Raw genomic sequence first — 283,607 nt, forward strand, 5'->3', positions numbered from 1 at the left:
ACCCAGTGCATGAAATTCATGCACTCGGGGGTGGGGGAGGTGTCCCTCAGCCTGGCCTGCACTCTCTCGCAGTCTGGGAGCCCTTGGGGGATGTCCGACTGATGGCTTTAAGCTAGTAGTCAGACATCCTTAGTGCTGCCGTGGAGGCAGGAGAGGCTCCAGCTACTGCTGCTGCACTTGCCAGCCGTGAGCCTGGCTTCTGGCTGAGCAGCACTCCCCTGTAGGAGTGCACTGACCACCAGGGGGCAGCTCCTGCATTGAGCGTCTGCCTCCTGGTGGTCAGTGTGCATCATAGCGACTGATTGTTCCACCATTGGGCTGAAACCAGCTCTCCGACATCCCTTGAGGGGTTCAGGATTGTGAGAGAGTGCAGACCAGGCTGAGGGATCCCACCGGTGCATGATTGGGGCTGGGGAGGGATGTGGGAGGTTGGCAAGCAGAGGAGGGTCCACGGGAGGGCTCCAGAGCGTGTCCAGCCTGTCTCACTCAGTCCTGATTGGCCGGACCCCTACTGGTTGGAGCATCTGCCCCCTGGTGGTCAGTGCATGTCATAGCTAGCAGTTGAGCTCCTTGGCATATCATTAGCATATTATGCTTTGATTGGTTGAACGGCTGACCAGACAACTGGACACTTAGCATATTAGACTTTTATTATATAGGATGTTTAATCATTTGCTGAATAATTTTGTGAACTTTTAAAAATATTTATATCTGTGTGTGTGTGTGCGCGCGCATGTGTGTGTGTGTGTGTGTGTGTGTGTGTGTGTGTGTGAGAGAGAGAGAGAGAGCTATCAGTGGTTTATACACTTTATAAAAACGAGAATGTGACTGGGGTCATATGACCATCTCTGAACTGATCTCTGTCACCAGAGGAATGCTCAGGCCTAGGTCACCTGATCACTCCTAGATCTGAGGGTTGGGATCAGTCTCTTATCTCTCTCTCTCTCTCTCTCTCTACTTACCATATATCTATCATCTATCTATTAATCTATCATCTATGTATCTATCATCTATCTATTAATCTGTCAACTGTCTATCTATCTAACCATTGTATTGAGGTCTGATTGACATACAAAAAGCCATACATTTTAACGTCTACAACTTTGATAAGTTTGGAGATACATCCCTGAAGCCATCACCAAAATCTGTACATAAACATATCCATCACCTCCATAAGTTCTTTGCTCACCCTCTTTTTTTTTAATTTTTGTATGTGAAATGAAAACTTAGCATAAGATCTACTCTCTTAGTAAATTTTTAAAAATATATTTTATTGATTTTTTACAGAGAGGAAGGGAGAGGAATAGAGAGCCAGAAACATTGATGAGAGAGAAACATCGATCAGCTGCCTCCTGCACACCCCTCACTGGGGATGTGCCCACAACCAAGGTACATGCCCTTGACCAGAATCGAACCTGGGACCCTTGAGTCTGCAGGCCAATGCTCTATCCACTGAGCCAAACCGGTTAGGCCACCTCTTAGTAAATTTTAAGTATATAGCACAGCACCATTAACTGTAGACTCCAGGCTGCACAGTAGCCCTCCAGGACCTGCTCATCTGGCATAACTAAAACTTTGTCCCCTTGGAGAGTGAATTCAGGAGCAAAGAAGATGGGAACCTCCTTGCTTTCAAGCCCCTGATGAAGATTCCTGGTTGAAAGCACTCCTGTATTCCATTATGGTATATTCCTCAGGGTAACAAGAGGTTGGCACTGAGAACAAGTACTGAGTTTAAAACAATTCCCACATTCTCAGGAGTCTTGGTAAAAAGACCTGATTTTGATCTGTGGTAGTTCTGCACTTCATGAACTATGTATACTGGGAAGATGTGCAGTGCATCCTTGCTGTCTCTGTATTCACGACTTCTCATTTAAACCTGCCCTAGATCAAATACCAGAGTGATAATGTCTAAGAAATTAAAACTGTTTTAAACAACTGCTAGAACAGTGGTTTGATTCAAATCAGAGCAAGCCTAGGGGGAAAGTAAATGGGAACCTATCTTAAACACAGCAGTTAGGAATTGTGCACGATAGTTCAGAGTAACAGGGATATAGTGTTGGAACACTTAAATGACTAATTTTAAAAGGATGCTACTCATGAAAGGAATAAGATAATAGTTCTGGTGCTTGTGGCTAGAACGTATACAAATCATATTTATTCTTTATGAAGTCTCTTCAAAGACACTTAAAACTCCCATGTACTTAGTGGTGATATGTTTACACTGCCTTCTGATATTATTGCCTTTTATGTAGGAATATTGGGAGTAGAGAGAAGGCACAGTAAGGAGTGAAAAGAGCATAAAGTATGGAATTTGGAGGCCTGCGTCTTGCTCTGGCTCTGGATCACCCAGTCTGGAGGAGGGGTGAGCTTCCTCAATGCCTCATCTTCTTCCGCAGGGAAGATCGTCCAAGTCCCACCCCATGTTCACATCCTGTAATTCTGCAACTCAGGAGTAGTAGAGCACTTTACAAAGAAAGCAAGTGAGCAAAGAAATTAAAACCTTCCAGTGCCTCCTGACAATAAACCCAAATCCAGAAGGCACTGTGCTTCATGTCATAAACTCATTCACACATATATATGATACACACACTATCCTTACACACCATACATACATACCCACATAAGAAACACCACACACATGATACATATCACATATACAAAACACTCATATATACATATATCTGTATATTACATATATTTGTATATACCTATCTATCTCTACCTATCTACCTACTGTATCTACTAAGTATCAGACTCTGCATTATAGGAAATGCATAGAATAGATACAAAATTGAGGTTCAAAGCACAGGCTCTTTAGCCAGACTCCCCTCTATGGTTGAGTCCTGGCCACTCTACTTGGAAGCTGAGTGACTAGGTTTTTTTATTTAACCTCTCTGCACCTTAATTTTGTCTTTTTTTTAATTGGGCAGAAGTCATAATTGCTATCTCTGGCATTAGGATTAAATGATATAATATGTAAAATATACTCACATTAGTGCCAGGTACATTGTATGTAGGCTACGTATCACCACTATCATCCCACTTACTTCTCCCAAGAGCTCTATAAAGCAAGGTTCTGGTTCACAACGAGCATTCTGGAGCTTCCCTGGTGAAATCTGAAACTGGCCCCCATACATGGAGGGCAAGGAGAGACCAAAGAAAGAGGCAGACGCTCCAGGTGAGTGGGTAAGAGGTGTAATAAACACTGAAACCTACGTACAAGGCTTGTCTTGGATGACAAGATGAGTAGATTGCTGCATCATCCCGCCAGAATCTCAAAAGTTTGCATCGAGGCCTGAATGGGGTTCCTTCAATATTCAGTCTAGCTGGTCTCAATAATACCTCACTTTCTCCAGGCAATGTCCTTGGAACAGCTCTGGCTGTGGGAACAGTGTTCTGGATGAACACATTCCAATTAAAGGATTGGGGGTTAGGAGCTTCCGATTGCCTAGATCCAGCTCATGGGTCAACCCTCTCGATGATCTCCTCCAATACAGGGATTTCTCTCTCCATAATATGTGGCATCTCAAGGTTAAGGACGCTGAGTAATTTGTTTAACACCATTATGGGTTCTGATATGACTGTTCTGGCCAGAGTAGGCTGTTTGGTGCTGTTCTCTATGGCAGAAAATTGTCACCCAGCATTGTGGCCCTTCCCTCTGGATTGTGTGGCTAACTTTTTCTTTTAAGTTGACTCCAGTTGCAACCCAGCATCCAGGCCCACCTTCTTCAGGGGGCAGGAATGTTCCCTTATATCCTTAAAGGGTAACTGAATGTAGAAAGAGGCAGCAGTAATACTGGTCACTGTCTACAGACAACTCTGGGTGCAGAGAGAGGCATAGGGACCAATTTGTTAATGGCCACAGACAACTTATATGCTTTGGGGGATATGAGTGCTAAATTATTGCTAGATGCATGTATTATGGCTGTGGAACTCCAGGTAAGCTGAAGGTGACTTATGCCCCCATGTAAATGTTCCAGTTTGGGTTTATTTCAAAGCCCAGGAGATCATACCAGGTATCCTTTGCATTCTGTTCTAAATATGATATTCTAAGTCTATGGATCACCCATGATGCATCCAGGCCAGCACTTCTACAGGATGCTCTGAATGTCCCAGAGTGTGAGAACCTCACTGGTAAGAGGAGCATTGCTCATTGAGACCAGTGGTCCCGTATGCCTACTGTCTATGAACCTGTGCTGTACTGGGAAGATGTCTTCTGTTGTGACAAAACACAAAAACATAAAGACAACTATATTGCATTGGTTTGTAACATTTCTGTAACATCTCACAGTATAACTCAGTTGAGTTGTAACTGTGGAGTAGTTCCATGAAGAGAGATGAGCCAAACTGTTTCTTGAAAATTTTCTGTTCCATTCAATCCAAAGGCCTTGGAATCCTTAATTGGATCAGGCTGTCTGTTCTCCAGGACTAGCACACCTGAGCTAGCCGGTCACGCTGCATTGCTCATAGGGAACAATCCAATCTGCCCTGCCACGTGCTAGTGTGTGACCTGCAGTTATTTCATATCACTGGGACTCAGTGGCTTAAAACTACAACAGTTTATGTCTCACTCATGCCGTATGTCCATTGCAGGTTCCCATTGCGTCACCAGGTTGTCCTCCCTCAGAGCCAGGCTGAAGGAACCTCCACCTCTTGGAATCTTGCTGGTTACCATGGTCACATGAGTCATGCACTGTCTTTTAAAGGAGTCCACCTGGAAGTGAGGTGTGCTATTTTCCTCACATTTCATTGGCCAAGGCAACTCATATGACCTCACCTCACTTCAAAAGGGAGTTCTACAGAGAAGTTTCTGGAAGAAGGAGAGGTAGCAATATTGGTAAATAGCAGTAAGGCCAAAAGCACTATCATTCACTTCATATTCTGCTTTACTTTAGCTCAGCATGTTTACTAGTTGAGATAATGTTACGTTTTTATTCCGTTATGAATTGTATTAGCTGTCAAAATTTGAAACTCTGGCATTTTCCTAAAAACTTCATGTAACCTAGTAGTGGTCCCCTGACTAGCATGTTCAGACTACACTTGTTAAAGGGCTTCAAGTCCACTTTCCCCAGAAGGCGACTGTGAGAAACTCTATCACATTCTTTGCTGAAATCAAGACTCATTCTTTGGATATTTCCCCTTATTAATGTAGAGTCTCTATAAAAAAAAACAAATGATATGGTTTAGGGTGCAGATTTGATGTTCTGTAAATTTGGAACAGCATGAACCAAAGACCTGGACAATTGCATTTTTAGGTTTTATTTAAACATAGAGCCAACATTATTTTAATAACTTCTGTTAAAAAGTCAAGGTCACATATTAGTTGGAGTCTTTAGGTGGGTCTGTCAGCCAAGTACCGAATCAGCCTTCAGAACCACAGAAGGACCCACTTCTCTGAGAGTGATCCCAGCCACCGTCACAGTGGTCACCTGGTATTTAGTGTGGGGTGTTTGGGGTGAGGGCATACAATGCCATGTTCTGTTGTCTAGAACTGATTGCCTGGCTCTACCTAGAAGTAAGGGGCAAGAGATGTAGCCTTTCTTTCCAGCTTGGAGAACAATGAAATGGTCTTGCATTGTCTCTTCCATAATATGCCCTTTCAAGATTAAAGATAGGAAACTTTAAAAAAAGCTGAATGTTATCTTCAAAATTCAGAAATTGGCCTTCAGAAAAGAAAACCTCTGTTCTTCCATATTTTGAAATGATATGAAATCCATACATAAGGGGATTGCTAGGCAAAAATAAAAACTTAATTGTGATTTTAATGAGATCACAACTTTTCTTATACTTCACTCTGCTTCAGAGGTGTGTGTTGATGTGAGGGAGTGAGCACTAGTCCATTATTCCAGGATTTAAGCAAGAGAAATTAGTGCCAAGAAAGAATGCATACTCCAGGGACACAGAAAGTGGAAGAACACCTGAATGATGAGGCTAGTACCAGCAGAGGGTGCTGGCGTGGCACAAAATTAGGATTTTTGAAAAAACAGGAGGTCCGAGATAAAAGGCAGCAGGTGTGAGGGAAAACGCAAAAACCAAAAACCGTTTGGATCCACTTGGAGAGATGAGTTCCCCCTGATGCATGCGGACCCGTCCGGGTTTCAGCGACCTCTTGCAATGGCCACAGGAATTTCAGGTGTCTCCTAAACTAAAGCACAAACCCCTGACATTGGCCCCTGTGTCTGAGCAGGGCTGGGAGAGGGTGGACAGTGCGATTCCTGTTTCCACTGGAGATTTTGCATGCTTGGGGTCATGCGGCATCTCTGCTTGCTCATTTGCCCAGGTTTTACAAAACAATTTTTGGGTGCCCTAAAAAAATTTGTCAAGCCAAGAGACATTTGGCTTTCTCACGTGGCCATCTTCAAAAAGCAAGTACCTGAGAGCCTATGCCTGGAAGAGGCTGGGAAAGGTCGGGTGGCAGAGACAAATCGAGCTGCGTTTACTCAGCAGAGCTTGACCTCCGTAGTTGTCAAAGCAAGAATCAGGCTAACCCGGGCTTTTAGAAGAGTCCCCCCCACCCGCCGCCCCGCCCCAAGTGGGTCAAGGTGAATGTGTCTCTTCTACAGAGCCCTGTAGTAAATCCTGGCAGGGCCTTTGCAAACCTGCACTTTTGAGCAACTCTTTTTTGGAGACTCGCAGAGTCCTGGGCTGGGAGCCAAGTGACCCACTGGGTTCCAGTCCAGCCCGTCTGGGCCTCAGTTTCCTGCCCTGTGCAACGACAGGATTTGACACCGATTCCGAGGCCTTTTTCAGCGCCCACAAGCCACAGTCAAGACATTGCTGAGTGGCGAGCAAGGCCGGGCTCGCGAGAAGGGAGACTCCGCGGTCAGCACCAAGGACAAGGGCCCCGGGGCGGCGGAGCGGACACAAGGTCACTTCCGAGAGAGCCCCGCGGAGGAGCTGACGAGCGGGTGTGGGGGCTCTGGGGTTGGGCAGTGTGCGGCGAGGGTGCTGCGGGGGAGAATTGTGGGAGGGGGAGTAGCCCCGGGAATGAGGTGAGGCAGGTCCCTGCCGCGCTCTCCTGGTCTCTGCGCCCAGAGGCAGCGGGCGGCGGTTGCGATCCCGGGCCGCCCTTCCCTTCGCTGCGCGACATTCCTGCCCCTGCCCGGCCCACTGGGGGCGCTCAGCAGCTGGAGGCCGGCAAAGCCCTTCCCTCGGCCGGCATTGACCCCTTCAGCCCCTTTCCTTCCCGAGCACCGCCCGGCTCTGGCCAGGCCAGCGCCACCGCCGTGGCCGGCTCGGGGTTCTTTTGGACACACCCCCGACTCTGACCGCACCCTCACAGCTAGGGGCCCTGGGTGGCCTTAAGCTCCGCCCGCCCCAACTCCTAGCGTAGGAAGGGTCCCCACGCCCCTTTCCTCCCTCACCGCCCCGCACCCCGCCTCCGTTTGCCCCGCCCCCACTTGCCCCGCCCCACAAGCCCCGCCCGTCGTTGCCCGGGAACCACGGTTCCCGCAGCTGCAGGAGGCGCCAGGCCCCGCGGAGCAGCCCTCGGTGCCGCCACCGCTCCCGCAGCCGCCGCCGCCGCCGCCACCGCGCCCCAGCTCCGGCTCCGGCTCCGCTCCGCTCCGCTCCGCTCCGCTCCGCGCCCACTCGGTCAGCCATGCCGCCCCGCCGCGCCCCGGCGCCCCGTGCGCAGCTGCTGCCCGCGCCGGCCCTGCTGCTCCTGCTGCTCCTGCTGCTCCGCGGCGACTGCCTGGCCAGCCCGGTGCCCGCCGTGCCCCTGCCCGTTCCGGGGCCGTGCGCCGCGCAGCCCTGCCGGAACGGGGGCGTCTGCACTCCGCGCCCCGCGCCCGGCCCTCAGTCCCCGGCTCCCGCCGGCGAGACCAGCTATATCTGCACCTGTCCCGCCGGGGTCTCCGGAACCAATTGCCAGGTGAGTGAACGTGGCGGGAGCGGGGCGGGGCGCCGGCCCGGGACCCGCAGCCTCTCCTCGCCCGCCGCGAGCGGGGCCCCGCGCCGGGCTTCAGCATGCCGGACACTAGTTTTTCCCGCTTGGGGAAGGGGATGGATCGGCCTCTCGGTCTGCATAGACGCGGACCCCTGGTTGACCTTGCAAGTGCCACTTCCCTGCCCACCGGGTTCTCTGGCCGTGCCATCCTGGGGCGCTCGGGGCGCGCCGCTCCAGCGCCGGCCGCCACCCTCGCCCCAGCACTCCTGCTTCGGCCATTGGTCACCAAGTGGCGCGCCCCTCCGGGCCCGGGCTGAGCCACTCTCCACTGGAGTGTGTCTGGGTGCCGGCGGTGGCCGCTCAGAGGACCCAGCTCCGATGGTCCCCGGCGGAGAGTCCAAGGTCCCGGTGACCCCTGCTCTCTGTCCTGCTAGACCCCGCGTGTGTCTAGGGCGAGGGGTTTGGGAGGCAGGTGATGGCGGGCTCCGTGCCCGGTGGTCAGCACTTTCTCCTCCACCCTTGAAGGTCCTGACGTGCAGCCAGCGCTCAGAGAGGGCAGCCGCCTCCCCGCGGCCTGCGACCAGCCCTTCCTGAGCTTAGCACGGGGTGTTGGAACCGTCTGGGCTGGGGCATTCCAGGGGACTTGGCGCGTGGTGTGCCGCCCTCCAGGCTGGACGCTCCTGGAGGGGCTGGCAGCCAGGGCGTGAACAGAGCACTGGAAAGCTTCGAGGAAGCAGGGGGCTGGGAGAGGGATGGCCAGCTGCTGCCTGGGGATTTGGACTTTCAAGAGAATTTGGCAGAAAATAATAGATGAGACTGGATTACAAGCACGCTGAAGCTCGGTGGAACCAATTAACCTATTAACATCAACATTTTTCAATGTTGGTAGTACTGTGTGTAGAATATCCCCAAGTCTCTTCTAGGTCAGGGCTAATAACGAATCTATCTAAAACGATTAGAGTAAGCCAAGTGAATATGGACTGTGTTTGGAATCAAATGCTTCCTTTCTTACATTTGGAATGGAGGAGTTTGTTGCATATAAATTTGATCCAGTGCTCCAAGAGTTACTTTGAGAATGCTCCAATGCACTCTTATTTCTGCGGGGAAGAAAGTCCACATATGCTATGCTAAGACGTGACATGATAGGCTTTACTTTTTAAAATAGAGGGGTAAACGGGATTGAAACACTTGACCTTGACAGCCAGAATTTTTGCTATTTCTTTTTGTTAGTAGCAAATTATCCACCTAAATTTATCTTTTTTCCCCCAGCCAGTATTGTGCTCTTCTTTGTTAACTGTTTCCAATAAGCTATAATTCCCTCAGAAGGGATGATGATGATGATGATGATGATAATGAAAGGGTGTGCTATGACCATCTGCAGTAGATGGGTGTGGGGGGGCATGATGACTCTTCGGGGAAATGCCTGTTGGAGCCATTCTAATCATTAGGACAAAATCTTCCTTACCGATTTCCCATGTTGATCGATGACTTATATTACGTTTCCTGAAGAAATAAGTTGCCTTGAATGCTTCTCTCAAATGTTATATTTTCATGTCTGAATTCTATCCTTGAAAGAGAATTCAGAGTGTAGTAGGATAGACAGGAGGAAGGTTAGAGTACACAGCAGCTCTAGTAAGTGGGAAGAAAAGACTGGCCATTGGGAATTTCACTCAACTGAGATTTGTTCCTGTGGCTCTAAAAATAGATCTAAGAAATCTTCAAGAAAGGCAAAGACCTCTGTAGTGCTTCCTAAATATGGCCAACAGAGAAGCATAAATATTTTCTGTCCTAAGTAGTGGTTTGATATGTAATGCAATTCATTCAGAAAAGAGTCATGAACTAATACATAAATATTGCAGAACCAGCAGGTTCAAAACAGATCTGGTTGCCTGTATAGCTCCCATTTGAGGCCATCTTAGCTGGTGAATGCTGCCCACCTGAGGAGAAGCAGAACGGGGTGTTCTGAGTTGAAGAGAGAGCTGAAGTAACTGTAATTCTAACAGGAAAGCTTAGCAATTTTGGAACCTGATCTGGCTTGGTTACCCAGAAGAACTTCAACTGAGGTGATTCAGAGCCTTATAACCCATGAAAAATTGATTCCTGCTCATTTTAATTTAATCTTTCATGATTTTGCGGTAATGCTCGAGACTTAGATTTTTTATGGGGGGAATGAGGGGCAATCTCAATAAAGACATTAAGCAGAGAAAAAAATCCTACAGGAACTCAATTACAGATAAGAGAAATGGATGCTAGCCATTGCTAAGAGTGTGACTGCTGCAATAGAACCCAATGTTCACTGGATAAACTGGAAATGGAATTTTACCTGTATGTGAAGAGAATCCTTTAAACAGTGTCACCTTTCCCCGAGCTTCAAGGACAATAATGTTAGCAATGGAAACATTAGAACCAAACTCAGAAGTCTTCCTTCCTTCCTCCCTCCCTTCCCTTCCCTTCCTTCCTTCCTTCCTTCCTTCCTTCCTTCCTTCCTTCCTTCCTTCCTTCCTTCCTCCCTTCCTTCCTTCCTTCCTTCCTTCCTTCCTCCCTCCCTCCCTTCCTTCCTCCCTCCCTCCCTTCCTTCCTTCCTTCCTTCCTTCCTTCCTTCCTTCCTTCCTTCCTTCCTTCCTTCCTTCCTGCCCCCCCCCTTTCTCTCTTTGTTACTTCTGTGGAGAAAGTTAAGGTGATCATAAACCACTAATTGGGCTTAAAATGGATCACAGCTGTCTTCAGCTTTTCTGTGGTTGGCTGATTGATGCTGGGCAAGCAGGTGGGGCCAGGCAGTGCTTCTCCTGTCACCTGGTTGACAGGAACTCACAGGATCTTGGAACTGGGGTGGAAGAAGGATGCTTAGGTTTGAAGTTGAAGGGCTAAAGTTAAACCTGCGGTGACAGGTGATCCACACAGACTGAGTCCTGTTTCCTCATCTCCAAGATGGGATCTGTCTCCCAGAGTTTGTCATAACGAGTGAGTCTGATCCTGTTTTTTTGATGCTTGACTGTGACAGCATTTAAGCTTCGCCCTCCCTCTTTCCCTTCTAGGCAAGCTGATACCAAGCCTAGGAACTCTTTCTGGTGAAAGGTTCATGCTACATAAGCCCCAGGCCAGGCTGTACCGTCCCCTCCCTGCACTCCCGCCTCCCCACACAGTCTCATTCTCTGCTCTCTCCTTTCTGGGAGCTGCCTGCTCTCCCCAGAAAACCTCATATGTGAGCAAGGAACCTTTCCATACCCCGCTGGTGTTTGTGTGGCACTTTCATTCTTGACATCCAAACCAAAATTTAAGTGGGTGCCTATCCTGTCTTGGTGGGGTGTCCACAACAGGGTTTTTGGGGGGAGGATTGCATTCATTGTTCTAAATCACCGAACACCTGTGTGGTGTCTCCACTGATGTCACCTCTTTTCTTTCTTTTTAACTTTGCTCATCACTTAACTGTGTGAGGTAGGTGGAGCAAGTATCATCCTGCTCTGGTGTCACATGGAGAAATTGAAGCTCATTTTGACTGAGTGGCTAATTCAAGATCTCATGGCTTGATACTATCCCAAAAATCATACAACATTAAAAATATATCTATTCCAAGTACTCTAACACAGTGATTTTCATCCATTTTCATCTGATAGCACCTATAATCTAATTACTAAACTGCTGCAGCACACCAAAAAAAATTATTTTTGCCAATCGGACAAAAAATAGGTATAATTTTGATTCATTCACACTGGATGGATATTGTTGTGTTGGCTGTTGTCACTTTTTTATTTGACAATCTAAGGGAAAAGAGGTCAGTGTCCCTGGCTAAATAGTCAGGTATTGTATATTTTAAAAACTCTTGCGGCACGCTGGTTGAAAATTGCTGCTCTAACACATTTAAACATAGTAAATCACGACGGTTCAATGGATTCCATATGGAAAGCTAAGCTATAGAGACGATGATGATGATGGTGGTGGTTGCTAACTTTTCTCAAGCACTAGCCATGGGCTTTACAGATGTAACTCACCAATTCTCACAGTGCCCTGTGAGCTGGATACTGTAACCATCCTATTTTATAGATGAAGTGCAGAAAAGTTGAATGACTGGTCCAAGGTCACACTGCTAGTAAGTGGGAGAGCTGGAATTTGAACCAGGTAACTGGCTTGATGGAGAGCTGTGGAATAAAGTGGGCTGAGACGAAGGCCAGCCCCGGCCCTGTCATTTGTGACCTTAAGTGAGAGAGCCAGCACCTCTTTGTGTTTTATCAGGAAAAGGCATGGAGTGATTCCTGAGTCTGATTTTGCTAGAAAACACTGCACTTGTATGGCCACAGGAGTAAAATGCCACAGGAGTAATGAAGACACAGCAAATCCTCCTTATGCCACTTACCAAGAAGGACCTTCATCTCCGAGTTAGAATTCTGGGTCCTGGTTGCATGATAATATATAAATGGACAATAAACAAAAGAATTGCAAATATATATGGTGGGTTTGAGAAAACTTCAACTTTTTAAAAATTGAGGCTGCCCTTCTTGCCTTTCCGGCTCATTTGGGGAAACAGATACCAGAGGTGGCAGCTGCTAGGCCAATTTTTCTTTTCCGGCGAGTGGCACAGGAATGCTTCACTTCTATTGGGCCATCCATCCAAAGTAGGGATTCTTTAATTTGTATTATTTTTCTTGGAAAGCTTTTTTTATTTTCATGAAATAATTCTTTGCCAGCTACTCTGACACCTGTTTGTTTTTTTTCACTTCATGTTCCCTGTGAGTCTTATCCTTTGGGATTATAATGAAAACGTGTCAACTTCTGCACTTGGAAAAAAAAGGGGCATGTGTAGCTGCTTTTTATGCAAGTTCATTTTACTCACTAAGCTGATTCTATAATTCTTCTGATTTAACATGGGTAACTTAAAACAATGGTTCCACTTCAGTGCATCCATTTTATATTTTATTTTATTAATATGCTTTTTTAGTTTTCTCAGGTTTTTTATTGCTAACACTATTATAGACGTCCCAAATTTCTTCCCCCCTTTGCCCACGTCCACCCAACCCCCACCACTCCTCAGATGAATCCATTTTAGATTGAAGTTTGCTAACAAACAACAACAAAGAATTCTAATTGTTTGCACAGCGTCAGTCTTACTGGGCTTTTTGAAAACACACACACACACATACCTACACACCCACAAATTCGTATTGTAACATGTGCAAAATGTCCAATATGAGCTGAGATATCAAGAGACACTGCTTCTTTCTCTGGCCTATCATCTCTTTGTGACCTTGGGAAAGTAACTGAACATCCTGAACCTCACTGTTCATAGCTCTAAGATGAACTAATACTGATTGTCTTATTGTCTCTATAGAAAAGATGCAGTTCACAAATGGCACATAGTAAATATTTTCCATAAGTAGAATGAAGTAAGGCAGAATGAATTTTAAGGCATTTTTTGGGGAAAAAAGTAAGATGCTGCATAAATACAAGGTATACTAAGAAAAGGGTATGCTTCCTGTATGAAATACGATGATAGCAGCTATTCAGTGTCTGACGGTTTTTCTTTAATGAACAGACTCAGCTTTTCCTCCCTACTAGGATGAGTATGCTGCAACCTAAGTTTTAAAAATGAAAATATCATTGTATTAAAATTTTGATAAATGTGTAGTTCTCTCAATTGTGACATCAACAAGTAATTTCTCTGAAAATTCTCAGTGACTTCAAGTTTTCCTTTGAAATGAATGAAAAACGCCTGGTCAAAATCCTTGGAACAATTTTACTAAAAGAAGGAAATCATTGCTTTTCATGGTGTTATTAAAATGACGCGATTTTCCTGTTTTGTGGATGTGGTGCATTCTGAGCAGCCATCACATTTCTCAGCTTGGCCACCTGACAAAAATGCATTTCTGCCTTTAGCTTCTTTGCTTAAGCTTATCATGGGACACGGTGCCATCCAAAATGGTTTATGCCCTCACGTCACAAGCATCCAGCAGGAAGGAGAACCAGTCTGCAGTGAAGGGTATTGGACTCAGGAAGCAGAATGTCCGAGTTGTATTTTTAGAGCCTCTTTCCCATTGAGTGGCAGCTGTGGTCACAGTGCTTAACCCCGAGGCAGGGACTACAGGATCTTTGCCTGCCAAACAGAAAACCCAGCAGCACAGCCAAGTTTTGTGAGTAGAATTTCTTTATATTTCCACTCTGCCCCCTCCCCCTGCGCTGGTGCCCCACCTGGAGGCTGATTAGAATCATCTGGGAGCTTCAGCCAAAGGTGCATGTTGGGGTGTGAGTTTAGAGATTTAAAATTCCCGCTCCGGTGTTGCGAGCTTGTCAGCGATCTTCACCCCAATTTCTCACCCATAAATCAAGTCCTGGGGAGGATTAAAATGGGGGGCAAAAGGCCCTGGAGCAGAGTTGGCCCTCTGCACGCACCGACTGCGTTTTTATAAAGGTGGATGCGGGTCTCCACTTTATAGCTAAGGAACCTCAGCTGGGGTCCAGCAGCTTGGTGACAGGGTTGGGGTCTGGGCCCCGGGGGTGTGGCTTTGAGTGCTGAGTGTTTGCTGTGACCCTGGTTCCGACTCCAGGGTGAGCCCAGGGAACCCGCAGAGGAAGGAGGGGTGGCGGCCCCAGTTCAGGCGGTTTTAGTGGCTGTAGGGATGATTCAGGTGTGTGTGATTAAGGTTTTCTTTCTTAAACAGAGAGAAAAGGCACGGGGCTTTTGAAAAAGAGTGAGGATTGGAGCAGTGAAATCAGCATACTTAAAGGAAAGGAGCCTGAAAAGAGAACGTGTCTGCTATCTTCTGCCAACAGTGCAGCCTTGGGATTTCAAAGCTCACACTCACTGCTGCTCTTGGTTCCCTTAAAGGAGCGTTTGTAACCACTACTGGGTTTCGGAGGCAGGTGGGAACTCCTCTATGAAAGGCATTCCGTGGGGTAGTGATCCCAGCAGGAAAAGGATGTAGCCCTGGAATCCCGGGAAACTCAGCACCATGACTGCAGGACATCCACCCCAGAAGGAAGCTTGCCGCCTTCCCAAAGCATCCAGGGCAGAGTTCTGAAGTACATTATGTGGAGCAAAAGCCCATCCTTAACTTAAAAAGAAAAAAAAATAGAATGCATTAGAATAGGAAAACTGTTCAATATCTCTTCAGTATATTATGTTAGAGAGGAATGACATTATATAGGAACCGTGAAAAGAAAACCAAACTCTCTAACTTCAAAATGACCTCCCCTACAGCTCCTTAGACAAAGGACTTTTAGGCTCTTAAAAAAAAAGTTTAATTTATGTACAGTAAAATTTACTCTTAAAAGCATTCTGTTCTATGAATTTGTCACACAGTTGTGTAACTATCACAACTAAGATACGGAACAGCTCATCACTTTCACAAATTTCCTCGTGCCCCTTTTATAGTAAACCCTTGCCCCAGCCCCAGCCCCTGGCTGCTGCTGGTCTCATTTCTGATTTTGGCTTTTCCAGGAATGTCATGTAAATAAAATCACACAACATCAGAGCTTCATCTACTTAGTAAAACACCTTTAAGATTGATCCATGTGGTCAAAATTTCTTTTCATTGCTGAGTAGTATTCCATTGTATGGATATACCACAATTTGTTTATCCTTTCTCCAATTAATGCCATTTGGGTTTCTAGCTTTTAGTGATTATGAAAAAGGTGCCATAAACATCCCCGCATGGGTCTTTAAAAATTTTTTTTACATTTCTTTCTTTCTTTTCTAAATCCTCACCTGAGGATATTTTTCCCATTGATTTTTAGAGAGAGTGGAAGGGAGGGGGAGAGACAGAGAGTGAGAAACATCGATGTGAGGGAGACACATCGATTGGTTGCCTCCCACACACACCCCAACCAGGGGGAGCCTGCAATTGAGGTAGGTACATGCCCTTGACTGGAATCGAACCCGGGACCTTTCAGTCCATGGGCTAACACTCTATCCACTAAGCCAAATCGGCTAAGGCTTTATGGGCCTTTTTAAGGGCAACTGTCAAACTGTTATAAGGCATTAAAAATCTGTGAAAATATAGTGAAAGCAGTTCATTCGTAAACTTACGTTATCCTCCCTCTACCTCGTCTGCTCATCTCATGCCTGTGCACTATTTATTGTTCACATTTTGGTGTGTAGCTTTATAGTTTTCTCTCTGTACATATAAACATATATGAAGCATATCTAAATACTCATATATTCATGCAAGTATTTTATATAAAAATTAGATCATTCTATGCATACTGTTCTGCAGCTTTTCCACTTACATTTTCTTTTTTTAAAAAAATATGTGTGTGTGTATGTGTATGTGTATATATATATGTATATATATATATATACACACATATATATATACATATATATATATACATATATATATATATATATATATATATATATATATATATATATTGATTTCAGAGGAAGGGAGAGAGATAGAAACATCAATGATGAGAGAGAATCATTGATTGGCTGCCTCTTGCATGCCCCGCTACTGGGGGGATTGAGCCCAAAACTGGGGCATGTGCCTTTAGCTGGAATTGAACCTGGGACCCTTTAGTCCGCAGGCTGAGGCTCTATCCACTGATCCAAACCAACTAGGGCTGCAACTTGTTTTCTTAATCTACTTGAACATATTACCACATCTTAAAACAGAAAATAAACTCATTCTTTTTGATGGCTGAATACTATTTTATTATGTATTTATGTTGTCAGTCCTACTGAAGCACATTGGTTTTTCATGTTGCAATGATCACTGATATATATATATATATATATATATATATATATACATACATACACACACATATACATATGTGTATATATATGCATATTAAAAGTTACATACATTAAAAGTTACATACATTAATCATTCTAATAAATTTTGCTTAATTGCCATTTAAAAAGACTGAATATTTTGGCACATTTACTAACAGCATAAGATAATGCCTGTTCACCCACATTTTTGTCAATTCTGGTATTCCAGATTTTAATTTAATTTTGTGTGTTGATAGCAAAAACATGGTATATGATTGGTTCTCTTTGCATTTTTGAAATTATGAAAGGGGGAGAATATTTCTTTGGAATTGTGTGTTCTTACTGTTACCTAATCTTCTTTTGGCTGCTCATTTGTTAATGAAGAAAGTCATCCCTTTGTCCTTTGTATTGTAAATGGTTTTTCCTGATTTTTCTTTTGACTCTGCTTATACTCATTGTTTTGCCCTTTAGAAGCTTATAATTTTTTATTCTTTTTTTTTTTCAGCAGTCAACATAAATTTTTATTCTTACTTAGTCAAGCTCATCAATGAGATGGTTGATAAATTTTAATTCAAGCTCTAATGTTGGATGCCAATACTCTGCTTTACAGTGTTTTAAGAATTACCTGATTTGAGCCAGGAGTTTGCTTTTGAAGAATTCTGTTTTGGCCAAGATTTGTATTGATAGCACTGATTCTATTTGCTCTTTAGAATGTACAATTAAATATAGCCCCACTTTATGCCTATTTTAAGAAGGGTTGGCATAGATTTTCTAAATCATATTTAAATGCTTATAATTTATCTTGACTTTTTCTGAGTCTGGAACACTATAACCATTTAATAAGATTCTTCTTTATTTTTGTAAAAGACCTAATCAGCACGGTTTTTTCTTTAGTAATTGGCATGGGTTCTTCAGTATTTTTTTTTTTAGAATCACCAAGTTAATTTTAATGGCGTTATTGGATAATGGAGTATTTCTTGAAAGTTCTTGATGGTTAGTGGTCTGATTTTAAAAAGTGTTCTTCAGCCAGGCTTGGGCAGAAAAAGGCTCATCTTAATAGTCAGCAAAATGCAAATTTCCCTTATGCTTTAATCTCCATATTGTATTTTTAGGTGTTTTCCCCTTGGGAGCAACCTCATTTCTTCTGACCAGAGATTTTATGGTCCTCTATCTCCATTTCACCTTTAAAATTGGCCAATGTCGCTCGGCCAGCATGATTCAGTGATTGAGCATCAACCTATGAACCAAGAGGTCATGGTTCGATTCCCGTCATGGTACATGCCTGGGTCGATCCCCAGTGTGGGGCATGCAGGAAGCAGCTGATCAATGATTCTCATCATTGATGTTTCTATTTTTCTCTCCTCTTCCTTTCCTCTCTCTGAAATCAATAAAAATATATTAAAAAATAAAATAAAAGCCTCATAGTGAGAGAAATAATGAGAGAAATGAGAACTGATACTAACATTTCTATGAGGCTTAAAATAAACTCTCAGCTGGAGAGAAGTAAATTTAATATTATTAGGTTTTTCTTTTACAAAGGCAGGGTCGGATGGGGGTTAGGGTGGGTGCTATACTGATTGAAAGGGAAGTCACTTTTCTTTTTCCTTTTTTTGTATTTTTTTAATTTAATAAATCTTCATTGTTCAGATTATTACAATTGTTTCTTCTTTCTCCCCCCATAGCTCCCCTCCACCCGGTTCCCACCCCACCCACTGTCCTCATCCATAGGGGTATGATTTTTGTCCAATCTCTTCCCGTACCCCCCACACCCCTTTCCCCCTGAGAATTATCAATCCACTCCCATTCTATGCCCCTGATTCTATTATATTCACCAGTTTATTCTGTTCCTCAGAATTTTAATTCACTTGATTTTTAGATTCACTTGTTGATAGATATGTATTTGTTGTTCATAATTTTTATCTTTACTTTTTTCTTCTTCTTCCTCTTCTTAAAGAATACCTTTCAGCATTTCATATAATACTGGTTTGGTGGTGATGAACTCCTTTAGCTTTTTCTTGTCTGTGAAGCTCTTTATCTGACCTTCAATTCTGAATGATAACTTTGCTGGGTAGAGTAATCTTGGTTGTAGGTTCTTGCTATTCATCACTTTGAATATTTCTTGCCACTCCCATCTGGCCTTCGTAGTTTCTGTTGAGAAATCAGCTGACAATCGTATGGGTGCTCCCTTGTAGGTAATTAACTGTTTTTCACTTGCTGCTTGTAAGATTCTCTCTTTGTCTTTTGCCCTTGGCATTTTAATTATGATGTGTCTTGGTGTGATCCTCTTTGGATTCCTTTTGTTTGGGGTTCTGTGCGCTTCCTGGACTTGTAAGTCTATTTCTTTCACCAGGTGGGGGAAGTTTTCAGTCATTATTTCTTCAAATAGGTTTTCAGTATCTTGCTCTCTCTCTTCTTTTGGCACCCCCCATAATTCTGATGTTGGTACACTTGAAGTTGTCCCAGAGGCTTCTTACACTATCTTCAAATTTTTGGATTCTTTTTTCTTTTTTCTTTCCCGGTTGAGTGTTTTTTGCTTCTTTGTATTTCAAATCTTTGACTTGATTCTTGCGTTCCTTTAGTCTGCTGTTGGGTCTCTGTATAATATTTTTTATTTCAGACAGTGTATACTTAATTTCTAGTTGGTCCTTTTTCATATCCTTGAGGGTCTCACTAAATTTATCGGCCTTTTCTAGGAAATTCTTGAAAAACCTTATAACCGTGGTTTTGAACTCTATATCCAGTCATTTGCTTTCCTCATTTCTTTCATTTGTGATCTGTTTCTTTGTCTCCGCATTTTCGCTGCTTCCCTGAGTTGGTAGGATGGATTTGTGTGCTAGGTATCCTATATGGGCCAGTAGGTCGGCCTCCCAGTTACCTGAGGTGGACACTCTTGGTGCACCCCTTTGTGGACTGTGTGTACAGCCTTGTTGTAGTTAAGTCTTTTTATTTTTATTTATTTTTAATTTCTTTATTGATTAAGGTATCACATATTTGTCCTCATCCCCCCATTCCCATCCCAAACCCCTCCCCATGCATGCCCCCACCCCCCTGTTGTCCGTGACCACTGGTTAGGCTCATATGCATGCACACAAGTCCTTTGGTTGACCTCTCCCCCTTATCCCCACCCTCCTCTACCTTCCCTCTGAGGTCCGACAGTCTGATCTATGCTTCCTTGTCTCCGGGTCTGTTCTTGTTCATCATTCTATGTTGTTCATCATTTCCCCTAGATGAATGAGATCATGTGCTACTAGAAATACACTTATAAGAACTGAAAATGAGACAAGCAATAATGGTTATGCTGAGAGGCAAATGAATCAGTCTGTAGTGAGTTTCTTTCTGGGCCAACAGTTCTTTTGAGTCCCAATTTCAATGTCAAACAGTTTGTAGTTAAGTCTTGATTGTTGTTGGTGTCACTGGGAGGAATTGACCTCCAGGCCAATTGGCTGTGAGGACCTGCTGTGTCTATAATGGAAGAACTGCTGCACTGGAGACACACTTATGGGGCAACTTGCTTCAGTGGGGCTTTGGTGCTCACTGAGTCTGCCTCTTGAATGTGTCACTTATGGATGTGAGTAGTTGAAATCTGGTGTTGTCTCACACTGACCACTAGATATACTAGCTTCTGGATCTCCAATGGGGTGCAGGTCAGCTACTGTCTGAGGCCACCCAACAGGAGCTACAGTGAGAACTACAGTTTTCTCCTCTTTGCTTGGGGTTTAGAGGTTTTGGAGCTGTCTGACCCGAGCTGCAGTTTGTTTGGTTAAGCTGCGATAGGGCAGGACATTTATATGCAAAAGCTGATGCGTGGAGCTTGGGTGGGTTTGTAGATTGTGTGGGGCGGGGTCTCAGGGATTCAATAGACTAGGGCGTGGCAAACAGCGATGGCTGCCAGTCAGCCGTCCCTGCGTTTCTGCATTTCCAAGTCCCTGCGTCCCACGTCCCAGCACAGTAAACAATGATTGCTGGGCGCAGCTCTGCAAGCAAGCCACCCTCCCTTTCCAACCCAATGGCAGACAGTCCAGCTTCTCCCCGTAGGAGTTTGGGTCCCCCGCGTCTCCCCAGAAACTGGAGTTTAGAGTAATCGGGAGCTTGTCTCCCTTCAGGTTGAAAGAAGCAGAGCACCCAGACACCCGCCGGCAGCCCGATTCACGCACCTCCTTACCTCAGCTTTTCAGCGCTTGTGCATGTCTCAGTGCTCTTTTCTCTTTCCTTATAGTTGTAGAACTTCCACTCAGCCAGCTTTCCTGTGGTTCTGGGTTTTAGACATTTTGTCTTTTAGTTGTAGTTTTGAAATTGTTGTGTGAGGCAGCAGTTTAGGTGTTTACCTATGCTGCCATCTTGTTTTCTCCCTCTCTTTTTCCTTTTTAAGGAGAGAAATTGTGATGATTATGTTCAACTTTAATAGTGTTAAAAGATGATGTTCAAAATGATGCTGACACCTTGTTACAAATTCCAGTTGGATTTTATGTGAGGTTCTCCTTGCTCCCTCACCTTCAGTGAACACTGTACATGTTTTGAATGCCTAGAAGAGCTTTGCTTTCAAGCAGGCCTGGGAGACTCCACAGAATCGAAATTGAGGGGTGGGTGGTAAGCAGAGGTTCATGTTGATGAGCCCTTGATCTGAAGATTCCATTTTTTGAGCTTCTCTGGGCCATAAACTACCCAGTTTCCAGAACTGCCAGCTCCCTTAAGGTGGCTTGTTTTTGTTTGTTTGTTTATTTGGGGGGGGGGGGGGGTGGTGAGTCTGTACATTAGGGATCATACTAAGCCTACAAAACACCCAGTTTCCACTGCTTTCTAAACAACACTGCCCAAATCCCAATCCCTGAGGACATTAACAAGGCCCAGTTGTAGTTGCCAAGTACAGTAGCTGCATGATGGTTGCAAAACAACAAATATCTCCAGGCCTCAGCCCTGCTTTGGCTTATCCTTCCGTGCAGGGGTCCCACTGCCCAGCCAACTAGAATTTCTCATTTTTACTGAGCTCATTAAAAACTAGCAATATAAGCGCCCTACATAAACCCACATGAGCTGGTTCCTTAACAAATAAGTCAGATGGTATTGCAACCCACAGTGATTACTGGGGAGCCTTTATTTTTCCTTATGATAGATTGCATGTGCTTGTTGGATGCCAGAGCCTAAGAGAAGGGGACTGCATAGGGTATCTGAAGGCCACCTTACCAGATGCAAAAAAACTTTCTCCAGCTCTGTGCCACTAGTTATGAACTGGATGGCCTTGCATAATTTATAGAAAGTGAAAATGGAGAACAGAAAGGTTAAGTAATTTGACCAAAGTCACACAGTAAATGGGAGCTAAGCAGTAAACCAAAACAATTTGTGCTGCTCACCACCATGCTGTAGTCCTTCTCTGATTTGCCTTGGTGCTAGCCAGGAGACTTGCAGGATCACCACTACCCAGATCCTAGTCATCTTGTGAGATTTAGCAGAGGGGGAATCCTTTCAGACTGACCAGGCATGCTTGAATTCTTCGAAGACCTGCCCCTGGGATTCCCACTACAGCACTAATCTTTAATATGCCCCGTGTTTTGAGCCCATGGCAGATTGATATTAGGAATTGGTTCAAAAGGAAAGTGGTTCAACAAAATGGTGCTAGGAAAACTGAACATCCACAAGCAAAAAAAAAAAAAAAAAAAAAGAAGTTGGATCCTTACCTCACACCATACAGAAAAATTAACTCAAAATGAACCAAAGACATAAATGTAAGAGCTAAAGCTATAAAACTCCTAGAAGAAAACATAGGGGGAAAACTTGGAACAGGGCATGCCCATAGTTGATAATATCAGTGTTTGTTGAATGGATATGTAGTGCTCAATTCAGCCATAAGGTTTTACCCAACGCTGGTTCCATCCAAGCCCTGGCACTAAGCAAACCCAGATGAATTAGATGTGTTCTCCTCGCCCTGTTGTTATTAGGTAGATGGGAGAGCAGGCTCCGGGAGGATGAATGTCTTGTCCAAAGCTACTCAGATTGTAGAAGAGCAGCGGTCCTGCCATTCTCTAGGACTGTGAAGTAGACTTCTGCAAGACATGCTTTGCTCTGTAGGAAAAAGTCAGAAAACATCTCATCCCCCTCCATTAGTGGTTCTCACCCTGGCAACATATTAGGTGAGCTCCTTGTGAGCTTTAAAAATGCAGATGTCCGGGCCCTGCTCCAGACCCATTACAGCAGACTTTCTGGGGGTGATGTCTGAACAGCATGTTAACAAAGGCACCCCCTCCCACCCTGCCAGGTGATCCAATGGGCAGCTATGGCCCAGGCCACTGGCCCAGGTTACTTGTGTAGGTCACACAACCCATTTGTGTGTTATTTTTTCATTTCCATTAGAAATCAGACCCCCTTCCCACTTCTGGAATATTAACTTCCCTCTGCTTTCTTTCTATTTTTTTAAAAATATCTTTATTGATTTCAGAGAGGAAGGGAGAGGGAGAGAGAGAGAGAAACATTAGTGATGAGAAATAATCATTGATTGGCTGCCTCCTGCACACCCCCCTACTGGGGATCGAGCCTGCAACCCAGCATGTGCCCTTGATCAGAATCGACCCCGGGATCCTTCAGTCCACAGGTCAATGGTCTATCCACTGAGCCAAACCAGCAGGACCCCTCTGCTTTCTTGGTTGAAGAGCTTGCTTTGGTTTCTTCCACTAATGTTGGCCTGCTCAAGAAAAGATAAGCTTTACCTGTGCAGTGTGGGTGGTAATGGGCAGTAAATGATCAAATCTAAACTGCTGGTTTGATTACAGTCCTGTCCTCACATTTCTCTGGTCTGTGGGATTCTACGTCACTTATCCAGTCCCCTTACTCACTGGACCCAGGGATTTGGATCTTGGTTCTATGGCCTTAAGTAAGTTATTAACACCTATAAACCTCATTTCCCTCATCTCTGAATTAGACCTAATAGAGTGTGTCTCTTGTGGTTGCAAAAGCCATGCAGACACAATCTGACCAGTTGTCTGCCATCTCCTTTCTGTTCACCAGTACCTTTTTGTCTCTGTAGGAAGGAACTTTCCCCATTTACAAGAAAATGAATTTCCCTGTGCATTTTGCTTTAAAGTCTGTAGGAAATGGACTCAAATATTTGTACAATCACAATCAGCTGATGTATTTCCTACAAGGCATCTAAGGATGTACCTTTCCTGGTTCTTTTAGTCTGGGCCCTCTAAAAGCAACTGGACAAGCAGTTTATTTTTCCTCATTTTTCTCTGCAGAGGAATAAATTAGTGAAGATGACTTTTGTTTTGTCTCTGGCCCCCTTGTGTTGAATTTAAATGAGAATCATGATAGTGAAAGGTCAGTTGTCTTCAGACTAAATCCTGAATATATGATTTGTGGTTCACTATTTTCATTGATGAGTGCAGTTCTGGCCTCTAATTGGTGAATTAAGATGTGTCATAAGACCAATATTAGAGTATAAATGAAGCATTTTGCTAGTGCCTACATGATTTGTAATGATCTCCCTCAAGACTGGAGATTGGATCCATTGCTTTATTGTGTTCCAAATTTTAGTTTTTGTTGCTAGAGAGAAGGCAAGGTATTTCTTATGTTGCCTGAGTCAGATCAGTTGGGTTTTCACTGGTAATTCCCTCTTTGCATTATTTTCTATAGAACTTGACAAATGATTAATAAACATGACACATTCTTGTCTTGCATATGTTTCCTTGGGGAAATTACTGGAGTGAGTTGGCTGCATGGTTGACTACTTGGTTGATATCTGAGTGTGGAAAAGAAACTTTAACATAGAGGTTGATCATTTGGAAGATTTACTTGTAAACATTCTGAGACTACAATGACCCACAGAAGGGAAATATCCACAGGCTTCACATATAATTACCCCAATTACACTTGCCAAAGCCTGTTGCCTTCAGGAATCCTGCCTCTGAATGGAAGAACAAACTTTAAGTCTTGGTGCCAGGATGGTATGCTGGAAAAGGTTCTAGATGGGGAATTAGGAGGACAGACTGTATCATTAACTCACCATAGAACCTTGGGCATGTCATCTAACCTTTTTTTGGGACTTATTTAACATCATCTTAGTGATAGAAGATTTGCTTTCAGGTTCTCCGAGGTCCCTTTGAAACTGTGATCATTTCAATGGGAGGAGCTCTTAAATTTGTTCTGTGGAGCAAGAGGGCCTTTGCTGTGTCCCTCTCCACTCCCCCAGTTAAAAGGGAGTATGCATGGCCCAGCTGATGTGGCTCAGTTGTTGAGCATTGACCTATGAACCAAGAGGTCACAGTTAGATTCTCAGTCAGGGCACATGCCCAGGTTGCGGGCTTGATCCCCAGTGTGGGGCTTGCAGGAGGCAGCCAATCAGTGATTCTCATCATTGATATTTCTATCTCTCTCTCCCTCTCTCTTCCTCTCTGCTATCAATAAAAACATGTGTGTTTTTTAAAAAAAGTTAATGTGCATGTATGTGTATATGCGTTTAGGATGCAGGAGATGCTAAGGGATTTTCCTACTAGTAGGTGGTGGCATTTCCTCTTCATCCAATTTGAGTTCAGTGGATCCAACCTTTTTTTTTTTTTGGTTCTGTACTCTGCTAGGTTGCATCTCCAGTGCTTCTAGTATGTTGATATGAATACTGTCATCTGGCTTCTTTTCCATAGTACACTTTAAGGCTAAGATAAATCGTGGGAGGAAGCACACTTTAAAATATTTTAAACATTGCACATATTTAAAGGGCTTTTAACAGGAGAAATAGCTCTAAACTTTTTACTGTTGGAAAGTCATGGCTCTGCCAGAGTCACCTGTTCTGTGGCTTTGGTAGAAGCAAGGTAGGTGGTGGGAAAGGACATCTTTAATCCAGAGCTCAGGAGGGAAGGGGCAAGGCAGGGAGGATTCGTGGGACTAGAGGCACCACAGGCTACAAGTATATTTGCTGAACCCAGATTCTTGAATCTATTTTAAATATGTGCTCAGGTGACACACACTATCTAATATCTCCTAGGAGCCAGCATTTAGATTAAATTCTCTCATGTGTTATTAAAGGTCATAGTCCTAGAAATATGATATTTCATTAAGGATTCCCCTTGCTGCCTGGAAGGTCAAGATCTTAAGGAGAATCAAGTCTACCATCTAGTGGCACCTGCCACAAACTACAGACGTAGGATCCCAAGAGCCCCAGGCTGGTCCCTACAGGATGTGTCTGGCTGAAGCAACAACCCGCATTTTGCTGCAGCTCCATTTTCAAGTCAATGCTGGAGAAACTTGTCTTCCTCTCCACACATTTCCATAATTAAACAGGGGGACAGTGGCCTGTTCAATGCTGCCAAGGCTGCAAAAATTCAATTTTGCACGAGTGCCATGGGCCCATCTGATGGTTGCTTCAGAGACGTCCAGGGTGGGTGGGATTAAGTGCCAGTGTGGACATCCATAATCATTGGAGAGAAGTTTGGGTTTCAAGGCGACTTTCCATGGCTGTGCTTGTATGGACAGGACCGGGCTTCTCCAGGAAGGCCCATCTGTGTACCCCCCGACATTGGAGGTCCTCTGAATACCCAGATGGTACTATTCTGGTGAAATTGTTAAGGACAACTACTGTTTACGTGTGTTAAAGAGAGATGAAAGGTTTCCAGCCCATGTGTTTGCTCATGTGAATTCACCAGGGGAGAGGGTTGGCATGGATTTTACATCACAGCTAAAATTAACCAAACTCTTGCTGGTCAATTTTATATACCAGCCATATTAACAGGACTGGAAGAACTGTCATAGGAAATGATGACGGTTAAGATAAAGTTGACTGAGAATCCATCTGGAGATCATTATGGCCCAAAGCTGTGCCAGATTCATAAGTATTATATGAAATCATGCTATCAGCCTTATGACTGAATTTGGCAGCGACTGATATTAAAATATTGTGACAGTAAAATAAATTTAAATCCCATTAAAAAATACCCCATGAAGTGAAATATGGACACTTAAAGCGATGCTGGGTGTGAAAACTGGTTTATTTTTCTGGAAAGCAATTAGACAATCGGGAGGAAGAACATAAACATTTTTGACTCTTTAATACTCTTTTTAGGAGTTTGTCCATAGAAAGTAGTTGTAAGTTTGAACAAAATTTTATAAACAAAGATGTTTATAAGATCACCATAACATTATTTATAATAGTCCAGAATTGGGAAGCATCTAAATATTACATTAGTAGGAGACAGTCTAAATAATTGCATGGTTCAATGATAGATTTTTAAATTGACATATAATCAGAATACAATATTATATTAGTTTCAGATGCACAACACAATGATTTAATATTTGTACACACTGTGCAGTGATCCCCATAATAAGTCTAGTTCTTATAGAATTTTATATGACCATTGTAAAAGCCATTTTAAAAGACAACTTAGTGCTTAGGATGTTAAATGAAAAGAAAAAAAGGCTAACGTGAACCAGTGTTATAATCACAATTAGGGGAAGATGCACAGAATAAAGCTGGAAGGAAATACACTTTATCCCATGACAGAGTGGCATTGAAAACAATTGGACCCTTTGCCTTTAAATTATTAAAAAATTTTGGTTTAATTTGTAGTTTGTACACATTTCAGTGTGATTAAAAGGGAGTTGACGATAAAGTCCATGAAGGATGCTCCTCCCTAACATGGTGTGACTGGGTTTTCCGCAGTAAAGCTGCTTGTTGGGATTCAGGTAGTAAGATGTTCAGAAGGTCCATACCTGGACTGTCAGGTGAGAACATGGCATTAAGCCATCAACAATCATCACTCTCCATACAGGGATATGTTCTCTGGCTGAGTGGGTGCTGAGACGCAGGCTGAGTGGGGTCTGTAGCTCAGAGGAGGAGGGGGGCAGCAGGAGGCAGACCTGAGCAAGGTTTCTTGGTAGGTGGCTAGGAGGGTCTGCTGGTCCCTGAACAAACACAGGTTGGGCCAAGTGAGGGTCAGGATGAGGTGCCAGAGAGGAATGTCTCTGGGGTTTGCCTCTGTTGGTTTATTTGAATTTCTACCTGTACCTGGCCCAGGCCAGGCCAGGCTGGCCCAGATGGAAGTCTCCCATGGACCACTTCCGAGGCAGCTGTGCTGCAGCGTCCCAGGACCCCACCTCTCTGCACTCAGGTGAGGGTGTGGTGCCGCTGATGAAAGTTGGCTCAGCACCTGGGGGGTGGGTGATGGTGGGGTGGGAATGATGGGCAAGGCAGTAACTGAAGAGGTTACTCCACTAGAGGTCCTCCCACTAGAGGTCCTCCACTTTGTGGGGAGGGAAAATGTGGGTATATTTTCCTGATAAAATGTGACTTCTGGAGGCACCAGCACTTTTGGGATAATTAGTAATTTTGTAAGGATACAGGCCCATCTTATTCTCCAACCTCCCTCTTACCCCAGCTTACCATGTACCTCCCTCCCATCCTGGGAGAGACTCACAACCCAAATATATAAGCTCTTTTCTGCCTCAGGCCCTTTGCACATGAAGTTCCCCTGAAGCTTCTCTTTCCTTGGCTCAGCCATGGCCGGCTCTACTGCATCCTTCATACATCCATTAACTATCTGCTCCCAAGAGAGTCCTCTGACCACCTCATACTGATCTTAGACTTCTGCTTGCTTCCTCCTCAGTTCTTGTTATGACTTGTAATTGCACGTCTGTTTACTTGGTCGCCATGTCTACTAGGAGTGTTTGCTCTGAGCCTGGTATGGTGCCTGGCATCTGGAGTTGTTCAGTGACCATTTGTTGAATAAATGAATAAAGGAAGAGCACGTAACCTGACTTTTACATGTACAGTCACTGAAATGAATGGGAAGTGCTCTTTGTGGAAGGTATGTTATTTTTTAAATTCTCTGCGCAGCCAGTTTGTCCATTCCCCTTTGGTGATTGTGATGATGATGATGACAGTGACAGCAGACATTTATTGGACAGGCATGGCCAGAGGGACACTGTCCTTTGTAATATACATGCATTTTTTTTCATTTAATTTTTCTAACAACATTAAGAGTTTTGCTATGGAACAATGACACTCTGAAATAGCCAAGTTAAATACTGCTCTCATCATACTTTGTTCAAGTTAGTACATTTGTGTCATTCACTCAGTGATAGGCTCCAACTTAAAATTCAGGGTATGGTAGAAATAAAAATAATGAGTGATCCTGTGAAGTATTCATTTGCATACTTTATTTAGGCACAATAGTTTTAATAATTTAAAACTTTTAAATAACTGTTGAATTGCGGTTGGCATTATTTTGCCAATGGACCCTTTATCCTTCATTCTCTTCAGAACTGTGGGTTGCTAAGCAACTGAAGACCAGAGTGCTCTAAACTTGTTATGTTATTATTATACAACCGTGGTCCTGGTGGATAGGAACAAATCAACAAAGATAAAAACAAGCCCAAGAATGATTATAATAATTCAGTGATTATCCAGATTGCATTCTAGAAAATCACATTTATTCCAAACCATATGCTCAGTCTCTTTATCTTTACTAGGTCAGGAGAACAGCTTTCATCTAAATTATCCTTAACTGTGAATTCTCATTAGAATTCTTCAAAAAATAAATTATTTTAAATTAGTTTCTGTTGAAAAATAGCCCACATGGCTTTGATTTGTGGTGAACTGTGGGCTGTAAGTAGGTCATAATCGTGAAGATCAGATTTGATAGGAGGCTTGTTTTTTATTATGCTGCAGATTGTGGCCCAGAGAAATTGGGTCGGGGGCAGTACCCTTGGAGTTAGACAGGTCCCAGTGCAACTTTGTAACTCTCTGGGCAACTTAAACTCACTCAGCCTCAGTTTCCTCCGCTGTAAATTAGAGCAAGAACAGCATCTCTCTTTGTAGGGGAAGCTCCTGTAATAGATAAAATTAGAGAAGAGGTAGAGCGTGGCCAGTTAATGTAAGTTTTATATATTGTGGTCAAATTTTTATTTTATCCTAAGGACACCAGGGAGTTTTTCTCCCCTCCTCCCCATTTAACTGATGAATGGAGAATGATTTAGGTCCTGGGACTCATTGGCCATTGTTTTGGTTATCTATTGTTGAGACACAGACTACCTGCAAGTTTAAGCCAATAACCACTTTATTTGTTTGCTCATGAATCTGTAATTTCATTGTTGTCAGTCTGGCTTACTTATATATTTATTTTTGTATTTGTTTACCTATGGTAAGAGTAAAACTTCATGCTATACAGTTAAGATGTTAGATAATTACCTATCTCACCAAATAAATGTATTTCCCCAGTCTGCCTGGAAATTGTAGCCCATCTTTTCAGTTTTGTAGTTCATTGTTATGGAAGGCAATAACATTTACAACCACTCTTCCATCATGCTTGCTAACCATGGTCTTGACCTTTCATTGAGGTTGACCTTTGTTTTCATCACCCTCTAGTTCTTTCATTCTCTTCTCTGTCTTGCTTTGTGGCTTTGAGATAAAGTGACAGGTGTAACTTTTACAATATCACTTGCTTAGCTGATTATATCAGTAAGAAGAATTAAGAAATAAGATTAGTAGAAACTTTTTGGGTATTTTAATAACCTCAGTGAAATTTTTCACTACAGTTAGATAAGAAAGTTTATCAGACCAATGAAAGTTGTCTTTAGTTACAGTAATCCTATATAATAGAAGGATAATATGCAAATCGACCAAACTGCTGAACGACTGGTCACTATGACGTGCACTGACCACCAGGGGGCAGACGCTCAACACAGGAACTGTCCCCTGGTGGTCAGTGCGCTCCCACAGGGGGAGCACTGCTCAGCCACAAGCCGGGGCTGATGGCTGGTGAGTGCAGCAGCAGTGGCCCTCCGCTGTCAGTTGGACATCCCCTGAGGGCTCCCGGATTACTAAAGGGCTCAGGCCAGGCTGAGGGGATCCACCACCCCAGTGCACAAATATCGTGCACCTGGCCTCTAGTTAGAATATATTATGCCACAGTTCTTAGGAGCTGAATAAATTCTAACCAAGTTTTAATTTAAAAATTCTATGTATAAGGTTTCTTAGCAAATATCAGTCTATAGCAGTGATGGCGAACCTATGACACGCGTGTCAGCACTGACATGCGTAGCCATTTCTGATGACACGCGGTCGCATGCCGAGGATGAAACATTTGCTGCTCCTGAGGATGAAACATTTGCGACTAGAGTCTTAGAGTTAGTTTTTTTCCTCAAAGTGACACACTACCCGAGTTATGCTCAGTTTTTTGGCGAAGTTTGACACACCAAGCTCAAAAGGTTGCCCATCACTGGTTTATAGTCTGCTGAATTTTATACTGGGTTTGGGAGGAAGGGTGTGTAAATTTGTAAACTAGTCTTGAAATATGTTCTCACCTGTTCAGATGTCATTATGATCCTAAATGCAGTATAGCCTTCATCTGTGGCCATTCAGTTAGAAATTGTTGGAACTCTCTCTTCCCTTCTCATGTGCCATCTCCCCACCACTTGTCTCCCTCACATTTTGAATGATTTCTGTTCCCCTTTAATATAGTTTTCTCTAGAATATGTGGATAGCATCTGGCAATCTGTTGTGCCTGTTTCCAGTTTCTTGAGACAACATTGACTAAATTAAGAAATAGGTAATTACAAATGTACTAGAGGCCCATTGCATGAAGAGATTCGTGCAATAGGCCTTCCTTTCCTTGGCTTCCAGCACTGGTTTTCCTCCAGCACCCGGGACCCAGGCCTTCGCTCCGGCCAGAGTCTGCCTTCTTTGCCTTTGCTGCAGACTCAGGCCAGAGTCTGCCTTCTTTGTCTTTGCTGCAGACTCCGGAGTCTGCAGTCTTGTCTTCACTGCGGCACTCTGCTCCTATAGATCCCTTCGCCCCCTTCCCACCCCGTCCTCCCTCTCATAGCAGGCATCCTGCCCTGCCCGGCCACTCCACACCTAGAGCAGCTGGGTGGCTGCCATCTTTGGCATTCTAATTTGCATACTCACTCTGATTGGCTGTGGGTGTAGTGGAGGTATGGTCAATTTAAATGTTTGTCTATTATTAGGTAAGATTACATGATGCATGATTTTTAGTGGAAGTGTAATATTCCATAACCTACTTAATGAACTCCCCTGAATTTGAATGAGGATTTGAGGTAAGGATTCAAAAATTTGAAAGAATAGTGTTTCCTAGAAGACCCTTGCTAAGTCTTTCTCATTCTACTTGAGTGGAGTTGCATGGCTTCTGCAGGACTCAGGAGTGGGCTGGGTAACTTAATAAAGGATGTAGAATTTCCTTAAAAAATAACCAAAAATGTTGATGGTGGTTTTTGGTCTTATTAGGAAGGGATTTACTATGTCAGGGAAACTATAAATCACACATTCTGCAGAATACCTGATTTTGTGAGTGTGGGTGCTTTCTTCTAGGAGGGGCCAAACTCCTTCTTCTAGAACATAACTGACTTAGGGAGTAACACCAGTGTTGATAAAGAGTGACCTTGTTCTATCACTTTACCCCTGACAATGACAATCTGGGAGTCAACGGTTCTTCTCTAGTTATTATTAATTACCAGGTGCATCCAATCTACTATTATGCTTTTATTGTGCCAGAGATGGGATGTTTGGGATCCATGACTTGGGGTTAAAACTTGGGGGAGAGTCTATTGTCTCTCAATCAGCCTATATCCTTGTCTAGGTCATTTTCCTTTTAGAGTTTTATCAGTGGTTTTCTGCAGCTGGCTTGTACCAGTCCATGAGAGTTTATTGTTAATTTTCTGGAATTTTGCAAGTCACTTGATGTCATGTTGGTAATGTGAAATCAGTCATGGTGGGAGTGTTCGCACCATAGGAATTAGCAGAAGCTATAAATCAAAGTTCTCTCTTCTCCATAGAGCTGGTTGTTAAGCTTTTATCAGCACACCACTACATATACCTCTCCTTTTGAGACCTTATCATATTGTGGATTAGTATTTTATCCAATTCTTTGATAACTGTTTGATCTCCTCACTTCTATCCTCCACTAAAGCTACTCATAAAAGAGGGATTGTGATGGTAATCTTTATCAATGTATCTTTAGCTACTAACACAGTGCCCTAGCGTATGGTAGGAGTTAAGTGGATATTCATTGGTTGAATATACTAGGTGTACCAGTTAAAATGGCGGATTTTGTAATCAAAGAAAACACAATAAGTTCAAGAGAAACATCAAAAGTGCTTTATTCAAAGTAATGTCCATCGCTAGTTACACATTTCCCCCATCTTTCAGGTAATTTGTGGATACTGTCTGAATAGAACTTTTCTTGTTTTGAGGCAAACCATTCAGAGACCCAGTTTTCCACTTCTTCGTACGTTTTGAAGTGCTGCTCAGAAAGTGCGTGTGCCATCGATCAGAACAAGTGGTAATCTGAAGGAGCAAGGTCTGGTGAATACGGCGGGTGGGTTAATACTTCCCAGGCAAGATCTTTTAATGTGTCTTTAACTGGTTTTGAAGTGTGTGGTGGTGCATCATCATCATCATGAAGCAAAATTACTTTGCCGTGTCTTCAGGCACATTCTGGTCGTTCTATGATCAAAGTGTAGTTCAAATTGATTATTTGTTGTTAACAGTTTCACTTGGTTTTAGAAGCTCATAGTACACCACACCTTCCTGATCCCACCAAATGCAGAGCATTGTCTTCTTTCCAAAGCGACTTGGCCTTGCAGTCAATGTTGGTGGTTGACTTGGATCAACCCATGATTTTGTGCATTTGGGATTCTCAAAATAAATCCACTTTTCATTGCCAGTCACAATTGGATGCAAAAAAAGACTTTCATGCCATCGAAGCAACATTTTACTGATGACTTTTCGGTTTTCCATTTGTCTTTCATTCAGTTGATGTGGCACCCGTTTTCCTTCCTTTAAAATCTTTCCCATTGCTTGTAAATGATCGGAAGTTGTTTGCTGAGCAACATTTCATCTTTCTGAAGTTGTTTTTGAGTTTGACACGCATCTTCATCCAATAATGCTTGTAATTGTTGGTCTTCAAACTTTTTTGGTTGACCTGGATGTTCTTTGTCTTTCACATAGAAATCATAACTTTTAAAGCCTTTAAACCAGCGTTCACAAGTATCTTGAGATGGAGCATGTTCACCATAAACTTCCCAAAGTATATGATAACCTTTTCTTCAAAATAAAGTAATGGCCGAAACCGGTTTGGCTCAGTGGATAGAGCGTCGGCCTGCGGACTCAAGGGTCCCAGGTTCGATTCCGGTCAAGGGCATGTACCTTGGTTGCGGGCACATTCCCAGCTGGGGGTGTGCAAGAGGCAGCTGATCGATGTTTCTCTCTCATCGATGTTTCTAACTCTCTATCCCTCTCTCTTCCTCTCTGTAAAAAATCAATAAAATATATTTAAAAAAAATAAAGTAATGAATTAAAACTTCCCACAAATGGTCTTTTTTTTTGGCACAAAATTCGACATTTTTAAGCGAAAAAATATCTATGATATTAACACCTTCACAAAATTTGACATATGAAGTTTTGAAAATTGCTGTCAATACAAAAAAATAGCATACATATCAAATCGCATACCTATCAACATACATGTAACTCTTGTCTATTGAAAAAAATCTGCATTATTTACCGGTACACCTAGTATACAGGCCTTTTGACCTGTCACCTGTTCTCTGCACATTCTCCAAATGGGATACTTGTTGAAAGTGGAATTTATGTGACCATTGCTTTCAAGAGTAATTATATTGTTGAGAAAGATAAGCGATATGAAAAGTCAAATGTTAGTTTTGTCAAACAGCTTAAAAAATAAGTGGGTCCTCTGATTCTTTAATTTTGCTGCCACTAATACGTGGTATTGCTCAAAAGGGCATGTTGAGCTTGCTTGTTTGCCTTTGGTGGGGCAATTTAGGCTCTAGCTTGACATGGGGCATTTTAATGTTGGGACCAAGTTGCCAGACGATCAAATTCTTCACTGAGTGATACCTGCATTTCTGAGGAAGGACAGAATTAGTAACTACATGGACATTTGGGGGTCACTGGTTCTTCTTTAATACTAATTACCAGGTGCATGCAGTCTGCTTTGCAGGAACACAGGAATCACCAACAAGAGTGAGACCCAGGGTACATTTAACATAGGAGTGGGCCAGTGGGGGCGGGGGCCCCAAAAGATGTACTGTGGGAAGGAAGGTTTCTTCCCTGATGCAGATTTACAGGCAAGGTCTTTTTGAGAAGCCATCCATGACTCAGTGGCATAGTAATGTGTCCAGACTCTTTCTGTATCCTTTCCCCTTCAGACCTGGAGCCATATCTTGAGACAAATGAGAGACAAATGAGTTTTATACCATTATTACTCTTGTGAACATTTGACTTCCTTTAATTTGTTGTATATTTTGAGTTGTTGAGGATGACTCCTTATTCTAGCATTTTAGGGTTTCGTGAATGAATCCAGAATCATTACTTTATGTCTGTCAGTTTGAATCAGATGCCTTCTGATTCTTTGCAGTTGGGGGAGACCTAACTTTTATAGCCTTTTTTTCAAATGAGTCAGATAGCTTTCGCTGCATATAATTATATGCAGTAGTACACCCTGACCCTCTGGAGTGGAGTGAATCACCCCATTTTTTATGTGAGAGGGCTTGGGACTGTGCTCCCAAAGAATGAAAGAGTTGGCCTCAAGTTTGATGTGAAAGATGTTGGGATGGACACATGGTCAACATATTTACTTGCCATGTAATGAAACTCAGCTTAGAGTGAATGACAGAAAGCAAATACAGAAAAGTCAAAAGTAAATGTGAAGACAGAGTTGCAAAATGTTATTAAATACCAAGTGGACTGTTAGACATGTGCAACAAGGCATTAGTAGGTTTCACAGAGCTTGACATTTCTGCTTAGATGAACAAGTGGACAATAAGGTGCTGTTGATGAAGTGCTGTTATGTCTCTTAAGATGACTGTTTTGAGCTGTCAGACAATGCTTTAAAGCTATGGCAAATGATTGTAATTCTGTTTTCTATCTAAAAAAAGGAGTAGGATAGGATAGTAGAGAGAGAGATGTTCCAAAGAGAAAGTTTGCACAAGTGAAGCTGCAAATCTATGTAGTTCTTTTATAATAATACTAGGGGCCCAGTGCATAAATTTATGCATCTTGAAAGGAACTGTGGGCTGCGAGGCTGTGGTGAGCACAGGGGCGGGTCTTGGCCCATCATCTGTGCCCCTGCCTAGCCCCTCCTGCCGTGGCCGCGCCCCTCCCCTGCCCCCTCCCTGTCTGCTGGCAGCCCCCGCTACTGCCACTGCTGCTCCCACGTGCTGAAGGTGCCAGCGTTGCTCACACCTGCTGATGGCGTGAAGCGATGGCAGTGGGTGCGAGCAGGGCCAGCGCCTGCAGGAGGTGTGAGCACCAGGTGGGACCATGGCATGCAGGAGCAAAGAATTTTCAGTAACCACCAGAAGCTCGCCCCATGACAGTGACCAACGCCCCCTCTTTGTCTGGCGTCCCCGCTCACCTGCCCCACCATCCACCTGCGGCCAACGCCCGCCATGCTCCGCGCTCTGCCACCTGCTGCCCATGCCCACTATTTTCTGCACACGCCCCCTGGTGGTCAGCGCATGTCATAGCGACTGGTTGTTTGGTTGTTTTGCTGTTCGGTCTATTTGCAATTAGCCTTTTATTATATAGGATTTTAATATTTACATATGTGTTTACAATATTTTTTAGTACATGTTATGACTACTTATTTCTCCTCCTTCTCTCCTTATGTACCTTAGTGTTTGGGCAAAAAGTGAAGATCAATTCTTGGACTATATTAGAGATAAATTATGGTTAAAGGTGATTTGGATCCTTATGTATCACAGTAATTTTTTCTCTTCTTTCTCCTCTAAGATTTTTGTTCAGGAATGAACTTCAGGCAGGTTCTTTGCAATTGGTGTGCAGACAATGACATAACCAGTCTAATGGACTTCTGCGAGGAGTGTGGGCAGGCGAGTATAAAAAGAGGGGAGGTCTCACATCTGGTGAATCTTTCTCATGCCAGGCATGAGAAAGGATTTGGTGTCAGGCCCAAATCCTCAGAGGCTCTTGCAGGGGGCCTTCTGGAACCTGGAAGGCCCTCACTTCCACTCAAGAACATGCAGTCTGGTTTCCTGTTCTGTGGGTCCATCTTGGAAGACATGTAGATGCATTTCCAAATCATTTGTCATCAAACACATTTTATGTCCTTCTGTATCAGTTGGTATGTTTTTGTCAATCTCTTCCCCCTTTTGTTGTGACTTCCCCACCCAATGCCAAAGACAGAGCATGCATGGATGCTGTGCTGCCTGTAGATGCTGAAGTACACCACTGTACTTTTCTTTCAAGGCTCTAAATTCCAGAGAGAAGGGGGTTAGAGGTAGTGCTATGGAGGGGTCAACTCTATGTGAGATCCTGCAGGGAGGTGTTGAGAGAATTTGACGTCTCCTGGTTGAAGAACACTGGTCTAGCTTTTGCAACAAAAACAGAGGCTGACATTTCAAAGACAAGATTAGATGAATAGGATGGTGATTCTGGAGAGAAGATGATAATGATAGGCTTCAAGAGGAAGATAAGGAAACCCCAGTGCATGGAGGAACTGGACTAGGGAAGAACGAGTTCTCTAGGTTCCACTACATACTAAGTGGGCAACATTGAGGTTTCACAGGAAATCATACTCAAGAACCAGAAGTGAGACTCATCCCTGTATACCCACCTGAATCAGAGAGCAGGTGTACCTGCAGGCTGTAAGTTATTGTAAACAGGGCATCCCACACTACATTCGGGGGAGGGGAATGTGCAACGTGTCCTTTCCATTTTGCAAAGCTCTATGATCATTCATGAAATGGAGCAGCAACATTTCTGCAGGAGAATTTCAAGTCTATCCTGGCAGTGACATCTGCAAAAGAAATAGACCCAGTGCCATCCTATCCCAGCCCTGGGGGCACCATCAGAAGACTCCCTCCAGTTCTTCATAATCATGCACACAAGTGACTTGGAAATTAGAAGCATCTCAGGAGTGCCCTTTGGGGATAAATGGCTGTAGGTCCTGTGCAAAACTATCTCATGCAATTTCACTGCTTAGGGAGGAGGACTTTGTTGAAGTCTCTGCAAACAGGGAAGGGACGGTGACTTAAAAGAACTGTCCTTTATTGGAGCAAACATGAGCCACTCAAAAATGCCACTCAAAAACCACAGCAGCATGTTCGTGTAGGATCTAAAGAATTGGTGTCAAGCCATTCAGCATATATTGCTATGTGCCTTTTTTCATGCTCATATAATGTTATCAAACGATCATTAATCTGAAAAATATCAGACATCTTTTCAGAAGCATTTAATCTTCATAACAAACTTTTGAAGCAGGAAAATCTACCCATCGGAAGGATTGCGGCTCAGAAAGGTAGTAACTGGCCTGGGGTCTCGCAGTAGGTGATGGGGCTGCAGCCTGGACCTTCTGAGTGCAGGTCCAGAGATCTCCCATATTACCAGCCCAGCCTACTCTTCCAAAGAGCCAAGGGCCCTGGTTCTGAGGCCATCTCTGTGATGGTCCCAGTGAGCATGGGTCATGGGGATTTCACAGCAGCAGCAGCACTATCAGCAGAGAACTAAGGCTTCCTTCATTTGGTGTCTCCCGAGACATCCCTGCAATCCCCGCTGTGCTTCCTGGAAAGTCTGGCTGGCCCCTCCTGGGAGATGGAGTTCACAGCTCACCAACACACCTAGACCTCCCTGGCCATGTACAGGCTGGTCAAAGGCCCTGAGAACCGTGTCTGGCCATGTTACTCGCATCCCAACTGAGGCTATAAGAGTAAAGAGGAGATATAGCCATGTGGTGGCCAGAATAGTAGCCTGTTGGTCATTTCCTTTTTGAAGTGGGAGCTGAGACATTGGAGGTAAGACTTGAGTGCCATCCCTTAGGTAAGATAACAAGGCTGTTTCCCAACGATTAGCCTAGAAGGACAGCCGAGTGATGAGAAATTAGGAAAGCCGATGCCCCCCAGTGATCCACTTTCGGCCATCCTTTGTGCGTTGTGCCGCCTTTAGGTACAGCCATCTTCTGGACAGTAATGAGCTGTCAACTTAGAGAAGCTCCCTGTTCACAGACTCTCTGAATTGAACCAAAGGATGCGGGCCCAGGGTCAGAGCTGACAGTGCCTGGCAGTGGTGGGCATGGAGGGTGGCAGAGAGTGGGAATTCCTGAAAAGGAGTCAAGGAATGGAGTTGGGTCCATGTCAGCTTATGCTGACCTCAGCTACAGCACTTCAGACTGGTCCTGTGAAACCAATATGGCTCCTTTACAGGCTTTTTGACTTGTCCTCATGGGAGGACTTGGTTTTGGTGGCTTATGTTGTGGAATGTGGCATATGCCTTACTCTTCAGTGGACTACTTTCAAAGTTAGACTTATTAGCAGGTATCCCTGGCTTCTTCTCCCTCAACATGAGCATGCACACACGTGTCAGCCTCTGTATCAACAACTCCCAGATGCACTTGCTTCCTGTGTTTTGAACAACGTAACAGGATTTACACTCTCTGGAACAAGGTGACTTTTATATAAAAGATGACCTTTGTGAGTAGATGACTAATGCTGAAATGAATGCCCTTCATTTCCTAGCTGGCTTCCCTTCGGGAGGGCACCTTCCAACACCCTGTTTTCATCAGGTGATGAGTGAAGACAGAAGTCACCTTTGCATTCCGCATTAGGTCGCAGCGGTTTGGAAACAGACACTCCTTCTGGTTTCTTGACAAATGTTGGCCAAATAAAATCCAATGTTGCAGGTGAATTGTAAGGTCCATGAAAGTAGGACCCCGGCGGTTACCCTCACCACCAAATAGAGCTAGTGCTGTCGCTATTAGAGTTCATGGTTATTTGGAGATAAGTGAATGAATAAAGATCAGATGAAGGCACAGCCCTAGTGAACAGTTCCCTGGAGAGCAAAGCTCAAAGGTGGTAGAGGAATCTGTGCTGTCCCATTTTTTAGTTCCTAAGAGCAAGGGTTCTGGACCAGTCAGGCTTGCATTCAGAAAACAGATGACATGGTCAACTTTGTTGTGTAATTTGAGAAGAAGAGTTTAACAAAGGAACTATTTACTCAGGACTGGGCAGGGCATAGAAAAACCCAGAAGAGATGCTGCAGTCCCTAGGGCTCACAACAGTGCCTTTATTGCTCTAGGCCTGAAACAGGGGCAAGAGGACAGAGAGATGTTCTTGGAACCCAGAGACTAAGAACAAATTGTATTTCAAATAGGCACCAATCCCACAATGCTGGAGGACAGGAGCAGAGACCTTTAGTGGCTCCTTCTGGTCATGAGAGCTTTGTGTTCAAAGGCTGGTGGACTCAGTCATGAGAATGTGACCTCAAAGTTCTCTCAATTCTGTAAAAAGTTTGCTAAGTCTGGATGAAGTAAGGGGCACCATTTGGCAATCTTGGGCTTCAAAAACTCTCAGTGTTACTGCATATGTATTTCGTCAGTTACCATATGACATACAATCTGAGTACATCAACCCCAGAAAGCATGGTTGCTGACATATACTGTCCAGCGGGCCCCTCCTTGGTCAAATTAACAAATGGGTCTGTTCACACTCCCAAGTGGAGGGTAGAGCTTGTTGTTACTATAACTATTTGAGGAAAAAATCATCACACTACTGTTGTCCAAATCTTCTTTCCTTTGTTCCTCCCTTCCTTCCTTTCTTTATTTCTCCTTCTCTTCCTCCTCCTTCATTATTACATTAAAATTTTATATTATCTGTTTTATTACAAATTTAATATAGTCTTGTTGTCAATTTAAGTTATATGGACATATCTCTGTTTTAACTTTAAAATGCAACATCCCTGACAGAAAATGTACTGGGGTTAGTAATAAGTGTAAGGGACACACAGCTCTTAAATGATGTCATTTATCGGGGCACATGCTATGGTATAACTGTGCCCCAAATTCTGCAAGCATAAAACCAAAGAAACATAAAGAGTAGAAGTACACTGGTGAACATCAGCATCACTAGGCACACGTGACCATCGGCAATTTATATAATAGTCATTAAAGCTGTCTGTTTGCTCCATTAACTTTTTGATGAAAATATTCTGTTCCCAAAGGCATTGGTTTGTCAGAAACTCTCTGCAGCCTCATATATTGCTGCTGCTGCTCCTCCTCCTCCTCCTCCTCCTCCTCCTCCTCTTCTTCTTCTTCACCCTCCTTCCCCTCTCCCTCCCTCCCTTCCTCTCTTCCCCCCTCCCTTCCTCCCTTCTCCCTCCCTCCCTCCCTCCCTCCCTCCCTCCCTTCCTCCCTTCCTTTTCTGTGTGTTACTTCACAGAGTGGTCAAACCAAAATGCTATTTTGGGCAGATGCATTTCTGCATCTTGATGTGTAGTTCTGTACAGTGCTTTCAACTCATTAGTCACCCAGATGGGCATTTTGTTGCCGGTGAACCCTGGTGGTCCCCTCTGGATGCTTAGTCCTGAGGAAAAGAAATATTGGACAGGAGTCATTATCCAGGCTGTTTATGACAGAGTAGATGTGTGGATCATTCTGCCCAGTGAATCTCTTCCTTCTCTTTGATGCAGAAGAAAAGTCATGGGCAGCTAACTACTTGTTACAGCATTTGACACAATACAGAGCTATTTTAGAGACATACTCAGTTTAACCATTAGACATCTCTTATGATGTGTCTGTCCCAAGATATCCATTGGCCCTCTGTCAGGACAACTCATATTTTCCTGCCCAAACAAAACCTTTTCTGGCTTCAGCCTTGGAGGAATAGCATTCAGTCAGTTCCTTTCATGTGCTTTCAGGTGGCTTCCATTTGGAATCATCTGATATCCAACTTCATTCAGAACCACCAATATCAGAGGGAGTTTTTTCTGCACCAGCTGGCAGGCCACAAAGCTCTACACCTGGACTATATTCTTCTAGCTCCCAACAGGATTGTAGTGATAGGCTAATAATACACTCAGTTTTTATTGAGGGTCATGATAAGAAATGGCTAGATGGGTTTGTGCTTTCTGTAAAACATCTGTTAAGGGTATTATCTATTATGTTAAATGCCTTTAAAATAATGACACACATAGAAATTTCCTTTTTTGTTAAGAGCTAGGGAAATTGTATCTCTACTGATTAATTCATATCATTAAAGTCAGATGAAGACAACTTAGATATCATGTTTCATCTTTTGCCTTGGTTGTTATGAAGCTTAGAGATAATTTTGTGCTCTGTTGTAGAAACTTTTCTAAGTTCAGTTTTTAAAAATATGATTCCCACTTCTTCACATATGTTCTTTGTTTCCTGTCTTTGGGTTACTGATACAATAATCTGGCGGGGAAGGGGGGGCCGTTGTTCTATGGCAACTGCACTTTTTATGATGGCCCATACCAGATTGCATTTGGAAATGGGGATGGGAGGGAGACCAATGATTTGTTCTAGAACTTCCCCAGTTATCATGACTGTGATCACCATTAGTTAGGGAGAGAAGGTCAGGTAAAGGAGGAGGGGTTTCGAACGAGGAAGGGAAGAGAATATAACATAATTAAAGGGCATTAGGAACCAAGGTGAAAGGTGGGACTTTGGGAGTCATAAGGTGAGCAGTTTGGTTCCCATGAGGAGTAATGAGAAAAAAGATAGGAAACATTTGTTAAGAGGAGACAGGGGGGTCTGGGAGTCTGGGTTTGGAGACCAAGTCAATTTAGAGCTAGGTTAAGAGACTTCTGAGAAATTTAGGTTTTTGAGTAGAGGTGGGATAAGATGAAAGTGTGATGGGGAATACTTTCCTGACATGCATAATGATTGGAACTGAGTAAAGATTAGAATGGAAAGATGAGCTGATAGGAGGTTGCAGAAATTCAGGTACTCCTGCTGAAGGCTAGATTTACTGAGATGGAGAAGTAAAGAACTCTGAGCTATGATGTTAAAGAGAAGAAAGACACAGAACATTTTTTGACTTTCAGTCAACCCTGTGTCAAGGATGATCCCAGAACTAACAGTGTCAGAAATTTATATGAGCTCTATTTTGGTTTCACCTTGAATCCAGCTAGGCATTGCTTTGGTAGACTATATTTAATACCAAGGATGGTGAAAATATTAAACACTGACATTTTGACATTCTTTGTTATTGCTTTAATATTGCATTCTAACTATTCAAGGCTAACATTTAATATATACTTAAGTATATTTTTAATTACACTGCTGATTATGTATCCTCCCAACATTATATTTTCCAATAGAATAAATTCATCACTTAAAAATGTTAGTGTTACTGGCATTTTAAATCCCTGTTTTTGGTTGCTTGCTCATTTCCTCAGCCCTTTGTAGACCTATGAGGATGGCCATCTCTGTCTTCCATTTGGATTGAACATTAGTGGAGTTGGTGATCCACCTTTGGAACAATGACTGGCCTTCTTATAATCCCCTGATGCTATGGCTTTCTTTTGGATCCTTCTTTAATTGGTGCCTTACATTTGGCAAGATTTGCTGTCTTGAATTTATTCTCTTACTTTGATGACTTTTCTTAGCATCTCCACATTGGTCATCTTGTGATGGCTTCTTTCTTAGTTTTCACAGGCTTTCAGTCAGATCTGCTGGGCATGAGCCTCGGCTGTTATGTTTCCTGCAAGAGGCAATCAGCCTTCATGAGGCTCACATTGCACGAGAACATGTGGCTGGGTCAAGTAGTTCTTAGGGCTTCTGCACAAGTTAAAGGGCCTGGCCTGAAGCTGCTTGTGACTAAAGGGGGTTGTTCTACTACTTCTCGTGACAAAGAACACTAAAGTTGGCTCAGTGGAATCAATACATGTATATTTTTGCACAGGGTCCAATTTAATTTTCCTTTTCACTTCTATATAGTATAGAGCTAAAGAGAAATTAAAGCTAAATAATATATTATTATACTGAGGAAGAATGACTTGGTATCAAGCAGCTGGTGAGAGAGAGAAAGCAGGCACCTGACTCAGGACCAGTCCCTGAGTTGTTGCATCCACTATGAGCTCAGGCTTGCATGCTTCAAGAATGCCTTTTCTTCTGCCCTGATAAAGGAATACAGAAGTCTGCAGAATGCCTCGTTTTCACTTTGGAGGCAGAGTGTTTGGAAGGAAGACATTTTGACATAGACTTATCAAGGACTTTAGAATCAAAACCTAGCTCCTTTACCTACCAGCTTACAGTCAAGTTATTAAACTTTTCTGTTCTTCTATTTACTCACCTAGAGATCAGTGATGAGCATAACTAACTGGTCTTTTTGGCCAGTTTTTTATATTGCTTCTAGAGTGGGGCCCTTCTCAGGGGCCTCGTCTGCTGGGCTCAGTTCTTGGCCTCACCATTCTTGAGGTCCTGGATGGTGCTTGCATCCTATCAATGTATGCAAAATGACCCTCAGTGAAAACTGTATTTATTTTAGCAATTTTTCTTAGACTGTTGAAGTTAGGAAAATTACTTATTCAAAGAATACTTTAAGTATAGACTGTAAGGAAATTCCTATTCAGTTTGGAATAAATCAGTATCAAATAGAAATCTTTGCAGTTAAAAAAGGACAAATGCCCAAGATTTTATGAATGTCCTCAAAATCAATGCAAGTCAGGAGCTGAAATGTGAGCAGGGGTAATGAAGCAATTACTGGTACAATGCCAGTTAACTTCAAGGACTTTTTTTTTTTGCATGTCAGATTCCTTTTGAATATAGAGGGAAAAATAGAGATATTTTTATCTGTCTCCAACTCTGGTGGAATCTCTTGGTAATTTTTTTATTTTTTATTATTATTATTTTTTTAATGAATCTTTATTGTTCAGATTACAATTGTTTCTCCTTTTTCCCCACATATCTCCCCACCACCCAGTTCCCACCTTCCCTCTGCCCCTACCTCCCCCCCACTGTCCTTATCCATAGGTGTATGATTTTTGTCCAGTCTCTTCCCATACTCTCCACACAGACACCCCTTTCCCCCTGAGAATTATCAATCCACTCCCATTCTATGCCTCTGATTCTATTAAGTTCACCAGTTTATTCTGTTCCTCAGATTTTTAATTCACTTGACTTTTAGATTCACTTGTTGATAGATATGTATTTGTTGTTCATAATTTTTATCTTTCTTCTTCTTTTTCCTCTTTTTAAAGAATACCTTTCAGCATTTCATATAATACTGGTTTGGTGGTGATGAACTCCTTTAGCTTTTTCTTATCTGTGAAGCTCTTTATCTGCCCTTCAATTCTGAATGATAACTTTGCTGGGTAGAGTAGTCTTGGTTGTAGGTTCCTGCTATTCATCACTTTGAATATTTCTTGCCACTCCCGTCTGGCCTGCATGGTTTCTGTTGAGAAATTAGCTGATAATCATATGGGAGCTCCCTTGTAGGTAATGAACTGTTTTTCTCTTGCTGCTTGTAAGATTCTCTCTTTGTCTTTTGCTCTTGGCATTTTAATTATGATGTGTCTTGGTGTGGTCCTCTTTGGATTTCTTTTGTTTGGGGTTCTGTGAGCTTCCTGGACTTGTAAGTCTATTTCTTTCATCAGGTGGGGGAAGTTTTCATTCATTATTTCTTCAAATAGGTTTTCAGCATCTTGCTCTCTCTCTTCTTCTGGTACCCCCATAATTCTGATGTTGGTTCGCTGGAAGTTGTCCCAGAGGCTTCTTACACTATCTTCAACTTTCTGAATTCTCTTCTCTTCATGCTTCTCTGGAGGAGTGTCCTTGGCGTCTTTGTATTCCAAATCTTTGAGTTGATTCTTGCAATCCTCTAGTCTGCTTTTGGGTCTCTGTATAATATTTTTTATCTCAGTCAGTCTATGTTTAATTTCTAGTTGGTCCTCATGGAATTTATCGGCCTTTTCCATGAAATTCTTGAAAAACCTTATAACCGTGGTTTTGAACTCTATGTCCAGTCGCTTGTTCTCCTCCATTTCTTTGGTTTGTGATCTGTTTCCTTGCCTTCTCATATTCTCTGCTTCCCTGAGTTGGTAGGGTAGCTTTGTGTACTAGGTGTCCTATTGGTTCAATGGGTCAGCCTCCCAGTTACTTGAGATGGACACTCTTGGTGTACCCTTGTGTACTGTGTGTCCCCCAGCAGGAGCTATAGCAAGAACTAGTTTTCTCCTCCTTTGCTTGGGTGGTTTTGGAGCAGTCTGACTGGAGCTGCAGTTAATTTGGTTGAGCTGCCACAGAGCAGGCCATTTATATGCAAAAGCCGCTGTGTGGAGCCTGGGCGGGTTTGTAGAATGTGCGGGGCGGGGTCTCAGGGCGTCACTAGGCTAGGGCGTGGCCAACGGCGATGGCTGCCATCAGCCGTCTCTGCCTTTCCACTTTTCCAAGTCCCTGCGCCCCGTGCTCCAGCGCAGTAAACAATGATTGCTGGGTGCACCACTGCAAAAAAGTCACTCTCACTTTCCGACCCGATGGCCGAGAGTCCAGCTTCTCCCCGTAGGTGTCTGGGTCCCCCGAGTGTCCCCAGAAACTGGATTTCAGAGTGATTGGGAGCTTGTCTCCCTGCGGGTTGAAGAAGAACCACGCACCCAGTCGCCCGCTGCCAGCCCGATTCGCGTGCCTCCGTACCTCAGCTTTTCAGCATTTGTGCTCCTTTCTCTTCTTAGTTGTAAATCTTCCACTCAGCCAGCTTTCCCGTGGTTCTGGGTGGTAGACGTTTTGTCTTTTAGTTGTATTTTTGAAATTGTTGTGGGAGGCAGCAGATTAGTTGTTTAACTATGCCGCCATCTTGGTTCCTCTATCTCTTGGTAATTTATTATCGGAGACCCCCTTACGGGTGAAGTTGTATTTCAGATAGGCACCAATGACCAGCCTGTGCTGCATGTAGACTACAAGACGGATCTACCGCGGAGTTCAGGTAGCAGTGGGTGGAAGCTTACCACTGTGTGCTGCCAAAGAAACGTTGGACACCTATCCTTTTGTTTTCTGTAATCCCAGGACAAAAAAAATTAAAAACCCAATTGTGTTTGTTGGTGTGCCAACACTCTTATTAAAGCTTAACTCCTCTCTAAAATGATTGATTCCTTTATACACCAATAATGAACTCTCAGAAAGAGAAACTGAAAAAACAACCCCATTTACCATTGCAACAAAATATTTAAGATACTTAGGAATAAACTTAACCAAGGAGGTAAAATACCTATTCTCAGAAAACTACAGGACATTGAAAAAAGAGATAGAAAAAGATCTAAACAAGAGGAAGAATATACTGTGTTCAAGGATTGGTAGAATTAACATAATTAAAATATCCATACTGCCCAAAGCAATTTATAGATTCAATGTAATCCCTATTGAAATACCAAGAGCATATTTCACAGATCTAGAAAAAATATTCCAAAAATTCATATGGAACCAAAAAAAAAAAAAAATCTCGAATAGACTGAGCAATCTTGAGAAAGAATAACAAAGTTGGAGGGATCACAATACTGGATATCAAGCTATACTACAAAGCCACTGTAATCAAAATAGCCTTGGACTGGCATAAGAACAGACAGATAGACCAATGGGACAGAATAGAGAACCCAGAAAACCCAAGCCATTACACTCAATTAATATTTTACAGAAGAGGCAAGAGCATAAAATGGAGTCAAGACAGTCTCTTCAATAAATAGTTATGGAAAATTGGACAGGTACAAGCAAAAAAAAAAAAAAATGAAACTAGACCACCAACTTACACCATACACAAGAATGAACTCAAAATGGATAAAAAACTTAAATGTAAGTCATAAACCATAAAAATCCTAGAAAAAAAACATAGGCAGCAAAATCTCAGACATCTCATGTAGCAGAATTTTCACAGAAACATCACGTAGGACAAGAGAAAGGAAAAAAAAAATAAACAAATGGGACTACATCAAGCTAAAAATCTTCTGCACAGCAAAATAAACCAGCATAAAAATGAGAAGGGAACCCACTGTATGGAATAACATATTTGCCAATGATACATCTGATAAGGGGTTAATTTCTAAAATATACAAAGTACTCATACAACTCAACAAAAGGAAGACAATTAAAAAAAGGGGAGATGACCTGAATAGACACTTCTCCAAAGAGGATATACAAATGGCCAAGAGACATATGAAAAAATGCTTAGCCTCACTAATTATCAGAGATGCAAAGTAAAACAATGAGGTACCACTTCATACCTGCCAGAATGGCTACCACCAATAAATCAACAAACAACAAGTGCTGGCAAGGATGTGGAGAAAAAGGAATCCTAGTACACTGCTGGTGAGAATGCAGACTGGTACAACTTCTATAGAAAAAAGTGTGGAGTTTCCTAAAAAAAAAAAAAAAAAAAAAAAAGAAAGAAAAGAGAAGGAACTGCCATTTGACCCAGTGATCCCACTTCTAGGAATATATCCTAAGAAGCCTGAAACTCCAATCAGAAAGAATATATGCACCCCTGTGTTCATAGCAGTGTTATTTACAATAGCTAAGTTCTGAAAACAGCCTAAGTACCCAACAGTAGATGAGTGGATAAAGAAGCTGTGGTACGTTTACACAATGCAGTACTAATGTAAAAAAAAGGATCTCTTACCCTTTGAGACAGCATGGAGGGACTTGGAGATTATTATGCTAAGTGAAATAAGCCAGTCAGAGAAAGACAAATATTACATGATCTCACTTACATGTGAAATCTAGTGAACAAAATAAACTGATAAACAAAATAGATCCAGAGACATTGAAGCATGCAACAGACTGATGTATTTCAGAGGGAAGAGGAGGGGGTGGGAAGAGATTAGTCAGAGAAGTTATATGTATATATGCATAACCCATGAACACAGACAATAGTGCGGTGAAGGCCTGGGGAGGGGGTTGGAGTGGGGTGGATGAAGTCATTGGGGGGTGGGGTGGGAAGGGACATCTGTAATACTTTAAATAATAAAGATAAATTAAAAATAAAGTAAAATAAAATGAATGACTCAATATACATTACCAGTTATCTGCTGGATGTGGTAGATAACAATGTAAGCTGTAAACAGAGGGCACTTCTGCTCTGTGCAATGTAAATGACATTTCATCTTATTGGAATAACTTGTTAAAATTTTATATACAAATGAGATTGGAGACTTAAATCTCTCTTTGAGAAATGGATGCTTGATTTTGTACTCCTTTTGGTTGTCTCTTCAGGGTTCAAGTACATCAAATTATAATTCTCCCCAGCAATCTGTGCTGTTTAGATAAATGATGATGGGTTTGGTCATGTGCTCAGGAAGTGAATGCCAGGACAGGCCCTGGGATTGAATCAGGAGGTAGAAAAAAAATTCATTTTGGAATGATTTGAGTGTATTTGCCTTAAACATTGTTTGAAAACTCTTCTTTGATTAACTTGAAGCATAAAATGGTGCTTTGATTGGGAGGAAGTTTGTGCTTACAAAATCCCAAAACTTTAAGTTCTCCCACCACACTTCCTTTTTTGATGGATCAAAGAAAAAGCTAAGATTGCAGCTGTTGTGGATTTTTCATTTTGCATTTTTCCTAATCAAAGTTAAATATTTTGATAGGGAAAAGAACACTTGAAGGTCGCTTTCAATCCAGATCGATTAATTGAGCATGTATTTGGGGCAAGGCCCAGGGTAGTTTTTCTCAGAAGAGTGTCAGGAACCCAGAGTCTTAGAATTGGAGGGGATTTTAGCAATTTTCTGGTGCAACCCTTTCATGCAACAAGATAATAAACTAAGAACAAAAATAGGCACAACAGACCTGTTCATGATTACAGGGAAGGTCAACCTCAGAGACAGCCAGCCTTCTTATTTTCGTTCAGTCCACTCTCAGTACATTGGTTTCCTTTAAAATATATTTTTATTGATTTCAGAGAGGAAGGGAGAGGGACAGAGAGATAGAAACATCAAAGATGAGAGAGAATCATTGATTGGCTGCGTCCTACACGCCCCACACTGGGGATCAAGCCCACAACCTGGGCATGTACCCTGACCGGGAATTGAACCGTGACCTCCTGGTTCATAGGTTGAAGCTCAATCACTGAGCCACGCCAGCCGGACAGTACATTGGTCTTGTTATTGTTCTCCCACTTCTGACAGATCTACCTGATTTCACAGGTTAGTTCACTTTTGCATCCTAGTTGGCAGGTTTTGAAGCTTGACTGCTCAAAAACTGTTTTAGTTTAGTTCTGTAGATCTGATGAACCTGGTGTGTCTGTTCTGGTCGGCAGAGGCCAGAGAGTTCTGTATTATCTTGGTTTTTCAAAAGGCTGGGCTGGTTCTAGATTCTGAGGTGGAAGAGAAGACAAAATGGGTGTTTGCTCCCTTCCTCAGGGTCCATGCATGTAGTGTGAGAACATGGCCTTTGGATCCAGGCCCCTGCATCCATCTCTTGGCTCTGCCACTTCCTAGCTGGGTGACCTTGAGCAGGTTATTTTGCTTCTTTATTTGTTTCCTCATCTGTAAAATGGGAGAAGCATTATTAGTAATAACCTATGAAACCCTTAGAACAGTGTTGGACAGGTAATGAGTACTCCATAGGGCAGTGATGGGCAACTTTTGAGCTTGGTGTGTCAAACTTCGCCAAAAAACTGAGCATAACTCGGGTAGTGTGTCACTTTGAGGAAAAAAACATTATTTTGCAAATGTTTCATCCTCAGGAGCAGCAAATGTTTCATTCTTGGCATGCGGCTGCCTCAGCGGCCGCGTGTCATCAGAAATGGCTACGCGTGTCAGTGCTGACACGTGTGTCATAGGTTTGCCATCACTGCCATAGGGTAACTTATCCATCTCCTTGGGCCTACCTTTGTCTGTGATAAAGTGTTCCCTCCTGGCTGCAGAGTCAGTGAACCAAGGACAGCCTGCATCTCCACTGGGCAGTGTGGCTTGGCCATTTTGCTGTGCTGACTCTGAAGGTTCTGTCCCAGGTCCTTGAATGACATTGTGCTGTTCTCCAGCCTAGCATCTTTGGGGGTAGTATGCTCTTATAAAATTGACATAAATATGACCAGTTTAGTGCTATAGGTTACTACAAGTCTTTGGCTATAATTCCATGATACTAAATCAAGTATTAATTGAATTTAAACATCAGTCAAACAAATTAAGTTGATGTCATGGACAAGGAAAACCAGAGTTTGTCCATTTCTAGCTTTTGGTATTGGCATTGTGAGGACACAGTCACAGAGTGTCATTTCTCTATTGATTCTCACCCAATTTTTAATTCGAATAAATTGTGTAGGGGGTGAGGGGGGAGGCATGTCTACTTTCTCAAAGGGATCACTGTGGAATGATGGCATCTGAAGGTCCCATGTAGACATAGAATTAAAAAGCACATTTACACTCCTGCTATCTTAGGTTAGTTGCTGTGATTTTAAGGTTACTTTTGGTTTGACTTTATCCAGCATTCTAAATCAAATATTTGTTTTCTTAACATGTGGTTCCTTTTCACAGTTGTCTTTCCTATAAAGTCTCTTCAGTCTCTTTGATATTTCATATTTGACTGTGGACCACGGTTCTGGTCATCCTTCTTTGGACAGTCCATAAAGAGTTTAATTCTGAGCAGCTAGCTAAAATTGGATCTCATTTTCTGCTTGTCACAGTTTATGATTTTAGAACTTTAGGGTTCATTTTGTAATGGTTCTTGGGTTCTACATAAAGGCTCAGCATGTCCTATTCTACTGCAATGAACCCTGTACTGAGTGACAAGTTGTTGTTTTTTTTTTCTAGACTGATATACAGAATATTTGGCAAGACAGTTTCCATTTTGTACCTGGTTATAAAATTTAGGTAACTATGCTATATAATAAAAGAGTAATATGCAAATTGACAATACCTCCATTACAAAACACAAGCCATGCCCACTAGCCAATCAGGAGCTAGTATGCAAATTAACCCAACCAAGATGGCTGCAGCCACGGAGCGAGCAGGAGGCTTGGGTTTTCCTGGTAATGGAAGAAGCCAAGCTTTCCACACACCCTGGCCGGCCTAGGCCTCTACTCAAGACTACAAAGTTTCAATTATAGAAGATAAATAAATCCCAACAAAAGTGGCTGTGGCCATGGAGCAAGCAGGAGGCTTGGCTCCACTCAAGGCTACAAAGTTTCAATTATAGAAGATAAATAAATCCCAGATACCAGGGCCTATGCTTGGGTCACTGGGGGGTGTGGCTGGCCTGCAAACCACCACAGGCCCCTTGCCCAGGCTGCCCCATGCCCCAAGGGAACCCCCACCCTGATCCAGGACACCTTTCAGGGCAAACCAGCTGGCTCCCACCCGTGCACCAGGCCTCTATCCTATCTAATAAAAGAGCAATATGCAAATTGACCATCACTCTAACATACAAGATGGCTGTCCCCATGTGGACACAATATGGCCACCACAATATGGCCAGCAGGGGAGGGCAGTTGGGAGGGACCAGGCCTGCAAGGGAGGGCACTTGTGGGAGATCAGGCCAGCAGGGGAGGGCAGTTGGGAGGGACTAGGCTTGCAAGGGAGGGCAGTTGGGGGCGATCAAGCCTGCAGGGGAGGGCAGTTAGGGGTGACCAGGCCGGCAGATGAGGGAAGTTGGGGGTGACCGGGCCTGCAGGGGAGGGCAATTAGGGGTGACCAGGCCTGCAGGGGAGGGTAGTTAGGGGCAAACAGGCTGGCAGGGGAGCAGTTAGTCATCAATCAGGCTGGCAGGGGAGTGGTTAGGGGGTGATCAGGCTGGCAGGCAGAAGTGGTTAGGGGCAATCAGGCAAGCAGGCAGGCGAGCAGTTGGGAGCCAGCAGTCCTGGATTGTAAGAGGGATGTCTGACTGCCCATTTAGGCCCGATCCTACTCCCTCAGCCCAGCCTGCACCCTCAGCCAGATTGGAGAGGGTGCAGGCTGGACTGAAGGACACCCCCCCCCCACCCGTGCACAAATTTTGTGCACTGGGCCTCTAGTGGATATATATAATTATGAGCTGCTACTCATAACCACCTTCATAGCCACTATGTCTTTAGCATGAATTAAGAACTTTGCCTCATTCTTTCAAGAAGTATTCACTGTGCATGGCAATATTCTCCATGCTTATCTCCAGGGTTCATCAATAAACACAGCACATAAAAGTCCCTTCCCTTATGGAACTTCCATTTGAGCTGGGTGGAGATGGAGTGATGAAGAGGTTCTGGGTTGGAGAAAAACAATAAATAAAATAACTAGGGTTTCCAGCAGCATCCCCGTGCTACCTTGTTATTTATTTCCTCTTAATTTAATTTATTTTTACTTAATATAGTGTTATTTCTTCTCACAGGCTGCAATCTTCAACAAAGTTCACACACAGCTTTAATACACATTTTCCTCTTTGGGACTGCGTTTCTGGAAATTGCTTAACATAGGTGTAGAGTTTCCCAAGCTCAAGGTTATAGATGTACCACCTTCTCTCCATCCTCAACCAGTTAGAGGACAGAACATTTTAAGTGTTTGCTAATCATCCTAGGCATAGCTTCAGAGATATTTTTGGTGGAGGTCAATGAGAGGATATGACCGTTGGTTGACTCAAGAGCTGGAGCCAGATGACCGGAGGCTCCTTATTCCTCCTCTGTCCTTGTGTGTTGTCTGGAGTGTACATCATGCACCACTGTCCCCATAGCCAGAGCCATTTCAAGGATACAGCCTTGATAGATAAGGTGTTGTTGAGACCATCTGGACTGAATGCATGACTGAACTCCATTTAGGCCTCTATATAAACTTTTCAGATTCTGGTGGAATGATGTGGAGATCTATTCATCTTACATCTGTCCAAGACCAGCCTTGTATGGAAATTCCCATATTTATTGCACCTGCCATCTACCCATCTGGAGTGATCTGCCTCTGTCTTGGGTTTCTCCTTGCCCTCTGTGTAGAGGGGCCAGTTTACAAACCACTATATGTACATAAATTCATTAGCATCACATGTACCAGTTGCATCACAGGTTCAGGTGACTTGATTGTATTGTTTTCATTAACTTCCCTTTCTGCCCACCCATGTCTGTAATGGGACCACTTTCCCATCAGGCTTGAGAAAGACTCTTGTTAATGTGAGGCCAAATTCTCAGTCACTTAAAGAGCATTTATAGTCCATTAAATAAGTCATTAAAAAATGTCAGCTATACTAAAAGATGGGACAGAGCACAGCCCCGCTACTTTATTTGAGCCCTGGCTGTGTCTGTTCCTAATACACAAGCACAGGTTTAATAAACACAGTAAGATGCAGGCATAATATAGTAATCATAATATAGTAATTCTATTAGTAGAATAATAGTATCTCTATATATAAAAGCCTACAATGGAATGACCGGAACAACCAGTCACTATAAAGTGCACTGACCACCAGGGGGCAAGATGCTCAATGCAGGAGCTGCCCCCAGCCTGCAGGCCCAGATCCCCGATGGGGCCTGCCGGACAACCTCCTGGTTCCTCCCCTCAGCTAGCAGGTCCTGATCGCCTGGGAACCAGGGGGTGGGGGAGGGGTCGCGAGGGAAGGAGCAGGGGAGGCGTGGAACCATATGGTGGTGGGGAACCTGATTGGCCCTGATCGCTGGCTAGGCCTAGGGACCCCACCCATGCACAAATTTCGTGCACTGGGCCCATAGTATAGTATAATACAGTAACATATATAATATGTAACATACAGTCACATCTAATCTAATAATAGAAAAATATGCAAATTGACCGAACCTTCGCTACACCCAAGCCACGCCCACCAGCCAAGCCACGCCCACCAACCAATCAGGACGAGTATGCAAATTACCCCAACAAAGATGGCGGCTAATTTGCATATCAAGACATCGTCGAAAGAAGCCAAGAGCTGCAGAAGGGAGTAAAGCTTCAAAGAAGCAAGCAAGCCGGCGGGGGCGGGGGGGGGGGGGCGGGGGGGAGGAGAAGGAGGAGCGAAGTCAGGGCCGGGGGCAAAGGGAAACGCAGGCGGGCTGGCCGAGAAGGCGGGGCGGGCGACAAGGGAGGAAGGAGGCGGGGTAGAGTGCAGCAGGAAATCCTATTGCAGGATTTTTTCCTGCAACAGGAACGCTAGTATAGTACTGAACAACAGTAACATTTCAGCCATAGATCCTTTGGACCAGTTGTTTTTTGAACCTGAGAGCTGTGCCTGCTTTTGAATATCATCAGATTGATCACACACTTCAGTGTTTACGTGGAGACAATCCATAACTTACATTAGACTCACAAAGTGGTTGTTTAAAAAATGCTCATTGAGACCAGAGCTTTAGTGATAGAAAAATTGAGACTCAGAGAAGTACTGACTTACTCAAGGTCATACACTCTTTGGCAGCCCAGGTCCAAACTACTGATTCGAAATATTTATATTGTGGTGAGGTTAAATTAGCTCAAATGTTTCTGTCTTATATAGATGTCAAATGCTTGTGGATGTGAGGCATTGGGGACTTGCAACCCAATGGGGTGGGAAGCTATCCTTTTTGCAAGTTGTTAGAGCTGTCAGAATCTTTTTGAAATTATTAGTAATTTGTAGGTGGGTCTTTGGTAAGTATTGGAAGGAATAAATTTTCTTATTTTACAAAAAGATTAATGACTTCAAAAATCCATTCCTCTGTGCGGCCCTGTGGCCCGTATTTCCTCAAGTCTCATTTCAGTGACCTTGCAAGGACACCCCATCCTTGTCTTAGGACAAAGACACCTCTTGTTTAGTTCGGAAGCTGCAGGTGCGTGTGCAGCTGTGGCCCTCTTCATCAATGACTGCCAGGTCTGGCTGCTGCCGAATTCTGAGAATGACAGTATCACGTCTATGTAGGTCATTGCATCCTTCAGGACAAAATGCAGATGCAGAAAAGTGGGAGGTTAAAAAAAAGTGTCACATTTCTTTCAATAGAAAGCTGGCTAATTTTGTAACCTCTATTTTTTTAGGTCTATTTTTTGAACCTTTCATTATAATTTAAAATTTAATGTTATGTCTTATAATTTGAACTAGAAAAGTTATGTCCTTTTTTTTTTTCCAACCTTGGTAGCCTCAGAAATCATCCAGAATGTTTCTCATGGTTCCTAAGTCTGGAAAAAGAGGGGACCAAGTCAAGGTATTTTCTGAATAGAGTTTTGGAGTCTGGGGACTGATTCTTTGAACTGGTTGTCATTCAGATTAGGGAGTAAAATACACCTATTTACCCATGGTCTTGGGGATGGGCATTTGGAAATTAAAAACACCCCCCCCCCCCGCAAAATACCCCTAAATAACAGGCCCATTGTATGAATGAATGAATCCATGCTGAAAGAATGGCAGTTCATTTATTTTTTTTGGAACAGGTTTTATTACACACAGAGGGGGTGGCTCCATCCTTCTTGCCTGCTGCCTTCCTCATGGCTGCAAAGACATAGCTCCTCTTCCTCTTGGCTACAGATGTGTGTCTTCACCCCTTCCTTTCTTTTGTAAAAAAATTTATTCTTTTTCTTTTTTTTAATTGTTAACACTATTGCAGATGTCCCCTTTTGCCCCCTTTTGCCCACTTCCACCCAGCCCCGGCCCCCGCATCCCTTCCCTCTGGCCATCTTCACACTGTTGTCTGAGTCTATGGGTTATGTGTGTATGTTCTTTGGCTAATTCCTTCACCTTCTTTGATCTGTGATCTGTTCTCCCCTCTCCCATCCCCTCTGACAGCTGTCAGACTGTTCCATGAATCCTTGATTAATAGCCTCTGGTCCTTAGAGACTTTGGTCCTTAGAGACTTTGCATAGCTACATGGTACACCACTCACAGTGGGCAAAGCCACATGCCTCTTGGATCACATCCCCCACGAACTTGGAGTGCTTGGTGAGGTGCCTTTGGCAGCAGCCGCACCTCGGCGTGCTCATGCTCAGTCGCTTATGGCCCTTGATGAGGTCCATTGCCACGGGGTAGCACAGATCCATGGCTGCAGCTCCTCAATGGTGCCCGCGGCAGAAGGGCAAACTCTTCATTTTTAAGTGAGTCATTGGAAGACCATTCAGGCAGGAGGTGACCAGGGGGAGGTCCTATCTGGGTTGGGCAGAGCCGTATAAAGATGCTGCTGTTGTAACATGTCCCCGAGACTCTTCACAAGGAAGGAAGGGCATGTTCATTGATGCCCAAATTCAAGACACCCGGGCTGCTTGCATCCTCAGCCAGAGTAAATAGGACCAGTCATGCCAGTTGGATGTCCTGGCTTCTCTGCCACCTTCAGGCAAAATAAAAACTGCTTGAGCAGACACCTGGGTAACATTTGTGTGTGTGTCAAAGTCATGCAGTCAAGTGAGAGAACCAGAGTATGGGAAACTGAGTAAACTCAGACACTTCCACATCGACAGTGTGTGCTGTGGAGGCGAGGTTTACCAGACCATCGAGGCAACCTGAATGTTCCTCCCAACCATAAAGATTTTTCAAGAACTTCAGCCAATGGGCTGCCTGTGTCTGATTTAGAAGCATTCTGTTTACCATATTTTCTGGCGTATAAGACGACCTTTTAACCCAGGAAAATCTTCTCAAAAGTCGGGGGTCTTATACGCCGGAAAATACAGTAACCCACCCATCATTTGGCAATAACTCACTTTAATTCTATTCAGAGAGAGATTATAACTCACTTTAATTCTAAATTGTAAATGCCGTATTTTCCGGCGTATAAGACCCCCGACTTTTGAGAAGATTTTCCTGGGTTAAAAGGTCGTCTTATATGCCAGAACATACGGTAATTCAAGTTTAATTCACTGTTTCCATTTTGTTTTTTCCAAATTATTGGGTTGGGAAAATTTTAAATGTTTCTGAGGCCTATCAGGAAGAACAGGTTTTCATCAATTTCCACGAAGTTCCCGTGTAATGTAGGTGTGATCATTAATTTCATGTGTCGACTTGACTGGGCTAAGGGATGCCCATGTACCTGGCAAAGTAGTATGTCTGGGTGACTGTGAGGGTATTTCTGGAGGAGATTAGCACTTGAATCAGTAACCGAGGAAAGAAGATGACCTCACCACTGTCGGTGGGCACCATCCCACCCACCGAGGGCCTGAGCAGAGCAAACATGTAGATGAAGGGTGAGCTTGCTCTCCGCTTGAGCTGGGACATCCAGCTTCCCCCACCCTCAGACATCTGTCTGTGCTCCTGGTTCTTGGGCCTTCAGTCTTGGACCAGAACTTACACTATTGTCCCCGCTTTGGACTCAGGCTTACACAACAGGCTCCCTGACTCACAGACTGAATTACTCCACTGGCTTTCCTTGGTCTCCAGCTTGCAGATGGCAGATGTGGGACCCCTCCACCACCATAATCACATGAGCCAATGCCTATAATAAACCTCCTCTTGCATGTATCTCTATATATCCTATGGGTTCTGATTCTCTGGAGAACTCAGACTAATACAGCAGGCAGCCTCAAAATTAGGGAGTAGCAGTCCTGAGGCCATCATTGCATTCTTGCATTTCTCCCCTACTCTGACTTAGGAGAGGTGCTGGTGACCTGCGTATGACTGCTTTTCTACACCAGACAGGTATTTTAGCTCTCAGGCATGGAGAAATCATTGTGAGAGTCTGGACACAGAGCTATGTTGAAGGAGGTCATGTTTTTTAAAAAAATAATGAGTCATCTAGGTCTTATATACTGTAATCTTGTCACATAGTAGGTACTAAGCAAACATTTGAATGGCTGTTAGTTAGCTGTTACTAGTTAACTGCCACAGAACATCATGGGGATAAATATATTTCATATCATAATGACATATTTTATTACTTATTTAATGTAATGTTGAAATGGAAAATCATTGCCTTCATGTGTTTCTGAAAGTAAATGAATTGCATTGTAATTTCGTACCTCCAGGACATCAAGATATTTAAAAAACACATTTGCTGAAATTATACTCCACCTGCGAGAATTAATGGGTAAGTGTTTAGCTGTGATAGAGAGAATAGAGCAGATAATTTCAAGAATTATAAATAGAAGTGTGGATATAAGGCACTGAAATTATTTTAATTATTGGCAAGAGGTTTACTGAGAAGAACAGGTTCAAAGAGCTAGATGCTGTTAGCAGTGAGCGTTCCTCTTATTCATTCTTGAATCCCCAACACTTGCACTGAGGTTGGCAGTGAGTTGGAGCTCAGCCTATGCTTGGTTGTAGGGAACGTATCTCACCATTTGCCTGCCCCTATATCATGCATTTTCATAGGGATGATTTCATTTATTCCCAACAATACTGTGAGGTAGGGTTTGTTTCTATTGCCCACCTTTGTGGAGATGACACTGAGGCACAGAGAGGTTAAGAAACATATCCAAGGTCACACAGTGAACAATTGACAGAACCTGGTTTATTTTTTTATAATAATCAGCCTAGGTCTCTTTAATCTGAAAGCTTCTGCTTCCCAGGCACAGGATGGCTTTTCACAGTAACTTTGTTACTGGCCAAGGTGTCTGTATTAATTTCCTAGGGCTGTAGTATCAAATCACCACCAACTTGGTGGTTTAAAACAATAGAAATTTATTCTCTTACAGTTCTGGAGGCTAGAAGCAGGAATCCAGGTGTGGGCAGAGTCAGCTCCCTCCAAACACTCTAGGGAAGGATCCTTCTTTGCCTTTTCCAGGAAGTGATGGTTCTTGGGGTTCCTTGGCTTGTGGCCGCGTCTCTTAATCTCTGCCTTCATCATCACATGAGTCTTCTCCTGGCCTATCCTGTATTTGTGTGTCTAACTCCCCTCCCCTCTGCTCCCCTTCCCTTCTCAGGACTTATCATTAGATTTAGGACCCACCTTAATCCAGATGATCGCATCTCCAGTTCTTTAATTTAATTACATTTGCAAACACGCCCTTTTCCAGATAAGGTCACAATTTATAAGGTTCTGGGACTTGGGACATGGATATATCATTTTTGAGGAGCCACCATGCAATCCACTACAGTACACCTTTTAGTTCTTTTTACACACCCCAAAGAAAAACAAGTAATTTTTTTTGAAGGAACAAAAATACTCACTAAATGTGCTATTTGCTGTGAATCATATGTCCTTTATCTTATTCATTTGGACCTTCTGAACTGCCTCTTTGCCTCTGCACTCCTGGATTGCAGGCTTGTGAAGACCTTGTCTAATTCCTCTTCTTTTCCTGAATCCAATGGTGTTTCAGTGGCTATTTTCTCCGTCCTCCCAGGAATTTCTTTTAAGATGCTTTTCTGGCTCTAGTTATTAACATTTCATTTCCTATTTTTACTAGACTCTTTTGATTTCATTTCTTTTGCTTTTTTATTTATTACTTTTTTACTTTAAAATTCTTTTTGTTATTTATGTGTTTGATTCCATTCTTTTTATTATTTTTGATTGGGCATGGTCTTATTATGTTTGAGTAAAGATATTGTGTAGCTTGGAGGGTTGTTTTTGATGGCGACAGTGGCTCCACTGTATATTTCAGTGAGTACCACAGCAATTTGGGGAAATTTCTTGGATTTGGCAATGTTTTAAAAGCTATGTCAGTAAATTGTTCATTTTTTTAGATTTACCAGGTATCTCAGTACCAATATCTGAAAGATTTTCTACAAATTGCCCGCTGCTATTTTAAATGATGCGTTTGGTACTTTTTTATGTAGGTTTCCCCTGCTTCCCCCAAGGAGAGTATAAGACCATAGAGTCAGCACTTCTAGTTGGATCAAAATTCAACTTTTCACTTGTGAAAAGTAACAGGTTAGTGTTCTGGTAAATTCGACCTCAGTGATGTGTTCAGGAAGAGCTTCAGGTGGCTCCCTAGGACATTTGATTTGACCTTAAAGATGTGAAATCTTGATGGTAGTTTCTGTAACTAAGAACTCCTTGGTCTTGTTGCAGGCACTGGAACCTCCTAACCTCCTGTTCTAATCTAAAATCTGGGTCTTGTCTGACACAGGAGCTCAGCAGTACGCAAGGGCCAGAGAGTTGGAAGTTAGGACCATCTCGGGAAAGGGTTCGACTGCCACAACCACTGGCAACCAGACAAAAATGTACCTTCTGGGTGGGATTTCCAAAATTACTGCTTTTCTCCATAGGCGTTATTTTACCTTTGTCATAAACACATACTGAAATAAGACCAATCCCCTCCCGCACCCTTTGCCTAATTCCCCTCTAAGTATGGATTAAAGGCAAGCTTGTGAAGCTTCCGTATGATTTTTTTTTAAATTTTGCATTATAGCTATGCACACCAAGGGTTTTTGACCATTAGCCAGTTTTAACCCTCATGCTTTTTTCCCATGTTGTACATTTCTCATTAGAATAACTAGAGGGTGTAGGTTTTGAAGCACAGGTGTGATTATAAATGTGAAGACTCGGCATGAAAAGGGAAGGAAGTCACAGCCTCAGGAGATGGATTTATGGAAGCTCAACACGGGCTCCATTGTCTCCTCCTCAGTGACGGGCGGTTTGCTCGCTAATTTAATGCAAAATGAGCCTCAATTAATATTTTTCTCATCAATTTGAACTGCTCAGGAGTAGTGGGAAAGGATCAAAAAGGTGGGGTTGGGCAGGGAGCTGTTGGCAAGAGTCACAATTGTCACAATTGCCTGGTTTATATAGTATCTATAAAAAGAACACACGGTGCTGGAGACAGGAGCCAGCCACAGAGAAAAATAACTGTAGAGTAAAGCATGTGTTTACTTTTTAGTTTCATGGCAAATGGCTCAGGAGAAGCAGTGCGCTCCTGGCTGGCTTGGGGCCAGCGATTCTTGACTCCACTAGAACAGAAACCTGAATTTGCTTCCATGGGGTTAGCCCAAGGGAGCTGACCCTTTCCCACCGCTCTCCCTGGAAGGTGCCCCAGCAAGACTGGGAGGCACCTGTCAGCAGCAGGGGCATTGCCTCCCAAAGCCGAAAATGGCAGATGACTTTTTAAAAAATATATATTTTATTGATTTTTTTACAGAGAGGAAGGGAGAGGGAATAGAAAGCTAGAAACATCAATGAGAGTGAAACATCAATCAGCTGCCTCCTGCACACCTCCTACTGGGGATGTGCCCACAACCAAGGTACATGCCCTTGACCGGAATCGAACCTGGGACCTTTCAGTCTGCAGGTGGACGCTCTATCCACTGAGCCAAACGGGTTAGGGCAGCAGATGACCTTTTTTCTGTAACCTCTGACCTGGGATCTGAGTGCTTCTCAGGTCCTATGTTACACGTGAAAAGAAACGCCGGGTTTTCAGAGAGCAGTGGGAAAGACTGTGGGAGCTAATGGGAACTCAGCTCACTAGAAATGCTCACTGCTGTGCCCACTGAGGGGCAGGTCCACATTAACACGCGGGTGCCCACGCTGGCGGATCAGAGCTGTAACAGATTCCGGGAGAAGAAAGATCCGTGTGAGCAATTGCGCTAATCACGGCCACCCCGCTCATTAACATCCTCCTCGCGCCCTTCGGCACAACCCGAGAGGCTTTCACAGGTTCCTTTCCAAACGCTGATACAAACAACAGCCTTTGTAGCCAATGGAGAAAGCAGCAGCAGGTGAAGAGCTATTTTTAGACGTGCTGAAAGCTCAACGTTGATTACTGTATTTTCACACCTAAAACACACAAGATGCGAGGCTGAAAAAAAATTTTTGTTTTTTTTTTTGTTTTTTTGTGTGCTCACTTCTGAGCTCCGGACAGCTACTGTCTTTCACATGCTGCTTCCTGCCTGACACTTCCTTCTGTCACTGGGATGCTGGAGGGTCAGCAGGCAGGTCCCCACTCCGTGGCACCTCGTCCATGCTTAGCTGATGGCATTTTATACCAACTACTGCTCTTCTTCTCTTCCACATCCCTCTTGAACCTAATAGTGAAGAGATTTACTACTGTATATTGATGTGCATGGGGTCCATGGTTCATGTCCCTCTGTGAAGTCCTGGTACACGCCACATCTGGTATACTCACTGTTTCACATTGAGAACTTCACCTTAGTTGGCTTTGCATGTTATCTCGCTTATTCTGCAGAATAAATCTGCATGGTGGTGGTCTTACCCATTTCACAGAAGAAAAACAAGAGGAGGAGGGCTCGGAGAGGTTGAGAAGCCTGATCCACTGACCTAGACAGTCATGGCTGACTGGAGTCGGAACCCAGGTTTTTCTGGTTCAAAACCTCATGCTTCACTCAGCTTTCCTGCTGCCTTTCTCACTGATTTAATTTCAGACTGTTCTTGACTGCAGGGGGTGGGGCTCCGTTTTTCTTTTGATGTTTCTTCTAGCTCTTTGATTCTACCATTAAGTGAATCTCTTCTGAGTACAGTTTTTCTTTTTGGAAATGCTACAGTAATGACCAGTAATAGCTAGGATGTCAAATGCCTGTCATTTTCTTCGTCTAATTGAGACAAATCCATTATGTTCCCCACTGATTCTCTCTTTCCCACCAGGGTGTCTGATGTAATTGCCCCCATCACTCCTTTATGGCTAAATCTAAAAGCACTGTGGTTGTTGCACTTGGACACTTGGAGTGTTTTGATGGATCGTGCTAGCCTGCACACTGCTCTTTGTCTAGGCTTTCTTCGATTGCTCCTTGCTTCCTTATGATCCTGTGTGAAACTCAGGGACTTACTCTGAGATGTCACCTACAGGAGGTCCTGGAGGTCCCCTGGGCTAAAGTTGTACTAATCCTCTGTCTGGATGTATCCTGTTAAAATGTGCTGTCTTCATTCTCATTTGCCTCTTGCTGAGTTACCTAAAACAGACCCCAGAGAGCAGCCTCGGAAGGGGCTCTCCACTTGAGATTGGACTGAGAACTGCTCAGGTCCGTCTCTGCCCCTGGCTCCCAAAGGGTACGTTCCCTCCTGCGATTCTGCTTTCTCTGAGACCCAGGGAAAAGAGGGATGGAGCCCGCATCCTGGGCATGTGCACAGGGATGGATGCACTTTGTAAAATCTTGCAAAAATTGTAGAGATAGCTTTCTCCTTGTTAGAGAAGCAGGACATCCTCTTAGGTGAACTGTTCTTGAGGCAAATATGCAAATAATTTTGAGTTTGGAGTCAACAGACTTTAAGGAAATGTTAGTGATTTCTATGAAAGCTACACAACAGGTCTTGGGTACTTTCCACCTTTGAGTCAAATTTATTTCCAATACTAAGAACATTCATTTAAAGACAAGTTAGTAATTTAATAGAGTTAGCATTTTAATATAATGTATACACTATGTTTAATACAATAAAAACCTAACATGTGATAGAAGTGAGATTTTAAAAAAAGCATATTTCTTCTTTTATTTTCTTCTCACTTTTCTGATTAGTCTCTTTCTCTTTTCTGTCCTGAAGCTCTGACTTCTTTTATCTTGGTGTGCGGAGAGTTACTAAGCCTCTGGTGTCAGATTTCTCTGGGTGTGTCATAAAAATCAATATTCCACCAGGGGGAGCTGAGTGGCAAAGAGGAGACCAACTTGCTTTCTTCACGGAAATGCAGAATTTGATGTTATTTTCCAGTTTTTAGTAAAAGAAAAATTTAAATGTCTCAGGGGAACATATTCATGTTTTTCCTTTTGGATTTGGCATTCTTTGTGATTGCCCTTCAGAAGGCAGGGATGCGCCCAGGTACCCACAGGTCACAGGGATTCCCCAGGTGGCTGTGCTGCAGGTGGATCCAGGTGGTCACAGACACACTCTGAGAAAGCCCTGGGCTGAAGCCTGGAAACATGGCCTTGTGGTTTTAGTTTCTTTAGGTTAGTGACTTAATTGCTTTGGTGTTTATTTTCTTAATCTGTGAAGTGGATTAAATTAGATGACTTCACCTACACTATCAGATAGTCTCTGATAGTTTGTTTCGAAGAAATGACTGTGCTCCTTGACTTACTGTGGGGCTACATCCTGATGAATTCATCATAAACTGAAAATATCATACATGGGAAATGCATTTAATACTCCTCACCAGCTTTGCCTACTGAACATTATAGCTTCACCTACTGAACATCAAAGCTTCGCCTAGCCCACCTTAAACATGCTCAGAACACAATATCCCCTAAATGCTGGCAACACAGTGCACTGTGGAGGATCGGTTGTCATATTAGTAATTTTATTTTATTTTAGCCTTTTGGCCACTGGTTTAGCAGGTTCCATTAGATAAATAAACCCTGCCTTTGATCAGTGTATTGAAATAATTAGAACAGAAAATATCCCTACATATTCTGATTGAAATTAAATTCCTATCACATGGGAAGATAGACATTTTTAAAAGCCTCTCTTTCTGCCTTTCCGCTCATGCACATTGCATATCAAAATGTGCAGATTGAAAGAGCTGAGGCATCACCAAGGAGATGTCTTCCGTATGGACATCCGATTGCCCTGCACTATTTGCTGAAAAGAGTATTATTTTTCTATTAAAGTACCTTGACACCTTTGCTAAAAATCAATTGACCAGATGTTTGTGGCTATTTCTGCATTCTTTGTTTTATTGATCTATTTATCCCCCTTTAGGCCAATATTATACTGCCTTGATTACTATAGGTAATCTGTACTATACTGTAGTTTTGAAATCAATAATGTAAATCCTCTAACTTTGTCCCCCCACCCCCCCCAATCAATTGGTTCTTTTAGTCTTTTGTAGATTTTCATACACATTTTAGAATTCGTTTTTTTCAGTATCTATTAAAAAAAGGCTGCTGGGATTGTGACTAGGATTGTTTGGAATCTATAGATCAGTTGGAATGAATTGACCTATAAACCACTGCAATCACCCCTTCCCCATGATGTCAATTTTTGGGTTTTAAAGGATTGCTCATACTTGAAGGAAGAGAAATCCTGATTAGCAAAGGTATCCTCTAAATAGAAAATAGATAATGAGGTTAAATTTCCACTAATATATCTTATGTGGCATTAATCCTAATTATTTTTGTGGTAATAAGAACATTAAATAATTTTCTTAAAGCAATTTAGTCATTTTTGAAATTAAATGTACAAATTAAAAAGGAACATATTTCTGTGTTAACCTAAGGCCAAATGCCTCCATGTTTGTTTAAAATAATTGAAAGGATGATGCTCAAGCATGATTTTATTTCTTAAGAGCAGGGTAAATATTTAACAACTGAGTTTAAAGGGGAAAGAAGCCCTGATTTGTATCATTTACTAATTTCTGTGGTGTAAATACTCCCACTACTGTTGAGTTTAAGCTACCAAGGTGATGTCCTTGAATACTAGTGTGTCTGTACCTAGAAATTCCATCATACAAATACCATAGTTGTAAAGAACTTCAAAAGCATAGATGATAATAAAATGTAGTAAAATAATTAGGAAGAGGTGGAGTTTGAGTATTTATTACCTTTATTTTTAATGTGATTAATTGTAAGTTGGTTTAATTTAACTTTTACTAATGGCTGTATTTAACAGCTGAATCAAAAAATTCCTGAAAATTTCACAATCAGCCTGAAGATATGAGCTGGCCCCGGCACACCAATATGGGCCAAGAGTAAAGAGTAAAGCATGTTTAATATCAAACGAACTAATGGTTAATGAGTTAATTGTCAAATAAAACAAAACAAAGGGAGGCTTGTTATGTTTTGTAACTTTCAATTCTTGATTCAATAATTTTAAACTAATGGGGTTGGATAAACATTATATTACCATTTTATAAATTAAATTAGAAGCCTGGTGCATGAAATTTGTGCATGGATAAGGTCCGTAGGCCTGGCCAGCGATCAGGGCCAATTGGGGTCTTCCGGCTGCCAGCTGGGGCCTTCCTTCTGGCTGCTGGCTGAGGCCTCCCTTCCCCAACTGGCAGTTGCCTGCCAGGGCCTCCCTTCCCCAGCTGCTGGCTGCTGGCCGGGTCCTTCGTTCATTCGCGCCACTCCCTGGTGATCAGCACATGTCATAATGAGCCATAGAACTCCTGGTCTCCTGGTTGAACTCCTGTGGAGACACTTTTCATATTAGTCTTTTATATATATACAGACTAGTGGCCTGGTGCATGAAATTCATGCATGGGGGAGGGGTTCCCTTAGCCTAGCCTGCACCCTCTCCAATTGGGGACCCCTTGGGGGATGTCGGACAGCCCTTTCACAATCTGGGACCACTGGCTCCTAACCGCTCACCTGCCTGCCTGCCTGATTGCCTCTAACTGCCTCTGCCTGCCTGCCTGATTGCCCCTAACTGCCTCTGCCTGCTTGCCTGATTGTCCCTAACCTCTCTGCCTGCCTGCCTGCCTGCCTGATGACCCCTAACTTCCCTCCCCTGCTGGCCTGATGTCGCCCCTAACTGCCTTCTCTGCCTCAGCCCCCACCACCATGGCTTTGTCTGGAAGGAAGTTGGATGTCTGGAAGATGGTCGGTTGACCTGGTCTAATTAGCATATTACCCTTTTATTAGTATAGATAGATATAGGATAGGATTGCTTAAATGGGGGAGCGGGGGCGGGAAGCCTTTTTCAGCAGGAGGAGATGCTCTTGGCAGACAAAAATACATAATCTCTATATCTGGACTGATAGCCAGCCATATGCACTATACTGCCAAACTGGTCATTAAAACATTGAAACGCTTTCTTACACCTTATACCAAACAGCTATTGCCCTTAAAACCCCTCCTCAGCCCCCACCTTAGGTTCTGCCATCACAGTTCACCCAGATTAGGTTCTGATTGGTCAGTTTCTATGCCAGTCAGCATCAAAAGCTCCACCTCCTAGGCAGCCATTGGCTCCACACAGTTCACCCAGATTTGGTTCTTATTGGTCGGTTTCTATGCCAGTCAGCGTCAAAAGCTCCGCCTCCTAGGCAGCCATTGGCTTCTCACATTTCACCCAGATTTGGTTCTGATTGGTCAGTTTCTATGCCAGTCAGCGTCTCCAGGCCTGATCAGAGAGGCGGGGCTGATCAGCAGCCCCCACTGAGGCCCAGAGAGAAACAGGCATGGCTGCTGGCGAAGTCCAGAGAGAGAAAGAGAGAGAGGCAATGACTGATCAACAGCTGCCATGGAGGCTGCAGATCAGACCCTGCCTCTCTTTCCCTGGGCCTCTCTCCAGGCCTGATCCACAGCCCCCTTGGCAGTCAGTGCTGGGTTGCCACACCCGCAGCAGTGGCAGTCAGTGCTTGGTCACCACAGCAACCCAGCACTGACTGCAGAACTGATTTCCAGTCAGTCGAGCCTTGGCTCATTTTGGACGTTACGGACACGGGGTTTTTATATATTAAGATGATTGGTAAGTCTGTGTGTGTTTGTGTGTGTGTGTGTGTGTGTGTTTTCAGGGGTAGGTCAGAGAACATCAACTGGAACTTTTCCTTAATTAGGGTGGGATGGGTGCAGTAACAAATGAACCCAAACATAAAAAGATGTAATGGTGTCTCTCAAAAGTTTTTTTTTTCAATTGAATTTATTGGGATAACATCGGTTAACAAAAATTACATAGGTTTCAGGTGTACGATTCTATAATACATATTCTGTATATTGTATTGTTTGTTCACCACCCCAAGTTAAGGCCCTTTCCATCACCTTTATCCTCTTCTACCGCCGCTCCCCCTATTTCTCTCTGATAATCACAATACTGTTGTCTGTGGAAAGTTTATTTCTCACCCATATAGTAATGATAGTTCAGGTCAGTTCTAGGTGATGATGATTACTTTTTTTCCCCCTCCCAAAGGTGTCTGCTCTACTTAGTCATTCAGGGACCGGGTTAAAGATAGCTCTGCAACCTAATCTAACATCACACAGGGGTTTCATTGTGGTCAGCAAGAAGGAGACTGAGCATGGACAAGCTTCTCTTCCATTGGCTACACCTCAGTCACATGAGCACACCCAGCTGCAAGGGGGGCTGGGAAACGTAGTCTGTTGGTGTGATGGGGAGAGGAGCAAAACAGATTTGGGGGAACAGGTAGTACTTTCTGTCATGTCATCTGTTCATACTTTTTTAGCTGTCCTCATGCAGCATGATGTGTGAGTGTTGGCCTAGAGATGGGGAGATTTGAATTTAATTAGTTTTATCATTAGTTGTCCTTTATTTTTGTGGTAATAAGAACATTAAATAATTTCTTGGACAAGCCCAATCCCCTCTCTGGGTCTCAGGTTTCTTGAGATAACATTGGTTAATAAAAATTATATAGGTTTTAGGCATACAATTCTATAATATATCATATTGTATTATATATTCACCACCCCAAGTCAAGTCTCCTTCCATCACCCTTTATTCCCCCTTTACCCTCTTCTACCTCCCTCCACCCCCATTTCTCTTGGTATTCACAATACTGTTGTCCTTGTCTATATAAGTCAGGGCTTGAATAGGTCCTTCCTCATTCTGTGACTCTACTGATTCATTCTGTCTTCCCTACTCAGCATTCCCTGCTCTTGTTTCTTTCCTTCCTGCTCTTCTGGGGGTGGTTTTTGTTTATCTCCTGGTCCAGTGGGAATGGTCTTTCCTATGACTGGGCAGCTCTGTCCACTTGTCTGGCTTGGGACCAGGTTTGGGAGCACAGGGTACTGCTGACTCGGGTTCTGAGGAACTGAGCACAGCTGTTCTGTCTGGGGAGAGCCTTGCAAGGTGCAGCTCGGAGATTAGTAAGGAAGCTGTTCTCATTTTGCTTCACTCAGGAAAATGCCAGGTTTGATATGCAGATGCAACCAATTTGTTTCAGCAAACAGTGCCCTGGAGGAATTATAGTGTCATGAAGGAATGCGGCCTCTGGAGTCAGCTGCCCGGGTTCAAATCCCGACTCTGCATTTTTGACTTGTGTAACCAAGGCCAAATTACTAAACCTCTCTGAACCTCAGTTTCCCCCTTTGTAAACTGTTATTTTTTATTTATTTTAAAAATATATTTTATTGATTTTTTACAGAGAGGAAGGGAGAGGGAGAGTTAGAAACATCAATGAGAGGGAAACATCGATCAGCTGCCTCCTGCAATACCCACTACTGGGGATGTGCCCGCAACCAAGGTACATGCCCTTGACTGGAATCAAACCTGGGACACTTCAGTCCGCAGGCCGATGCTCTATCCACTGAGCCAAACCAGTTAGGGCAGTAAAATGTTATTTAAATAAAATACAAATATAAAATAAATATATAATTTAAAAATATTTTTTCATAAAACAAACCTTAGTGTGTTTTTGGACAGTTAAGTAAGCTAATACATGTAAAGTGCACTGAACAGTGCCCACTGCGTGGTAAATACCATAAAAAGTATTGTTTTTGCTATTGTTATTAACATAGTTATTATTTCACAGAGCATTCAAGGAGATGGTGCTTTTAGGGGCATTGTAAGTAGGAAATAAAAGGGTAAAGATCTGATTAGTTAAAATTGGCAGTTGGTTCAATAGATTGTGCATCTTTCAGCAGGTCTGCCCTCTCCCCATCCTAGACTCTTGGCAGACATTGCTAATCAACGTGGGAGTTTTTTTCCTGCTGAAGCTCAGTGCCTCCAAAGGAAGGGGTTATGGTCCAAACATTTAACATCTGGTATTCTTGGACCAATCAGAGCCCACACTGGCCGGAAGGCTGGAGGTCCCCTGCTGCTCCAGGCATCAACCCCTTAGTTGCCCAGTTTGTGTGAGATAAAGGGGGTAACAAGGGAAAAGCCAAGGTGTTCAGGGCAGTGAGCGCGGGGGTGGGAGGTTAAAGGGGAAGCCCTGGGTGCTTGGGCCGTATGGAAGAACAGAAGTGCTTTACAGTTTTAATAATTGGTACAGATGCCCTTTTAAAAAAGGATGATTAACCTGGCACAGAATCATTTTCAGCACTGCCACAGCCACTGCCACTGTCACTGCCACTGCCACAATGGGCTTGAGATGAAACTCAGCTAACAATCCATTGTTATAAAACGTGGTTCGAAGAAGAGGGTCGCTGCTGTTTGTGAAAGTTATGGGGAAGACCTTGTGGAGGACAAAGGATTTTTTTGGGGGGCCTGAAGGTTTCCACTGTTAGAAGGCAAAAAGGCATTTCAAGTGAGGGAACTGGATGAACAGAAGGGCCACTGTGAGCCTGATGAGGGAGGCAGGCCCCTCCTCCCAGCTTCCCTGGAGGATGCTGTGCCAGGTTGCCATGGTGATGACAGACTCCTTTGGGCAGGCAGCCTTGTGGAGCCACCAGAACAGAAAAGGCGGTCAATTCTCTGGTTCCCCTTTCTATCCAGACTGCGAAATGGCAGTAAATGCCAGTTTGTTTTCTTGCAAAAAAAAAAAATGGGTTCTCTTTTTAAGTTCCAAAGAGAAAGTAATTCACCAAAAATAAATGTAATTATATTATAAAATGTACTCCTTTACTGTTTTCCTCTTTTTTGGGTACATGTTTCTAGTATTCCAAAGTAAAATTGTAACACTTCCAAATGAGCTTGAATACAACCAAATTGCTTGAGAAAAATTTCTCCAAATTTATCAAGTAAGATATACTATAGTGGTTTGGTGAGAGTGAAATGAATTTGACTTGAGTTCTTTTCTTGGTCTTTCTGTGTGTAACTAGGGACATTTTACTTCCTGCCTCTCAATTTCCTCCTTACAAAGTGAAGTAACATCATAATTTCATACAAAATTTGGCCAAAAAAAATCCATAACTTGAATTATTATAATTTTTATAAACATCTTCTATTCATATTTATTCAAAAAAATTAATTAAAGTTGTAATCATGGTCTACATTTAATTTTATATCCTGCCATTATTTACATTTTTCTGTATTGTTTTAGAGAGTTTATGATTTTAATGGTTACAACATTCTACATACCATACCTGGCCTACCCAGTTCTCTTATGTCACACATTGTTTTCTTCAAATTTACTATTTTTGATATTCAACTTGGAACTAATAGCTTTTCCCATATTAAATTGAAGCTATATTATGCCATATGTTCACTTACTGCCTCATGGGTTTCCTGAGAGCTTTTTCCAATTTACAGTGTGATAGGTGAGCAGTGTTGAGAAGAGCCGTTTCATTGAACTCTTGCTGACATTCTGAACAGCAATGATTATTAATTAATTCATTTTTGCTAATTTAATAGTGAAAGAAGATATCTTGTTTCAATTTGCATTTTTAACTACTGATAGGCTTAAACATTTCCCTATGGTAGGTCACTTTTTAGAGTTTTTATTTTGTGAATTCTCTCTCCCTCTCTCTCTATCTATCTATATGTATATATATATTTGTAATGTAAATATATATATATTTTATAATTAAATTTATTGGGGTGACATTGGCTAATAGAATCACATAGGTTTCAGGTGTGGATTTCTATGTTATAAGGTCTGTATATTGCACTGTGTTTCCACTATCCAAAGTTGAATAATCTTCCATCACCATGAATTCTCTTTTTAGGTTATTTGTACTTAGGTCTAATACAGTATTTTTCTTATTGTTTCAGATAAGAAAAATGTTATACTTTGTGGCAAATACTGGTTTGTTTCCTAATTTGCACCTTTTTGGATTGATATTTATTTTTTTCAATTCTCTGGACCTGTATTTATACACTACTTAAATAGTGCTGCTTTGTAATTCTTTCAGAACTTTTTTTTATGTTCTTATCCTCCCCCTTTTTATATGAAAATTATAATAGTCCAGTGAGTTATTCCTGCTCTATACCCCGAAAATTCCTGTTTGAGTTTTGATTGTGAATAAGTGAAATCTGCACATTCATTTTGGCAGTATAGACATTTATTAGGCCTTTATCAGGGAGACGAGCCTTGGTAATTGTGGAATTGAGTTCTTGCAGTGCTTTGCTTATTTGGTCTCAATGACTGATCTGCTCTGTAAGCCGCTGGATGTTTAGTATGCAAGCAGTGTAGTATAGTTAGTGTGTATTTAGCTTTAGATTGCACGTGCCAGAGTCTCCTACTCACTGATTTGTAAGATGGTAATAGGAAGCACAAGTAACTTTGAATTTGCACAGCCTTCATTTGTAACGCTCTTTCCAGACCCCCTGGATGCTGGCAGTCTTTCCTTAATACTACATTGCTACTGAAATGATACACTATTTGAATTTTTATCCGTATCAGCTAAAAAGCATTGTCTTGTGTTCAGTGACATTGCCGTTGGTGCTAACATTTTAGTCAAAGAGATATATTTAATCATAGCTATATATTTTGACAGCATATATTAGCTCAAAATGTTCTATAGCACTTATTCTAGTAGGGTTAGGAAAAATACTGGCAGAAATATTATATTGGTTGATATAAAATCAATAATAACAATAAAAATAATTTTAGCGGACATTTGATGTCTTACAGTTGTCACTTATTTTTCTTAGTTAATTTAATTCTTAAAATCACCCTTTGCCATTGATTCTGTCGCTCTTCCCCTTTTGAAGATGGGGAAACTGGGGCATTGAGAGGTTAAGCAACTTACTTCCCTTTTTCCCCTTTGTCCTTTACTAAGATGTGGAAATGGAAGTGTTGGTAAGTAGCTGTGTAGGATTCATTTCCGGTGCCAAAGAATTTAAGAGCTTGAAGTAATGTCTCATCTTTCAGTTTATGGTCTGGTCTTATCATCTTTAACGGGAGAAAATCAGATCCCAGGAAGTTCTTTAAATGTTGTTGTTATGAAAACAATAATGCTCCACACATAGAAGTGCATAAAGAATCCCTGCATTTTCTTTCCTTCCTATCGATTTGCTCCCCAAGAAAGGCCTATCAGTGGTTTGAAGTGTCTTCCTCCAGACCTTCTTTTCCATATTTAAGTAGCAGGTCTTAATTTCCAAGGGAGTCGGGGGTCAGAATGGAGAGTAGAAGGCAGAGTTTATGAGTGGAGGCATATGTTCTTCTAAGTGCCCGCATTGGCTCCCAAAGAAGCTCCTGCCCCAAGGAAGCGCTGGGGACAAGGAGATGCTTGGGATGCTCCCGTGGCCACCAGTTGCGGTCCCTGGGATAAGCCTGCTTCACAAATGAGCTCATCCTTTCCAGGTAAGCCAATGGCTTCAAGTGATTTTTCCCTACAGGTATGAAAATAAGGTGTTAGTAATAAAAGGTCTTTGTTCAATTATGTATTAGCTTGTGATTTATGTGTAACAAGTCAGTGAGACATATTTTAACCATCTGGCCAGAGAACCTATTTCCTATGAGTTGTGTAGTGTTGCCTGGTGTAGTTGTTATTGAATGAACGAATAAATTCTGTTTAAGATCAATTTGCGTTTTATGTGGTGACCTGTTAAAATAGAAGATGGACAAACTTTGCCAAAATGAACATTGGAAATTGATTAGGAATGATAGATTGTGCTCATAAATGAGATTTCTAAAAGAGACACACACTCCGAAATCTCTGACCTTGAGACATGTTTTCTGGGCTATCATAACCTTGTATTGTCATGTTGGATACTTTTTGATCACCCTTTCCAAAAATGCACACATGTACTACATGTGATCAAGAAGAAATGGCAACAAACATTGCTTTAAAGATGGACATGTCAGAGAAGGACACTATAGGTGTGGTCATGGAGAGGTAGGCATTCAGAATGCCACTCTGCTGCATTTCTGGGTGCAGTCCCTGTGTGACCAACTCAGACTTTTTAAACCTGAACTTCTTTTTCTCAGCTTTGCCATGATACAGGGCAAATGAATCAACACTGTGATGTTCAGCAGACATGTGCTTTGCCATTTACAAGTCTTCCGATTTGAGAAGACTCTCAAGTTGGGAGGATCGGAGCGCTGTGGCTCTCTGCCTCTTTGATAGGCTAGGTTCCATGTATTGCTCAAGGGCCCTTTAAGGCCTGCCTCATTCAAGCCGGCACCTTGGAGTTGTTAACTTGACTGACCCCAATGCAGGCTGTGACTCAGAAAGCTCTCCTTAGCATTTCTTTCCAGTGAGGCCTCTGTATAGTGATCGAAGTACTGTTGAGCCACTTTAGTAAAAGTTAACGAGAGCCTTTATAAGGCTAATAATAATATGTAATGAGCCTTGTACTTGAAATGAGCTTAAGCATCATTATCGATGGTACATGTTAGGTGTTGACCATAAATCCCTCCTTACTAGAATATTATTAGGAAAGCTGTAAATTTTAGTTGGGATAATAATCATGACCTAACATTTATTGAACCCTGACTATCACATATTAATCATTTAAGTGTTAAGTCAATTCTGTGAGCAGGTCTCCATGATAATTACACTTATTTTACAGCTTAGCAAACAGAGGGATGGTGGCCCAGCTAGTGACTGGCAAAATTAGGACAGAAATCTCGAGAGTTTGGATTTAGAGTCTAATCACCCAACTAAGTATACAAAACCATGCAAACAAATTTTTTTTTTTTTACTTCGGTTCCTTTTCTGAGATTAAAAAAATATATATATAAGGGGAAGGAAGAGGAAGTAGAAAGAGCAGGGTGAGAGGTTGCTGGTATCTTTTAAACACTCGTTAAGATTATTTGAAAATATGTTAGAGGAAGCATGCACCATGGGAGATGGAAGTGCCCGTGGTCAGACCCTGGGATGGGAAGAAGGTACCTTTTTTATGTTCTGGTTGCAGCTCATGGGAACCAGGTTGCCCCTGGCTGCAGAGGCAAAGATTCAGAGCTTTGCACCTGCATCCAGATGCTGCCTTGCGAAGGCGGGTCAGGGTCAAGGACTTGTGTGAGCATTTCATGACCTTCTGTGGAGTGAACACGTTCAGAACTCATAAGCTCTATCTTCACACGGCTTTACAGCCCAGAACTCCTGGGCCTCCTGCCACCCTGTCCCCCCAAATCAGAGCAGCTCTGAGTTTTTGTGTTTCATATTTTTGGGTTCTTCTGACCCAATAAATTCAGTTTTAAAAATGGGAGGGGGAAAAAAAAAGATCCAGCAGTTCAAAATCAGTTGAAAATTGCTTTTCTGACACTTAATTTGTTACTAGATCTCCGTGTTTTGGGGATCTACTTCTGTGTAACAACTTGCTCCAAAATTTAGCTGCTTAAAATGGCCATTTTTTTGGTCGGGGTTTTTCGGACTGCGACTTCAGTGGGCTCTGCTGAGGAACTTGTCTCTGCTCCGAGGTGTCAGCGGAGCTTCTGGGCGGAGGAGCCACTGCTCAGGTGGCTCCTTTCCTCTTCAGGGGGGTGCTCGGTGAGCCTCGGCTATGTCCCCTGCCCCTTGCACCTCTGACCTTGGTGTCTCCTGCTCCTGGGCAGCAGAGTGCAGCTTAGGCTTCCCTCAGTGGTTTCTGGAGAGTTTCGCTTCAAACCTGGTGGCTGCCTTCCCAGAGGCAGGAGGCAATAACTACCTGGCCAGGGGAAAGCCTTCCCAGAACTGAAGTTAGGTCGCTTGTGCTCCCCTCTCTGTGTCACAGCAGCCAGCAGCCCAGCCACATTCACTGTACAGATCCCACCTGCTGTGGGAAAGAGGCAAGGTCACCTTGCAGAAGTGGATGCAGGAGGCGAGCCATTGTGGTGCCATCTCACAGTCTGCCACATCTCACCACCTCCACGGTGCCTCTGTGGCTGCAACATCTGACCCCTCCAAGTCGCTGCTGCGTACCCCAGCTACCTGCTTCCCTCCACTTCCCTCAGTTCTTCTCTCACTTCCCGGCTGGTGAGCGGCTCCCTCTCTTCCCGGAGTGGCTTCCAGAATGGGTCTCATTTTCTCCTTCTGTCTTCTATCTGGTCCCAGCTTGCTTTCCCAAGGGTCTTGTTTTTTCAGTGAACAAGTGCCACTTATAAAGCATCACCTGTTGGTCAGACCTTCCCCCACAGGGCATTCTCATCGACCCTGGCTTTATTTGTGTAATCTTTGTGTCCTTATTTCCTCATGGGTATTGCTCATTGTTAATTTGCTTCAAATAGTTAAGAATGGCTGTCCTCCAGAACTGGTATCATACCAGAAGGCTAGAAGGTTAGGTGACAAGTGGTCCAGCTTTTATTAAAGTGAGGAAAGGGCTTTATTAACCAAAACCTGTTATGCACGGGGACAGATGCTAATTAGATTTACTGTGGTGATCGTTTCCCAACCTATACAAGTATCCCATCGTGTTGTGCATCTGAAACTAATATAATGTTTTAGGTCAATTGTAACTCAATTAAAAAAATTAAAAGTTCAAGATGACAGTATATTTGAGATGACTTGTAGCTTCTAAATGAGTATTGCTAACAGTTTGTGGAAAGTGAGAAAAAAATTTTGTTCAAGATTAAATTTACTTCCGCCGAGGATTTTGACTCAAACGTGCATTAAACTTTTATTTTCACTCCTGTTCCTACCAACTGAAATGGCCAAAAGCGTAGGGAAATAGGAGATCCTTCACCGACGCAGGGAACTACAGAGAAACTCTGATCCAGTCATGAGGATACAGTTGAGATGAGAACGAGTTGAAGACAGTCCCAGGCTCATTCGAAGCCCCTTTCTGAGCAGAGCGTGCAGGAAGGAAAGGTGTACACCCGGCAGGACAGTGTTAGCATCGTCCACCATGAAAAGTTCTCATTCCTTTTCACTAGTGTTCTTTACTATCAAGTGATGGATGTACTGAATGGATTGTTTCATGAAGATTACAAACTTGAATTTTCTCTTCCTATTGTCCCTTCTATTTTCTTTAGAGGACTCTCCCTCAAACACTGAGGCTCTTGAAACATTTTCCGTACAGGAAAGGCAGGATCCATGCTTGAGGGTTTTCCTCTGATGGGGCTCAGGACACACTGCCCTGAAATATGGTACATGGACATACTGAATATTTTTAGCTGAAGGAGTTCAAGGTAATGGCAGGACAGAGGTCACTCTGACCTTCTTTCGCCCTTCTGTCCTGAAACAGGTTATGAAACCCTCAGGAAAGAGGTTTCCTCCCTACACCCAGAGGAGAGAAGCATCCTTATCTCCAAAGACAAAGGGATGCCATGAAGAATCCCAACAAACAGGATTTGCTAAGTTTCCCCCAGTGGACTATACTTCTACTCCTTCCTGTATCCTATTCCTGCACCAGTGTTTGCTCTTTCTTAAACCCAGCACAGAAATACCCTGGTCCAACTATTTTTCCAGTTCTTCATTTCCTTATGAATGCTGCCATGTCACAGAAAATGTATAGTAAATATATTTGTATGCTATTCTCCTATTTAAAAAAACCAAACTTATTATGTCTAAAGTTGTGAAATAAATGGACCCATTCAATTTAGGTGACCTGCTGTAATTTTTAAAAACATTTTTATTGATTTTAAGGAGGAAGAGAGAGGAAGAGAGAGATAGAAAAATCAATGATCAGCTGCCTTCTGCAAACCCCACACTGGGGATCGAGTCTGCAACACAGGCATGTGCCCTGACTAGGAATCAAACCCTTACCTCCTGGTTCGTGGGTTGATGCTCAATCACTGAGCCATGCTGGCGGGCGGAACTCTCATATTTTTAAAAGGGGACTTGAGTTGGGTAAGTATTCTTTTCTTCTCAGATGGACATTTCTACATGTTCTTTTTTATTAACGTGGAGAAAATACTGTATGTGCAACATTCAAAGACATTTTCAATACTCAAATTTCTCAATATTTACTTAAAGTGGAAAAACAACTTGGAACAAGTCCAACGTCATGCTTAATCAATTAAATTATCTAATAACAGCCTGCTATTTGTTGACTGTATGGATTTACTGATTTACCTCCATGTATGGAAAGCTGGTATTTCCCAGGCAGGGAAATGCTACTTGTTTTATAGTTTCAACATGATCCTTCCTTATCATTAGGTTTTTACAATAAAAGTCACATTGATGCTCTGTAATTTCTTGATTCTTTGTAACTACTTTTGGTGATGTGTTTGAATTTTTGAAAGGTCTAAAGAAAAGGCTTTAAATCATAGTTGTACAAGCAAATAGAAAAAACTATTAAATTTGTACTTTGTCTAACTCTCCTGTCCATGTAATTCAAAAAGCCCATCAATAGATAGCATTTTGCTTAGTTCACAAAATATACACTGAGTGGCCAGATTATTATGATCTCTGAACACATAATAATCTGGCCACTCAGTGTGTGTGTGTGTGTGTGTATACACCCCCCCCCACACACACATATATGATGCCCGGTGCATGAATTCGTGCATGGGTGGCGTCCGGCCAGCCTGGCCAGGGGGAGGGGACATGGGCGGTTGGCTGGCCTGCCTGCTGGTCGAACTCCTGGTCGAGGGGACAATTTGCATATTAGCCTTTTATTATATAGGATATACACTGAGTGGTGGCCACTCAGAGTATATGAACTTCTGATCAGTTTTATGGAGTTGAATGTAATGGTTTGAATAGCCTGATGTATTCCTCTATCAACATTTCCTCTCAACCTTTGGATTAAACAGAAACTTCTGGTCCAACCAGTGTCATCAGAGTTACAGACTGGACAGCCCTCCGGTCTGCCCATGCCTGCAAGTCTTCTGCCTCCTGCAATGTCTCAGCTCTCTTTTGCCAGTCTAAGCAATCTGGAGTTCTTTTGCTTGTCTTCAATTTTGCTTTCTGCATTCCTGCTTCCAAACCATACTGAACTTGTTGATGTACTTGGGGCAACTTTCCTGCCATACTCTACAGGGCTCTCCTCTTGATTCAAATTCAGATTCTTTTTTTTCAATAATTTGTGTTTCCTACTAATAGCAAATGGACTTACAGCCTGCCAGCTTTTGGAGAAGAGGCTCTGTGGATTCAGTGTTGAATCCCATAGAGGCGGGTTTCTCTGACTCTTGATCTCCTCTCCCCCTAGCCCCCAATCTCCTTTGTCTTCTAGCCTTTGACATAACCCAATGACCTTGGCCTTCGTACTCCATCTGGCCGTGACTGTTTGAGTTGTGGTGGAGGCTGGATTGGGAAGGGGAAGACAGTGACCTTGGAGGAAGGTGGTAATAAGAGAAAAGCAGGAAATTAGAAAAGAAAGTTTGGGATTAGAAAGAGGAGAAAGGGAAATTTGGAGGAATAAGAGCTGATCTCAGTCTGAATTCAATTATTCATATTCTGTCTACTCTCCCTCATTCCCCCACCCCCTCCCAGCCCTCATTGATTTTTCATAACAATAAAATAAAGGAGAACCACTTTGGGGAAGCAGACTTCTCTGAATTTGCTTTATATGATTTTTGATGGTTGGGTTGCAATTTCTATTTTGCCTTGGGCTTAGGGGTCTATTTTAAAGAAATGCCATTATCCTAGAAAACTTCTCATATGGTCTTGTTTATCCCCAATATAAGAAAATAAAATTATAGTGGATTCTTACCCTCACATAGAAGTACTTGCTTATATATTGGAAATCTGACGAAACAACTAAAAAAGCAGAAATAGAAATTGGAGTCTCAGAGTACATGGAGCCAACCTCAGCAGGAATAAAATGAAGGGGCATGGTCTGAAATGATAATTTTGTATAGCCTCCGGAAATGTGCTGGAATGCAAAGGTGTTAGGTAGTTCTGCTGTGGCTTTCTCAAAGCTCCTGGAAGTGAGGGCTGGATGTCACAGCCTAAGAAATGCAGGGAGAAAAGGGATTTAAGGTTATTTTAGTACCTGCGGAAACTGCTGATTGCATGCAGGCAAACATACCTGATCTTGTCGAAATCAGGGCAAGCTACTTATTTAAGACAGGGATCAGTTTGTGCTCTATTAATTTGTTAGAGATATGGAAAGGCATGATTATATTTTTTTGCTATAGGGAAAAGTTTAGAAAGTCTCTTAAAGCCATATTTAACTTGAAAAAAATTATATCATTCCAGAGACGTGTGTGTGTGTGTGTGTGTGTGTGTGTGTGCGCGCGCGCGCGCGCAAAGAGGAAAACCTTGTAAATTGTCATTGAAGAGAGAAATGACTTAGATGCCTGTACTATTTTTCTGGGAGGGGGTGTCCTAGACAAGACATTTCTTTGCTACAGAATTTCTCCCTTCCATCAATGAGAGATCAGAACTGTTATCACAGAATTTAGGAACCTCTGAGGTCTCTCATGTTTTACTTCATTTTCCTGCCTTTTTCTCTTTCCTAACTTCACTTTAACTTGTGTTTTCCTTTTTGTCACAATCTTACTTCCTTCTCTGCTGCTTCATTTTCCTGATCCACCTCTTGACCAGGTGCTCAGGGAGAACAACTGTCTGACAACCAGCCTCCTGCAACAAACCCCTTCAGTCTCACTGACACTCAAAACACTGTCTGAAGACACATTAGAAAGTTATTTCACTAAAAAACCCATAGGTCAGTGACTACTTTGGAAAAAAAAAATAAAAAGAAAGTCATTGCAATAAATTCTGATTTCACTCATATTTACAGTTATCACTTTTATTTTAATATCTATAACTAGAGACCCGGTGCACAAAAATTCGGGCACTCGGTGGGGTTCCTCAGCCTGGCCTGCGCCCTCTCGCAGTCTGGGACCCCTCGAGGGATGTCCACCTGCCGGCTTAGGCCCACTCCCCAGGGGGACATCCTTAGCACTGTCGAGGAGGTGGGAGAGGCTCCCGCCACTGCCGCTGCACTCGCAGCCATCAGCCTGGCTTGTGGCTGAGTGGAGCTCACTTTGTGGGAGCGCACTGACCACCAGGGGGCAGCTCCTGCATTGAGCGTCTGCCCCCTGATGGTCAGTGCACAGAAAGGTCTTCCCGGTGGTTCTGCTGTTAGGGTCAATTTGCATATTACCTGTGGAGAGCGGCTACAGTATTTGGACAGGTTCAAGCCTCGGACTAATGAGAGGGCACAGTCCTCTCATTGCCACGTGCAAGTCCCAGCTTGGAGGGCAGAGCCCTCCCAGCACAATTATAGCCTACAGCTATAGTTGTAAGCTTGAACCTATGGTCTGAACACGTGGCCCCACGTGCCTAAGTGATATGGGCTGCAAGTAAATAAAGCTTGATCAGGTGCATGTAATTGAGTAGGATCAAAACCCACGAGAATGTTGTAAACATCTTGACCACGCTCTTACTTTGCCCTTGTGGCATCTGGCTATAAAATAAAGACACGGCTTGTAGTCTGTGGCACTGTCTCTCCATCCAGGAGCAGCGTCCCACCCAGACCCAGCTTTCATTCTCTTGTCTGTCTTTTCTCAATCCTTCACCACCCCCTCTCAGGGTCACTGAACCTGGCTGAGCTGGTCTGGCACATAGGTGGCCTGGGGCTGAGTATGACATGGCCTTGCTGGCTCGCCACAATTACCCTTTTATTATATAGGATACTAGAGGCCCAGTGCATGAAATTTGTGCACAGGTAGGGTCCCCAGTGGCTGCTAGCTGCCAGCCGGGGCCTCCCTTCCCCCAGCTGCCTGCTGCTGCTGCTGGCTGGGGCCTCTCTTCACACCCGCCTTGGCCTGGTGCCGCCTGCTCACCTGCTTCACCATCCCGCTGTGGTCCCACTCTCATTGGGGCCCATCGGGGCCGGCAGTGCCTCCATGGCCACCTGCTGCCAGCGCCACATTGTTGACATCTGCCATGTTCCATGCTGCCCCCTGGTGGTCAGCGCATGTCTAACTCCCAGTTTGTTGAACTCCTGCCCGTGGGGACAATTTGCATATTAGCCTTTTATTATATGGGATTAACACAGTAAAAGCACTTAGTTATGTGCTCATTGAGAACTTTGTTTTATCCTTGGAAACTCATAGAAACTTCTTGTCTGCTAGGCCACAACAAAATACCAGACTGGAGAGCTTAAAAATCAGAAATTTAGAATTCTATTGTGTAAATGTACCAGAGCTTTTTTATCCAGGTAGAAAATGATAAAGGGGAGGATAAATGGTGATGGAAGGAGATTTGACTAGGGGTGGTGAGCACACAATATAATATACAGGTGATGTGTTATAGAATTGTATACCTGAAACCTGTGTCATTTTATTAACCAATGTCACCCCAATCAATTCAATAAAAATAAAAAAAAAATCAGAAATTTATTTCTTGTACTTCTGGAGTCTAAGTCCAAGATTAAGGGGGTTGGCAGGTTTGGTTTCTGCTGAGACCTCTGACTGTCCTCACCTGGCCTTGCCTCTGGGTGTGCACGTCTCTGACATTCTTCTCCTTATGAGGACACCAGTCCTGCTGGATTAGGGCCCAACCCTAACAATCTCATTTTAACTTCATCTCCTTTTTAAAGACCTTATTCTCCAAATATAGTCACATTCAGAGACCCTGGATGTTGGGACTTCAACATGGGAATTTTGGGGGAACACAGTAGAACCCATGACACTTCTCAAGAGACTGATGCCCATCATGGTATGAGATTGATGCTTCTCCCAGAATTAGGTAGGGATCTGTGCCAGGAAAGCTAAAGAAAATAGCATGTGTCTACAGAAGATACCCATCACGGACCCAGCAGCGTATAGGAATGCATGTACCTCATTTCATCCCACATAGTGAAGTGATTGACATAAGCTCTTATTGAAAGGGGTGCTGATGGCTGAAGCTCAGTGGATGACATGTAACTGGTTGGGGTAAGGAGAGTGTCCACTGTGTGGCCAATGTGTGGATTGTAGCGATATACATAATTATAATTCTGATATGAAAATAACTTGAGCCAAACGATATGTGAAAAAAGTAAGTGGTAATGTTGTCTGGTTTTACTCAACCCTTCTGTTAACAGTTCCTTAATTGCTTCCTGATTTTATTCCTTTTCCATTGTTATTTCTGTTGGGGACATCTCTTGGGAGCAATGCCCTTCTCATACCCCCAGCAGGCCCAGGAGGTGCAGGTGATCCTGTCCCACAACCACATGCTGAGAGGTGTCCATTCAAGTCACTACAGTGCAGAAACAGTCCCAGTGAATTCCATGTTAGCTTTATCAATCTGCTTCCTCAGGTGTGAAGAAACTTCACCTTGGTGATTTTCCTCTTCCTCTCAATTTCATAATGATAAAAGAACCCTTAATTACTTGATCTTACTCACAAGGCTTTTCCTTGTTCACAGACAATGGAGAGGATAGAACAACAATGCAGGCTGAGGATTACCCATGGGAGGAGAGAATAGAAAACAAAGTCAATTTACTTATTCATACACTCATTGCCATTGAATCCAGGCATTCTTAGATTCAAAATAATGTGAAAGTTGGCTGGCATGTTTAAGTGTTTCCTGTGCCTGGCATCCTGCTCAGTGCCTTTTGTGCATTCTCTTATGCAATCCCAAGCAACTTTGTGAGTTCAGTTCCAGGGTTAGCTACAATGCAAGGCTTAGAGAGATAGGACACTTGCCTGGCATGACATCGCTAGGAAGGAACCAGGACAGGACTTGAGCCCAAGGTTGACAGATTTCAAAAGCTGGGCCAGTTCTCTTGTTCACAACCTGATTCTGCTCTTTTGAACAAGATTAACCTGTCAAATACAGAAGAAGCAAACACAGTCTGTTTGGCAATCTTGCTGTCATTTCTAAGAAACCTGCATGACAGACCACTTAGTGATTAGGCTGCTGAGAAGTAGCTTTGTTCATTGCCAATAAACAATATAAAATTATTATCAATAATTCCTCTTTTTATATTACATTTTCTTCAAAGATGCTGAAGTACAGGGTAGGTTGTGCAGTGCATTTGAAACCATGATCAGCCTCTAGTCTCCATTCATATTTTCGCTCATTCAGGGAACTGCATGCGGAAGCTCGGTACACTATCTATGATTGTTTTAGTCGTAGCTCTTACTACCACAACTCCACCAGCTGTGGCCTTCATGCCTTCAAGGACCTGGGATGATTTTGCTTCCCCTGGGCTCTCCTGGGGCTTTGGTGGTATCCTGGTGGAGTTTTCCTTTGGGTGAGCACAAATTCAGCTTGTCCTTTGTGAGTGATTTCCTGCTGAAAATCAAGTCATTGGAAACCATGGGGACCTCCAAAGGCTGAATGGACCGATCAGAAATGATCAAATTGCTCATTTCTGAGTAATATTATTACAAATTGAGGTGTAGAAGGTTTATTTTTTACCTAATTAAAGTTTTAGCTAATCTCAAAGTCACTTCGATGTTTATTTTGACTGAAACTTTTGAGGGAAGGATTTAAATATGTTTGGGTATGTATGTGAACTACCTATTACATATATCCTCTGAGTTTTTTCAGTTGCAATATGGGAGTATTGTGACTATAGATTATCATTATCACTAATGCCTTAATCACAGCTGTGTGATATATTATGAAGCTGATGAAAGGTGCCCTTCTTTCCCTCATGACAGTATAGAAATCATATATCCATCAACTTGAGGTGCAGAGACATTCCTTAAGTGGTTAATGGACATTTAAGTTTTTTCAATGTATTTTAGAAAGCTTTGGGTGTATTTAATTTTCTTAGAAAGTATGTTTTGTATCTTCATAAAGATAAGAACATTTGGGATTTCCAGAACAGTGGAAAAGAGTTGGGGGCTTCAACTGTAAAAACAAAGTGACTTAACATTGTTGAGAAATAATTTTATTTATGAAAATGAAATTTCCAGATAAATGAAGTTTGCCTTCTTAACCAGTCAAAGCATTCTTTGTTAGTGTCAGCTTCTAAATTGTGTCCCACACTTCCTTGCCATTGCATAAATCATGGGCAATGTAATGAATATATTGGAATTGGATAGTTAAGGTCTCAGGCTCTGGGGCAAGACTTTCTGGATTCAGATTTTTTGTGCCATTTGTAACTATTTTCCTTTGGCAACTCGTCAACCCATTTGGTCTCAGTTTCGTCATCTGTAAAAGGGGGATGTTGATAGTATCTTTTTTGTAGGTACATTTGGAGGATGAAATGAGTTAATATATGTCAAATGCCTAGTGCACACTAAGCACACAACATATGTTAGCTGTTACTATGTTTTTCTTGTTTCGCATTATGAACACCACTTAGATACTGTACTGTGATCCTATACACCTGTGGTCTCTGTGATGCTGACAGGACTCCTATTTTTCTTTTGACTACTTTAGATCATTTTCCTCCCCCACTGTCACCTGCCACCTGTTTCCCCTCTGTCATTGATTCATTCCACGCTCGTTAAGAGGATGGTTTTTGATAATGAGACCTAGGTTCTCTTTGTGGCTTTATCACTTATCAACTCTGAAACCTTGGGCAAGTTACTGAACTTTTCTAAGTCTCAGTTTCCTTATATGTGGACTAGAAGCCTGGTGCACAGATTTGTGTACCAGTGGGGTCCCTCGGTGTGGCCTGCAGGGATCAGACTGAAACCACCATCCAACATCCCCCAAGGGATGTAGTAGTGTATGAAGCAGCAGGCGGCTGGGGAGCAGCCAGAGCCCAGGCCGGGTGCTGAGCCGCTCCCGCTCATCCCGGCCCCGCTGCACCTGCTGTTGCTGCTCAGTAGGCTCGCTGCTGCTCTGCTGCCATCTCTGTGCGCCTGATTTAGGACGATGCCCACATGCCCATGACTGAGAAGCGGCTGCAGGCTCACACCCAGTCAGTTCCGATGCTGGTCCCAATCCCAGTCCTGGTCTGGATGGGGGAGGGGCGTGCAGGGGTAGTGTCTGTGGGAAAGGCTCACACTGCTGCAGATGCGCTAGCCAGCTGTGAGCCTGGTGAGCCCGGTGCCTGGCGCCCGTTGGTCAGCTGAATGGCGCTTCTTCTTTGGGAGCACACTGACCACCAGGGTCAGCTCCTGCATTGAGCATCTGCCCCCTGGTGGTCAGTGCGTGTCATAGCAACCGGTCGACCGGTTCTTAGGCTTTTATATATATAGAATATATAGATAAATCGAGCTAATTGTGCTTCTCAGAGGAAAAGTAGGTAAAATTCTTGACATGGTGGTTGGCATGGAGCAATAGTAGCTGCTGTTCTTTATTACCCTTAATTATTATTTATGCTTGGGGAGGATCCTGAAGGTATTCTCATGTTTTTTTCTACAGAATAAAGTTTATACATATATACATTTATGTTTTTAACTTTTTCCCTTACGTTTTCTGGTTCCAAGCTGAGGCAGCTAAATATTTTATTTACAGGCAAATGGCTGTTAGGCATGCATTCATGCATTTCATGAAATAATATAATGAAATACTAGATTGAAAAATAATCAGACAAGAAATCATTATAGTAATATTAAATACACTATTATTTAATTATTTAAAAATACAGTTTCAGCTCATTTACCTAGCACATGATAAGATACTTGGAATGAGTTTCTCGATGTCTGAACATGACCCTTTGAATTCTTTGTAGTCATTTTTAAGGAATGGACCTCAGTGAACTATATATGTCAGTGGAGAATACAGAACATAATTTAGCCTTTTTATTGACTCAAGGGCATTATTTAAGCATTAATTATGGATTGTTCAGCAACCACAATGACCTCTAAGTGATGGGAAGGCATGGGATATTGCCTTTCCACCCTGTGGCCTTGGATGTTCGATCTGTGGAGTCCATGTTTTTTCCTTTTATAGATTTTTGCTTCTTCCCATGCCAGGTATCACTTTGTGCCAATGTCACTGACCAGCCTGCAATAGGAATTTCTCTTTCTAATATGTTGCTTCTGATTTATTTTGGTCTGGGTAACCAGATAACTAATTTTGTTAGGTTTGTCTTCAAAATGAGAATAAAATATTATAATCAAAAGCTTTATCTGTGAGTACAATGCATGGTTGTTTAATGAATTCTAAATTATGTTAGGATTTTCGGCTTTGTTCATGGCATATGCCAGGTAGGTGACTTATTATATTTAATTTGGATTGGACTGGGGGACCTTTAGGAGGTGTTAAAACAAAAACACAAAAGAATTTAAAAAGGGGAGTGCCATGTCATTTAGTTTGTATGACAGCTGCGGAATTGGCATACTTACTAAATTAAGCAAGTTTACTAATTGTGTTAACCTTAGTCTGTTCACCAAGAGCTTATAAAACATGCAGCATAAAAATGTGAAAGGCAACTTGGAACCTGGTGCTGGGCAGAAGAATTAAGTACGAATTCAATGCGCTGGGCTGCGTGTCCTGTTTTGGGCACCAGCTGATAGGTAGTGAGCTACTTTTTCACATGATGGGAGCACCCATGGAAATGGGTCTTCATGAAGGCAACCGAGGTTGCATTGAGAATTAGTGAGCTGACATTTTGGAATCACATGTAAAGCACATTTAAAAAATATTTACTGTGGTTCCATTCTGCATTATTGCATTTTTCTCAGGGAGGAATTGGTAGAAACTCTTGCCTAAATAAATTGTTTTTGCTGGGTGCTGTTGCCTTTATAGACTGGAAATGTTTTCTCTCCTTTGGGCTTTTCACACCATGAAGCTTTTTATATAACAACATTAAATATTTCCAACCGCCTCCAAAAATTGTGAAGAATTTTGGATCCACTATTTTCTGGCCAGTAGGACATATGATTTAAAAAAATGTCATGATCTTTTTGCATGTGTTATATGTCTATTGACGTATAAGGTTAGTGGCCTCTGCAGGTCATTGGGTGTAGCCCTGCCTCATGCAGGAAAAGTGGGGTTATCTCACTTGAGAGATGCAGAAACCACACCTAGGAGCCTGGTGGCTTGTCCAAGATCCGAGGAGTGAGAACTGGATTTTTCGGATCCGGGCCCCTTTTCATGTTTATAACACATTCTTTTTCTCTGGCTTCTCTCTGAAATATAGAAATAAATTACTTACAATGGTAGTGTTACCGGGAGACTCGAACTTCTCTATCACTCATGGGAGCGGGGTCCTTACGATATCTTTAGACCCGGGAGAATGAGATGTGGTGAGTCTTTATTTGTGTAGAGTTTCATTCCTCGTGTTGTAAAGTCCCATCTCCCTTACTCCAGTCCTGAAAGAGCTGCCGCTAAAAAGCAGAGCCAGAAGCAGGGCTAGTGTCCAGAGCTTTCACTCCATAGTGGAGTTGGGTCTGGCAGAGCATCAGGCTAATTAAAGTCCACTAGTTCACTGTGTGGGTCCCACGTGGCTCCGTACCCCCTGCAGCAAGAGAGCTGGAGCTCAGTGTGTGTGAGAGAGAGCCAAGAGCCAAGAGAGAGTGCTCCTTTGTCTGGGAGTTTAAATATTCAGATTTCTTGCCTTGCAGTGGTCATGCCTATTTTGGCCACTGACTTGTTTCCAGGTGACTGAAACTCAGACCTTGTCACTCAGACCTCACTGAGCATGCGTCCAAACTGCCTTTGTCCAGTCCCTTCCCCCATAGATCAGTGGGGAACAGACTTGGAAAGTGTTAAATTACCAAGTTATATGAATGTCATGCCTATATTATCTAGTATTCCCTATACTCCTTTCCTGTTAAGTAATAACCAGGTTATTATAATGGTATCAGTAGAAAAAAATTCAAACTTTTTTTTTGTTAAAAATGGAAGTACAGAGGCATACAACTAATGTGTCTGAGGGTTCTGTCGTAAGCAGCCCTTTTCAGAGGGCTGCACGTTGTTGAGAATGGTTGTAGCTAAGCAAAGCAATTTAAAAAATTGCAGTTAATTTTTCATTATCTAAATTATGAGGAACTTATTTCAAATAATTGCCACAGGTGACAAAGTTTTAATTCAAATGGTAAGCAAATCAGTTTTTAAAAATAGTTTTATATAATTAGGTTGCAATCATTTGAATAAATTGGATCTAGATCCTGAAACTGTAATTATGCCATAATCTCTCTTCTAGAATGCAAAGTTATTGTTTTAGGATGAAGAAAAAGAGTTTTTTTTTTTCTTTTTAAATTTACCATTCCCCCTATTCTGATTTAAAAATATATATATTTTATTGATTTTTTACAGAGAGGAAGGGAGAGGGATAGAGAATTAGAAACATTGATGAGAGAGAAACATCAATTAGCTGCCTCCTGCACACCCGCTACTGGGGATGTGCCTGCAGCCAAGGTACATGCCCTCGACTGGAATCGAACCTGAGACCCTTCAGTCCGTAGGCTGATGCTCTGTCCACTGAGCCAAACTGGTCAGGGCCCTATTTTGATTTTTATTTGTCATAAAGCTTATATTGAGCTTCGATGAATAAGATCTAATGGGATAAAGGATTTCCTATTTATTGAATTAGCACATTTTGAAATTAGCATGAGGTTGAAATGCATGCTCTTTATTTCTTGATATCTCCATGATGGTTGTGCTGTGGTGTTAGCACGTGTCAGTCATATTCAGGACTTTCCAGGGCAAGTTGACACATCATGGTAGAGAAACCTATGCCCCATCCTCCCACCTACATGACCGTGCTGTCCAGTCAGCAGAGGTGGCGGGGCTGGGCACCAGGCCCCCAGTGCAGGCTCTTTGCTCTGTACTTTGCCTCCTCCTCTAGCTGAGAGATAACCCTGGTCTAGCCCAAGAAAATGGCAAAAATGTCTTTTGGGTCTACAGAGCTACCTCTCCACCCCAGGAAACTGTGCTCTGTCAATGAAATGTCCCATAGGAGAGTCTAAAAAGAGGTTAGAAAAGGACAGAGAATAGGCCAGAAGTAGTCTGAGGAGGAGCTGGCCTCTCTCTCCCAGGGAAGTGGACTTGGAGAGGCTGGGCAGGTCGGGAAAACTCTGACCTTCCATCTAGTTGAGTTTCATGCTTTTTTGTTTATTTCCTGATGTGTCTTAAATTCCCACTCATCTTCAAATCCAAGTCCTTTACGCCTATCTTGCTTTGTCTATGCCATAAAGCCCTTCAATTAGCATGTATAATTAGGAATTTAAGGCTCAGCGATTTCGAAGAGTGGCTGAAATGAAGACTAATGATTTTCAGACTTAATAGTAGGTGTTGTCATTTGTTTCCAAATGCGTGCTCTGATTCACCTTACCCAGACTGTCCTTCCTGAAAGGTGAGCGATTAAAAGAAAAAAAAAAACTCCCAGAAAACTTAGTAGCTCTTCATTGTTTTGGAAAGGCAAACTGTAGTAGGAACAACCTGGGTTTAACTCTTCACTGTATCATGTATTATGTCTGTGGGGTGTGTTACCTTCTCTGAGTCTCAGATTTCTCACCTATGAAATGGAATCGACCATACTTGCCTAACAGGATTATTTTTAGGTTTAGAAATACTGTTTATAATGCTTAAAGCCCTGCTACGGAACACTCGTTCAGTACTTGAGAATGTCTACCATCAGTTTTATTTTCTGCACAGTACACAGAGCGTGTTGTGGCTCACAAACTGAGTGCTGTGACTGTAATGCAGGTGATCGGCCTCTTTTATGGTCATATACTTGAATGCTTGATTTTGCTTTTTACAATAGTATTCCTGATTGTCAGAGACTAAACATGCTGTGGCCGTAACTGATAATGTTGTTGGATTTTATGTCTTCCCTTTGCCAGCAAAACTTCTGTTTTTGGAAGCAATATTTATAGAATGAGCTCGCTATTAATCTATATTGTGCTCAGCAAAATTAGATTTTTTAATGGCTTTGTTGCCAAAATCCTTCCCTGTAGAGCTGGAGACAATAGAGGTACTGATAACCTGATCTCATGTCAGGCAGTTTGCAATGCAAATGTTGTAGCAAGGACACAAATGTGACTGAATTCTAAATGGAGCTAAGCCATTGTTTTATTTCAGCAAGTCGGTAGTACTTGTCTTAAATATGCAAACACATTTTGCTCTAAAATATGTTTGTATGTTGGACTAGATTCTTGCTTTATAACACAATGTAATAGAATTTGTATTACCACTAAGGTTTCTTATCAATTCACCCAGTGTTTCCTCTACATGTGCATAGATGTGATAAAACAAATTCATAGAATTATTCATAGGATCTAGAGGTTAGCACAAAAGACCAAACATAACTGGTTTGGAGCTCATTGTGCCCAATATTGGACAAAACAGAATCTGGGATGAGCATGTCGGTGCTGGCAGACCGCTCGTCCAGGCCATTCTTGTGAATATGCAAAGGAGAGTGAGCCCAGAATGTTCCATTCAGTGTCAGGCCCACAGCTTGGTGGCTGGAGCAGCAATGTTGCAACCTTCAGAGGGCAGCTCGCTCAGGGGCCCCCTCGTGGACAGCTGGGGTCTCCTACATCCGGAACCTGCTCTCCCTGACCCGAGCCACCCTTGCTGGCTGTGGCTGCCCTGCCAGACACCTTTGCCTTTAGAGTCAATCTCTCTCTGACATTTTTTAACATTAATGTTTTTTTTTTTATTGAAGTATAATTGACATGTAACATCAGGTGTACAGCATAATGATTTAATTTTTGTATACATTGCAAGATGATCACCACAATGTCTAGTTAACATTCATCACCATCCATAGTTACAAAAATTTTTTCTTTTCCTGAGAACTTTTAAGATCTACTCTCTAAGCAACTGTCAAATATGCAATATAGTGTTATTAACTGTAGTCACCATGCTATGCATTACATTCCATGATGTCACTAGAAGTTTGTACCTTTGGATCCCCTTCATCCATTTTGTCCCACCCTCCTCCGGAAGTGGAATTGCTGGATCATATGGTAGCTCTATTTAAAAAAAATATATATATACTTTTATTGGTTTCAGAGAGGAAAGGAGAGGAAGAGAGAGATAGAACTATCAATAAGAGAGAACCGTTGATCGGCTGCCTCCTGCACGCCCCACACTAGGTATTGAGCCCACAACCCGGGCATATGCCCTGACCAGGCATTGAACTGTGACCTCCTGGTTCATAGGTCAAAGCTCAACCACTGATCCACACCACCAGGCGGTAGTTCTATTTTTAATTAGAAGCCCTCTTATCAAAGATATTAGGATAGTTAATCAGGTCAGTTAATCAAATAATTTAAGTGCAGAATCATAAAAAAATTTCCAACATATTTTAAACATATTATTTTACCTTAAGTATATAAATGTATATTCACACAACAGGGCAAATGACTCTTTACCCATAGTTCTACATGTTGATGGTGGTTTGTTTCCTTGTGCAGTTTGTAATTTTGTATTGTGAGCTCATTATGTCCAAGTGTCTCATGTGCTCTGTATTGTGAAAGCATCACTCCATCCCTCTCCTAGTCTTGCACAAGTTTGTAATGTTCATTTCTGAGCCCAGGACTTCTACCTCAAGGGGATGTTGCTGATCACATGGGATATTCATATGGAAGGTTCTCATTACCCATGAGCAACTCCTTTTTCATCTGGAGATCCTAGAGCAGTGATGGGCAACCTTTTGAGCTTGGTGTGTCAAACTTCGCCAAAAAACTGAGCATAACTCGGTTAGTGTGTCACTTTGAGGAAAAAACATTATTTCACGATATTTATAGTTTAAATAACATAAATGTATAATTGTTATATATAATTGTATTTAATAAACCAAAAACTAAATATTTAGTGCTGACACGCGTGTCAGAGGTTCGCCATCACTGTCCTAGAGGAATGTCATTCTTTCTGCTGTTGCTCCAGGCCTGCTGCTAGATTTATCTCCAGGCCACCCATCTCTTTTTAAACAGACAGGTGGCTCTAAGAGGCGTTATGTTTGGTCTCAGTGATAGGCCCCTCTCTTCTCCTATGCTCAAGGCCACATTTGCCATTTGCACATGGTTTCTAGAACTCAAACCTACAGCTCTTAGGTTTTATTTCCAGGTCCGTAACCCCTGTGGTTAATACAGTGGCATCTGCTAATGGCTTTGGTTGTGAGATCTCTACTCTTACCATTTCTGAAACTCAAGGATTCCCCTCCCCCACCACATTTTAAACATTTCTTTTTTTTTTAACATTTTTTTTTAAATTTGATTTTTAGAGAGAGGAGAAGGGAGAAAGAGAGAGAGATAGGAAGAAATATCAATGATGAGAGAGAATCATTGATCTGCTACCTCCTGCATGCCCCCCACTGGGGATCAAGCCCCACAACCCTGGTCTTTTCCTAGGCACGTGCCCTGACCAGGAATCAAACCAGCGACCTCTTGGTTCCTGGTCGACGCTCAACACACCGGCCGGGCTCCCTCACCCCATTTTAAAGCTCACTTTTGAATCAAAGCATTTTCTGTTTTACCTAAAATTGTTAATGGTTTTAGCTGGAGAAGGGCCTGTTCATCAGTTCAATGTGTTATAATTAAAGTCCTGAATAATGAAATTTTCCTTCAATAAAGCTTTTATTTTCTGCCTGCCTACAGCATTTACACATGCAAGAAAAGTTATGGTGTCTATAATCTTTATACACAAAGTTAATTCACAGACTCCAACTTGGCGAGCAATACTAAATGCGATTGGTTTCATCAACCTTCTAAAACAGATCAGAGGATGCTCTGTGCTCAAAAATTAGTGTCCTGAAAACCCTTGATTCTACATGGTTATGCTTTACTGATAATTTTTCCACCCTTCTAATTCCATGTCTTAATTGGAAATGCTAAATATTTGTGTTTTTAAAGAGAAAATGTGGACGATCAGTATTGTAGAGTATTTTCAAGCTATAGTACCTTTGTTGTACTGCTTTATAGACACAGTCATCCAGGCAGCAGCTCTCTACTGATTTAAGGTTAAGCTAGTCATGGGGCAGGAAGCCCCTCTGTGTCTTAGTGCACTGAAATGCAGCCAGAATGTTCTTGTTTCTGCTTCCCTATAGAGCTGTCTTGTGTCCATAGGGCTGCAAAATTAAGGTGGGGTGGTTTTCCATCCCTCCTCTCTCTACTCTCTGTCTTAACCCCCAGACGGCAGAGACTGTAGTCTCTGTTGCTGACCATTCTTGTTTCTGTGCTTCATACCCTGTGGTTGGCAGGGTCTTATATTGACCTCCTCCACGTTCAGTCCTGTTTTTTTATTCCTTTATTGTTTATTTTTCCCTTTGTTCCTTCTGTCTTTTATAATTTTTTAAAAGTCCAGTCAGCTACCTTGTGGAGCAATACCTGGTCTTTTCTTAGACATTGTTAGCCAATCAGAGAGCCTCTTTCCTGCCATGCATGGAGATGACTAATCTCAGCAGGCGTGCAATTGGAGGCCTTTGGCTTTTGTTGATTAAGAAATAGCAATTGTGGCTGGATATCCAGAGCCCGCTCTTTGGGTGGCTTGAATTGTACTTTTTAGCTTTTTTTCTTCTTTTTGCTTAGCGAAGTGGTCTACATGAAGCTGGCTGGTTCTAGAAGGCTCATCTTGAGGTAAATGAGGTTGGACAACATGAAGATTTTAGATTCTCCATCGAGTCACTGATTCTTGTCCTCATTTCTGGGAGCACATGGGTATTAAAATTAGAGCAGCTGTTTCCATAGCTTAAGGTTAGAAAAGCTGAAAAGAGGGCAGGGGAAATTTTGTGCCTGCAGAGAGAAAAACACAGCAAAGAAGTGAGGAGGCCATGCAGGTACATGAGCACATGAAGCGCTTTCCCGCTTAGAGCAGCAGTCTTTCCTGAGGACAGTGGCCCTGGTTTCTCTGCGTTCACCTCATTTCACAGCACCCGTAGAGCCCTTGCCCAACTTTTCTTAAGGCTCCTGGGCTGCCAAGCCTGGCTGATACAGAGCACCCTGCCTGGGAAATGCTCAGAGCAGAGAATGAAGAACAGTCTGAAAGGAAGCGACGTGCTTTCCCTGTTTCAGACAATAAATAATCGAGCGCCAACTCTGTGCCTAGTTCTGCAGCTGCCTGCTGCCTCTCACCGGTGTCATTTCCACCTATTTTAAATAATAAAGAAATCAACACATTTTTATATTTGGAGATTACGTTTGGCGTCCCCAACAAGAGTGGAAAGCTCTTTTGAAAGTGAGAGTCCCTGCCCTGATTTAACATGTTTGGTTGGTGTCCCAAAGCTTCTAGGATGGAGGCCAAATCCATTAGAATGTGCAGAGGCCGCTGTATTTGGGTTCCCCCTGGCTTCCCGGGCTTCCCTGGCCTCCTGTGGGCCTCTGTGGTCGCTGGGCTCTGAAAAAGTCTGTGGAATCTGCCTACTGCTCCACCGTATGGGAGAAAAGTCAGGAAGGAACTTTGAGGTGACTTTTGAACAAAGGCAAGTTAAGTTTCATCATTGCTGCCAGGAGAGGGGCCTCTAGGTGCAGAAGATTCTCAAAATAGGGGTGCAGTGGGTGCCACTCTTGACAGTCTTCACCAGGGCAGTTACCTGCCAACCTCACTCAGATTGTGTCGCTAGTTCCAGAGTTGGCAGATGGCAGACATTTCCTAGAAAAAAAAATTTTTTTTTAAAGGACATAAACAAAAAATGCCCTTTTTCATTTGACTGGTGGGAAATGTTACCCAGAAAGGTGTAGCCCCAGCTTTCACATGTGTAGACAGTTTCAGCCCCAGCTTTGAAGACGTTAATGAACTAGCTCTTCTCAGGATGGATGCCACCTCCCCACCTCCTCTCCCTGCTGTGTGGCCGCCTGCACCGAGCCCCCGCGCCCCTTCGCCTCTGCTCTCCTGGTCTGGGCACCTCACCAGTCTGTGTATGCTGCCCTCTCCTGTTGTCTGGGCAGAGTAGCTCCATTTGCTCAAACTTTGCCCTGAAACTTGGTTAGCATGTGGTTCACAGAGTAGATACTTGCTCTAAAAGCCATGGTTACCCAGGGTGGGGGGCCTGAGTGAGGGCAGAAGAAAATCTGGCTTTTCCAGCTCTTTACCTTGCAGAGCCTTCTAAGGTTCCATATTCCTGTGGGCTCAATTATCCTAGACCCGTGGTTGGCAAACTGCGGCTCGCGAGCCACATGCAGCTCTTTGGCCCCTTGAGTGTGGCTCTTCCACAAAATACCACGGCCTGGGCGAGTCTATTTTGAAGAAGTGGCGTTAGAAGAAGTTTAAGTTGAACAAATTTGGCTCTCAAAAGAAATTTCAGTCGTTTTACTGTTGATATTTGGCTCTGTTGACTAATGAGTTTGCCGACCACTGTCCTAGACCTATCTTCAGGCGTCTCGGATTCCACATGTGCAACACTGGAACCTTGCACAAAACCAGAAACTGGGGCTCTCTGGGCAGACACCTTCTCTTACTAAGCTGAGTGAGCTCGGTCCAGGTTCTTTCAAAGGCCCGATGAGCCACCCAGGGTTTAGGGTCTGTTGAACCTGAGGCCCCCACAGCTGACTGAACTCAGGGTTCTCCTCTCCCACTGTGTCCTGAGTGTCGTCTCTGATGCTTCCTGACCCGCTGGAAGATGGCCGGACCCTCAAGCTGCTCAAATTGCCCAGGTCTGGGTGACCAGTGCCAAATCTGGAACCACTCTCCAGTAATTGAGTTTCTTTCCTCTGGTAGCCGATGGCAGAGAGCTACTCTCCTCCCAGAAACCACTCCTTGACCTCATGACATAAAAGAAGAGGCTTGGTGGAAAAAAGTAGAGGAGTCACTCAGTCTTGGGTTCATATTTCTGCCACATGAGACAGTGGATCAGCTACTTACCCTTCCTGAGCCTTGGTTCCTTTTGGATAAAGTTAGGGTCATCTTTATGGGACAGGGTTGGTAAGAGCAAATGAGTCAGGGCATATAAGGGTCCTGGTGCTTATGGCCCTCAACATGTTTTATCTCTTTCCTAAATCCTTTTTCTCCTCCGTGCTCATGCTTCCTAACCCCTCCAGCTGACCCCTCCCAACCTCTCTGATGCCTCGGCCACAATGATCTTGTATATATGCATGGTCACCCTTCTGGCCCCATCCCCCAATACACTGGTGATTTTAAAAGCAGGAGCCCAGCTCATTCATTTCCCCTGAGCGCCAGATCTGTGTTTAGAATAACTTAAGGACATTGTCTATTCAGTGTTTCTTAGATACCTAAAGTCTTCCTGCCCCAAATAAAAAACCATGGCTTCCTGCCCCTTCTCAACTTGTTTTTCTTTCTGAAACCCATATTTCAATGAGTGACCCTGCCATTTATTTACCTGGTTGTCCAAGTCAAAAACCTAGGAGTTACCAGGCATAGCAACTTTTTCACCTTACCCATATAATCAGTAAGTCTCCCAATCCTATGTCTCTCCAGCCTGCCTTCACATTCCTGTCTTTATTGACCCAACTTTAGATATGGCCCAATCATTCCTCACCTGGATAATTCCAGTGGTTTCCTAATATATCTCATTGTTGCTCGGTGTCTGTCTCTAAAATGTTTCATCTGTCATATTCCTGTTTACATTTCATTATTGACTTGCTTTCAGAGCCAAAGTCAAACTCTTTAGCAGCACGTGCTATGAACCAATCTTCAACTTTTTCATCAAATCTACTTTTAAAACTCCCTGACACGTGGCCCATTTGTCAGTTAAGTAGAACTATTTATAACTAGGGGCCCGGTGCACAAAATTCATGCACTGGGGGGTGGGGTGGAATCCCTCAGCCCAGCCTGCCCCATCTCCCATACTGGGAGCCCTCAGGGGATGTCCTACTGACGGGGAGCAGGCCTAAGTTGCAGTCTGGCCTCCCTTTGTGGGAGGCGACCAGGCTGATCAGGGGAAGGCACCAGCCCATCACCCTGCTGCTGCTGCCACTGCCAGTCACCGCAGCCACCAAGGTGTTTTCATCAACACGGACTCCAGTCCCTTCACCATGAAAAAATGACAACTTTCTTTAGGCATTTTCAAGATGTGTCTTTCATAGGGTATGACATTTCTTTCTTTCTTTTTTTTTATCCTCACCTGAGGATATGTTTCCATTGATTTTTAGAGAATATGGAAGAGAAAGGGAAAGACAGAGAGAAACATCAAAGTGAGAGGAACACTTTGATTGGTTGCCTCCTGCATGAGCCCTGACCTGGGCCCCAGCCAGGGAGGAGCCTGCAACCTAGGTACATGCCCTTGATCAGAATCGAACCTGGACCCTGCGGTCGGCAGGCCGAGGCATTATTCACTGAGCCAAACCGGCTAGGGCAGGATATGACATTTCTTAGCTCTCCAGCAGTGGACCTTTGTTTTATTCTCCAGGAGTGTGGTAGAAAAACCCTAGATCACCTTTTTGGATTCTTATTACCCAAGTTACTAAGAATATTACCAGTGGCATACAGGGAGCTTAGCCAATGAGTGATCAGAAAAGGTGTTTCCTCTGTAGTTCACACCGATTGCTGGCATGGCCCCTGCCCAGGCTTAAAGCCCCCCAGCTCCTTCCAATCACCAGCTCGGCCCTTGCCTCCTCTGATTGCTGGCTCCACCCCTGCCCAGGCCTAAAGCCTCAGGGCCTTGGCAGGGGCCCCCCAGCTCCCTCTGATCACTGGCTCTGCCCTGCCCAGGGGCCCCCTGGCTCAGGCCCTTCCCAGGCTGCTCAGGGCCCACGCGGGGCCTACCTCGGAGTGACCTGGGTGCTGAGGATGTTCCCAGGACCCAGGCCACTGGTGCCTATGTATGGAAATTATCCACCATCTTTGTTGGGTTAATTTGCATACTAACTCTGATTGGCTGTGGGCGTAGCAGAGGTACAGTCAATTTACATGTTTGTCTATTATTAGGTAAGATTCTCTCAATATACCACCCTCTTCAATACCTCAGGGTCTTTGTACTTGCTGTTCTCTCTGGCAGGAGCTCCCTTTCCTGCTCTTCTGTCCTTTGGTAGCTCCTCCTTGATCTTTGCGAATTACTTTACATAGGAAAACTTCCTGAGTTACGTTGGCAAGTCAGGGCCCTAACTCTCTGTTTTCATAGCATCTGTATACATATTTCATGGCTCTGATCTCACTGTGATAAGTGGGTTTATTCATCTGTTACCCCACTAATCACTAATCTTTGGCCTTGTGCCATTCATCTGTGTATTTCCAGATATATTGCCAGACCTTTTTCATAAAGGTTATACTGATCCTGTGAGTACTTCCTTCACTGTATCATTGCTAAATGTAGAGATTAATAATTTTTTTTTTTGTTTGTGAACTGTAATTCTTTTTTTTTTTTAAATATATTTTATTGATTTTTTACAGAGAGGAAGGAAGAGGGATAGAGAGCTAGAAACATCGATGAGAGAGAAACATCAACCGGCTGCCTCCTGCACACCCCCTACCGGGGATGTGCCTGCAACCAATGTACATGCCCTTGACCAGAATCAAACCTGGAACCTTTCAGTCCACAGACCGATGCTCTATCCACGGAGCCAAACCGGTTTCGGCAAGATTAATAATTTTTAAAAATAAAATTATTTTAAGAAAGAAAATTTCATTTTTATATATGGTGTGAGGGATATCAATTTATTGAAAAGACTGTATTTACTACACTGCTCTATTTCAGAAATAAAGTGTCTATATGGTATATGATCATTCTAGTTTTCTAGTTCTCGACTCTCTCTTCCATTGTCCTAGTTACTGTAGCTTTAAAATTCCCATTCTTCATGGAGCAAGCCCTCCTACATTGTTCTTATCAGGAGCATCTGGGCTATTTGGAGACATTTTATTCAAGAAGAAGAAGAAAAACAACAACAAAATAATTCTTGTGATTTTTGTTGCAATTGCATTAAATCTGTAAATAGTTCTGGGGAAATTGGAATCTTTGAGTTTTATAATTCCTCCATTTATATATATCTTCTTTAATTTCTCTCATTAATATTTTACTATTTTACCGAACTTTTTGGTGAGTTCATATACTTTCAATTGACTTATTCCTAGATATTTGATTTCTTTGATATATTGCAAACAACACTTTTTTAAATGTTTATTTTTTTGTTTGTTTCTGAAACATGGAGATGGAATTGTTTGTCTTTTTCAAGAAATTTTGACTGGTGTCAAAATTGCTGAAATTCCATATTCTCATAATTTATCTGCATGCATAACAATGTAGTCTGTGAATCATGACAGTTTTTGTCCCTACTCAGTCCTTATATCTTCTTTTCATTCCTGTCTTCTTGCATGGGCTAGGACCTGTAGTGCAGTGTTCAATGGAAGTGGTGATGCAAACATCCTTGCTTTGTTCTCAGTTTCAGTGAGAAACTTTTCAACACTTCACTAATAAGTATTCCATTTCCTGAAGATTTTTAAAAATATATATTTTTAGATACTCTTTATCAGATTAAAGAAGGTCACTTCTCTTCCTATTTGCCAAAAGTCTTCACTCTAAATGGATGTTGAATTTAATAAGACACTTTTCCTGCATCGATTGAGGCCTGTATAACCTTAATCTAGAAAGCTTACTTCCCAGTTGGTGTAGGCTTCTTTTCCTGAGTGGGCAGGGAAGTAAGAGTTGACATATCTCCTGTATTCATGGCATTGTTGGTTTGTAAAGAGCGTTTGCTAGGATGTATGAGTGTCTCTGATGAGAGGCAAGGCACGGATGTTGGCATTGAAATTGTTCTATAAGTTTCTGATTCAAGAAACTTGTCTTTGAATGACTAAAATAAAAAAAGAAAGAAAATCATTTTATCTGAGGCTGATGTGCCTATGCCAGTAAATGCAGTTGAGTGTTATCTCTGGGAATTTAGTGAATATAGAAAGCAGAACCCAAAGGGTTTGCCAGGTTTTTGAAGAAAAGTTATTCAATTCTTGATATATCTGCAACTGAACAGGGCTTAAAGATTCATCAGTGTGACTATTGACTATGTGTGTTAGCCAGACTGAAGCAAAGGCAGTGTAATTTCAAGGTAATTTCCAAATGTAAAGAGATGCCATAAAAAAGTAGAAAAATAATTGGACACGTTTATTTTTAATGGATTCATTTCATCGCCAAGAGTTTGAACTCTGCTTGTAATTTCCTTTTAGCCCACTTACAAATGTGACTCAACCCAGATACAAAAATCAGGACAGGCTGGTTTTAAGAAAATTGACTGAGAATTGAGGGGAAAATGACTGTCCAAATTAGTCTTGGAATAATTTTCAAGTAGACCCAGGGTCTCTAATACAGAAGGGAAGAAATATTAAAACATGGGAATGTGTATTTCACTATGACATAGCGTCCTTGATCCAGTGAAGTGAATGAGCATTTTTATTATTATTTGGATTTGGAAAAAAACAATTCATGAGATGCATTTCTTGGCCCAGTCTACTACTGGCATAAACACTGTAGTGACTACTCCCTCCCTCATATCTTTACTCCTAGTGGGTAAGCAGTTGGAGTTGGAATATAGTTAGGATCATTATTGAACAAAGTAGAAAATGTATCCTTTTTCAGATTAAAGCACTGTGATAGTTGGACCCCAACATTGTTCATTTGCTTTTTAGCAGGAACAATTTCTAACCAGTGCAATTTCTATTTGGACTGAGAAACCAAATATTAGGAAGTGAAAGGACATTGGAGCTCCCTAGTCCCATTCTTGCCTTTTACAGTTGAGGAGACTGAGTGCCAGGAAACATCCTTGCCTTGGCCAGGATCACCCACAAATGGGAGTAGGACCCCAGTTTTCTCTACTGTGTCATAGCACTTCAGGGTAACAATTGCTCATTACTATTTTTCTCGAAACCCTGAACTCCAAATTCCGGAGTCATCTCCGCTGTGGTCCCCCTCCCAGTTGGCAGATGTAGACAGTCCTGCTATTTCTTTTCTTTAGTTTTTACCCTGATAACCACTCTTAGAAAGAAAAGTTGTGCATTGTGACAGATAAAGAAGCTGGAGTTTAGATAGCGAGAGAGAGAATGTTTTGTAGATAGTAATACCTAAAGTGAGACTCCAAGATCTTTTCAGTGCCTCTTCAGTACTTTTTCTAAGAACTGAAGTGATAATGGTGAAATGTCAGATAATAGAAAAGTTATATTGGACAAGAACTGCATCCCTTCAAGTCTTATCAGTGGATCCAGCACGACATAAGAGGAAAATCTTTGGCTGTGCATCTAGCTGGTCCTAAGCTTGCACCATGAAAACATGGCTGAGTCATGTAACATTTTTAAAAATTGAAATCATTGGTTAATAAAATTATATAGGTTTCAGGGATATAATTTTATAACACATCATCTGTGTGTTGTATTGTGTGTTCATCATCCCAAGGGAAGTCTCCTTCCATCACCATTTATTTCCCCTTTACCCTCCCCCAACTGGCCTTTCCCTCTGGTAATCACCATACTGTTATCTGTTTAGGAGTTGCTTTTTGTTTCTTGGCTTAATTTCTTCACCTTTTTCACCCGCCTCCCAACCCTTTCCCCTCTGACAGCTGTCAATCTGTTCTCTGTATCTATGAGTCTGTTTCTGTTTTGTTTGTTCATTAAATTCCACATATACCAGTAAGTGGGCAGTCCTGCTATTTCAAGGCCCCTTGGTCTGTGTGATTCTTCCCCCGTCTCCCCTGCAGGGTTCCACCTCTGTCTACGTTTGGCCCACACAAATCCCCCTCCGTTATTTCTCTTCTGTGTTTACATCTTACTGCTTACTGCTCTATAAATGCCACGCATCCCTGCGTCCCTCAGTGACCTGTGCGGCCTGGCTCACGTGACGTGCTCTATCTGTGACTGCAGGTCCTCCTGAGCGGCACTGAGTTTGGACTCCGCAGACATGCCTCCGTTTCCCTGGCTGACTCTGCCCACTGAGCACGGGTATAAGTGAGGGAGGCGGTGGTCTCAGGTCTCTGGACTTTCTGAAAACAGTGTCACTGAAACCTGAGTGGCTATCAACAGAATCTGAAATCCTATGGATGGAGGAGGCCCTGGGGTGTGCTACCCCAACCCTTCACTTAATGTGTGGGGAATGCGTGTCAGGTCACTTCTATGGTGTGAAAATATTGACCTTAAATAGATGAATTAATCTGATGCAACACATGTACAACATTGAATAAATGAGCTTGTTGGGTAGCTGTAAGCAGAAAACCATTAACCCCAGGGCTTTCTCCTTTCTCTTTTTTTTATAGCTGAAATTACAAAGTCTTAATCATCCCCCTTCTCCCCCATCATTAGAAGCTAGAAATTATAGCTGAGAAAAGATTGCCTGTTAAATATTGGGTATCCCCAAAGTCAAATCTATTAATTATGATATTTTTGGCTCATGCATTTGGATAGTTTGGTTATTTCCTGCATATAGTTCAAAATTAGTGAGATCCAATGGCAGTAGTGACCTCGACAACTGGACTTCCACTTTGTGAAATGAGGTGGAGAGCCATGCAGAGTCTGGGAGGAAAGCATTCCAGGAAGAGAGCATAGCAGGTGCAAAGGCCCAGAGGCGGGAATGACCGTGGCATAGTCCAGGGACAGAAAGAAAACAGGGTGGGGACAGTTCCAGGGAGAAGGAACATACGTGCAAAGAGAGGATACCAGGGTATGAAGGTGTCAGATTGGGGAGGGCTTTGTCTACCTGGAAGGAGTTGGGTTTTACTTTGAGTTGATAAAGATTTTAGATATTTAAAATCCTTTACAGTTTAAATATTCTCTTCAGATACCACTCTACCTATTCTTTTCTGATATTCTGTGAAGGGATTGCTAAGTGATAGCAGAGAATTGACAATGCAGTATTTTTGAGCTTCATTTTATTCAATTCAAAAATCCCTTAATATTCCTGAAGGAGTTTGTTGGACATTGTTTGATGAGGGTAATTAGCATAATGAGTAGCCGTTTTTCCATGCAGAATTATGTATGAACCATTTCTCTAGGAGAAATCGGGGTTCCATTTCTCTGTGGTCTGGATTTTCCTGAGTTCTATTTTGTGATCAGCCCTGAGAAACCAGGGGAGCATCAGATAGAGTCTAACTTTCCGTCATCACAGAAGCAAATGCTAATGGAATAAGTGTGGAGAACACTTCTGAACCCTGGAGGGTCTCCAGAGAAACATTGTTTCATTTCTCATTGTTGCGTAGCATCACCAGGTAATAACAAGTGGCCATTCAGAGGTCAGCAAAGGACTCTGGATAAACATGTAGAGCAGGAACACAACTTAAAGACATGCAAGTGAATTTTATCTTCTATATCCAGCAGGGTTACATTTCTCTGTAATCACCATCCAAAGTGATGAGCTAGGAACTTCTATAAGATTCTGCTTAATGTGCTTCACCACCATGCTCTCTACTAGCTTGCAATGGTCATGCACACTCATCATTTTGGAAGCCTGTAATTAAAAAAGAGCACCTTAAAAAGCTCTGTTCACCAGGTAGGAAACTGGGAGACCAAGGGAAGCGCATCTTCAGGAGAGAGAAACTGGGCATGAGGCAGTCTTGTGATGGTCCAGGATGTGCAAAAGATTTCACTTTAGATCCCTACTTTCATTTGTCATGACACGCAGCTACAAGTATCAAAGTTGACATTTTCTTGATAAGCCTCAATTTTAACTATTTTTGCCTTAGAAAATTTCTCTAAATAACGTGTTCCTGAATTCAGCGTTGCATAGGGCCTTGGTTTGGGAGGCTCTTCCCCATCATGTATCTATCCTTGGGGGAGGCCTGTTACCTGTGGAAAGGTTAACGTTGGGATGACCTTGGGAGGCTGCCCGCAACAACACAAGTAGTTAAGGACATGCGTTCCCCAGGAATAGCGTTTCCACGGGAGCAGCAGCTCTGAGACACCGAGCTAATTTCCCAGCGATGGCACCACTTTTCTTATGAGGGAATAATTGACCCATTTATGGTCTCATTTCAGATTGTTGCGGATCCCTGTGCCAGCAACCCTTGTCACCATGGCAACTGCAGCAGCAGCAGCGGTGGCTACCTCTGCATTTGCACGGAAGGCTATGAAGGTCCACACTGTGAACAGGCACCTCCCAGCCTCCAGGCCTCCGGCTGGACTGAGTCCATGGCACCTAGACAGCTTGAGCCAGTCGCTGCTACCCAGGAGCCTGATGCCATCCTGCCCCGCTCTCAGGCAACCGTGACCCTGCCCACATGGCAACCGAAAACAGGGCAGAAAGTTGTAGAAATGAAATGGGATCAAGTGGAGGTGAGAATGTTTTGTTGCATACGTTTTTACATAAGACATTAGTAAGGTTAATTAATTCCTGTAGTTCTAATTATAGCAACAAAAATTGGAAAACCTTTAAGTTGCCCAGTGAACAAAACAATGTGTCCAATCTTATTCCCGTCTGCACTTGTTTGGGAAATCTCTCTTGGTTACATAGATGAGACATTTGGATTGTGATTGTTTTGTGCACTTAAAAAGAGGAATCAAGAAAAGAAAAGGAATGTAATTATTCTGGGGAACAAAATCCATATACATTTCTGTGAGACAATCTTATTTTGGAACAAATGGCTAATGAAGAGTCATAAACATGAATGCAACCAAGACCTGCCTTTGCTGACCTAATTTTACTCGTGGAATGTTATGTTCACTATTTTCTTGGTTTGCTTGTTATTTTTTGGGTTCTATTTTTGGTGACTTGCAGCCCTTCAATGGGATTTAGAGAAGAAAAAGCTATCATAGATTTAAAATATTTTGAGAACATATTTGAAAATAAAATTCGCAAATTTTATTTAGTTTGGCAATAGAAAATTCTATTTACTAAATCTTGGCAGTCTAGGTCTGGCTTATTGTATTTTCAAGTTCATCAAAAGTCTCATTACCCTATCTAATAAAAGAGTAATATGCAAATTGACCATCACTCCAACACACAAGATGGCCGCCCCATGTGGTCAAAGATGGCTGCCCCCATGTGGACACAAGATGGCCGCCACAGGATGGCCTGCAGGGGAGGGCAGTTAGGGGTGACTGGGCTGGCAGAGGAGGGCAGTTGGGGGGACACAGGCTTGCAGGGGAGTGCAGTTTTGGGGGGGGGCCCAGGCCTGCAGGGAAAGACAGTTAGGGGTGACCTGGCCTGCAGGGGAGGGCAGTTGGGGGAAATTGGGCTGGCAGGGGAGCAGTTAGGCGTTGATCAGGCTGGCAGGGGAGTGGTTAGGGGGTGATCAGGCTGGCAGGCAAAAGTGGTTAGGGGCAACCAGGCAGGCAGGCAGGTGAACAGTTGGGAGCCAGCAGTCCTGGATTGTGAGAGGGATGTCCGACTGCCCATTTAGGCCTGATCCCGATGGGCAGTCAGACATCCCTCGAGGAATCCCAGATTGGAGAGGGTGCAGGCTGGGCTGAGGGACACACATGCCCTCCCCTCCCCCCATACATGAATTTTGTGCACCGGGCCTCTAGTATAAAATATAAAGTGTTCAGCACACTTCTAAAAGTTGACATAAAATATAAATTTGCTAGCTGGAAGAATTTGGGAACAAATCAAAATCATGAATTTGAGGTGACAGCGATAGTGTAATTTCATTCCATATTTTATACTTTATATGACATCCATATAGATTTGTGTAGGGTTGTATTTTATTTCAGGTTTTGCAGATTAAATGACAACAACAACAACAACACATAGATCTTTGTGTAGCACTTTTAGAGTGAAGGAGTATGTCTAGAAATTTTCCTTTTTATAAAAGAGGTAAGGCACCATTTCTTCGTTCATTTTCGTGGGTAATTATAACCAGCTGACCCACTTTTTTCTCATTGCCATGCAATTTATGAAGGCCACATTCAGACTGCAGGGCAGTGTTCTTCGCCTACCTAAAAACTGGTGGACTTGTTCTGATTTCAGTCTTTTAATAAATGCTCTGAAGTTATTTCAATACTTCTTTGCTGAATGACTCACTTCTTGAATGTGAAGTAGATTTGGATTCACATTTACGAGGAAGTGTCCTTTAATGAACATTTCTTCCCAACCAGCCATTTCAATCTATCTATTTAACAACATACTGTCCGACGGCTGGTAAATGTGAAAAAGAAACGCCTCATCTTCCTGTCCTGCTGTTATTTCATAGGCTGTTCAAGAAGCAGGTTAAAAGTGCTAGAGGAAGATGCTTCCCTTTTTCATGAAGTGATGATGCTTTGGGAACCCAAGGCTATTTGTAGCCCTAGGAGACTAAAATTTAAGGAACAGTTGTCTGTTACACAAATTTAACAAGTTGGATTCACGTCTTTGAATATTCATGGTGGATTTTATCGGTAGCATTTGAGTATCCAGCCTTCTGGACAGTAAGTTCTAAGTGTTGATTGGGGTGAAAATACGGAGAATTTCTGTGTTGTTCTCAGTTAATTCAGTGATGAGGGGTACTTTTAATACCCTTTTATTTTGACTTTCATGGAGGAAGACAGTGATCATGGTATGAGGAATAATAAATGAATGAATTGGTCAGAAGCACCTCAGTGGACACAGCTCAAGTGTTCACAATACGCTTTCTGATGAGCAAGTTCTCTCTTCCCCTCCCTCCACCAGCTCCTTTTCCATATCCATCAGTATAACACTTTTGGGAATATATTACTTAAAAAAGGAAGATATAGTCCACAGGGGGCAAAGGGCAGCTCCTCAGTTACCTGGCCTTAGTGTGGGCTACTGAGACCCATCTCCGCACAGAGCAGGGTCATCCAGACCAGATTCTTCTTGCCTACTGTTCGTTTTTAAGGGCTCACTCTCCTAGTGGTGAAGGTTTATACCGCCGTGTGTAAGCTGGTCCTTAACGGCCACCTCCTTGTTCTCTAAGCTTTTAGTCCCTCGGGAACGCCCCAGACTGAACATAGACCAGAGGCCAGTAACTCTTGTTAAATGAAAGAGCAGCCAGCGAACCCTGAGCCCCTCCCTGGGATATCCTATTATCCGTTTTCCCAATCCCCGCAATGGGTAGACTGTTCCCAGGAAAACTTTCGCATTTCAGAAACTCAAAGGGCAAAGCTTTCATTTTCTCTTGAGTTGCTAAGGTTTCACTTGTCCTTTCTCTGTCCCCAGCCAGCATCACTGCAAGGAACGGAGGGATGCATCTCATGGAATTTTGCCTTATAGTATTGTCTTGTGCTGTGAACCCCAACCTTTTTGTTCTTTTTCCCAGGTGATCCCCGATATTGCCTGTGGGAATGCCAGTTCTAACAGCTCTGCGGGTGGCCGGCTGGTGTCCTTTGAAGTGCCACAGAACGCCTCAGTCAAGTAAGAAAATTCTCAGCGGAAAAACTGTTAAGACTGACACTGTAACTGGCTGGGAGGCTGTGTCTCTCCATGTAACTGGTCTGTAAATGGTCCATGCAGTGAGAATCATGCATGGAGATTCATGTGTAGACGTGGTCAATGTCCCTCAAAACCTCGAGGGTGCTGTTTGTTTCAGGGAAGACAGTAGAGTGAGTTGCCCACCGGGATGGAGACACAGACTTGTGGAATTGGTCTGGATGAGTCAGGTGTGAGATGAGAAACCCCGAGGCCTTAGATAAGGTCCATGGCCAGACTCTTCACTTCCCAGATGATTTTCGCTTCCAAAATTCTTTGGCCTTTTCAGATTTTAACGGACCATTGGTTCAATTCTTATGCATAATTTACCCCAAATTTAAAATCTAAACATTATAATATTCTCTTTAAAAACAAGCACCCCAGAAGAGAGCATTTTGTTTTGTTTTAAACTTGCGCTCTTTCAGATTACGTGCTGCCCACTGTCACTGGTGGGGGTGGGGGCCAGGCACAGGGAAGCTGGTTGGCTGAGGACCTGCAGTGTGCCAGGTGCTGTGCTTGCTGGGGGCTGGGGTAGAGCCAGGTTAGAGCGTCCCAGTCCTGGCTGACAATTCCTGCTCCCTGACCTTCTCTGTTGCTATTAACTGCCACCCCTCTCTACCCCCCCCCCCATGCAACCAATGATCCTTTGCTGTCCAGTCTCCAGAGACTTTAGAAGTGTGAGGGACCCATGGCCCTGTAACCAGTGTGCTCCCTTTTAAGGGAGCAGCGGGCATGCACACCTCTTCCATTTATCCAGGGCTGCTCTGCCCACCTTACCTTCTCTACAGTAGTCCCTGAGAACTGTTTGGAAGAGGGGCTTTGTTACATTGCCCCTGCACCCCCTCCCCCCAGCCTTGACTTATTCTGGTCGGGAAGGAGAGGGGAAGAGTCAGGAAGGGCAGTGAACTCTGGGCACTGGAAGTCCCCTGAGCGGGAAAGGTGTGGCGTCTGAGGCAGCTTTGAGTTCTACCAGCAGGGGGACCCCGGTCCTAAGTGTTTCATTGCTTTTAATACAGAGGAAACCCTCATGGGCCTGAGCTGGTTTTAGGGAAATAAGGTTCATTAATTTATGAAACCATCTCCCAGCCCTTTCTTCTCTAACAGCGTTTTTCAATCTTTTTAATCTTATGGCACATATAAACTAATTACTAACAATCTTCAGCACACCAACAAAAAATATGTTTTTTTGTCAATTGGACAAAATAATAAGGTATAATTTTGATTCACTCACACTGGATGGCTATTGTTGTGCTGACTGTTGTCACTCTTTCACTTGATAATCTAAGGGAAAAGAGGTCAGTGCCCCTGACTACATAGTCAGGTATTGCATGTTTTAAAAATTCTTGCAGCATGCTGGTTGAAAAACGCTGGTCTAGGTCATATTATCTTACTTTCATAAACCTTTTCGATTAGTTACAATTTTCTCTCCCTTTAAATGCTTCCCCTCCTCCCCCTCAACAAACCAAGACTCTCTTAGGCTGCAGAGCTGGGCGGATTAGCAGAGTCTGACCCAGGCCGAGGGCTGACTGATCTCTGGGCGTCCTGAATTCTCTTGTGAGGGTTACTGACCCCTTGCACCTGGCGTTATTCATGACTTCAGTCATTCATCAGCCCTTTCCTGAGCACTCTGCTGCAAGCCCAGGCTCTGTGCTGGGGAGGGGCAGCTCTTCTCCCCCAGGTAGAAACCCAGGGAAGGAAAGGTGGCGGGAAGGTGGTCAGAGAAGGACTCAGGGAAGAGGGGATGTGGGGGCTAAGCCTTGAAGATGACTCACCTCCCAGGTGGAGGAGGTGAAGACTGGGAGTGGGGCCGGGACCTACTTGGGGAAGAGACAGCAGTCCTGTTGTCCGATCACTGGGTTGCAAGGAAGGAGGTGACGGATTTGAGAGGGAAACTGAGGCTGAGGTTGATTAGCATCCGTGGCATCTCGTTCTTTGGGTTTTATCCTGAAAACAAGAAAAAGCCAGGGGAGACCCGAGCATGGGAGGTGCACACTTGCGCTCATTTTGATGGCACACCTCAGGTGGCTGATGGGGATGCATTACACCTTTGAAATAAATTCCAGCAGGATCCTTTATATTGTGTGGAAATGGAAGGCGTTGTCTCTAAAAAGAACTCAATATACCTCTTTATTATTGATGAAAACTGTGCCCCATAGGTGTTATCTGTTAGTGATTTTGTGGTCTATTTTTGATCAAGCAGGAGACAGACATTTCTAACAACGTGGGAAATGACAGCCATGGGTGGGCACAAAGTGGGAGCTTGTTTATAAGATCATTTCATCCATTTCCCCATACCTCTGTGGATGTACACGTCATCTCTATGTTTATCTTTAATTTGATGAACTGTTTCTATGGTGAATTTTTCTGGATGGGACTTCCCATTTACACTGCTCCTGTTTTCAGAATTCGGCAAGATGCTACTGCCTCGCTGATTTTGCTGTGGAAGGTCACGGCCACGGGATTTCAGCAGTGCTCCCTCATAGACGGCCGGAGCGTGACCCTCCTCCAGGCTCCCGGGGGCCTGGTCCTCTTGGAGGAGATGCTCGCCTTGGGGCCCAACCACTTCATCGGTGAGTTATGGAAATCTCCCACCCAACACCATGTCTCAGTTTGGTGTGTAGAGACTGTGTATAAGGAATTTTCCAGGATAATCTGTATTCTAGCCATCAACCCAGTTCCCTTCATTTTAGGTGAGGTTCCGCTTATACTCAAAATTTCTTTTGAAGGTAATATTTCCAAGGTGGCTCAATGTGGGGGGCGCATGGGCCCTGGATTCCTGAGACTATATCCCAGCCCTGGCCAAAGTGTCTCAGGGGTGTGACCCTCAGTGCTCAGTGCTCTGAATATCAGGTTCTGATTCCCAGCTCTTCGTTGGCTTTCTCCAAGGATCGTGGGCAACTGGAGGCATTGAGTTCATTTGCTAACAGCAAGTTTCATAGGGAAAATGTATCCCTGAAATGTGTTGTTCCTTAGGGGAATAATTTAAAAAATGTACTTTGATATAGTAATAATATATATGATATGTTAATCACTAAATTACACTACATTCTCAAAAATTACACTTTAGGTTAGGATGAGAAGACAATGATTCTGAGTAACAACCTTTATTTCTCTAACCCATTATTTTTCATTTTGCAAGTTTGTGATCTGGTATCTTTTACATTTCCCTACCTAGAGCTTGCTGAGTGTTTGATGTGGCTTGGATGGAGCTCACAGTCTGTAGTGTGATTCTCTTTAAAGGTAGCAGACAGTGTGCACGGCTCCTTCCGAGGCAGAGCGGCCAGGTTTCTCACAATGGCAAATTGCCTTACACCCACACAGGGCCAGCTGCTGCTTCTTACAAAATCTTTTCATCTTAAAGAAACAAGATTTATCTTTTGTAATCATTATGGAAGCCCTGTGCTCACTGCATTGACATGTGTTTAATGCTCTTTCTGTTTAACTTTTTTTTTTTTTTTTTTTATAAAGCAGCTTCTTAAAATAATTCATTTTTACAACACGGGGCTCTGTACCATGAATACATTTTAGTGAAGAACCGAAAGACTACTTTGAAGAGGACAAAGGCATTCATCTGACAGATGAACAAATCGATGCGAGGGCAGGTGGGAGGAAGCTTCCACGCCACAGGGGATGCCCCGGCATTGTGTTGCCGTGTTCAGTCACTACTGCTCCTTTTTGGGAATAACTGTGAATTCACTTTCAGGAACAACTATCCCCAACCCCCTACTGTCAATAGATTCCATGTACATACCTGAAGACCAGAGTATTTTAAAGTTTCTGTGCAACAGAGCAGAGGAGTCCCCTCTGTGTCTTTGGCTGCTATCACCAGCTTTACACAAATATTCCTTTTTAAACTTTATTGCTGAGAGCCTAATGTTAAACTTCTACACAGTTCAGATGATGACAATATATTTATATTTGACCTATTTCAGTGCTATGACACTTAATATTTTTATCTTTCCTTCATGACCACTGCCTTATGAATATGCATAGTTTCATAGAAAGAAAGAGGTGATAAAACATTTTACCAAGCATCTGTCTCTCCTTTTCTGTGCCTCAGTCATCCATTTCAACTCTTCTGCTCTCTCCTTAATTAGTCCTTCTTTTTCCTAAGTTGGTCTCTTCCAGACATGTCATTTGCTTTATGCAGTGTTTTGGGATAAAGAACGAAATTAATCTTTGCTTAGCATTGTCTGCTCCCTGGGAGGCATCATAGGAGCTTGTTAGATCCCTGAGTGACTCAGTGGCTCAATAGTTTGTATTTTCAAATAGGAAAGATTCATTGTCCTGTTGCCTTTCCATGAAACATAGTTGTAGCCTGCTTGTCTTGGTAAAGTAAATTTTTTAAAAACCTGTGGTTGCTTGGAAACACTGATGTGATAGATGATCTTGGGGGTGAAGGAAAAACCAGCCCTCCGGTGTGTGGCCTCTGTGTTAGAAGCTGTTGGAGGTCCCCATTTCCTTGGGGTGAAAGCCCCATTGGAGTCCTCTAGATCTTATTTCCTCTTGTCACCTCCTCTTAGGCATATTTCCCCTCACATCTACATGGTGCACCTCTGCTCTGTCACCTGCTGCCTGTCCCACCCCAACCTGGACCCTCACCCTGCCTCACCCCATCCTTCCCATGCCTCTGACCCCCAAATTGATTCCTCTTCAACACCTCAACAAACTCTCCGCATTTGGAGTGGTTTAGGAGGAAAACTGCCAGTCAAAGATGCTACCTTACATGTATTCTCAGCTATCCTTAAACTCTTATAAGTTTTTACAAAAACACACAGATGACCTTAGACCGTTCTCATGGCTGGTTCTCCATTCGATAAGCAAACCCAAGTGGGGATGTCTGCTTTACCCACACTGCCCACCTACCTACTTGCTCAGAAATGCTCCACTTTCCCTTCACACTTTTCTCTGTTATGGTCCGTATTGGTTGCTACCTCAGTCTGATATTTTATCTCTTTCCTCTTCTTTGAAATGGTTTTTACTGTGATCCGGCCTGTTCCTCTCTCCCTCAATTTTTCATGGTCTAGCTGCTTGTATCTGTCTGTTTCTCTTCCCTTATCCTGTTCTCTTGCTCACAACCCACTGTTTTATCTTTCATGTACCATTTTTTTTCTTATAGTTTTTAGTACACTTTTATGTCTCATTTATATCGTAAAAGTACCGTAAGTGCATTTTTATGTGTAGACCAGTTGCTTCATTTATGACGCACTAAAACGGCTCTTAATACCTTAGATCGAAAGAGTGAGTGGTGCAACCCACAGCCCATAGGAACATCCTTTAGGACCTGGGATCACTTCTTCAGGATCATAGCTACTAAATTAGCCACTGACCTCCAGAAATCAGTGACTTCCAGGTCTTTGTATCTGATGTCTTACCTGGATTAGAGACGTCCCTAGTCTGTGCATGCCTCTTGGGTGCCTCTGGGGAGCTGCTGAGCGCTTGAGATTTCCTTGATTCTAAGTTATTAGTTTAAACAGATTCTTGTCATGCAAAATAATTTATAAAGCAGTGCATTCTCTTTATTTTCTTCTCTTGAGAAGCAGGGAAGAATAAGACGGTACTTCAGCAGGTACAATGAAGGGAAGAGTTTCCTTTCCTTGAGGTAATAAGACTGAGCTGGTTTGGATCTATATTCATGACACCCCCAGGACTTCTGCTTTGGACCATGGCCAGCTTTTGCATACTGACGCCAGCCCGGAGCGGGGCTACATTGTCCCTGCCTCTGAACCTGGTGGTCAGGATTGCTGGTCACCCTTCCTAGATGCTCACCCAACCTCAGCTCTGCAGGTTTGCACAGCTGGCATCATTTCCCCCAGCTCTGACTCCTTCGCCTTCTCCCAAGTCTTCTATAAACCTTTGCTTTACCAGCTGTGTAAGCTACACTTCTCCCTGATAACCCATTTTTAGCCAGCATCACACAACTTAGCATCCGAATGTTCCCTATGCTATTTATTTATTTATTTATTTATTTTGGTGTGCTGATTTTACAACTTTAATTAAACTGTAAGATTTGAGAGAAGCGACCATATCACAGGTCCTTGTTCCATTGTGGCCACATGGTAGTTACCTGAGTGATTAAATTCTGTTCATAAGTAACGGTTACCTGCTCAGTAAATGCCATGTGAAGAAAATTTCCAGCTGCAAATGTCAATCTTTAGAATTCTTTGTAGAGTTTCACAACCCACCTCTGTGACATTTAAACTTTCTTCCCTTTTATTACATTGAAAGTATTCTAGAGGGTCAAATTAAAAAAAAGACAAAAAAAAAAAGGAAAGAAAGAAACTTTTCATCATTCTTTTGGGAATGCTACATTTTGCATTTTGTCCTTTAAGATATCTTACTCAGAGGTCAGGGGTAAAATAGTCAAAGTTTGGAATTGCTACCAGCTATAGAAACATTAACATCTTTGCCAAAAGCTTAAGCTTGAACAAAAAATGCAAATATTTCACCTTTGCTGATCATCTTAAAACCACAGTTGAATATGGTGTATTGAACTCCCTGCAATAGAGGAAGAAATGTTCAAATAAAAAGTAATAGTTGGGAGAGAACAAAAGCAGAGGAAGGATAAGGCTGCCCTGAACAGCATAATGTAGATAACATTCTTATAGTTCACATTTGCCTAGTAGGAAGATTTCTATTAAATTAAATTTTACTTAAATTGAAACCACATTTCTATATTATTAGCAATCAGAATCATTCTTCTTGGGATCTTTTATTATTGGTAATGTATATTAGGATTTTAAAATTAGTTTGCCTTGAACTTCACGATTTTGCTCCCGTCTTTCTAAATATTGTCATTGTCAGCATCATTTATTTATTGGTTCCTATTAATTGTGGTGATAAATTAAGCATTGATAAGAAAGATGGATTCCATTACAGACACACCTGGTCCCTATAGTTGACAGTCTAAACTGAGCTGAGTCTCACTGAGTGTTGGTTGCTCAGGCTGCGATGGAGTTGGGGCAGGTGAGCCAAGATGAATGAAATGTTTCTCCTACCCTTTAAGATAGTCCTTGGAATTAGGCTTCATAGAAAGGCGGGTTGCTGGTCTATCAGACGCAGCAGAATCTTTTACAAGCTACTCAGTTCATTCTTTCACACACCATAATTTGTGAAAATCCTAGGAACTAATCAATAGTATTTGTCGATTAGTTCTTTAGAAGTAAAGGACAACCCCTATAGAGTAAAATTAGTTGGCATCCATGTGTGTAAGTTACTAAGGTGCTTCTGTAGATTTGAGTACCAGTTCCATAATTTAAGAGAATGAAAAGGTGGCAGGCAGTTCTCCCGGAAATTGTGCCTGATTCATTGGTTGGAGGGGTTTGCTTGGTTTTGAGAAGCAAACTCCAAGTATGTCTTTATAATTATAAATTCCCCTCTCTCCCTCCCCATTCTGCCTCATTTTCTTTTTCTCTCCCTCTCTGCCCTTTATTTAAAAAATAAAGATGGCACATTTTGCTTATAGATTGATATGTAAAAATGAAATAAAGAAAATTATTTTGATATTTAACCCTTTGCACTCGCTTGCTTTTTTCTCGATTCCTTTATTCTAATGCTAACCGTGTCGAGTCACACTCGACATCCGAGTGCAAAAGGTTAAAAGAATTTATTGTTAACTGTTTTTTAAAAAATATGTTCTTATTGATTTCAGAGAGAGGAAGGGAGAGGAAGAGAGAGAGAGATAGAAACATCAATGATGAGAGAGAATCATCAATCAGCTGCCTCCTGTACACCCCTACTGGGGATCGAGCCCGAAATCTGGGCATGTTCCCTGACTAGGAATCAAACCGTGACTTCCTGGTTAATGGGTCAATGCTCAATCACTGAGCCACACTGCCTGGGCATATTGTTAACTCTGGAAAGAAATACCTTAGTACTTAACCAATACTAGTGAATTTCAACCCATCTTATCTACAGAATTTGATTGGAATATTTCTTTAAAACTTTTCCTGCTGCTTTTAACTTAGAACAAACCTTCCCAGGGCGTTGCCAGTGTGCTGAGAGCTTTTCAGTACAGATTTCAACTAAGAAAAGAATTTCTTTAATTCGTTTTTACAGCCAAATTTCTGCTCCTCAATAGCATCTCTTCTCTTTCTTCTTTCTAAGGGTGGGGCAGAGGAAAGGAGAGAGGGGAGAGGTAAGGAAGGAGAATGAAATAGAGGGGAGAGAGAGAAGTCAATTGATCCTCAGGGCTAAATATATAAACCCCAGAACTATGGTTTTCTCTTACTAGAAGGTAATTTTAAAATTTATGCTCTTTTTTAAAATAAAAAAATGCTCTTTAATGTAGATAATATAAATAATACACTTTTTTGAAAGAAGAACACATTTGTGCGCTGTCTGGTTATTTGTTTTTTTCATTTAGTGTGTCACTGACATTCTTTTGCATTAATAAATATAAACCCATAGTACTCTTCTCAACAATTGTGTAGTGTTCCATTGAATCAATGTACTATATTCAATATGCTGCTGTTAAACAATTAGGTCCTTCCTTTTTTTTTTTGCCTCTTTAGACAGAATTTCAAACATTATTATAATCTTATCTTTGTATCTATAATGATGATTTATTTGGGTTAAATTCCTAGGTGTGGAATTTACTGAATCAAAAGGTTCATATATTTTAATGACAAATTTGATACAAATTTCCAAATTGTTCTTAACTTTTTTCCAGTTTTCACCCATGACAACCTGTTTATCTTTGACAATGCACATTGTTCCCCTTCCATGGACTTTAAGCTAGATGCTGTTAACCAAATTCAAATGGAAATTTACATACACCTCTTAGCAACTTAACAACCTGAAACTTGTAGGGAGCCCCTCAAGACTGTGATTAACAGTCTCCAGAAAAAGGACAGTTCAAGTCCCTTTAAACAAAAGATACCTAAAGTGATTGCATCACACTATGGCATTTAGAGTCATGGTGAATAGAATGGTTTATTATATCATTGCATTTTGCACATCAGCACAATTGTAAAATGGTGAGAGAGGGTGGCATATGGACAGTGTCTGCTGCTCTCAAGGTCCCCAAGATTGGTCATGCTCTAGTGACATTTCTCCTACTTAATGTTCTGCAAAGAACATTTGTGTTCTAGAGATGACCCCTCCTTCTCATAGATCCTCTTGCTTCCCCACTTCAATATTCTGAAGGTTGATATTTAATTTGCATTTATCAGAGACTTATGGGGTCAGATATATTCCAGGAGGATGGGGCAAAGGATTTTCCAGAATGGACAAATGTTTTGGTAACCTATGAGGGAGGCTTTCGAGATGATCATTTGATTTTGACACAAAGTCTTGGTAGTTGTGATTGCTTTTCCTGAAGATTTTGGGTAAAAAACTCAAAGCAGCAAGTAACTGGACCAAAGTAGGGCACGTCAGCAGGAAGAAATTGTGGTTTCGGGTGAAGAATATAAATAATTAGGATTGCGTTTCAAAAAGACTCTCTTGCCTTCTCCTCTCTGATGTTTTTTCTGACATTTGGGGTTTGAATGCCAGGATATTTTTGGTGTTCACATGCTTCCTTAACCAGCGACACTCTTCTGGCTGTCCTGTTTTAATGCTGTAATTGTAAGTTTGACCTGCAAAAGTGATTTTTGCTTGGTAGACAAATGGAAATATCCTTAAATAAGTACACTGACAAAGGCTGTCTGGCTACATCACTAATAACAGATGACAGCCTCTGGAATGCTACCGTGATAACAAAATAAGCTCTCCGTCATCTGCTCATCTCTCCGCATCCCTGTTTATTATCAATAAACACTTACTGATTAATGACTCTGTGTAGGACACTAGGCTAAGTACTAGGGACACAAAGAAGTAAAAGGTCGAAAGTCCTGGCTTTGAGAGATTTCCACCTTCAGGCAGACAGGACGTACTCATTATGTAACCCAGATAAAACATGTCCCATGACTGTCTTGTTCATGAAGTCACATTCAAATAAATACAGTCTAGTAGCCAAATAAATTAAAACTCTTGAAATCTTTATTCATCTTTTTGAGGGAACATGAATAAGAGTGGGATAAATGCACTCTTATTATGCCTTAAAGTCTTATCAATCTTATCTCCTCCTCAAGACACTATGTGCTTGGCACTTTGGGAAAGTCTCTCTTCCACTGTCACTATCTCCTGTTTCCTACATTAGATGCAATGACGTATCCTATTCTTTTCCCACATGGTAACAAAGGCTGGGGAACAGATATTGCATTAAGACTCAGAGATGACAGTGTAATCGACAAATAATACTAGATTCAACGGATGATGCCGAAAAGGAAAATTTTCCCATTGAATTTCTGAAAAGTATTACTCCTTCGGGAATGCCGTGTCATAAATTGAATTGAAAGTAGGTGCAATCATCATGCTACTGAGAAATCTTAATAGTAAATGGGGTCTTTGTAATGGTACTAGATTTATTATCAGAAGATTGTGATCTAACATTATCGAAGCTGAAGTATTAACAGGATCTGCGGAGGAGAGGTTGTTCTGATTCCAAGAATTGATTTGTCCTCCTCAGTATTAGAATAAGTTTAATCAATTTATCAGTCATTGCATTTATCAATGTTGTTTTTATATCATGTTTTGCTTTTTTATGTCATGTCTTTGTTGTTGTTATTGTTTATTAATCAATTTATATATTATTTTCATATACATTTTACTAATTTTCTTTCATCTCTGACACTTCTATTATAGAGAAAGGGCGGATAGCAATTTCTTCTAATTAATTTCCTTTCAATGTGCACGAATCCATGCACTGGGCCACTAGTTCATAAATAAAAAACAGTCAGAAAATTCACAAATTAATTTTGTAATAATGTGACAGTTGTATTTTAAGAAGCAGTTAATTTCAAATATTAAAGTTTGATTGGCTTTTACCAACAAGCTTGATTCCAAAGTTTGCACTTCATCCTGGGGAGCCAGGACCCTCCCTGGGGGTGGGGGGCAAGCAGCCCTTGGACCAAGGCAGCGGCCTGCAGTGAGCACTAGAGATGGAAGCTGGGAAGACCGAGAGCACTTGAAGTGGTTGATCATTTTTTCTTTGTTTCAGTGTGAACAAAGGTTCATTTAGTTTTGGTTTTGGACTTCTGCCTTACCCACAGAGATTCCCGTTAGATTCCCGTTAGATTCCCATAGTAAGGCAGCCTGTTCAAGCAACGTCGCATCAGGATTTTGGACCATAAAGGTTGCAAGAGAGTCAGATAGAATTTTTAATTTGCTACATTGACTATTACAGAAAGAATCGATAATCAGATAGCGGTCCCAGGACTTTCGTAAAGACTGGAGCATAAATGAAATCTGTCTTGGTCAGATAAAGGAAACCCTCTCACCTCACTGAGCTGACAGTCAACTGAATTAAAGAATTTAATTTGGGGAGGGAACGGATTGGGAACAGGGACAATCTGTAATTCATTCTTTCTTGATAAGCCCCGGAAGCAGCACTGGTGGTGTTGTTCGTGGCCTGGGGAAGGGCATGGTTTATAATGAGGCTTGCTACCGAAGTTGGTTTGGGTCTCTGTGCTCAGGGCAGCTCCTGGCTGAGGTTAAAGCTGCTCCGTGCTCCACTGAGGCTGTTAGCTTGAGCAGAAGGCCAGGGAAGTGTGTTCCTGTCACCACCAGCTTTCTTGTATGGGTTCCTTGTTTCTCTTTGCTACCTTGTCCTTCCTGTTCCCTCATATTTGCTGGTACCACATGCAGGTCACTTGTTTTTCTTCCCCCCCAAAATTTATTGAGCACCTACTGTGAGCCAGGCACCTGCTTGGTGCTGATGATAGAGCAATAAAATGAAACAAAATCGTTGCCTTCATGAATCTTATGTTTTAGTGGGTTGACAGGTAATAAATAATTCTGCAAATAAATAGAAAACTACAACTGTGATAAGCACACTGTGCTATGATGTAGCTGATAATAAAAACCTGACATATCCTTGGGGCAGGGGAGATCACTATCTTGAAGAAAGATGATTAGGCTGAGATATTAACTAGGGAACAGGGAAACCCTTGCAGGCAGAAGGCTAGAACTGCATGTGCAAAGGCCCTGTGGCTAGACAGAGTACACAATGTCATAATATTGGAGGAACTAAAACAAGGGCGAGAGAGGTGGAGAGGTGTGTATGGGGGGAAGTAGCCTGGGCCAGCCTTGCCTGGCTGTGGAGGCCACATTAAGATTCTGTTGGCAATGGGGAGCAATTGAGGGGAAGGAACTGATAAACATATTCCTCCTATGTCAGGTCCCTCCAGAAACATGCATTTTAACATGGCAGAAAAGAAGTCATCCTTACAGCTGTTTCTCTGCCTGGCTGCCAGACACCTAGGACATTGGTGAACCCCCACCGGTGTTTGTGGTCACACCCCCAGAGATTCAGATTCACTGGGTCAGGTTAGAGCCTATATAGAAGTTTATGATATAAACTGTAGGTAATTCTGACTCACTGCCAATGCTAGGCATTTATGAGCCAGATCGGAGAGGGGCTGAGTGGTGGGGACTATTTTGAAGCTCCAGAAAGTGGAGCAGATAGGTAAGGCTGCCCCTGAGCATCTTGAGGACTGAGGCCCAGGGTATGACTGTGCTAGTGATGAGAATGCTAATATGAGCCAGAAATAGCCTGACCAATCAGGCTGAATCCCAGTCCGCCTCGCCATTCCTCCCAATTGTTCTCTCTCCAATCATGGCGCACCCCTGGGGATTCATTGCAGTGCATTGGCTGCTTCTATTTTTAGTGCAGTAAATACCTGCTCTGAAGAAGAAAGGTGTTATGCATAATTGAAGAAGCACATGCATCTCAAATTAGAAACCTCAACAAACACTTGTAAATTCAGGCAACGGTCTTTCATATGACCTTGAAGTTACCAGACAGTCTTGTCGGTGGCCACTTAAATGTGAGATTTTTGAAACAAAGAGATGTCACAGAACAAAGGCAATTGACAAATCATATTTACAATGCTTGCAACAGCCAGGAAGGTAAACATGTTAATCAACAGCTTTTCATGTTAGCTCATCAGAAGGCCCAATTCTCTGACTGCCTAATGTTTATAAAGTCATCCATAGCCCAATTAGCTGTGTGTTTATAATCTCCCATTACCCTCACATCAACACAGAGAAATGATGAATTATTTTGCGTTCATAGTAATGCCATTAATCAGGATGCATTCATTGGGTAGTAAGGACTGGAAGTGGTGGGCAGTTGTATTTGAGGTCTACAGGAATTGAGCAATTGATTGACTAGTACTTGATGAGTTGAAAATGTACTAATGGAAGATCAAGTGATACAATTCCAACTGATTATGAAAAGGTGACAAATAGACATTGAAAATGAGATTAAACAAATGAAGAATTTCCACTAGTAGTGAGCCAACAAAATTTCAAAGGAAAGTGCAAATTTATTTTCATATTCTACCAATAAGAACTGGCATTAAAAAAATACTGTATGTCCAATTAGGATGTAGTTTTCATAAGCAATGAGAAAGGGCTTCTTTTTTTTTCTAAATGGAGATTACCTAAGGTCAGAAATGGGCATATAGAGCGATTTGACAGGCCTACTTTTAAATTTTATTTAAAAAAAGGGATTTTATAATTTGAATATTTTTATACCACTAAGCCCATTGTATTGCATTATATTGACCAGTGCCTCTTGAATTAACTGCTTGTTATATGTTTTAAAAATGTCTTTTAATTGTATGAATTGTCATTATACCTCATTTATTCACACACACACAGATATTTTATAACTTAGGCATGAATTGTTCAAAGTGGCAGATAATAAGAGTTATGCTATTATGAATGCATGGTGTAATTTTATTTGGACGTTATTTTTAACCTTTTATTGAATTTATTAGGGTGACATTGGTTAACGAAATTATACAGGTTTCAGCCGCACAATTCTACATCATCTGTACACTGTATTGCGTGCACACCACCCTAAGTCGTCTCCTTCTCTCACCATTTATCACCCCTATGTTCTCCTTCTACCCAACCCCTTCTGACAATCATCACACTGTGTGAACATTATTTTTAAATTCTAGCAATAATTTTTAAGAGCAGCAATAATTTTTTTTTAAATTCCATTTCAGAGGCTAGACAGGAGAGGGGCTGAGTTAGAGGACCCTCTAAATGACATCCTTGCTTGCATACCAGCACTGCATTTTTCTCAGGGGACGGACGTACTTCCAGAGCCTTTTCCTAAGACCAACACCAGTGTAAGATCCAGTTATGTTCCACTTTAAACAGGTGTTGGTTTTTTATTTTGATGTTAGTGATGATAATGATGGTGATGACAGTGGACATGATGGTGGTGATCATGATGATGTTGATGGCTGTAGTGGTGGTGGTGGTGATGATGAGGGTAATGGTGATGATGGGGGTGCTTATGAGGATGATATAGTGGTGATAATAATAGTGGTGATGAGGATGGGAGTGATGGTGGTGGTGGGGTGATGATGGTGGTGATGACAGGAGTTATGATAATCAGATAATGTTGTTGGTGCTGATGATAACAGTGATGGTGAAGATGGAGGTGCTGATGTTGATGATGATGATGATGATGATGATGATGATGATGGTGGTGATGAGGATGATGATGGTGATGGTGGGGTGATAATGGTGTTAATCATGATTATGGTGGTGATGATAGGGGTTATGATAATAGGGTGATGGTGGTGGTGATGATAATGATTATGGTGATGATGGCTGCTATCAAAGGAGTGTTTGTGTATAACTTTTGACTCTCCTAAAACTTCAGTTGTTTCTCAGTATTCATGGAAGATTAGTTCCAGGAACCCCCATGGAGATCAAAATCCAAGGAAGTTCAAGTCCCTTATATAAAATGGCATAGAACAATGCGTACAGTCAGCCTTCCACATCCAGAGAGTCCCAACTGTGGATGTGAAACCCAGGGATACAGAGGGCCAGCTGTCTATTTATTGAAAAATATCTGTATGTAAATGGACCCATGCAGCTCAAATCCATGTTATTCAAGGCTGAACTGTACTGAACGTGTAGTACTTTTCAGTCACTTGGCTAGACATAACCTACCTGATGACTTAACTGAGTGACATTGATAGAGGTATCTGCACTGTTGTTGTTATGTGCCATTGTGTCTTTCAATTCAAAAGCATCATTGGCCATAGCTTACTCCAAACATCCCAGGAAATGAGTTATTCTGTATGAGAAAATTTTGCAAAAATCAATTTACTACCTTAAGTATCACAACTTAAAAGCAAGCAAGCAACAAAATCCAGCCTTTACATGGAAATTTAAAGTAAGATTCGTTAGAAAAAGTCAAAAGACTCTGAATGAGATCCGGGAGGGTTGGTGTGGCCAGGCACATTCTTCAGCAAATGAGGCATCATTCTGTTAGTACATGGTGTAGTGACAGCGTTTTTAGTGCTCATTTAATTTTTCTCCTTAACTCCTGATCTGCCAGCATTCTGCATATGTGCACTGTGGGGATAGCTGCGTTCTTTACAAAGTGGGGGTGCATTAGTAAGCCTCGTTTTATATCATGTTGCCCTGGACTTGGTCTACATTCAGGCTTGCTCCCTGCCTCAAGGTTGTTTCTGTGTTGTGTTTTTTTGTTTTTTCTTTTTGTCTCTGGCTTGGCATTGTCAAAAGATGATTTATTTATCCGGTTTTGTTCCCCAAACCACAAGTATTGAGTCACAAATCCACAGGGATCTGGCCGGCTTACTAAGCTTTGCACTAACCTTCATCCTACCTTCTAACAAGTGGGCATGGGGGGGGGGGCGGTTGCCTACCAGTGGGAGCTGGAATCTGTGCTATTTCACACTTCTCATACCTATCTCGTGCCAGCCATGGGACTGTCCCAACTATGGACAGTTTTTATAGGTTATAGGTTTGTGCCAGATGACTCGCCAGTCCTAATAGGAAGACTAGGCAGTCTGTTTCCAACACCTACTGCTCAAGTATTTACAGCCAGAATTTTTATTTTGCATGTATGCTTTCCCTTTAACAGGAAAGAAAATGGTCTTTAGCCAAACCACTGAGGTGAGAAATGCAAATCTCATTTGCTATTAATCCCAATGAGGTAGTAACGACAAAGTCCATTTAAGACTCTTTAGTGTTAATATTAAAGAAGACAAGTGGTAAAATCAACAGTTAATGGCCTGGAGCCAGCCATCTCTGCTCTAACTGATGCTTGACCACACCACTGCATTCCAGAGATAATGACTGGACCTCTCTCAGGGCTCTCAGCTTCTCATTGGCCCCAAGGGAAGTGAGTTTGGCCAAGTCACTGTTTTAAAAGGACCGTAATGATGGCAGAACATTTTATTACTGTGTTAATGAGCACAGTGTGGGGTGTGGACCAGGCAGAGTCTTTGTGTGTGAGTTAGGGGAGGGTGGTGGGGCGGGGGGTGGGGGGGCAGAGGAGAGAAGGATTGAGAGGAGGGAGAAGGAAACCCAACTTTTATTTGTCCTCATAACCAGTTACTCCAGAGTGTTAACGGATTCCTGGATAAACTTTGGAGAAAGTTTGCCTTCATTACAGTTTTAAAACTCATTAGGGAAATCACCCAGTTGTGTAGCAAGTAGAAGGGGTCTCCAAAGCCATATCTTCCCTCCTCCATCCCTCCCTCTTGCTTTCCTTCTGAAGTTCGAGTTGAACTGTGTAGAGGGTTGGAGACTTTTTCTTTGCATGGGCCCCAGTCTCCCACTTGTAGTTCTTTATGTCCTTCATGATGCAGAAGTCTTATCTTTCCTTATCAACCCCACAATGGAAAAATCATATAGGCGTTTCTATTGTAGCTATTTTTTCTAGTATGATTCTGTAAGGGCTGATAACTATGCAAAACTAAGTTTATGTTGGCCGGTAAAGCTTGTTTCTGGGCCCTGTTTTCTCCCTCTCCTCTCCTCTCCTCTCCTCTCCTCTCCTCTCCTCTCCTCTCCTCTCCTCTCCTCTCCTCTCCTCTCCTCTCCTCTCCTCTCCTCTCCTCTCCTCTCCCTAATTCACTCTCCCTGTCCCATTGATTTAATACCTCTATATTTAGATGAGACCCAAATTGAAAGCATCAGCCCTAACATTTATAACTACACCTGTCCTACATCTGCCTACCAACTTGACTGCTCCATTTCAGGAGAGGTCTCATCAGTGTCTCAAATTTAATATGTTCAAAATGGAAATTTTGATTCACATGCCTACCACCACCACCCACAAAGTTGTTTATACTATCTATGTGTGATTTCTTCCTTTCTCTCCTATCCCATATACAAAAATCTTCTTGGTTATTGTTCCAAAATGTGATCTTTAAAAAAGCACAAATCATGTGTTATCCCCTTGTTTAAAACCCTTCAGTGGATTTCCATTGCACTTGGCATGGAATCCAAATCTTTACTAAGGTTCATGAGACCACTCTGTAATCAGGTTTCTCCTGCCTCTCTATCCTCATCAAGATGCTGGCCATTGACACACTGATGTCCTCATCCATCTGACATGCTGACCTCCTCAGCTCTTTCCTTGGCACTTTCTCAGCTTTCAGTGTTCAACCTAAAATCTGCCTCCTGCTTGGGAACTTAATAAACAATGGCTGAATGTTGAATGAATGAGGTCAACTCTCTCTCCATCCATATACTTTTCCCCACCTCATCCCATGGAATGCATGGTCTCTCCATTTAGGGTGACTCAGTATATCAGTCTTATACTCAGAATTATAGACTTTAATTGCACAAGTCTGATTTAAACAAATGTTTATTCATAATCACTTTCAAAGAACTCTAATTTTACATTTGTTGTGGTTACAATGAAGAATATACGGCCCAGAAAATGAGAAGAAGATAAAATGTCCCTTTGATAAAAGGTGCAAGAGTCCCTGAAACATTTGATGGAAAGCCATCATTTTCTTTTCTCCATTTCTGCTTCACTTGTTTTCTGTGTGAGCGTTTCCTTTCCTTCATCTCATGCAGTTCCTAAACTGTGATTTTGTTTTCTTTTTCCTTTTGTTGGCCTAGTCTTCCTTCCTCCCTTCCTCTCCTTCCTCTTTCCTCTCCTTTCTTTTATAAATCTCCTTCTTTTATTTCTCCTTCTTGCTTTTAACTTAAATCAGGCCTTAGTTGGAGCAAGTTCATAGGCCTGTGTGACGTCAGTGCCTTGGATTTTGAAAAGACTATAGAAAATGCAGGTGTTGCCAAAGCCCGCTCTAAAATGTCTCTGTAGACAGAACCAGAGTGTCATCCTCAGAGACTCTAGTGGAGGGTGAGGAAGCTTTTCTATCCAGTCCTGGATCAGGAATTATGTTATCCATATTGATATCACACCATTAAGGAGGGAAGAAATAATGACCATTTGCTTTGCATTTCTTATAGTGTGTTAGAAGTGTCCATGGTATGAGTACCGTGTCCCCCCGCCCAAAAAAAAATCACACTGACTTTCAACAACTCTCAAATGACCACGAATCCAGCCTCAAAGAACTTCTTTTGTAAAAGATGAATTCTTTTTCACTCTGTTTCTTTCCGCTGTCCCTTTGTAAAGGGCACAGCTCCTGATTTTGGCATGAGGCATTTCCCAGGGGCTACTTGACTCCCTCCCCTCGCTGCAGGCTGATGAAAGTTAAATTGGACAGTATTACTTTTCACGATGAGGAAGTCCAAGCCTTTTCCCTTAGACATGGTCAAAGAGAGGTGCGAACAACTTACTGAAATTATACTGTGACCTGGAAGGAGTCAACAGGTGCTGATCTCATCATGTGAGCAGTAGATTGCCCAAAATAGCATGCTTATCCTGTTGACTCACTTTGAGAGATTAGGTGACATAATTAGGAATTACATAGGAGTGTGTGACACACTGTTGCAAAGATTGATTTCTTTAATCGTTTACTAAGGAACTTTAGGGCCAAAATACTCACAGTCGTATTAAGCAAATAAAGCTAATACAGAAACCTTTAGCAGAGTTGTGGCCAAGAACTTCTGAGACCTGTGAAGAAGAGGGAATATCAATTCTGTCTAAATAATCAGAGTTGGCAGAACTTTCAGAAATAGATGCATAAAATGTGCTTTCAGAGGCTCACCTAGATGCCTCTGATTCAGGGTGGTTGTTACCTTAATAATAATATTACTTGCATGATTTAGATTAGCTTTTCTGCCAGACCAGTGGTTCTTAACTGGAAGCATGTGTCAGAATTATTTAGGAAGTCTTTTTTAAAAAACATGCCTGTCAGGGGCCCATCCCAGATTATTGGTTCTGAATCATTTGTGTTGGAGCCCAGAAACATGTGCTTGGAAAAAGCCCCTGTAAAATTATGTAGCTTCTGCTTTCAAAACAGTCCAAGGCCCACTACTCTGGACTGAATGTTGGTGGTGGCAGAAACCAGGGGTGACTCATCTTTGTAACCTTAGCATTTAATATGGCCCCTAGTTTGTAGATGGGAGCTCAGTAAATGGTCATTGAGATAATGGAAGCAAATTATCTAGAAAACTACACCATGTATATTTTTAACTGTGCATTCATTTGAATTTCTACCAGCTAAGTGCATTTAATAGCTGAATAGAATTTAAAAAATAACCTTTGGAGGGAGGTCTCTTCAGCAGAATTACAAAGCATTATGTGGTCTAAATGCTTAGAAAGTGGACTGATGATGTAGATTTCAATCATAATGCGAAAGTAGAGAACATAGCAGGGGTATGAAAAACACCTTTATAATTACCGATATCTGATTGACCTCTATTATTTTATGTGTAAAAATGTCTTTTTGAATAAGAACTCTGATAGCATCCCAACATTGTACCAGACTCTGTGTCCCTATCAAGGCTAATCACAAATTGATAGGCACACATTTCCTTAGAAAACTGGGATCTATGCATTCAAATAATTGCTGTTCTTCTATGTTAGATGACAAGACATTCTGGAAACTCCTCTTCAGGAATTACCTTTGCTGCTCTGTCATATATAGAGTGTCCCCCAATAATGTATACACACTTTGAATGATTATAAAGTCGGTATTTATTAACATACAGTTCATTTTCAAAATTTAAAAGAATCCGTAGACATGAATAATTTTTTTTTGCCAATGCCTGTTTTCAAACTGATGACCGTTCAGGTCCAGGCACTGCTGATAACATGAAGCAATGAAATCGCAAACATCAAGAATCATTTTGTTCAGTATTTGTGCACTCTCAATTAGTCAACTGTTGCTGGTTTTGTACCATAAACTTTATCTTTCATGTATCCCCATAAAAAAGTCTAATGAATAAATTTCCTTTGTTCAAGCTTAGTCTGGCTTCACCTATTATTTCAAATCAGTTAAACCTGAAAAGGAGTGAAAATTAAGTGAGTTATCAGCTGTTAAAGTGTGTATAAAATTTTGGGGATATCCTGTGTCCCAAAAATGTATACACATTTTGAATAATTATAAAGTCAGTCTTTGTACTTCAACTGCATTTTCAAGTTTCCAATAGCATGAATTTCTTTTGTTCAAAGCTTACTCTGGCTGAAAAGAAACATCAATTGATCTGTTAAAGTGTGCATTCATGTTTTTGGGATACCCTGTGTACACCCGTATCCTGACTTCCTGCTTGCCACCTCTCTGACTTGTCCCTAGCCATCAGGAAGATTTGGTAAAGGTGGTATAACAAGAAACCACCCAAAACATAAACTAATCAGGGACATGGATGTGATAGTATGTACTTCAGATGGATGGGTTGAGCTCAGAGGGGGCTGGGATATTGAGGAGAAACTCATGAATAAGATGCAATCTGAGCTAGGAGATGGAAGAAAGGGGAGTAGGCCAGACAAAGGGGGCTTTGTAGAAACGTTTACAGAGCTGGGACAAGCAGGGCATGTGAAGGTGGCTGGGAAGAGGTGTAAGGTGTCTATCCAGTGCGGGGCCCTGATGGAGGAAGTAGACAGCTCTACAGAGGAGCTGCCTTTGCCTAAACCATCCTATTCCTTCTGTCCTAAAGCCAGTTTACCATAAAGTTCTCAATAGGAAATCTTCGGAAGAAAGCAACTAGTCTCTGTGGATGTAAAATGTCACCCCGAGTCAGGCCTGCAGCACCAGTCTTTACCGAGACACCAAGAGACACTGGCCTCCTAATTCCAAACGAGGAGTTGAGGCATGTCTCCACTCCACTCTGACTTGCATTCATTTCCCATCATAACCTGGACACTTGTGAGTTGGATTCAATCTTCTGCTCTGTTTTGCACCCATCTTCTGCCTGTTAAAATGATCTCTTGCATTAATGTAAGACTCCACTTTGCAGATTCCTGGTGTCTGGCTATTCCTCAGGACATGAGGAGCAGGAGACTGTCCTCTCACTTCATGCCTGTGTTCAGTTGTAATCACAAAAGCACCCTCTTTTGATCTGAGGAGAGCCCCAGTTTTGATCATAAATTCTATAGTCACCCTAATTTGGGGCTATTATCCTTACTTAACACATGAGAACTTTGGGGCTCAGAGAGGCATGACTGTCTAGAATCATTTTCACCACCTGGTCTTGAGCACTATTTATGGGTAACACAGGAGTCTTCTCCTGGATGATGGAGGTGTTAATTATAAGTGATTTATTTTGAAATTTAAAATTAAATATAAATAAGTGAATATTCTTATTAGAAAAAAAGACATTCTCAGTAAAATAATTATAACATTGATACAAAATACAGGATTTATTTCTTTATTCCAATTGGAGACTATATTTACTTCCTATTTATTTCTACTTACTATCTATAAATAGCCATACTAGACAAAGATCATGGAATGATAAATATGATGCATCAATGATACTGCAAATATTCAACTACCATTGGTCCTGTATTATTAGTTGGTTAAATTGATATTGTGTAGCCAAATTGGTGATCAAGAGATATTCACTGATAAACCCAACATAGAATACCAAACTGTATTGCATGTCTGCCTGTGAAGGCACAGAGTCTGCCCAGGCAGGCTGGTAATGGGGGTATATTTAGTGCTGTGACTACCCCCGGTAACCAGGAGTCAGGAGAGTTGGGAGATGTAGGCAGGTGGCTTCCTGGGAGAAAATGGGTTTAAATCAGGGAAGTTGAATTCTAACATGCTAGAGCAGGGATGGACGTGAGAGAAAGAGTGGTCTCCAAGAGCGAGGGCAGGAGCAGAGCAATGGGGTCTAAGGGATGACTGAAGTGACAGTTCTTTTCATTGGCCTTGGGTTTTTCTCATGGGGGGGGGGGGGGGTGGCTGTCTGAAAGGCCTGAGGCTACTGTGTGTGCTTTATTCTTTTGCCTAACTTAACCCATTTCACCTTCGTGGCCAGACTTGAATGCTGCCTAAGCTAAATTTAGAGACTTGTAAAAAGAATGTTGGTAAAATTCACATTTCCTCTTGTCCCATTTCCTTTTAGGCTTTGTGAATGATTCTGTTACTAAATCCATCGCGGCTTTACGCTTGACCCTGGTGGTGAAGACCAGCACATGTGCTCCAGCAGAGAGCCGTGCACATGACTTGGAGTGCTCAGGAAAAGGGGCCTGCACCACGAAGCCAGCAGAGGTAAGGGGACACCGGTAGCCTGGAAAATATATATTGATATAAATGTATTTTAAAGAGCCACCCACATTTCTGGTTTCAATTATATGCCAGTATGCAACACACAGATATATAAATCTCCATATGATTTCTAAAGTAATTACAATGAGTTTGTGCAGTGCTAGCCCTTCTTGCTTTGGTATGAACCAGAGTTTTCTGTGAGAAGAAGTCGTCATCATACCTGGTAGCAGAATCAAGAGAAATGGAAGGAGGGAAAGGTAAGCACAGAGTCATTTATTTCCCAATTATTACAGAATTCCCTCCTAGACTTTGCATTTCCCTCATACTAATAACAGTTACAGAAGTGAAAATAAGAGAAGGAATGGAGAAGAGGCAGGGACCCAAAGGCTGACATTATGTTTGACCTTTGTGGACCAGCATCGTCAACACTGTGGGGGACCTGAGTCTTGTTCCTCATAGCTCAGGTCCCAGTGGCAGGGGTCAAGGGTCAGGCATCAGGGGCTGAGCACAGTTTCTCTTCCTCATTTTCTGGTTAGTGATGGGGTCAAGGAGTCAGACCAGAAAAGGACCAGAGCAGCCACTGAGGCCAATTGCCATCAGTCTAGGGCTTCCTTAAGACAATGGCAGATGGACCCCAGGCCTGCACTACGAAGCCAGCAGAGGTAAGGGGACACCGGTAGCCTGGAAAACATATATTGATATAAATGTATTTTAAAAAGCCCCCCACATTTCTGGTTTCAATTATATGCCAGTATGCAACACACAGATATATAAATCTCCATATGATTTCTAAATGAGCGCCAGGAGTGAGAGACCCTAACCCTTACAAGGGAGCCTGTTCCACAAGGACACATCCACTACTCTTAGCACTCACTGTTTCTGGCATCCTTGCCTCCATCTCCCTCTCCCCAGTTCTTCACATATTTACATTGGAGTTCATGTTAAGTAAAGAGGGTCCCTTGATAGAAAAAGAGTGTGAGTTGTTTTAGACCAATTTTAAGGGTAGCACTGGTCAATTTTCTTTGGTGACACCTCCTTGTGGTAATACCAGCACCTTCAGTAATAGTGGTGGGAACTTGGATAAGTGGAAGGAATGGGGTAACTGAAAAAAGGGATATTGGAAGACATTGCTCATGCCATCTTAGAAAACCCGTGATTTTGATGTATTTTAGGTGTAATGCAATGACTCAAATATACCATTTTTTTCCCTGTAAGATATCCCCTGGAGGGGGCAGAATTCTGTCAGAACCCAAGAAAGCAGTGGGAATAATAATTTCTGCTTAATCTTAGAAGAGGAACACAGACGTAAACCAAAGTCAAAAATGAAATCCCTGGGGGAGGGGAGAGAGCCTGGGGTAAAGCCAGGAGGCGAAGCATGAGGTTTCCTTTACTGAACCGAGCCTTTTCTGTAGGTCCATTTCCTTCTGTCTCAGCCAACTTGGACCCAATGCTTCTCTTTCTTGAGAGGAAGCTTCATTTATCAACTTATTTTATGGGGAAAAAGGAAGGACACTAATGTTCTGAGACAGTCAAACTAGAGTACAGTAACTTGAGAAAAGATATGGAAACCATGGAAGAATGTCAGAGCTCCCCAGTGGGGCTGCAAAGAGGGGACACACGGGTCTTCCCCAAATTCATTCTTATTATCCCCAGTGAATGATTCTGGGGCCTGATTAGCCCTCAAAACGATCGTATTGGCAAAAGAGAAAGGTCTTAAACAAGGAACAGAGGGCTGTTCTCAGAATTTAGGACTGACAAAGTGGTTCGGATTCCTTGTGAGCTTTCTCTTATGATGGATGACACTTCCGGGGAAACTTTTCATTCATAAAGTACTCACCGTGTTATCCTGAGGCATCATGTTGGCAGCATGCGGCCCCACCTGGGTCTCATCGGCATGAATGCTCTAGCTCAGAGGCTGTGCCTGGTGCTTTAGAACGGACTCATTGAACAGGTTGTGGAAGTGGTTAGCACCTGGCAGGTAACTTGGAAAACTGAAAAAAAAAAAAAAAAAAATGACTCAAATGCCTGAGTGAGGAATTCATGCTAATTTTAGCAGATCACTGTAGAGGAAACACGTTCATTATGGACACCAGTTCCTTTGAATAGCTGTTTACCTCTCCCTGAGATGACACCTCCTCCCTCTGCTGCCACCTCCCACGTCCACCACGTGGCTCCTAGAGTATGGAGCTTCTGCTGTTGTTGATTCAGTCAAAGCCCACATGTACCTTCAGTGGATTTAAGGAAATTATGGCAGTCATCTAATCTGAGCCATTATAATCATCCCTGGTGACTGTAAGCAAATGATTAGGCTGAAATTACCATGTCTATTCATTGACCCACTTTGTCCTCTTGGAGAGAACAATCTGGAAGCCAGTCCTATAGTTCATAAAAAGATGGGGGGGAGTTGAACTACCATTGGCAGGAGTGGAGATGCAAAGGAGGCTCACCTTTTTTGTGTCTACTTGAGTTCCAGTGGCTTCTTGTGATTGTTGCCATAATTTACTAGTCATTTACTAACAAGACTGTTATCATCAAGTTTGTTTCTTTTTACTCTTTCCAAAAATTAGAAGTTATATGGTCTAATCTTAAACTCAACGCAAAATAGAAAGACCTATATGGTAGTTTAATTTTTTACTGTTGCTAATCATTTTTGTAACTTTTTATTGGATCATCCATAAAAATAAAAGCAATTCTGTTATTACCACACTACTCTCATTTGGTAATGGGGCTTGTTTCTTTTCTGTCAGGTATACTTTGTCTAGAGGATACTTCACAGTTCTGAGTTGATGGGCGATTTGTAATAAAAGTTGAAGCTTGCTGTTCTTAGATATGGCCCCATCCTGGGATGGTCTTTTTAAATTGTTACTATAGCACGGTAGGGAGCTACCTTTTAAAAAACTCCTTTTGTTATAACAGTTGACTGATGTTTTCTTTTCCTTATAAAATATTTGGACTGTTGGCCACTGCTTCTCTTTGAATCTTGTCACCAAGGTTGGCTGCTGCTATTTGATGATTCCTTAATTATCTGAAAGGTGTGTCAGAGAGTCACAGAGACCTCTTTGCTGGTGTGGGCCTTAAGTCTTCTTTAGATTCAATTAGGTTCCATGGACCCTGTCTCCCAAGTGCAAGAGATGTGTATTAGTCAAGGTTCTTCAGAGAAACAGAAGCAATAGGAGATATATTTATGATTTATTTTAAGGAATTGACTCATTCTGGATCCACTCATTGTGGAGTCTCAGTGAGTTCAAAATTTGATTGGGGAGAGGCTAGTGGGCTGAAGACTCAGGAAAGAGTTTCAGTTCAAGTCCAAAGGCAGTCTACTGGCGGACAAGAAAGAGCTGATGTTGCAGATGAAGTCCAAAGACTGCTGGGAGAATTCCCTCTTGCTTTGGGGAGATCAGCCTTTTGTTCTATTCAGGCCTTCAACTGATTGGATGAGGCCCACCCTCATTATGAAGTTCAATCTGCTTTACTCAAAGTTCACTGATTTAAATGTAAATATCATCCAAAAACATCCTGATAGAAACATCCAGAATAATGTTTGATCAAATATCTAGGCACCATGGCCCAGCCAAGTTGACATATAAAATTAACCATCACAAAATTTTCTCTCCAATCATTGTTGTACCCTTTCTACTCAATTGCATTCCTTGCCCACAAAATTAAAGGAGTAGTTTTAAAATTTACTTTGCCTAAGATTTGCCTGAGCCCCTTGACAAAAAGTCATATTCCAGGCCCTCACTCAGATTATGCCTTTTGTTAGATATATGGTGATTCTGATGCAAAAGTAGGTTGTGGACCATAATTCTGGAAATAGAGGTCTTAGGAATAGTGCTTATCATCTTCCCATTCTTGCTGATTTCATAACACAAATATGAAACATCATTTTATTCAGGGATTTGACTGTTAATAAATTCAAGGTCACATGGAATTAATAAAAAAAGATAACTGCTGATAAATGATATAATGGTTCAATACATATCCCCAAACTGTCCTATTTGTTGGCTCTGATTTATATTGATAGATAAGTGGGGTCAGGCCCCCATTCTTAAAAGATTCCTTAGAAATCTCTCTAGCTGTAGCTTAGGAATCCATCATTCTCAGGCTATTTGGATCAGATATTAGAGCTGACTATTCAGATTGTGTTTTGAGAGAGAATTGAACTGACATCATGGCTGGGAGCCATTGATAATTCCCCTTAGAGCCTGTATCTTAATTCTGTCTCCAGGGGTTGGCTTGCACATGGGAAAGACACTAGAATGTTGGGTTCTTGAAGATTCCTGACCTTCTGTTACCTCCCTCCCTGCTCTTAGAAGTCAAAGGCTCAAGTTCTAGAAAGTCCTAGTCTTACTATGGCCGAGTTCTTCTGCTTGGGTTTGGTTTATGGGAAATAAATCACTGTCCTGAAGTTGTTTTTTATTCATCACTTGTTAACATCCACTGTCCTCATTCTCCAGCCCATGTGGCCTGGGCGGGTGATACTATCCTTCCCCTCTACTTATCTTTTTTCCTGTTTCAAAAGCATGTGCCTCTGTTAGGGCTCGAAGTAAATTCTCATTTCTGAGGTTTGTTTATTTTCTATTTCATTCCCAGAGCAGAGAGAGAGGAGCATGCCTAAGCTGTGTGCATGAGCACCCTTTCCAGCTTTCAACCTGAGCTCCTCCCACAATCCCTGTAGGCGTCCCCCTGCCCCCCCTCCTTCCCACACACACACCTCATTCCTCCCTCAGATTTCCGTAGTTTTGCACATGCTGTTCCCTCCATCTGGAATCCTTAGTTGCCACACCACTCTATCCCCACTCTCTGCCCTTGCCCTCCCACCTTCCTAACTATACTTCAGACTCAGCTCACACTCTTTTTGCTTCTGGAAGCTGTCCCTAATCCCTCAGTGCTGACTCCCTCCTCTAAAACCCTATTGCATTTTATTTTTCTTATGAGACACATGAGTATTGATGTATGCTTGTATTTCTTTACATCCATTATTATTTGTACTCACCTCACTGCAGAGTTATTGCCTGTCACATGCCTGATACTGGCTGAGGCTCTGGAGATACACATTTGGTCAGAGATGACATGGCCTTTGAGACAGAGTTGGAAGGTTGTGGGGGCAGGGTGCTGGACCAGTAAATCATGGTGATGCAGGCTGGGCTGTGGGAAAGAGTTGCAGGTGTGTCCTGTGAGCCCTGAGACAGGTTCAACTCAGATGTGGGATCACTGGGCTTCCCAGGGGAGTCTCGGGCAGGTGAGTTTCTTGATGTTGTGATCTGTGCCTGCTTCCTTTAGCATCCATTGTAACAAATAGCATGTGCTGTCCGCGTGGATGATGCTGAAAAAGTGCCTATGAACTGAATGAACAAAACAAACAAAAGAAGAAAAATATGATGGGAAACCAGTTCTCTGAGTGTTGAGTTGGATATATAATTTGATATGTAATTTGAGTTATATGGTAGTTAAATATGGTTGATATATGGTTGATAAAGTAGTAAGATGGAAAATAGTCTCTGTTCTGAGGTTCTCACAGACAGTGTGACCCAGAACGCTGTAGTCACCACTGAGGACCACCTTAAGCAACGTTGCCAATCCTTTCTCTCTCCTTTCAAGAGGAAGTAGGTCAATGGAATCAATGGAATCGTTGATGCCATCCTTCTGTTGGTTTGAGTCCTCTGTGAAACTCTCTCAGGCAGTAGCAGCGCGCCGGAGGGCAGGAATGGATTTCATATTCTCTCACCCATCACTTCTCTCATAGCTTATTTTTTGATTGTCCTTAGCGCGAACATAAAAGGCCCTCATGAGACCTTGAAAAAAGACTGTGACCTGGTAACACTGTGAGAAAGAAATGGGGTGGGAGGGTAGCAGAGGAAGACCATCAAAAAATCAAAGGGCCTCACTGTATCCTAGGCACTCAGGTGTGGAGCCCTTTCCTCACAGTTCTGTCCGGTTCATTATATCTCTCAGACTTTACAAAGAGGAGACATACTCATAAGTCTGCATCAAAGACAGATAACCATCATTCTGAGATTTGAATGAGTAATTTTAGAACACGGAAAGAAGGCACTGATTAAACGATGCCTGAGAGAAGAAAAACCATCACTTGGAACTTGGCAGGCCTGTTTTCCTTGTCTTTCCATAAAATACTTATCCTTTTGTCCTATTTTTTCAGTCCATAATTCAGTGAGCTTAGCATGAGCTGCTAGGAATGGCTTTGCCCAAGGAGGGGTCCCCTTTAGGGATCCAGAAAGCATCGTGGTGCTTTGCCAACACTCACCAAAGGAATTTATTTCACTCCTCATCTTGGATATTCATTTATTTCTGCACATTTTCATTCTCTCACCCAGCGTCCTGTGAGCACCTCTATGTGTCAGGCATGGAGCTTCACCCCAACAAAACACAGGGGAGGAAAACCACCTTACTCCCTGCTCTCCAGATGTTGAAAGTCAAAACACTGGCATCGGAAATCATTGAACTTGACCTTCATCTGATGCCCAAATCTCCTCTGAAACATCATCAACTTCCGTAGCCTTCCTCTAATTAAATAGTGCCCATTTGAGGTGTTTCTTTCATATTTTCAGGGGGAAAGAAACCATTTAAATGGTCCCCAGCATGGACTTCTGTTTTTGACAGTTACCTCAAATATGGCTTTAAAGTGCAAATAGTAATAATAAAAAGTACAAATGGACTCATTTGTCTCCCTGAAGTCTGACAGATTGGAGCTTTGGATTGATGATGGTATTTGTCTTTTCCTTCGTGACATCCTCTGAGCTTCTTAAGAATCAGCCTGCCTTTGCAGTTTATCCTTCCAGTGAGGGAGTGTTAGGTCATTTAGAATGACCTGTGATGTGTAAGGGGATTGTCCAGCATAACTTCCCCCCAACTGGACAGAAACACCAACATGGGACAAATGTGTCTTTATGACAGACAGGGTCCAGGTTCCTTCCCGGTATTAGAGGAGATCTCCCTTCCCTTTCAGAGTAGCTCCCTGCTGGCCATCTTTGTGCCTCAGTCTCTAGATGTTGGCCTCCATTCTCTGCTGGTGAGCTACAGACTCATGTGAAGACTCCTCCAGTGGATGTGGTGTTTGCACTTTTATTTATAAATATGTTTGACTTCACTTAGCCCAGTGTTTTTCTGATTTTTTGGTCTCAGAACTCCCTTGCATTTTACAAAGTCATTGGGGTCCCCAAAGAACTCTTGCTTATTGGGCTCCATCTACTGATATTTATTACATTAATTTAAAACTAAGGTATTAAATATTTATTATTTATTTTAATTAATAAACCCATCACATATTATCAAAAATTACACCTTCTTTATGAAAAGTAACTGTATTTTCTAAAGCAAAAAAATAATTTAGTGAGAAGTAAGGCACCGTTTTCATTTTTACAAATCTCTTTAATATCTGGCTCCAAAGAAGAGAGCTGGATTTTTACATTTGCTTTTATATGTGATCTATTGTGAAGTGTTGTTTTGGTTAAAGTATAGGAAGAAATTGAGCCTCATACAGATTCTCAGTTGGAAAGAGGAGAAGTGTTTTAATAGCCTTTGCAGATAATTGAGTATCTTCAAAATACTCCAGAACTGGACAAGCGGCAGATTCATAAAGGTTAATTGAATGTGGAATCTGAAACCATATCAATGATCTCTTGTACTCTGGTACATTAAAATCCATTGGTCTATTCTGCATTTTGGATTTTCTACCAATGAATGGTTTTTATAACATCACAGATTGGTCATTTGGAAAGTAATGGACTTATACAGAGCTTCCAAATGTTACCTTTCATTATATAATAACCCCAAAAATCACATCATGATTAATATCACCACCAATCTCATCAAAATCGTCAAGTATTAGGGGTTTGTCAAGCTCATAATGAAAGATAAACGTTTTCCAAAATTCTAATTTCTCCTTTAAGGCTTTTAAAGCTCAAATGTTATCTCTGACAACAAAAACTAGTGGTTGTTTTCCTTGAAGTGGCAGTCTTACTTGCTTCATTTGAGAGAAAGTATCTGCTGAATGGCCAATTCTGAAGAAGCCTAGTTTGCCTGTGAGTCCTTCTTTCAAGGAGAAAAGGTATTCCATGAAAAATGGGATCATTAGGTCCTGACTCAAAGAACTACATCTGTTTGCTGAGACAATCCCTGGGCTTTGGGGAGCAGCAGGAATGCTTTATGTATCCCTCCACCACCTCCACCACCCCCCCACGCCCATCGTTTTGTTACCCAGAATGTTAAAAAGATGTGCAAGGCTTGAGATTCCATCAGATTTTAATTGGCATTTTCCCTCCTGCAACCTTTTCATTGGTCATTGTTGCAAGCTCTTTAGATAGTAAAGAGGAGCAAGGAAATGAAGGGATTGCTTTTCAGAAAATTGGCTGCTTCCCTGGGCAGGAGGTGGGAGAATCCAGCCAGGATCTTGCTGTTGGGAGGGCAGCAATGGTGGTGGGCAGGAAGCCGGATCACAGGGGCAAGGAGGGGCTTGGGTCACCAACATGCCTTGCCCTTTTGATAAGTTTGGCACCAAGTGGAGGGAGAAAGTGGGAAACTGGGTTAAAAGGAGGGTTTTTACTCCTAGAGCAGAGATGTGCCACATTGAAATAAACAGAGGGAAAGAAACTGGCTGATGTGACAGGTAGGGGGAGGGGTGTAGTTAATGGAGGAAAGTTCCAGAGAAGATGGAATCAAGATGAGGTGTGGGAGAGAAGGTGCGGAGATCTGCAGAAAAGGGAACAAAACTCCCTTCTTTGAGGCAAGTGATGTCAGGCACCAGTCTTGACAGAGTATTAAAACACTTTAAAGAATTGAGGTGAAATTCATCTAATACAAATTTAACTCATTTTAAGGTGAACAATTCAATGACATTCAGTACAATCACAATGTGTGTGACCACCACCTCTATCTAGTTTTCATCTCCCCGAAGGAAGCGCTGTACCCATTCAGCAGTCACTCCCCATCCCCTCCCCATTCTCTTCCCAGCCCCTGGCAACATCCTTCGGCATTCTGTGCCTATGGATTTACTATTCTTGATGTTTCACATAAATGATATCATATGTGACAGTTTGCATCTGGCTACCTTCCCTTAGCACGATGTTTCGAGGTTCATTCATGTTGTAGCATGTGTCAGTACTTCATTCCTCTTTATGGTTGAGTAATATTCCATTTTGTGGATGGACAATAATTTGTTTATCCATTTATGATTGATGGACATTTGAATCGTTTCTAGCTCTTGCTATTGTGCCTAGTGTTGCTGTGAACATGTGAGTACAACTATTAGTTGGAATATCTGTTTTCAATTTTTTTGGATGTATACCTAAGGAGTGGAATTGCTGGATCATATGGCAATTCTATGTTAGCTTTTTGAGGAAATGTTAATTGTTTTTCACAGTTGCCAAAGAACCATTTTACATTCCTACCAGCAATACATGGGGATTCAAACTTCTCCATAACTCACCAACACTTGCTACTCCCCTCCCCTCCCCTCTCCTCCCCTCCCCTCCTCCCCTCTTCCCTCCCCTTCCCTCTCCCCTCCCCTCCCTTTCTCTTCTCTTCTTTTCTCTTCTCTTTTCTTTTCTGACTTTTGCCACCCTAGTGTGTGTGAAGTGTTATCTGGTTGTAGTTTTGAGTTGCATTTTCCTAATGACTAATAATGTTGATCAGAGATATTTTTTTTATTTTGTTTTCTAAAAACTCATACTCTGTGCTTTATGTCTTAGGGAAAAAAAATTTTGAATTTTCCCATCAAAACTGAAGTCATATCACCTTTGTGCAATCTTGGTTAAAGGGAAATAAATCATTGCAGACATACCGTAGTCCAGCTCCTGGGGATTGGAGATTGCTCTGCCTCTGAATGGAGGCAGGTGATTCTGTTCACCTGAACCACCTGATACTGGTCCATGCTAAGTCAGCACTGGAATATCTGCTCAATCCCAGGTTATTCTTTGCCTGACACCCATTTAAAAGCTTGGTTTATTTCTATGGAATGTGAGATAAGGCAGATTCAGAGAAGATGCTACTCAAATATTGCCTCGACTGGAAACTGGCCAGGAGCCCACCACCTCTGTGAGGAAGGGGTAGGACAGTCATCACTCCACACCGGTCAGACTGACCTGAGTCCCTGTAAGGGTTTCTTCCTTCTGATTGCCTTCTCCTTGTATTCCAAGAATAATCCCAAGAAACTTGGCCCAACCTCCATGTCTGTTAATCATCAGCAAGAAGGAACTTATTCTGTACTCAACTTCCTTTGACATAGGGGCATTTTTGAGGCTAAGATAAGCATTTAATTGAGCCACAAACATTAATCCTTTCCAACTTCACACTGGAGGATAGTTTGTAGTTTAATGATAATTCTGCAGTTGAGTAGGATATTGCCAAACCAATAAGGGAAAAAGAATCTGGCTCCAGAAGGGAATGAGCAAGCTCTCCCTGGAATACAACAGCTGTGCAGTGATGGATAAATGGAGCAAGGTTACCACAGGCCCTTGGACTGCTGCCCTGAACACAATCCACCCTCTCTCTATGACTGTACTTGGTTTCCACCCAGGTTCTGGGCAGGAAATTCGATCTGTGTCTCAACCTCAGACAGAGGTGACTATGTGACATGTGCAGTGGGATATCATGTAACGCTTGAGTGTGGAAAGAAGGGCACAGAGGACAAGGGTTGACTCCTTCTAGGAGTCAGCAGAGGCCAGCAAATGTGGAATGTTTCAAAGCTGTCCAGAATCAAAGGTCATTAATTATGGAGGACATCAGAACTGTCACTTACACATCTGTTTTTAGCACAGTCACAATATTTTGGCAGGAGACTAGGGGAAAACGAAGCACATGAATAGAAGAAATACTGGTGGCAGCTTATACAGTAGCATTTATACATTCCACAAATAATTATGCATGTGCATTAGTGTCTACATCCTGAAAAAACTTAGAAAATTTACTTTTTCTCTCTTTATTCTCTTTCCACATTATAATTTAATAAGTAAGTGCTTTCCTAACTTCAGTACCATGTTTTTTCTTTTTCTTTTCTACTAACCTTTTTCATTTCTTTACATGCTTTCTTCATTGCATTTTACCTTTAGCCTTTTTCTTTGTATTCTCTGGTCTCGGTTTGATTTGGTATATATTTAAGTGCTGATAAGCAAAGTATAATAGGTAGTCGCCATCAGATGGTATCAGTAACAGACAGTTGAATGAAATTATATAAATCAGGCAAATTAAACATTGATGCAAGAGGCATTAATGGTCAGCAGACATTACAATATTAAAAGAATGAGCTACATATCAGGAAAGCATCAGTTGAAGTGATGATGAAGCAATCTGCTCAGGAAGTTTTGTAGGGTCTGGAATGGAAAAAGAACCTTCAGCAAGACGAATGGCAAAGGCCATGGCTAGATGGAACTTTGATTAGATTAAGGATGTGACTGTCCCACAGCCCACGGTCACAGACTGTGGGAACTTGTACTGGAATCTGGTCCCTTTTCTTTAAGCTTGAATTACTTTCATTGATTTTTTCAATCATAGCCTGCTCTATTTTTAGGGTTTCTCTGAACACATGGAAGATTTTGGGGATAAAAAAGATATTATGTTGTGCTATCTAAAATCAGAAGCAGCAGCTAAAGTTGACTTTTGTCTTAGGGCTTCTTTAGGTTGCTAAAATAAATAAAAATGGAAGAAGTATGGGCTTTCATATTTAGATTAGTATCATACTATACTTCCATCTTCTACCATAAGAACAATTCATTGTGCAATCTAATAGAATATACCCCATAAAATTCTGCTCGGTTTAAATTTCCAGGATGATAAGGAGACAACAGTTTCATTGCTGCATCCTGGTAGAAAGAATATTCTCCTCAGTAGGGCCCTGTGACAGGGATATTTTCTTCACTCCTGTTATTGGATGGGGATATTGAGGCTCTCAGGCATTAAGTGTCATGATTTCAGTGAGGGTTGAAATTTTGAAATTTGATAGTACTTCCAAAAGGTACTAACTTTTAGTTTTGTGTAGATCAGTAAGAAAGCATATGAAGCCCTTATTATTTTTGTCATCTTGTTGGAGAGAGAAGTCAAGTCTACAACAAATATCTCTGTGTTTAAAGATAGCTGTTCTTGTACTTGGTCCAGACAATGTCAATGTGGCTTCCACATTTGTACAGACCCTTCTGATGAAGTCTGAGGCTTTGTGACCCAGTGGAGGCCAGTAGACATAGGGTAGAATAAGGGTCAAGATATGACTCTCCTACTACTGAAATTGCATCATGTAATTCCATCAGTGTCTCCGTCTGATGATGGGAATGATGAGCATGTTCATGTCACAAAGCTGTGACTTGTGCAAGGTTGAGGTGTAGCACAGACCCACAGAGGTGCTGGAAAGTCCTACTAGAATTTGAAATGAGGTTATCTATATGTAAGTGTTGGCAGCGAGTCGGCACCAGAATGTCATTGGCGACTGGACCTTGGTTCAGCAACCTCAGTTCTTGAGTTCTGGCTAAGAAAGAATTCAGAGCCAGGACTCAAACTATAAAAGTTTATTTAGAAAGTCACAGAGGTAGGAAAAGTGAGCCAACTGGTGTGGGCTCAGGAAACAAGTCACAGAGACAAATGAAGGGCCCTTGGAACTTAGGAGGAAAAGAGTAGCAAGGAAATCTCCCCTGGGGAAAGGGGTGGGAAAAAGTGTGCTCCCTATGGGGAGTCATACGTGTGTCCTCTGTCTTGAGGGTATTTATCTGGAGGTTTCAGGGGAGGATCTCAATAGAATATTCATCAGCTTTCCAAATGTGTCCTTTCCAAATGTGCTGTGGTCTCTATTGATAGGTTAGAACCTGGACAGGGGGTCACTAGTCAGTGCAGCTGGTTCTTAGATCAGCCTGGCATCACTTGTCTGGTTTTGCTGCTTTTTTGGGCCTGAAGCTAAAACACAACAGAGGCCTAGATGTTACTTCTAAGAGTTAATGGTTGAGGAAGTGATCGGTGCAAGGGCACACAAGGGAGTTGAATGAGGCCACGCTTTGGCCCCTTGTTTCTCCTCCAAGAGGGTCTACTGCATAATAAATGACATGCCAGGGGAGTATCTGAACCACATGACCAGCGATATGCTAGGGGAAAAGTGACCCTGGGGCAAAGTCCTTGTTTTCCCAGTTTTGCCTGTTGCTAGGCACCCAGGCTTTCTACCCTGGTGACCTTCTGTACCTGGCCCATTTCCTTGTTCTGCTCATGTCTGTCTAACTGCCTACCACAGAAGCATTTTGTAAAGAACTTTACAAATTATAGGTGGCACGTGTGATATACAAACCAATGGAAATGGCTTCTTTGCCTCCATCAAGAGCCACCTTCCGATGGCCCTGTTGCCCTTGGCATTCCAGCCCTGTTGTCTTTGGAAGTGTTTCCACTCATCATCTTTTGAACTACCCAAGAATGCTTCTGGCCTGCGTAACTGATCTTAACCTACTTTAGTGGAAATCATTTGGGGCTAGACTCATGTTTAATTTCCTTCTCAGAGTTCTAATTTTAAAAGACAATTGTTGGGAGAAAGTTGATACTTGAATTTCTAAATCAAACTCAATAGCATATTGTCTATATGCTAACATTTTTGTTGTTGTTGTTGTTTTGCTTTTAAAATCTTTCCTGTGACAAGAGTTGGGGCTGTTGGCCACAGAAATGGGCAATTAGGCCCAGCTGGTTTGGCTCAGGAGGTCATGGTTCGATTCCCAGTCAGGGCACTTGCCTAGGTTGTGGGCTTGATCCCCAGTGGAGCTCATTCAGGAGGCAGCTAGTGGATCAGTGATTCTCTCTCATCATTGATGTTTCTATATTTCTTTCCCTTTCCCTTCCTCTCTGAAAGCAATAAAATATATTTAAAAAACCACAAAAGAAATGGGCAATCAACTGCCTTGTCTTCTTACCCATTGTTTTGAAGCATTTCTCAGCTAAATGTATTTTTAATTTTGTAGTTAAATAAAATTGTTGACAAATATCAATTGTAGCCAGTACTCATGAATATATAATTGTTCTCCAAGAAGGATACTAATAAAAGGGTCTTCTAAAAAATGGCAAAACCATAGTTATCAACCAGCAGTAGTACTAGGAGATAATTTTTAAAAAATATATATTTTATTGATTTTTTACAGAGAGGAAGGGAGAGGGATAGAGAATTAGAAACATTGATGAGAGAGAAACATCGATCAGCTGCCTCCTGCACACTCCCTACTGGGGATGTGCCCGCAACCAAGGTACATGCCCTTGACTGGAATCGAACCTGGGACCCTTGAGTCTGCAGGCCGACGCTCTATCCACTGAGCCAAACCAGTTAGGGCGAGATAATTTTTTAAAAATGTTTTATTTTGAAGGTCTTTATTTATGAACTAAAAAATATTTTAAAAATATTTTGAAAAAATAAAAGTAACTTGACATTGGTACAATTAAGTTGCCCATCCTTTTGGACAGAAGGCAGTAGGTTGGGGGTTGCCTACTTGGTGTAAGATTCAAGGATATTCAGGGAGGTTCCTTCATCCCAAATTTCCTTGACACATCCACATGGCAGGATGCCTGCAATCCTGCTATTTGAGCTCCATTCCTATGTAATTACAGCATGATTTCCTATTTAAATGCAAATGGCCCTAAAATGGTATCCCATTAAGGTGTTATCTGTCATTAAGACTAGAATAACTTAGTTCAGTCAGGGGTTGATTTCAGTAGGAAAGAGAATAGTAGATAATTCTAGAAGGCAGGTGCCTCCTGGAGGTGTTGTGTATGAGAACAGGGACCAAGGTTGGGAGAGGTGAGATTTATCAAATTTGGCAGCAAATCTGAGCCTTGGTTTGGTTTTCATGTCTCCCTCGTTTAGCAACAGGGGAGGCAGGTGGCATTTGAGCCATTCTCAGACAGCTGTTGTGCCAAATAAACAAAACTACTTTTATTTTAGTGGAGCCTGAGAAGCTCTAGGAGAAGTGTTCATCTGGCAACAGAATGACCTTGAGCCCATTTCATAGCGGAAGCCCATTTATGCAGCCCTCAGAGAAAACAGGAATTTGGGCCAGCTCATAGGAGCTTTATTTCCTTCCAACATGTGCATCTAAAAATTATAATTGCAAAAAATTATGTATTCAAGATTGGTTTTGCACCCAGGACTGCTGTGCATGGCAGCCACACTACTAGGTGTATCAGCCTTTGTTAGTACCTGAGCACATGAAAGAGGAAGCGAGATTAACGTTTTTTCCCTAGCACTTAGATAGATCTGTGCTGGCTCAAGGACTTCCACACCCCACAGCCCTGTGACATGGACATTTTCATTATCCCATCTAATGATGAGGATACCGAGCTCTAGGGAATTCAACATGCCTTTCCTTTCATTCCAAATAAAGAAATTGTAAAAGAAAAACTCAGTTTTCCACCTTTCTATGTAGGGAAAACCCAGTTCTTCCTTACTGTGTGTTTCTTTCTCCTGTGGGTTTCTTTGCCTTTGCAGGGAGCACTTCACTTCTGACACTTGTGGTCATCAAATATGTAGAGGTTTTCCCCACACCAACCAGCAATTCTCAGACACCTGCTGGCTTTCCAACAATTTAACAAAATTCTAACTGTATCTACCTAGAGAAAGCATGAAATCCCACAGGTTAAGGGCTCTGTCCCACATGACTGCCCCTACCCCTTCAGATGATAGTTGCAAGCCCAGGCTATCTGTCATCCGAGCTTCTGATTGACAGGCTATAGATTGGAGGTTCCCATGACCTCTCCTTGGGTTTAATTAATGTGTTAGAGGAGCTCACAGAACTCAGTGACACACTTCTTACATTCACCCGTTTATTAAAGAACTAGAGGCCCAGTGCATGAAATTTGTGTACTTGCCAGGGGTGGGGTGTCACTAAGCCCAGCCTGCACCCTCTCCAATATAGGACATCCCTTTCACAATCCAGGACTGCTGGCTCCCAACCGCTTGCCTGCCTGCCAGCCTGATCACCCACTAACCACTCCCCTGCCAGCCTGATTGATGCCTAACTGTTCCCCTGCTGGCCCAATTGCTCCCAACTGCCCTCCCCTGCCAGCCTGGTCACCCCTAACTTCCCTCCCCTGCTGGCCTGATTGCCCACAACTACCCTCCCCTGCTGGCCACCTTTGAGCATATGGTGGTGGCCATCTTTTACAAGGGCGTGAGGGTCAATTTGCATATTACCTCTTTATTATATAGGATATGATAAAGGATAGAGATGAAAAGCCAAATGAGGAAATTTGTATGCAGATTTCCTCTATTATTCAGAGTTAGAGGACCGAATTATCACCCAAAAGAAATTGTTTCATGTGAATATTATAGATTAATAAAAAGTTTGAAAGCAAGCAAGATTCGCCTTGTCTGTGAACTTACCTTTTGCCACCCCTGAGTTAGATATTTGTATGAATTTAGTCTGGAAATTATAATGATTCTTTTCTAAATCTCTTGTAGAAACACATTTATTAGCTATAACCTGCCATTTGTTCAATATTAAAATGATGAAAGCAACAAACATTTATTGAGATAAGATTTAATTAAAATCAATGATAGGACCTTCCCTCCTCTGCTGGTGTTATTTCCATTTGTGTGAGTATAAATTCAATAAAGTAAGAAATGCATTGATCAGAGCAGGGACTCTATAATATAAATAAAAATCTTTATAGTAAAATAAAGATATAATTTTTCCCCTCCTCCAAATGCTGAAGAAATGTCTTTAATCAAAGTCCATAGTACCAGGGATTGTATAATCAAACAAAACAAACCTCTTGGAATTTAGGCTGTGATACCAATATTCTAGATTTATGAGTATATTCTCATTTCAGTATGAAAACAAGGGGTTGAATAATTGCATTCACTCTCCATAAGGAAGGCTGAATTGATCCCTTATATCAATTCTCTATGTTTTACTTTTTTGTTTATTTACAATCTCTCTCTTTGGATTGGACTTGAGACTATTCAGAAGGATATGTAAACTATAAAATGATCTATTTAGAGAAAAATAGATGTGAAAACTAAGGCAAAAGAGAAATACAGATCCATTAGGAAAGTAAATCTAGGTTCAAGTTATGAATGTCCAGAGGAATATCTGAATACCAGCTGAAGACGGGAATCCTGTGGGATAAATGTTGTCGAATATCTGTTGTATCATTTTAGATCTTTCAACAGTTAAATTTTTAAGATCACAACATAAATAATAGAATCTTTCAGTTATAGCACATCTTCTTTTATTTTTTGCCTATTATTGAAGTGAGGTTGAATAGCAAATAAAGTTATAAATAATATAAACTACTTGTCCAAAGTCAGGGAGGTAGAAGAACCATGAATAGAATTTGAGCCAGCAATGCAGGGTTTCCTCTTACCATCTACACCAAGCATGTCAAATTCAAAGGCTAACATGGGCCAAATAAGCAAGGTTTAAGTTTATGTGGGCACAAAAAAACAAAAGCTTCAATTTTCATAGAAATGTAGGTTTATTTCGAGAGACATGCTGAATACAAAGGGCTGAAGTAAATGAGTAACCATTAACATAAAATAATAGAACATTTTAATAGAAATTAATATTTTTCTTGAACATTAATGTACCAAACACTGAATAACTTTACACATTAATAAGCATAATGCAAATAAACCTATTTTTCTTGTTCTCTGAAAGCAAAATATTTCCTGTAGTGCACACCAAACAAGTCAGTCCAAGACTAATGATGTGGCAATCGGCTGCTAAAATATTCACTGCTAGTATTGGTGGAGAGAAATGGTGTGCCTGCACATAAGGTGTGTAGGGGAAATGAATGCAACACAATTATAATAATCAGCCATTAGTGAATGTTGTAGTTTGTTATTAATAATTATATATAACAGGATATTGTAAAAATTAAGTTACAAAATTTTTATTAAAACGTTTCTTACATACTGTTAAATTGGCTGGGCTGCAAAAATATTCGTTGTGGGCCACATGTGGCCCGCGGGCCGAGAGTTTGACATGCTTGGTCTGTGGTTCATGGTTGTCTGTGGTTCACTTTTGATATAGTGCGTGTGTGTGTGTACAGGTAGAGTCCTGAAATCAAATGATCTGTGCTCAACTTTCAACTCTTCAGTTAATTAGCTGGCCCAACTTGGTTAATGTACTCACACTCTCTGTATCTAAGTTTCCTCAAATATGAAGTTGGAATAACAATAGCAATGAGGATAACTGCATTTTGCAAAGCCCTTAGAATGGGGCCTGGCATTTACTGAATGCTCAATAAATTGTTCACGATGAAGATGATAGTGATGAGGACAATAACAGACTTATTTCTCTAACTAGTTTGTTGTTTCCTAGAGCACATGAACTATAGCTCTTTGCCTCTGTATGTACAATGCCAACCTGCTCACACAGCCATTATTCAATGAATATTGTTTGTCCTCCAGGATAATCAGTTGAATATAGTAAGCATCAAATAAGTATTTGTGGAGTTCGGAAAACAACATTTAAGGAAGACTTCTCTGAAAATAGTTGGAGGAACAGCTAGAGAAGGACTGGCTGGATTTTACGGGCTAAATTGTATTCCTACAAAATTCATATGCTGAAGTCCTAACCTCTAGTACCTCAGAATGTGACTGTGTATGGAGAGTGGGCCTTTAACCAGGAGATTAAGGGTAAAATGAGGTCATATGGGTGGACTCTTATCCAATATGACTGGTTCCTTCCAAAAAGAAGAGATTAGGATGTAGACATGCACAGAGTGAGCAGACAGCCATCTATAAGTCAGGGTGAGAGGCCGTCAAAGAAACCAACCCTGCCAGCACCTTAATTTTGGAGTCACCAGCCTTGAGAATTGTGAAAAACAACAACAACAATAACAACCACTTTCTGTCATTTAAGCCACTCAGTCTATGGTGCTTTGTGTGGTAGCTTCAGCAGATGAATAGAGTGAGAGTAGGAAAGAAGCCCACCAGCGTTGTTTAGCATTCCAGAGTGGCATGGAATCACTTGAAATAGGATCGTGACACTGGGGATTTGTGGTCCACATGGGACTGAAACTCAGATCCATTAAACCTAGGAGTTCAAGAGACCTTTGGATATCAACCCCTTCAAATCCCTATTCGGTGCAGGAATGCTCCCCTCATCTCCTTTCTCAGAATGTTATTTGAGCTCTGCTTCTCATACTTTGTAACTAAATTCTTAATATCGTAAATTATAAGAATGTCTTTACAATGAGACCAAATCTGCTTCCCTCTGCCTCTGTATGACCTTGAGCAAGCTATCGAAATTCTCTGATCTATCGGCAGTGAAAGAGAAAAATAATACTGACTTTGCAAGACTGTTGGGAGGATTAAGTGAATCCTTGTGTGGTGCTTGGCATATGGTGGGGCTTTCTTCAATAAATGATGGTTTTGTACCCTGCCCTGTCCCCATTGGATTTCTACTTGTAGAGAAAGTTACCTCTGGTTGTCCATCTCGGCTTTACATGTAAAAATGTAATTCAGAATGAGTTTTCTACCTGAGGTCACCTGAGGAAGATGTTGGGAAGGATCTCTATTCTTCAATGAGTCCTTCTCATCAATAACTTATGCATCAAAATGCCCATTTTATTAAAGCCTTTTTCTTACCATTTTCTTTTGGTATAATAATGGAATTTTAAAATAAGAAAGTAGAATGATATGTCATCTACTTGTGGGATCAGGCTATTTTCAGGGAAATTCAATAAAAGATGAGTTTGCAGTGACATTCATTTTTTCAAAGTTGAAACTAGACTTTTGTGAATGGATTGGAATGTTGCAGCAAACACAGATGGCCGTGAGTTGAAGATGGAGGCTGACTGCATGGAAATCTCATGCCTAATTATGGCCACTCTCCTAGTGCTGAGAACACATAAGTTGGCAGAATGTGGTTGGAAATGGCGTTAGAACATCTCCATTTTCCCCATGCATACATCCAATTTTTAGGAAGAAAGGCCTTTACAACTTTTCTTGAAAGACAGTTACTTTTTTCTCCCCTGAGTAACAAAGTGAACTTCAATGTCCTTTGAAAGTAAAGAGTGTGACTGTCATTCATTATTGTTTCTATTATTGAGAATTTAACATTTAAGCCAGATAAATGAATTCTACGAATTCATGAATGTCAAGTCTTGAATTTAATGTTTAGATGATCTGCATATTTCTAAGCCTTTAAAAAAATAAAGCTGCTACATTTGCAATTAATGAACCCAAATAGAAGAGTAATGGTATGTCTAATGTCTAATGGGAAAATAAGATTATAAGCAATGAAAGTATGTTGTTTAAATTACCTGTGTAATGAATAGAAAAAGACCCAGTTAATAGGCAAGAATGTGAAAAAATGTAATTCATACCCAGTTTCCTTTGAGATGGCTCACTGTGTCCCAACAAGAGGTAACAATTTTCCTTTGTGGCTAGAGTCCAGGTGTGGCTGTGTGGCCCGGGCTCAGGGAAAGACTTTCATAAGCACTTTCACATCATAAATAGAATTTTCATATAATGTCTTAAATTTTGCATCTAATTCTTTTTGTTTCTTGAAATACGTAATCTGGGTTTAGCAAAAGGCTTAAAAGAGCACCCTAGATTGATTTGATCCTTTAGTTATAGCTCACCTACGTGGAATCAAATGAAAGAGTATGCTATGCTTACTGCTTTTTATATAGATTTTAGTGTTCATCAACTTGGTAATTTCAGACCTGAATGACTACCCAGTCTGGTTCCCATGTCTGGTCTAGGAGTTGTAGTAATAGGTCCCTGGCCGAGGACACTGGGACGATGCATCTGTGGCCTCTGTCTCCACTAGTTCAGGATCAATGCATTTGGGGTGATGGGACAACTGGGGCTACAATGTGACTGATGCTGCATTGTTACATGAGTTGGTCGGGTCTCACTGCCTTCCTTTCCCAAACTCTGCATAGAACAATACAAGCTCTGGGTGAAGGGGGCCACAGAAAGTCCTCACTTGGGACACTTTCTTCCTGGACAATTTCACCTGGAGCTCATCCATTAACGGGGAGCAAAAACATTCCAGAGCTTTCCAAAGTTAGGAAACAGACTCTACTTCTTGTCCTTGCCAGTGCCTGGAGAGCTAGTTTTGAGATGTCTTCTGCACTTTTACCCATAGGCTCTGTAAGCAGGAATTGCTGTCCCCATCGAGGTCTGCACTGGCTGTGCCTTGCTTGTGACCCCGGCACGCTGGGGAAGCTGAGAGGCAGCCAAGCCTTCCCTTGCGTAGGAATGGCTGAGTCTTCTCTTCAAGAAGATTCAGTTGTTCGGAGGGAAATGTGCTCAGTTATGTGACTCGTGTTGCCCACAGGAGCAAACTCATAGGTCCCTTAGGACGAGCAACACTTTTCCTGGCACGTAGATATGAAATACATTTCTGGGGTGGGACTTCACATATGGGGACGGGGCAATGTGCACACAATGTTCTCTGCAACATCTCTGTGGTAAATGCACTTGCAGATTCCGTAGGGAGGCGCTGGACACAGGACACTGAAGTGGAATTCTAATGCTTCCAAGTTTTATCTTTCTTTTCGTGGGACTTAGCCAGATTCTTAAAATAAAAGCAACACATTATTTTATTATAGAAAAATTTAAACATATATAAAATTAATTTGGCAAACCACCATGCCTGCACCACTTAGTTTCAACAATTATCAACTCATTAGCCAGAGTTTTGACCTTGCAGATGTTCAGACATTTAATTATGAATAGCCCAGATGTTGTTTGGAACCAGAGTGGCCCATAATGGAAATGGAAATTGGCCTACAAATTCTGTTAGCCAGGAGTGGTTTAAAGAAAAATTTCCCCCATTTTCAGAGGTTTAGGGGCTCATTAGTCACCTTTTTGCTTGGGATTGTCCTCCTAATCCTTGTTCAAGTATCTCTTTTAAATTAACATGTAGTTGAAGACTGTATAAGGGCTATGATACTTTCTTAACAAAACACAAGATCTTTAGAGATAGAAAGGGAGTCGGAGAAGAGGATGCTGTACCTGCACAGGACCCTCCTGCAAGTCTACCTGTAGGCATCCTATTAAAGAGACGGCCTCATTCAACAAACATGCAAATATCTATTATGCATGAGTAACTAAAGTCCCAGATGTGAAGGACCTCCAATTCTGGCGCAGACTCACCCAAAGTTTCCAAATCTGTGCATGAGTGATTAAACTTTCCATCCTCAGGAAGGATATTTTTATTCCATTTTGACACCTTATTTGAATAAATTTGGTATTATTCTTAAAGCTACAGGAAATTTGAATCAGTGAACTCAAAGGACAGTCAATGATGCTGGCAAGGAAGGCAGCCAGACAGCAGGGGGGAGGTAGAAAAATGACTTATAGCCGAAACCGGTTTGGCTCGGTGGATAGAGCGTCAGCCTGCGGACTGAAAGGTCCCAGGTTCGATTCTGGTCAAGGGCATGTACCTTAGTTGCGGGCACATCTCCAGTGGGAGGTGTGCAGGAGGCAGCTGATTGATGTTTCTCTCTCATCGATGTTTCTAACTCTCTATCCTTCTCCCTTCCTCTCTGTAAAAAAAATCAATAAAAATATATTAAAAAAAAAACAACCAAAAGAAAAATGACTTATAAAAGCAGGATCTAAAATACTACAGTTGTGGGGGGTAATTTTAGAGTTAGGGTGAAGGGCACTCCCATGAGCCTTTATGGTATGCAGAGACAATCACAGTGATGATGGGACGGCATGCAGCTGAGAGTGGGAAAGGACTTACAATCAGATGGTAATGGCTTTAAGCCTTGACCTTATACTTGCCTACTGGGACACCTTCAATAATTTATCTGACTTCTCCTGTCAAGTCTGTTCTCAACTCTTAAAACGGATCTGACAATACCCACCTGACAGATGTGGTGAAGATTAATGAGGTAATTGAATGTAAGTAAGCTCTGTGAACAATGAGATTCAGTGTCTGGTCAGCTGGGATTTTATGTTGATGCTGATGTCACAAGGATAGCAGAAAAAGAAAACTGTATTTTCTGTATAGTTTGTTTAAGGGACAAAGCAAAATAAATTCTTATTCTTAAAGATAGAAATAAAGCTCCGCAGAAAACTTATCTCTCTGGGATGATTTGTTTAAAATAATTAGGCTTTTCTAAGAGGTGAAAATTACAGAGAATGAGACAGAAAAGTAAGTTGGGGCCAGATTATCAAGGGCCCTGTGTGCTATGAGGAGTTTAGGTTATTTATTTATACATTTGGCTGTGTATTTTATAGAATATTGGAATAAAAAAATACAAAACCAAAGTTGGCGTCAGAAGATATAAGTTAGAAAGCAGTTTCTGAGTTGGAAAGGGGAAATTTATAGGTCATGGAGCCCTAGGCAGCTGTTAAAGTTGAACCTTGAGCAGCCAAATCAAATAGGAAAAAAGAAAAAAGAAAAAGGACAGTCACATGACCTGCACTGTTCATGAGGACAAAGCATCGGTTCTCATGACTAGCAAATTTTTTTCTGGCTCTGAAATGACTGAATTTTCTTGGATAGAGCTTTATAATAAACTAGTAGCCCTGTGCATGAATCCATGCGCCAGTAGCTCGATGCCACCCTCCAGTAGCTCTCCGTCTGCTGCTCCACCCTCCTGTAGCTCTCCCTCCCCACTGCCCCCCCTCATAGCTTGCTGCCCTGCCCCCTCCTGTAGCTCTCTGCTGCCTGCTTGTAGCTCGCTGCCCCACCCTCCTGCTGATCCGTGATCCCATCGTTACACGGTCAGTCCTTATGCTTCATGGCATAACGACCATTTGCAAATTACATCTTTATTATATAGGACTAGAGGCCCGGTGCATGAAATTCGTGCACGGAGGGGGGTTGTCCCTCAACCCAGCTTGTACCCTCTCCAATCTGGGACCCCTCGAGGGCAGTTGGACATCCCTCTCACAATCCAGGACTGCTGGCTCCCAACTGCTTGCCTGCCTGCCTTCCTGATTGCCCCTAACCACTTCTGCCTGCCAGCCTGATCACCCCCTAACCACTCTGCTTCCAGCCTGTTTGCCCCCAACTTCCCTCCTCTGCCAGCCTGGTCACCCCTAACTGCCCTCTCCTGCAGGGCTGATCACCTCCAACTGCCCTCCCTTGCAGGCTTGGTTCCTCTCAACTGCCCTCCCTTGCAGGCAGGGTGCCTCCCAACTGCCCTCTCCTGCTGGCCATCTTGTGGTGGCCATCTTGTGTCCACATGGGGGCAGGATCTTTGACCACATGGGGGCAGCTATATTGTGTGTTGCAGTGATGATCAATCTGCATATTACTCTTTTATTAGATAGGATAGAGGCCTGGTACAGGGGTGGGGGCCAGCTGGTTTGCCCTGAAGGGCGTCCCGGATCAGGTGGGGGTTCCCTTGGGGTGTGGGGCGGCCTGAGCGAAGGGCCTGTGGTGGTTTGCAGGCCGGCCACTCCCCCTGGCAACCCAAGCAGAGGCCCTGGTATCTGGAATTTATTTTCCTTCTACAATTGAAACTTTGTAGCCTGGAGTGGAGCCAAGCCTGGGGCTCCCTTTGAGGCTGAGGCCGGAAGCCATTTGTGTTGGGGTTATAATTGAAACTTTGTTGCCTTAAGCGGGTGGGCCCGGCCAGGGTGTGCGGAAAGCTTTGCTTCCCCTGTTGCCGGCGGCAACCCTGGCCTGCTCTCTCAAGCTCCATTCTGCCGCCATTTGTTTGAATTTGTTTACCTTTTGTAATTGAAACTTTGTAGCTTGAGTAGAGGCTTAGGCCTGGCAAGGGCAGGCGGAAAACCTTGGCTTCCTCTGTTACCTAGGAAACCTTGCTCTCTGTGGCTGTAGCCATCTTGGTTTGGGTTAATTTGCATACTCACTCTGATGGGATGGTGGGCGTGGCTTGTGGGTGTGTCGGAGGTATGGTCAATTTGCATATTTGTCTATTATTAGATAGGATGGGGCACAAAAAATGTAGGTATATAATTTTCTCATCAATGGCCTCATAGTAAGTGCAATAGTAGGTTTAGTAGGGATGTTTGATAGGACCTTTTGCTATTTAGTTGAGAGCATAAGGTGAAATAGCAAACTCAGTGAAAACAACTCACTTTCAACTCAGTGAGAGAGCAAGAGGGAGCAGAGACCGTGGCACAGGATTCAGTTTTCTAATGGTTGGGTTTACTAGATGTAAAGCAAAATCTGGAAAATGTGGAGGAAGGGTTGAGCTCTATGTAGGTACAATTCTCCAAAAACATCGGTCCTTCCCACTAGACTTAGATTGAGATAAAAGTCAATTTATATTCCCCCCCCATCTCTATCTATTATATCAGTTTACATTTCTTCATAGCACTTGCCCCTATGTGACAGGGTATTATGCATTTCTTTGTTGTTCCTGTAGGATATAAGCTAGAACATGAGCTCCATGAGAACAGAGACTGTCTCCTCTGCCCTTCCCCACATCCCTAATACTCACAGTACTGCTTGGCGTATGGTAGGGTGCAGAAACTGTTTGTGAGTGGGATTAAAGAATAAAAATTGGAATCCAGCTTCTGTTAAATTACCTGGTAAGAGCCAGTTATACTATAATGCTGAATAAATACTTAGAAGATCATCTCAGATGGTAGTGCTAACATAATATAAAAATTGAAGAAGTAAGGTTTTGCTGAATAAATGGATATCAACTTCTGCCATTTATCCCACTGCTGTGGGATTACTTACAGTCAAGATTAGAGTGTTATAAGAATAAAATCAACTATAGTAATGAAACAAGGTCATGTAATGTAAAGCAACATTACTGTGTACAATACAATATTGGGTCTTTTGGGGCACATGAACCATGGTTTCCAACAGTTTATACCAAGCCAGAATCCTTACTGTGGCTTATAAAGCTCTTTAGCAGGGTCTTCAACCTGAACACTAATACATTTGTTCCAGAAAATTCCTTGTTCTGGGGTCTGTCCTGTGCATTCTAGGATATTTAGCAGCATCCTTATCTCTATTCACTAGATGCCTGTAGAAAGCCCCCAGCGTGACAACAAGAAATGTCTCCAGACATCACCAAATATCTGGAGGGTGAGGTGGGCCCCCCATTGAGAAGCACTGCCCTGAGCCGATCTGAGCCTCACCCCAATTACCCTCTTCTCTCATGTCCAACAACTGTCCCTGCCCATTGCTTCATTCAGCCACACTGGCCTTCTGGCTCTTTTTGGCTGGGCCAGGCTCCCTCTTGGTGTCTTTTCAGTGACCCTCCCCTTTACCTAGAATATCTCTCCTGGGACTCCTCCATGGCGCACCCCCTCACCTCTGTCAGGTCTTTGCCCCATTACCACCTTCTCAGCATGCCCTCTACAACCCTCACCACTTCTCTTCCCTGCCCCTACTTTACTTTTCCCCATAGCCCTATCACCTAATTTACTACCTTATTACTTGTTCATTTTGTGTGTGATCAGTCACTCCCAGTGGAACAGACTCCGCATGGGAGAGTCTTGTCCACATTTGTATCTCCAGCTCCTAGAGCAGTGCCTGGTGTATAGTTAAGTGCTCACTTTGTTGAGTGGGTGAATAAATGAATGCAGGGAGGACTAACATTTTTTTTCACCAAGAACTTTTCAAAGTAAGCTTTTTAACCATGGTCTGGACACGTTTCATTAATGTATAAATGGAATGTTTGACTTCAAGCTTTTGAGGAAAATTGAGATTCTGCATTGGGTTTTTAAATTAATCTCTGAGAGTCACTTTTCATTTTACTTGAGATAGACTTTTACATATGAATATACAATAATTTTGCAAGGAAGTACAGTTCTGTAATTTTGCTAAGCTACTAATTTGAAGTAAGTTCGTTTTGTCTCTTGTGCTGGTTAAGTTAATCAGACCTAGATCAGCAAAGCCATTATCATCAGTGTGTTAAATATCTCCAGGTTGGTAGGACAGTTTATAACTTTCAGTGATCAAATAGTTCTCCACAACAAATATGCTAAAAACATACTTTCCTAATGTATATTCATGGCTTCTTATAAGTCAACAGTCTAGGAACTATAAAAAGAAGCCTTTTAATATTTATGGGAAAGCTCCTTATTGTTAGAAAATAGGCTAGGAAGAAGTTTAACTTTATGAATGACATGATGCAAAATACACAAAGTTTTAACTAAAATTTTATGGTCAAGGGTCTGTAAACATTTTTTTCATCTTTCTCATTTGATTAAAAGTTTTAATAATTAATTCAGCCTACAGCAATTGTTTCAGCAGTCTCTTAAAATTTTTCAAAGGTTCTTGCTTAAAACAAAGTAAAACAAAATGTATGGCTCTTGTTTTAGCTTTAAATTCAATCAAAACAAAATCAAAGATATTTGATTTATGACTTTTAGTAATTTACTTTCACAAGCAACATAGTTTACATGGAATTCACCAGATAAATTATATGTAAAATGTAACCCCCAAATAACCAAATAAATTTATCTGCAATATGGAACATCTGACTACAAACCAAGTAAATCTTATAGGACAGCTGCCAAAAATAATGACCCAGCATCTTAATAATAGTAATTGATTAAGATGCTGAGACCCACTTTGGAATTGCATGCACTGGGCATGCCCGTGTTTACATATCAAAGGTGGTCACAAATCTCCAGATATACAAAGGATTCCAGACACGTCCCCTGCAAATAGCAATGATATATACTCTGTTGTACATGTGCATAAGGACAAGGTTTTCCTTGGAAGACAGTCCTAGAAAAGCAGTTTCCTATTTAAAAGTTGGCCTTTCTAATAGTCCTTGATGTAGCTTCTCCCAGCTACATCACAAAGTCCATGCAAATGCACACAAAAGGAAAACACTCAGGATTTCATGAAAAACCAGACAGGAAGCCAACTGTTGCTGGAATGCAGAGGGAATCTCCACTGGCCACAAGGAGGTGTGAGAGATGACAGAAATAGGAGGCAGAACATTTGGCTCTAACATAAGAAGAAACAGCCATTGCTTTTATTCCAATTGCTCAGATTTCTAAGATATAATTGAAGACTATAGTCTTAAACTAAAGGAGACTTGACTATGCAGATTGCAAGTATTTGGCATATTCCTTCAACTAAAACACATTCAATTAACAAAAGAAACACACCTGTATAAAATCCGGCAGTTTGGGGCGAGCTAAATGTCACGTTTGACTGGCCTCTTGGTTGGCTGCTCAGGTCAATGGTGCATCCACTCCTGGTTTAGTCACGGGGGTAAAATGTGATCTCACCGTGCAGGGGACAGTTTTTCATAGAAAAGGAACCTTTGGAGACAGGACAAGGTAGGTGGGGGGCTTTAGCAGTATGGCTGCAATAGAATGATGAAGTCATAAAGTGATTCTGCATAATGACCACTGTGGGTGTTCCTTCCAGGAGTGCAGGTTTGAGTCACTACATGGAAATGTAAACATTCAACTCCCATATATGTAGGTTAAAGAGAAGAAAGATAATTTTTAAATTATGAAGCTATCTAAAAATCATCTGATTTTTAAAATATAAGCTAAAATAGCATTTAATAAAATTTAATAATCATTCCAGCATTCTACTTAGTGGTAAATTCTACAAACCTCACTTTGAAATAAGAATTATTCCGGAAGAGCCACCAATGTAACCACAAGGACTGGAGAAGAGAAAGGGATGTGATCATTATTTGCAATTGGTATGCACTTTGGGGTGGGAGTGGAGTTGTTTTATCTAGAAAACATAAGTCCACTAAAACTCTCTGACCTATAATGAGAGCTCAGGGTGATGTCTGGTAACATAACTCTAGTATTTTCCATGTTATTAATAACCACTATCTGGTATGATGGGTATTACAAGGAAGGGATGAGAAAATATCTCATTAACAAGAGCCACAAAGAAGTCTAAACATACAGCAATAGATTTATCAAGAAATGGACAAGAACTCTAAAACTTGATTGAGAGACAAAAAAACATGAAAGGATGGACAAGGCTGCTTTCTCTTTCAGGAGGAAGGAAGGCATTCTGTTGTGCTTGGGTGGGAAGTACTGGGTAGGGATCCTGGGTGAACATACCTGGACAAGAGCGCAGAGTCTCCAAGGTTAAGGGCAGGATGCTGGGGACCTGGAGACAGAGGGTGGGCCCAGGAGGGCCTGTGGGCAGGGCTGTGGAACAGAGATTTGAATACCTGCCTGATGTGTGGGGCTTGGGAGAGCTGGAAAGGTGCTTTTGTCTGTTTTATTCTGATTTTTTTCAGCAGAAGATTTGCTTATGCAACTCTCCTGTGCTTCTTTTCCTCCCCTCTTCCTGAAAATCTGCAGGAACCATCTGCATTGCTCACACAGGCTTTGGAACCAGAGTTACATTTCGACTTGCACCCGCCTGAGGGTGGAAAGAAGGAGAGAGAAGGAAGGCTCTATTTTATTTGGGTTTTACACCTGTCTCAGAAATGAACCTTCTCATTGGATTCAGTCCTCTGGGTCTGAGTTACAGTCTTTTACTAAGACCGTGGTCGGCAAACTGCGGCTCACGGGCCACATGTGGCTCTTTGGCCCCTTGAGTGTGGCTCTTCCACAAAATACCACGGCCTGGGCGAGTCTATTTTGAAGAAGTGGCGTTAGAAGATGTTTAAGTTTAAAAAATTTGGCTCTCAAAAGAAATTTCAGTCGTTGTACTGTTGATATTTGGCTCTGTTGACTAATGAGTTTGCCGACAACTGTACCAAGAGAATGTGAATATCATAAACCCAAAAGGCAACAGGTGACTTGAATTGCAGCCCTTGTATTTTCCCTTGCACTCAGGTCATCTGCCTGGCTATAGATTTAAGCTAATTTACAGGCTGATTCAGTAAATTCCATGCTCTGGAAGGTGGTCTGAGGAGGACATTTGATGATGTTTTGTCACAAGAGCTGTCTATGCTGCAGGATTTTACTTGCTTGGCGTGACATCTAATTTCAGGACTGTAGTAAAATATATCTGCTCTAGCAAAATTGCTATTTTCATGTCAAGTCAACAAAACTGAATTTTTTCCCCTTAAAATAAAGTTATCCTTTCAATTTCTATTTTAGGAAGATTGAAAATGGTTGAAATAAATATGAGTAAAGAATCATAAAAAGAAATGTTTGAAATTAAACTATAGAGAAACATATCATTTCTTTTTTTTAAATATATTTTTATTGATTTCAGAGGAAGGGAGAGGGAGAGAGAGAAACATCAATGATGAGAGAGAATCATTGATTGGCTGCCTCCTGCACGCCTCTGACTGGGGATCAAGCCCACACCCTGAGCATGTGCCTTGACCCAGAATTGAACTGTAACCTCCTGGTTCATAGGTCAATACTCAATTATTGAGCCACACCAGCCAGGCCATTACCATCCCTTTTAAAGCTATGATTTTAATCAGATCATGATATAAGTGATATGAGTGAAAATACTCATTGTTGGTATAATTATAAAAAGAAATGATGCTTTTAACTTTGAGTTTCACAGCCAGAGCCTACACTTTAGAGGACTCCAGTAACATACACTGTACATTTGTGTTTTAGGCGACTTTTTCCTGTGACTGTGATGAGCAATATGTGGGGACTTTCTGTGAAGAATTTGATGCCTGCCAGAGGACACCCTGCCAGAACAATGCGAGCTGTGTCGACGCAAAGGAAAAGCAAGATGGGAGCAATTTCACCTGCGTCTGCCTTGCTGGTATGGTTTCCGGAGCTCACCATTATTATATATCACTCTGTAGAACATACACTTATTTATTAATAGTGGTTAAATAGTACTTTGTCCGGCTGTTGGACAAGGGGACTTCAAGGTCCCATTTGATTCTATCAGTCTGTGCTTTATATAACCGGGGAATAGGAGAAGGAAGTTCCCATGGGGATAAACATTTACCTCTTGGCTGGCTTTCTGACATTTCCATAGTAGCGTTCCACCATTTTTGTTTTGGGCTAAGGATATTCTTGATCAACTAGAGGCCTGGATGTTTCAAAAACAATTCTGCAAAATAGGCACTGAGTGTGGGTTGGTGTTGTGCTGGTTAATTATGCTAAAAAATTAAGAAAACTCCAGCATCAACTACCCAGGTTATGTAAAGCCACCTAATCTTTCTGCTTATGTTAATTTCCTTTTGTTCATGTACATTCATTAGACTAAATTCTTGGTACACTCTTCTCCACAATGAGGCAAGGGATTCCTTAATTAGTACAAGGGATTCATGGATACTACATGAGACTTTCAAATCCTTGGAGCACAATGAGTGATTCTTAGGAGATCGTGGTAGACAATGTGCCCCCAGACTTCTGTGCTCTGCCAATCATCTTAACTGACTTTCAGCTTAGCCGACTGATTCTAGACCTTCAAGGAGCAAGAATGGCATTTACCAGTGAACATGTTGATACAACTCTTTCGATGCAGTTTAAAAGCAAGCACCAAATTACTCCTTTTTTTAAATTTATTATCAAATAATGTGACATCATCCTTCAAAACTGACATCATCTTTCCTCTTCTATCTCATTCTGTTGCCAACTTCTGCTACTGTGGGGATTCAGGCTGAGGTAGGGGCTAGGGTAAAGAGAGGGGTGGAGTGAAATGGGCCTTGGGAGATTAAATGCTCATTGTAAGCAACAAGACCTATCAATGGAGAAGTTTATGAATGAAAAAGTGAAAGCCCTTTACTTATCTATTAACACAAACTTTATCATCTCATAGGGGTAGGATAATAATTTGGTATATTCTTTCCAGAGCTGTGTGTGTGTGTGTGTGTGTGTGTGTGTGTGTGTCTATTTCCTTTGCAGATTGTATGAGTATTTTTCTATATGTATTTAACAAGTGATTACAGTATACACATTGTTCTATAAGTTGCTTTTTTTCTGGTAGATCACAGCTATCCTTCCGTATTAGTACATATGGAACCATGTCATTTATTTTAACCATTTTGTAGTGTGTTTCCTAACTTTGTATCTCCAGGGTGGAGGCCCCTTTAAACCATTTATTTAACAGACTATTGACCTCTCCCACATAGCTCCTGTTCTTCCTCATGCTCTAGAACCAATCCTAATCAGAGGTAGAAGATTTTTAGGAAATGTTACCCTGGGACCTGAACTCTCTCCGCTCATCATCGACTGACTCATTCCTGCAATTCTCTTAAGCAGGTTTCTACTTTGTCAGTTTCTATATCCTGTAGAAACAACCTCTCCTCCACTTCCTAACTCTACCTCTCAATAAGCTTTTCACTGCAACACACACACACACACACACACACACACACACACACACACACACACACGTAATGTTCACTGAGTGTTTAACTCATGGCAGGGCTGTGCTAAGTACTTTCTTAGGGTATTTGTAGAACAATCTCTGTGTTAAAAGCCTTAATTAAACCAATTTCATAATTGAGAACACTGAGGCACAGGGAATTTTGTAACTTGGCCAAGAATATTAGTCAGGACAATACTGGACTGTGCTGCATTAACACACCAATCCCCACATCTCGGTGGCTTCTAAGAAAAGGTTAATTTCTGCTGTGTCATAGTCTGATGAAGGCACTTGCCTCTAGGTGGTCACTCAGGGATCTGGAGGGTCTCCTGTGATATTCTGAGCGCAGTGCCTAGAGGTGTCTTTTATCACTTCCACCACATGTCATTAGCCAGAATTTGGTCACTTATTCCCTAGAGCTTTGCCTAGGAAGAAGTAAACATTCTCATGATCTCACCAATAACTGCTGGGGCTGGGATTTGAACCCAGGTCTTCCTGCCCACCTCCAAAACCCATGTTTTCAACCATCTTATTATACTCTGAGTACACAGCCACACTGTGTGCTGAGTCCTTTCATGGTACAACTACGCAATTCAAGCCCATGCCTTTCAACTTCCTTATCTCAGACAGGTCTCTTCTTAAGAAATACTGGTATTAGGCAATTTTGTCCCAAAAGGGAACTGGTTGCTCAAAATGAGGAGTTTTATACTAAATTTGGTTCTGAGTGTCCTTGAAAAACTTATTTTCCATAGGAAAAGTACATGTCCTTTGTGGAAGAACTATGTACAGGTTAATTAACATCAACGCATTGATCTCTGATGCTCCAGATATATACATCAGCTCTGCAAGCAGTGGGAAGCATGTTTTCCTTTTGAAAAAATGTATCTTGCTGTGCTCTGATTGTTGCATGTTTGATCATGAGGAATTACCTTGTTTGATGAATGAATGAATTCAAATCAGAGAACAAAAGTCCCCAATAAAGTCTTTTCACAGAGATGTAGCCTTGACTCAGCACTCGTTTCTCTTGAGAGGAGAAAATTTCTTGGCAAGTGAAAATATTATTTTCAGCCAAGAAGCTTCAGCTCCAAATTTGCTAATATTTTGGTATTTTGCTTTAATTTCTACATCAAATGCCAGTACAGATAGAAGTTTTTGAGTCATGGGTAATCTGTGAATGAATATGGTGCATTGGATGTGGAGTTGGTTAAGTAACAAACTGTTATAGTTTTCATTTTTAATACAATTTATTGGAAAGCAGAAAACAGTAAAACATTGATCAATAGTAAAACATTGATTAATGCCATATACATGTACATACAATAGAAAATTAATAATAGAATATGGTCGGTAAAATTTCTATTTTGAGGAGGAAGTTTTTAACAGGTGTAATTGATTTTTTAAAAAACTTTCTTGCAATACTTTCAAAAACAAGGGGATTGTCAACAGCATCAATACCGTAGGAAAATCTAAGAGGAGGTTATTGGCTTTGCCAACAGGAGGTTATTGGTTTTGTCCAAGCCTTGGCAGCCTCCTGTTTGCAGGGATGTGATAAAGGCTACATGAGCTCTGAGGTCTCTCTAAGACTACATACAGGAACAAAGCAAGGGAGGGAAACTAGAACTTATCAAACACTCTGAAGGGCAGCAGCATATTTGGCGATAGTCACTGCCACTCAGTTTCCATTGACCTAAGAGCTTTCTCAAGTGACACTGGTTGGCAGGGATGAGGTACAGAGAATATGGGCATGATGTGAGAATGAATGAACAACAGCTACAGACTGTTGTAAAGACAAGATTAGTGGCAACATTAGTGTGAAGAACAGAATCAGAAAGGTCTCTTTGATTTTTTTTTTTAACTATAGCATACTGTTTAAGAGGACAGGCTCTAGAGCCAGATGCCCAGATGACAATCATAAATCCCACACAATTGGACCTTAAATGTGGGTTATTTCCCATCACCACAGGGATGAGCTTCCTGGAGACCCTCCCGGCTTGTTGCCTGAGGTTACAAGAGCACTAAGCGCCAGAGGCAGGAGACCCAGTACCACCTGCCCTGGAGCCCTGAGCCCTGCCTGTCCCACTGACAACAGCCTCTGGAGCCAGCAGTCTGAATCCTGCTTCCATCCCTACCATTTCTAGCTGGGCTCCTTAGGCAAGTTACCTAACCTCTCTGGGCCTGCTTCTTCCACTCTGCAAGGAGATTACAACAACCCTCGCCATGGCTGGTTATGAGTATTAAATGAGAACGTAAGCTTGTGGTCTGTTCTGTGGACATGTATCTCCAGTACCTAGCCTGGCACATACAGCTGCTCAATAAAGATTTCCTTAATGAATGAATGACTAGAATGAGATGAAATTCTATACAAGTCATGCTGTAGAGGCTCGATTTCCTTGCCTCTCCTCCCTCTGCCCACTCTCCCTGGGCTCCTCCCTATGGCACACATGTTTTTTGCCTCACACCCACATCAGGCCATGGCTATCCTGAGGGTAGCAACGTCATATTGCATTACTCTTCATTCCTCCACTCCCTGCCAGTGCCAAGCCCGGTGCCTTGCATGTAACAGACACACAATGAATGGTTAACTTGAAAGTTAGCTTTTTCAATCAGGATTTATTTTCAGAAAAGCCTTCTCATTTGAAGAATATGGTTTTTCTTCAAAGGAGCTATTTCTTTTTCTGAAAAGGATAGCTACGATACAGGTTCAGAGCCACCACTGCCAAAATATTATCAGCACCATGCAAAGCATTTTTCAACTTCAGAGCACCTCATTGTTCAGCTAATTGGTGATTTCAGCCTATTTTTAAAACCTTGTTATTTTGGACGCAAGGGGAACGAGTGCGTGTTCCTGCCCAGCTTTACTTGTTGAAACACTGAGTGTTGCTCAGGTGGCCTCGTGGTGCCTTTGCGTTGTGAGTTAGAAAGGGGTCGCCTCCTCCTGGAGATAAATCCTGAGCAGATTTGCGGGGTGTGCGCACACCCAGGCTCACTTGGCTCAGGAAGGGAGCACCTTAGTGGGCCTTGAGTGTGGTTTTTAAAAAGCAGGTTAGGTCAGAGTTTCAGAATGGAAGGAATCTCGGGACCTGCCTCTGTATGTGGAGTGTGGGAAGCAATGGTGACTCTGAGGCTGAAGGACTTGCCCCAGGTCACAAAGCTCACAGAGAAATGGGAATTCTGGTCACTTCCTTCTCTGCCCATCTTTGGGTCAGAGTATGTTTTACCAACATATTCAAGGTTAGTGAATTTCCGGTGAGTGATGAAGGGAACAGGAGGCATGGGCATCGTTGGCTGTGAATATGTTGCTTACAATGCATTCACCACTGTTTGGGCAGGGAACAAAGGAAAATGTGTAACACCATGTTGTGGCATGTGCCAGAAATGTGTTCCTTTTTATGCCTGAATAATATTCCATTGTATGGATACACCAGGTTCATTAACCCATCCATCCATCGATGGGCATTTGGGTTGTTTCCACCTGCTGGCAGTTGTGAATAGTGCTGCTATGAACCCCACCCTCCATATGCCCTCCCTTCTCTCCTCCTCCAGGATCTTATGCTTCCAAACTTTTCTGTCTTCCTCTCCCTGCTGTCTTCCATCTCCCTCCCCAACCCTTCCTTGGCCTCTTGTCCGCAGGATTCACAGCTCTCATCTGAATACCAGTCCCTCAAACAAGCAAGAATGTAGTGAGTGCTTGCTGCTGCTCCCCTGTGTCCACCTTCTTTTCCTCCTCCTCTCTCATCCTCTTCATCTCCACCACATAGTGGTCTACACCCAATGTGTAGTTTTCCACCCACACCCTTACACTTCCTTTCTCTTTATATCATGAAACCGCTTCTCCAAGGTCATGGGCGGTGTCCTCACTAATTCCTCATCCTGCCCATGATTGTCATCTCTGTGGAAGCGTTTCTCACCTGGCTTACAGACACTGCCCTGTGTCCTGTCTCCTGAGATCTCTCCAGCCCCTCCCCTCCTTCCTTTCCCCTCTATTGTCAGAGCTCTGTCCTTACCATTCCTCTCCAGCTGCTCTCCTTAGCAGCAGTCACTCATTCTGAGCTGTCACCTTTAAGTGGATATCTTCCAGACCCTCCCTCTAGCCTTGGGTCACCTCTGCTCCAGCACTCCTACTGGACAGGGTGTCTGCTACCACCTCACCCCTCGTTAGACTCATCTCCTGACCGCCATGTTTCCCCCTCTGCCTCCCACACACGCTGCCAGCCTGACTTTTCTGATGGGTTCCAGTTTCTGTCCGTCCCATCACCACCCTCGTCACCCAGGTTGGAAGCTCAGTCTTCACAGACGGATGCCCTCAGCTCATCTGTCTTTGGATAGCCACCAAGTTTGCTTTATTTATGATGATCCCCATTTGCTCCTGCACTTTGCTTTCTCTTCCTTGGCCAATGCCCTGATTCGAGTCATTGTCATCCGCTGCGAGAATGATTGTGAAAAGCCTGCCCACCCTCTCTGCCATCCATGCTGCCTGGCTTGCCCGGAGCCCGGAACTGGAGAGCCCAGTGGGCTGCCAGTGCCAAGCCTGCACTCACTGCCCATTTTCTGCATGACTTCGGGGAAATTACTCACGATCACTGGGTAAATTTCAACAGGTGACAGAATTCCAAGCATCACAATCTGGTGGCTGTTGTGAAGATTAAATAAACTGATGGGTGTGGAGAGCCCACAGAGGTACCTGGCTCACAGCGTGTGCTCAGCAGGTGTCAGCTGCTGTCATTGTCACTGTCAGGCCATAGCTGGCTGCCTGCACTGAGCTCCGTGCTCCTTCCTCCAGCCGGAGATCTGGCCTCAGCCCTGTGGTCTCCCTGTCTGGTGAGCCACACTGGTCCACGTGGGACCTCAGCACTTCCTTCTCTCCTCTGCCAGACCTGGAGATCCAGGCCTACCAGGCCACTCCCTGCCTCCTCTCCCTGCCTCAGGGCTGGCCTTGCTGGCTCTCACAGTTTTTCAAGCAAGCCTGATGAGAGGGAAAGAAAAGACACAGGGAGGAGTAAAGAGTGTGGGGTTTGGAGTCTGCAGTCCTGGTTTCAGTCCAGTTGGAGTCACTCATCAGCTGCACTTTGCTCCTCTGAGCCACCGTTTACTTATCTGTGAAATAGAATGATGATATTGACCTTGTAAGAGTTCAAGAGAACTCACACATATACATGCCTGCACACACAAACATGCACACAGCACATGCACATACACACCCCCACACAAACATGCAATACAACACACACATACACACATGAACACACACAAATGCACATCTATACACACACACACATACATGCCCAAATGGCATTGAATAGGTGATCTGTAAAGGGCACCTATTTGTAGCCTCTTGAAGGAGGAGAAAGATTAGAATTTTCTTCTCTTCCTTCGCTCCCCGAGGCTCTGCCCACCATCCCACATCTCGTTTTTTGATGGCCCCTCGGGAGTTCCCTCATTTAGTCTACACCAGAGCTCCTGTTGCCAGGGAGAAGAGAGGGGAGAGTGAAGCTCCCCCTAAAATTGAAGTGAATGAGAACAGGGGATGACCAATCTGCAATGCACCTTCTCACGTCCGCACGCTGTTCAGAAACCTTTACAGACGCTGCCACATGTGGTAACCCCAGTGCCTCAGCACATGCCCTTGAGGCCTGTCAGGACCTGCGCCCAGCCCAGCCTTTCCCTCTGTCCCCCAACACTTTGGTCAGCCCAGCCTTGTCCCTGAATGTGCCTGACTCGGTGCCATTCCCCTGCTTTGCTCACACCATGTGTTCGTTTCGTGTGAACGTGGTTCTCTCCTCACCAGAGGGCAAGCTCTCTGAAGGCAGGAACTGTTTGCAGACTTCCTTTACATCCCCCGAATTTTCACTCACAAACCTTCTTTCTGAAAGAATGACTGACTGCCTCCTCTGTAGTTTGGTTTATAATACAGACTTAGAATTCAACTGATGAATATTTTTAAGTCAACCCCTTAACTTGTTTGTCCCACGGTGTATTTCTTAATTAACTTCAGGTTTCCTTCCTCTTTGATTGAAGTTTCTCAGCGAGTCATCAGGACCTACTCAATGAAAAGAACTTTCTTGAAATCTCTTCCCCTTTATAACCACCAGATTAGAAGATGCAGGTGTCATAAGCTGTCTGGCCTATATCAATATCACAGTTTCTTACCGAGGTTTAAGGAAAGTAGAATGAAAGAGATTACCTAAAAAAAATAGCAGTGCACGGTGCGTAGGCAGTCGTTAATGACTATGTAATGGGTACCTGTGGTGTCCTTGGCTCTGTGCTGGGAGCTGGGGACAAAAATCACTAACACCTGCTCTTAAAGAATAGGGAAGCACATCCGCAGACAATGCAATGGCAGGCACAGCAACTGAGCCTTAGAGGTTCCTACTCATCAAAGAAAAAGCATGTGTGGACAGTGCAGTCCCTAAGGGCTTTCTGACATGATATTTCATTTGACCTTCACTCTCTGATCCTTTTCCTTTGTTATCTGCATTATATGTGTAATTCTTAAATGACTAATATTCATATTTGCTATTAAAAACTGTTTTCTGCTAGTTTTCCAGGCCAGAAACTTTAGCATGCACATGTACTCAAACTTTAGCATGTACTTTGTGTCATAATCACCCGGAGGGTGTCTTAAACTCAAATTGTTGGGCCCCACCCCCAGAGTCTCCGATTCTCCAGGTCTGGGTGCTGCTGGTGACTCTGCATTGGTAGCCAGTTCCCAGGGAGGCTGCTGCTGCTGGGCGGGGACCACATTTCGAGAACCGCTGTTCTCCGCTGCCTGTTCAAAGTGGAGATCAGACAATATTGGCACGTTGCATGGCAGTGTTAAAAATCCATAAATTATTCATTCATTCAAAAATACTGAGCCAGGCGTGGTGCAAGCTACTGTGGACTCAAGGCTGCCCTTGATAGGAGCGGCTCCTGCTCCTTGGAGTTGCTCTCATTCAGCGGTTACAACCACCCTGGAGGGAGCAGGTATTGTTACCCCCGTTTCACCCCACAGAAATGAAGGGCAAAGTCCATGGTATTGCCCTGCTCACTCAGCTGATTGGTGCATCATCATCCTGGACCTTTCATTTCCCCAACCACCATCCTTCCCACTGTGCCTTTTGCCTGTGTACTTGTTGGATGTGTTACTTTTTTTCTAAACTTGAGATTAATTTTCCTAATTGTGCTGTCAGCTTTCTCTCATGCTTTCCTAGCCCATAGTCCCATTTTATAATTTATTCATTTCCTCTCACAGATGGGCCTCTAAGCTCTTCTGTTCTTTGCCTTTGGTTTTTAAATCATGCTTCCATTTGTTCAGATGCCTTTGTTTTTTCCCCTGCCAGCAGATCTTACTCATTTTTTCTGTTAAATAATTCCTGCCTTCCAACTTTGATATTGGATGCCTCTGAGATTGACCGTGTTGATGGCACTCGGATCCCTGCTATTTATTTCTTACTTCAGTTGCTAATATTAGGCATCCGTCTCAGCAGCAGCGGCTGAGCCCCAGCCCTGGCTGCTCAGATCCCCCCAGGGCAAGGGCTGGGGCTGGTGGGCTCTCCGGGGGCTTCAGGCTCTCAGGACAAACCCAGCATCACGGCCTCACCACCCAGGCCAGGCTGTTAAAAGATAGGAATGTTAAAAAGAGTTCTCACCACAATTCTCACCCTGGAAGCTTCTGAAGAAACCATTACATTCTGCCTCCAGAGTGAAGGCAACAGCAGAGGCCTATTTTTATTTCAGTAGCAGAATCGTGAAGAAAACATAATACACAAAAACAGTTGTGCAGGGAAGGAGAAGGTTTAGGAAAACCACTGATCGATTGCCTTGTTTTTTAATAATAGGACCCCCTTGGCCAACTTCGAGGATGCCCCTGCAATTTGCCAATAAACTCCAGGTTTTCCTTCATTGGAAGAGTACAGGCAATATAGATATTGACGTGGGGGTGCTGGTGGGAGTGGGATGGGTTTTTGTTATGTTGAAAACAGTCAAAAGACATCACCAGAATGTAGTTTCCTTCAAAGCCATTCTGACATTCACAGGGAACTTAGCTATTTTCCTTCTCCATACACTGATAAATTTAAAATTATATTTTTATACTTAAATACACACTAGTATAGAATTAAATACTCTAAGTCTACACCAGAGCAGATGTAATCTGGTAGTAGCTCACTGAATAAGTTTATAGCTCAATGCATTTCCTTGATGGTATCTGGTCTTCTTCCATCTGCCAGGCTATATGTACTAGCGTACAAACTTGATTTTATCTAATGTCATTTCTCAGGGTCAGTTGCTAAAAGCACCAAGCCTCAGTTTAGAGCTTCTCCATTCATCCCATATGTCCTTGAAAGACATTCTTTAAAAAATTTTTTTTTTATTGATTTCAGAGAGGAAGGAAGAGGGATAGAGAGATAGAAACATCAATGATGAGAGAGAATCATTAATCAGCTGCCTCCCGCACGCCCCCTACTGGGGATTGAGCCCTCAATCTGGCATATGCCCTTGGCCAGAATAGAACCCCGGGACCCTTTGGTCTGCAGGCCGACACTCCATCCACTGAGCCAAACCGGCCAGGGCCTCGAAAGACATTCTTACTGTATATCCCAAGGCACAAATTTTCTTATATCCTTTTTGTTTGCTAGAATGTTTTTCAAAGAATCTATAGACCTTTGTCATTAATTCCCTATCAGGAGACATCAGTGCTTCCAATGGTCATCTGTTTTTGACCTAATTATTTCACTTATTCATTGAATATCACAATTATAAATTCCTCAGTAATTAAAGTTACATATTCAAATAATTTATTGTAAAATCATCCTTAACTTTCTAGAGGTTGTAAATATTCCTAAGGATTCTGAAAAATGTTCTGAAGTAGCTATTTCCCTGCTTTGTAAAGGACCAGGTTGTGTTTAATGGAAGATGAGAGGCACTGGGACAAAATGAGTGTTTTTGTTCAGAAAAATCAAGGTCTCATTGACCTACACCAGCATGCTTAACTCCCGCATTAGGGACATTTTGGGCTGGATATTTCTGTTGCTGATGACTGTCCTGTGAATTGTAGGATGTTTAGCAGCATCCCTGGTCTCTGCCCACTCGACGTCAATAGTACCCCCATCGCTGTGACAATAAATGTCTCTAGACATTGCCAGATGTTCTGCAGGGAAAGAATCACCCGTGGAGAACCACTCACCTAAGGAATTAAACCTGGACAGGGCTGCTGGTGGGAGAGGTGCGCTCAGGGCTGCTGCCTTCGTTGGGTGGGCACCAGTTGACTCCATCAGTTCATAGGATGGTTCATGGTGGCTTTGGCATAACAAATTATATAAAATACCTTTCTTATTCTGTTCAGGTTATACCGGAGAGCTTTGCCAATCCAAGATTGATTATTGTATCCTAGACCCATGCAGAAATGGAGCAACATGCATTTCTAATCTCAGTGGATTCACCTGCCAGTGTCCAGAAGGTAAATATTATTGCCCTAGGAGTACCTTTGTTTTCCATTTTAAATCATGAACTTACTTGATGAGCTTTGTACTTTAAACTTTTGAAAAACACTCTACAAGGGAACTTCCCATTTTGTTCCATTTATTTAAAAATTATATATATATTTTAGTTCTATGCTAGAATGGCTTGAAAATGATGTTTGACTAATAGACATAATCTAGGAATTTCTGTGATTTTTATTTATACATTGAAAATGAATAACTATAATAAAATGGAATTTCTTTCTAATGGTGAATTTCACTTAAGGTTCATATTTTGTTAAATTATTGGTTTTTGATACCAGTTCACATAAAAAATATTCAGAGTAAAGTTCACCTGCTTTTGATTTTAAATCAACTTTATAACATCTCAGAAATTTTGAGTCATTTGGAAAGCCACATCTTTAGAGCTATTTTAAATATCTGGTTTTATTGATTTTAGAGAGAGGGGAAGGGAGAAGGGGAGAGAGAGAAAAACATCGATGTGAGAGAGAAACATCGATCAGTTGCCTCTGATATGCACTCCAACCGGGGATCAAACCCGCAACCTGGGTATGTGCCCCAACCAGGAATCAAACCGGCAACCTTTTGGTGCACCGGACAATGTTCCATCCAGCTGAGCCATACTAGCCAAGGCTTTAGAGCTAGTTTAAAAAAAATTGTTTTGTAAGAGTTTATTTTAACCAAACTGATGACAGCTACTGAGAAGTAAGATCTCAAATGCTTCTTCAGTGCTACTGTTATTGGTAAAAATAGTTTTACATTGTGAAGTTTCACGTGAAGAAGCAGGCGGGTAATCACAGCTATCAAGCTGGTGTTCAAGGAATGATTTTGTACTTAGAGGAAGTTTTGTTTCTGTTTCTGCTTGGAGGAATGTTATGGAAGGAATTACTTTAAATCTTGGACGTGGCAAGAATAGCATGTATTAGAGTTTTTCCTTCTTAAAACCAGCATGTAAACTCCTGATCCACTGAAGTGACATTGACAGCCACACAGAGTAGCATGCCATCCTCTGTGGAGGGTGCATGTAGCATGTGATTGTGGAAGGAAACATATCTGTGCACGAAATGACCCTAAGCTGCCCCCGACTGTAAGGTAGCAGGAAGGCAGTGGTACTGGGTAGGTGTTGATAAAAGGCCACTGCCCAGTAACCTGAGGGCTCGGGGCTGCCAGTAGCCACACCTGCGACTGGCAGTATCTCCTTTCGGCAGTGTCTCATATTCATTAATGCTGTGAAGACCTGAGCATCAGCTAAAGATGAATCCTATCTCCTGGCTCCTGCCCACCTGAGTGGGTGCAGGAGCCAGGTGGTTGTAGCCGGCCTTGGTGTGTTCCCTTGTAGCTGGATGTGCTTGTAATGACTATGGTCACCACGGCAATGGAGTTAAATGTGTGGGACGAGCCCCGCTCCTCACCCTCCCCTGGAGTCTCTGAAACAAATGGGAAAACTTAGAAACTCTGAAAGGGCTGGTGGCCGTGCAGCAGCACCCATCATCACTTGCCTGTAGATCACTTCTGAGTTCTTCACAGTGTGCCTCACCCTGCGCTCCACAGTGGCCATCCAACTCTGGTTGCAGGCCGTGCCATAGCTGAGGGTGGGCTTCAGGGTCACCGGCTAACTGACTGCTGGAAAATCATTAATGCCCTCTCCGACCCAGTTTTTCTTTTATTAGTAGACTAGAGGCCCAGTGCAGGAAATTTGTGCACGGGTAGGGTCCCTAGCGGCTGCCGGCTGCCAACCAGGGCCTCCCTTCATTCCATGCCACCCCCTGGTGGTCAGTACATGTCATAGTGAGCGATCAAACTCCCAAGGGGACACTTTGCACATTAGGCTTTTATATATATAGATGTGGGAGGTGATGATACCGCTTCCTTCACAGGGCCATTCTGGGATCACAAGGGATTTTTGTGTGAGAACTTTAAAACTCCAGAATGCTTTGTTATTATTGCTCTGCTTGCTACCAGAAAGTAGCTCAATAAATATTAGCTGCTTTATCATGATTGTTTTTCTAATAATTATCACTGCCAAACCATTGATGTGTTTTAACGGGAATTTGAAAATTTCATCCTGGAGCAGTAAAGATTGTAGGGAAACAAGAGTGGGAATAAGGAGAAAAGTTTGGGGCTGTTGTAGAAGTGTAGGAAAGAGATGTTGAAGGATAGGATTTGAGAAGGAGAGAAGCTCATATATTTTAGAGAATTAAGTACATTTTAATTTTGCAGATATCTAATTGTTTATACTTATCATTACTGCCTATTGTATTTGCATACATGAATATGTTTAAATCTGTATATAAATAAAATCTGAATATTACTTCTAGCCATCATCTTTGCTTCAGAATCCCAATTTTATCCTCCCTCCCTAGACCTGGTGACTTGAAGAAGTAGAATATCACATAAATTAATGAGGAATAAAAATAAATCAATAGAGATGAAAACATTGTCAGTTCTGCATCTGTGACCATTCTCATCACACAGGGCACCTCTCATGTAATCTAATAACCCTCCTGAAATCTACCTGCCATAGAAGGCATGTGGTAATAGAAGACCAAAGTGAGAATGTGAAGCTTCCTGTGACATTTCTCCAATGTGTTTTAAAGCAGCGGTCGCCAACCGGTGGTCTGCGGACCACTGGTGGTCCGTGAGGTCCGAAAGGTTGACGACTGCTGTTTTAAAGCATGAGTGTAAAGACGTTTTATAGTGCTAACCTCCTGAGAGGATTATAGACACATATCATTTATAGTAACTGCTCTTGTACAGCAGCCATGAAGACATGTATTGCATGCAGTTAGGGACTCCTTTCTTTCAGACCTGTAACTGTTAGAATGCCTCATTGGATTTACTGTCAGATATTGCAGATCTTATAACTTGGAAACTCCATTGCCAAAGTGAGAGCTGGTGTCTTTCTCTGGCCTGGGGGCCACTAGACCTGATTCTGGTTCTGATGACGCAGCAGGGGAGTGGAGTGGTTCCAAATGTGTCTTTAGGGTCACACTATGGGTTTGATATCTGGATGTACCTTTACAGCTCTTTGCTTCTCTGAGGCTCCTTTTCCTCATTTAGAAAATGGGGGTGATACTGGTACACCCTTTGTAAGTAGGTGTGAAGAACAGGACTTAGTCCTGTGCTTGGCAAATAGTAAGTGCTGAGTAAATATTAGTGATGATGATGATGATGACGACGACGTTGATGATGTTGATGATGATGATAATGATGATTATGGAGAATTAATCATATCACCTTGGGTGAGTCATATAATTTTTATCTCTTCCAGACATTGTTTCCTTATAAAATGATGAGGTTTGACTATTACCTTTAAGGAACCCCATTCCTAAAAGTCTTCAATTTAGATATATCTGCTTGAGATCCCCTTGCTGAGATAATAAATCCATTTTGTTTATTCAAGTAATGTTTAAATTAGAGAAAAGTTTTAAAACCTCTAAGCAACTCCAAGGAAGGCCTGGGTCTGAAACTTAATGTTGAGCCAAAGGCCCTGAAGGTTGAATCCCATTGCTACATGCTCCAAAGTTTTATCCAAACTGTTTTTTGTTTTTCTACATTTTATAGCCTTGAGTAATTTAGCTACGTAAATCCTTTTGTTCAACTCATGTCAGTGGCGTTGCTTCCCATCTTAAAGGGATTTACAGGCAATAGTCACACGTGTCATAAAAATTATCTCTGAGATTAATGTGTATTGCTTGGGAAGTGGGTATGCTATCCAATAAGGATTTATGAGTTATCCAGTTCTAGGATTTGTTTGTTTTCCTCCAGGATCCTGATATGTATGAGTTTGGTAAAAGCCCTCTCTTAGGACCATATAAAACGGCATGTATTTACGTAAGAAACATGCAACATGTCCTCATAAAATTACCATGCCTGAATGAAATACTGTTCTTATTCTTTTAAAATTTGGCTTCATCCCTAAATCACCACTTCATTTAGGAATTTTAGCAGCTGAGATCCTTGGAGTTCCCTGTGCTATGTGGTTTCACCTTTTGGAAACAAAATAGGATATGAAGACTTATTAAGTGTGTGTAAAATTTTATTTCTATGTTTGGTACATGGTGATTAATTAGCTACGTAAATCCTTTTGTTCAACTCATGTCAGTGGCGTTGCTGAGTCCTTATTTCTTTTTTGTTTCTTCCCCCTTTTCTTTTCCCATAACACAGTTTCTCTGAGAGTATTTAAATAAAAAACACTGGAAGGAATTTTGTTTGCCTCCTTCTCCCATTAGCAGCAGGGGCCAGCAGCGCTCACTCTTAGTGAATGCCTGGGTCCTACCCCTCACCTTGAGTTCTTCCCTTTGGGAACCATTCTGATGCCCAGTTTAGGACTGGCACATGATAGTCGGAAGTTAGAGAGGCAAGCACTCCAGATTCATGTTGATCTACTCAGTTACAAAGATTCATAATCCACATAGAATATTCTAAGTAGAAAGAAAGATGGATTAAAAATGCAAGGAGATGTGGAGAGTTTATGATTTGGGGGAGAGTCAATATTTCAGTAAGGCCAAGGGGAGTGTGGAAAGTGAACATAAATGAGATGACTTCTCAGAGGCCCCATCATGAACAGTCTTATAATCCATACTAAGTCTGCATTTCATTCTGAGGCTACTGGATATCATCTATATTTGTTATTCTGCTATCCCTAATTGCAAGCAGTGTGGAGAGTGAATTAAAGGAGGTTGAGACTGGAAGTAGGAAATCAGGTGTTTACTAGTGTAATTGAGGTGAGAAGGGAAGAGGGTTGATTTGTAGCAATATGGGTAACTGTGGAACAGGTTGGTCGATGATTTTACAAATTATTTCCTCAATAACATGCAAGGTCTTGAAGCAGTGCCTGGCCTCAATGACTATAGGTTATGTATAAGTATGTTAGATAAATGAATGCCCAAAGGAAATAGCAGAACTTTTTCACTAAACCTCTAAATTTCCACTGTTAATAACCAATTATTTTTGTTCATATAATTCATCTACTTTAAGTTTCAGCTCTTCTGACTTTTATATATTTAGTCAAAACTGGGGAGAAGTTAACTTAATATTCCTCTTGTTCCTAGTTATTTTTCATTTTCCTGTCTTAGATCTAAATTCATCCTTTTGTTCTGCTAAGAAGTCCTTAAAATGGTTTTTACTCTCTCACATGGATTTTCTTAAAAATTAAAAGTCACGTTTTAAATGTGATTGTCTTGGGTCTTTTACATCTGATGGTTTTGTAATTGCTTTTCCTGGATATTCCCCCTTCTCCTCTTTATCATGCATAGCTGTCCGCTTTCTTAGAACTAGAACAAATGTGGTCCCAATTACGTTTTCCATAAACATCAGCCAAAACCTCTTCTCTGATCCCAATATCATTTCTCATCCTTGTCTGCCCAACCAAATCCAGGGCTTTCTTTGAGGCCCAGTGCAAACCCCAGCTCTCCGTGAGGTTTTCCTGGCCTGCGCACCCCTAACAATCCTTCCTTCTTTTCAATCACTGCTGCGCACAGAGCCTGTGCCACACACACGGATCCCATGCTGACAGCCGGGCCTGTCCCTCCCTCCAACCTCACTTCATGCTGGAATCATTCCGTGTTCCCAGAAAGAAAAAAATGGCCTCACATTGTTCTCGCGTCATCACAGATATGTCCTTCTGGTCTTCACTGTTAAAGACTAAATTCGTTGAGAGTCAAAATTCTACAGACCTTCTTTTTGTTTCCCTTTGCAACTCATCAAGGCACCAAATTTTCTACTGCTGTCTTGATTCACTGATTGTTTATATTATCTGTAATCAGAGCAGATAGTGTCTCATATTCACCCTTTTCATACTCCTTTATTGTAACTCCCCAAACCTAGCCCATACTTCTCAATCTACTTTCTTTATTGTGGAATAAATCTATTAGAAAATGTCCTCTGTCACTCGTCCATTTTTCCATCTGCTCAATTATTCCACAAATTTTTACTGCGTGGCCACTCTGCTGGGTGCTGAGCTTCTAGGGTGAGAGGAACCCATGTGACTCCTCCTCTAGGAGGCCTCGGATCTTGTTGGGGATGAGGAATGGTTATTTTCTGGTAAACCAATATACAACTACATCTCACAAAGTCAGGAAAGTGCTGTGAAGGTGGCGAGCAGAGTGCTGTGATACAGAACAAGCAAGAGATATATACCTGGAATGGGGCGATCAGGGAAAGCCTGTCTGTCCAGCACTGAAGCTGAGAATTAAAAGGAGCCCTCTGTGTGAGCAGGTTGGAGCAGGAACTTCCAGGCACTGGAATGTTTCAAGGCTCCAGGTGGGAGATGGCTTGTCATTTCTAGGGACTGAATGGAAGGCAGCGTGGCCAGCTCCTGGAAAGAGAGGGCTCAGAGTGGTCAGCTGAGTTAAGGCCTGTAGGACTTGTTGCTCATGGAAGGGAGAAGTGATGATGGTATTTGCATTCTAAGAAAATCTTTTCATTGCTGTTTGGGAAATTGGTTATAGGGGTAAAATAGAACAGGGATGCTCACCAGAGGAAACTTACAATAGACGAGGGGAAAGATAATTGACTAGATTGACTAGAACAGTGGCGGTGAGATGATATAAAACATCCGGATTCACAAAGTGTTTTGGAAATAGACCCTGTTACTGTCCACTGACTGGTTAGCTATGGGGGTTAAGGGACAAGAAGCAATCAGGTAGAGTTTCTAAATGTCTGACTGGAACCATTTGCTAAGACAGTGAAATCACGAGTTCGGTTTTAAGTGCCCATACATATCATTTCTTCTATATAAATGATCTTTACAGGGTCAGCAAAAATGCCAGTATTACTTTATTCCATATTCCCCCTTACCAATCTTGCAGAAACTTCTGGCATCTAGATAGCTTTCTCCATAGAGTAACTTCCATTGTTTTGTAATTTAAAGTCTTCCAGAAGTGCTTTCTTTGGGTCTTAAATATGTGATTTCCATAATGTGTATATCTCAGGGGTGCTGATTTCTTTTTTATTTACAGAATAAATGGTCAGCCGGCGTATATAAATACTGGTTCAAATACAAAACTTGAAGTAACAGTCAACTAAGTAAATTATAGTTGTTGGTTTTTTTGCATTTTCCCTGCATTCCTTAGAGATTTCCTTTGTAGTTCTGTTTTGTTTATTCTCCATTTTAATCCTTTACTATTTCATCCTTTTCTAAACGTCCCCTTATTACAGTGAGTTGTTTTTAAAGCTCTCCACTGTTGGTATTTCTCCCATGTGTTTGAGTTTCTCTCTGGAGCTCTGGTATTTTCATTTTAATATTTCCTGATGTCCATCATATGAGGTTTGTATGACTTGAAATAAACTATTCCAAACAAGAAATACCACTATCTTCGTTATTCTCAATGCATTTTTTGGTTAACGTATCAAATAGTTTTTTATTTTCTACCTTCAAGTGAGATTATTAATTCAAATATGTTAGCTTCCAATTAGGACTACATATTATTTCTCCACTATGGCTAATTTATCAATTTTTTAGTCATTTTAGAAACACTGCTATTGTTATTTTTTTTACTTCTATTACAATACTAGAGGCCCGGTGCACAAAATTTGTGCACTTGGAGGGGGTTCCCTCAGCCCAGCTTGCACCCTCTCACAGAACGGGAGCCCCACGATGGATCGCCCTGCAGAGGGAGGCCCTGCCCACCCACTGTAGCGCTGTTGGCTCGGTAGCCTGGGCCTCCTTCTTTGGGGTGATTGATCGCAGAGCCCCCACCCCGCCTCGATTGCCCCACCGGCCGGTGGCCTGGGCCTCCCTCTGCAGGGTAATCATGGGGTGATGGTGGGGCCCCCGACCAATCACATCGCACCTGCCTTGGCTGGCCTGGCACCAGTGCGTGTCTAGTGTGGTCATCCAGACAGTTATGCTATTTGGCCGTTCAGTTGATTTGCATTTTACGCTTTTATTATTATAGATTCCACAAAGCAGTATTCCATTTGTTCTCCTATATTGGGCTCTTTGTGTTTTGGAGTTTGAATGTGTTTATGAATGTGGTTGAACCCATTTGGAGCCCCCAGAGGATGTCAACTGTTTCTATTCTTATTACCATTTTTATTCAGTCATTCAGCATTGGACTAGGAGCTGTTCTAAGAATTTTGATGTATATCTTTTTAGAATCCACATCAACTTTATGAAGAAAGTAATTTCAGCCTTGTTTCTGGGGCAGAGCAGTAGTAGATTATAAGGGTCAGGACTTGCCTTGGTTGCTCAATTTGTCCTATGGTAATAACGGCGTGTTTAAGTGTCTCCTTTGCAGTCAGAATGAAATGGAAAACATTTCATGAAGGATAGAACTGTATTCCACTCTAGGCTGCAAGGAGACTCTTGGGAGAATTCAAGTGTTATTAAAACTGATTGTGTGATACATTCTTAGGATTATTTCTAAAATTAAAAACTACCCAAAATGTTATAAAACGTTGGATAGCATTAGATAATTTTTGAATTTTCTATTTTGGACAGAAGAATACCATGTTGATTATGCCAATTTTTGGATGAGGCTTCAGATGATTAAGTCTGGGAACAACTTTTGTTTTGTATATTGCCCATGTCCTTAACAATAGCAACAGAAACTACCAGCATTTCTAGTTCTGCGTGCAGATGGGTAAATATAAATTTAAAGGAGATAAAAACCATGAAATAGAATATTGTAATAAAAACTGTATATGAGTAAAATTATTTACCTCTTGTTTCTAAAATTGAATAATCCTCATTTAATTTTCAAACTTCTCTTAAAATATTAAAAGAAAAATAGATTTTACCTAAAGCATTGTTAAACACCTACATGGACACACAAGCCTACAGACTCACACACATAAATATGTAACATTTTAAAAATGAGAAATACTGAAACACACACACACAAATAAAATAAAAATCACCTATACAATTAAACACATTTAAAATGAATACAATTTAGAACATTTATTGAAGTATAATTTACATATCATAGATTTCATTCATTTTAAGAGTACAGTTCAATGCATTTTAATAAATATATGGAGTTGTGCAACCATCACCACAATCTAACATTAAAACATTTATTTCAGACTCATCATGGCTATTTGAAGTCAACCCTTCTTCTCACCCCAGCCCCAAGCAACCACTGATTTACTTTCTATATCTTTAGATTTGCTTTTTCTGGGCATTTCTTATAAATGAAGTTATGCATTATATGTTGTGTAGCTGGCTTCTTTCACCAATCATAATTTTTTGAAGTTGATTTATGTTGTGTCATGAGTCATAACTTAGTTCCTTTCCATTGCTGAATAATTTCCTAGTGTGTGGATATAACACAGTATATTTAGTGCAGTAACCAACTTAAAAAAATATATACATATATTCAAGAACTGCCAAAAGTGGTTGCTTCTAGAGAAGGGAATGGGGGACAAAGGAGTAAAGATGGGAGAAAGGTTTTTTATTGTGTGTTATTTTACATGGGTTTAATTTTTAAAATTCAGGATTATATCTTTACCTCTTAAAGCAAAGTGAGGAATATCTTTCCCCAGCAATGTGCATAAAATAAGAGGTGAAAGCCCTGCACTGACCCCAGTTCTACTTTCCTGAAGGTATCCACTGTTAATATATTTTTGACATCTCTCTAGTCAGGGATGGGGAATGTCTGGCCCGCGGGCCACATAAGGCTTGCAAAATCATTTGGTCTGGCCCTACCAAGGCAACCACAGGCAGGACTTGAAATTCAGTAAATCTAGGAGCTTGTTTTCATAGCAACATGCATTTTTAAAAAAATTTCTTTATTGTTTAAGGTGTTACATGTGTCCTCAACATACATTTATAATAAGTAAATTATATTAATCAAATGATGTTATAAATATCCAAATCGTCATTGATAGGAAAAAGGTTCCCCATCCCTGCATAGTAATATGTAGACACACACACATATGTATGCATATATAAATGTGTTCATGTCCCTGCATGTCTATACATCTGAGCAGTCATATTTTATATTGCAAGAAAACTGGAAGCACAGGACTTAATATTTTAACCCCCAATTACCCACACTAAAAAAAACCTGCCATACCTGCCTTTGTTTATACCTGCAGACTATTAATGGATTAATTGGCTGATCAATTCACCACGAGGAAAAGAATGTTGTGCTCAGTTTACAAGTTGTTATGTGTAAATACAGTTTAAAACTGTTTAACCCATCCTCTGGGTCTGCGTGTCCTGGCAGGGTACTTCGGCTCCGCCTGCGAAGAGAAGGTGGACCCGTGCGCCTCATCGCCGTGCCAGAACAACGGGACCTGCTACGCCGACGGGGTGCGCTTTGGCTGCAGCTGCAGCGCTGGCTTCACGGGCCCCGCCTGTGCCCAGCTGGTGGACTTCTGCGCGCTCAGCCCCTGCGCTCACGGCACCTGCCGCAGCGTGGGCACCAGCTACAAGTGCCTCTGTGATCCAGGTGGGTACCGGCCGTCACTGCAGGGCCTTCACGCCCCAATCTCAGACTTCCGACTCTCTTGCATCTGAGCAAATGCTGGCCTGCTGAATGTGTTGACTTGTCAATGTAATTGACCTCCACTCATTTATGACACACTGTTTTTTTTTTTTTTTGTAGACTTACTCCTGGCAGGGTTTAAAAAATACCCTTTCCCCTTTTTTATGAGCAGTTCACGATCGTAGAAAAATACAAAAATACAAGTAAGCAAAATAGAGAAAATTAAAAACAGGCCTAATCTTATAGCAGCTTAATTATCTTTTTAAACACTTTATTAAAGGTCGTTCTACAGCTTTGGCTATATTGCATATTTTTTAATACTGGGTTCTTAGGTTAATGGGATATGTTTTTCTGTTTTAATGCACATAAAAAAAAAACAGAATGATCTCTGTTCAGAATTTTATGCTCCAGTAAAATTCATACTCCGTGCACAGTATGTTATAGCAACTGCAGCTGTCTGTGTGAATGTTCAAAAGTTCTATCCCTTCTTTTCCAAATGTGTTCTGCATTGTCCTGCTTTTTTGTTGTGTGAGTTTTGATAATCAGAGTCAGAGTGGTTACTAGTCAGTCTTTGCACCGCCTCCTGGTGTGGTCTGAAACAGTGCCCGCCCACTTTCTTTCCTCAGCTTCCTTTCTGCCTGGGTCTCAATCCTTGCACTAGCTCGCTCTTTAGAATACTCCCAGCATGATTCCCCACAAGCATCCCTGACCCACCAGCACGGGTGGCCAATTCCCTGGTTTTGCTTGACTCCTGGTTCTGCTCATGCAGTAGTCTCCCGTGGATGCCTGCTCCTCTGTCTCCCATGTCACCTGCAAACTTCTGCTGGGACTGAATCAACTTTCCTTCCCTTGAGTTCCAGCTATCACCCAGTATCACTTGTCTTATCTTTAAAACATCATATTTCTTATCTTTGTATATGTCTCTCCCCCCTGGGGGTAAGAGGAAGTATGTTTTATAAAAAAATTAATGAATTAACTTATTTATTTAAATATATTTTTATTGATTTCAGAGAGGGAGAGAGGGAAAGAGAGGTAGAAACATCAGTGATGAGAGAGAATCATTGATCAGCTGCCTCCTGCACAACCCCCCACTGGGGATCAAGCCAACAACCTGGGCATGTGCCCTGACTGGGAATTAAACTATGACCTCCTGGTTCATAGGTCGATGCTCAACCACTGAGCCATGCCAGTCTGCAGGAAGTGTGTTTTATTAGTAACTTTTATATAACAACTAGAGGCCTGATGCATGACATTTGTACCCTGGAGGGGGTCCCTCAGCCTTGCCTGCGCCCTCTCGACAAGACCAAAAGGCGGTTTCGTTTTCTCCTTCCCTTCTCCTCTGACTTCCTTTCTTAACCATGGGAAAATTTCCCTTGCATTTTAGTTGGTTTATTTTTAAACCTTTAACTATAGTTATCCTATATAATAAAAGTGTAGTATGCAAATTGTCCCCCTGACCAGGAGGTCATCTAGGAGTTTGACCAGGGGGCGGGGCTGGCTGAGGGAAGGGAGGGAGGCCCCAGCCAGTAGCTGGCAGCTTCTAGGGACCCTGCCAGTGCATGAATTTCATGTACTGGGCTTCTAGTTTAAATATAAAATGTTATTTAATATGCTTCAATATTATTAAGATGTTTTCTAACAATAATACATAAAGATAGGTTTCAGCTTGGGTGAGGAGGCTGACATGGTCCTAAATAGAAACTATTCTGCTAGGGTTTTTCTCTCCATATTAGGAGAAGTGGCCGAGGGGGGGTAGAGGGACCTCCCTCTGAGATCCCCATTTATTGGCTGTCACCATAGGAAATTACCAGGACAGCTAGGGGCTTCAGTTTTCATTTTCATGAATAACATCTTAGACGCTGGTCAGTTCAATTACGGTTGGGGTCCCAGATTAGATCTGGCACAAGTTGTGACCATGTTCTTCTATTGTGTGAGAGCATGGAGCACATTTTCTGGCATGGAGTAGTATGAGCTATTCCCCTTTATTTCCATCCATGGAGATTTCTCCTCAAGCCATGGGGTGGGAGAGGGGGTATCTCTTGTTTAAGTTCCTTTTTTCTGTCCTGCTGCTCTTTGCTCAAACTTCATTCATGTCCATTCAGAGCATTTAGCTTGGTACTAGCCAGTGTCCAGCCTCTAAGTGGCCTTGAAAAGCTGAAGAAGCATGTATTCCATCTCATGCTACCTTCATCTATTAGGCTGTCTCCCATAGCTTTGGAGTCCGGACTCTCATTGAACTTGGGAGACAGAATTACTTTCTGAGGGGTTGCTTCTTCCGATCATTAGGTGACATTATGTGAAAAAAGATATCTTAATATCTAATAAGAATTTACATTTTAGGAGGTGAAAATGACAATTCTCTGAATGTGAAATTTCTAGTCTTAATCTTTTGGAGCATGTAATTGCTTTCCTACTAGTTTGCATAACAGAAGACCCTTGAGAGAATAGGTGAAATGGGGTGTCTAGCTGAAGCGTGGCCAGCCTGATCACCTTCATAGAGAGCACACGGATCCCATTCCTAGAAAGGCAGCAGGCTGAAACCGTGCCAGCTTGATAATGAGTTGCCAGCTAACAAAATGTCATTTGAGTGACTGCAATCAGATCTGCCAGGTGCTTTATTTTTCAAACCTCATTTTTAGCTTATCAGGCTGGGGATTTCAGATGCGATTTTAATATCACATAATAAATTGTCAGCCCTGTGTAATCACGGAGATGTTATCTTTCAGTGATACTGCTAAGTGACAGGCCACATGTACTAAAAAAAAATAGCAAATTTAAATCTCTCAAAGGCTGGAAATAGTGAGAACATGGAGCCCTGCAAACATTATGGGAGGCAGCGCTACCATGTAGAGTCACCCGCCAGCATGAAATCACCTGTGTAGGTGACAGCCATGTGTTTCATGATTCTTGGTATAATGGTGGCATTTGGAGATGCCATTTGGATGCTGACCAATACCAGAAGGAATCTCTGGTGAAGAGGGAGATGGTTTGCCTGAGTTCACTGGTCCTTGTCCCTGCCTAATACACTTGAGTTATTATTCTAACCTTATTCTTTGAATTAAATTAACCCTGCCACTCTAGAATGTGCCTTAAGTTACTGGTGAAGGAATTTAAAGTGTAGGCATTAGAGGAATTTTACATGGAAATATAAGTAGCAGTTTTTATTTTCATGAATAACCTTAGATGTTCAGGAATTGTTACAGACTAGACTTGGGACAAGTTGCCCATTGTGTATCCATGCGTATTCTTCTCCACTATAGGTCTTCCAGACTATACAAGAAAGGAAGGTTAGACTTTTTTTCCAAATGAAATTTTTTAAAAAGGAAACTGCACGATTTCAAGTGCTGTTGTTTTTTTTTCTTTCATATGCTCTACATGTGGGCTGCATTACTGGGATGTGTGGGCTAAAGGCACAGCTGGCATTGCTGCCTTCTGTTTAATGTAGACTTGATGCTATCAGCACTGTGATTAATGTCTGCTGGGAACAGAATCTAAGGTAAGACTTCAATGGTCAGGATTTTAATAGCCATTCAACAGCTATAAAGAAAAAAATACAGCTGCAAAGATATGAAGACATCTAGCTCACTAATGAATGCCAATTGCATTTAGATTCTTGGTTAAATACAGTGGACAACTGTCATCTTTTATTAACCAGAAAACTTTGCCAGGTTTACTAGAATGGAGACAATTCTTGCATTTAACATGCTCTAGGAGGGGCCTGATCTGCATATCACATTCTTCTTGAGAGTTGTAGCTCGTATGGAATATGTCTCCTTTCCCCACATCCTAATCTTGTTACCAGGCCTTTCCTTTGTTATATTCCAAAATATATCTGCCCACCATCGGGATCCCAAGTAGAAGCCTGTCTACCTAACCACAGCTGTCATAACTCTTCATAATCTGTACTTTCCCTAAGAAAAAGTTTAAATCTCCACATTGTGAAAAGTGCAGCCCCTGATATCTGGGAGCGTGTTGGACATTCACAGGTAGGCCTTGGGGTTGTTGGTTATGTGCTCACAGCCTGGCATTGTGTCTCCTGTTGGACATAAGTATGTAAACATTCACATAGAACATTGACATCAGGCATGGTCACTCATAGGCCATAATCAAGTGAGACAAACAAGACCATTTCATAATTTTGTCAAAGTACAGATAAAAATAAAATACTAAACATCTCATTCTCCCATAAATAAATCAAAGGCCAGCTGTGCCTTTACCAATTACAGCTTCAGCCTTGCTCTGCCTGCCCTCTCTATAGATAAGACTTGAGATACTTAAGTGAAGACTTGAGATACCTAAGTGTAGAAATGCTACATCCTGATGGTGTTCCGAACCTCTTCCACGACCATTCTTCCTCTTCATTATGTTTAGAATCTAGTTATGGGGGGCACTCACGGGGGACCTATGATATTCACCTTGTTTAGACTAGTGACCTGAGGTATTAATCCGAGGGATCGAAGGACACTGGTAATGAGTTAAGGGCACTGGCTGGTGCAGCATACGGAATTTTTATGAGATTCCTGACATTAAAAATCTTTTCACAAGGCTGCTCATTTAACCTTGCTTTAAATGGCTAATCCATATGTATGAAAGTGTTAATGAACTTGCCTTTAATTAGAAGGGATTTCTGTTCCCTCTGCTCCTGGCTTCCCCTTAAAATTCAAATAGTTCAAAACACATTCTTGACTGAACAGTTGTTGTAAAGGTATGAGATTTACCTACTGGCAGCAGGATGTAGCATAGTCTGTGAGCAAATCATTTCACATCATCTTAGCTGGAAGGAAGGTCAGAAATGGCAACTGTTATCCATTGATGTCACTAACCAGAACATTTCTGAGGACGGCTCTGTTTGAAGCACTAGAAGCAGTGCCTAACTTTGGGACATTCTCATTAAGTTCATGGCCATGGAGGTCATGTGGGAACTTATTTAAAACTATTTTGTGACTAAGCTACTGCCTCTTATTTTGTTTTGTGGTTGAAAATTATGATCCCATGGCTAACATTTTTCACACATCCGGAATTGAGACCTGAAATTTGGCATGCCTTGCCTTCTCCCCAGGTGTGATAGAAAGGGGCCTGGGCTTAGAGTTAAGAAGAGGGCTTAGAGTTAAGAAGAGCGAAATTTAAGTCCCAGCTTTATCACTGAACAGCCATGCAATTGGCCTCTGTTAGCCTTGGTTTTTCTTTTCTTTTTTTAAAATGGGGATAAATGTAACAAAGCTCAAGTGAGATGATGCATGTGATCATGCCCTTCAGAATCTCTAAGAGGATGATGCCAATGTCAGATACTCCCCTTTTCCTGGGGAAGACCATTGAGAAATTATTAAATATGTGCTCTGATTCTTCTCTTGTGAGGTTCAAGTTTGAAGTTGGACGAAAGGTGGGATCAATTTTCATGGCCATAGCGGGCATTCTTGAATAGTGGGTCCAGGTCCTACTTCTTATGGGATTAAAGGATTGTTCGCTGCCTTGGCCCTTATGATTGATAAATATTTCAGTGCCAGGAGCCGGGCAGAGCTCTTTAAGTGGATGGCTCTCAAATCCCTAGAATTCTTGTGAAGTAGGATGCAAGGTTGTTGGATTTCTCCACCCATAACCTCAGAGCTAGTTAAGGATGAAGCTGGGCTGGGATCTGGAGCTTCTGTTATCTTAGATTCAACAGGAAATGGGGTCAAATTGTGACCCTGACTCACCAGTTGTGAATAGCTTACTGAAAAATGAAACATTTCACCTGATTTCTAAGTGGTACTTGTCTGAATAGCCACCTCGAATGAACACATTAAATTGAGATTCATCAAAACGTTGATTTAGCTCTGTTGACCCAGGTAATGTACTTTATCCATGCTGGCTTCACCCTGAGTAGCTTCCATCTATGAGAACTTCCTATATGGAGACTGTGCTAAGTCCTTGACAAACATTTTCTTTTACTTAACCCAGATAATAGTATTTCTATTGAAGGAGGTGAAGGTGATAAAACCCCCAATATAACCTAGGTCTGCCTGATAATAAAGCTCTTGACCAATAGGCTAGACTTAGCAGGAGCCTAGTTGTGGCCCCCAAGTTATGTGTGATCCTGGATGCTTACTTATGCTTGAGCCAATCACAAGAAGAAGCTTCTAGACTCCCCTTACCTTAGCACAGTTGCTGAGATGGGTGTCTAAGTGGACACCTCAAAGGCAGGTTTGAAAAGTGGCCTTGGTTGTGGTCCTAAGAGTGGCTCTTGACCCATAGTTTCTTACTTCCCAGCACAGAGAAGCACAATGCTGACTTCCAAGGAAATTGAACTGCCTGGCAGTAGGGGGCCCTCTTCTGCTTTTGTTTCATTGCAGATTCAACTGCTTCAAAATCGATGCTGAGGGCAACCTGTGACTGAAACTTACGGTTTCATTTGACTTGGTATCTGCTGTATGCACCCAATTAAAGAAACTTCTCTTCCTATGACTCAAATAAGAAATACAGACACAGCCACATGACAAATCACCTTAGGCAGTCTCTCTCTCTCTCTCTCTCTCTCTCTCTCTCTCTCTCTCTCTCTCTCTCTGTCTTTTTTGTTAATCCTCACCTGATATTTTTCCCATTGATTTTTAGAGAGAGTGGAAGAGAGGGAGGGAATTGGGTGAAGGGAAGAAAGACAGAGAACGAGAGAGAGAGAGAGAGAGAGAGAGAGAGAGAGAGAGAGAGAGAGAGAGAGAGAGAGAGAGAAACATTGACCGAGAGAGACATATTGATTGGTTGCCTCCTGTGCATGCCCCTGACTGGGGTGGGATTCAAATCTTGACTGGGAGTTGAACCCACGACCCTTCAGAGCCTGGGCAGATGCTCTAACCAATGAGAAACACTGACCAGGTTGGCAGCCTTTCTTGATGGGTGCTTTCCACTCTGGAGTCCACAATGCCTAGTAGCAATCTGACCTTTTTCAAAAATTATTTATTTTATTACCACCTGGGTCTCTGAAAGCCTCCCATGTTGATTATTGCATTGTATTGATGGACTCCTTTGTTGCTGTTTCTTTTTACCTGGCACTGGTGACATCCCTGAACTATTCTTTCCTCTTCATATGTAACTTTTGTAATTCTTTTTAGTTCACTTCCTTGAGATAACTCTGATGACCTCCCCTTTCAACATGACTCCTTCGCACAGGACTAGCTCAGTGTCAATAGGCCTCACAACCCTAGGGATGGAAACCCTATGACAATGTGCTGTTCCAGGTGATGTCTGAGCTGTATTGTGAATGGGGGTGACATGCACCCTGAGTCCCAATTAGACAACAAATAATGAGATTTGTCTGCATGTTCTACTTTTTTCTGACCTGCTAGCCTTCAATGTGCTTTGGGTTCTTCATTGATTCAGCTTTGTATAAAAACCTGGGGACAATGCTCTGCATTTCTTCCATTTCTAAAATCACAGCCATTAATTTTCAATTTGAAAGTACATGATGAAAGTTGCTTCATATACTGAGTGGTTTTACAAAATTGCCTCAGTTTTAATGAAGATTCAGAGCTCTTAGGTTTATCTGAGTGGATTGATAGGCAACCTCTTTTTTATTTCAAGGACATTGTCACTTCAAAGCACTTATTGATTTTGTAGAACAGCATGTCCTTTCGTGTGTAATGAAGGGCCTTCTTATACAGTGTCACACTGTTGCACTTAAAACCCCATTTTATTTTATAGGGGTTGCCTAGGCAGATCCTTAGCTGTTTGGACTGACGTCTTAGTGATACGTTGATAATTACCAGGGTCATGTTTCATTTTTTTTTTCTCTACCAGATAGTTTCTAATGATATAGATCAGAGTAAAGGTCCCAAGTCATTGGTAAAAGTGTTTATTTTAGTTTGGGTAAGCCCAACTGAAAGCAAGGAATGTAGAGTGCCTGGCTGTATGATTTTGGTATGATTCTCCTTTATTCACAATCTCCTAATAATACATTTCCTTCTAGTTCTCTGATGCCTACAAGTTTATATATTTGGCTTTATTCCTTTAGGTTAGGCATTGTCTCTTGTAATTAAACCTTCATATATCAGTTAGTTCTTGCTATAACAATCCACTTGAAAATTTAGTGGCTTGATATGACCATTTATTGCTTATAATTCTATGGTTGATAATTTAGGCAGGGCTTCACTGGGCTATCTCTTCTCTGCTCCATGTGGTGTTGGGCATATTCACTTATCCTTTTGTAGTCAGCTAGGTACTGGCTGGTCCTGGATGGCCTCACTCGCGTGCCTGGTAGTTGGCTGGAGTGATGGGGAAACTGGGCCACACATCTCTCATCACCCAGCAGACCAGTCTGGACTTCTTCACATGGAAGCTGGGTTCCAAAAACAGCAAGAAAGGACAAGACCCAATACACACACTTTTAAAAAATATATTTTTATTGATTTCAGAGAGGAAGGGGGAGGGAGAAAGATAGAAACATCAATGATGAGAGAGAATCATTGATTTGTTGCCTCCTGTAGGCCCCACACTGGGGATCGAGGCCACAACCCAGGCATATGCCCTGACTGGGAATAGAACCATGACCTCCTGGTTCATAGCTTGACACTCAACCACTGAGCCATGCTGGCTGGGGCCCAATACGTACTCTTTTTAAAGATACTTCTTTTATGTTTGCTACTGTCTCATTGTCATAAGCAAGTCACAGGGCAAGCCCATAGGCTCCATTTCTTGATGGGAAGAGCTACAAAGAATTTGTGGCCATTTTTTTTTTCAGTCTATCACAATTTAAAACTTAAATATGTGAAGAATGTAAATGAGTTTGTATATACACACGCACACACACATATACATATATACAAATATGAGAGATCAAGAAGCAGGAAAGTTGAAAAACAAAAAGTGTATAGGCATCAATTGCTTGAGGGAAAAGAGATGAGGCCTCACTGTATTTGCTACTCAAGTGATAAGGAATGTCTGTGAGTCAACAGCTTTTCTCACTTCATAAAATTCTGTGTAGATTGAACCTCATCCCTGCTTATTTCAAGGAAGTTTTATTTTCTACTTTATATTATGAATGTACATAGTATACTAGGATCTTAAGTCAACAAACAAAACATACACTTTGATCTTCCACTGCATTATGACCTCTTAAATTAAGATATGTCTCATTTTTAGGCATCTTTAATATTTATTCAGTAGAAGCAATAGGATGAGAATCCAGGATTTACTTGAATACTTGAGTTCTGACTCCAATTTATTTGCACTTTGAAATTTTCTTTGCAATGCAGTTGCCTCAAGGTGCACTTCCGGTAGTTAATTTTAGCTTTAGCTAAAGTCCTGACTGAGTCAGCTTCAGCACTTATGAGTTTGCAGCCCTTAGGGATGGTTGCCAAGGGGGAGATAGGTGCTTCTAAAAATGTTCCTGAGTGACTATGAGAACTTTGCTTGGTGTTTAACAATCTTTATGATTCAGCGTATTTTCTTGAGAATGGCAATGACTAGTAGGGAGTTAGAGGACTGCACTTTTGCATTGTGCCTTTGAATGTCCCAGTGACATGAGGGTGAAAATACGCCCCCCCCTCCCTGCCCTAGAGGGAGGGGAGGGATCTATGGTCTGCATTGCATATTCCATGCACCAAAATTTTCTGGAAAAAAACCAGTCACAATGTTTTGTCTTTCATCACACAAGTCCTTTGGTACCAAACTATTTATCCATGAGGATGCCTTTTGTCACTAGAAAATAGCACAATTTTGTTAGATCACATTTCTGGATTGTTGGTTTGTAAAATTATTATTGTAGATTGTCTATCATTTCAAAAATCAAAAATTTCCAGCTTTATTGAGATATAATTGACATGTAACATTGTTAAGGTGTATAATATGTTGATTTGATATACTTATATATTGCAAAATGATTACCACCAAAGTATTAATTAACATTTTCATAGTTACCATTTGTTTTCTGTGGTGACAACATTTAAGATTACAATCTTAGCAGTCTTCTAATATGTAATACAATATTATTAGTTATAATCACCATTCTGTACAGTAGACCCCCAGAACTTACTCATCTTAAAACTGGAAGTTTGTACTCTTTGACCAATATCTCCCCATTTCCCCCACTGCCAGCCCCTGGTCACCACCATTCTGTTCTGTGTTACTGTGAGTTGTCTGTCACTTTCTGATTGTGTTCCTTTCAGCTGAATGCTCTTACTGTGGGTCAAGGAAGCTGGATCATGGAAGTGAAGAAAACTGTGCTCACCAATCTGAACTTAAGCTTATTTCTTCTCATTCCGAGTGGGAATATATGACTTTCAGTCATACAGGGAGGATTATAAGTGTCACTTCCATACCCTTACGTTTCCTCATTTTGGCCTTTCTTTTCCGATTTGGCATTTGCTGTCATCTTGAGATTTCTTTGCATTCCTTTTCCCCCTTAAGCAAACTCCACCCAAGAGGAGTGTAGTTTCATTTAGTCCATGTGTCTGTGACTGGCAGGCCCTTTGTGTGCTTCACTGTTGGTTTATTTCTATGCCTGTGACGGGTACATGTTCTGACTGCTTGTTTTACTGTTGGTTTATTGATATGCTGAGGGGAAGCCATGGCTATTAAAAACATTCCCATGCCAGCCCTGGGTAGCTCAGATGGTTAGAGTGTCATCCCTATACACCAAGGTTGTGGTTTCAATCCCTGGTCAGGGCACATAGAAATATCAGCTAATGAATGCATAAATAAGTGGAACAGCAAATCTCTCTCCCTCTCCCTCTCCCTCTCCCTCTCCCTCTCCCTCTCCCTCTCCCTCTCCCTCTCCCTCTCCCTCTCCCTCTCCCTCTCCCTCTCCCTCTCCCTCTCCCTCTCCCTCTCCCTCTCCCTCTCCCTCTCCCTCTCCCTCTCTCACTTATAAAAACAACAACCCAAACATTACCGTCCCATATCTAGCACTTGCCATAGGTAATTGCTACCATTTCCCTGCATCAGAAGTTATGGGAGATGTTGCATTCTTTGCTAATCTGTAGCTCAAATTTAAGTGTGCATCATAATCAGGTAGAGGGTTATTAAAATCTCAGAGTTTTAGGCCCTGCCCACAGTTTCTGATTCAGTAGGTCTTGCGTAGGGCCTGGGAACTTGCATTTCTAACAAGTTTCCTGGTGATGCTGTTGCTACTGGTCCACAGATCATACTGTGAGACCCACTGGTCTAGTGGGATGAACACAGACACAAGCCCTTTCGAGGGCAAACACCTCAAAAGAACATACTGTGATAATTGGATAAGGGGTAATTAAAATCAAATTTAACCAATAGTTTGTAAAATAAATTAAAGGAATGACATATTTTAGAACTTTTTTTTCGCCGAAACCGGTTTGGCTCAGTGGATAAAGCGTCAGCCTGCAGACTGAAAGGTCCCAGGTTCGATTCCGGTTAAGGGCATGTACCTTGGTTGTGGGCACATCCCCAGTAGGGGGTGTGCAGGAGGCAGCTGATCGATGTTTCTAACTATCTCTCTCCCTTCCTCTCTGTAAAAAAGTCAATAAAATATATTAAAAAAAAAAAAAAAGAACTTTTTTTTCTCTCTCTCTCAAAAGTGCTGTAATAGAATCTTAAACTTTGATTTTGCCCCAATACTCTTCTGTTGCCTGTGGTGGGCTCTGTGTCCATGTAGATGCATTTTGTACTGAAAACCCCTAGAATGTGAGGGCTCTAACTTATATTTTCTTTTCCAAATCTGCTCATCATCCTTCTTACCTTGACTATAAACCAAGCCAGTTTCCCATGTGTATATACTAGTAAACATGTTAATCAATTGAGCTTATGGGATTATTTCATTAAAGCATCTTACTTATTGTTTATAAGTAAGCACACATACCACAATAATCTTTAAAATCAACTTGTAAAATATTATCTTGTCATGATACTTAATCTTGAATCTGGGTGCTTTTGTTATGATGTTGCAAGCATTTGCATTTTTAAATGTAATTTTTATAGAGTTAGTAAGAAAAATAGACCTTGTTATAATGGAAAATTTTAACTGCAGCTTAGAGGTAAATTTGTTTGTAAGCCATAAACAAATATATGAATGTTAAGTTTTATTATTAAACCAAATGACATTTCTTCTTTACGTATTTGCATTCTGGTGCTCTATAGTTCCCTTTTGTAAAACAAATCTTTATATTTAAATACATCTATCTTTTGTTAAACTCTTGAGTAACCTTTTCTTTCCCTTTCTTTTAGCTGGTATAGATCATAGGTAGAATCCACCCTCTAGTGGCCAAAAGAATCATGAAAAAAGGACATTTATAAGACAAGGCTAGAAAGTCGTATGAAGAGATTGATTTTTTCCTGTGGTTCAACCTTGTTCTGGAGGCAAATCCAGTTGGCATTTTACATTTATTTGGATGATCATTTGGCATCTTTCTCCTTTAAATGGCCCCAGTAGACGCATTATGTCCGTTTTTGCACAGCCTCAGAGCCCCAGTGATTAGTACAGTGCCTGGCACATAGTGGGTGTTTAACAACTATTTACTGAATTAAAGAATGAATCGATGGATGAGGCAAACAGCAGACCCAGGGGATCGCCAGCCTTCCCTCGTGACTAGTGAAGGCAGCAGTCTTTGCAGCGATAGAGAACCATCACCTGAACACTTGGGATAGGACTTAGAGTCAGTTCTCCATTATCCACCCATCCTTTCAGCAGCCCAGGGAGGGAGGTGAAATTTGTAGATGGCTGGGTTGGAGAACCTAAAACGTTATTTTAGCCTCTATTTTACTCTCCTTTCAACTTAATGTTTATGAGAACCACAACAATGGAAATATTGACTGATTTGGGTCATTTCACATATATTTCCTCTCTGGCCACAATGCCCCTCACAATGAAAGGATAAGAAATTAGGGAGCAAAAGAAGCAACATCAGCAGTCACCATTCTGCACATACCAACTAATGCTCTGTGTTGTGGGGTCGAACCCTAGAGTCAAAATAAGACCACCGGAGGCTGCTGATTGATTAAAAAAAAGCAGGCAAGGATTTATTGAACTGGCCAGGACAGCCGCGAGGGCACCACACGCAGGTGGCCACCCTCATGACCGCACTGTCCCAGGTGTAGGCATTCCTTTTAAAGGTCCAAACCACAAAAATTTTCCTTTGTTCTAAATTCTAAATTCTAAAGTCTGGGAACAGCCTGCAGGGGGGTTCCCAGCCCTTGCTGGACATTATTGGAATGTGGCCCTATCTTGGGAAAGCAGGTTTTTACAGAAGCAGACCCAAGCGGAGTCAGTAATCTCTAAAGGTTATCTACAGTTTCTACTCCTGGAGCTACTGAGTCAATGGGAATCAATCTCCTGTGAGTCTGGTCCACAGGCACAGGAAAATTACCTTGTGAGTCTCCAGGTCTCAGTCTGGAAGCTGAGGTAACCACCCTATTGTCCAAGCAAGCAAGTGTGTGCAGAAGTCAGAATAGCAGGGTTAAAATTCAAACAGCAGTTTTTACCTAAGTATGGTTGCTACCTTACTTCACTCTGTGTTCCCTGGCAGAGCTTCCTCATGTCCGTAGGTGGTCTCTCTATTTGTGTGTGTGTGAGTGTGTGTGTAACAGGAGAGTGTAGTTATCCCCTAGAAGCCTGTAAGATCTCACTCAGTACATAGGTCAATTTAGAGCAGAGCATCTGCATGCTTGATAGGATTAAATTGAGCAGGCATGCTTGATACATTTTTTTCCCTGTTCTTAAAACAATTCCTATTGTGAACACACCAGCAAAGAGACAGAATGCGATGGACACACACACACACACACACACACACACACACACACACACACACAGAGTTTCCTCTGCAGCAAAACTTTCTGTTCAGTAAAATGAATGTGCTGCCTGGGACAGTGCAGTGCTGAAGGGCTCTGTGGCGATCAGTGAGTTTAGCCAGAATTTGGAAGCTCACAGACAATCATAGTGTTATAATAGCACTATTTTCTCATTGTCCACTTTAACTACGATGGGTGAGGTGTTTGGAAGACTTGATTTCCTGGGGACTGGCCTAGACTTGAATCAGGGAGTCTTGGGTTCTCACATTTATCCATTCAACCTGAAATGAGGGAACCATCTGTGGAGATGCAACACAGTCTTAAAGATAATGCTCCCCCTTTCTGGACTCATCAGATCTTAAAGTGAAACAGCAAAAAAACTCCCACCAAACAAAACTCCCCACATGCTTCACATTCACTCTCACCTTAAATTAGGTCTGTGCTAGGGGAGTGAGCAGCCTGGCATGGACACACACACACACCAGTGTTTTTGGAAGGTCCTTCTAGCTTGCTTTTCCTGAGGCAGTGGGAAGTGCAGGGAGGCCCCTAAGGTGATACAAAGATGACTTGTCCCAATTTGTCACACAGAGTGTGAAAGCCATGTGGTTAGAGCTAGAGTCATGGAGTTTGGGATTTTTCAGAGTGGGATGTGATGGACGAGGGGCAGAAGAGCTCTGGAGTAAACCCAGTGTGGGGCAGAGCCTGTCTTATATTGGTATGAATGTTTCAATGATGTTGTCCTGGGACAGTGTTGAGAGAATAGAAATCAAGGGCCTCTTGAAACCTGGAGGCAGCAGTCTGTGCTATTTGGTCATGGTGGTCCTACCAAACTGATACTCTCGGTAATGCATTTGGGGGACAACCTAGGACTGTAGGAAGAACACACAGGATCAACTGTGTGGCCTTGAGCATGTTTCTTTACCACTCTGACTCTTAATTCCTCATGTGTAAATTGGGACTAGTCATGGCTATGATTTTTTCATGGGGATTAAACAAGTTAACACACACAATAGGCCTGATATAAGCAGATGCTGCTAACTTGCTCGAAGTCCTTGCAGGGGAAGACTCTGCCATTTAGCTTTGTACCCCTGGTACCTGGAAGTTCCAGGCACATCACAGGCACATCTTAAATGTGTATTGATTTAATCAATGGCATTTTGGGTGCTGAGCCACTATTATTTGAGTGTCTTTTCTGTACCGGATACTGTGGGTACAGCTGTGAACACCACAATTATGGCCTCTGCCTTTAAGCTTATTTTCTAGCTGAAGAAGAGAAATAATAAGCAATTAAAGCACTAAGCTAGAAATATGATTTCAGGCAGTTATAAGTGCCATGATGGAAGTCAATTGAGTGTGGTGATGAGTAACTGGTGGGGGAAGCTACTTTGGATGGTATTGTCAGAAAATTATCTGAAGATGTTTTATTTTGTTTACTGATACAGGTGTGCTTTTTTGGTGATTTAAATTCCTCTGTTGCTCTTACGAAAAGATTTTTCCTAATGGTGAACAAGTTTTGGTACAATCTTCTCTTGATATACCCAGCGGTTCTATTCTAGGAAAACTCAGTGGATCTTAAAAACTGTGCTGTACATGTGAAGCAGTTGTGTTTTGGACCTGAAATGTGATCCATAGGATTTTCACCTCACTCTCTGGAACCTTTGACACCGTAAACTAGGCCTCCTTGGTCTTCTCTCCTCTCCTGGCTTCCAAGGCATTGCCCTCCTTGGTCTTTCCTCCTCTCCTTGGCTCCATCCCTGCCCAGTTCTCCTGACCTGAATTCTTGTTCTTTACCTGCCCATCCATGTAGATCTGACCTTCTTCTTTCCTCTCCATGTTTTTATTTGAGGAAGACTTCACCACTTCTAGGCAACTAAACTCTCAAAGTGCTGCTTCTATGCTATTGGAGTCCATTTGTTTCCAACTGCACTGGGACCTCCTTAAGTGGCCCCAAGTTAAACATATCCAACTGGTCAACTTTCTCAAACACCTGTTATTTCTTTGGACATATCTATTTGTGGTAATGGCAGCATCATTCACTCACTCAACCTAAGCATGGCAGCCATCTGGACCACTCTGTCTCACTCCCACATCCTGCCACTTGCTATGTTTTGTCAATTCTAAGGAAGTGATTGGAGCTGAATATTCAGGAGAAGTCATGCACAAATCAGAGTGGTGGTGATGAAAGTCAGTGCCCCGGGAAGAGCCACTCCGATTCCATGCTTCTGATCTTTTATTTTATTTTTAAAAAGTTCTTTGGGCTAGGTCAGTGGTTGGCAAACTGCGGCTTGCGAGCCACATGCGGTTCTTTGGCCCCTTGAGTTTTTAGCAAAGGCCAGCTTAGGAGTACCCTAATTAAGTTAATAACAATGTACCTACCTATATAGTTTAAGTTTAAAAAATTTGGCTCTCAAAAGAAATTTCAATCGTTATACTGTTGATATTTGGCTCTGTTGACTAATGAGTTTGCCGACCACTGGGCTAGGTTAATTTTTCTAGACCCTGGGCCTATTACCCTGAGCTAATTTGTTTTTCCAAATTAATTACCAGCAGGGGCGGCAGCCTCATTTTTGCAGAATCCTTCTCTTTTGGAAGGATGGCCTTTTTCATTCAAACAGTCCAACTTAGGTCTTTTGGCACAAAGTTTAAAGGGTGCCTTGACATTTCCATAAAGACATTTAAATGTTACTGTCTCTGAAGAAACAGTTTTAGCATATGAAACCTTTATCTTTTCCCCCCTCCCAGGAATAAAAACATCACCAGCTTAATTATCTCTGTAAAATAACTTCCTCATTTGCTTAGCATGTTGCTAGTAGAAAAAGATAGTGACACTGTTTTACAAAAACAAAAAATGCTTATAGATGATTTCATGAAATTTTCTTCTGATTTTTGTCTCTGTAAATAGCACCTCAATTCAGAGGCCAAAATGCATATAGGGTTATATGTGCTCCTTCCCAGTTGATTTTTAAAACATCTTCTATGAGAGCAAATACAATGGAAAAGATGCTGCTTGTGGTTGTTTCTCCACATGGAGAAGAAGCCAGAAAACACACATAATAAAATCATGTATCGCGACACACATAATAAAATCCTATAACATGAACTCTACTCTGTTGACATATTTTAAGTTTATAGTCCAGTATTATTAACTGTATGCACGTTGTTGTACAACATAGCTCTAGGACATTTTCATTTTGCATAAATTAAACTCTATACCCATTGAGCATCCACTCTCAATTTCCCTTTCCCCCAGCCCTTGGCAATCACCATTTTTCTCTGCTTTTATGAGTTCAGTTACTTGAGAATCATGAAGTATTTGTCCTTCTGTGACTGGCTTATTTCACTTAGCATAAGGCCTCAAGGTTCATCCATGTTATAGCATAGCAGGATTTACAAAGACTGAATGATATTCCATTGTATGAATATCCCCTTTTTCTTTATTTACATGCCTGTTGATGGATATTTAGGTTATTTCCGCCTCTTGGCTATTGTGAATGATGCTGCAGTGAACATGGGAATGCAAATATATCTTTGAGATTCTGTTTTCAAGTCTTTTGGATAAGTACCCAGAAGTGGGATTGTAGATTATATGGTAGTTCTATTTTTAATATTTTGAGGACTCTACATACTGATTTCCAAAGCAGCTGCACTATTTTACATTCTCACCAACAGTGCACAGGGTTCCAGTTTCTCCACATCCTTGCCAACACATGTACACACACAGACACACGCACACACACACACAGACACACACACATGCGCACACACATTTATAATGGCCCTTCTAGTTGTGGCGACCAAAAATATATCCAAAAACTGCCAAAGTCTTCTGGGGGACAGAATTGCTGTTAATTGCGTAACTCTGATCTAGATGAAGAAAACAGTCTGATAAAGAGTAATGGGCCCCAGCCAGTTTGGCTCAGTGGATAGAGCGTCAGCCCATGGACTGAAGGGTTCCAGGTTCAATTCTGGTCAAGGACATGTACCTCAGTTGCAGGCTCAATCCCCAGGCATGTTCGGGGTACATGCCGGAGGCAACCAATAAATGTGTCTGTCTCCCTCACATCAGAGTTTCTCGCTCTCTGTCTCTTCCCCCTCCCTTCCACTCTCTCTAAAAATCAATGCAAAAATATCCTCAGGTGAGGGTTAACAACAACAAAAAATCCAAGCTTTGAAAAAAAAAAAAAAAGAGGAATGCAAAATATTTCCCTAAAACTACAAAAAGGGTGAGGTAGAAGAATTGAGAACCATGGTCTATTTGTCTTAAGTAGGTCAAGGTCTCCTCAAAGGAGTCTTTATCACCACCTAAGTTTGGAAAGCAGTTCAAAAAGCAACTGAAATGGCCAATGCTTGAAAAATGCTCAGTTAACAATGCCAATATGAGCTTAACCTACTGTGATGGGCACAAGAAGCAAAACAGTTCAACACTTCAGCAGGGCCTAAGGGGACTTTCTGAGTTTGAGGGCTGGCTAGGAGTTGGAAAGCTGGAAACAAGCTAGAGGTTCTAGTTCCCACTTGAGCAAGGGTTTATTTTTTCTGCTTATCTGGATTCAGAACCGACACAGGCAGGGTGATTTTTGAGAGGACTCACATGTTTCTCATTGTTTGGACAGGGCCAGACAAAAACGATCCAGTTTCATTGCAAATTGGCAGTAACACATGTTTTTGAAAGTTAAAAACAGCGTAACACTCATGAGTGAATCTCAAAGAATGTTATCTTCTTGTCCTTTGGAATAAACACCTGTTTTGAGACTAGGAGGGTAGGAACCATCTTTGATTAAGAAATTGTTAGTTCTCTTTTTTTCATTGCTAAGATTATATTTTTAATAATTAAAAAATTGAGCACAATTAAAAATATTATAATGTGGATAATCATAACTTTAAATGAACAACAACCAAAAAGATAGCCCACATTTCCTCAGGAATTTCAGTTAAGCCTGCTTAGCTGAGTTTGTTTCCTGAGTTGAAATGCAAAGCAAATATATTGATCCTTTTCTCCTTTAATATAATTCTCTTTAGTTAGATATATTTTTTGAATTGATTGGAGGAAAAATGTGTTCTACATCCTTGAGAGGAGATGGAAGTCCTGCTGCTATCAGTGTCCTATGGCCACAACACATATATTCAGCAACCATCAGTGCCCCTGAACACGATGTAATAAGGAGACCATCTGACAGATAAATGGATAACTCCTTTTTTTTTTTTAAAGAATATAGAGTTGCAGTGAAGAGATCAGGGTTCTTTTTTTTTTATTTCAGAGAGTAAGGGAGACAGAGAGAGAGAGAGAAACATCAGTGATAAGAGAGAATCATCAATTTACTGCCTCCCGCATGCCCCCTACTGGGGATCGAGCTCACAACCCAGGACATATGCCCCAGCCAGGAATCCAACCATGACCTCCTGGTTCATGGGTCGATGCTCAACCACTGAGCCACGCCAGCTGGGCTGAAAATAATATTTTCACTTACCGATGAATGTTCTCCTCTTGAGAGAAATGAGCACTGAGTCAAGACTATGTCTCTGTGAAAAGACTTTATTGGGGAATTTTGTTCTCTGGTTTGAATTCATTCATTCATCAAACAAAGCAATTCCTCATGATCAAACATGCAACAATCAGAGCACAGCAGGATACACTTTAAAAAGGAAAACACGCTTCCCACTGCTTGTGAGTTCTGATGTATGTATCTGGAGCGTCAGAGATAACTTCCTTTAATCTGGGGATCGTGAAGGAGGGTGCTAAGAACAGACTCTTCATAGCCTTCCCGGAAATCTTCATTTCAATTATACCCCAAGAGACCTGCTCCTACATCCCATCTGTCTGTGCCCCACTTTCCTGTGAACCCCCAGGTGCCTCCCTGGCAGGCTGGTCCGGAGTGGGTGGAAATGGGACACATTTGACAGCAGTCCTTTCTCTCTGTCCCTCAGGTTACCACGGCCTCTACTGCGAGGAAGAGTACAATGAGTGCCTCTCTGCCCCGTGCCTGAACGCGGCCACCTGCAGGGACCTCGTAAACGGCTATGAGTGCGTGTGCCTGGCCGAATACAAAGGTGAGCGGCCCTTGGGCCTTCTTGTGCCAGATTAGCTGTACATGACCTCACAGATTTCTCAACTTAAATGGATAAACCTCTCATTGGAGCACAAATTGTTTCGAATAAAAATCAAGTAGTGGTGGTGGGATGATTTATGGGGCCAAGGAGACCAATTGGCAAGTCTCAGGTTTTCTGTTAATAAACTGAAAAATCTCTCTCCTGTTCTTTGCTTCTACATCCTCACCTCTTTGTGGAATATGCAAAAAGCCAAGGACAAGGATTGCTAGTAAGTGGGCCATCAGGCATAGATCTGAGGACACAGCTGTGGAAACGGTGGGAGAAGGGAGCAGCTAGCTCAGTGCTTGCTGGGCAAAGTTAGGATGTTGTGCTTTTGGGTGGAAGAGACAGGTGGAATCTCACGTATTGGCATATAAGTGAATTCTTGTTAAATGATTCAGTTGGGAGGGAAATGTTAGTTCATTTGAGTGAACGCCTGACAAAGTCACTCTGGAAAAACATTTGACACCGACCGAGTGTTTTTAATGTGTAGACTCTGTTCTAAGTCCTTCTGTGCATTAACTCATAAATCCTCACTCTCACCCTGTGAGGTGGTAGATAATGGTATCCCTCATGAACCTGGCCAGCATGGTCCCTGAAGCCCTTGCATCTGTTTCTCACATGGGCTCGGGCCACAGTTGTTGGATGGTGTGGTTTCATTGGAGCCCAGATACCCTCAGACGGCACTGGGCCAGGAAAGTCTGTTTATCAGCGGCTGCCCACATTTCTCTAAGCCACAACTTCAGGGGTGGGTTTAGATTTTTGTAATGCTTTCGTGGGCTCTATTTATAACCATTTCACGTAACCTCTTGCTCCCTCCACTGCTTACTTGATTGATACCATCCATCTGCCTGGCAACCTTGCATGGCAGCCCCTGTTGCTTCTCTGTGGATGGGCCACAGGGATGAACTTGATCCAACCCCTGGACAGAAGGGCTGAAGCTGGGCCAAGGCTATGCACTGTGTTTGGCAGAATTGATGCTTCTTGGCCTGTTATGCCCATTTAGAGCTAGACTCCACGGACTTCCACAAGGGCTGATGTGCTGGGTTTATCCACATGGCTTCTGAGTTCTAGGTTTGTCAGATCATTAGAAAATAAGAGTGCTGGGAAGAGGAATAAATGAGCAATTAATCCGGAGACCTAAGTGACTCATCCCAGTCATGCCACTGGCTTCCTGATGAACCTGGATAAATCTCTTAAACTGACTGGCCTTTATCTTGCCTGGATAAAGTAAGGACAGGCATGTTTACAGATATCTTGAGATTCTTAAATGACAAAATTGGTAGTGGTGGATGTACTTCAAAAATTTAAAATTCCAAAACTCTTTAGTTTATGATAGAGTGTGTGATAAAACTTTATGAAGCAAATTTCATCATTATAAATGACAAAGTCATTACTAGGGTGTATTCTGAACATGCCCCTAACATTCCCCTCATTGAGGTATTGCTCATGTCATTGTGACTACGAAGCAAAAAATACAATTGCCCAGTGACTGACTAGTGTCTCTACAAATTTATAGACTGTGACTTGTTCACCTCTCCCTTTTATTTTTCTCTGTGGGTATTCCCAACTTTTCCCACTTATCCCAAGCTTCATAGTAAATCACTCACCCATAGTAAATCAACTACTTGCATCTTCATGGCATAAAAGAAAGGTTATCATTTATAAACATTTTCAAATTTATCTAATTTTCCACATTCTATAGAAATGGTTCTCAAACTTAAGTTTACATCAGAGTCTGCTGGCGGGCTTATTAAAACAGACTGCTGTGCCTCACCCCTAGAGTTTCTGATTTAGTGTACCTAGGGTGGGACCCAAGAATTTGAGTTTCTGGTAAGTTCTCAGGTGATGTTGCTGTGCTGGCCCATGCACCTACAAACTTCCCTGCAATCACAACCACTAAAACCTTATTCTCTTCCACGTTAGGTGATCATGGTTCCTCATCCTGCTCAAGGTTAAGCCTTCCATGTATATTCTAAATCCCTTCCTGTCTACCTTTCTGTGACCTCATCCCTCAATTACCGATTTTGCTGGGGATGCTTCAAGGAGGTAGACGACCCTGAAGGGGATATCAAACACATCTGAGGGTTTGGGTTCTTAAGAAAAGGATGCAGGTGCTGGGTGCCTTTGCATACAGCAGGGTTAGGGGACAGGGTTCTGAGGAGAATGGAGGATTCAATGACCAGCTGAGCCCAAAGGACTCCTCAGCCTGTGGAGAGGCCATACATGCTGTGAATGTGCTACACGTTACTCAATGAGGCAGAGGGCTCTGACTGAGTAGATACTGGCTGTCCTTAAGGAGGATTGCATAGTGGGGCTGAACTGGTCCTTTCTTTTATGTGTGGCTAGGAGAGAATGGTCTCCTGTTCATACCTGGAGAACCCCAAACAGGGAAGCCTCTACCCCAAGCCTTAGGACCCTGGTGGCTGGCCCATCCAGGACTGGAGGAGAATACCCTGTGTCATCTGTCTCTACCTGGCATTGCCAACTTCCAGTCTGGCCAGTACAGGAAGCCTGGACCAGCAACCCAAAGAGGGGAAAAATCTAGGAAATATAAACAAAATTGCAATAATAACAACACTAAACACTCAAGAGAGGAAGTGAAAAGACTGATGTATGCTACTCAACATTAAATTTAGATCTGGGAAAGCAAAAGGAGGAACTAATTCATGTTAGAAGTAAAAGCAAGAGGAAATAGAAACCATGAGTTGAAAGATAGGAAATGTGGAGAAAAGATTCAAGAGCTCTGCTTCCGTCTGAGTGCTGGGCGCTCCAGAAGAAGGAGGAAGGAAACATGGATATGAAACCAGAATGGACCCATTACTAGAAGGAGAAGTCTATGAGCAGAAGGCCTTTGACATTTTCAAATAGAAAGGGCTTCCTCAGTGCCAGAGGATTAATGAAGGGGAAGACGCACAATTTGAGATTTCCTGGTGGAATTTCCAAATCCCAGGATAAAGAGGATTGTTTTTATAAGGGAATACAGATTACATACAAAAGAAAGAATCAAACCAGCTTTGGACTGATCTTCTCTGTAATGAAACTAAATAATAGTGAATAAGTGTTTCACACTTTTCAATGGAAAGGACTGGTAGTTAAAGGGTCATTGATGTTTGAGGGCAAAAGAAAGACATTTTATACACTTCAGGATACAGAAAATATAACACCCTCTCTCAGAAAATTATTTTAAAAATATTCTCAGTAATTAAATCAGAACAAAGATAGCCAGATAAAGGAAGGTAGAGAACAAGAGGAATAGGGTTGAGAAGACTGCTTTAAATTCAGAGAAAAACTTAGAGATGATATTGATGTGATTGTGAATGATAATTCAATGAAGAAAAGTCTTTTGAAAAATAGGTTTACTTTTATATTGATTAGTATTGCTGCATAATGAGTTAGTACAAGGTCATGGTTTGAAACAACACCCTTTTATTATTTAGCAATTTTGTTAATCTAAGCCTGGCTTAATGGACTCCCTGCTCAGGGTCTCACAAGTTGACTGGGCTGAGTTGTCATCTGAGGCTTGAATAAAGAAGGGTCAACTTTCATGTCCCCATTGGCCAAATTCATATCCTTGTGGCAGTAGAATTGATGACTGCTTGCTTCTTGAAAGTCAGCAGTTATGAGAGAGAGTCTGCTGCTTCATGTATCTAACTTTAGGAGAGGCCTGCACCCTCTTAATGTCTCACCTGATTAAGCCAGGCCCACCTATGATTAACTCAAAGTCAACTGATTAGGACCCTAACTGCATCTTCAAAATTTCTTTCTTAACTTTTGCAATATGCTATTGGCTAGAAGCTCATGCTTAAGGTTCATATAATTTTAACCAAATCTATGTGTTAAAGGGAATGGGGGTAGGAAATATTAGAAGACATACAAGCGTGTTAAATATGTCATCCCAGTGGGCAGGTAAATTGATTATTTAACTTTGGTGCATTTATAGAGACATTTAGGTTCAGGTTTAAATAAGACTGCTGGAAAGAGGAAGGTAAACCCTAGATAAATAGCAATAAGTAGAACTACTAAACTAAGAGTGATAGGGAGGTGGTGGTGGTGTACAAGGGATTAAAAGAGAAGCAGAAAGGGCTAAATCAGGCTCTCCAATTCAGAGGAAGAATGAGTGAGGGGAGGAGAGAGGTCACAAGATCCTGTGCCTTTCTCTCCTTGAAGAATGTACATTCTTTCCTTTTTTGGAAGCATTTCACCTGATATATACTTACATATAAGATGTATGTATAAACTTAGGAAACTATCAGATGGGTGGGCTTCAGTTCCTAACTAGTTAGAACTTGCATAGGTGGTGTGTTGGCGGGGAGGGTTGGGACTTTAACTTCTTATTTTCCACATGCATTTTTAAGTGATGAGCTTTACTGTTAAAAATTAAATAAATGAAGATGATAACTGCCTAAAAAGAATGGATATAATAGGAAGTCAGGCAACTATAGCTAAGAACATTTTGCAAAAGGAAATCAATGAGTGGAACTTCTGCCAGATGTTAAAACCCATTTAAATGCTCCAATTATTATTACATTCCTGTGTTACAGGTGTAAGATTGGACAGCTGACCCAAATTGAGGAATGGTCCAGAAACTCTTGTCGATAATAATAGACATATAAAAATGTGTGACTCTTGAAGAGGACTTGCTATGAATGAGACATTTAAAAAAATGGTGCTAGAAAAATTGGGCTGCTAAACAGAAAAAATAAATGTTCTCACAGTTCTAAATAAATTCCATATGGATTTAAAAATCACAACTTGACTCTAAATATAGTAATCCCCCCTTTGTCTCTCTTTTCAACCAAATTTCCTTAGAGTTGGTATAGACAGCACCTCTATTTCCTTAAGTTTTATCTTTTCTTAACCCTCCTCAGTTGGAGCTTGTCCATACCATTCTGCTAAAATGGATTTAGTAGCGGTGACTTTAACTGGAGCCTTTTCAGTGAATCCACGAAGCCTTTTCTGCCTCTAACTCTGACTGTGTTCCTGCCCCTTTGCTCCATTGGTCGCTTGGGTCCCTGCTTCAGCTTCCACAGCTGCATTCCTGCCCCCTGGACTCTGCACTCCCAGCCCCCACTGAGTCCTCGTCCTCGGGACACCACAAATTCAGTTGGTCCCCAGGGTTTTCTTCTGGACCTTTTTCTCTTTGCTCTCATTCAATCCTTTGACGGTATCTACCATCTGAAATGTTGATCCCCAAACAGATTCACTGCTTGCACTCTCCCATCATTTTCTCTGTATCTGTTATGACAACTAGGGCCAGCTTTGTAGTCGATTCTTTCTGGCTTCAGACTTTCTTCTCCTTTAACCTAAATCAGAATTTAGTGAAAGGCAGTGACTAAATAGATTTTTTTTTTGTTTCATTTGCTGCTTGTTGTTTTTTAATTCTCGGCAGCTTTTGATATGGTGGCTTGCACAAAGCAAATGCTAAGTAGCTATCTTGACTTGAATTGAAATTGCTGCTTGACATACTAATTAGGGGAAACCATCTCGAACATTTTCCCAGTAAATTTCCACTGTGGATCATGAAATTTTTAGAAACAAACTGCACAGAGGGACTCAGAGTAACCTCCTTTCGGAGATACTGGAATGCTGACGCTTCCTGCAAAACCATTTCACAGCTAGTTCATAAGGGACTCCTAACTTCATATTGTCAAAAAGTCAAGTGACCACTCCACTTTGTTTATTTTTATTTCTAGCAGAACATACTAAATGATTGACAATATACTCATTTGACATTTTTGGTGACAAAAGTTAGAAAGAAAAAAACTTTTTTAATTGTGATAACATAAAAGCAATAAAAAATTAGAAAAAAAGAAATTTCAAAATACTGCATTACTTTACAACAGAATACAAGAGGAATAGTCATCTGTATTGTTTCATCCTTTTCTAATATCCACATTTTTATAGTTATAATTGAGTACACCTACAATTTTCTGTTCATACTTAACATTATACTGTTTGATTTATATGTTGCTAGAAAGTTTTACTAATTCTATTTTAAATTGTTATACAGTGTTCTCATTATGGTATATTTATCTATTCCCTTGTTGCATATAATCTGAGGCTATCCTACCTAATAATAGACAAATATGCAAATTGACTGCACCTTCGCTATGCCCAAGCCATGCCCACCAGCCAAGCCACGCCCACCAACCAATCAGGACAAGTATGCAAACTACCCCAACCAAGATGGTGGCTAATTTGCATATCAAGACAGCGTAGAAAGAAGCCAAGAGCTGCAGAAGGGAGCAAGGCTGTGGAGAAGCAAACAAGCCAGGGGGAGGAGTAGGGAGGAGCGCAGGCGGGGCTGGGGGAGAAGGAAGGAGAGCAGGCGGGGCCAGGGGAGAAGGAAGGAGAGCAGGTGGGGCGGGGGAGAAGGGAGGAGCCCAGGCAGGGGCGGGGGAGAAGGGAGGAGAGCAGGCGGGGCCAGGTAGAGTGCAGCAGGAAACCCTATTGCAGGATTCTTCCTGCAATGGGAATGCTAGTTATAAATAATTCTTGGATGAATGTAAATATTTTTATTCCTATAATTTTCATACTCTCTGATTTTTTTGGGGAGGTGGGGAGGATAAGGAGGGTCTCAGAAGCAAGGTCACTAAGTTCTGGGTTTGATTAAATGATAACTGATTATTTATTTATTTACTTACTTACTTACTTACTAGAGGTTCAGTGCATAAAATTTGTGCATGGGTAGGGTCCCTAGGCCTGACTGGCAATCAGGGCCAATCTGTGGGGTGACCAGTGGGGCAATCAGGGGGCTCCCGCTGGCACCTGCCTTGGCTGGCCTGGCGCCATCTGCTCGCCATCCCCACCCCCCGCTGCTGCTGCTGGTCATCTCCCTCTGTGGGAGGCAACAGGTGGGGTGATTGGGGGGTGGCACTGGCTTGCTTGCTGGCCAGCCCTGCTCTCCCCCCACCCCTCCCCATCACCCCACCACCACTGCCGGTTGCCTCCCTCTGCGGGGCAATGGGCAGGGCAATCGGGGGAGCCCCCACTGGCACCTACCTTGAGCCAGTGGGGGCTGGCCTGGAGCCTGTGGGCTGGGGTCAGCCTCTGTGTTGAGTGTCTGCCCCCTGATGGTCAGTGTGTGTCATAGTGACCAGTCATTCCACCAGTCGTTCAGCTGTTCAGTTGATTTGCATATTAAGCTTTTATTATATAGGATTATTGAATTGATTGGGGTGACATTGGCTAATAAAATTATATAGGTTTCAGGTATACAGTTCTACATACATCATCTGTATTGTATTGTGAGTTTACCACCCCAAGTCAAGTCTCTTTCCATCACTATTTATCTCCTTTTACCCTCTCCTACCTTCTCAACTCTCCTTCCCTCTGGTGATTACCATATTGTTGTGTATTTTTAAAGTCTACAGAATTTATAATTGAGAAGATGAGAATTTTTGTTGTTGGCTAAAATTATTTCTTCTGTGTAACCAGGAACCAGAATTTCTGGATGTTTTGTCTGCCTAACTCCTCTCATGTAGTGAGATAGATGCAGAAATCTGTCAAGATTTTTTCCTGTTTCAGGCTATTATTTAATCAGAAGAGCAGACTGAGGCTGAAACACACATGGAATAATGAGGTTAAAGTTGAGAAGTCAATTGTAATTTCTGAAATAATTTGGAAAAAGTTGAGTTCTGTGAGGGTAGAAATAATAGCAAAGTTTTTGTGGAGGAAATACGTTTGAACATAAAATAATGATTTAAAGAGAATAATAAGTTCCAAGAACACTTCAATCTAATTTTCTTTACCTGGCATAATTTTGTTCCTGGAGATCAAAATAATGATTTTTGTTTTTAAAATCTTAATCATGACTAATCATCATGACAACAAAGATATATAATTGGTACATGACTCTTAAAATTTTTGTTCATTTTAATTCTAAAATTAACTTCTATGAAGAACCCTGTTGGAGTAGAGATCTTTTCAGAAACATTGCCTCTCTATTCCTTAATATGAAAAGTATGAATTTTTATTAGTTTTGACTGAATTACAGTTTATTTTTGCTTGAGACTAAACATAAGTTTCGTAATAGTGCGTGCTGCATCCCTTGCCAATGGCTGATGCATGTGTCATTCCACAGACTCGGTTTGAAGTGTGGACCTGGTTTTCCCTGACAAAATAGGGTGTTTTTGAGGCAGATTTGGAATCGCTTCTCACTCCTCTGGCAATTGTACCTGTGTGTTAGCCAAAGTACACGGACCGTCGCCCCTCCTGAAAGGACAGTGTTCTGGTGGTATACCCTTAATTTCTTCCATGCATTAAGATATGGCCTCTGCTTTAAAGGACCTCGGAGATTTGGGGCGGGCGGGGGCGGGGGGGGGGGGGAGATCAGACAGAAGAACAGATAAGCCATGGTTTAACACAATAAACTCTGTAACGGCATGAACTTAGCATGTTCTCAATGCACGATGGTGGGAGAATGGAGCTCTGTCTTGGGAGAGTCAGGCTCAGCTTTCCGGACAAAGGGTGTTGGACAGCGAGGATGTGTCAGGTGATGACCAGCTTGGGAAAAAAGATGAAGGAGGGTGTTCTTGTCAGAGGATGTAGGATGTCCAACACTCCATGTTGTACAAGCACCTGGGACCCCTGGGGAATGATGAGCTCAGGAAAGCGAGACCTGGGGCCCCAGGAGGAGGGCAGGAGTGGAGGCCATCTGAGCACAGCAGTATTCATGACTGTTTATCTCTCTTCTTAAGATTTCCAGCTCATAGCTCTAATTGCCAAGCTGAGCAATATGACAAATATTTTTATATAGGGATTAGCAAAGCTCAGAGTATAGAAATGTGAGTAACCAGAGTGCTCACTGGGGACTTGAAGACCATCTTGCTTCGTAGTCATCGTGTTTCTGTAAAGATTGGCTTTTGTTCCATCTTGCTGCCAGAAAACTCTCACTGGGTCACAAGTGACCCAATATCTTATCTCTTGAAAAAGAGACATAACAAGGGATAGAATTATTGCCAAAAACACACAAAAGATTGAAAGTGCTTATTATTTTGCATGTTTTAATCAAATCTGTAATATTGAAGTCTTTTAAGGCTAAGATGTTTAAATATTTAGCCTAGATTTTGCTCTTTAGCCTTATTTGGAAAATGTGGTAATTTGTATGTTAATGTGTTATTTATGTTAATATCATGCAGGTGAGATTAGCTGACTACCACTAGAAACCCAGTAAAGATCATCCCTGATTGCTCATGGAAATTTTTCTAGGCTTCAGACCCATTTCCCATTATAATTGAAAGTCTTATTTGTCAGCTGGTTCCCCATTGGCCAGCCTCAGGGGAACATGTAAATATGTGAATCCTTGGTTTTTGATAAACACTTGGAAACAGAATGGGCCCTTTTGTATTTCGATCTTTCAGTTGAGCTTGCATTACTTGGGAATCAGTGAGAAATAGAGAGTTTTATGTATGCATGCATATTAGCATATACAATGGACACAGGCACTGGGGTTGTGGGGGCTTGCTGGGGTAGGAATGACTGTGGGGGGAGGGTCAATTGGGGAAAAAGAAGACATATGTAAAATTTTAGGCAATTAAAAAAAAAAGAAATAGAGAGTTTTAGGCAGGCGAAGTAGCCTCTCTCTCTCTCTCTCTCTCTCTCTCTCTCTCTCTCTCTCTCTCTTTCTCTCTCTCTCTCTCTCTCTCTCTCTCTCTCTCTCTCTCTCTCTCTCTCTCTCTCTCTCTCTCCCCCTCCCTCCCTCCCCTGCCCCGCACCCCTCTCTCTCAAAGAATCACTAGCTTTATGCTAATAAGTAATTTCATCTTTAAATTACTCTGAGCTTGTATATTAACATGCATCTCCTGGGTTTGTTAAGGATGCTGAAAGTCTGAGGCTCACACAAGTCACTGGAGCTGGGCAGGGAACTAGGACAGGGCTCAGAGGGGCCATATCCCACTGAGCACAGGGCCATGGGATCGGGGTGGTGGTTGCAGGGAGCAAAATAAAGCAAAGATCTGAAAGGCACTTTAGGAAAACATCTGGCAAACTATTGTTCATGGGTTGGATATGAGTGGCAACGGATAAAAAGAAATGAAAAGCCATCCATTCTAAAATGCTTTACCAGGCTCAAGCAAGTCATTTATGTGAATACAGAGAAGCAGTTATCATTCTATTTTCTCTTATATATTTTTTCTCTTTCTTGAGCCCTACTTCTTAAGGCATTGAAAAAGAGATGAGAGAAAAATCCCAAGAAGAGTAATTTCAGTGACTAAATGATGAGTCATGGGGTGTGGCAGCCTTTTTGTATTGTGAGCTAAGTAATGAGTGGATAGCAAATTAACTAAATACCATTCAATCTCTATTTGCTTTATGTTTGTTCTTCGTGATGCTGCCAGGAAGGATGAGCATATCATTGTATAGATTCTTATACAGAGTATAATGTAATTTATCTTCCTCTCCAGAGAGTGAGGAGTGGGAGAGAGGGAGCTTAATCCAGGCCTGCATCTTGGCACTCCACTGAAACAACAGCAGAAATCCTGCCTTAGGAAAAGCCACATTTTTAGTTTTTTATCAAATTATAAAACAACTAGAGGCCCGATGCACAAAATTCATGCAAGGGGCTCGGCCCTCGCAGCCCAGCTGCCTCACGGCCCCACAGCCCCGCCCACTGATCATTCTGGAAGGTCGTTCCAAAAGGTCATTCAGCTGTCTGGTCTAATTAGCATATTAGCTCTTTATTATATAGGACAAGTATTCATTGTAAAGTTATTCCAACACTATAGAAACACACAATGTGAAAATCAAAGTAGTTCATTTCCCTCTCAGTCCCACTTCGAGTATTTGTATGTATACACACACATAGATCTTTTTAAATATCAATGGGAAGCTACTGTTTTCACTATGATTTTTTAAATGCTTCTCTTTTGTTAAATGGGCGCTGAGTTACATAGAATTTTGTGTGTTTGCATGCCAGTCTGCGCTCACTCTAAGAGAACTACTTTGCAAGCACAGACTCAGATGCAGACTGCCTGTGGTTTCAGGTTCCAGCTCCCTCCCCTGCAGCCTCAGGACCTGCATTCTTTCCTCAGTTTCCTCACCTAGAATGGCGGAATGAGAGCATTTGTCTCATAGTGTTGTTGTTAGGATCAAATCTTGTGGAAAGCACAGTGCAAGGTCTAAAATGTAGTATGTTCAGACATGTTAACTTTAGGGCATGGGGAACTAATGAGGTCTTTGCCGTCTGAGTACCAGGGGGCTCCCTCTCCCGCAGTTTCCCAAATCACTTACTGAGGCTCACTTACATAACTGGATCCAACTCTTTCCCTTCAGGAGGCTGGTCATCAATTACCTTGATATCTTATGAAGGCTGCCCAGCTATTTTCTGTTTCTTTTGGAGACGCAGAAAGCATTGGTCCCTGATAAATTTGAACTTTCAGGCCTTTAATTTTCTGGTCCCCAGGCTTGGGGATATGTGCTCAGAGAAAGTCCAGATGAAAGACTTATGATAGGACCTCTGAGAAGGGATTGCATTTGTTATTTTCTCATAAAATATGTCTTTACAATAACCTAAAGTCAAGACTGGGCATGTGCACGCGCACACACACACACACACACACACACACACACGTGCCACTAGGAATCTGCCTTCGTACCATTCCAGGATGTTCAAACACCTTGCTTTCAAAGGCCATGGAAGCTGAAGATTCCTTAATCAGTCACCCCTTTTGTGTGTCTATCTCCACAGGAATTCACTGTGAATCCTACAAGGACCCCTGTGCTAACGTCAGCTGTCTGAACGGAGGCACCTGTGACAGTGAAGGCCTAAATGGCACGTGTGTCTGCACACCAGGATTTACAGGCAAGTGACCCAGGAACTGGGTTTTCAAATTTACCACAAAATTCCTGAGCTTACCACTGTTAAAAAACCCAGGAGCCTCTCTGCAAAATGTAAGTGGGCATTGCATTTAGATGAAGGTCTGTTTAAAAATAATCCACTGTTTGTCATTAAATGAGGCTCTTCTGAAATCAGTATTTGTATGTAGGCTTGCTGAGACTAACAGTGATGTACAATTCAGAGCTGTTGCTGTGAAACACAAGACATGAGCTATTATGCTAACATCGAAAGGTTTGTGTTAGTGGAAGAAGGGAAGAAAGGATCTCTGTAGCAATTGCATTCAGCCACAACTTGTATTTTTATTGAAAGATAGAGGAGTGGGTTTTGAAAAATGAAAAGAGATGGTGGTGATGGTGGGAAGTACTGGGACACTCCAGGTTCCAGATTGACTGTTAGTGAAGGTAGGGATGCTACAGGTGTGGGGAAAGTGGGGAGAGAAGGTGGCCCCGGGGAAAGCAGGTGGGGAGGACAAGGGCAGGTTCCAAAGGAGCCACAGTAGCCACTGAGCTATGAGTGGAGAGAGTTGTTTCTAGACTAGGGGATCCACCCTAACCTGGGCTCCTTCTAAATCACTCCTTATGGGCTTCTGGGAGTTTGTGAACCTGAAACAGATGTGAAATGTTGAATGTATGTGTATCTGCTGAAGGGAAACTCTCAAATCTTCATCATATTCTCAAAAGGAACCATGAACTTCTGGGTAGAAAAGATTCCATCCTTTGCTTTTCCAGGAGAGCCCAGGAGTCCTGAAATGTAGAGGGCAGGGCAAGTCTATGTTTTCAGAGCTTTGCTCACCTGGAGTCACTCTGGTTTGCAAATTGGAAAAGGTTGACCTGGAAGGAGGCTATAGAAGCAGATGGGTATTTAAGCTGCAGGAAACCATGTTCTCATTGACTGGAGAGCACCCTGAATGCTCACCTCTCCCCGGGAGAATTTCCCAGCACCTGGGTCCCGGGTCCATCCCTGGGGAGTCTCAGCTGTGCTTCTGGGGAAGATGTCAACAGTCAAGATGTGGGAGAAGCAACTTCTGATATCTTCATATTTATCTGTGTCACATGCTGTGTTTTCCTTTTGAGTTTTCCTGGGACTGAGGAGTAGGGTCACTCCAGAAAATCACTCATAGATGGTTTTGTTTTGCAGACTGGCTTAACACACACAGATAGTTATACTTATCAATGGGTGCAAAAATAATATTGGGGAAGCATCCTGTTTTTTCCAGGTATTTTTATCCCACAAATAATAAAAAGCATGGAAGACAAATTAGAAAATACTGTGTTATAGGGAAGAAAAAGCACCCCACTATTTAAAACTGCGCTGCTAGGAGCTAGGAGATAACTGTTGGTAACATCTTGATACAATACACACATGTATTTGAAAGAAATTATAAAGCTCATATTATATTATGTCACCTCCTTCTCACTTAAAAAATATATATCATTAATGTGTTTCTGTTTTATCATTTTTTACTGGTTATCTTTTAGTCCATGATATGACATACCATGTTTTCTTTTTGTTGTTTTTTTTTTGTTTGTTTGTTTTTTAACCCATTGTCAATTCAGCTTTTGGGTAGTCAACTTTTTTTGAGAACTTTTCTCTATTATATATAATATTCTAATGAATATTCTTATATGTACATCTTTGTGTACTTATTTGATTATTCCTTGAGCTAATGTCCCAGGAATGGGATCACAGGGTCCAGGAGGATACTTAATGTTTCCATATTGTTCTCCAGGAAAAAGCGTTGTAACTGTATTCTCTCCTATTAAGAATGCACAGCATCTGTTTCTTCATCTTCACACCAGTACTAAGGAATGTCATTCTGATGGCAAAAACCCATTTAAGTGTTGTTTGAACTTGTATGTTTTTTATTCCTACTTTAAAAATACATTTGTGGTCATTTTCGTTTCTTCTTTTATGAACTTCCTATTTATGTTAATCTTCATTCTTGATTTGAAATAGTCCTTCATAATAAGTATATTACATTTTATACACAGATTACAAATATTTTCCCACTATCATTTGCCTTTTAAATGTATATAGAGTATTTGTTTTTCGTATAGCATATTTAAATTTACATAATTAAATCTTGATATTTTTCTTTTTTTATGCTGGAAAGATTCTATGTATTAAGATTTTATAAATATTCTCCTATATTATTCCAATCACTCATGAGTTAATTTTTAAAAAAAAATATTTTTTTATTGATTTCAGAGAGGAAGGGAGAGGCAGAGAAAGATAGAAACATCAGTGATGAGAGAGAATCATTGATCAGCTGCCTCATGCACGCCCTCTACTGGAGATTGAGCCCACAACCTGGGCATATATCCTAATCGCAAATCAAACCATGACCTCCTGCTTTATATAGGTCAAAGCCCAACCACTGAATTGGCTGAGCATGAGCTAATTTTGTGCATGCAAATGTTTAATCCATTTGAAATTTATCTTGGTATCTTATGGGAAATAAAAGGCAATCTCTTCTCCAGAATATTTAGCAAACCTCCAACTGCCTACTCAGCATTTACTCTTGGACATACCTCAGAGACACCTCAAACTTACAGGTTTCCTTCTCCTTTCTTCTTTTTAAATATTTGCTAGCTCTTTACATGGTATTACTGCCCCCTGAAGTTATTCTGGACAGAAACTGGGGAATCATTTGGTACCCTCCTCTTCTTCCTCTTACCTGTATCCGGCTACCAAGGAGCCCTAAAACCTCCTAGACTCTCTCAGTTCTTTCAGGAGCCAACACCAGGCTGCCTTCACCTCCTGCCTGCACCAGGTCAGCCCTCCTCACACCCATTCCTGATACCCTGATATATTCTCTACACTCTAGAGATGTTATACAATGAAAGTCTAATCTTGTTGCTCCCTACTTAAAAATTCCCTATTGGCATTTCATTGTTTTTAATAAAAAGGTCAAAGCTCTTAACTTGATCATCATGGCCTGAGTGGTCTGGCTCTTTCCAGTTTCATACTGGGCGCCCCTACCTGCTGATTCATGAACAGCCCATGCTAGGCTCTTTTTGGTAATATTCTTCCCTTCTATCTCTTGCTGCCCAGTCCGCTCTGCTCCCTACACCTCCACTTTCCACCCCAAGGCATTTCTTCCTGGTACACATTCTGATCACAGAGAACAGTAGGGCATTTCCACTGTAGTAGGTTAAAAAAAAAATCACATTAATTGATGTTTGAAAACAACAGATGTCTACCAGGTGTACCAGTTAATAATGCGGATTTTGTAATCAAAGAAAACACGATAATTTCAAGAGAAACCTCAAAAGTGCTTTATTCAAAGTAATGTCCATTGCTAGCTACACATTTCCCCTATCTTTCAGGTAATTTGTGGATAACGTCCCAATAGAACTTTTCTTGTTTTGAGGCAAACCATTCAGAGACCCAATTTTCCACTTCTTTGTACGTTTTGAAGTGCTGCTCAGAAAGTGCGTGTGCCATCGATCAGAGCAAGTGGTAATCTGAAGGAGCAAGGTCTCATGAATACAGTGGGTGGGTTAATACTTCCCAGGCAAGATCTTTTAACGTGTCTTTAACTGGTTTTGAAGTGTGTGATGGTGTGTTATCATGAAGCAAAATTACTTTGCCATGTCTTCTGGCCCATTCTGGTCGTTTTACAATCAAAGCGTGGTTCACATTGATTATTTGTTGTTGGTAGCTATCAGTATTAATGGTTTCACCTGGTTTTAGAAGCTCATAATACACCACACCTTCCTGATCCCACCAGATGCAGAGCATTGTCTTCTTTCTGAAGCAATTTGGCCTTGCAGTCAATGTTGATGGTTGACCTGGATCAATCATGATTTTGTGCGTTTGGGATTCTCAGAATAAATCCACTTTTCATCACCAGTCACAATTGGATGCAAAAAAGACTTTCTTTCGTGCTGTTGAAGCAACATTTTACTGATGACTTTTCGGTTTTCCATTTGTCTTTTGTTCAGTTGATGTGGCATCCATTTTCCTTCCTTTAAAATCTTTCCCATTGCTTGTAAGTGATTGGAAATTGTTTGCTGAACAATGTTTAATCTTTCTGCAAATTGTTTTTGAGTTTGACACACATCTTCATCCAATAATGCTTGTAATTGTTGGTCTTCAAACTTTTTCGGTCGACCTGGATGTTCTTTATTTTTCACATTGAAATCATCACTTTTAAAGCGTTTAAACCAGCGTTCGCAAGTATCTTGAGATGAAGCATGTACACCATAAGCTTTCCGAAGTATACTATTACTTTCAGTAGCACTTTTCTTCAAAATAAAGTAATAAATTAAAACTTCCCGCAAATGCTCTTTTTTTTGGCACGAAATTTGACATTTTTAGGCATAAAAATATCTATGATGTTAACACCTCCAGCAAATTTGACATATGAAATTTTGAAGCTTGCTGTGAATACAACAAAATAGCATACATATCAAATCGCATATATATCAACATATGTGTAACTCCATCTATTGAAAAAAATTCGCATTATTAACCGGTACACTCGGTATTTCTATTCAGCCCTGATAATCTTTTAAACTGTAGAGGACCATAGAATAGTTCCCCAAGTTGTTTGGAGAACTGTGCTGTTAATGAATTTTACAGACACTATTCTCATGAAATGCTTCATGGAAAAAGTGTCTGTGGCCAAATAAACCTGGGACATGGTACATGCCATGTGGAGATTCATAAGGGGTGTCTGTAGGCAAAAGGCTCTGTGAGGTTTCACAGTAAAGAATCTTATTTTCCTTTGTTTATTTTCCAACTACATTTAATCATAGAAACTTCTTTTTCCCTTAAAAAAGAACTGATTGTATTCTGGGAACTGGTAGATGCTGATGAAATGTTGACTACCACCACTAAGGAACAGTGGTGCCGCTCTTTGAATTGCTACCTTGGAACCAAATGCTCTTCCTGAGGTTTAGCAGAACTTACTCTTGGCCAATTATTTAGTGCTCAGAAGTTCTCTCACTGACTAAGTGGAGTGAATTGGCAAATTATTGTGATATAATTAGATACCCAATCCAATGCCACCTTTAACTTGTGAGATTGACTTTTTCAGTTTTGGTTTACGTTGCTCTTCTCTTTCGGATCTTTAGATGGGACCGCATGTGACCGATTTTCCTCATTTCTAATGTATATTTTTTGTGCTATAAGTTATCCCCTCAATACCTCTATGGCTGTGTCCCACAAATTTTATGTTATATTTTCATTTAATTCAATTAAATGTTTTGTTTGTTTGTTTTTAAGTTCCTTTAGATTTTTCTCTTTGATGCATGGATTATCTCTAAGTGTGTTATATAGTTGCACCCGCCCTCCCCCCCCCCCCCCCCGCCCCGCCCGCACCTTGCACCTTTTGGCATTTCTAGGTTGCTGGCTTCTCTAGCACCTAGTCTAGAATATTTGAGGCAAAGAGAAAACTCAGGATGCTCACCATCACCATTCTTGGGCCCCGAGATTCCTAGCCAGTCTGTCTCCTCTTGACTGCTCAGAATCTTCTCATATTTGTTTTATATATAATGTCCAGGGCTTTTGCTTGTACTTAATGGGAGGAATAGGGAAACTATTCCATCTTTTTGGGAGCAACATTCCATCTTTTATTTCCATCACTCTGGCTGTTTTTAGAACTTTTCCTTTGCTGCTGGCTTTTAGCAAATTGATTATGATGTGCCTTGATGTGATTTTGTTCGTATTTATCCTGCTTGGGATTTTTTTCACTTCTTGGATCTGCTTTTATAGTTTTCTTCAAATTTGGAAAATGTGTAGCCACTATTCCACCAAATATTATTGTTATGCCTCTTTTCCCCCTTCCCTTAGACTCTTATTACATCTGTGTTAGACTACTAAAATTTGTACACCAGGTCACTGAGTTTCTATTCATTTTTCCCAGAGCTTTAGTTTTTCTAGCTTCTATTGCTCTGTTTTCAAGTTTACGAATCTTCTACTCTGCATCATCTAATCTATTACTATCACTCTATATTATTTTGTTTTTAATTTGATATTGTATTTTTTGTATCTATAAATTTCATTCAGTTTTTTATAACTTCCATTTTTACCCGTATTTCTTTCATGCTTTCCTTTAAATTTTGAGCAAATTTCTTGTTTACTCATCATCATCTGTTACTTCTGGATCTCTACCTTTCGAACTGATTTTTCTTCTGGTTATAGGTTCCATGTGTCTACTTCTTTGCATGTCTAATAATTTTTGTTGAATGCTGGCCATTGTTAGTTAAGCTGTTGAGTGATGGGATTTATTGTCTTTCTTTTCAGAGAGCTGCCTTTTTTGGTGGCAGGTAGGTAAGTTACTTGGCAACCTGACTGGTCCTTTCAAGGCTTATTTTTACATTTTGGAGGATGAGCTGTTACTCAGGGGATAGTCCTACCTTACTGCTAAGGCGAATATACTGGCTGGTCAATAAAATACCTGCACTCTGACTTGTGAAAGTTTGAAACCCTCCCAGTCCTCTGTGAGCTTTGGGATTTGTTTGTCCTTCATCTTGTTTGTAGACCCATGGAGTTCCATTTACTCATATACAACATTCAGTAACAAACTCAAGGGACACGGCATATTTCTGATGCTCTTTTTCTGAGTGGCTCTATCTTCTGTGTTAGTCTGTCCTACAAATTACAGCTATCTTGGCCCCCACCAAATCCAGTTCTCTGCAGCTCAGTGAAACCATTGTGTTCTAAATTGGGTCCAGGCAGAAAGCCAGGATGCTGGCAGTACTCAGCTGTTTCGTTTCCCTTCTCTCAGCAGTCACGGTCATGCTCTGCCTGTTGTCCAATGTCTTAAGAGTGTTTTTTAAAAATACATATTTCATCCACTTGTCTAATTTTTTATAGTGGGAGGTCAAGACAGGTTCCAGTTTTTCCATCATGGTAGAAGTTCCAAATATTTTTTTTAGATCCATTTCATCTGGAATAAAATGTTTGTCAAGTATGAAGGCATAGTTAAAGCCCCCAGTCCAGTGAGTGGCATGTAGTAGTCATATATTTAATAGTAGGTATTACAATTATTATTATTTTCATTGATATCATTCAATGTGGGCTTTGTTAGCCCAAGGATTTACTAATAGCAGTGAGTTTTAATTTTTAAAATCTTTTTAAATTTTTAATTTATCTGAGGAAAGCATAGAAAATTAAACAGTACACTTGTAAACTTGCATAAATACTACCAAATTTGATACCTACTCTACATATTGCCTCTTAGAAAGTAGTAGATTGAAAATCAATTGAAAAGATTTAAAGTTCAGACTCTGATTTCCAGCCTTAGTCAAGTAGAAACTTCATTTTGTATTCTCTTTACAAATGTTATTCGTGCACAACAGCGATTTAAAAGTAATTGATTTTTCTCCAACTCAATTTTTTTTAAAAAAGTAAGCAAGTCAATGAAAAAGTTATTGGCTCAAGCCTGTAAAAACATAAAGATTTATTAAGTCAAATATGAGTAAAAAAAGATGATATACTAAGAACTTTTCTAGTAAAATATGCTAGAATACACATTGCCTGGAGCTAGAATGGTGGGGTGTTGAAATGCATAAAAACACATAATACTCTCAATATGGGTAAATGCAAATGAACTCAAACTTGCTCTTCATCATTCATAATAATTCTTCAGATACCTCGCATATGACTGATGGGCAGTAAACATGAGCTCAGTAAGGCAAAGAGCAGTCCTCTTTGGGAGTCTTCTGGTTGACATTTTTCTTGACTGGCTCCATCATCAGAGTCATTTCATATTCCTACTACCAGCATGTGACTCAGTGAAGGCATCAGAGAGCCAGCTGGGGGATAACTGATTCAAATAGAAGCATAGGAGTGTTAGACTGTGAAATAGGCCAATAGAGTAAATCTACAGGTCTCTGAGCACTGTGCATCACTCCAGGGTTCTCCCAGAGCACACGCGCTGTGGAAGTAGCTGCTAGCTCTTTGGGCCTCTGCCTGGCTTGGGGTTTATATTATTAACTAATGTCATCTAATCCCCAGTAGAGCTCTAAGAACACTGTGGTGATGGAAGTCAGACTGGAATAGGTTTGGGACTCTGTCTGGGTTTTTGATATTTGGTAAGTGTCTGTAGAAAGAATTCATCCTATTTTTCTCCTGCCATTCTCTATACCTCCCAAATCCAATCTAATGTGTCCCAAGAATAGACAAATCTAGGAGTTTTGGATTTCTCCTGACTGTGTTAGAGACCCTTAAAGAGCTAAGAGCCAATACACATAGTAAGGTGGCTCCCTGGGGAAGCTCAGGACCAGAGCAGGACTGGATGGATCGGACATACAGCACTGGGACTACCTGTAGTTTAAGGCAGTGGTTCTCAACCTTCCTAATGCCACGACCCTTTAATACAGTTCCTCATGTTGTGGTGACCCCCAACCATAAAATTATTTTCGTTGCTACTTCATAACTGTAATTTTGCTACTGTTACGAATTGTAATGTAAATATCTGTGTTTTCTGATGGTCTTAGGCTCTACAGCAGCAGTTCTCAACCTGTGGGTTGTGACCCACAGGTTGAGAACCGCTAGCAGGGTCGCCTAAGACCATCGGAAAACACAGATATTTACATTACAGTTCATAACAGTAGCAAAATTACAGTTATGAAGTAGCAACGAAAATAATTTTATGGTTGGGGGTCACCACAACATGAGGAACTGTATTAAAGGGTCGTAGCATTAGGAAGGTTGAGAACCACTGCTTTAAGGAATTAGTAGGGAGAAGTTAGGTCGTTTCTGCTGCTATTGTTGCAAAGACCATGGAACATCTTATTTCAGAATCATGCAGTATTCCCATTGCCAGCTAAAGAAAGCTGTTGTTGAATAGATACCTCAATTAAGCTTGTCTTCCTAAATGGTTGGAAAGTAGTACTGATGCATATATTTGTCAAGGCCTTTGATTTCATCCTTTTAATATTTTGAAGTACGTCCTTATTTATGCTTCTTCAACTAGTCTACCTTATAATGCTTGTTTGTAACTGTTTAGTCTATACCCTTCTCACTTAGAGCAATTGCCCCATTAATAGAAAGAAAACCCTTGAAATAGGTTAGTAAGAGGAAATCAATTTTATGTCTTTTCTATTGATGTAAATGACTATATTTACTGCAGGAAACAAACTCAACTTAGACCCTACTGAATTATAGGCAACTTGGTAAGATCTAGAAGTAGTAAATGTTTTGTTGGACAGATTCCACTTTAAAAATGAAAGAGTCAGATGCTAGGTATGAAAAGAGTGTGAAATGAAACAGATGTGAAATATTTTAGTGTGAGATTCCTCCTCTAAAGTGGCTGTGGGTGACATATGGTGGTTTTATAAACGAGAGGTAAACCAATACCAGACAGAAAAGCACTTCGTTGCTAATTAAGTCAGCCTGGAAGTAATTACCCAAGTGTACACTGAAATATTGCCTTTTGAAAATGGACAAAATATTGATTTTGCTCATTTTCTTTAGTCTACAACTATTGCAGTGCTAGGAGGAGCTTTTTTACATTTATCTAAACAAATGGAGGAGTATATCAAAACATTTTTTTTCTCATTTTCAAACTTTTAAGAGAGAGTGCCTCAATTTGAGCTACCCTCTTTGATTCAGCTTTGATGAGATACCTTTAAATTTCATAAGCACACCCAGTTGGTATTGACTCATCCTATGGCTTTAATTCACAGGAAGATAGTTTTGTTCCTGTAACTGCTAATAACAAGCTATTTCCTGTAAATTGGTGTTTGAATCACAGTGACATCTTCCCATGTTCTGGTTTATAAGTTTAAACCAGGCACTCCCTGAGGGGGGCAAATGTTGGGTCTAGATGGGGTTGAGACTCCAGGGCACAGTTTTCATTATGGAGAAAGGACAGACTAGAGCAGATGTGAATTTCCTTCGGGCCATATTGCTCAGGGAAGATTACGTCCAACTTAGGTCAACCCAGATTTCACAACTGTCGCCCCTTGTGGCTAATGCCCTTCCTGAGCGTTTTGGTCCATCCCAGGAACATATCCAGGAATTTGGAAATTGGGGTAAATTTTCATAATTGACTCAATCTAGGCACACAGCTGTGCTCTACTAGTATCCAGAAAATAGTCAGATGTCCTGACTCACGCTCAAATACTTGGCTACAAAACAACCATAAACTTTGAGTTTTCAACTATCTGGAGTTTCAGAAAAATAAGAAGATTCAGCTGACTAAATACAAAATAGGGTTCTTTAATGAAATCAGGAACCCAAATTTGCTTTCCCAATAAACTTCGGAAAATTTGTTCAGACATGGGAATCAGCTTTAGTTAACTAGTTCAATAGATGAAAGAAAAGTCTTTTTACCAAGGCTATTTTTGTTCTTTTTAAAGAAGTTTATTTAAGTAAAAGATCCCCTGACTAGAATTTGGGAGAGTTCTGCACTTTATACAAACAGCAATTGGGTTCCATTGCTGGAGATCATGATCTGGAGCTTTGCTTTGCTAGAGAAGCGATGGGTGATGCAGCTGATCGTCTCACAGCTACTTCTCTTTATCTCCTTAGGCGAAGAGTGTGACATCGACATAAATGAATGTGATAGTAACCCCTGCCATCATGCCGGCACCTGCCTGGACCAGCCCAATGGTTATACCTGCCACTGCCCACATGGCTGGGTGGGAGCAAACTGTGAAATCCGTAAGTCTTCCTGCCTTTCAGCTATTACATTTAACCTCCAGTTTTGTTTCACCAAGAAAGGGATGCTGACTGTGCCCAGCCAGATCACTCTCAGAGGCAGTGCTGCCTGAGTCGCCATGCCTCCCGCATCTCAGTGTCACACTTTTGCCCCCGCTACCCCCGCATTCTGCTGCTCCCACTCCTTCCTGAGTCTGAAGGCAGCCCTTCCATGGGATGAGAATGTGCAGATGTCATCCAGAGTTCACTGCTGCTACTACAGCCAAAAATGCGCTCAACAGAGACGCGTTAGAATCGCAGCACAAAACAGAGGCTCTGTGTTGAAAATGTAAAAAAAAACCCACACCAAATGTAAATTCACTTTGCATTTATGTCTTCAAGTGTCTTCAAACATATTAGGTTCCATCAGTTGTCTGGAGAAAAAAAAATCCAGTGAGGATGAGTGGAAAAGAAAATCTGAAAAACATTTTGAGCTGCTTAGAGCTAAGTGTTCTCTAAAGACGAACGAACAGAAGTTTGAAAATGTCACAATCATGATTTTTTACATTAAAATACCGTGTCTACTAGGACTGAGGTGAAAATGAGAACTGACAAGGCATTGGGGTTCCCACTGGTTTGTAAACTGCTAAAAATTCAACTTTAAAAGCTGCCTTTCTTCTTATTTAAATGGGTCAAGGCAGTTGAACCTTTCATAAAAGCTCCTTCCTGGGGCCTCTCACCCCCTGGCCTACTCATCATCAGGTAAAGACAGCTTATCTGCTGTGTGAGTTTGGAAGGGGGCAAATATTTACATGGAGCCTTGTCTGTCTGTCTGTACCTGTCTGTCTGTCTCCCTTCTGAGCAGGCCCTTCTGCTGCCTGTAGTCCTCCATGCTATTACTGTTTTAAGAATAGCCCCCTTACAGGTGGTCCACATGGCCTGTGGCTGGATGGCTAATTCTTAGCATGTGTCTAAGGTGGGGGGTGGTCAGTGTTAGGAAGCCTTGTTATTCACAAGTGTGGACCACATTCTCCATCAACTTGACCAATAGTGAAGTACCCTTGGGCTCTTATCTGCTCACTCTTTGTCTTTGCTCTTGGCTCAGAGCTTGAGAGGGAAAGAAGGTAATTATTTTTAGGCCTCTCCCTCAACTTTCTCAAATTCTCCTAAACAGAATGGTTTTAAGACCAACTGTCCTTGCTGAAGATGGGAAATGCTCTCTTGTTGAATAAAGAGACAGGAAGAGATTCCAATAATAAAAATGCTGAGTGCTATGATTTGGGTAGGATGTTAAAACTAATATTGGTGTAGGATGTTAAGTCCACTCTGCTGGGATCTTTGCTGGAAGGGATTGCAGACCTGGGTCAGTAGGACCTTGCTTCTCACCCTGGCCATGGTACTCATTGTGCGGCTTTACTTAGTTGTGCTGAGCCTCAGTGTACTCATCTATAAAATGGGACCACTTTTTGTTCTGAAATTTGATAATTGTATGAAATGACACATTTCTCAGAACAACATCTATTTATAACTTTAAAATTTTAATTGTAAAGATAAATACATAGTAAAGTATGAATTAAGAAGTCAGGAACACATAGGATACCCTCAAGAAGTTTTGAAGTACAATCCTATAATTACAAAAAAAAATCTAAATTTTACTTCCTCCCAGGGATGACAATATTAGCAAAACATGCACAAATAATAAAAGGACAAAAGTTGGCTTCATATTCTAGTTATGTGACCCATACAAACACATTTATCTCTTGGAGCCTTGTTTCTCTCACTTGTAAAATGGTTATAGTAAGGTTGCTGTGAAAGGAGGCAAATATGTGCATATTTCTGCTATGCAGTAGGCAGTAAATAAATGCTAGTTGCTCTTTCTCTTTAATTCTACACTATTTAGCTCTTATGCTATGAGCTATTCCTGGGAAGATGAACCTTTGCAATTGTCTTTTTAGCCAATGCACCTGCAGGGCATGGGCCACCATGAGCAGCCGAAGGTGTTGGGGCACATCACACATGTTGGTCCACACTTGGGCTCTTGGTTTGCCTAGAAGAGCACTTTCCACTTGATCTCATTTGCATCTCCCCATTAAGCCAATGTGTTAAAATAAATGTTATCATAGATTAGGCTCTGTGGGTCCCAGTGTTGGGTACTTCACCTTGACCTGAGTGTAACAATGGAGAACATGTGTGGGAGGTTTGTGATGACATATAGCTGGATCTGGTATACAGTGCCTAGAGCAGGGGTGGAGAGCCTCTTTCCTGCCCATGGCTTTTTGGCTAGTTATAATATCATTCAGGGGCATACAAAATTATCAACTTAAAAACTAGCCTGCTATATTTGGTCAAACATTTAATTAACTCACCCCTAATGCCTTGCCAGGGCCAGACAAAATGATTTTGTGGACCTTTATAAGGCCCACGGCCGGACATTCCACACTCCTGGTCTAGAGATTTGGATCTGAATCAAATGGAGGAATCCAGGGACCAGGTGTGAAAGCAGAATCTGGCTTGTCAGTGGACAGGGAAGGTCTAGGAGGCCTCCAGTCCTGTGTGAGCCATGGATCACAGAGGTCTCTCTCTAACCCTGAGCATCTGTGAGCTTCTGAAGTGGCCAGAAACCACAAAGAGGATGCCTGAATGGTACAAGTTCAGGTTAGTAGGTCTCAACAGGAAAGCTCAGATACACACAGAACAGAGAGATCCGAAGCCCACACAACTATGTGGTCTGGAGAGCTACTGAGTTGTTGAAGGCAGTAAATGAGCCTCCATTGGCCTGACCTCTGCCTCTGGAGTCCACATCGCCCACTTCCCTTTCTTACTCACTCTGCTTCAGCCACGTGGTTCTGCTTTCTCTTCCTTGAACAGATCAGGTTTATTCCTGTCTTCAGGGTCTTGGCCTGTGCTGTTTCTTATGTTTGGAGCTCTCTTTCCTTGGATTTTTAGCACAAGTATCTTCTTCTCAGCAGACACATCTCAGCTTGAGTTCATGCACATCCTGAAATCTGAGACCTCACAGTGAAGGGCACTACACGTGAAACTGAATCAGCCCTTCCAGCAGCCATCACTAGAGATCCTGCTACCTCAATAGGATTTACATGCAAATTAATACCATTTTAGTGGTTCCATTTTCATGGCTACCTCTTGTGCCAGTGTTCACCCTAATAATGAATGTTGCTTAGAAATTTGCCCCATTAGATATACTATCTGGTCCCCCATCAGTGATAAGAAGGAGTAATCAAGCAGACCATACAGATTTATCAAAAACGATCAACAAAGTTGATCCAGAATTACCCGAAAAGGACCATTCAAATAACTCTGGTGTTCTGTACATATTCTGAGGCAAATGCAAACCCTAAATTCTTGAAATTAACAAACAACCCTGGTAAAATGTTACTGCAACTTATTCTTACAACCTTGGAACTGATCACAGTTTTTTTGGGGGTGTGTATTTTTATAAAATGTTTGCATTTCTAGAATCAAGGTCTAAAAATCAAAATTCCTATAAATGTTTACTTAGTGGTGTTTTGTATCATCTGTGTAGAAGCTATAAGGTTCATACAGTTAGAATTACAGTCAACCTTGCTGACCGACAGTTGCACGATAATAGACACTGAACAGTTGAATCTGTGGTCAAACTATTGGATTACTGATATTCTGCAGGTGAGAAATTGGAGAATAGGCTATCTTGGATTTATGCATTTGATCAGTGAAAATGTTAAATGTGAAATCACTTTGGAAAATACAAAACCTCAAACAAATTGAATTTAAACCAAAACACAAATTATCCCTCAGACCCATACGTGTGACATTTTTCTTGGACAGTTCGTGTGCATACATTTCTGGTCATGCACCTGCTGGGGCTCCTGAGACCATCCCATCCAGCATGTGCTGGTGTGCGATTCTTCCCCAGCCATGCTGTAGCCATTATAGTAAATGATTCATGCAGTGGGACTCCCAGGATGCAGCAGAGCAATGACTTATGAGGAGCACGCCTGGACCAGGAGTCGGCAGCTACAGCCACCTGGTGCAGATAAATTTGCTGCCTCTCAGACCAAGCATTGGATTTATTCAGATCCAACCTGGCTCCAAACTTTATTAGTGTGCAAAGCAGCCACATTCACTTATCAGAGAAGCTTTAGATGAAGGTCAAGGTGGGAAAAACACAGGGTGAGGCAGAGGGAAGCAGAGGTTTTAGGAGAAATTTTGAGTTTTCCTAAAAGTCCAATCATCTTGGAACTCAGAGTTTTGGGAAACAGAGCCGATGGTCAGAAATACAAGCAGTTTAGGCAGCTCATCAGGCCTGGGACAACGTGCCGAGCACATAACCCAGTACAGTTGTCTTTCCACTGTCCTGGCCTTCTGGTTGTGCACTCCCTGTGTGTACACAGTTAATATGATGTGTAAACTATTTATGTGGTTATGCATCAACCATAAGATTTCACAACCCGTGTGGCCCTGCTGCAGCAATCAGATCTGAGCCCGCCACCAAGTTGGAGCAGAAAGCGGTACTGGCTGCCTTTGTGTTGATGCTAAATGGGTGTTAGAGCAGACTCTGTGAGTGTTGGACTCCAGCCTACAACTGAATTTTTTCAGAGAATGTCAAAATACTTGGAAATCAAGTGAGTCACACTTCTGTTTCAGCCAGAAAAATGAGTTGTCTCTCTCAGTGTGCACCAGGTAATGCCAAATGCAATGACTGCTGATTTCAGGATTGAGTCTTGGTTCAAATTTCACAAAACACCTTCTCTCTTCCATTATGACCATTTGTTTGCAGTGATTTCTGCTGGTCCATCCGCCTGTGTGTGAGTTGGCACAGAAGGCGCTGTGAATGCACTAATGGTCAGTCCTATGGCTCCATGGGCTTTGTGAGCTCAGGCAGGCAGGCTCCAATGGCAACGCGAGACTTTAAGCGTGAGTGTTGGTGAAAAGCTCAGGAGTCAGAAGATCTGGATGCAAAGAGCTGTCTCTTCCGTTGTCCCATTCTTCTCAAACTTTCAGGAGCCCTCCAGGCTTGGGGCATGGGTCATTTTTCCATTAGGCTTCTGGGGAAGGGGTTCTTGTGCTCTTCTGCAAACACACTTTTCCAGGTAAAGAACAGCTGGTGCTCGGATTCCATGTCATAAAGATGAGGCTATGAGTGCAGCAGTGAGAAGAGTCCTGAGGATTTCCCAGGAAGACAGGCCATTTCCACCCATCTCTGAATCCTATTTTCAGGCACCCAGAGTCCTAACGTGGAAGTGATGGCTGAGAGGCGGTGGTGATGGTGTGAGCAGAGAAGGCATCTTCTTTCCACATGAGTTAACTTCTCTTTGGTCTTGCATAGTCCTTTTAAATTTTTACAGCTTTCTTTCAAATCCTGGTCATGTTATCCAGAGCATTCCCATTTGTGTGCAGGTCTGTAAACAGGACTTCTGCCAGACACTGAGATTATATTCCATCCTTCACCTTTTCCCCTGTGCATACAGGTCGGTGCTTTTTGGAAGGGCATAGGACAGTGCTCGATAATCCTGAGCTCAGGGCATGTGCCTCAGAGGTACCAGCCACTTTATCCTTTCTTCTTCTACCACCCAGGTGCTCCTCTATAGGGGCCAACCACCACATACCTGGCAGTGAATATTCTTACTTTTTAGAAACATGTTTCCTAACTTATGCTCACAGCAAGCCCATGGGGTATATGTTGCTATTTTCCTCTTATAAATTAGGAAACCAAGGCTCAGGGAAGTCAAGTAAATGTTGCAACCATGATTGAAAGCAAGGTTGGTATGATCCCAAGGCCCACACTCCTTCCACTAGTTTCACTGGAAGATAATACATGGGTACTTTCTTCAAATAATGTATTGCTCTTTTTAAAATTATTATAAAGGAATACATTATTTTTAAAAAGATGGGAAATGCCTGAGATGTATAAAGAAGGAAATAAAAATTCCTGCCTTCCAGAGATCACTGTTGTTAGCACATTGAGGCAGAGGCCAAGAACTTATATCAAGACTTGTATTTGACAACACACCTAGGAAGTGACATCAGTTTCCTAGGCCATATCTATAAAATGGGGAGAGAAAGTAATACATCTTCTGGTGGTTATAATGATAAAATGAGATGTTTTCAAAGAGCTTAGTCCATAGTAAGAAAGCAACAAATGTTCATCCCTTTTATCACTCTATTCTTCTGAGCTTTTTAGTGTGTAGACAGACATTTTAAGCTTACATGTGCTTGTACTATACAACCAGTCCTGCTTGATAACCTTCTTTAACTCTTTAGCTATTTGATGAACATTTCTTCATTTCACTAAGAGTTGAATATTTAGGTTGTTTCCCACCTTTTTACATTTTTAATTAATTTTTTAGAGAAAGGAAAGAAGAGACAGATGAGAGAGAGAGAGAGAGAGAGAGAGAGAGAGAGAGAGAGAGAAACATCGATATGAGAAAGCAACATCAATCAGTTGCATCCTGCACACACTCAGACTGGGGATTGACCCACAATCTGAGAATTTGCACTGATCTGGAATTGAACCTGCTGCCTTTTGGTGTATGGAATGATGCTCCAACCAACTGAGCCACATCAGCCAGGGCATCCCATGTTTTTGCTTTTATAAATTGTGTTGTCTACTGTGGAATGAAGAGAGAGAATGGAAGTGAGGATTCTAATTATATCTGTGACATTTTATTAAAAAAAAAAACTTGAAAAAAACCACTAAAGGAAAAATGAAAAAAATATGAACACTTATTAACTTTGGTGAGTACATGGGTTTCTGGGCCTATTTTCTGAATGTTTTTCTAAATGTGTAATAGTTGATAATTTAACATTTAAACATTATGATGCTAAGATGAACATCCTTGTACAGAGGGCTTTGTATCCTATGGGACCAATTCCCCAGCATAAATTCTCTGGACTCTTCTCACTGTTGCACTCACAACCCTTAGACCATGTAAGGATTGTATAGCAATTTACACATCCCCCGTTTCTGTATTGTTATCAAAAATTTAAATTATGTTTGGGAACTGAGAGGAATTGCATTTAAAAAATAATTATGGCCTGGCTTGTGTGACTCAGTGGTTGAGGATTGAGCTATGAATCAGGAGGTCAAGGTTCAATTTCCGCTCAGGGCACATGCCCAGGTTGTGGGCTTGATCCCCAGCCAGGGGCATGCAGGAGGCAGCTGATCAATGATTCTCTCTCATCATTATTGTTTCTATCTCTCTCTCTCCCTCTCTGAAATCAATAAAATTAAAAAATAATTACGAAGCTAAATAACTTTCTATATGCATTTCTTTGGTGAATTCCTTTGACATCCATTGCCCATTTTTCTATGACATGTTCATGGTTTTTCTTAATGATTTGTAAGAGGTCTTTATATATTAACCCTGGAACTGGAAAATCCTTAGAAAATAAACCTTCCCAGTGTGGATGGCCCTTACATTTTAAGTTACCCATGCAAGGACACGGAAAGACCTTCCCATGCTCAAGGCCACAACTTATTTTCAGCCATTTGCTTGTTTTTGCCTTCAGACCTCCAGTGGAAGTCCGGGCACATGGCGGAGAGTCTCACCAACATGCCCCGGCACTCCCTCTACATCATCATCGGGGCCCTGTGCGTGGCCTTCATCCTGATGCTGATCATCCTGATTGTGGGGATTTGCCGCATCAGTCGCATCGAGTACCAGGGCTCTTCCAGGCCGGCCTACGAAGAGTTCTACAACTGCCGCAGCATCGACAGCGAGTTCAGCAACGCCATCGCCTCCATTCGGCACGCCAGGTGGGCTGTTGCAGGGGCAGCAGGAGGGGAAAGGGACAGGCTGCTTTCACATGTGCACTCTTGAGACCAGGGTTATATTGTACATAGGACTTTACACCCACAAAGAGGGTTTTACAGAATAAACCTAGGTTCAAGGTACTGTTGAACCTATTGAATGTTGTTGGGCGTTGATAATGAGGCTGCTTTATAAGCAAACGCCTTTTCATTGGTTACTGGCTTTCTGACTTTATTTGATACATTCCTTCAGTTTGTGTTTATCTGTGCGATAAATATCTGATTCTTAATCACTGAAGGAAAATTTAAGATGATTTATTTTTGGAATGTCCTTAGCTATATTACTTTCCAAACACTCAGCATAGATATAAATTATTCCATTTGATAACTTTAAAAATGGCTAACAGCTATCATTTTGCTGTTGGGAAACCCATGTGAGAAAATAATGATGGAAAACTTCCCTTACCTGCTGAAGGAACTAGACATACAAGGCCAGGAAGCACAGGGAGTCACAAACAAGATGAATCCAAAGAGGCCACCCCCCCAAATACATCAAATTTAAATGCTAAAGGTTAAAGAAAAAGAGAGAATATTAAAAGCAGCAGGAGAAAATCAGTTAGTTACCTATAAGGGAGCTCCCATGAGACTATCAGCTGATATCTCAACAGAAATTTTGTAGGCTATACAAGATTGGCAAGAACTATTCAAAGTGATGAAAAGCAAGGACCTACTACCAAGATAACTATACCCAGCAAAGCTATCATTTAGAATTGAAGGCAGATAAAGAGCTTCTCAGACAACAAAAAGCTAAAAGAGTTCATCACCACCAAACCCATATTCATAAAATGTTAAAGGGTTTCCTTTAAAAAGAAGAAGGAAAAAAAGATAAAAAATATGAATAACAAAATGGCAGTAAACACATATCTATCAACAATTGAATCTGAAAAAAATAAACAAGCATAACAGAAACAGACTCATAGATACAGAGAACATTTTGACAATTGCAAGATGGTGAAGGGGTTGGGGGATAGGTGAAAAAAAGTGAAGGGAAAAAGAAAGTACAAATTGGTAGTTACAGAATAGTCACAGGGATATAAAGTACAGCACAAGGAATATAGTCAATAATATTATAATAATTATATATGGTGTCTGATGGATACTAGATTTATCAGAATGATCACTTAATAAGTTATATAATACTATAGAGGCCCAGTACACAAAAATTCATGCACTTGGGTGTGTGTGGGGGGAGGTCCCTCAGCCCAGCCTGCGCCCTCTTGCAGTCTGGGACCCCTCGGGTGATATCCACCTGTCAGCTTAAACCTGTTCCCCGGGGAATCGGGCATAAGATGGCAGTCAGATATCCCTCCAGCAGCCCGGGAGCCTTTGGGGGATGTCTCATATCTGACTAATGACTTAGGCCCACTCCCTGTGCTGTTAGTCAGAAATCCTTAGTGCTACCATGGAGGCAGGAGAAGCTCCCACCACCACCGCTGCGCTGGCCAGCGATTAGCCAGCTTCTGGCTGAGCAGCGTTCCCCATGTGGAAGTGCACTGACCACCAGGGGTCAGCTCCTGCGTTAAGCATCTGCCCCCTGGTGGTCATTGCATGTCATAGTGACTGGTCATTCCCAGTCTTTCTGCTGTTAGGGTCAATTTGCGTATTACCCTTTTATTATATAGGATTTAGTCACTGGGTTGTACATCTGGAACTAATATAATATGGTATGTCAAATGTAATTGAAAAATAAGAAATTATTTTTAAGAATAGAGTTTGTATTATATAAAACAGTGTCCTTTACTGGAGGAAAGACTCAGAAAGGGACAAGGACTTGGTGTGTTATCACAGAAAGAATGTGAGTTCATGTGTCTGAGATATTTCATTGAGCCCAATTATTCCATTACCTGACTCTGGATTTTAGATGATTTAACCTCCCACAATACAGTTCCCTCAACTAGAAAGGAATAACTCTTCCTTCCAAGAGAGTTATGGCAATCAAATTAATTTACAAATAATAAAGGATTGTGTAAACAGATAACATCATATTTACCTCTCCAAATCTATTATAATACTAAAAAAAATAGCTAATCTAACGTGTTATTGACCTTTGCAAAGAATATTTATTACAAAAATAATGATATTATGTGTTAAAGAATATCATCTTTTCTTTTAATTAGTAAAATAAGCTAAAGCATACAATTCAGAAGCAAGTAACAAGTGGGCTGAGCTTGGTATCTTAAGATTGGGGCTCAAGGGTACTCTTAGCTGCATTGATTGAGTCATCATATATTGATATTGGTTTTGATACAAGCAGATCCAAATTCTGTCTGAATGGCAAAGAAGTTCAGAAGTTCAGAAAGTTCACTTTCTTCAAAAGGAAACCCCAAACCCAACACTTAGATCTTACAGAAATTTTGCCACATCAATGGAAGCAGAAGCTGGTCCCCAGCTTTCAGGCAGAGGAGCCAGTGGAAGAGAGGAGTTGGGAGACAGAGCATCTGCCCCCATGCCTCGGGGCAGCAAGGACAGCTTCTTAGTGGGACTTGCATGAGCCTGAGCCTGAGCCTGACTTCTACAATTATGAGGGAAAAAGGGTTCATCCCTCCCCATATCAGGCCCTACACAGCTGCCTGTCATTTGCTCCTTCCATTAAGAGTCAACTGGACAACACAGCTTCCAGGAAGCCCTGACATCGATCCCTGCAAATCTCATCTTAATTGTTTATTTGACTAATTTTTCCACTAGCTTGTGCATAAAGAACAGAGGTTTACTTATTTATTTTTTAATTACTTTATCTCCAGTGGTTCTGGTACATAGCAGACCTTACTAAAATTTGAGGTCTTACTAAACTTTGGTCTGAAATGGATGGATGATCTTGGTTAGCGGTTAATGGAAGGCGCCTTCATCTGTCTAAGAGAGCGATTCATTCCAGATACTAGCTTGGTGAGTGGTACCAGCCTTCAGGAATCTTTGCAGTGTCCTGAAATCATTGGACAACACACAGAAGATGTGAAAAGGAGAGAATAGACAAGTTCAGTTGTTCAAGAGTTCCCAGAGGGGTTCAGTTCACCAGGAAGGAGCAGATGTCACCACTTTATACTGGGGTGTACTGGGAGACCCAAGAAATTGGATTCTCCCACTCTGAGAGGATCCCTAGCTAAGTAAGATGCTTTTGCAGTCAAGAGGAAGAATATTTTATTTTGGCCTCAGAATAGTTTAAAATAGATCCTTCTGGGCTTCCTGATTATATAGCCCGCTGGGAAGATATTTATCGAATATTCTTGGAAGGAAAGGATAAACTTGAAAACATTTACAAACCTGGTTCTTATTTGGTGCCGATTTTTATCAAAAATATTTACTGCAGAATTCCTAACCAACAAGCTCCTACATGCACCAGTGACTGCAAATAAAGCCATTGAAGTCAAAACAGTACCTTCCCCATATCTGGGAACAGGAAAGCTCAGATACACACAGAACAGAGAGATCCGAAGCCCACACATCTATGTGGTCTGGAGAACTACTGAGTTGTTGAAGGCAGTAAATGAGCCTCCATTGGCCTGACCTCTGCCTCTGGAGTCCACATCGCCCACTTCCCTTTCTTACTCACTCTGCTTCAGCCATGCACCAGTGACTGCAAATAAAGCCATTGAAGTCAAAACAGTACCTTCCCCATATCTGGGAACATTCCCATCTGAAGGTTTATGTAGTTACAACCTGTGGTTTCTACAGCATGGCCCTCTGGAGGCCCATGCTGGGTCTCTGGCTGGTGGGCCCTTTTTGCTCTTTTTTTCCTGGAAACCCTAGAAAGCACTGACAAAACACAATTCTTGTGAAATTACCCTCCTAGTCTTCAGCAGTAGCCTATACCTAACGTTCATTTCATGGCCTGTCTTCCCGTCGCTAGTCTGGAGGTGACACTGGATAAGATTGACTGCAGCTCAGCAACCACACAGGACGAAACTGAGTGGGTCATCTGTGACATTCAAGAGTGACTGAGGAAGTGTGTGGTGACTGTGATGACAGCAATCGGTTGGCGCTGGTGCTGGGTTGAGAAGTAGCCCCTTATCCTGCGAGTCATCAGCTCTGTAGCTGCTTTGCTTACCTTTAGGTTGGAGAGAGTTTATAACTGACTGGCTAGTGGGAGTGATGACATGACTCTCTAAGTTCTGGTCACACCTGATTGCTCGCTGCTCCACCAGCTGTAAGTGCCTGATCCCAGAAAACAAAAAGAAAGGAGAGCTCTGAGAGGAAACAGTCACTTTCTCTCAAATGGCATCTCCTGATGTGGGCCTTTTTCAAGGTCAGACCCATCTGACATTCTTTGTGGCATTGTTTTAGCTTTTGACTTTCAGGGGAATATGAACTAGAAGAATGTGCACTCTGTGATCTGCCTTATAACTAGTTGTGGTATTTTTGTTTTTGTTTTTGTTTTTTAGTGAAATCATGTACATAAGACTTGTCACCAAATATGATGTTTAGATGCCTGTCACACAGATACTACTGTTCCCATGACTCTGTTAGTGCTTCCACGATGGTTAACGTGGCCAGTGCTACACTAAATCCTTTGGGGAGAGGGACTGTGGCCTTCATCTAGGCCTGTAAAATGCTACACTTTGTGGGCCATACAGTCTTTAGGTCTGTGTGCCTCCTCAATTCTGCCTTTGTAGCAGCAGAGGCACTACAGATGGACATAACTGTGCTCCAATAAAACTTTATTTGAAAAACAGGCAACAGGCTGCAACTGGCTTGCAGCCTGTAGTGTGCTAACCCCTGGTCCACATTATACTTTTCTATAGCTTCAAAAATATACAATTAAAATTAATTAATATTATTGGTGGTATATTATTACCAGTGTAGCTGGCTATTTTATGAGAAATACATTGTCCAAATATTTGTACCTTGGATACTCTCTGAAATTTTCAGACTTGGGAGAAAGTGTTAGGACCCTTTCGCTTAACACTGGTTGAGTAAAAGTTGGCTTTTACACTGATGCCCCTTTTCTGAGTCTCAGATTATGCAGGCCTCCCTCAATTGAGATACACAGACCGCAGCAGGCTGTACACATTTATGCACACAGAGTCCCAGACCTTTGGTGAGGCTTCGCATTTTAGACACGAGTTTATTGATGACTTCAACGTTGCAGTAATAGCTGTGGTTTCTCGGTGGCAGCATGCTTTAACTCTTTGTCTCTGCATGTGCCTGGCACCCACCGGGCATAGTTTATGCCTTTGTGCTCCAGGAGGCCAGTAAATCTTGAATGAATGGAAATACACGATAGAAAAAACATTTAAAAATAAAATATCACATAAAAATGCAATTTTTCTCATTTTCCATTCAATTTTACCTTTTATCTCTGTACGTGAGAAGACAGACTTTTCAAAGGAAGAAGTAGGAAAGCGGGGAGATGACATGTAAGCCACCGTAAATTAGCCCCTTGATGTCTTAGGGTGCTCATCCTCGCCACCTTTTAAAAATTTTAGCTTCTTTTAAAATTTCTTTTTTAATGGGCCCCAGTGGACTTGAAACAGTTAAAACCTGTTTTCTATAAAAGGCTTGTGGCGGGTGGGTTTGATCCTTTAAATCCCACTGCACTGCAGGGGCTTTGGGGGAAGGTGAAGTCTTGAATGGGAAGAGACCACCCAGAAGCTGAATTGGCTGTATTGTAATCATCACCATCTTGATACTGACTTTTCAGGAAGTCCTGAAATTGGATTTTGACGCCCATGGCTTCTGTTTGTCAGCCCTGCTGTCAAGGAGATTTTGAAATATACAAATCTGTTGGGACAATGGCTTTGTGCTCAGGGAAGAAACAATGGCATGTGTGTACATGGGTGTCAGGGAGTAATAGGTGGGTGGGACTGGATGGCACATTTTGTGGACAAACACCTATTTGAAGTCATTTCCTCCCTCATCCCTTCTTCTTGTCTTGGGGCCTCAGAAGACCACTGAGCCTTCACAGCCCTCCGGCAAGTCTCATAGGAGAGGCTGTCCGTCCGTGGTCTGGGGAAGACCACCCTGCCACTGTGCGTTCCAAGCTGCAGAGTGAATGTAAAATAAACTTGCCTCTCCACATCCTTACGGGTCTCAGAAGAAAAAGATAAATCAATATATGTTCTTTTAAATCCTATTGTGGGGCTGTCACGCCTGACTGCTTTGCCAAGATTTAACCTACAAGCTTCAACATTAATTTGGACTCTGTGTTTTGTGGAATCCATTTCTTGCCTCCTGCACCGAAGACTAATATTTTTACTCATTCAGTGTTACTATGAGAAAGTCTTAAATTTCTGTACTTGCTAAAGAATATATCTGTTAGGGTATTTTTATAGTTCCATTTGGTTCCTGAATATAAGTTATTCTTACCATTTGCCTTTCCTAGGACTTGAGATCCAACCTGTACCTAACTGGAGTCCTCTCTCCTGTGATTTTAGGTTTGGAAAGAAATCCCGGCCTGCGATGTACGACGTGACCCCCATCGCCTATGAGGACTACAGCCCCGACGACAAACCTTTGGTCACACTGATCAAAACAAAAGATTTGTAGTCATTTTTTGGATTCTTTTTCAAAAAGATGGGATACGACACTCATTTAACTATTTTTAAGAAAATAAAAAGCTTAAGAAATTTAAAATGTTAGCTGCTCAAGAGTTTTCGGTAGACTATCTAAGAACTAATTTTCTGCAGCTTTTAGTTTGAAACACATATTTTAAACATGGAATTTGAGAAGTCCATAGACTACGTCTTAATATACTTTCATCCCTCTAAACCCTAAGCTTCGACTAGTGTGCGGTCTTCTCACGGTAGACCCTATCATGACACCCAGATTAATTTCTGTGGCTGTGACAGAAATAGTCTAATCAAGGAGAAGTTTCTAGTTAACGTGTGAGTGTGGCTTTCTGAGTAGAGTTAGGAAACACGTAGAGAATGACACGTAGTACAGTATCCCCGTGACTTAAAAAGAAGTCTGAAATGTCTGTTTTGTGAAAAAGAAAGTAGTTACCTTTACTATTCCTAACCCGAATGAAATTAGCCTTTGCCTCATTCTGTGCATGGGTAAGTAACTTATTTCTGCACTGTTTTGTTGAACCTGTGGAAACATTCTTTTGAGTTTGTTTTTGGTTGTTTTTGTAACAGTCGTCAAACTAGGCCTTGAAAACGTACTTAAATGGAAGGGCCTCGTGAGGCAATTACAATCGAATTGGATCTATATTTTCTTTGAAAAGTCAAGGTCTTTTTAATTGTGAGCAAGCTACATTTACGTTGGAGCTGTCCGTTGCTAAGAGATAGTAAATGTAAGAGGGTACCAGCCCCTTCCATAGCGAGTATTTCTCATAGTGCATCTTTATTTATATGAGGACTTTTTTGTGGCTGTATTTGATTGATATGTGCTTCTTCTGATTCTTGCTAATTTCAAGGAATATTGAATAAATATTACCAAGTCAAGGAAGCACTTGTCTCTCGTTCTTTTAAAATGACATAAAACACATTTCTGGGGCTCAAACTCTCAGAAAAAACACCGTCATAGTTGTGAGCCAGATAGTATTATGTACAAATAAAAATACAACAATGGCAGTTCTCCAAAGTAATGTCAATATGAACTCTCCATGTCAATACTTATAATAGTGTGTGTGTGTGTGTGTGTGTGTGTGTGTGTGTGTGTGTGTGGTGGTGGGGGTGGGGGGTGAGGGAATTGTACCAGGACAGGAAGAAAGGCAATGTCTCGTGTTGGTGGGGCAGAATGTCCATGCTACAGAAATTCAAGCAGAAATGAAATTCAGTTAGTGCATTATAGACCTCAGTTTCTGGATTAAATCAGCAGCCCCATAATTTTGTAATGGAGGTTTTTCAAGAATGAATTTCCATGATAGCTCTTAAAATTTTCTAATCCACAGATTAAAATTTAACCCACAGACACATTCCCAGACTGCTGTGTGACAATAGAAATCAACAGATAGCCAATCATTGTCATATTTCTGCTGGTTTACTTGAAAATCTCCAAATTGCTAAAGAAAATGTTCACAAAATGGAAATATTTTTATTATTAAACTAGTCCATTATTAAAATACTCCATGGCCAAATTACATTTTAATAAGGTGATTTCCTGCTTTCCCAAGCCAAAAGGCCCCTTAACAATTTGAAATTCTGATACTGTGGTTTCCTTATATTGGAAAACAAGCAACTTTTACAGTCTTTCAGAAATGTGACTCCCATAGGCAATTTCAATTTGACTCATTATAGCAGGATCTTCCTTGCAGTGAGATGGATATAAATCCATAAGGACATAAAAGGCATACTACACATACAAAATGGTCCTTAGAACAGTTGAATTTTAGGCAGACCTACCCAAATACACACACTGCTTCACCCTCACTCTACAGATGCCCCCCCCCACACACACACATATACTAGTACACACACAGAGACACAGACATACTATGGAGGAGCTGAGTTTAAATTCAATGCACTAGACCAGGGCTTCTTAAGCTCTGTACTATTGATATTTTGATCTGGTTTATTCTTTGTAGTGGGCTGTCCTGTGTGTTGTTGAGGCATCCCTGGCCTCTACCCACTAGAGGCCAATAGTACCTCCCAGATGTGGCAACCAGAAATGTCCCAAGATATTGTCAAATATCTCCTGGGGTGCAAAATCACCCCTGGTTGAGAACCACTGAACTAGACAATCTCTCATTCCTTTTCATTCTTTCCCATCTGTTCACCTATTCTCTCATTCATGCAGTTCATTCCATCTGTTCATATTACAAATCTTCACTGAGCTCCTGTTGCTTAGTGTACAGGTAGTGTTCTCAAACGCCTCCTTGTGACCCACGGGTGTTTCCTGACGAGTCTAGGGGTGGAGAGCCAACAATGTGCTGCTAATTCTATAGGTTTGAATTTTGTGTAGGCCATGCTTTTTTCATGATTTAGTCTGATTAAAGGTTTTCTTTCTAATAAGATGACTTGCACTCAATATTTTAATAAGAATAGCTTATGTTTATTAATGCTGATTGTGTGCTGGCCAAACTGCTGATCAATTTATGAAGATTATCTGCTTTAATCCTCATAGTAACCTAATGAGGTTAGAGACTTTTATGACTGACATTCTTAGGAAGAAACTAAGTCCTAGATAATTTAAATAGCTTTTCAAGGTACCACAGTTTTTTAGACATAGAAACAGTTTTAAAACATGGAATCAGAGCTTCTGCTCATAGTCATTATTTATCCATCCACCCATCTACCCATCTACCCATCCATTCATCCCATCCACCCATTCACCCATCCATACATCTACCTACTCAACATTAATTCATTAGATCTTCATTAATTATTCATTCAGCAAGTATTTATTAAATGCCTATGATGGACCAGTAAACCCTTCCCTTATTTGGGGAGGAGGGCCATGACAGCAGATGGGACAGGAATTGCTCACGCTCCTGGATATCATAAGCTTCATCAAGGATGTTGTGTCTATATCTCTTAACAGTAGTGGCTATAGGGAAGCTCCCTTCTGAGCCTCAATTCAGAAGACAAAGAACAAGAGTTGGCTCTGAGCTTTGTGCTTGGCAGTGAGGCTACTCCAGGGAAAGGGGGATATTGGGCCTTTGCTGTTGTATTCTCAATTTCCCTACTGGGTTTCTCCTGGCTCCTGGCTCCTGGCTCCTGTTTCCTGACCCTGGGCAGTGGATATGAAGAGGGTACTTTCAGAGAGACAGCGAAGCTTTTCATACTGATGTAGGCTTCCTGTGGTTGAGAGTACCACATCTGGGAGGTACTATTGGCCTCTAGTGGGTAGAGGCCAGGGATGCCTCAACAACACACAGGACAGCCCACTACAAAGAATAAACTAGATCAAAATATCAATAGTACAGACCTTAAGGGTGTTTGGAAAATATTCTGCTTCACCCTCACTCTACAGATGAGCCAAATGGAGCACAGGAAGACTAGAAGATGGTTTTCCCAAAGTCAGTGCGATACCAGTGCTATTGAGAAGCAGAAGATGGGTTCCTGTAACTGGAAGGGCAGCACATCTCCTGGCACATTGTACTCAATAAACAGTAACTCCTTATACCTAATGTGTCCTTGTCTCCCTGGACCACCCTGAGGCCAGCTGAGTGCACAGAAGACAAGAAGTGTTTTGCACAGAGATGAGGAATGACACTCAGGAGAGATCACTTTATGGAACTTCGCATGTTTGCCACATGAACATGTTAGCACAACTCATCTTCCAGAAGACTTATAAGTGCTTCAGCTCTGAACTCAGGGGATTAAGTGCAAAATGCTTTCAGCACTGGATAATATTCAAGTGGAAAATATCAGGCATCTAGGGACATGACTCATGTTCTTCACATGAATTTTAAGGTGTGTCACAAATGAATTTACCTTAATTCTCAGTTAATCTCAGGTGCTAGTGATGAGAGAGAATTACATAATAGAATAAGAAGTGCAATTCAAATAGTTTTAAATGTGTGTAATTGTCTTTTTTGGAGGTAGTGGGTAAACCTAAAGCACTAAGGTTAAGTTCATGGTTGCTATACAAGTGGGTTGAGTGCTTTCCCAGTCCTTATTTTCAGGGTTCAGCAGAATCAACCTTTCTTGAAAAGCTGCAACTATTTGGATCATCTCCATAAAGAAGAAGTGATTTTACTTTCCTCATTGTACTTTCCTTGTAGGCAATCACCACTTAACACAGACAGGACTAATTTCCAGCTATTTTCTTCCAAGGAAGACTCACTCATAGATCCATTGCTTGCAAGGCACCAAACAGCTTTTCTTTTAGCCCCTGCTGATTTGTTTAGATGCTTACTTGATTAGATGGTATGGTCCTTCTGGGTGGAAACTCCACCTTTTATGCTTGTCCCACTTATGAAAAGTATCCATTATTTGTTATCCTAGGACACTCTCTTCTTTGCCTCTTCTACCCCATATCATCTGGGTGGTTGAAAAATGTCAGTGAGCTCTTACCATCCCAACACTCCCTTACCCAATTCCTTTATTTTCATTACTAGGGGCCCAGTGCATGAAATTCATGCAGGAGGGGGGGCAGTATCCCTCAGCCCAGCCTGCACCCTCTCCAATTGGGGACCCCTTGGAGGATATCCGACCAGAATTGAACCTGAGACCTTTCAGTCTACAGGCTGACGCTCTATCCACTGAGCCAAACTGGTTAGGACTGATTGGTTGGTTTCTATCCCTTAGGGATCGGGCCTAAACCAGCGGTCGGACATCCCCCTTGTAATCTGGGACTGCTGGCTTCTAACCGCTCACCTGCCTGCCTGCCTGATTGCCCCTAACTGCTCTGCCCTGCCAGCCTGATCTCGCCCCCAACTGTCCCCCCCTGCTGGCCTGATCTTGTCTCAAACTGCCCTCCCCTGATGGTCTGGTTGCCCCCAACTGCCCTCCCCTGCCAGCCTGATTGCCCCTAACTGCCTCTGCCTTGGCCCCCACCACCATGGCTTTGTCTGGAAGGAAGTCGGATGTCCAGAAGATGGCCAGTCAACCTGGTCTAATTAGCATATTACCCTTTTAGTAGTATAGATAGATTATATAGGATAGGATTGCTTAAATGGGGGGAGGGAGGGAGGAAGCCTTTTTCAGCAGGAGGAGATGCTCTTGGCAGACAAAAACACATAATCCTTATATCTGGATTGATAGCCAGCCATATGCACTATACTACCAAACCAGTCATGAAAAAATTGAACTGCTTTCTTATACCTTACACCAAGCAGCTGTTGCCCTTAAAACCCCTCCTCAGCCCCCACCCTAGGTTCTGCCTTCACAGTTCACCCAGATTAGGTTCTGATTGGTCAGTTTCTATGCCAGTCAGTGTCAAAAGCTCTGCCTCCTAGGCAGCCATTGGCTCCTCACACTTTACCCAGTTTAGGTTCTGATTGGTCGGTTTCTTTTTTCTTTTATTTTTTTTAAACATGTTTTATTGATTTTTTACAGAGAGGAAGGGAGAGAGATAGAGAGTTAGAAACATTGATGAGAGAGAAACATCAATCAGCTGCCTCCTGCACACCCACTACTGGGGATGTGCTCGAAACCAAGGTACATGCCCTTGACTGGAATCGAAACTGGGACCTTTCAGTCTGCAGGCCAATGCTTTATCCACTGAGCCAAACCAGTTAGGGCTGATTGGTTGGTTTCTATGCTAGTCAGCATCAAAAGCTCTGCCTCCTACGCAGCCATTGGCTCCTGGCACTTCACCCAGATTTGGTTCTGATTAGTCAATTTCTATGCCAGTCAGTGTCTCCAGGCCTATCTCTGGGCCTGATCAAAGAGGCGGGGCTGAGCAGCAGCCCAGGAGGAGGCCTGGAGAGAAATAGGTGCGGCTGCTGGCGAAGCTGGGAGAGAAAGAGAGAGGCATCGGCTGATCAACAGCTGCCATGGAGGCTGGAGATCAGACCCTGCCTCTCTCTCTGCAGGCCTCTCTCTGGATCTTATCCGCAGCCCCCTGGGCAGTCAGTGCTGGGTTGCTGCACCAGCACCGGCTGCAGTCAGTGCTGGGTCACCACGGCAACCCAGCACTGACTTCTGGTGTTTCGGTGGAGCCTTGGTCGTTATGGACCCTGGCTCTTTATATATATAGATTCCAAAATAATGTGTTTGCATAAAATCAGATCTCCCCAAGCTTGCTTCATTATGGGAACCCTTGGCATGCCCTGTGAAAATAATAGGCTCTGTGACCTCCTTCAGTGGAGAGTGATTCAACGAACATCTGTTCTGGGCCTGCTTTGGGCTAAACTTTGTGCCATGTCCTAATAGCTTATGGTGAGCATATTGATTCAGATCCATTGTCTCCAAGAAACTGCAGTTGGGGAGGAGATGTTTTGAAAGCTTTGGGTAGGAAGTGGGCAGAGGGTATAGAAAGTAGAAAATCCAGAAACCACTTTTTGTGGGCTCAAAGCTGGGCCTGCTCTATAAGCATGGCCTTCAGGTCAGCTCAAGTAAGTAGGCTTCTATCTTGAGGGAGAAGGTAATAAAACAAATGATTGCCGATTATTTCTGTTCCAGCCTTGTCTGTCCTTTTTAAACCCTACTCATCAAGTTGAATATTGCCCAATTATTGACACAGAAATTGATACTGAGCAATTTACCTTCAGTGACTGGGGCCCTCAGGGCATTTTTAAAGGTCCCATCTCACTTGCAGTGAGTTTGCAAGTGCCAAACACTAGGATCAACAAAGTGGAGAATTTTTTCAACTCAGTTGCACATTTAAATCTAATTGTGACAGAAAATAACCCCAATCTCTTCTTTTCAAAGATCCCAGAATTTTAATCTATAAATTGTACATTGAATTTATTTGTATTAATATATATATATATACAAATATATACAAATATATATATACATATGTGTATATATATATATATATATATATATATATATATATATATATATATATATATATATATATATTTATATTGCTCTCAGACTGAAATAACTAATTTTTGATCCCTCCATGGCAAGGAAGTAGACCAAGTGAAATTGGCAGAAGCTAGGCTTCTTATTTTGAGCTTGCCTTAGAGTTTTGGGGGTTCCTTTAAGGCAGTGGTTCTCAACCTGTGGGTTGCAACCCATTTGGGGATCGAATGACCCTTTCACAGGGGTCGCCTAAGACCATCGGAAAACACAGATATTTACATTACAATTAATAACAGTAGCAAAATTACAGTTATGAAGTAGCAAGAAAATTAATTTTATGGTTGGGGGTCACCACAACATGAGGAACTGTATTAAAGGGTTGCAGCATTAGGAAGGTTGAGAACCACTGCTTTAAGGTGATTGGGAGCTGGCTGATTAAACTGGGGACATGACATAGAGTGGGGGAATCTGGAACCAGATGTGCCTTTGGACTTGACTCCACTTGTCTTCTCTGAGCCTTGCCCTGGAAGTGGGTTTGTTTTTCAGCTACTCACTAAATAAACGTTCTGGAAACCATTGCTCTTCCATCTTGCGTTTGCTCCACAAAGTAAAGCATCTCTTTGCTTTTACTTCTAGGAGAAAGTTTCCTCCTTCCTGGATGGGGATGAGAAGTGGGCATGCTGTGTGCATGCAGGTGGATTCCCAAGCATCCAGCAAGTCCCCAGAGAATCCCTCAAAAGAGGGGTCTATTTTCTTCTTATTAGCCAGCAAGCTCTATTTTAGTCCCATGACATTTGTTCAAATGACCTTATTCTTCAGGAAACTGGCCTTCTGTTTTCAGAGTCATATTATTAAGATACACTAGTATACTTACAAAAGACCTCCTTCTCCAAAGTCAGACATACACACCCTTGACCAGAGCTTGAAATTTGTCAAAGGGACCTCGATGAGGGCATCTGTCCTGCACTTATCCTTTGTGTCTACCCACTATCTGCCTGCTAGACAGTACATCTGTTTCCAATATGGGTCTTTACCAGCTATTCATCAATAAAAGTCCAATCTGCTTGGCTTCTCTAAAATTGCAAGTCTTTTCTCCATGTGGATTTTCACTCCAGCAACAATGTAGGCATTTTGTCAGTGGACAATTTTGCATTCTCATAGCATCCTGCTTTGTGGTTTCATAGACCGTGTGGAATGCAGAAGCTACTATTGGGCCACTTCCCCTTTTTTGGACATTTCATTTTATTCATCAAGGAGAGGTGATTCATCATGGTGATTGTCCTGTACTGTCACTTCCTGGAGTCACTTCCCAGCCCTTTGGGACCTTGAGTTTTGGGATGTGTTTTCTGTTTATTGTCCAAATGTCCAGAAATTCCCTTCCCATCATCAGTTGATACATAAGTACTTAAAAAAATTACTTTCAACAAATGTATTTCCTAAATGTGTTTGCATTTTAACTGTTAGGTGGTTTTTCCGTAAGTTGCATATGTTAAATTTTACACAAATATTTTATTTTTCTTTTTGTGACTTCTACCATTGCCTAACCTCTGAGAATGTCTTTAGAGCAGTGATCATAGTTTTATTATATAAAAGTTTAGAAAAGTCAGTATGTAAAGTCCTAACATTCAATAGAAGAGTGGGGAAAGAACATTGACAATTTACAGAAGAAATACAAATGCAAAAACATTTCTATGTTTAGTATGTCATCCACAAATAGTGACAGTTTTATTCCTTTCTTTACTACTTGGGTGTCTTTTATTTCTTTTTCTTGTATGATTGCTGTGGCTAGGACTTTCAGTACTATGTTGAATAATACAGGTGAAAGTGGGCATCCTTGTCTTGTGTCTTGATCTTAGCGGAAAAACTTTCAGGTTTTCACCATTGACTATGATGTTAGCTGTACACTTGTCATATACAGTATGGACTTACTATGTTGAGGTATGTCTCTTCTATTCCCATTTTGTTGAGAATTTTTATTATGAGTGGATGTTGAATTTTGCCAAATGCTTTTTCTGCATTATGAGATAATCATATGATTCTTATTCTTTGTTTTGTCAATGTGATGAATCACACTAATTATTTTGCAGATGTCAAACAACTCTTGCATTCCTGGTATAAATCCAACTTGATCATGGTGTATTACACTTTTAATGTACTGTGGAATTCAGTGTGCTAGTATTTTGTTGAGAGTTTTGGCATCTATGTTCATCAGGAATATGGGCCTGTCATTCTCTTTCTTCGTGGTGTCTGGTTTTGATATTAGGGTAATGCCAGCCTCATAGAATGAATATAGATGTGTAACTCCCTTCTCAATTTTTTGGATAGTTTGAGAAGGATAGGTACTCATTCTTCTTTACATGTTTGGTAGAATTCACCTGTGAAGCCATCAATTCACCTGTAAGAAAATGCTAAGTAAAAGTAAAATAATGAAATGCCAACTTTCTCTTGTGTAAGTAACAAATTACAAAGTGCCAAGGTGACATTGCAGGAGCTGTGCCTGGGGGGCTGCAGTTGCTTCCCTGAAATCTATCCCAGAAAGGCCTCAGTGAGATGGAGGGACAAGAGAGGGAAGGAGCAGCTTTGGGAAACTTTGTGTAAATTATTTAGGTTTAGTTGGCATATGTCCAAAGATTGAGCAGAAAGCATTGATTAACCAAATTAAAGAATGATGGTAAGAAGAGGGCCTTAGGCTCCCCTGTGGGCCCCAAAAGAAGAAGGCCATTCTAGGAAGCAACCTGCCAGGAGGGGTGTGGACTGCCCTGCAAGGACTCACAGTTCACTGAGGGCAAGAGTCAAACTTGAACCAGGTGTGAAGAGAATGGGGCGGGGTGGTGGGGGAGGGCAAGCCTCCTGGAGGGTCTGATGCCTGCCAGGAAACCAAAGGATGGCCTTGGTGGCTGGGAAGGTGGATAGGGTCAGGGAGACCAAAAGGGTGGGTATGCCAAGGTAATTCCATTGCTCTCCCAGGTTTTGATTCAGTGTGTGTGTGCATGTGTAGTGTATATACATATATATCATATATAAAAGCCTAATATGCAAATTGTCCCCTCGGGAGTTCAACTGGGAGTTTGATCACTCGCTATGATGTGTGGTGACCTCCAGGGGGCAGTGCAGAATAAAGGAAGGCACTGGACAATGGCCAGCAGTCAGCAGCTGGGGAAGGAAGGCCCCGGCTGTCAGCCAGAAGACCCCGATTGGCCCTAATCGCTGGCCAGGCCTAGGGACCCTACCCCTGCACAAATTTCATGCACCAGGCCTCTAGTATTTTATAAAACACAAAAGTTGGATCCTATTGATTACTGCTTTTTAACCAATTTTTAAATTTAACATTATTTCAGAAGCATTTTCCCTTCATTAAACATAGTCAGTAAATTCTGTGTTCAAATAGTTATTTCCCAGGGAGACCAGCCATCACTCATACTAAAGAGAAACCCCTGTTACTCTATGCCCACTTTCTCTACTTTGTTTTGCCCTCATACTAACTACCACCAAATTTACAAATACACACACAAACATGTACATCCCCTGAACTATAAGCTGTGGGATGGCCAGGCCCTCCTCTCCTTTGCTCACACCTGTCTCCTTAGGGCCTGGACTTTGGACAGGCAAAGTGGGCATTCAGTGATTATTTATTGAATGAATAAACGAATAAAAAATGCTACATAATAAATGACCAAATAGTTACTTTTGAGAATTCTAATCATATATTTTTCATTTGACAAGAGATTTCCAGATTTTCACTTTGTCAGTAAAACTCCAATGACCACCTCTATAAATAAACCTTCCTCTGTTTCCTTAAGGATTTCCTTCAGCCAGATCACCAGATGTGGCCTGTGGGTCAGTGTATGGAGGTTCCTGAAGTGGAGTTCTCTCTTAGAGTCTCTGTCCTATTCATTTAGCATAGGGTCCAGAATATATCAGGAGCTTGAGAAATGTTTGGTGAATGAACCAGCTAAGTAACAAGTGAAACCAGAGGAGACTTTGTAACGCATGGGACTTGGTGCCTGTCTCATAGGCCCTCTAGGAGCACCAGGGCCAAGGTGGCCTGGCACCATGCATGCGGTGCCTGGTGTCCAGATGGTCTCCTCGCCCATGGAGGCCTGAGGGTGGATGGCTGCCAAATGAGTCACTGTGGCCACAGAGAACCTCCAGGGAGCCCAGGCAGCCTAACAAAATGGGCTTTTTGCCCCAGGAAGCATTTTGTGGATTTCAAGGATCAGAGGGACCTTAGTGAAGAAAAGAGATTTCATAGCCTTAACCTCAGGGGTGACAAATGTCTTCAAGAGTGTTTTGGGCTATAATTGATCATGTTTGGAGCAAGACCGCAGGAACATCCTGGCGGAGGCCATCTGGGGCTCTTGGAGGGAGGCAAGACAAGGGCTGATAGGTTGTATGTGTATGTGGTGGGAGGCTGAAATCTCTGAACATTGGCTGGAGACCCGGGCTGGCAAAGCAGTGGCCCGTTCCCTGGGCTGGGAGCCTGGGACACCATGCAGAAGAAAGCCAGAGTTCCTTCCCACTTCCTTCCCATGTGCTCTTTTGAAAGTCCCAGTCATCACTTTTCTCTCCCCTCGCCCACACATTGCTTGTCTTGGATTTGGGATGTGTTTGAATGAAACTTGGTCTCGGTTTGAACGATGCAGAACCAAGCCCCCTATTTTCCATGGGTACCATATATGGGTTAGAAACTGGTAGCAAAATAGGAAAATGTGTGTTGAGAAGAACCATCTGCTGTGGAACTGTGGGATCAGTGCATAAGGATCTTAGCACTTCTACAAACTGGTAGCTCACAGGACTCATTCTTTGTAATAAGTTCATAGTTAGTAAGTCCCGGGTGATTCTGGAAGTTCTTGAGTTCTGGGAGGTCTGGGAGGTCAGGCCTATGGGATCACTTTCTTGGACCACTCCTGCAAGGCCGTGGCTGAAATCAAGCTACCAGCTGGAGGCTCTGGCCCAGGGAGCTCCCCACACCACAGGTCAGCATTTCACCTGGCACACAGACCTCTCTGCCCCAGGAAGAAAGCAGCTGGGCCCCGCGGTTGGCCTTTCTCTCTTCATCATTTCAGTGTTAGCTACTCCGACTGGGATACAGGTATTTTGTTTCTTGCTAGTTTGGATGCATTTTAAATCCTGAGGGACTTTTGCAAAAGTAGACAGTGTTTCTTAGCTCACTGTTTGCCAGCTTTGGGAGACAAGAAGCTGGTAGGAAGAAGGTGGGTTGCAGCAAGAGCCTGAATACCACTTTGAGAAGCTGCTGAGCTGCTCTTAGTCCCAAGTGAAGGAAATCGATATTTATGGGAAGGGACTGGTTCCTGCTGGGAGCATTTAAGCCTTTGTCAGGGTCTGGTCTGGGGCTCAGCTATTTACTCTGTGTCTATGTGTGTGGAACCACATGGAAAGTTGCTCTGGAAAATTGTAAGCTACACACCGCAGAGAATCACAAACCATTAATATCGGCCACCTGCTGCACTCAGTTGGCATTAAATAACATCTTGTTTCTCTCTTTGGAGAAAAGTCACAAGTGTCAGGCCAGGGCCCTGATGACCCATGAGATGCCACCCACCTGACCCCTGAATCCTGTCTGAGACTGAACCTTTCTGGGGCTGAGGACTACCGATCAGTACAGAGAGCTGACTCCTTGACCTTGAAGGCAGCCCTTGCAGTCAAAAACTTTCTCTAAAGCTCTCAAGCTTGGCGGCTTACGGTGGCCGGGTGAAATACAGGATTCCTAGTCAAGTTTGAGTTTTGACAAAGAATGAATATATCTTTAGTATAAGTATGTCTTATGCAATGTTTGGAAACACACTAAAAATGATTAGTTACCTGAAATTCAAATCTAACTGTGTCGGCAGTTGTTTTATTTGCTAGATCTGCCACTGAAGGCTCAATTCAGAAACCACCTGGGAGTTTCAGAAAGTACTGATTTCTGGGTCTCACCCCAAGAAAATCTGTTCGTTGGTTTTGGTTGGGCCTGAACACTGGAGATTTTAACAGCTTCTCTTCTGATTTGAATATGCATGAAAGTTTGACAGCCACTGGGCTAAAACAGTGACTTCTAAATTGTCCTCAGCTTTGCAAAGCTTCACCACCACGTGCTTTTTCATCTAAATGATCTAGAGCAGGCATCCTCAAACTACGGCCCTCGGGCCACATGCGGGTGTTTTTGCCGTTTTGTTTTTTTACTTCAAAATAAGATATGTGCAGTGTGTATAGGAATTTGTTCATAGTTTTTTTTTTAAACTGTAGTCCAGCCCTCCAACAGTCTGAGGGACAGTGAACTGGCCCCCTGTTTAAAAAGTTTGAGGACCCCTGATCTAGAGTCCTTTAATGACCTGCTTTTGTTAATCTGACACCAGGTCAGCCACTTGAGCCTGTTTTCTCAACTGTAGAGGAGGGTATGGAACCAGGTTAATGGCTGATCTTCAGCATTATCCATGAAATTGCCCCTAAGTGCAGAGAAGTGTGTGCTCTATCCAAAAGGGTCCAAAGCAGCCAGTCACAAGCAAGGAAACCTTTTTGAGCTCTCATGATTGAATCTTAAACATCCCTGAGAATTTGGTGTTTTCATCTTATAACACATGTATGTGTCTTAATATAAAAACGAGGAATTGTTTCTTTCTGTACAATGTTCACATAAAGTTGACAACGAAGACGATTTTAAATATATTTTAAAATATATTTTATTGATTTTTTTACAGAGAGGAGGGGAGAGGGATAGTTAGAAACACCAATGAGAGAGAAACATCGATCAGCTGCCTCCTGCACACCCCCTACTGGGAATGTGCTCGCAATCAAGGTACATGCTCTTGACCGGAATCAAACCTGGAACCCTTCAGTCCGCAGGCCGACGCTCTATCCACTGAGCCGAACCGGTTAGGGCTGAAAGACGAATTCTTTATCCACAAAGTCATGGGCCCCTGGTTCACCTGTGAGATCTCTTCCAGGAAGCACACGATGGCTGAGGAACCACAGAAGCTGCGCTCCCATGTGCTGCGGAGTTTGGCTCACTGATTTCATTCTCAGGCACAGCTCGTTGCCTTTCCTCACCTGGAGAAATAAAGAGCTTGGCATTAGGCCCAGGTGAGCTTGCTGATGAGCTAAGGCTCCTCCTTCTGTCTCAGTAACAGAGTCGGTGGATAGCAGCGGGCTTTAAATGGCTGCACTTAGAAACACGCGGACTCTTCATCTATAAAAGACAAGGCAAATAAGTCGTGGCATTTCAGCTATGGAATACTGTGTAAGTAGTAAAAAGAAGGTGTTATATTTTTTGGTGTTGACCTGGAAGGATGCTTATTCTCTATAGTTAGTGAGGAAAGCAGATTGTAGAATAACATAGCCTGAAATATAATGAGATGGCCTTGCCTGCATTGGGGAAGAGAGATGTTTACATTTCTTAGTTCCAAATCTACTAGACGCATTGTGGCACTGTCCGCATGACCTGGGTGCTGGTTGAAATGCAGAATTTCAGGCTTCACCCCAGACCTCCCAGTTGGAATCTGTTATTTAACAAGATCCTTGGATAATTCACATACACAGCCAATTCTAAGAAGCACTGCTTTAGACCCTCTGGGTGGATCAACATGTAAAAATACCATCTATTCCTTTTGCAGTATATGAATGAAAATTTTAAAAACTTTTGAAACTATGCTTGTAAGGTTAATTGTCTATATAATGTCTATACCTGTTATTCCAGTCCAAGCAAGGTTCTATCAGCTGTGCTATTACTCTGCAGAGAACCGGAGAGTAGGTTCGACCCAACTGAGTCAGCCTCTCACACGCTGGGTCCAGTTTCTCTGACCCCTGTTGGTCCCAGTTCTCATACCATCCTATGTCCGCATGTCTCTTCTACTTGTCCCCACAGAATCGGGACTGAGTGTGACTGCAGATGTGAACATGTCACTCGGGGCCGCGGTGGCCGTGTACTAGGGCTGAGCTGCTGGCCTGGGACAGTGAGCTCTTCCGTGAGCTGACCGTATTTGCTGAGTGATAGAACTGTTTTATAGAGTTTGGTCTGGTCTGGAAACTGGCAGGGAAATGCGATGGTTTCTTGAACTGTAAATAACGTTGAACAGATCCCTTCTTGTAGTAGTTTCCAAAACAGTCTGCCACAGCCTGCTCAGCGCCTTGGGGAAATTTTCAGTGGAGAACGAAGCAAGGTTCTGCTGGTTTTGCTAATAGGATAAACAGTTCTCCTCCGCCTTGCAGACTGGTAGCAGCCCCACTGAACTCTCTCCCAAAGCATTTCATCATCTTCCTATGAGAGATGGTAGAGAGTTGAGAATGCTGGAGATGGGGCCACAATGGGAGCAGAAAATCTGTAAGCCTGAATCTTTTCAGGAACCTCTCTTTTAAAAAAAGAAGAGGGTCTCCAAGTGGAATAAGGGACAATTACAAAAGGGTCCTGGGTCTGTATCCTTTAAGCCTCCCTTCTTCCCCAAAAGCCAACCCCAGACTTATCCTAATGGCACATGTGATTTCCTGGTCCTAGTGAGAAATGATCCAAAGAGAAATGCTGGGGTTTAATGGGATGTTACTATCTCAGGGGTTAAAATGTGCCCAAGTCTAATTAGAAGAATGAAGGATAAAATCTTTGCCTCTACTGGGAGAGAAAGGGTGCTCTGGATGACCTAGCCTGGCTGCTCCTGCTGGTCTGACAAAGATGAATGGGAGGACAAGTTCTGCTTTTGATGAGACCGAATGAGGTGATGTCTGCATTTTCCTGAAGGTTGAACGCAACCACTTCACCCTCGCCAGAAACCAATGTGTAAACAGGACCACAGAGGAAACACAGATCCTAGGAATGGCCAGTCTGTTGACACTTGGAAAACTGAATGGACCCCCACATTGACAGCCACCACTGTCCCTGATTCTGCAGTTTTTATTTTCACCCCATGGTTTCTGATCTAAATGTTCTTCATTTAAGCCCAATGCTCTTTTAATATCAAAAAGTTGTGTTTCCTTCCCCGATCCCTAACAAAGTAAATGTCTGTTGTCGTCTGGTGTATTGCCTGGGAATGAGCCATGTTTCCCAAAGAAAATTAATACAGTTCAGCTCACCATTGCGTGAATCAAGGCTTTGTGCAGAGAAAAGAGACACCAAAATGAAGAAGGTGTCACTGGGGACATCTTCAAGCTCCACATGAGTACCTGATAGGGTTTTGTTGGGACGTCTGGAAAAGACTGAAAATGAAAGGAATTCCGTCATAGTCTGTTACAGATGCGTTCCCTCTTAGAGGCTGTTCCCATGTCCAAGCACAAGCTGTCCTCTCATCCCTGGAATACACTGCTCCTTCTTTGTCACTTTCTCCCCAACCTGGCCACCTCTGGCTGACAAGTTTGTGTTATCCTCAAGTCCTGATCGCAATACAGAGTCACATTTAAAGGAAAAGTATCCCCGCAGAAAACAAAATCATGAGAGGCGACTTTAATCTTTGTTAGAGACAATTAAGAAAATACCTAGCCCTGGCCAGCATGAGTCAGCGGTTAGAGCATTGGCTTGAGCACCAAAGGGTAACAAATTTGCATCCCAGTCAAAGGCATGTGCCTGGGTTGCAGGTTGTGTGCGGGAGGTAACCAATAGATGTGTCTCTCTCACATTGATGTTTCTCTCTCTCTCTCTCTCTCTCTCTCTCTCTCTCTCTCTCTCTCTTCTTCTCCCTCCTCCTTCCACTCTCTCTAAAAATCAATGGAAAAAATACCCTTGGGTGAGGATGAATAAAACAAAACAACAAACAAACAAACAAATAAAAACCTAAATCTGAGTTTGATAGGGGTGGGGGTGGGAGCAAAAATTACAATGTTTCTTTAAAATCCCCTCTTGGTACATTTGTCTCTCTCAGTATCTTTCACTTGAATTTCATCTTTCCTCTCAATCTCATCTCCCAGTGAAAACACTCCCCAAACTTGGCCTGATAACCCCTGACTTTGTAGTGTCACAGTTTGCAGACTGGGAGCCAGCCTGTCTTATTTCCAGTCTCTACTTTTTAATTTGAAACTATGCATTCCTTGGTTACTTAGTCTTTTTTCTACATCTATAAAATGGGGACAAAGTTTCAAAGAATTAATATATGTAAAGTATTTAGAGCTATGCCTGGCACAAGGTAAGTGCTAGGTGTGGGATTATTACTATTATTATTATTCTTTCTATTCCTCAGTCTATTCTTTCTAACAGGTAGTAGTGTCCTCCCTTTTCAAATAAAATCCCTCAGCCATTCTGTCTTCACATTTCCCACCTCCTCAATACCCTACTCTCCGACTAAAGCAAAGGTGGGGATGAGGAAGAAGAGAGGTGATGGGTCCTCAGGTAGGAGCGCTTTTTCTCTGATTCACCTGCATGTGAAACTTCTATTCATCCTTTAAAACCCAGACATTGCCTTTTCTGTGACCTCTATTGGTCCTACAGAGAAAGCCCCTCCTTCCTCTTCCTGAACCACATCTGTACATCTTCCTACTACTACACACATCACCCAGAATCTACATCGTTTGCTTATCTTTCTATCTGCACCATTGAACTGTGAACTCCTTTGAGGAGAGGGAATAAGTCTTATCTGGCTTCCTATCCTGAGCGCAGTATTTGGTACACAGAAGGATCTTAATAAAGTTGGTTGAACTTTATTAATGAATTGAATGAGATTCCCCCATTGCTTAGTGGGGAGGCAGAAATGTTATGAACTTTGGGGGGCTATAGAGGATGGTGTTGAAGAAGGTTATGGGTTGTCCCACTCCCAATGCAGAGATGCAAATTACATGGGATTGGTTCACACTGGGAATAGAGATGCTGCAGCCTGCAGCAATGATGCTCTGAAGGGCTCCTTTCCCGGCACAAGAAATTAATGAGTACTATTGACAGTAAATATGAACACTAGCTAATGACATTCATAAATGTCTGATATGTTTGGCACAGTGCCTACAACAACATGGAAGCCGTTCCCATTTATTTCTTTGAAATGAATCTGACTCATTTAAAAATAATCACAAACCAATTACCACCAACAAAAACCACAAGCAGGACAAACATTGAGTCTCCTCTATGACCACCTCTGAGATTATGTGTATTGAGAATCCCATCCTAAATAGAGGCAAAAACATTCCTCTCTGATTGAATTTGCCTTTTTAAAAAGATTGAACAGAGAGGGAAAATGAGGCCTCTTTGGAATCCCAGCTGTTAGAGAGCTAAGCTTTTAATAAAAATGCAACTGGGTACAATCCTATGTTGAAGCCACACTTGAGTTCTCCTGCAAATCTTGTGTTGGTGAAGGCAATGATGGAAGGGCAGGCACAATGGAGGTGCTGGGAAAGGTGGTGATGACCAATGGGGCAGGTAAGCATTGCCTGTACATTCCATGTCAATGTCCAGATGACAGAAGTGCTTTAGGTGCTGGGAGAAGACTCCCACTAAGGAAGCCCAGAAGCCCAGATCATCACCATGAAGAGGACAGGAAGGGGATACCACCTGCACAGGGACCATCTCGCTGAGGAGTGAGGCCACAATTCTCATGGCCTCAAGTGTGAAAGGTGTTTTGTGTTTTTTATTCTTCACAGTACTCAAGTACAATAACACCACATTAAAAAGAAATTCTGAATCAAATTTAGCCAGACTTAGGTCTCAGTCTTCTCCTTCAATAATGTACAATACTGAGACCCTGAAGAAGAGCCTGGGATCTCTGATGGCCTCTGAGCTACTCAAGAGATACAGCGAAAAGTCCATCAGCAGGTGGAGGAAGGGGGAGACCAGATGATTTGCCCAAAGTCTCACAGCAGATAAGAGACAGGGCCTTGGCAAGCACAACACACTGCCAACCCAGATCATTGCCCTCTCTCCTCTCTCATGTGCCAGAGCCATTCAGCAGGATAGTGGCTCTCAGCAAGGCTTCAGGGGGAGAACTTGCTAAGTGCCCACACAGCAATTATGCAGTGCCAGCATTGACCTCATCATTCCAAAAAAAGGTTACAAAAGCTGAAGTGATAGGTCTCCATGTCTCCAAGTCTCATGCTCAGAGTTCAGAAATCACATAGGAAGTGAAACCACAGAACCATCTGTAAGTGAAAAGAAAAAAAAAAAAAGAAATAAGGAAGTCAGGAGGAGGAAGCATCAAAACGAACCCTGATCTGGGTACTGATGACAGTTAAATAGGGTTATGATATGATCAATGAGGGGAAGTCTTAGTTGTAATAAGAAGCAAAAGGTTATTTCAACATCCATTTATTGAATGACTCATTGATGCCAAGTCCCATGCAAGGTGCTGGAGAAATAAAGATTAATTAGACCTCAAGTTCACTGCCTGGTCCAGGGACTGTCTCTAACATGCCCAGCATACTCAGTGCAGTAGATGTAACCACAGGCCTCTGTACAGGGCACAAGAGCTTTAGAGATAAAGAGTGATTTCATAGCTCAAGTGGTCAGTAAAATGTAGTGGTCCTTTGAAATGAAAATAAAATGGACTCCAGCCCACAGTTCATGACTAGGGGGCAGCCAATGCCCTCTCCAAAATGTCTGTCGATTTCCAGTCTTATGGGCTCACAGTTCCCTCTGACTCTGAGAATCTGACAAGTGTCGGACTCCCAAGATGATGTGTCTCAATTTCTACAGCTTTTCTTTCCTCTGCCCCACTCCGTCCCAGATATGGAACTCATTCTTGTACTCCAAATACTTCACAAAAGCTGGGGTCACGATGGTATGGAGATGGACACTGAAAATGAAGAACAAACCACTGGTCAGAATTGAGAGTGGCAATAAAAATCCCATGTGGAAATCCAAGATTAGGTGGAAGCTACACTCACCTCCTCCCAGGACCAAACTGGAATTACATTTTTATACACTCTGCTTCTTGAAACGCAATCCTCAGAAGCATTAGATGACCTATAAACGTATTGGAAACGAACATTCTTGGCTCCCACTCCAGACATACTGAGTTAGGAACGCTGGGGTTGGAGTCCAGCCATCTGTGCTTTGACAGGCATTCCTGGCCATTCTCATACACTCTAAGGTTCAGAGAGCCACTGCTTTAGGTGGAAGCTCATTAGTTGCACTCATCTTAAAATTTTTCTTTAATTGAATTTCCCTATCTTTTGTGCATTTTCTAGTTCAGTGGCTTTTTTAATCTTGATTCTTTCTTTCTCTTTGTGCTTAATTTGCTCGTCTTTTTTTATTTTCTTAAGATATAAGCTAAGATCATTGATTTTAGGCCTCTGTCCCATTAAATATAAACACTCAAAGCTGTAATTTTCATTCTAAGCACTGCTTTAACTATATTTCATAATATTTGATATGATTTGTTTGCACTTTTACTTAACTCAAAATGTTTTCTAAATTAATTTATTTCTTCTTTGGCCCTGATACTGTTTAATTTTCATAAAAATTTGAGATTAGTTTTAGAAAACCTTTGGTATTGATTTCTAACTTAAGTCCTTTGTGGTTACATAATATGATTTCATTCCTTTTAAATTTCTTTGGAATTACTTAATGACTCAGCATATGGTCTATATTGGTAAATTTTCCTTAGGCTGTGGAAAAGAATGTGTCTTCACTGTCACTGGAAGGAGTGTTCTATAAATGTCAGTTAGGTCAAGTCGCCTGGTAAGATTGTGCATACTGATTTTCTGGTTGCTTATTCTTTCAGATATTGAGGAAGCAGTATTGAAATCTCAGATTGTAATTGAAGATACATTACACAATGTATATCTTATGTTAAAACTAAAAGGGCTTACAATGTAGCTGATCTTTAAGGTTCCTTCCTGGAATTCCACCATCTGATGCTATCAATAACCAAAGTGTGTGCTAATCTATGTCCCAGGAGCACCCTGGCATATATTTTCCCTGTGACCACTCCCTGAATTTTTACCTGTTCATACACAGAATGTGCCAAGAAAGCAAACACACACACACACACACACACACACACACACACAACACACACACAAACAACAACAACAACAACAAAAAAGTGGTTAAAACAATTGAGAACAAAACTTGGACATCAAGATCACCTCAGAATTAAAATGAGAAACAAAACTGGTGAAATTCCTCAGAAAATGGGACCCAGAAAGGCATGGGGAAGCCGCTGGGGTCCCCAAGAAGAAATGGTGGGTTTAGTGGGAAGTCAGCCCCTGGGTGGTTGAAAGCTACTGAAGACTGCTTGTTTCTGGACCAGGTGGGCTTACTGCCAGGCACTGGGACGGCTTCCTTTGTTGAAAGGAAGAGGGTTTTGGTGAAATTTAGGAAAAGGGGGAAATGACAAAGTCCATAATAAAATAAGTAGTACCCATTTAATTTAGGAAAATACTACAGGCTCCTTAACTACTGGGGATTTGTACTATAAAAATATTTGCAGGCATTTATTCCCATCAAACCAGGAAAGGTAGCTTGTGGAATGAGACACAAGGCCCAGTGAGGCCACAAATGAGCAGGGAAGCCAGGTTGGTGGGGAACCTACTTAAGACAGTGGGGCGGGCGGGGGTGGAGAGTGGGGGGAAGAGTTCCACTCGGGGGTGGGGTTGCCCTGTGACCTCATCCAGTTGGAAGGAGAAGGCCCTTCCCAGGGGCAGGCACCTAGGGGGCCACAGTGAAGGTGGATGAGCAATGGGGGTCATATCAGGGAAAGGCCAGGTCTCCCATAAAGTCCAGTATAATCACGAGCAGGAGGCATGATGTATACCGAACACTGACCAAAGTGAAATCCACTCAAACCTTGTTTCTCTAACATCTCCCATCTTGAACACTTCAGTTCTTAACCAAGTTTAGGAGGTTGCTGAACCAAACTTTGTTTTTCAACCTGACACTTCTTTCATGTGGGTACCTCAGCATGACAAAAGGCATCTCTCAGGCAACAAACAAAAGATTGAATGCTTTTGTTGCTGGTGAGATCAACTACAGTAGGTCCTCTGGTTACCTCGGAAATCAACGTAACTTGATTTTCGCCTTAAATCAGAACCCACCTACATAAGCACCTACGTCACTCACATGGAGCACATACACAGCAGTAATGAAGTGAAACAGTAAAAAAAAAAAAAAATTAAAAGAAAGATAACAATCCCTGACCTTTACTTATGGTAAATAGGTAATAAAAAACATAAAGCACATATGTACATACATCAAAATGACGGAACACTTTTTTTTTAAATAAATGGGAGATGGCGATTTAACCACAAAATGACATACTTTGAGTCCGATGTGGGGCCCGCATGTATTAGCACAATTTCAAAACATGAAGAGGCCATCAAGAGTGCTAGTGTTGCTAAAGATGTGAAAGAAACAATGATCACAGGCAATTGAAGAGGTAAAAAAATCAATCGTTGTTGATTTGAATAAACAAAAAGCAGTTAGCCAGTGACAGCATTTCTGAGGCAGTGATAAGTGAAAAAGCAAAGAGGTTGCATACTGACCTCCTGAAAGACACTCCTAGAAAGTGATTTGTTTAAGGCTAGGAGGGCGTGGTTTGGTAAATTTAAGAAAAGTGTTTATTTATAGGTTAAGCTGTACATTAGACATGACTGTATATAAGAAAGATTAAAACAGGGAGTCATTTTGGGGTCTGGAATGAATTAATTCAATTTACATTATTTCTAATGGGAAAATGATTTTTTTTTAACAAATCACTTCTCCATCAGCCTTCTAGGAATGAATTACGTTAGAGAATCATGATTCCACTGTACAGCTTCATATTCAAGAGTGATGGAGTGTCATATTCAATATAATTCAACACAGAATAATTTGCGGAGGAAAATGGTAAAAAATGTTGGGTGACATTAAGGCATTAGAAAGACCCATAAAAAGTTGAACGTAAACTCAAATGATAAAAGAGATGAAAGAAAGGGGAGAATGGAAAGTCTCTGAAGGTGGTCGGTTTTAATGGAGCTAAGCCTGTATAATGCCAACTGGACATGGGCATCTTGTTGAAGATTTTTTAAAGTTTGTTTTTATAACAGCAGGGATAATCCAATTCAAAGACATCTGTTATCCACATTTCCTACGGATTAAATAGCAATGGCTTTAAAAATACATTTTAATAAGACAATTAGGGAATGATAAATAGGGGACATTTGATCTGTTAGGGAGGGACAATGTTTGCAATTTTGTAAGAGTCAGTCTCAATACCAGATGCAGTGTCATGGACCAGTGGATAGTTCACAAATGTCTGTACAAGTAAATAAATACTTGATTGAGAAATAGCTCAACTGTTAATCCAGGGAGAGACAAGAATATTTGTTATTTTTGTTTAAAAATCTGCAGAAGAAAATAGAATAAAAAATGCTAAGTATGTTTGTATAGTTCTCAAATAAAAATGGAAAAGGTTGAGTAAATAGAATTATCAACATGATAATTCAGTGAAGAAAAACATTGAAATGAGTTTATATCAAGCCAAAAAAAGAAATCACGATTTTAAATTTTATTATAATTTTGAATGTGAAGACATTTCTAAAATCGTGCAATCTCAGATAGTTCTGTTTCTGTACAAATTGAAAATTTGGGCTAAATGTGCAGCATCAAATATCCATTAGCATTCCCAGTTCCTGCCTCAGCTCCACTGGTTAGAGTTATGACCTGCTTTTAGCAGGCTCAGCCTGCCCAGTCTGAACCATGGAGAATCTGCCTTGGTCTGTTAGTGTCTCTTTTATTAAGGCTGAGGTAGTAGAGTAGGGGTTAGGGATAGTGTCTATAATTTAGATATAGTCTTCTGTCCTGGGTCATAATGCCCATACTGGCTCTAGGCTCCCAGTTCCCACCTACCTGGCCCCCTCTGTGGTGGCCAGTCCGCCCTGAAGTTGCATCTTTTTTTGTTTTTGTTAATCCTCACCTAAGGATATTTTTTCCATTGATTTTTAGAGAGTGGAAGGAAGAGAGAAGAGAGAGAGAGAGAGAGAGAGAGAGAGAGAGAGACATCCATGTGAGAAAGTCACATTGATTAGGTGCCTCCTGAACATCCTATATAATAATAGACAAATATGCAAATTGACCATAACTCCGACACACCCACAAAGCCACGCCCACAAGCCACGCCCACCATCCAATCAGAGCGAGTATGCAAATTAACCCAAACCAAGATGGCTACAGCCACAGAGAGCAAGGTTCCCTAGGTAACAGAGGAAGCCAAGCTTTCTGCCAGCCGTTGCAGGCCTAAGCCTCCACTCAAGCTACAAAGTTTCAATTATAGAAGGTAAACAAATTCAAACAAATGGCGGCAGAATGGAGCTTGAGAGAGCAGGCCAGGGTTGCCGCTGGCAACAGGGGAAGCAAAGCTTTCTGCACACCCTGGCCGGACCCACCCGCTTAAGGCAACAAAGTTTCAATTATAACCCCAACACAAATGGATTCGGGCCTCGGAGGGAGCCCCAGGCTTGGCTCTGCTCCAGGCTACAAAGTTTCAATTGTAGAAGGAAAATAAATTCCAGATACCAGGGTCTCCACTTGCGTCCCAGGGGGCGTGGCCCACCTACAAACCACCACAGGCCCCTTGCTCAGGCCGCCCCATGCCCCAAGGGAATCCCACCTTGATCAGGGACACCCTTCAGGGCAAACCAGCTGGCCCCCACCCCTGTACCAGGCCTCTATCCTATCTAATAAAAGAGAACTATGCAGATTGATCATCACTGCAACACACAATATAGCTGCCCCCATGTGGTCAAAGATCCTGCCCCCATGTGGACACAAGATGGCCACCACAAGATGGCCAGCAGGAGAAGGCAGTTGGGAGGCACCCTGCCTGCAAGGGAGGGCAGTTGAGAGGGACCAGGCTTGGAAGGAAGGGCAGTTGGAGGTGATCAACCCTGCAGGAGAGGGCAGTTAGGGGTGACCAGGCCAGCAGAGGAGGGAAGTTGGGGGCAAACAGGCTGGCATGGGAGTGATTAGGGGGTGATCAGGCTGGCAGGCAGAAGCAGTTAGGGGCAATCAGGAAGGCAGGCAGGCAAGCAGTTGGGAGCCAGCAGTCCTGGATTATGAGAGGGATGTCCGACTGCCCGTTTCGGCCCGATCCTAGGAATCGGGCCTAAACGGGCAGTCGGACATCCTTTGAGGGGTCCGAGATTGGAGAGGGTACAGGCTGGGCTGAGGGACAACCCCCCTCCGTGCACGAATTTCGTGCACTGGGCCTCTAGTGACTATATATAAGAAAGATTAAAACAGGGAATCTGGGCCTGGGGATTGAACCTGCAACCCAGGCACATGCCCTTGACTGAGAATCAAACTGGCAACCCTTCAGTGTGTGGGCTGACATTTTCTCCACTGAGCTACACCAGCCAGGCTTGAAGTCACTTCTCCATGCCTCTGGGTATTCTGCTTCAGCTCTGAACACAGCCCTGAACTGCCCTCTTCAAATCATCCCTGTGAGGCCTGCTCATGAGTGGACCCAACTCTGATGGTTTTGACTCTGACTTACATGGATTTCCCAGACTTTAACTAGGACATGTCAAAGAAGTTTCACCACTCCCACAGCTACCTCCCCAGATAGATGCCAACCCAGCTCAAAGTGGATTTTTCATGGACTCCTGACCTTTCTCTGCTGGTGACTACCCTTCTCTCCCTTTGTCATCCCTGAATTTCCAAGCAGCCTTGCATCAGTGCTTGTGTGTAGCATTGGCCCATCTTCTTCAGGAATTGATCATTTCACTGACAGAAAAATCTTTTCATTGCAGATCTAGAGTTATGGCTGTATACCAAAATTGGTATCAGTCAGCGTTCTCCAGAGAACCAGAACCAATAGGACATTGTGTGTGTGTGTGTGTGTGTGTGTGTGTGTGTGTAAATATAATGAGGGGTCTGGCAAGTTCATAATCTGTAGGGCAGGCCAGGAGAGCTATGGCTAAAACCCAGTTGATAAATCAGATAAATGCCTTCATTTTCCCACATTCAATATGGTGGCTTGTAGGAAATAAATGCAAAAACAACTACTTATAATCAAATGGATATATATTTTTTTCACGATAAATGGTCTGTTTTCAAAAAAGAACATTCTAGAAAATATATTCTCTTAGATGTCCCAATCTGGCTCAAAGTTGATATAAGGGATAGTATTCACAGAAGAAAAGCCTACCTAACAGGAAGAGAAAAATGCATTAAATTATTTATATAAAATGTATTTGGTTGGAAGCTCTATAAAGCTAAATTAAAATGTTTATATAAACTTGAGACTATTCTGTAGATTGAGTTAGTAGAAACAGAATGTACTAAGTATGTAGATTTAGGATAATGCATGTGGGTCAGTGAGGTATGTAAAGATACTGGCTAGAGAAAGAGAAAAAAAAAAAAAAACTGTCAAGATTCCATGTTCTTAAGAGCACAGCATACAAGTGAGCCAGGAACTTAGTTTGAGTCAGAACAATGGTCAGAACTCCCAATTGGAAAACACGAATGGAGGTCCTTCCTTAGGTTAATGATTTATTATGAGCAGAGCCACCTGCAAATGAATTACAAAGTAGGAAGAAAGGAAGCAACAATCTGCAAGTTTTCATTTTGGAGACAAGATTGAGGTGAAATGGGAAGGATCTTGAAAAGAGACTATGGAGAGCATCTTAGGCATGGAATGTGACTGCTATTTACCTTGTCACTCACTAGCACAAACAAGCCCAGTGCATTCCTGGTTTGTCTGGAACTCTCATTCGATGGAAGAGGACCCAAGAGAATTCAACGTCTGCTGGCATGGCTCAGTGGTTGAGCATCCACCTATGAACCAGGAGGCCTCAGGTTTGATTCCTGGTAGGGGCACATGCCTGGGTTGTGGGCCCAATCCCCAGTGTGGGGCATGCAGGAGGCAGCCGATCCATGATTCTTTCTCAGCATTAATGTTTTTTTTTTTTCTCTCTTTCTCCCTTCCTCTCTGAAAACAATAAAAATCCTATCTAATAATAGAGTAACATGTAAATTACCATCACTCCGCTATGCCCACGATTGGGCGGCGGGAGGCTGGGGTGTGGGACTCAGGGTGGCCTATCTGGCTGTTGAGAGGCACGGATCCGCTGCCACTGAGGGGGGCTACCCTGCTGTTGAGAGGTGCAGGGGGCGGGGCCTCTCAACAGCCAGATCTGTGGCCACTGAGGAGGCCTGCCGCAGACACCCAGCTGTGCCTCTCAACGGCAAGGTAGTCAGGTGTCCGCCGCAGCCCCCCTCAGTGGCCGTTGAGAGGCTCAGGGGGAGAGAATCCCGCCCCCTGCACCTCTCAACAGCAGGGTAGCCCCCCTCAGCGGCCGCGGACAATCAAAAGTGTGGGAGCTGGGTGCCTGTCTGCTCTGGCACCAGGCCTTTCAGAAGCCTCCGCCGAGCCAGAGGCTTCTGAAAGGCCTGATGCACCAGCAGACAGGCACCCAGCTCCACCGCGAAAAGCGGAAGCGTGTAGGGGACCCTACACGTGCATGATTCAATCATGCACTGGGCCTCTAGTATTTAAATAAAGAGGATTCAACAGATCATGGCTATTAGGCCCATGCTGTTCAGTTATTTTAGGGAGCAAGAGATCTCTAAAGAGGGATTTGTGGCATTCAGAATAGTTGAGGAGTATGGATTGGTGTGGCTACACAGAAAGCCTTGGAATGCAATCATACTTAAAATGGTCTTGTTTCAGAAGTAGATGGAGCAACCAGAACATGGTGAGAATACTGTCAGGAGACTGAAGCTCAGAATTAGCTGAGGCCAAAGTAAATGAATAAAGATAGAAGGTATGTTCAGAACCAATAGGATGGATGAAACCCAATTGCTTGGGACAGATGGTGAGATTCTAATAACAAAGAAAAGGGAAAGCCACTTTTGTTTGTAGCTTCTCCAACAAGACTGGAAATAGAACTGGTTTATCTATAATCTCATTAAAAGCTGGCAAGAAAAATTGAAGATAAGTGGGAAAATATTAAGAGCATTTAAAAATTTCGGAAGATTTTATTTTATAAGGACTCTGTGAGCTCAGAGTCACTATTAGGCATCTTTGAACCATCTGATCAAGAATGAAAACAAGGCCAGAAAATTAGTGATGAACAAATGCTCTTCCAATTTTGAATATGAGGAATTCTGCAAACTACACATTGGCAAATATGATTTTTATTCCAGAGAAAGCTTCTAAAATAGAATATTAAACAGATGGCTTGTGAGCACAGAGAAGAGGAAGCAGTGACTCATTAGGCAAAGTTGTGCCAAACTAATAATCATCCTCTTTGTTAATTACACTCCTAGATTGGTGGAACAGGAAAAATTGGGGAAACCTTCAGAAAAGCCTGCTTTGGTTTCAAAAGAGCATTTGCCAAAGATTCTCATGATAGCTTGGTAAACACAGCAATGGATTATTAGCTGGATGTTGGGACAGTCAGGTGAATTATAGCTAGGTGAACAATGACGTCCCAAAAGGTGTTGATGTCAACTGGAGGAAATGCGGAGAGAAATGTCACATGGCTGGGCAGATTGCAACATTTCATCAATTGCTTGGAAAGGACATAGAAGGCCACATAAAATTTGCAGATGGTACAAAGCCACGCAACCAAAAGAGCTAATATGACAGATGCAGGAATTGAAATTCAAGATTATTTTGACATCTAGAACTCTAGGAAGAAACCAGTAAGATAAAATTTAAAAAGGATACATGTAAAATTATACACTTAAAACTTCATGGATACAGAATATTAATGACCTGCCTAAACTTCTGACCCCTCAGGCTCTAACTCTGACTAATAAGTCGTATGTTTCTGATCTTTTGCTTCACTGGCATGTCCTTGAGTTTCCCTGGTCTTAGGTGGAAATATAGGAAGTATTTTATCAGTATTTTCACTCATGCTGTGGGACTAGCTCTGGAGTTATGATTGCAATCCTTTCCTATACACAATGTTCACAAGAACAGAGCTCCTCCCTGTTATTCCATAGTCTATGGCCCTGATCTCCAGTGCCCCTTTGGCTGTGTCCTTGAATCAGCTGCTCAACACTTGCCCATTTGGATCTTCATGATCATTGACAAGATGGAAATCAGCGAATCCCCTGCACTGGCCTTGCTTCAAAATTATTCTTTATCTTGAGTTTTGTAAGGGCTTTTGTTTACAGTACATCATTTCTAAGGTTGATACAAGATTTGAATGTACCTCAAGCTCTTTCCTCGCATAGACTGTCTGGAAATATAGACTTCAGTACAAGGCATAAAAGCAATCAGCTAGGTTGAAGTTGAAGCCAAAAATGTGACTATGATGTAAGGAAAAAGAGAGCTAAGAACAGAAGTCTGAGGGAAACCAAGGAAGTTGTGGTTAAAGAGAGCCTACAAAAGAAATGAAGAAGAGAACAGCCAGAATGATGGGGGGTTAATCCACGAAAGTTAGTAATACAGAAGGCCAAGATGTGGACAGTTCCAAGAGGAGTTAATCAATAATGCTAACAGGATTAAAGACTTTAAAAGATTTCATTTGGATTCAGCAAAAGCTAGCAATAACATTGGCAAATGCTCCTTCTGGGGGAGATATGGAGGAAAAGGCTAATTGTCAAAGGGAGTGAGGGAAGAGGTTTGGAGAACTGGAGATGGTGAGGTTCATCTTCACACTTGAATAAAGGAGAGTGAATAACAGGGCAGTAGTTAGAAAGGGGTGAGAGGTTGGATAGGGAAGGGTGCACATGTGTGTGCTCACTACCATTTATACATGTGGCAAGGAAATGTCATTAGAGGAAGAAATGGATTCATAAATTGTGTTTTTGATGGAGGAAACACCTACAGATCCATCTATATATCTTTGTGTTTCTTCCCTCTTCTTTTCCTTTTTGTATCCCACTTAGCTTTCCTTCCTCTCTCAGACCTTCTGTTCTTCTCTACATCCCTTTTTTTGGAGGTCAGGGACTATGCTTTTTGTTTTTCTATATTCACACCACTATCATCCCAGTCTGTTGCCTTGAGTGGGCTCAGTGATATGTCATGTCTGACTGGAGATATGAGCTAGTATTAATAGGAGCTGCTCAAAACACATGCTAGTAACAGAATTATGTGAACTTGTCTCTGTACTTTGCTTAGCCTATAAAGTGCTTGGCCTACCTTATTTGCAGTCCCAATATTAGTTCAGAATCCTATTATATCCTTTACCCAGAACTGCTGTGAGCCCCTCATTGTGATCAATGAACTGGAGGCTGGCTTCTGGAATGGCCGAGACATTTGGAGGAGAGATGGTGAATCTGCACACATGAGTAATCTGGTCATTTCTCTTTTTGAGGGGTGAAAAAGTCAGCTCTCCAGTTCACTTCCCTAATTGGCATTCACAACTCTGCTGCTCTCGTGATCCTTGGGGGTAAAGGCTGCAAAATATATTTTCAAGTTTTGCAAATTTTTGTGCTTAAAGAAATTGCTTTCTAATTTTTTTCAGCAATAAAGACTGACAAAACCGATCTTTACTGTGCTTGGTGCAACCAACATGTATTAATGTGGGAAAAGTAATAAAAATTGGGAATCATTTTAATGGATAGATGACTCACCTAGTGTATTTTCCAGGTACATATTGTTTTGCTTATTTCTTATGTGTCCTCTTGCTCTCACCAAATTGATAAATAATCATCTTGTTTAATTTTCTGACTTCATTGTTATATACTGCAATAGTCAGTGATCAGAAGTTCTCAAAGTATCAATTTATTAGTTTTAGTAAAAACACATTTAATAGAATAACCACATAGAGGCAACAGATGTATGATGATACTATAATGAAGATGAAGAAACTACATTCATAGCAATAACTCTCACTTTGCCCTTCCAAAAGTTTAAGTTGACACAAGAAAAAGAAATGACTTGATATCTGTCTCTCTTCACCAGCATGCGCCAACACCCCTAGGAGGATATGTTAGTGCAATAGCAATTTCAGCATTAAAATACAACCCATGAACTTTCTGTACCTAAGAAAAGACATGTTGTAAGTCTCACAGCAGCCAAATCAAATTATAAACATAGAAAAACAGATTACTGTATACCTGATAATTCTAGATAAGGAGTAAACACTAATCAAAAGATGTCTTGGACATATTTGATTCAGCCTTTTCTAGCATTACAGTTATGGGTCATGTATACCGGGCACAGAGGCAAATGGTAGTGAGAAATATCTGAGTTTGGTTGAAGGTCAGGGGGCCCAGTTACTAATACCGCCCAAACCCTGCCCCTGGCTCACCTTCTAGGGGGCTGTTTCTGATTTATCAGAAGTAACAAAGCCCAAATGATGCATATAGCACCACAATTACACTTATTTGTCAATCTGTAAGTTTTCTTTTTGTTTTTGCTTGTAGAAATTTGGAGGTTTGTCATAAAACTATGTTATATGCGACCTTTGATTTGAGTAGCACTGCTGTAACTTCCTGGTTCCATGAGATGGAACGAGAGAGGATAGAGAGCATGCAGCTGCAGGAGAAATCATGGAGTGCCTCTAAGAAGACTATGCTCTTTTCTTCTCTGAGCAACATGGCTCTTCTTGGCTGCATCAGCAAACTGTGGAAGTGGAGTGAAGTCCTGGCATAGTGGGGGATGCATCCAGGGAGAGTCTGAGGGGTCAGGACGGCTCAGAGAGTCCTGGGCAAGCTGGAAAGACTGGGCTTTTGTTCCTGGAAGACAACGTTCAGGGGTGGAAATTCAGCAGAGAAAATTGCCTATTGCCTGACCCTTTCTCTGCTCTCCCAGAGCTCAATTGACAGTCAATTACAGAGAATGTCTGGTGAGATTTTCAGTTTTAAGTAAATTTGGTACTTCTTGTTTTTGAGCCCAAAAGTGAAGAGGAAATCTTATTTTCTTAGAAGAGCAATATCAGCCCCCCTTGCCTGCAACAGATCTGCTTCTCGTTGGGTGAAAATTTTAATAAGGGAGAGAAACCCAACCTACTACCACTTCCCCCAAAATCAACAGCAAAGGAACATGTTTCTGTAACACAAAGAAGTTCAAGTGATTTCTAATATGCTGAGCCCCTAAACTGTAAGGCTGTTTTTCTTCCATGAGTGGGGAGGGCTGGAGCTCAGAACAATAGAGTGGATTCTGTCTGGGGGTATGGTGAGTGGGGTGGGTAGAGAGAGGAAGTGGGAGGTCTTGGAGAGGACATGTTTAGAGGAAGCACTGAATTGTCAGGTGGAGAACTTATTATATTTTGTTGCTAATTATCTTCCCCATCTCTTTGTGCCATATTCAGTAGAATCCAAATGACTTGCCAATGTACTGTTTGGAAGATGGGGCAATGGGCTATTGGTCTCATGGTGGTGGTGTTGTTGGTGGTGGTTGTATGTGTGCAAGTGTGAGAGAGTATGGGTTGGGGAGAAGAGAGGAAAACAAAGCCACTCAAGAGAGACTTACCACAACTAATCACACCATTTAGCTAGCTGTCACTCTGTGCCCAGTACCGTGCTAAGCGCTTTATCTGTGTTATCTCATTTAATCCTCATAACAATCCAACAGGGTACTAGTGTGTTTTCTGTTAAATCTGTGTCAATAGCCTCCCTCTTCAGATAAGAGGCTGTGAGCGTCTTGCAGGCAGGACTGTGTTTTATTTATCTTTGTATCTCTATTGTCCATTACTAGTATGTGGTCTGGCACAAAGAAGGTACTGGTGTTTATTTGTTCAGTTGAACTGTGTAGAGAAGGAGATATGATTGAAGATGTAGATTGAAGTTAGATTCATTGACAGATCAAGTTTGGATTTCGTCTTAATTGTTGGGGTGATTGGGTATGTGATGGGGTGAATCAACAGCATGAAAGTTTTTTGATCAAAAAAGTTCATTCTATTTGTCTTGGTTCATAAACCTCCAGCTGGTAAGACTTACATGGTAAAGCTCAACGTGACTCAGTACTGTATCTTGCGTGAATACATTTTTTTCTTGACACATTATTTCTGATGATTGGTTATAATGTCAAAGATCAATCAAGGGTGAGCCCAAGGAATATCTAGAAGCTCAAGTTTCTCTCTGAGCTGCCCTTTGCTTTGTAAAAGAAATGGATGAAACAAGGCTTATCAAAACTGAGGAAAGTTATTCTTTTTAACATTGAACTTTCTGCAAAAAATGATTGGTTTCCAATTGATAATAAAGATTATTATTGTGACCATAACAATAATGTAATATTTTTTTACATATTTTTTTTCTTGCCCAATTTGGCAAGAAGGGAAGAATCACAGAACTGCAGAAGTTCCTGCTGGAGCAGAAACAGGATAAGCAGCTGTCCCAAAGTCACACGACTTCGGAGTCTGCCTTGATAATAAAGGGAGTCCATGAGCTTATTCCAGTTTTTCTGAGAACTTAGCAGAAACCATACATTTTCTCATGATCAGATCATGCAGGATAACTGAGCTAAGCTTATTTACTTTTGGCAAATATTTTAGCAGCCTGATGTGCTAACCCTGTTCATCTCTTGCTGATTAGAAGCTGATTAATAGTTGTATATGTCTTTGAATGAAGAAATGAAAAGACAAATGAGTTGTTATTTTATAAGCCGTTTTTTTGGGGGGTGTAGAATTGTTTTTAAGCAAATATTCCTCAAGAGATGTGCAGATAAAAATGACCTTTGGAAATAATTACTGGAAAGCCATTCCATCTACTCGCCTCACTTTTATTGATGGGGAAATTGAGGTCAGAGTGTTCAGTTGGCCCCAAGGCCCTATTCCAGGATCTCTCTCACCCACCACATGTTTCATACCCCTGGATGCCGCAGATCCTTTACTGAGCTGGTTGAAACTGTATCTCCTCAGATATTTTTGTTCAATATGAGAATATATGTTCTCCAAATTCTATTCCTGCATTCTGCCTTTTTCAGTGAGTCTAAGGCTATGGTCGGCAAACTGCGGCTTGCGAGCCACATGCGGCTCTTTGGCCCCTTGAGTGTGTCTCTTCCACAAAATACCACGAACTGGGCAAGTCTATTTTGAAGAAGTGGCGTTAGAAAAAGTTTAAGTTTAAAAATTTGGCTTTCAAAAGAAATTTCAATCGTTGTACTGTTGATATTTGGCTCTGTTGACTAATGCGTTTGCCGACCACTGGTCTAAGGAAATGCAAACCCTTTGTTTTTGGCACAATAGGACATCCATTAAAGGATACCTAATTACATGGAACTATGGTAATGTAGTTGAGGTGACAACAAAAGGAAGCCCATAAAGTGTTTGCCAGAAACCTGGCTGGATGTCCTTAAAGAAATCATCACCAAGGCTTTGTTTGAACACCTTGGTGTGCTTGTTCCCATCTCGCTTTCTCACATGTCATTGTCATCTCCTTGCCACTATGGCTCTCTGTGATCCCCACTTCTTCCTTCTGAAACCACAGAGCCTATTTGCTGAGACATCAGCCTGGGCAGAGCAGCCACAAACCACTTTTAAACATTCTTTTCACCATTATTTTCTCCAAGGAAATGAAAGAAAATATTATGCTTCTTAAAGGAAACAAATTGCTGTTATTTGCATCAAAGGAAAAGGCACAGCCAGCCTGCATTTCAACAAGAGAGATCACAGGTAAATGGCTGCTAATTCTAGATAATGGGATGCCATGGACATGTTGCGGTGTCTGAAGGGAAAGAACAACACGTGTAAAATACTGACCTTTCGGACAATGAAGTAGAAAATGTGAAAAATCTTAAGTCTTTTCAAGTTATTTGTTTCCATCTTCATTGAAAGAAATTCAAGGCCTGAGGAGTGAAACAAAGTTTTAGAAAAAGCTGAAGTAAGTGAGATAAGATGAAAATGTGACATCCATCCATTTATTATTTATTCATTTATTTTAATTAACTCAACTTAAATGTAGCTTTTTTTTTTTTTGAAAAGAGAGAACATGCATAACAATGTCACCTGTAGAACCCAGCCTGTGAAATAAAGAGAGGCGCCCTTCCTAGTTAGTTCATCTTTGTGAAACCCCAGGTTCTGTGGTGCAGTCACAAGTCAGCCAAGTCTTGTGACATGGATGGGAGATTTGGCCAGAGCAGGCCTTACATTTTCTCTTCTTACTTGGCTTTTTCACTTGGGATGGGAAGTTCATTTTTCAAAATAATTGTTGAGTGCAATTTAGGAAAGTTGAGGTCAGCCAGCTTCATCTGCTCATGGAAAGTAAGTAGAGGAATTCTTCCCAGAGGTGCTATAAAGCTACCCAACTCAGCTGTGATTGAAGGAATACGTCCTTCCTTCTTTCCTTCCTTCGAATCCACACACATTTCTGCACATGCTCCTTAAAAAGCTACAATCCAGTCTTTCGAGTCCATCTGTGGTAGTCAGTTAGACAGACATGAGCAGAGCAAGAACAGTGGGCCAGTTACAGAAGGTCACCAGGACAGAAGGTCCCGGACACCTAGCAATGTGGAAAACTGGTAGAGCAAGTATTGAGGATAAGTATTGTTCATCAGGACCTCCCCCTAAGATTGTCTCTGGTCATGCAGGTCAGGTTTCCCCCCTGGCCTTCTCTCCCCTGGCATGTACCCAGTCATGTGGTAGAACCCCACCCTTAGAGGAGAACAAGGGGGCTGAAGGAAAGATACTTCCATACAAGGACAGAAGATGACTGGACAGGCCCTAATAGGTCAGCTCTAAGAAGAAAGCAGTTAATTCCCCTCCAAGGGGTTAAAGGAGCTCTAGCCCACACCACAGGGCAGCTCCTTGAGCCACGTGCTTGAAATTTCTTTTCGAGTGTACTTTTTCTTGGCTTGCTTAATAAATCTTCTCCCTCAAGTTTGAGTCATGGCACTGAATTCTTTTCCTAGCCAGAACTCAAGTACCTAGGTCTACTTTAGCCATTTACACATCTGGTCTGAGTAACACGAATTTCTTTGAACACAGAGATAGTAATATCTACCTCCAAGTGTCCTTGGGAAGATTCAGTAAGGAGCTGTGCACAAATGTTCTGGAGGTTTCTTTCTACCTCTACCTTCTCACCTGTTTTCTGCCTCCACAAATTCTTTGTGCAAGGTCTAATTTAGAAGTCTCAGAGTGAAAAAAGAAGTTAATATAAGAAGGTTAGAAGTGGAATACTTGGAAACTTCCACACACTATTTTTAGTAAATCCAATGTAAGCATTACTTTAACATTTTTTCCTTAGTATACTAGTATTAATTCTCATTTTCCTTCTCTTCTCATCAGGAAAGAATGTCTCCATAATAGTCTTCCCCTATCACTCTGGGAATTATTTTCATGTTTCTTTAATTTTCACCTCGAAAACCACTGGGATAGAACTAAAGCATCTAATCTAATAATAGACAAATATGCAAATTGACCGCACCTTCCCTACACCTAAGCCACGCCCACCAACCAAGCCATGCCCACCAACCAATCAGGACGAGTATGCAAATTACTCCAACAAAGATGGCGGCTAATTTGCATATCAAGACAGCGTCGAAAGAAGCCAAGAGCTGCAGAAGGGAGTAAAGCTTCGAAGAAGCAAGCAAGCCGGGGGGGCGGGGGGGGGGGGGGAGGAGAGGAGAAGGGAGGAGCGAAGTCAGGGCCGGGGACGAAGGGAAACGCAGGTGGACTGGCGGAGAAGGCGGGGCGGGTGACAAGGGCGGAGCGGAGGCGGGGTAGAGTGCAGCAGGAAATCCTATTGCAGGATTTTTCCTGCAACGGGAACGCTAGTAGATTATAATTCTGTTGTGCTTACCCAACAGTTAATTTTTCAATATGAGGATGGCTTGAAATATACATATGTAAGATTTCTCTTTCTCTCTCTCTCTTTCCATATACATACACACACACACACACACACACACACACACACATACTATAGGGCCTGCCGCGATGGGGGCTGGGCTGGTGCGGGGGCAGGGCCGAGGGTGGTTGGCTGGCCAGCCCTGCCCCTGATTGGGTTGAGGGGGCAATCAGGGGCGGGGCCGGCTGGGGGGGAGGAGCCACGGGTGGTTGGCTGGCTGGGAGGAGGGACCAGGGGTGGTTGGCTGGTCAGCCCCACCCCCATCAGGGTAGAGGGGCCAGTTGGGGACTGGGCTGGCTGGAGGAGGGTCCGCAGGAGGTTGGGGGGGGTCGATTGGGGCCCCGATAAGGCCAGTTGGCCACTGCAGTGTGCATCATAGTGACTGGTTGTTCTGGTCGCTTGGCTTTTATACTGTATATATAGATATTCCAGTGGGAAACACATGGGCTCATGTGTTTGGAATTAGCTAGTTCTGGGGAAACCTGTTGGAATGAATACCACCACCACCACCATGTTCTTAGCAAACAAGAAGGAGTCATTGTTTTATGGGATGAAGTTTTCTGTTTTAATGTCTCATCTGCCTTGGACCAACATATTAGAATGTAAAATAACTCCTAAACTCACTCCTCTTACTCTTCCCCACCCTGTTTCACCCTTAACTATCATATTTGGTGTTAGGGATCCCAAAGGACAAATCACAAAGCTATTCTTGCTCTTAAAAAAGGTTTGAATGATGGTGACAAAATTTGAAACAGGCATCGATGGGTCTTAAAGAATTCCATTAGTGTTATTGATGTCCTACATTATACACATTTAATGGGGTCATTACCAAATAAGAGAATAATAAAATTTTAAATCTGGAACAAAGCTTTGGTAAACTAATCCACATCATTTATTTTATAGATGAGAGAAATGAGACTAGGAGAAGTAAAGTAACTTTCTCAAAGTCACACAGTGGCAGGGCTGGGATTAGTGCCCAGTACTGGGCTCTACACACATTGGTGGCCTCATGGATGTCTGAAGACCTTGATTAAGCTTTTCTACATTTCATGATGACATCACTGTGTTCTGATGATCTGGGGAACAAGAGATGTTTATGAACTTATGAATTCACGTGAAATATATTGTAGAAAAAAGCAAGGGCTTTCTTGTTATATACTCTTGCCATTATTAATGAGTTTTTTTTTTCTGGGAAAATATATCAAAATTGTGGCAAAATATATCAGCCCTGAAACTTAATATTGAAAAACTCAATAACTCATCAGAGACTCAAACCATAGAAACATTGCCACTATATCCTTTAATTAAACACAGTGTTCTAAAATCTGACTTTCAGCTGCATTGGAAATTAGATATCAGAGAAGGGAAGATGAAGAAGTTGACTCATTGTAGGTCACCTAAGGGAAGTGAGAGTGGCTCTCTGTTGACTGTCACACACCCAATGGGAACATACATGGAGTTTATGTATTAGCTGTGGGAGAGAATATGACCTTAAATAAAAATATTCAAATTTATAAAAGTTATGGAACATTGTGTTTATTAACATTGATTAGTATTTAGCTATAGATGCAGTGAAAATAATGCCATAGTTTTAGTTTCTGATGAGTTCTTGGAATCATAGTTGAACCCAGGACTGTCAGATTTTGGCACCTGCATTCTTACTTGCAAGAGAAAGTTGAGAAAATTATAGAACAAGTGAAAAATGAGATTGAAAATTGTTTGGCCCTGGCTGGTTTTCTCAGTGGTTAGAGTGTCAACCTGTAGACCAAATGGTGTCAGGTTCAAAAGCACATACCTTGGTTGTAGGTTCAATCCCCGGCCTTGGTGCGGAAGGCAACCATGTGTCTGACACCGATGTCTCCCTCTCCTCCCTCCCTCTCACACTCCCCTCTCCCCTCTCCCCCTTTCCCTTTTCCCCCTCCCCTCTCCCTTCCACTCTCTGAAAGAATCAATGGAAAAATATCCTTGGGTGAGAATTAAAAAAATTTTTCCTATGGAACCATCATCTTCTAGAGATAACCATTATCAACCATTTGGTAGATTTCCTTCTTTTGTTATTTTTTTCTCTTGCCTTAAAGATTTGTTTGGTTATCTCTGTCTCTACTTCTACACCCAACCTTATCCCTATTTCTGTGTAATTTTAAAAAATCTTATGTAGGAATGAAGCTGGGGGATAGAGATAAGTGTGTGTGTGTGTGTGTGTGTGTGTGTGTGTGTGTGTGTGTGTGTTGTCAGGGGGTCAGAAATATGGGTGAACAACATGAAATCTTTGACGGATAGGACACATTTTTGAAAGTGGTGCTTTTCAACAGTTGTGCAGAGAATGAGGGAAGGTGTTGGAGGCATTTCCTGTCACACAGTAAGAATACAGTTTGCATCCTGTGTTATTTACATACCCATAAGCATGCAAGCACGTGCACACACACACACAATGCTGACCATGACTCATTAAACTGATTTCACAACCAATGAAGAATGAGTTGAACCTCTGAGTTAAGAGAAGTAGAGAAACCTCAGTGGTCAGATAGAAGGAGGCTTGGTGGGAGTGACTCCCCCATTTCATGTGTCTTTTCTGAACAAACCGGGCTGGGAAACAAGCCCTGATTGTACCCGCCCCAACCCAGCAGCCAGCACCAGGTTCCATTTCAGACCAATGGAGACGTTATGGTGTGCTCAGTGTTGTTTTTCACTCTTTTCCACATTGAGTGTGGCTTTCGTTTCAGCTATGAGAAATAAACACAGAAACATTTTAGAGAAGACAGGAAGAATAATATTGGGAAAATATTATCCTAAGTTAAAATTCTGGCACTGGCCTTGTCTGTGGTCCAGGAGGTCTAGGGGTAAACTCGGACCTCCAGGGTGAGTTGTGTAAGCAGAGGGCTGTTCATTTGACCTGTGCCCACTCCCCCTCTGGGGTGCTTCAGCTGAAAGTATTTACACAAGCCTAGCCTGTAGCATAAAGGGAAAAGGGCAGGGTTCAAAATTGCATACATAGTATAAGCTAAACTGTGTAAATATTGATAGGAATCATATTTCTATCTGTTTAACTATCCAAATGCCTAAAAAAATACAGCAACATATTTTTTAAATGGGTTTCTTTGCTTGACTGGATTAGTAAAGTAGTTATGTTCTTCCTGATAATATTCTGCATTTTCCAACTTTTAAGAATTCTGCATGTATTTCTTTTTCAAATCAGAAACTTTATAAGAAACTGCCAAACTGTTTTCTGAAATGGTTGTGCCATTGTATATCCCAAGCAGCAATGTTGGAGAGAACCAGTTATCCCACACTTTTTTTCCTACATCCTTAAGGTAGGAGCTTAGATATTTGACTCTAGACTCCTTTTCTAAATATAAGCATTTAAAACTATAAACTCCCCTCTAAAATTGTAGCTATGTGAAACAATTTTGATATGCTTATGTTTATTGTTATTTAGCTAAGATATTAAAAAATTTCCTTGGTGATTTCTTCTTTGATCCATAGATTATTTAACAATTTGTTATTTAATTTCCAAATTTTCTAGGCATTTCTCTGTGATTGATGTGTGAGTGAATTCTGTTGTGGTTGGAGACTATATTCTACATGATTTTAATTATTTTAAAGATATAAAGACCTGTGTTGTGGAACAACATATGGTTATATGGGTGAATAGTCATGTGCACTTAAAAGAGAATGTGAATCTGCTTGTATTGCATGCAGTGCTCTACAGAAATCAATTACATTAGTTATTTTGCAAAGCAGAGTTCAATACATCTTTCCTGAGCAAAGAGAACGGCAATTCTCTTGGTACAGAAGGGTCACAGAGTCTGGGAATGCAAAGTTTCCAAGTACATCGATCTGTGTTCCCAGCCCAGTCCTCAGGGTCCCACTCCTTCCCTTCAGGGTCCTGAACTTGGCGCAGCACTTTCTAGAGTAGAGAATTCAATCTTCTCTGGCCCCACTCCCCATAGAACTAATTCTGAGTCCTGACCCTGGGCTTTCTCCATCATTTCAATGCAGGAGATGTGTCTCTTTCTCTGCTGGGAAGGAGGTACCCTGGCTTTCACACCTAGCTGTAGTCGCAACTGAATTTGTCTTCCTCCAGTGCATTCCCAGCACTCAGCAGTAGCCATCAATTCCGTAATCCTTATAATTACTATTTCCCCTAAACCTGGCTAATGCCTTAGACACTGCACCCGTCAGCACATCCCCCTCCATTTGTATCCATTTCAGTTCATCGCCAGTTAAAGTGTTAGCAATCACCCTGCTATGGGGTTCCAGAGATTTATCTACTGTCATCTAGTGAGTGGGTGGTCCGGCTCCCAAATCCCAATTTGAGAATCTGAAAGGAAGTAAGAGACACAGGTTTGGGCAAGAACAGAAAGGTGAACTGTGAGGTGGCTGCCACCGAGGCTTCGGCTGGTTCAGGAGGAGGCCTGGAGCTAGAATGGCCAACATCTGACCCCCACTGAGATCTTTGCAGCTCACACTGACCAGGCATTGGAAGTGGGCCGCCCCCAGGGAGGGAGCATAACTTTGGGCAAGGCAGCACCCAGAGAGATGGTTTTGTGTGCAATCAGCTCAGATGGAGAAGTGAGGAGGTGGATGGGAAGAGACTGTAAGGCGTGGCTGCTCACCAGCCCCAGTGAAAATGCATTCGGGCTCATGTTGCTAACCATAGAGTCAGAGCCATGATAGAGGGTGATAAGGACCCTTAGAAACCAGTTTGCCAAGAACATTGTTGCCCCTGTCTCTCTACTAAATCTGGAGAAAGCAGATCCCATCATCACCCTATATCTGGTCTCACTCCTCCAGGCTCTCACTGGAATGGGAGCTGAATTTATCCCTCCGAAAGGATGGCAGAATGTCGTTCACATAGTGCCCCAGAGAATGAGAAGGGCTGTGACAGGAAATACCTTCACGCTCACTGCTAATTGTGCTAGAAAAACCGCCACCTTGATCACTATATACCTGAAGCACAATCCATTGCCCATCTTCCTTTCAGAAGGACTTACTAGCAAACGTAGCCAGCATGAGTTGGAAGCATGGCACCCAATCTGAGACTAGGACAGAGGTGGGCAGGAGGGAAGTGGGAAGCAAGGGTAAAACAAATAAAAAGAGAACTATGTCTTTAGGTTAACCTGTTAGGCTTCATTTAGTGCCAACTCTGGTAAGTCAGTCATTCGGGAATATTGAAAAGGATGTGAAATTTAGTGGGAAAGACTAATACTTAGTGATGTTTAGTGGATCAGGCATCTACCGCAACCTAGCATGCCATGGAATGCACACTTTGCCCACTGCCCCCACAGTGGGAGTGTTTTCAACGATGCAGCCTTGAGAGAGCACTGTGTTGTTGAGACTATCTGGTCTGAATGTGTGCCTGAACCCCATTAAGGCCTCTATATAAGCTTTGAAGGTTCTGGCAGTTGGGTGCAGAGATCTACTTGTCTTGGCAGTTAAGTTCCCATGTTTATTCCACCTGCCACCTACCCATCTGGAGTGGCTGGCCTCTTTCTTCTGCCTCTCCGTGACCAGTGTGTATGGGGAACCCATTTACAAACCAAGGTCAGAGATTCAAAGGGTGCAGATAAATTTCACCTCATGATGAGAGAAATAGGCAAGGCAGGACTTCTCGGGGAGGGGGATGTTTGTGGCCATCTTTGAAATTAACCTACCATGTTTGCAAGGTAAGTGAAGGTATAAGGAAGTTTAAAATAGGAGAACTGCAATGTGCATCCTGGGCGTTAAGCAGTCTTGTGCTCTTTGCCTTTAACCAAGTTTACGGGTGAACTGTGAAGGTTTCCTTTTAAGAGAGGAAAAGGGTTATGTGAGCACCGTAATAACACCTATCACTTGGGAGGGACAAGAGCCAGTGGCTCCATCACTACAGAAGGATGTAAATGGTTTATTGCATTCACAAGTTTTTCTATATTGCTCATCTACAGCTGTTTTGATGATTTTTGAAATAAAGTTAATGATACCATAGGACATTCCCATGCTTGCTCTGCTAAATATGCAACCATAATAAATGTTGCTGGCTATCTGATTACATTAGAAAGGTAAATGAGCTTAAATATGGCTTATCACTTTTGTTTAAGAAACTAAAGCAGGTAATTGAAATCCACAAATATTCCAAATGAAAATTACTTAATCACAAGAAGCATGGGCAATTTTGTGAGACTTTGATAATTTCAATAATCTAAAGGGGGAGGAAGGAAACAGGATGAAAACTAATGTTTTCTGCACACCTACTATGTGCCAGGTCTGTTGCATACGTTCACTCTATCACGACACCTAATAATTCTAAATGTTAATAATATTATCACCCTTTTTACAGATGAAAAATCTGAGGTTCACGAGGCAGATGACTTGCTAAAAGCAATCACTCAATAATTCGAATGCTGGGACGCCACCTGAGTCACTCCCCATTGTCTAGTTCCTTTCTTATATTTACTGAGATTGATACATATTTTATAGATATATTCAAATTATGCATATTTTAGTCTACTTAAAAAAAACTATAATTATACCATGAGTATTTTCAGCTGCAACACAGCTTCATAATTATCCTTATTAATAGCTACATACTAGTTAATATTTTTTTTTGATATGTTGGACCACAATGTATTTCACCTTTCTCCTGATTTAGACATCTAGGTTGCTTACTTTAGGGCCCAGAATCATGGCTGAGATTTAATCTGGTTTACAAAAATTTCTAGAGATGGTTGTAATTATTCCCCTGGACAAAACTTTACTTTTATAATTCATCTGGGCCTTGTCACTCTTTTTTATTTTTTGTCATTGTCCTTGAAATGCTACTTATTAAGATTAGACCTATTTAGATGATTATGGGGGGGGGGGTTAAGGGCATGAAATAAGGCACCCATTTATGTGCAAAATATTTCTACTCATTGCATCCAAACACCTCCTGCTTTTTCCAAGAATGATTCTTTGCTCAGAACAAATAGGTTTATGCTGTAAAGCAGTACCTTCAGACTCACCAGGAGGTGATGTCCCAGAACACAACTGGGAGAGATCAGAATGCATGTCCTGCCTCTAGCCAGTAGATGTCTCTATTTCATTCACCCTCTAGGGTAGGTTCCTCCTGAATGGGAAAGCTTGGGAGCCAAACTGATGGCTGGAAGGTAGTTCCATCCCTTTTGTCACTTTCCACCAGCCTCCACCTTCACTCTCCCTCCCTCCCCCAGTTTTCTGATTCGTGGCATAAAGGTAATTGAAACAGGAGTATCATTTGAGTTTAAACACATTCCCTACTTTACCAAATCTGTTTGCTATGGGACGGGGAAGGGAAAGCAATCTCTACAGAGCCCAAGCCTTTGCTCTTTAAATAGTACCATACTCTGAACTAAAAGCTGTATTACTGAGTCATCACAGTTAATTACACTCGGAGGTGAGAAGGCAGGATTTAACGCTCTAATGGGATGTGAATGTAGGCCCGCTATCTCACCCCATTGCTATTTAAAACAAAATCATTTTTCCACGGAGGCATCTGCAACTAAGGAAGGTTTCAAAGCTCAAGTTTGAAGACGTCCCTGGCAACCGAATATTCCTGTTTTAGCTTCCTGAATGTTTTAATATGCACATTTGGATTTACTAGATTCTCATCATGTAGGGCATCTCTTTCCGCTTGGGGATTTGATAAAAGAGAACTAGGAGGCTGGGAAGGTCTATTATTTCCATCAGAAATGTTTCAGGTGTAGGAGGTGTGCAGGATGGATGAGTTATAGGAGATGTAAAAATATCGTCTCAAAAGAAGCGTCTGAGATGTGTGTCCATGCAGGGCTGACACACAGACACCTCATCACAAGGGATTAATTGATGGGTCCAGAGCAAGTGGCAGGGGCTGGGGAAGGAGCTGAGAAAGTAAGTCCTTGTTCTGCAGGCGGGAGGGGGAGTTGGGGGTGTTTAGGGAGGTGGAGGGGTGTGAGTGAAGCAGAGGACTCCTGTGGCCACCTGGGGAGATGGAGACTGGCCTCTCAGAAGCATCTCTGTGACACCCCTTTGCCAGAGGGGCTCCTAGGGCACTGAAGGTCCTGGCCCTGCCTGGGTGGGTGGCACCAACCAACAACTGTGTGGTCCTGAAGGAGCTGCCTGGGGCCCTGGGGGGGAGCACCATGGGCTGGGGGGGAGGGGGGAGGGGAGAGCAGAGCCTGGATCTGAAGCACTACTGGGTGACTAGCTCTGGGCTAACCCATGGATCTTGTGCTGCACAGCCTTTTGGGAGATATGGGTTTCTGTCCCTCTAGGACCTAGAGTCTAGGTCCTTCCCTTCCCAACCAATCACTTTGCTGCTGGGAAGATCTGATGAGCTGAGTGCTGGGTTCTGGAGTGCTCTGGCTCTGATATCACTCTACGTACACACGATAATGCACAGAGCCTTCTGGACGTGGGGTATGATTTTTGACAGTGCACAGGCTGTGCACATGTCCCACCGTGGGGTGCCATCAGGACCCTTTTCCTGCCAGCCCTGAGGCTCAGGGCACCCTCTCGAGAGCCTTGAGCCCCCCCCTCCCCCATGCACTGCATTCTCCTTCCCCTCAACTTCTGTTCCACCATCTTCTCCTCTCACACTCTTCGTCACCCCTCCCCCCCCCTCTCCCACCCCCACCCCAGGAGCAGCTGGGCACCCCATCCCGCCAAGTTCC

General features: G+C 42.1%; 1 protein-coding gene across 1 annotated transcript; it reads left to right on the forward strand.

Moving 5' to 3' along the window:
• Window positions 1-7,600: 7,600 nt before the first annotated feature.
• DNER (delta/notch like EGF repeat containing) lies at window positions 7,601-239,484 on the forward strand. Its single transcript, XM_028151173.2, has 13 exons — window positions 7,601-7,873; window positions 104,225-104,521; window positions 107,443-107,537; window positions 109,995-110,161; window positions 129,903-130,048; window positions 160,440-160,593; window positions 171,473-171,586; window positions 181,787-182,011; window positions 201,695-201,817; window positions 213,546-213,659; window positions 224,184-224,315; window positions 231,801-232,047; window positions 238,470-239,484. The coding sequence occupies exons 1-13, from the start codon at window positions 7,601-7,603 to the stop codon at window positions 238,579-238,581; spliced, it is 2,199 nt and encodes a 732-aa protein (XP_028006974.2). The 3' UTR covers window positions 238,582-239,484.
• Window positions 239,485-283,607: the final 44,123 nt, after the last annotated feature.

This window comes from Eptesicus fuscus, chromosome 11 (assembly GCF_027574615.1).
Source record: "Eptesicus fuscus isolate TK198812 chromosome 11, DD_ASM_mEF_20220401, whole genome shotgun sequence".
NCBI lineage: Eukaryota > Metazoa > Chordata > Mammalia > Chiroptera > Vespertilionidae > Eptesicus > Eptesicus fuscus.

Excerpts from the sequence above, each read along its gene's own strand:
- DNER (XM_028151173.2), top strand. The coding sequence starts at position 7,601 with ATGCCGCCCCGCCGCGCCCCGGCGCCCCGTGCGCAGCTGCTGCCCGCG. Across the intron at positions 104,522-107,442 it reads TGAAATGGGATCAAGTGGAG|GTGATCCCCGATATTGCCTG; the intron begins GTGAGAATGTTT and ends TCTTTTTCCCAG. Across the intron at positions 213,660-224,183 it reads CTGCACACCAGGATTTACAG|GCGAAGAGTGTGACATCGAC; the intron begins GCAAGTGACCCA and ends TTATCTCCTTAG.